The sequence below is a fragment of the Mercenaria mercenaria genome, chromosome 16 (genome assembly GCF_021730395.1).
Source record: "Mercenaria mercenaria strain notata chromosome 16, MADL_Memer_1, whole genome shotgun sequence".
NCBI classification, from domain to species: Eukaryota; Metazoa; Mollusca; class Bivalvia; order Venerida; family Veneridae; genus Mercenaria; species Mercenaria mercenaria.
In genome coordinates this window covers 41,606,792-41,862,155 of record NC_069376.1, presented here as the reverse complement: position 1 = coordinate 41,862,155, position 255,364 = coordinate 41,606,792, and the positions used below count along the sequence as shown (strand labels likewise).

Here is a 255,364-nt window from a genome sequence, read left to right as displayed (position 1 = left end):
TTTTCATGAAAAACATGTTCGAAGTTGCTTTACATACCGCCATACCACATTGGACCAGCCTTACGAATTTTTTTGATCTGTCGCATGATTTGTAAACAACGGCTTTGATCAGTCTGATAATAATTTCAGATACTGCTTCAGATACAAAAATACTTTTGCTCATTATACTAACAGTGATTTCAAAATGTCAGATTTGAAAAAAAAATAACGGAAATTTTGTAAATCATGTCTACAGTACCGTTAGTGCATGTCTAAGAAGTAACTCTGCTAAATGTTTGCTAGCTTGGTACGCCGACTAAAAGAATTGAAGGGAATGCCTTGCCTGTTGACACAATATATCGTATTTCCGAACTGTATTTCAGATATGGACAAAATAATAATAACTGTAGAGTTATTGGCTTTCTGAAAATCATATTGAAAATAAGTTCTATGTAGTATTGTTATTGGAGTATTTGCGGTTTGAGAGGTCGTTAATAGAACTATTTCAGAGGTGGTAACATGTGCTGATCGGTGTATTATACGTAAAAGTAATATATGTTGCTCGTATTTTATTAACTTGCCTAGTTCTGTACCGGGTAAAGTACAATTATTCGTGATTGTTGGAATTATAAAGATACATTTAGCAGAAGTAACTGGGTAATTACAGTGCTTAAAATGAAAATACACGTACTAGCAAATCATCAAATAAATAAACGCTGCATAAACTATCATGCTTGTGGATGGTATGAATATCAGCGCTTGTTTGTCAAATGGATGGAGTAACCCCTGCTTTCAAGAATTGATTAACGTCATGTGTTGAAACCATGAATAATTCTACGGAATATATTCGAAAAGATACGGTTTTTCACATCAGCTCGTTGTCGCAAATACTCACTTTTCTGTTTAGTGTTTTGACACTCTTCTTCAATTCCGTCGTCGTAGCAGGTCTACAAACACAAACTGGAAGGATATCCGGAGTTCTGTACAACCAGCTGATGAGCCTCTGCGTAAGTGATCTTATATCAGGCGTAGTTTCCGCCTTTCACAGCTTAACGTTGATACCCTTTGTCAACCAGTCGGCTACAGCGTGCATCGGTATTCTATTCTCGTACAACGTGGCACAGTACGCCGTTCTCTTGAATTTAAGTTTCATTTCATATAGAAGATGGAGAGTTCTTAAAAATAGTTCTAAAGGAGGCTTTTCGAAATTTTGGACATACAGAAGAACTACAATTGGTGCCTGGTGCGTTAGTGTCGTGTGCAATTTGCCAAGCATAGCCTCGTTTTCGACGAAAGCATCAATGAAGGGATGCCCTAACCCTAGACTTTTTGTAAATGGACTTATTTTATATACTTTTCCGCTTTATTTCATAACGCTTCTTGCTACTGATCTGTTTTACATTCACATGATTTTTATGATGTATTCATTCCATCGGCGATGCCAAAATGAATTGGACAAATGTACAACAAATACACAAATAAAAGAAATAAGAAGGAACATACTATGTACACTAAAAGCAGCCGGTGTTTCTAAATTTTTTAACCTAGTTTCCCTTGCAATAGAACTTTCGCACGTATTAGAAAACATAAAGCATACGAAAAAAGAAAACATAGCTAAAGAAGAGTTAAATATAGAATATGACGATAAATGGCAATTGGCACAGGCGTCTGCTGAAATGTCTGAAGAGTTACGCTCATGTGTCAAAAAGGGGTTGGGTAAGAAAGAGAACATTTGCGGAACAGAGGTTCTGGGTGGTGAGTCGCTAATTTCAATTGATAAAACGAAAGTGAAAAATCTTGACACATATGCAAATCAAATATCAGCAAAACCTATCAAAGAAGAGAAAACTTCTCCGTTACTTTCATCTGAATCAGACGTATATTCGAATGACACAGCAACGTTAGATTCGGCTGTTAGGTGTCAACTCGTATCATATATTTCGGACAAAGCTTATTTAAAGGCATCTTCTGTCGGAATGGAAGAGACAGAAAATAAGGTGCATTCTGACGTGACTATTGAAATGGAAAACGTTCAAGTGTCTGTAACAACAGAATCAGACAGAGGAACAAAGATCTCCTGGAAAGTCAGATGAACACATAATTTCTCCTGCAAAAGCACTTCCTCCAGCAAAGTCAGATGTATCTAAAAGTTTGATTAGAGAAAGCGAAAGTGAATTATGCGAGAATTCTTCTTTGTACAATGAAATAAGTGACATGCGAGGATCATACAGGGAAGACGAAATTCAATCAAAAATGAACACGTTATTGTTAAAGGAAACATGCTCTTCAGAATCAGAAGACATCCCGGAAAAAGTCACTGATAATGTAACAAGACAGAACTCCATGAAGTTCAATGAAGTGGAAACAGCTCGAACAAAGATAGAGTTTTGTAATATACACCGACAAGAAAAGGGAACGACAGAAACAGAAAACGTTCCAGCTAAACATCGCCGACGCATGAAGTCATCTCAAAACAGTGCCGTCTTAACCTTACTCTTGACAACTCTTGTTGCCAACGCGGTAACTGTATTACATTCTGTAATTTTCTTTACGTCAAAGAAATGTTACGAAGGAAATGAATTTGTGTGTACATACCATGTTATAGCTTTAAACTCTTTGTTGAATCCATTTCTTTACAGCGTAACTGTAAAGCCGATACGTGTTGCTGTAAGAGGAAACTTTATCAGACTGATAGAAGGTATAACACAAATCTTAAGAAGGGCATGATGTAATTAGTTCACTTCCGGTTCTAAGGCTGCTGTAAACACTATTCAGCCCACTCTCTCTTTCATGAATGTTTGAGATATAAATATAAATATTTTATTTAGATTAATATATATTTTATTTTTAGATGAACAGCAGTAACTCAACCGTTGCTCAAGTACGCACGCTGAACTATGTTTAGCTTTGTATTTGATTTTGAGGGTATGTGTAAATGTTCATTGTGTTTAAGTGAAAAATGTACAAACGTGTATAATATCAGTTGAACATATACAAATAGTTATCTGGATGAAAGCATATACAAGTGCGTTTTAACTCCGGCCCGTCTCGACGAGTCGGTATTACGATAAGATGTATTTGTTTAAAAACAACGAAAAAGACCGAAGTTTTCTAATTACATGAAAGCTTTTTAGCTTGTTTTCTGTGAGAGCAACTGCAAATGCATAGTCAAGCTAAGAACCAGCTAGATTGCAATATATTAACAAAGAGAGATTCTTTCCTAAATGAAAGTTGTATCCTTTTTGCGTAACTGGTGGATGATACATGTATACTAGTACATGTACTTCTTAAATCTTTCAGTCTCAGTTATGTTGAACATCAGTATTATAAATGGGTCACTTACTAGCTTATATAAAAAAGGCCAACCTTGCCATCGTGTATATATATATTTGGGCCGTTCCATGTGAAAACCTGTATTAGAGGCATGTTACGCTTTTTACATAATAGATAGTTTTAAATACTGGAAATCATTTTTTGTCTTATGTTTCTTCAGAAACTAGAAACAAATATATTGTCATAAAATTATCTAAGGCAAATCAAATTCTACTATATTTTACAAATAAATATTACTTGTGTTGTCATGGCAACGGAAATTCCAAAGCACCCAAGCATCATGAAAATATAGAGACGTATGTATAAAAGGCCCATGATGAAACCAAAGATATACGGTTAAGTTATTGTTCAGTAAAATCATTTCAAACTGTTCCTAAATATTCAAATGTATGATGTTAAGTAAGTGATTCACATAATTTGTTGCATTAATGACTTGAAATATACACGCCATGCACGACGACGTCATACTACTTTCATGACGTTCTTAATGTCACGTCTCAAAGTGACTTCGGTGACTTACCTAAAAGCATTGTAGCTCTTAAAATAGTGAAGATAATTACTTCAAATTTTCAGATTTGATAGGTAGAAGAATGTTCTTCATGAATATTTTGTTATCTCAATTTTGATTCTAAGTCACTAATACAGGTTTTCTCATTGAACGGCCCAATTATTGCCAAAATATTCGCTATCCGTTAGACCCACTTTAACATAATGCTTCAAGGTTACAAAGGATACATTGAAACTCTTACACAGACATTTTGAAATTACTGATAAACAGCACCAAGTTGATAACAAAGTTTGACACATGAAAACCAAATTCAATACCGTATTTATTCAATGAATTGTTTGAAACAAAGATAGATAAAAATCACAATTTCAATGTTATCTTTACAAAATACCTTCCCTTCTTTTGGATTATTGCCACGTCATCTAGAACAACATAAAATATTTTTAAAACATTTATGCTTGTCCTCTGTGGACGGAATCTATAGGAGTTTGGTTTTATTACATGAACTGCAAATTTTGTAAATAGAAGTTTGATGTGGTTGTTGGAATATTCCAAGGAATATCTGTGTCTTTAACAATTATATTTAACAATCAGTTTTGAAACTGAAATGATCCATATTCAGTACCGTGCTAGATGAATAATTGATATTTTAAATATTTTGTCTTTTAGACCCTAATGTGTGGTTGATTTTTTTCGTTTATTTCAGTGCAAATGTTCTTATATAAATACATTGGGATGATGGCTAATAATTTTGCAGTCATACATCTGTACAAAATTACTGAAGTCTGTGAATGTCTCCTTACAAATTTGTATAGAATTAAGGTTCTTCATTGCTTTCCGTCTTGAAGAGAGATTAATAAATGGATGATATAACTTAATACTCATTCCACTGATTTAAAATATAACTTTGAACAAGACTATTGTATAGCATTGAAAGTCCCCTACCGGAAATGGCACTTGTTTTTCATGCTGCCAAAGGAACCACAGTTTAATATTGAAACTTAATTGAAAAACATGCATATTCTCCAAATAAGCTTACTTTGAAAGCAAACAAAAGGATCTACATGTATGTTTTTTTGACTGGAGGGTGAATATCAACAGATAAAAGGACAAAATAAAGTTATCTGTATCTTCTACGTATTGCCTTCTATCTATGTTCCAGATGTCACGGTTTTAAAGTTATGACAATCAACCATTGTGAATGACAAGGACACGACCGGACAGACAACGGAAAAGATGAATGCATGTTCTTTACATTTCCTTCTATCTATTAAATCTCTAGTATTTTTCAAGTCATCGCAGACCGTAAATTAGGGCATTAAAACGACTCTGACTTGTAATAATCCGTAAGTATTGGCGTAACGTCATTTATCCGGAAAACGTAGGAAAAAGCCTGTATTCGGCGTACGGCAATGAAAATCATTTTATTAATTAATGGCATTTGTGAATAAATTTATTACCACGACAACTTGACTATCTATCTAAAGTTAAATATTATATTAAAGCATCTGACACGTAAAATAATTCCAAAAAAGTCTTAAAAATCAGCACGAAATACACATATCATTTTAATCATTGGCAAAACAAGCACACGGACCTGCACATTTTATATCACCATTTTGTAGACCGTATGTTTATTTCGGTTTTGAGAAGTGGTGGTTCACATTATTTCGGATTCAGTCGCCAAGGAGGGCATTTGGCATACCAGTTATCGCCTTTCCTGGTATTCATATAGCTCGTCTCTCGGCGAAGATTCAGAATACACATTCTTTAGTGTCCAAACCTTCCACTATTATCCGTGTAGGTAATCCTCATATGCACATTGTTTGCCACGTCCATGTGATTACAGCCATACTAAAGATAGGGTCAAACATGTTAATGAGCTTTTAGAAGTCAAGTGTAAGGACAGACATTGTCAGTTTATTCATTCTTTTAGGCCTTTTTCAAATATGGTAGGCCGGTACGCTCTCTTTTTGTAGTTAGGGTCAAGGATTTTCATCTTAATCTAGCAGAATTTTGCTTCTAAACCAACTAGTAGCACAAGGTGATATACTTCTGTGTTTTCATAGTTCCTCAAATCTTAAAAAGTATACCAGATGGGTTTTAAAGATATATAGAGATCTAGTGTAATAATATTTCATTTGTAGATACTGATTATCTTAATTGAATTTGGCTGATATGTGATTTTATCTTAGTAGTTAGTAATTATATTCATGTAGTTGGTAACATTCTCAAGTTACATTTGAAGACTGCCGCTAATTAAATAGCCTTCTAGTTTATAGTTGGTCTTGTAAATCTCGATAACAGTATGATTCTTGCTTGAAAGTGTTGTTTATTTTGTGGATGCTGTGATATCAAACATTTTGGATTGGACTGTTTGTCTCCCAGTGTCTCGAAGGAAGAACTTTATTCCTTTAGACCATTTCGCTTGTAATGACAGTATCTTTATGTCATTCAAGTGACTTTCTTCTTTTGAAAAAGGTAACACTACTTCTTTAAAGGTTTAAAGACATGCGGTACTGGTATAATTGACGTTACCCTTGTCTTGTTATGGTTCCATTAGTTTTAGTATTGACGCAACCATAATTGATCATAACTTTTATATTGACTGATGTTTTAGTATGCTAATAGTATTGTTGACATGATTATGATCTGTGCATTGCAGTTATTTCACAGTATTGCAGTCATGTACATGTTGTTCATCTTATTTGCTTTTTGCCTTATTGCTTTGCCTCGTTTTATTTGTTTGTCTAGTTCGTGTGTACCATACTAATATTTTTTCATATTTATTAATGACTAGTTGAAAATTACTAAATCGTATAGAACATTGATAATCGTGTCATGCAATCAGATCTGTATAATAATTGTTATTATTTAATTCATTATTTGTTATTGGTTATAAGAAACTGGTTATGAGATAATTTGAAGCATTTTCTGACAGTAAAATATTTTAATTACCGAATATAACAACGAATGCGTAGGTATCAGTAATTAAATCCGGTTATCCTTTGTTTTGTTAAGTATAGACCTAGAGAGAAGAAATTAAGGACGAGTAACTTTGTAAACACAATTTCTTCATCTTTATCGCTTTACACAGTAGAGGCTACTATTTCTTTCATTATAATGCTTGAGTAATCCTTGTATTCATACGCCAGTATATAAATCGGCTAAAGTTTTGCGCGAAATCCTTACAGTTTTCTTTGACACGATCAGAGTAACTTGATAGAAGAAAATTTGCCACACCCGCCCATCCTTTTGCTTACTATTATTATTATTTATTTATTTTGCAATTATCTTGGTATATTTCATCTGTTGAAATTTGTTAATTAGGTTTGTTGTTTAGTTGTGGTGCATTGTATAGCGTTCTTAATTAGATATATTCGCTACTATGTTCATGTATTAATTTTCATGGCGGGTTTTGATTATTGTAAGCTCTTTGGCTTATTTGTATTTTTGGATTTCATATGATTCACATTGTAGTTACAATCAGATGGGTTTGTTATTTAGTAATGACTAGTTAAAAATTACTAAATCGTATAGAACATTGATACTCGTGTCATGCAATCAGATCTATATATCAAATGTTTCTTTGTTATTGGTTATAAGAAACTAGTTATGAGATAATAATTTGTGTTTGTTAGAATGATAACGAAAAATCTAGCAGAAGTAACAGGGTAATTACAAAGTGTTTAAAAGGAAAATACATGGACTAGCAAAACATTAAATATATAAACGTTGCATAAACTATCGTGCTTGTAGATGTTATTTTGCCGTTATGAATATCAGCGCTTGTTTGTCAAATGGGTGGGGTAACTAGTATAACATTACCCCTGCTTTCGAGAATTGATTAACGTCATGTGATGAAACCATGAATAATTCTACGGAATATAATCGAACAGACACAGTTTTTCACATCAGCTCTTTGTCGCAAATATTCACTTTTCTGTTGAGTTTTTTGACACTCTTCTTCAATTCCGTCGTCGTAGCAGGTCTACAAACACAAAGCGGAAGGATATCCGGAGTTCTGTACAACCAACTGATGAGCCTGTGCATAAGTGATCTTATATCAGGCGTAGTTTCCGCCTTTCACAGCTTGACGTTGATACCCTTTGTTAGCCTGTCGACTACAGCGTGCATCGGTATTCTATTCTCGTACAACGTGGCACAGTACGCTGTTCTCTTGAATTTAAGTTTCATTTCGTATAGAAGATTGAGAGTTCTTAAAAATAGTTCTAAAGGAGGCTTTTCGAAATTTTGGACATACAGAAGAACTACAATTGGTGCCTGGTGCGTTAGTGTCGTGTGCAATTTGCCAAGCATAGCCTCGTTTTCGATGAAAGCGTCAATGAAGGGATGCCCTAACCCTAGACTTTTTGTAAATGGACTAATTTTATATACTTTTCCGCTTTATTTCATAACGCTTCTTGCTACTGATCTGTTCTACATTCACATGATTTTTATGATGTATTCATTCCATCGTCGGTGACAAAATGAACTTGACAAATGGACAACAAATATACAAATAAAAGAGATAAGAAGGAACATACTATGTACACTAAAAGCAGCCAGTGTTTCTAATTTTTTAAACCTAGATTCTCTCGCAATAGAATTTTCGCACGTAATAGAAAACATAAAGCATACAAAAAAGGAAAATGTAGCTCAAGAAGAGATGAATATAGAATATGACGATAAATGGCTGTTGGCACAGGCGTCCGCTGAAATGTCTGAAGAGTTACGCTCTTGTGTCAAAAAGGGGTTGGATAAGAAAGAGAACATTTGCGGAACAGAGGTTCAGGGTGGTGAGTCGCTAATTTCAATTGATAAAACGAAAGTGAAAAATGTTGACACATATGCAAATCAAATATCAGCAAAACCTACCAAAGACGAAAGAACTTCTTCGTTACTTTCGTCTGAAACAGACGTATATTCGAATGACACAGCAACGTTAGATTCGGCTGTTAGGTGTCAACTCATATCATATATTTCGGACAAATCTTATTTAAAGGCATCTTCTGTCGGAATGGAAGAGACAGAAAATAAGGTGCAGTCTGACGTGACTATTGAAATGGAAAACGTTCAAGTGTCTGTAACAACAGAATCAGACGAAGAGGAACAAAGATCTCCTGGAAAGTCAGATGAACACATAATTTCTCAGGCAAAAGCAGATGTACATACACTTCCTCCAGCAAAGTCATCTAAAAGTTTGATTAGAGAAAGCGAAAGTGAATTATGCAAGAATTCTTCTTTGTACAATGAAATAAGTGACATGCGAGGATCATACAGGGAAGACGAAATTCAATCAAAAATGAACATGTTAGTGTTAAAGGGAACAAGCTCTGCAAAATCACAAGACATCTCAGAAAAAGTCACTGATAATGAAACAAGGCAGAACACCTTGAAATTCAATGAGGTGGAAACGACCCGAACAAAGACCAATTTTACTGATATACACCAACAAGAAAAGGTAACGACAGAAACGGAGGACGTTCCAGCTAAACATCGCCGACGCATGAGGCCGTCATCTCAGAACAATGCCGTCTTAACCTTACTCTTGACAACTCTTGTTGCCAACGTTGTAACTGTATTACATTCTGCAATTTTCTTTACGTCAAAGAAATGTTACGAAGGAAATGAATTTGTGTGTACATACCATGTTATAGCTTTAAACTCTTTGTTGAATCCATTTCTTTATAGCGTAGCTGTAAAGCCGATACGTGTTTCTGTAAGAGGGAACTTCATCAGACTGGTAGAAGGTATAACACGAATCTTAAGAAGGGCATGACGTAATCAGTTCACTTCCGTGTCTGATGCTGCTGTAAACACTATTATTATTTACCAGATTTTTATAGCGCTCTTTTCATCTATAAAATAAACGTTCAAAAGCTATTCAGTCTCTCTCTCTCTCTCTCTCTCTCTCTCTCTCTCTCTCTCTCTCTCTCTCTGTTTCATGAATGTTTGAGATAAAAATGTAGTAGTGGTAGTTTTGGTGTAATGGTGAAGACAACCATGGTAAAATTTCATGTATAGTTCCTTTATTGCTTTTCGTCTTTAAGAGATATTAATAAATGGATGGAATAACTAAATATTCATTTGAACAAAACTATTGTACAGCATTGTATTCCCCTTCTGGAAATGGCACTTATATCTTTTATGTTGCCAAAAGAAGTTTAATATTGAAACTTAATTGAAAAACATGCACGTTCTCTAAAAAAGTATACTTTGAAAGCTTACAAAAGGATCTATGTTTTTCGACTGGAGGATGAACATCAAAAGAATTAAGGACAAAACTAAAGTATTATGAATCTTCTACATATTGCCTTCCAGATTACACCTTCTTTAATGTCCGATTCTTACCCTGTTATATTTTCCACGTGGTTACCTATGACCTAAGTTCCAGAAATCCCAATGAAGAGTATTCTGTAGATGAACTTATAAGCTTTAGTAAATATCTTACTACATTGATTAGACACATTAATCCTCATACGCACATTGTTTTGTTTTGTTTTTTTGTTGTTTTTTTTTATTCACCTATTTTGCCACGTCCATACTAAAGACAGGTCAGACATGTTAATGAGATTTAAGAAGACAATTGTAAGGACAGACATTGTCAGTTTATTCCTACTTTCCAAATATGTTTGGCCGGTACGGTCTCTTTTTGCAGTGAGGGGGCAAGGGTATTCATCTTAATCAAGAAGTTACTCGTCAGTTACGCAAGTTTTTCATTAACACAAATGCCCCACTTAATCAAGGGTAAATTTGCAATGTGAGCATTACATGGTGTCACAGAAATGGGACGATTAAAGAATTAAAGAATTTTGCTTCTAAGCCGGTCCATATCATAAGGTGTATACTACTTTTTTTTATCGTAGTTCCGCTAATTTCCAAAAAAAATATATTTGTAGTAGGTAATTATATTCATACAGTTGTTAAAAAAGTTTTTGATTGGACTGTTTGTTACCCAATGTCTTGAAGGAAAAACGTTATTCTTATAGACATTTTCGCTTGTAATGACAATATCTTTATTTAGGTTTGTTGTATAGTTGTGCAGCATTGTATAGCGTTCTTAATTATATATATGAGCTTCTATATTCTTGTATTAATTGGGATATGATAAATGTAAGCTCTTTGGCTTTATATTTTTGGATTACATTTGATTCAAACTGTATTTTTAATTATATGATTTTATTATTTAGTAATGACTGCATTGTAGTTGAAAATTACTAAGTCGTATACAACATTGATTATCGTGTCGTGCAATTAGATTTATGTAAATCATTCTTTGTTATTGGTTATAAGAAACTGGTTTTGAGATAACAATTTGTGCTTGTTGGAGTGCTAATGATAAATCTAGCAGAAGTAGCAGGGTAATTACAAAAAGTTTAATAAGAAAATGCATGGACAAGTAAAAACATCAAATACATAAACGTTGCATAAACTATCATGCTTGTAGATATTTTCAGTATCAGGGCTTGTTTGTCAAAGGATAGTGGAACCGGTATAACATTACCCCGGCTTTCAAGAATTGATTAACGTAATGTGATGAAACAATGAATAACTCTACGGAATATATTCAAACAAATACAGTTTTTTTCACATCAGCTCTTTGTCGCAAATATTCACATTTCTGTTGAGTGTTTTGACACTCTCTTTAACTTCGTCGAGGGCGGGGTGAATATTTTTGAGGGTTGATAAATCCTGATATCAACCTATGAAAAAGTCAATAATTGTTTTATTACATGAATAAATGTATAGTCAGTCATGTTATTACAATTGTATCTTTAATAAAGCAATAAGGAATAAATTTAGACCAAATCAGGTTGATATTGCTTTTCCAAGCACCTACTTAGATCTTTTTTTTTATTTTCGTACTATTTATAACCCAAGATAAGCTGATATGTACTCATTATTTCTTGACTCACTAAATTAAGCAACAATGAAAAAAGTTCATACATTTATTACCACGAATCACTTGCAACATCTTCAATATTAAATGATAATTATCGTAATATTGTGGAGATATATGGCCGCTATATATGGTTCACTGAGTTCCCAACGGTGGCTACAGTTGAACCGATTTGAAAATCCTACCAGTCTGGAAGTTCGGACCCGCCTGTCTTAAATAAAGTACCTGCCTAATACTGGTGCTATAATATATTAATATATCATTACGAAAACAGTCAGCACTATATTTTGTTAGCAACTGTACGACACTCCAAAGCACTAAAATAACGCATCGCAACACCATTTCAACGGTTTCAGGAAAACCTGCATACGGACACGTGCATTTCAACCACTACTGCATACTGACACGTGCATTTCGACCCCTACTGAATACGGACACGTGCATTTCGGCCACTACTGCATACAGATACGTGAATTTCGACCCCTACTGAATACGGACATGTGCATTTCGACCACTGCTGCATACAGACACGTGCATTTCAGACACGTGCATTTCAACAACAAACAAACAACACCAAAATAGCAATCATGAGCCAAAAATTTAGAGGGTACACAGGATACGCCAAGTACTACGACTACGCGAGCGAAATCCCTAGCCCCTAAATTGCTTTTTAATGAATTTGAATTTTGAAAAGCACCAGTTATAATTTACTTTTTGTAAATGATAATGTTACACACTAATCTAATTGCAACCAATGTATGCACGTATGCATTCGATATTAAGAGAATAAGGCAGATTCTGTGTATATAACTTAACGATCTCTCACCCGAGGTATCCAGTAACCTGGGACTTTCGTAGTGAGAGGGGCAGTAAGGACCGAACTCCCAGACAGATACAAATCTAATAACCTTTAAGCAGACCGCAACCCCCATAGGTTATAAAGACGACATAAAAGTCAAATTCTGATTTGTTGGGTAATTTTATTGCAAATGACGTTGGGTCACGTATATAAATAGCAATGATCTACAATGTATAATTTCATTGTAATAGAATGTTCACTTTCTTCAATTTTGTCAGTTATAACTAGCCAGTGAAAAACCAATTATGAGGAAGGAATGACTGAAATGTTTCATTCTTACGATAACGACAATTGTTACAAAACATGTCATAAAACTGCATATTTTAAAGATTTTTATGTGAAATTTTAAGATTTCTTTAGATATACTTTCAACTATTTAACTTAGTAGAAACATTATTTCAAATTAAGTTGTTGTTTTTAAATATTATTGTAGAAAAAAAGGAATTTAATATATATGTTTCTATGGTAACGCAGTTTCAATATTGTTTTCTTTGAACATATGAAAGATGTTAAATTAGCTGTATTTTTCTATTTTAAATCTACAATATAAAATTTCATAGTAATATAAGTTTCATTTATTTCAAAACAGTCATTAATTTATTATCAACAAGTGAAAGACAGATTGACAGAAATGTCTACTGTCATAAAACCAAACATTTTTAATATTTTCAACTTCCTAGAAACACGATTTCAAATGAAGATCTTATTTTTAGTACTACTGTAGAAAAAGGAATTACATGTATATGTTACCATGGTAATTTAATTTGAATATGTTTCCATAGAAAATATGGAAGATTTTAATTAGCTGTATTTTTCTACTTTAAGTAATCATCTTAAGTAAAAAATTTCAAACTAATAGACGGTTCTTGTTTTTTCAAAATAGGCATTTATTAACAGCAAGTAAAAGACAATGGCATGAAATTCCGTTAGGCTATTAAGTGTATCTAGATCACCAACGATAACATATTGTAACACTGTGTGCACCGCAATGGTTCACTTTTTTACAATCCGAGTTCATATGAATCGCCATATGACGAATAAGTGTATCTTTTGTTAGCCTGAATTGTAATTGTTTCACTTGTTTACAATATTATGTTCATAGAAATCGCCATTATGCCATTAAGTGTATCGTTTGTTTGCCTGTATTGTAATGGATGGTTTCTCTTGTTTACAGTTCTAATATATATGTTCATATAATCGCCACATGTCTATTAAGCGTAGCCTTAGTTTGTCTGTATCGTAATGGCTTGGCCCGTCTGCGTTTCTTGGTTCATATAACTGTACAATCAACATATGTCTATAAAATGTATCATTTCTTGGCTTTTTTTTTTTCGTAATGGTTTTCCCCGTTTGCGGCTCTAAGTTCAAATAAATCGCCATTAGTCCGTATTGCGGTGGTTTCGCCCGTTTGCGGTTCTATGTTCACATGAATCGCAATATGGCCATAACGCGTATCCTTCTTAAGCCTTATTGTATAGTTTCGCCTGTTTACAGTTCTAAGTTCATTTAAATCGCCAAATAGCTGTCAAGTATAACCTCTGTTAACCTGTATTGTAATGATTACGCCTGTTTACAGTTCTAAGCTCACATGTACCACAATAAATATGTTTAGTGTATCATTTGCAATGGTTTCGCCCGTTTACAGCTCTAAGGTCATATGACTCGCAATATACATGTATAGTATTTAGTGTTCCTTTGCTAGCCTACATATTGTAATGAGTTTTCTTGTTTACATTTCTAAGTTCATACGAATCGCCACATGACCATTAAGTGTATTCTTTGATAGTCTATATTGTAATGGTTTCGCCTGTTTACAGTTCTAAGTTCATATGAATCGCCATATGGGCATTAAGTGAATCCTGTCTGCCAAACCTCTTGCTACACAGACTGCACTGAAATGGCTTCTCCCCGGTGTGAGTTCGCATGTGTCGCTTTAACGTCCAGTTGTACTTGAACCCTTTGTTACACACATAGCACGTGCTTTTTTCGTATTGGGTGGTCTGACCTGAAATATAAATATGTTATTCATTACCTAATAAGTCTAAAATACAAATGTTAACCACTGTACTACCTCAAAACTTTGAATTGCTCTCCTCTAGTGTTGAAATCACGGGTTCCTTTGACACACTTATTTTTTTCTATTTTCTGTACCAACAAGTCATGCATTCTTTAGGTTTCAGACACACGTAAATGTAATTTCTGAATAGTAATTATTATAATTAATTGCATAAGGAAGCTCCGAATGCTTAGTACGATGAAAGAATCGCATAAACATGAATTTTAGATGTTAACCTACAAGTCCAGAAAAGGTATTATTTCCCTTTCCCTCATGGGTAGATATAATTCACAAGATCTCTGATTACACACTTGGAGTTTTGTTCATACCTTTGTCAATGTCAAATCTTAACTAATTTCAAGGAAAATTGTTTAATGAATATTTCAGTTCAATAAATTTTCACAAAAATTAACATTCAGACATAAATTCGTTTCTCTGTCTAATGAAAAAAAAAATATGTGTTTCATTTCGTAAGTTAAAATGAATATGCATCAACACGATTATCAACTTCATATCCAGAAATATGTACTCTGCTTTGGCCAGTAATAACATCCCCTCCCCAAAACAATAGAAAATGAGATAAATTGCGCAATATCTTTCATGCAAAACTCGTGCATATTCCTCCGTACAAATCTGATGAACTCCTCATTTATACGTTCAGAATAGTATACAATGCCTGAAAATATTTATTCCAACTCATTGAGAGTGTAACGTAGGTCGTTAAAGTGTTTAATTGTACTCTTGTACTTAGTCAGAACTAATTTTTACTCATATTTTGACATTTTTAGTGTTAGATTATTGACACTGCCACTGCTTTATTATTTTATGTAATTTTGTGAACGCTTTTATGTTTTATTACAAGAAAACAATTATTTAATAGTATGTCTAATCTTCGGCAAAATATGCAAGTAGCTGACAACATACGAACTGCAAAGTAAGTGGGAAGTTAGAAAAGTCATTTTGTATATAATGTGCAAATGCACAATGCGAATATATCCTCCTCTTGATTTGTGGGCATATAGTTTGTTCTTGGCAAATGATTTATCCCATTTAAAGTTTAAAATATTGTGATGACAGTTAATAAAAATCTTTGAAAAGATCCGTTAGAAGCATAGAACTCAACCAATTAAGCTGCTTAATAGCAGACTCGGTTTGACTGAGTCTGTTCATGAGGGGTAATTGAATTTACAACTTCCTTCATGCACCATGGTATCGGCTAAAGCGGAATACTATTAAAGTGAAATTGAATGTTGTTCATGGTCCCCAAAGTTCAGAAAATAGCAACATGACGCTGACGTTCGACATACACATGTACTGACCAATTAAAACAACAGGGCGGGGCGTATGTTCTCCGTGACTATTTGATAAACGACATTGTGTCTGAAATCATTAGTCATCCACCTCAGATTCATGTGGGGAAGTTGGCAGTTACTTGCGGAGAACAGGTTTGTACTGGTACAGAATCCATGAATACTGGTTAGGTTAACTGCCCGCCGTTACATGACTGAAATACTGTTGAAAAACGGCGTTAAACCCAAAACAAACAAACAAGCAAACAATTAAAACACCAAAGCTCATATACTAACGGTTTAAACCATAATTAAGCAAACTACGGTATTTGTCAGCTTAAGTGCGAGACTCTCCAGCTATTGATAGGAACACTTTACAGTGTCAAGATCACTGTGACATTGACCGTTTTCCTAGTTATCCCAAAAAACAACAGAAGCAATTTAGCAAAGCATTCTAAAGACATTGATTGGATTTTTTTTCAATATCAAGGTCACTATGACTTGACTTTTAACCTATGCATCCCTGAAACAAAGTTACTGTTATTAATTGTTTATGGTCATAGGTCAGAATGTTATCTTAATCTTTTTGAGTCTCTACGTTCTTTATTTACTGACCTGAAAAAAAAAACAAAAAACAACATAGTTGTCAATTTCAAACCAAAGACAATCATTCCAATCATTCTATGGAGTTTGACAATCTAAGCCGTTATTTATTTGACGTCATTTATAGCCTCGATATAATTCTTACCGTTGAACCTACAGACCTGTTATCAATAGAGGTAATATAGTGACTTCGAATCATTGTCCTGTTAAGTCCGACAGCATTAAGTCTAATCATTTTGAAGCTTTGAACTACACACGTCAAAACAATTGCGGTCATCTTCTAGCTACATACCATAATCCTACGTTTCAAACCAAATTATCTACAGACTGACTGACAGACCGACCGACAAGTGAGAAAAAAAAAACAATATAGGTCAGCATATATAGTTTCATTAAATTTGTGGACCAGTTACTAGGGAACTTACTTAATAAACGGAAAGACGTGTACGATTGATAATGATACATGCGAACTTGTTAACCTTGGCTAAATTGTTCAAACACAATATGGCAAGTATACTAGGACCATTTGTGATAAATTATTTTAAAATCAGGGCAGCAGTTTCACACAAGAAGATTTTTTAAATTTCCACCATATACATATAGGGAAAAGTGACGATCCCCTGGTGGCCGTAATTTTGACTAATCGCAATAATTTGAACAATCTTGGTAGAGGGTCACACAAGGACCATTTGTATTTTAAAATTGGTCCAGTATTTTCACACAAGTAGATTTTTAAAGTTTCCACTATATAAATATAGGGAAAAGTGAATACGCCCCGTGGCGGTCATGTATTTTTACGAATCGGTAAAATTTGAATAATCTTTGTAGAGGGTGACATAGGACCATTTTTGTGAAATTACTTCAAATTCAGACCAGTAGGAGGAGAAACAAGCGGAACCGTTTGAACAACTTTGATAGAGGACCACCCAAGGAACATCCAGGCCAAGTTTCATCAAAATCCAATCAGTGGTTTTGGAGGAAATGTCATTTAAACACAATTGTTGACGACGGACGGACGACTTGACGGACGGACGGACGCACGCACGCAAGACGGATGCCGGACACAGCGTAATCACAATAGCTAACCATGAGCACAAGATAAAAATAATAATATTAATGATAAATTCTTTATTTAAAGATGGTAAACCGCATTAAGCTTTATACATAACATACAAATGTTATTTATATTTGCCTATGGTCCGTTTCAAGTTCCTTCTTTTTTAATTTGTGTTACACCAAATATTTCGGTTGGTTGATCTAAGACTTTGTCTTTCTTCTGAACTCAACACAAAATGCACAAACAATTGATAATGTCTTGGGATGTCAGGCGTGTTATTTTCAGAACATGTGTTTATAGTGTAAACATGTGATCAAATAATAAATCAGAAAGATCAAATGACTATTTATTAAATAACATGTTATCACATAATGGGGAACAGTAGTCAGTTACTTCCCCGGATTATGTCCAAGAAGTAGATTGGTCCTTCCTCTGTTTTTATCGTTGACTTCTTTGTAATTTTCAAAAGCAATATCTATACTAAATTTCATTGGATTCGAAAATGATTAAGGACAGGTTTTCTTTTAGTGGCTCTCTGCTAAATTTAGGTTTGATTAATCATTTTTATTTAGAAACTTACAAATAAAAAGCATATTTATTTTGACCAACCGCAACATCTTGGACAAAGGTTATAACGAAAAAGTCAGAGGAATCCAGCTGAAAGGGACCAATGTTACATTTGGTTATCCTTTCGCTTTATCATACAACTTTTTAATTAAGGGAAGTAACAAGCTAATGTTCCTCATTGGCTAAGAGCTGTACAACAAAAACCACATGTATTTAAAGCATAAACATGTGATGAAATAATAGATCAGAAAGATCAAATTACTATTTAGTAAATTACATGTTATCAGAGAAATGACACAAAGTTGGACATCAAAAACCACGATGATAAATCAAAAATGCTAAAAATATATGATATCAAAGTTTGATAACAAATTCCACAATAATAACTCAGAAATGTCAAATTTTATGTATAAAATTACACGAGATCAGAGAAATTTGTAACAGCAAATGACGCATCTCGTTTTCAATCTGTCTCTCTATCAAACACAAGTCCATTTACACGTACAAACAAAATGACAGTCACTCCATAGAGCAGACTTGTAGATGAAGATAATATAGTATTACACTGTATTTTTCATTGTTGGGGTTATTGCTTGCGCAATAGGTGGCAGATTTTCCGCCCCAACATTTGAGTTCATTAAAATTTTGCTTAGTTTATAACAATTAGCAATTTCAAAATGCTTGTGGTATTATGTAATTAGCACTATGTTATGTAGTCATTTCAGAGTCTGTAATTTTTTAATGGCCTTATTCATTCACATTTGTGTTGTTACTTTCTTTGAAATCAAACGTAGAAAAACTTCCAATGACCCAAGTGTCAGACATAAAACATATATTTTCGACTTTGTGGCGGCACGACAAAACTGTAGGAAGTATCCGGAATTGGGACGGCTAAATTAGTTATTGTAACGAAGTGTTTATATCATGATTCACTAATTTATGCTTCTAAGTTGAGCAGGGGTAAAAACTGAAACTTGTTTACATGTGGCCGTAAACAGATTATGATAGAAAACGACAATATCAGTGCAATATTGCAGAAAAAAGTGTAGAAAAACTAAAAATATTTCGATTTCACTGTTTAGTGTGTATTTATTTTTGTCAGGGGTGAGATTCGGTATATTTCATAGTAAAGCCTAAAAAATTCTTTGTTTCCGGTAACATGCTCAAAAAAATTAAGGTAGGTAGGTAGAATTTTATTTTTTGAATTTTTTTTCTATTAAGTTAGACTTTTAAGAAATTATTTTTGTGTTAAAAATGAATGCAAATACGGGGTTTATGCCTTTAGAACATCAATAAGTTGATTTCTAACATCACTGACCATGTTTGAAAAAAAAAGTTGAAAAAAATATTCTCAAAGGCCAAAAAACATTTAGGGTCGGGCAAAAAATTTAGGGTAGGTCGGGATACCGGAAACAAACATTTTTTACGCCTATAGATAAGTGTGATTTGAGTGCAGTTTATGGCAAAAATTAGCCCCTGCAAGGAAAAGTGGTCATAAATTTTGTCACAAATTTCAATAGTGTCACAAATATAAGACGGTGCAAGCTTGTTTAATGCTTTATAAACCAAAATACCATTAGGCTATTGTATTTAATCCTGTTTGGGAAAGTTAATCATTTAGGTTCACAGAAGAGTACCGGATGATATCTGGAAGGATGCTGTAAATATAAGTCGAGCTGCCCTCTATTTAATTTTAAAGATTTCCTTTAGAGCAGTTTCCCCATATAACAGTGGCTTTCATCGTTCTCCTGTTGAGTAATTTCTTTGAATTTCTAAAAATGTCAATTGCGATAAATCTACAGAATATTGTTTGAAACAAAAACAAAAATGATCCATAGACACATTCCCATTACGCAGCCACTTCGAAACAAAAGTTTACAGCAGTGAAGATTATTAACAATAACACAACAAATAAATACAGTAATACCTTTTAAATATGACATACTTGCCAGTGAAGCAGGCCAACTGAGATATATCAGTGAAATAAAATTCATATTTTCACTGTTTCAAGGCAGTGAAAATTTAATCATTTTTTCATTGCTATGGAGCTACCCCTTATCTCGAATGCGAAAGAAAATGAAGCACGATTAATCAGAAATTCTTTCAACAAGAGCTCCGCCTAGCGAGGCAATATACGCCCGAAGGGTTACATCAGAGGATGGGAGCAAAATTTTTAGAACTTGACTATTAAACCCAAAGGACAGGAACAACAAAGGGAAGAAATTCAAAAAAAAATTTAAGTCCACAAAAAATCCATCCATAAACAATCTTTACCCGGTACAGGTATGACACAATAACACATAAAATTGGAGGTACCATCTATGTTGTACCACAGGAAAATGGTCTCGGTTTTTCCCTACGGCCAATAATAAAAAAGTTTCAAAATAAGCTATTTATAGTAAATAAAAGGGAAGTAATTCATTTTTTTTATTGTAAGTGAACAAAAAAGGGATCTGCCAACTAAAAACAAGAGCACTGCAATGCAGAGCAATATACACAAAACAAAGTCATATATGACATTTGACCCCTTAGTGACCTTGAAGCAGTTCAAGAGTTACAATTGGACACGAACCAAACGGATATGGCCTTTGACCCCTAAGTGTGACCTTGACCTTGAGCGAGACATTCAGAACATGCGCTCTGAAAGTCGTCTTGGTGTGGTGAGCATTTGTGTCAAGTTTCTTTGAAATCCTTCAAGGGGTTCAAGAGTTACAGAGCGGACATGAAATTGCTAACGGTCAGACGGACAGACAGACACCGGGTGTATAAAAATGTATTTCAATAAGATAGGTCTAAAATACCTATACGAACATAAAGAAATATGCTTGTAGGCCTAAAAGAAATCTGGATCAACGTACATATCATTACGTCACGACATTATTACGTCATGACACAATACCCCTGACATTGCGCGAATAAAATGAGAAGGCCTACAATTTCGGTAAAACAATTGAAAATCATGAAATAAAAAGATTTGTTTCTTTTACATGTTCACTCATGAACACCACAATTTACATTTTCACTCTTGGCAAAATATTGCATTCACTCGTTAAAATATATTTCGATCTTACATTGAAACAAACTGATGTCTTCTATAGGCCTATACAACGCGAACAAACAAACAAGCGTACGCCAGATGAGCCCGTAACATTATAATCCCTACAGAATACAGCCAGGTTAACAAAGTAACTGGTTGCTTGGTCAGAATGAGTCTGCTCATTGATGGTACAACAGAAGCCAACACCCCTAACGCCTCTCATCACGGACGACAAGGGAACTCCTTGAAAATGTTGAATGTTTTTTATAATCTCATAGTAACAGAAACAAGAGGGCCATGATGGCCCTATATCGCTCACCTGAGTACCATTGCTCAAAATGATAAGATCGTTTCAAACCAATCTCATTAGAAGCTGCTAAGGTGTATTCATTTAGATAAAAAAATAAAGGGAGGTAATTTGTCATAAATTCAGTCAATATGTATCTTCACTGTTTGTCCAAGTCCATCTGTTGAAATTTCAGATCAGTGTCTTCATTAGTTACGGAGAAATACCCATTTTAATTTGAAATAAAGGGAGGTAATTTGACATAAAATCAGTCCATAGTTATCTACCCTGATTGTCTCAGTCCAACTAATGACAATAATGAAATTTCAAATAAGGACTTACTGATATAAATCCATTTCGATTACAATCAGGGGAGGTAATCAGATATAAAATCATTTTTGGATCTGACAGATTTATCATGGAATCCAAGATTTATTGTTGTTGAAGATATTTTGGAAGTTTGTATCAAATCAAACCATAAATGAAGTCTCCATATGGCTGCAAAGCCAAAATAGCAAATTTTGGACCTTTAAGGGGCCATAACTCTGGAACCCATGATGGAATCTGGCCAGTTCAAGAAAGGAACCAATATCTTGTGGTGATACAAGTTGTGTGCAAGTTCGGTTAAAATAAAATCATAAATGAAGCTGCTATAATAGTGCAGACAAGGTCAAAATAGCTAATTTTGGCCCTTTCAGGGGCCATAACTCTGGAAACCATTATGGGATCTGCCCAGTTCAAGAAAGGAACCGAGATCTTATGGTGACACAAGTTTTTTGCAAGTTTGATTAAATTCAAATCATAAATGAAGCTGCTATTGTGCAGACAAGGTCAAAATAGCTAATTCTGGCCCTTTCAGGGGCAATAACTCTGGAACCCATAATAGAATCTAGCCAGTTCAAGAAAGGAACCGAGATCTTATGGTGATACAAGTTGTGTGCAAGTTTGGTTAAAATCATATCATAAATGAAGCTGCTATTATGCAGACAAGGTCAAAATAGCTAATTTTGGCCCTTTCAGGGGCCATAACTCTGGAACCCATAATGGGATCTGGCCAGTTCAAGAAAGGAACCGAGATCTTATGGTGATACAAGTTGTGTGCAAGTTTTGTTAAAATAAAATCATAAATGAAACTGTCGTGCAGACAAGAAATTGTTGACGGACGCACAGACGACGGACGAAGGGTGATCACAAAAGCTCACCTTGTCACTATGTGACAGGTGAGCTAAAAAGAATTAATAATCTTTTGTAAGAGTACGTTAATATGTTTAATGAAGCAAGTTTGCCCATTGTCAAATACGATCAAGATAATTTCAGTCATATACATTCCGTGTAAGACCAGTGAAGATGCTTCCTAAAATATGCTAACTTTATCTATGTGAAAATTACAATTTTTAACTAAATGAAGCTGGAATTGCAAAAGAAAAATCTTGCATGTTTTCAAGATTCTACGAGATATTTTAGCTATAAACATTCAAATTTAATTATACCAAAATGCTATAAAAAGGTAACCAACGTGTTCCATAAAAATGCTTGACGAACGAAAACTGAAAAATTGACAGATTCCAATGTATCTACATTTAATAATGCTTTCAAAAACATTGGTTATCAAAGTAACTGAATGCTAGGCGATGTCATCAGGGTACTTTGCAAACTTGACTTGGTATTCAATAATTAATAACTGATACGGTGAAGCCATGATTGATTCTATGGAGTACAATCAAATGGATAACATTTTTTCACATCATCTTTTCGTCACAAATATTCGCTTTGCTGACGGGCGTTTTGACACTCCTCTTCTATTTCGTTGTCTTAGCTCGTCTACAAACACATAACGGAAGGATATTTTTACAACCAACTGATGAGCCTTTACATCAGTGACCTTATGTCAGTTTCACTTTCCAATGCTCTATCTTGTTACCTTTTGTCAACATGTCGACTGAAAACCTGCTACTTTTCCCAAGTTTCTGTGCTTCTATGTACCGTACATTTAGTGTATCGTCCGAAGGAAACATGTTCATACAGTAAAGCTTAAGTAGCTAATCTTCACAAATTGCCATAATTCTATTAAGAGCATCCAGCCTAACAAACTTAACTGTACTAGAATCGTTCTCATATTTACAATTCAAAGTTCATATGAATCGCCATATGGCTAAGTTCATATGAATCGCCATAATATTATGGCCTGCTTACCATCGACATACGCTATTCAGTGAACCCTTTTTTTTTCAGTCTGTACTGTAACGGTTTCGCCAGTTAACAATGCTAAGGTCAAATGATTCGCAATATGGTTGTTAGTTTAAGCTTAACGGTTGTTAAATGCATCTTTTTTTAGTCTGTATTGTTACGTCTTCGCCTTTTTTCAAATTTATAGTCAAATGAAACTCCATATGTTTATTAAGTGTATCTTTTTAGCCTACATGGTAATGGATTTGCCTGTTTACAGTTCAAAGTTCATATGAATTGTCACATCGTCATTAACTGTATTCTTTGTTAGTCTTTACTGTAATGGTTTTGCCTGTTTACAGTTCTAAGTTCATATGAATCGCCATATGGCTGTTAAGTGTATCCTGTCTACCAAACCTTTTGCTACACAAACTGCACTGAAATGGCTTCTCCCCGGTGTGAGTTCGCATGTGTCTCCTTAACGACCAGTTGTCCTTGAATCCTTTGTTACACACATAGCACGTCGTTTGTGGGATTTTGGTGACCTGACCTGAAATATAAAAATTCGTTATACATTATCTGATACTAGTACATCTAAAATACAAACATTATCCAGTATTATGTCTTAAAACTAAATACATTTTCTATGATTTCCTGTAAAATATTACTTCCTCATTCCTATTATTGTCTGTATCAACAGGCAGCTAATTAAAGTATAAATTATCATTCTTAAGGTTTCTCGTTGTAAGACACATGAATATGTGATTTCTTAATTATCTTAAGTTATTGTATCGGGAAGCCCCTGAACATCTGTGTCATGCTCGTTTCGTACACATATATTCTGGATGATAACCAACTCATTCTGAAACAGAGAATATTACACGAGTGTCTTGTCATATTGAATTTATTAAACGAGTTGAATGAAATAGTAAAATGCGAGGTTCTGTCGAGCATTTTATCAATTTTATTTAATAAGTTTAATAAATTCAATGTGGAAAGTCAAAAATGTAATATTCTTTTTATCACATTTTAGTTTTTCCTGTCGAAACATCAAAATTTCTACTTTCTTTAACTATTATAAACAAGTCAATTTGACCAAAGTTTCGTTTCCTATACTATAAACGACGTCGACGTCAAACCCTTCTTACACTAGTGTATTATCATTTTTAGCTCATCTGATTTTTTGGGGAAAAAGATGATGAGTTATTGTCATCACTTGATCGGTGTCGGCGTCGGCGTCGGCGTTGCCTGGTTAAGTTTTATGTTTAGATCAGCTTTTCTCCTATCAAAGGTATTGCTTTGAAACTTGCAACACTTGTTCACAATCATAAGCTGACCCTGTACAACAAGAAACATAACTCTGCCCTGCTTTTTGCAAGAATTATGGCCCCTTTTGGACTTAGAAAATATCAGATTTATTGGTTAAGTTTTATGTTTAGGTAAACGTTTCTCCTAAACTATCAAAACTATTGCTTTGATACTTTCAACTGTTGTTCACCATCATAAGCTGACTCTGTACATCAAGAAACATAACTCCATCCTGCTTTTTGCAAGAATTATGGCCCTTTTTGGACTTAGAAAATCATGGGTAGGACAATTTTTCTATTATACAAAAAAATCATATGAGTGTCAGCACCCGCAAGGCGGTGCTCTTGTTACGTAATGGCTTTATTACACTCTAGTAACACATCAAACATGTGATAAAATGGATAAAGAAGTTATCATTGCTAGGATGGGTTTAAGGTATTGGACCCATAATAGAGTATCTCCTTTTTGAAGAGTATTCAATTCCTACCATAAACCTACTTTGACTGCAATTTTCAGGGGGGCGTAGGTTCAAACCCCACTGGGACCAAATTTTTTTTCTCCATGTTTTCCTTTTTTTCTAGTAAGTTTTTACTTCTTTCAAGACTAATTATGGATGAATTGTACAAAAGTGGAAAATTTTCATTTTATAAGCGATTTTTTGCTGTTCAATGTGAATTTACCTCTGAATCAGGAGGGGTAGAGTTAGACATCTTTAAAAATATTGAGTTACGCGCGGTAAAAGTTCTCTATTTTGCCTTCATTCTTTAGATTACATGTTGTGGAAGAAATGCAGGTAGGTTTTACTATTGCCCCAAGGTTATTTTTTAATGAAGTGAGTAAAATTCAAAACAGACCCACCGGATTCGACCTTAATTTTTCAATGTTGGAGTTAGAATTCTGTCTCATTAAATCTGTTTACTTGAGGCACCCTAGACAAAAATGATTTTTAAAGTTTTATTTTGTGTTTTATAATTGTTTAACAATAGTTTGATGTTTCTTTTATCAAAATTAATGTTGTAATGAATTCTCTGCAAACGTTTTAGATAGTGGCCATCACATTGAATTTAGTCTTCTTCCTGAGCGTGAGGAAATACCATAAATTATACAAAATTTACAAAAAACGGCACGGTAAAAGTTGTTTAAAATTTGCAACACAGTGTGAAACATGGTCAACTTTAAGAATATACCAAGCAAATGCCATTTTTAAAACATTACTATTAGGGGTCCAATACCTTAATATAATGTGCAAATACACAATGCGAACAAGTAATAGTTTGTGGGTGTAAAGGTTGTCATTAGAAGCTAATTTATCACCTTTTAATGATTTTAATATATAAAAAACATAAATAAATGATGACGTCTGGTGTTAGAATAATAGAACACTTTATGAGAAAAACTCTTTGGATGTACAAATGTACATTATAAAATCAATTTTAAGCCTACGTATCAAGAACAGCTTCAGTTTTAAGCAAGTTACTAACTATATCTTAGTTGGACAACCAAGATATGAAATCAAATTTAAGAGAAACAAGGAGCTGCGTTCAATAAACGCTTGATGCCCCCAGTTGCATCCTTGTCGATAGATTTTTTTTTTGCACCCAAGTCCAAAACGAGATCAAGGTCAAGGTCAAACTGAGGTCAGGGGATGTTTGAAGATGAGGAATGGTCACAGTTTACATCTGTATTAGTATCAATTAATTCTTGTAAGGGGTATTGATGCCAGACAAAACGGTCCCATTTGGTTAACCAAGAGATGGCCCATATAAAGCAACCGAAGTCCAAAATGAGGTCAACGTCATGGTCAAACTGAGGTCAGGTGATGTCTGAAGATGAGGAATGGACACAGGTTACATCTGCATTAGTATCAAGTCATTCTAGTAAGGGGTATTGATGCTAGACGAAACGATCCCATTTTGTTAACCTCGTACGGACGGACAGACGGACGGACGAACGTACGGACAAGAGCAAATCTATATGCCCCCACCACTCATGGGGGCACAAAAAACTCCAGTGAAATTTTGCTGGCATTAAGTGCTTAATGGACACACAAGGGTGAAAATGATCATTTGTTAAAGTTTTAAACAAATCGGTTACTTTGCCAAAATCCCAATTAATATGAGTATCAAGTGTAACAAGTGTATGAAGTGTGATGCCCATATATTCACGTGCTCTGTAGTTTAGTATCCAAAACCATTTTATCTATTTTTACGGGGTTTAACGTCACATCGACACAGTTATAGGTCATACGGCAACTTTAAGCTTTTGATTCTAGAGGAACTAGGTAGAACCGTCGACCTTCCTTAAGCCACATGGATTTACTCTCACACATAAAAAGAATTCAACGCTCCAAGCGAGGCTGGAAACAACATCGGTGAGGAGCAAGTGATTCGAAGTCAGCAATCTTAACCACTTGACAATGGATCGCCACTTAAACCATTTTAGTGTCACTGTGACGTTGAAATTTGATCTACTCATCCCATAAAACAAAAGAGTAAGAGGTCATTTACCAAGCTATGGAATCTGATGGATGTAACCCCGCTTGACAAGAAACAGTTTTCTGTCTCAATGCCACTATTGACAACAGGAATGTACCAGTCAAGTCACTGTGGACAACATAAATGTACATGTACCAGTCAAAAGCGAAATAGTAATTTAGTACAACAGTCACCAGCATACTGAACCCCCTGAATCTCCCATGTTGTACACGAGTGCTTACTTATTTTTAACAGTTCTATCACATATCTATATCCAGGCATTAGAAGCCTTCACACATGTCAGATGATATTCACCCGCGGTCAATTTGAAATTTGATATATTAAAAATCTGGTTACCAAGACAAAATACTAATATAACATTTACCATATTAAAAAAGAAATTTATAAGCACATTTATACTAAGAATTGATATGAAATTTATCCTACCCTCATACAAGATAAAGCATAAAATCGGCCTGCCTAATAAACTGTGCTTTATCTAGTCAGTGTCAAGATATCACTTTTGCGGGAATTTTTGAAAACACATATTTTATCAAAATTTTGCATTGAAACCGTCACCATTGTATTGGAAATGCTTGAACTTAGAAAATGAGTGGTCAAATTATAAATTTTTATCCAGAAACAAAAATGTTATTGCTATTTTTCACTTTTAGAGCACTTCAGCCGGAAATTTTGAAAAAAATTTCATAGAAACCGTTATCATTGTATTGAAAATGTTCTAACTAAGAAAATAAGTGGTAATATCAAAAGTTTTTATCCAGAAACAAACAAGTTATTGCAATTTTTCAATTTTATCCACAAACAGAATTGCACTTGCAAACGTCGTATTTGACGTCAAGTCCGCGCGCTGTTGCTCTTTCCAACGACTTTTTTCCCTATTTTCTGAACAGATAGGATAAATAGAATATTAGATTACTGTCTGAAAAAATTAAATTTATTAGGCTAATATATTTTCTTCGACTCGCCTAATAAATTTAAATTTATCAGACAGTAACCTAATATTCTCTATATAATAACAATATCATTACTTTAGGAAATAAAATATTTTATAGCAGCTATTCTATAGAAATATGATGCAGGTGAGTAGAACGGTTCAATAACAGAACACATCATGTCTCGTGTCGTAACCAGAAAAGATCACATTTCCATGATTTCATTTGTCTGTTTTCTAACTGATTCATATTGTTTAAATATGCCAGCTGATACCAACTAAGGTAAAACATGAAATTTTACTGTAACCTAAAAAAATAAATAGTGTTTTTTTTATATACAGTGAAACACCGCTCGCTCGAGCATCGATGACTCGAGCACCCGGGCTCGCTCGAGCAATTCATGTGGTCCCGGCCGATTTCCTTCTATTTTCTACGTGAAATTACCATGGCTGGGTCGAGCATCGATAACTCGATCGCTCGAGCATGACACCTGGTCCCTGTGTATTAATTTACTCTTTGTTGCTTATGGCAAATTCGAGCAGAGGTGTCAAAATTTTTCACACCTTCGGCTGTCAGAATGTATCGGTTAATTTAAAACTTTCCCACGTCGTGAGAATTGCATGGTCTATTCCCCGCCTATCTTAAATGTTTGTTTGTCGGTATATTTGATCTGATAATGAATTTAATTACTGATGAAAGGTGGAAGAAAAATTTTATTGATCAAAATTGTTATTAATTATTACTTTTTTCTGCGGGATCGAGAAGATAATTATGAGATCTTAATATTTTAATCAACAGTTGTTTGCATGCAAATACAGGAAATAAGATAGCCTTTTTATAAAATTGAGACGATAAAATGAGATCTTAATTTGGAGACGAAAATTGCGAATTCGATTACAGTATTTCAAATAAAAAAATGTCTTAGCTGTTTCTTACGATCTATCATAAATAACGTTTGTAATACGTTTTTTTAGATGTCACGAGTGTGTTATTATTACGCATCACCGTTTCCTCTGCAAATGGTCTCGATGACAATTCGTAAAACAAACTTCAACTTTCTTCGTATGTTGGTAAATGTTTGGGTCGCTCGAAACCATGGATAACTCGAGCATTTTGCTCATCCCCTTGCGACCTCGAGCGAGCGGTGTTTCACTGTATACTAACTGGAGATAATTTAAACAAAATAACCAACTGGGCCACTGTCGCTCACCTGAGGAGACCCTTTACTTCTTGAATTTGCTTCTGGCCAAGTGTGGTGAACATGTATTAAGCAAATCATTAAAAGATATCTAAAGTTTATGTTTCTCCTGTTTATATTTTCTGTTCATAGCTCTGGCATTCCCTAAAAGGGACCAAGCTAAACTAGCTGAAGTAGCTTGAGGATGTACATGCCAGGATGCGCTCAGTGTTTTTCTGACTATAGTTATTTCAGATGAGAACTTTTGAAGATGTTTAAGTAAAAATGTTGATGCGGGATGATAGTCGACGGATCATTCATCTGTTCTTATACCTCACTTAGAACAAAGTTCAGGTGAGGTAGTGATATTAAAGATAAAACGTATACATGAACAGCTTATTGAGGCATTAAGACATCCATTGTATATATAACAGATTATCAAATATTTCCTTATATACAGTATATATTACAAAATAATGGATACACTGTTACATCTAATGAGTGTCGTAGAAGTCTTTCGAGCCAAAAATACACCTATGTTCAACGCAGTCTCTACTGATATTTAAATTGTGTTTAATTCTAATGTTCAAATTACTTTAAAATATTTGACACGTTTGATCAACCGGCGGAGGTGACGGCCTAACGTCATTTTTAATACGGGTAGAGTATTGTGTAGAATAAGTGGTGCCGGGAATTTATTACACCCTGTGTATTTAATGTTAAACAGCCAGCGCTTCTGTATTTCTTAACGTTAATTTTGACAAAATATGTAGGTTCTGATTAATACAATTGGAAATCAGCATAAAATAGACGGCAATATCAGGACTCCAGCGGATTATTGGGATATTGTGAAAAATTAAGCATACGGACCTAAACATTTTATTTGAACTGAAAACAGGTAAAACTGCACCTATGAAAATGTAGATAAAATCTACATTGCAGCACGTGTTCTATATGCGAAAATGTCATCATAAAGGGACTTTCCCATTGAAGCCAATTGTGAAAATTGACCGGACGACCGGTATTTTAAAAAGATATAACAAAACATGATGCATACGATCCCGTCTTTATTTTGATATGCCAAACTTTCTTAATATAGTCCGAAGTTTAGAAAAATCAGGACTTAATCAAATTCAAAACTATAGGAAAATACTGACCCGGACGTACATAACAATCTTAATAAGAATACATTTGGTGATACACATATTTCATATAATTATCATGCCAAATGCCTCTTGCAGTAAATACTTTTATTTTGTGCCGAGTTTCTACAGTGATCAGCACGTAATGTCATTATGAACAATGTTCAGATGTTGCTAAATGTTGTTTTCCTCAGGAAAACTTTGTTTAGTCACAAGTGCTATTGCGTAAAATCATAGAGTCCCGCCTTTAAAAAAGATCTTGACATGCGTTAATTAATTATGCTTAACATCCAATGTTAGTCTGGCTATCGACTAGATAATCTTTTTTTTTAGAAAAAATGATTTTGTAAAAATTTCTGACTTCATCAGTCTTGGCTCTGATTATGTTTTAAGAAGACAAGGGACATAATTATGCAAAATCTGAATTGCCCCAGGAGTTATCTCCTTTGAACAAAACACAGGGTCTGACCACAGACTAATCCAATGTGTGTCCATCTTATTTTTCCCTCAGACAGTTTATTCAGTCTTCATGCACTATGTTTGGAAAGTTACTGCTTCAGATGGTTTTTCCCATGAGAAAACTTTATTTTGACACTGGGCTTGTCATGTAAAGCCAATAATTATACACCACTTTCAAACTAAAGTTGCTTCACGTTGGCATTCAGTGTTTGACATGCATATTTATTAGGCAATGTCATTATCAGTCATGCAAAGATGTTAATTCATGTTGTTGTTGTTTTCCGCTAGAAAACGTTTCTGGGAAGTTCATGCCAATAGGAACCACTTTTATCATGTATAATCATTATGATCCATATTTAGATGTTGTTTCAAGTTGTTTTCCCTGGGGGAATCTTTGTTTGCATTCAATTGTTATCATGTATAGTCATTGTGAACCATTTTCAGGTGTTGCTTCAAGTTACTTTTCTGTGAGAAAGCTTTGTTTGGACAATAGTGGCATTTGTATGGCTTCTCTCCGGTATGAATTCGCATATGTACCCTCAAAGCCGACCCAGACGACTGGATTTTCTTGCATACATTGCAACAATATTTCAACATGTTGACTGGTAAATCGCCTGGATAATCCTGTTTTCTCTGCACATTGCTCTCAGTTACCATTTCTGCAAGCAGAAAAGAAATATTTGGAGATCTATGACACTTAGATTTTAAATGCCAACTGAATAAACTACATAAGATAACACGATAAAATTACTGACCCTATTCTGCAAATTTACGCTACAATATAGGAACCTTAGCTGAGTATTTATCGAGCTGAAGCGTTAAAGCAAACAAACTTGTTGGTTGTTGTTTTTGCATTTATATACTAGTATACCTTACAGCTCTTGAAATTGTGTTTACCAGTACTATAAAAAAGATACATGGAGGCCTTGCAATTATGATATTCGCAGAGCTGTAACTTAGAAATAAAAGCTATTTTTAACATGTTTAACAAAGGCCGTGGGCACACAAAGGAGCTCGCTGTTGGAAATGAAAAAGTTTGCGACCTAGGGGACAGCCATATCCTCTGTCGCCGAATGATTTTAGGAAATATTATTTGGTTTCCAGAATCGTTACACTGAACTCAGAAGCCATGGGAAATATTTAAAGACCGTGGACAATATCTATATCTCGGCGAGAAATTTTGATCTATTTGACATAAAATGCATTTTATATACCGGTAATCTGCTTTTATCAGCTAGATATTCATGACATATAAGATTCGATTAAACATTTTACGTGATAATTATATACAGTCTAACCTGTCTTAAGCAGCCAGCCAGGGGAAGCAGACAATTTGGCCGCTTAAGCCAGGTGACCGCTGATCAGAGGTGCAGCCAGTATTATGCATTTTTCAGACTTCTGACCAGTTTAGCCTTTCGGCCAATTTCTTTTATATATGATATTCATGACATATAAGATTCGATTAAACATTTTACGTGATAATTATATAGTTGCAACAGTAGACGAAAAAAGTCGAAATCCTTTTTAGTATTTATGTAACACTATTTCTCATATTAAATTACATATATGCTAATTATATGTAAAAGGTTTATTTCTATTTTGCTACTCTTAACTATATATGCTAGATTCGTTTCGTAGGTTTGAAAATTAACGGAATCAAATGATTATCAAAGAGACAAGGTAATATCAACAAAACTTGACATTTCATATAATGTCTTTGAAGGGAGGCCCTCCAGCGGTCGTTTTTATATTAATGTCTCGTTCTTCAGGATTAAACCTGAATGTGTGGCGTTTAATGAAATAATAAAATACAACAGCTTTTTCAAGCAATCTAATAAGTGACAACAAATCTGAACGATACATGTGTATACATACAACACACTATGTACCCGGATAATCCTAACTCTGTTCAGTGACCCTAACTCAGTGCCAACATGGCTGACAGAAAGACGATGTATGTAGTTAGTTTCCCTGTCTTTTTTCATGTTTTTATGTTTGTATGCAATGTTAGTGTAAAACTTTTGATAGCCATAATATCCTATTGATAACATTTTTTGTGTACTAAATATTTCAATCGACAAGTCACATTATGTGGCTGGAATTCATTAAAATGTACTCAAAGAAGTCTTCAAAATGAATATGTTTTATGTTTCTTACTGTTTTAAAGTACCAGAAATTGCAATAAGACCTTACTTATCAACTGTATTAGTTCAATAAACATCTCTTAGATATTGTTTAACAGTATCAAAGTTAGAAATTCATTTTTATAGCTTAAAAACTGTATTGATTATGAGGTGGGTTTAGATTTGCGGATAATTCCTGACTGATATAGGAAACAGTGCTGGATAAATACGAACTTAGAATGGATAAACACCTAACCAAAGGAAAACATAGCTGTTCGTCTTTGTTTTATGTATGAATTATAGATGCTCATAGTTCTTTGACCCACCCACCCCTGCAGTGATGTGGGATTCCTATATCCAATTTGTCCAACTCGTGATTTTTTTGCCGGCAGACAAGTGCATTTTTCATTCTGTGCGTCTGCAGACAAGCAGAATTTTTCAGGTATAAAACAAAAAAAAATCATTTAGATTGTGTGTTGCTTCAAGTGTATGGAGGTGATAAAGATAATTTAATGTATGAAATCCATGATGTACTTGCTAAAAGTCTCTGATTGCTGCGGTTTTAGAAAAAAAACATGCATCTGTGTCTTTAAGCATCACATTCCATGATCTGCTAGGTCTTGCGCACACTGTAACTCAGTGACTATGGTAAAAAATCAGAGACATAAACAACTTAAAAAAGTACTTCGACAAGTTTGTTAGTAGAATTCCAACTGCTGAGACAATAAGTCATTGTCAAAGGAAATATGGGAGCTAGTAGTCAGTTAAATGAAAATCAAAAGCACACAGAGATCGCAAGTATGACTAAAACAAGTCGGAACGTTTTAAGAGTCTTTCTCTGAATTTATCTGGCTTTGTACCATTGCGTGGACAGTGTTTTGGGCATGGCATCAAAAGATCCCGAACCCTGCTTGTGCGATTTCAGACTTTTATCAACTTTAAAAGGCAAATATTTTAACAGCTTTTTTTTACCACAGTTACTGTGATATGCTTTTCTTTTCATTGTCTTAAATAAAGAATTCTCAGTTTCATGAAGGTTTAATATTACAAATCCAAGCGACTGAAATTTGACTATGGACAAGTGGATTTTAAGTGTCCGTGAAAAATGTGTGGATTTCCACACCCCTGCCCTGTCAGTCAATGATCATCCCCCCCCCCCCCCCCCCCCCCCCCCCAACACACAACACACACTTATCTTCCCTTCTTACTGTCGGAAAAATATCATATTCAATAATTAATCATAAATCTAATCCCATGTAAACAATATCAAAATATTCCATTAGCACCTCTATAAAATCCCTTACACTATAAGATATACAAGATTTGAAAAAAATGCAATTTTTCTGAAACAGTGTGTGTGAGAGAGATTAATGGAGAGAAGGTTGGGGGTTACAGAACTTCGAACATCGGTGGTATTAAATAATTTCTTATATAATTAATAATAATTTTGACTTTTATATTGAATTATTTTTCGAGGGTTTATCCAGATTTTTGCAAAATTTCTATTTTGCATAATATTAAAATTATGAAAAAATATTGACTGTAGTGGGCATACATATAACAACTTGTAAAATTATTGACAAAGTTTGAAGACAATACCGCTTATAAAGTAAAGTAATGTTTACAATAATCTGACCATGTACATGTCAACTCATTCATTTCTATAGAATACTAGTCAGTTAGGTGTTGATCCTTCCCACGATTTCGTATAAGTTAGGTTTTTATCCATTCCTCATGTAAACTGAGTTCGGTTTTTATCAACTCGAAGTTAATAGGTTTTTATCTCTTTTCTCGCTGTCAGTACATTTGAACATGTATTGTGACAACATGTAGTGGGTTAACAACATAGTGTAAATGGGCCTATAAAGCAGTATACTTTTGCTTTCAAACAACAAAATAGTAGAGGCATCAAAAGCATATAGGTATTTTTAAAGATTTTTTGTAAAATATTTCACTGAAAAGTTTGCCTTGTTCGTCGGCATTCCACCTGAAAATACAAGGGTTAATATATTTAACATGATACATTTTGAAATAAATATACACTTGATCAATGGAGACAGATATAACAACCAAAATATTCCTTTTTACATCAAAATTACACAAAAAACAAAGCTGTATCAGCTTTACATCCGCCATGTTGGCACTGAGTTAGGGTCGCTGAACAGAGTTAAGATTATCCGGGTACATAGTGTGTTCACTGGTGCATGCCTTAAACACTAGGAATGACGTCAGACTTAATCGAAATGAATATTACCTTTTTTTTTATTTTTAATCTTTCACCAACTAACTAGCGGGATTGCCGACGACGAAGAAATGTGATTGTCTGATAATCATACCTGTGAGTCTATTTACCTTTATAGAAGTCTGTTTACCTTTATAGAAGTGTACGGTATTGCAAGTTAATATTAAGTTCATGCATAAAACAAAACAGAAATTTAGGTTGACGCATTGCACTGGAAATTATGGCAGGAAGTTATTGGAAATGGCCCTGAAAAAAAAACGTTTTATGTATCTAAATAAGATATTGATAACCAAGAAAAAAAATTATCCAACGAACATTGTGACGACCTACACATAGCTATATTGTTTAACGCAGGTCCCAGTAAATTCAACAGTCTATTTATCTCCTCTTCACGAGAATATCGCTAAACATAAGAGTATCTTTACAATTTCACTGCTTGCAAATTGTTTAGACTCTTTCCGACAGCCTTACTTTCCATAATGTTTGGTTTAAAAGCATACGTTTTGTATATAGCATGATACTTATTAAATCATTCATTTCCACCATTCAGACAAAAGATTTTAAGGGACATGCATACAGATGAATATTTCAATTTCATGTTTTTGAACAGACAGCAACTGATATTGGATTTGTAAATGATAAAAACAATATTATTGAAGTAGATAGTTAAATGTGTTTCATATAAAAACACAGCTAAATTTCTTCTATTTTGCATCAAATTTCAACAATTAGGATTTGAGAATTTTAAGGCTTAAGCATTAAAGAATTTACACGTACATGAACACACAACAAAAAATAACGTGACCCTATATAGTTAATACGTCATAGCCTCAAGCGACGTAGCGGCGCGCAGAAAATGAATACGTCTCAAACAGTGACGTCGTGTTAGACAGACCTGGGGTAATTAAAAATGTAATTGTAATTAATTGCAATTAAATTACATTTCCAAAGTAATTGAATGTAATTTGTAATTGGGTCATTTATCAATTACATGTAATTGTAATTTAATTAATTACAGAGCAGTTTTTGGGTGTAATTGACAATTACATTTCAATTACTTTCCAATTACATGGCACATGCTAATCCAGTTTGTTGAACAATTAGTATATATATGTTTATTACCAGTGACACTTCACTTTAACATGCTAATTTGCATTCCATAGCTGTGAAAAATAACAACAGAATATTATGGTAGGTGTTAATCCCTTGGACATAGCTCCTTTGTTCTGATATAATTGTCATATTAGAACCAACTGGTAATCTTTGATGATGTTTGTCATTTTGTTTTTGGAGAAAATGATCAAATTATGATTTGAAATTGTTATTTGCATCATTATTATTTAGATTTTTATCGGAGCAAAAATTGAAATGCTTAGCATTTAGTTTAATCATTTTTTATCTGTGATAAAATTCGTTGTATTAAATGATACAAACAACATAGCATTTGACACCACTGTTCTAACAAGATAAAAAAAATAAAATCATTATTGTAGACATTTCTACAGTTTTAGTGACATAGTTATTCTAGGATGGCTCATGAATGTTTTACAACTTATTTTCAATGTGGTCCTTTGGATAACATGTAGTTTCAAGGATAAAAACTTTAAATATATGTTTAAAATGTAAATGATTAAATACTGAACTATAGTAGTTAAATTTGAAACAAATTGCAGAACCATGATCTTATAAACTTCAGAGAAATTCAGACCTCAGAGAAATGCCTGACTTTACATGCATCTTCTCTAACTGAATTCTGCTTGACAATGTATTAACTATTAATTTGGGCTGACTTTTAGCTCCTTTTGCAATAATATTAAAGACTGTGTGATGTTCTCCCGAAAACACAGATTTTACTTTGAGCTTAAATTCAATTTTGAAATAACTGAAATCAGTTTACAGGTGAATTATCATGTATATGTAGTACAAAGTAAAGAATTTTGCAACAGTGTTCATGTAAGAAGCACCACATTTGGTATTGTAATTGAATGTAATTAATTACAATTTGCAATGTAATTGTAATTTAATTAATTACATTGCTAAATTTAATGTAATGGTAATTGTAATTTAATTGGACAGTTCTCAGTGTAATTGTAATTTAATTAATTACATTTTAAAGTAATTGACCCCAGGTCTGGTGTTAGAATCGAAATAATAAACCTCAGACAGCGATTTTTTTCAGTCTGATAAAATCATCGTCTGACCTTCTGATTTTGTCACTATAACTTGGGTTGTGCCAGGATATATTGTGAGGCAGGATGCCTCACGACCTTGTTTTTATGCAATTGTTTGCTATGTTTTACGGCCTATCAGTAGTTTTCATTTTTGATGTTAAAATTGTCAGGCTATCTGTCAGCTACTTTTTAATCACAGTTCATTGTTCTGTAACATTTCCAGACATTGACTGATAACCAGTCGCATTGTTAAATTGTTGTTTACTAAATTACATTTCAAAATGTTAGAACTCTACTTATGTCATGCTTGTGTCAGTTAGTGAAACTGTAATTCTAGCTTTCACAGGGATTTTCTATAAAAGTACGCAATGTCAGCCTGAGTTATTCAACAGTTCAATCAACAATCACCTGCTGTATTAAATTAAATCGAGGTTTTCATGTAATGTCCATTGTTGACTTTGTAAAACTTCATAAAAGTTTATGTCAGTTGAAATTTTGACAGTTGTCAACCATCTTGGATTTTTGTACGTATGCACCGGGTGACTAAAATCTCGTACAAGCGGACTGAAATCGCTTCATATTCTGCAGAAATAGTTAACTTTTATTGTCAAGTATTTGATATTTAATACTTGGCATGTAGTGTTGATTCGTAGCGTTCTATATTGTTTTATTATTTATTTCTGTCCGACTTTGTTTGTTTACACTAGTTTAGAGGTTAAGCTCCGCGTTATTTGCATATAAGGAAACGTTCGTATCCCGAATGACGTCATGGTCAGCCGAAGTAAGTTCGTAGCATCAACTCGGTTACGGACCTGTCCGGGTATTTCCGACTTTGACCTTATTCAGACTAATTTAGATTTGGTATTCAAACTCATTTGCATACCATGCATACCGCAAAGGTTAATTATTAGAACGCTAGAATCATCACTTTGCCTCCGTCTCTCGTATAGGAAGGCTGTTTGTCAGTTTGTTCTTAGACATTTTTTTATTTACGCTTCTAAAACCTATACGAATTATTCAAACTTTGAAACTGCACGGTACTTATTATCATTAAATTATACAGTTATATTTATTAGCAGTATTTGGCTGTTTTTCTCTTAGAAAACTCTGTAATTTTAGAGTTGGTTCTCGGTCCGCCTGCTACACGACTTTTGCCTGATATTTTCATTACTGATTATTTTATTCAGTTATAATTAATAGTTATTGTTAAGGCTTCCCATAAATAAAAGTTGTTTGAAGCCGAAAGGAACGTTGTCATTAGTTTATTTTAAACTTTTAAACAAATTTGAACTCGGGCGCTACCAGCCTTTTAACTTGGGCGCTACCAGCCTTGTCTTGGGCGCTACCAGCCTATAGGGTCGCGACCAGACCCTAGTTTAGTCAACATATTGCTTATCCCTGAACAATGAATAACCTTGTAGTATTTAAATTGGTGGACTCAGTCCCCTGACTGTAGTCCCCTTGCCCCTGGTCTGTTTACTTTTTTACATTTTTTTACCCTAACCCAATTAAAGTACAGTGACTGGGGTGGGGGCACTACAGAATTTGGTAAGCAGCGGTGGGATCCGTTCTTCATTTCGGATCCAGTGATACGAACTCTACACTCCATAAATTTGTTGAAAACGCTACCATGAACAAATGATTATTTAGAAGTTGTTGACAGCGAGCACGTAATATTTTCTCAGTCAGAAAGATGCAGCTTAGCAGGATACAGAACCACACATCATCATAACTAATGACCTTATTTAATGCCAGTATCGATCGATAAACGAGTGTGACACTTTGTAAACATTTGTGAACTTGACCTAGATATTTACTACAGTGTATCAATTGTTAAGCCACCCCAGTATACCGAGGAGCCAAGGACTTGATTTAACAGAAGTCAGAGCCGTTTTTTTTAGCAGTGACTGCAGCCTTATTTTTTTTAAATAAAATATTGAACATGTTTAATCTAATATAAAATTTAGATTTCAGTCCAGATTTATCATGATAGATAGCAACTTATGGCTGTTTCCAAGCCTTGGTGAGTAAAAAGTCAGTAGAAAGGAGTAGTTTAGACTTTGTTAAAAATTTAGTACAAAGCTAGTATAACCAACAGTGACTTGTTTTGTTGTGAAAGTCGCCTCCAGACTTTGTAAGGGTCATTACCAGACATTGCCTTTGGTAAAGTCGTTACCAGACTTTGGTAAGAATTTTTTTTGTGTTGTTTTGTTGGCGCGTTGAGCTTGGTGTACCTTGTTCTTGGTACATTTCATAGATGTGCCCTGCCGTTTATTAAATATCTAGGCAACCCTCCTTTTGAATACTGAGGCCGTCTCCAGGCTTGTATTGTGACCGATACCAGGTCAGTGTATACCGTTAAAGCCGCTTCCAGGCTTAGGTAACAAATATATTTCACTGAATACTAGTAACTTGTACCATTCCTGACCTAGATGTGAAACAGCTGTTTCCAAGCTGTGGAAAACCAGTTCCTTAGAGACAGTTAAATTGCTAACTGTTACCAAGTTAGCTTTAAAGAACAGTGTTAAACTTGATTAATTCATACAAAACATTTTGTACCTATTATTTATTGACATGATTAAGTGCCAAAACCTTGAATATTTAAATTCTGTAAATATTTTATATTTACTGTACTAGTAAAAGTTAAAGTAAATATACCTTTTTTTGTGTGTGTGTGTGTGTGTTGTTTAAATAAAACAAATTTAGTTACAGTCCATGATGGAGACCATTAGGGAAGTTACCATGGACCCAGGTGATATACCATCGACTGAAGCACAGCAGGACATAGACCATGATTACCAACCAAGTACCTACGTTTAAAACCTAAGCAGATACACCTTATCTACCGAGATTTCTACCACCACCAGTACACTGTCAATCGCCCGTGAGACGGAGGCAACGTCAAGGTCGAGGTTACAGTCAATGGACGGTGATGATTTGTATGAAAACAACTTGGTACCAGCTGGCAGTCAGCTAGTGGTATTTGGCATGCCTTCCGGTGAGGTGACCTGGCGCAGGCGCTCAGGGGAGGACCGAGTTTCAGAAGACCAGGGTTTTATCCATCCTGGCAAGTACTGCATCATATCCAGTGGAGAAGCCAGGGCCCCGGGGGTCAGGAACAAAGCCTTGCAAGGTGGAACTGATATGGTATTGGGGGGATGGGGGCAAAACAGGGATTTTTGTACTTATGCTTATTATTGTGGATCAGTTCCTTTATACGCGGACAGGACCTTGGCCGATGGTATTATAGACCAGTGTCAGGTACCTGGGGGATATATTGGTAGGGGATTGGAACAAGGGATTTTTTTTTTTACTCTGATGGGTAGTCAGAGTCTGGCCCGCTGGATGAACCTTTGACGGGATATCAGGGTGTGAGGAGTCGAGTTGCTGTAGGGCCAGTACAGAACGTCTCCTTGGTCCCCGTGATACTCGTGTTGATGCAGACTTCAATGCTTTTTACCTAGGAAGAGAGATGTTGGAAGGGAATTGTCAGCATACATAGCACCTATACCTCGACCACAGAAATAAGGACCTAGTGATAGACCAAGGGAGATCATTCCATCGACCTTAAACCATACAAATTTTATGAATGGACTAAGGGAGGCAAATCCATCAATCTTAAACACTTTAATTGCAAGTCAAAGATGATAATGATAGAGACAGAACTAGAATCAAATGAATGCATTGGACTGTCGGTCAACCTTACCTTAAATGTATTCAGAGTTTGCATGAGAGAGAACGGAATGGTTATACAGGAAAGAATAAGAGTGAAGTTACAGATGACCAACCAAGAGCTCTGGAAGGTGATCTGTTGATAATTGTTACCGAGATGCTTTTCTAAGGTTCCAATAAGAATTCTGACCCCCTGAGGAATACTGAAAGACCGCTTGTGGATACACCAGAGGTGGACTGGTCGACAACCCCGCAGGAAGATCCAAACATAGGCTCCCTTTTTGTGAGGAAATTTCACATTTTATAATCATTTAATAATACTGTCTGTTAGAAAAATTTTAAGTGAAATATTTTGGTCTTGGCTACTTTTTGTGACATTTTAGTAGGGTTTTAAGCTTTAAATAGTAAACTAGTCGTTTTCGTAAAATTCTATTATTACCACATTTTCTTTTCTTGTAATATTTTGGTATCCGCACAGTAACAGTTGATTAAAGGTAGAGTGTTTTGTAATGTTTACCTCTGATATAATAAGTCATAAGTATATCTTTGGTATTTTAACTTTTATAAGTGAAAGTAGATTTTCAACTTTGTCACGCCTTTTAGCACTGTTGCCAGTCAGTGGTTATAAGTAATCATTTGATAGATTTTCAACATTCTGTTTAAAGTATTGGTATATTTCAAGTTCAACTGTAAAGTATAACTGAGCCCGGGAATAAACTACTGTTACAATTGTTAAGAAGGCTGTTAGTATTGTTATACATTTTATTGCTCAAAGGACAAATTGCTCAATTGTTGCTCAGGCAAACTCTCATGTACTTGTCCGAAATGTTGTTTTTATTAAGTATAGTATTGCCTAAAATCCGGATGCAGTGTTGGTTATAGGTCCGAATTCAGGTGTCTGTATAAATTATTTCAGTATTTATAAATGTTATTAATAGTACATATATGAACATTTTTCTTTAAATGCATAGCATAAATGTTGCATCTATGAAATTTATTAAATTGATGACATATTTGAGAATTAAGTATTTGGAAATCTGTAAATGCAATCTGTGCATGTGTGTTCTACCTTCTGTCTAAAAGCAATTGTAGTGCAAATGTATTAAAGTTATTGAAACAAGTACTGTGTAATGGCAGTACAAAGATTCGAACCATATTCTTAAATGAACATGATTATATCGCTATGTCTGTAGACCACCAGGTGCATACACATGTTAATTGTATTTTATGCATGTTGTTAATTATTATGATTCTCATCATTGTTGTTGTAAAGTAATTATTATTGTTGTACTTTGTGTCACAGGCTGTAGTTTTTCAATTTCGAGGACGAAATTTTGTCAGTTGGGAGGGTAATGTGAGGCAGGATGCCTCACGACCTTGTTTTTATGCATTGTTTGCATTGTTTTACGGCCTATCAGTAGTTTTCATTTTTGATGTTAAAATTGTCAGGCTATCTGTCAGCTACTTTTTAATCACAGTTCATTGTTCTGTAACATTTCCAGACATTGACTGATAACCAGTCGCATTGTTAAATTGTTGTTTACTAAATTATATTTCAAAATGTTAGAACTCTACTTATGTCATGCTTGTGTCAGTTAGTGAAACTGTAATTCTAGCTTTCACAGGGATTTTCTATAAAAGTACGCAATGTCAGCCTGAGTTATTCAACAGTTCAATCAACAATCACCTGCTGTATTAAATTAAATCGAGGTTTTCATGTAATGTCCATTGTTGACTTTGTAAAACTTCATAAAAGTTTATGTCAGTTGAAATTTTGACAGTTGTCAACCATCTTGGATTTTTGTACGTATGCACCGGGTGACTAAAATCTCGTACAAGCGGACTGAAATCGCTTCATATTCTGCAGAAATAGTTAACTTTTATTGTCAAGTATTTGATATTTAATACTTGGCATGTAGTGTTGATTCGTAGCGTTCTATATTGTTTTATTATTTATTTCTGTCCGACTTTGTTTGTTTACACTAGTTTAGAGGTTAAGCTCCGCCTTATTTGCATATAAGGAAACGTTCGTATCCCGAATGACGTCATGGTCGGCTGAAGTAAGTTCGTAGCATCAACTCGGTTACGGACCTGTCCGGGTATTTCCGACTTTGACCTTATTCAGACTAATTTAGATTTGGTATTCAAACTCATTTGCATACCATGCATACCGCAAAGGTTAATTATTAGAACGCTAGAATCATCACTTTGCCTCCGTCTCTCGTATAGAAAGGCTGTTTGTCAGTTTGTTCTTAGACATTTTTTTATTTACGCTTCTAAAACCTATACGAATTATTCAAACTTTGAAACTGCACGGTACTTATTATCATTAAATTATACAGATATATTTATTAGCAGTATTTGGCTGTTTTTCTCTTAGAAAACTCTGTAATTTTAGAGTTGGTTCTCGGTCCGCCTGCTACACGACTTTTGCCTGATATTTTCATTACTGATTATTTTATTCAGTTATAATTAATAGTTATTGTTAAGGCTTCCCATAAATAAAAGTTGTTTGAAGCCGAAAGGAACGTTGTCATTAGTTTATTTTAAACTTTGAATCAAATTTGAACTCGGGCGCTACCAGCCTTTTAACTTGGGCGCTACCAGCCTTGTCTTGGGCGCTACCAGCCTATAGGGTCGCGACCAGACCCTACGGTTTAGTCAACATATTGCTTATCCCTGAACAATGAATAACCTTGTAGTATTTAAATTGGTGGACTCAGTCCCCTGACTGTAGTCCCCTTGCCCTTGGTCTGTTTACTTTTTTACATTTTTTTACCCTAACCCAATTAAAGTACAGTGACTGGGGTGGGGGCACTACAATATAATTCCCTAAACCGTTGAATGGGTTTATTTAACGATAAAATCACTGTTATTTCATTGCGTGTCGCTAGATTTTAAAACCCTTAAAGAGGATAGTTAACATTATCCTATAGACTATTACAGTAATAAATGAAATGATGCTAAAAATAAACTTAATCTGTTTCAAACATAACTTAGTATATATACCACAGACAAGTATTAGACTTTTTTTCTATCAAACACTTCCCTCCTACATTGACTGTATGTTGCAGTCTCATGTCACGAGGTCAAATACCACCGAATGCCAGTATTTTGTCAATGTTTTGTATTGTCCTCGTACCTTGTATATATTGTATAAAATGTCTTTATGTATCATTAATGTGTATTAATTCCAAACAGCCCGATTCTGTAAGAATTCCTATATCATTTTTCAATTCATGCATTTCTAACACATTACCAGTTTATTAAAGGCCTTAACAAGATTTGCATGCCGGGCCTAAATTCTTTTAATTACTGCACGCATGCGCACTTGGAAAATATATTGTTGATGGCTTGGGCCTGACGTTTTTCTCTCTATGATATTTCCATTTATCAAGGTATTGTTTTTGTACCTTCACAGGCCAAAACGCCCCCATCCCACAGAGACAGAAAACACACGACACTCATATGACTGTAGACTTAATTATTGCTTGCCCGCGAGAAATTCGTGATACATATATGACATAAAACATATATCATTCTAATACCTATTCAGGTAATATATTTGTCTAATCGGCACAAAACATACATACAATCTAATATAATTTAATTTCACATTTCTATATGTGTAACGACTTGACATAAATGTCCTTTATCTGTGAAAAGTTGTCTAACACACTTGGCAAAGAAAAACAAAAGAAAGCCTTCTCCATAATGAAATATTGGAATGATGATAGCAAAATCATCTTATAAAACGCAATAATGTACTCCAAATATTCAGTTCATGTCACATTTTCATACAAGAACACTTCGGCTTCTCCTTGAATTGCAAAATTGGTGTCACATATATTATATTCAATTATTCTTTTCAAGATTTTATTCGATGTCTAATTACTATATGCTTGCACCCTTGTAAAAAAAAACAGTGTTGCTTATTTGACAAACGAATATCTTCTTTCTAGAGGAATAATGATTGCAACCTAGTTCATAAATATATAATTCAGCCATTTTTTCAAATCTGATTTCATGTCGAACTTTGATGACAATGAGCTTGAGAAAGTCTTGTTACATGCGGGACAAACAATGCTTCCTTCTGAATTAAAAATGACACATTCCCAAGTGCACGAACACTTGTATATCTGTTACACACTTGACAAATGTAGCTATCAAATGCAGAATTTATCGCAAAATCATGTTGAACTACTTTCATCATTTCTTTTGAAACTTCATTCCGTGACGCATTCTCATATGAGTATACATATTACTTGATTGCGAGAAAGCCTTGTTACACACTTGACAGACATATGGTTTTTCTCCAGTATGTTTTCTCATATGTCTACCAAGATCAACTTGTGACGCACATATCTTGTTACATATTTCACATCGGTATGCCTTCATACCAGAAAATGACACTTGTAACTGGTCGTCCGCTATTGGCAATGTACCTGGAAAAGAAGAAAAAAATCTACAGAATGCATTAACTTTAAATGATATAAACTAGTTAGAACATGTATAAATCTACTTGTGGCTTACATGCCCTATAAGGCCTACATCTAATTGTACCTGTATTCATTTACACTCAATATTTACAAAATTAAAAGTTTCGTAGTCTGAACCTTTTTAGCTAACAATAGTGATGTCATAATTCCGCAACTGTATGACATATGTCCCCTGAAAATGCTATATAGAAAAAATATTGAAACAACAATAGTAGGAAGTCCAAAAAGGGCATAACTAAACACAAACAAGAGGGCTTTTATGGCCCTATATCGCTCACCTGAGTTAAATTGCTTGATTGAACAAATTTCTTTGCTAAAGCTTCAAAAACAAGAAAGTAGGTCAGTAGTTCATATTCATGGTCACAGAAAGTCAGTTTTAAGATTGGTGTGCAAAACTGTACATGTCATCCAAATTCCAAGGCTGTATCTTTAAAAACAAGAAAGTAGGTCAAGGTCACAGTCCGGTGACACCTTATCACTTGGGGCCATCTGCTAAATATAATTAAACAGTCTAGGAAATATGATCTGATAATTTTTGAAGTATTTTTCCTATATAACTCATATATCAGGTGACCCCTGGGAAGGTGCCTCTTTTCACCCCAGGGGCATAATTCGAACAACCTTGTTAGAGATAGATTAGGCAATGATACATACAAAATATCAAAGGCATAGACCTTGAACTTTAAGACAAGAAGGTTTCTAAAGTTTTTCCTAAATAAATCTATGTAAAACTTGGGACCCCAGGGCAGAGCCTCTTTTCAACTCGGGGTCATAATTTGAATAATCTTGGTACTGGACCACTAGGCAATGCAACATACCAAATATCAAAAGCCTATGCCTTGCATTTTCAGACAAGAAGATTTTTAAAGCTTTTTCCTATATATGTCTATGTAAAACTAGGGAACCCCGTGGCAGGGCCTCTTTTCCCCCCATTGTAATAATTTGAACAATCTTGGTGGAGAACCACAAGGCAATGCTACATACCAAATATCAAAAGCCTAGGTCTTGTGGTTTCCCCCCCCCCCCCCCCCCCCCCGATCAATCTTAGTAGAGGCCCACAATATGATGCTACATACCAAATATCAAAGCCCCAAGCCGTTTTTTTGTTTGTTGACAAGAAGAATTTCAAAGTTTTTCCCTATATAAATCTACAGAAACAATGTGACCCCCATAGCGGGACCAAATTATACCCTAGGGGGATAATTTGAACAATCTTGGTAGAGGCTAACTAGATGATGCAACATACTAAATATCAAAGCCCTAGGCCTTACGATTTTGGACGAGAAGATTTTCGAAGTTTGTCTGTATAAACCATGTGACCTCCAGGGTGGGGCCATATTTGACCCTAGGGAGATAATTTGGACAATCATGGTAGAGGCCCGCTATATGATGCTACATACTAAATATCAAAGCCCTAGGCCTTATGGTTTTGGACAAGAAGATTTTCAAAGTTTTTTCCTATATAAGTCTATATAAATCATGTGACCCCCGGGGTGGGGCCATATTTGAACCTAGGGGGATAATTTGAACAACCTTTGTAGAGGCCCACTAGATGATGCTACATACTAAATATCAAAGCCCTAGGCCTTATGGTTTTGGACAAGAAGATATTTTAAGTATTTCCTTTCGGTTGCCATGGTAACCAGAGTTCTGTATGGAATCCAATTCTTTGAATAATTTTTAAAGAGGACCATCCAAGGATCATCCCTGTGAAGTTTCATCAAAATTGGCTCGGTGGTTTAGGAGATGTTGTTTAAAGGAAAGTGTGGACGAACGGACGGAGCGATCACAATAGCTCAACCTGAGCCTTTGGCAGTTTACCGTGTTTCATTTGAATTAGGATGCATGCTGAAAAAGGGATGGACAATACGCGGATGTCTGCTTCATGCTGATACTGTACACCAAGTTTCTGAATTAGTGTGAAAATTGGAATACCTAAAACTGGTCCATAAACTCTACAGCGTCATTAGCAATCAGATTGATTATACATAAGGCAAAAAAAAAAACAGTTTCATATTTTTTTCCAGCAGCTGTTAAAGAAAGGCTTTGATCATTATAAAATTAAATACAAACAAACTTTAGGACCTGCTCCAGTATTACTATACGAAGTCCCCTGTTGGTCAAGGCATTTCATAATTTAGAAAGAGGGTATAACCATTTTAACCTCTGTGCATAGCCATGTGGCATATATTTACAAGAATCATATGTATTCCATAATATCTTCATCAAATAATGTAATATGGATACTAAAACAAATATATAAATGACCTTACAAACAGATACAAAGGTTTAGTTCGCAACCCACTGGTATTGTTAAAACAATTTCTATAATATCTCCATACAAAATAATTAACTTTGCTTTAAAATGACCAGGTGTAAACTAAGCGTTGCCCTGTATCTTCTCACGGATATCTCTTTCACTCTGCAATTGTAAACTAAGCATTAACCTACTTAATCTTGTTTCTGCTATTTCAAATAACCCCATTGCAATAAATAGATATAAACTAGACAAAATGATTAATTCCTTTTTTGGATTTCTTGTCAGACCTTTACTGATCTGAATCTTCTGTATGCAAATCATCGACTAAGTAATGATTTCTACCCCTTTGTTTTATAGGGTGTTTCCCTCTAAGAAAACAATATTGTTTCTATTTATTTAAGCCCAAATGACAGTGAGCTTGGTGTATGACAGTGAGCTTGGTGTATGAGACCTGCATTTTAAGTTTTCAAAGTCTTTATGGGATAAAGGTCCGTGTCAGTAACTTCTGCCTTTCCATAGAATGAACCTCTCCATGGAATGAGTAAGAAAATAAATCAGTATTACTGATATGTATCTTTGGCTTTATAGCTACTGACCTGGGCCCATACTTATAAAGAATCTTAATTTTTACCAAATATGCATAAAATAAAATGGGACTAAAGAATAGCTGGTGTCTATCAAAAAATGTTACAGAACTAACATTACATATTCGCACCGAGCTGTCAAGAATATAATTTTTGTATGTATATATTTACGAACAAAGCATTCCAGTAGCTTTATAGATACAAAATTGAAATCCATCTTAGATCATCGAACACCCACGACCAGTCAATTCCGTTTATTCCCATCACCCGTGGTTTATATTATTTAGCGAACATTTTTTGCCTTGGAATATCTCAATCGTTGGCCACTTCATAATTTGATGAAGATATTGTGGCCATTCTGGACACATCTTAAAACGTGTATTTTATCCCTGCTTTCCTCACGATACTGACTGAATAAACTGACTGCCACAAGTTAAATACAGTGCGATTTTTGAGTTGATGCTTTATAATTTTACTTGCTCGTAAAATATTTGTATGTGTACTTTAGGCTTTATAGCAGAAATTATGTCGTGGTGGCCAGATACGAACAGTCAGCTAAGTAACAAACATGCGTGCCCGCGTAACATACTTTATCGGTAATTCTGGGCAACGTAGTGATGTACATGTAAACACTTTGTGTTTCTCCAACATTTCTAAATATAACATTTTCGATCCTGGCGTTAAGTGATTTTGCCTTTGCTATTCAGTCAATTTTGAAACTTGCTATTCTTCGGTTTTCATAAAATGAGAGCACCGCAATGCGGAGCAATATACGCCCGAAGGTATTACCTTTGACACCTAAGTGTGACCTTGACCTTGAAGCGAGCCGTCCGAAATATGCGCTCTGCACGTCGTCTCGATGTGGTGAACATTTGTGCCAAGTTTCTTTAAAAACCTTCCAGCAGTTTAAGAGTTATAGAGCGGACACGAAACAAAGTCATGACCTTTGACCTCTAAGTGTGACCTTAACCTTGAAGCGAGCCGTCCAAAACATGCGTACTGCTCGTCGTCTCGATGTGAGCATATATGTCTTCGAAATCCTTCAAGGGGTTCAAGAGTAACAGAGCGGACATGAACTTGCTAACGGACGGACGGCTTCATAACAAAGTACGGCTTTCCGATGCATTAGAACGTAAGTAGCCTCACAGTGCTAAATTTCTATAATGGACTTGTCCATCTTCCAATTTGAACAGAACCATTGAGTGTTAAAAGGGATGCTTACCAAAACAACACTGACTGAATGCGAACAGTGCAGATCTTGATCAGACTGGACGGTCGCAAAGGCAGAATCAATCGCGTCCAGCAGGATAAGGGTTAGATGACCCATCGAACAAGTAAGTCATCATCACATAATACAGAAACAAAACATTTGGTGTTGAAAGAACCATACTGTGTATACGTCTTAAGAAATAAAGACCTTTGGCAGCATAAGATAAAAACACGTGAACTCACGCTTTCAATTTTTCTAAAATCTATTACTCTAAACAGGTCAATGGAAATAGAATATCTGCACACTTTTGACAAAAATCCCTTTTTTTTCTTTATTTCAAGATAGGTGTAATTTCTATATATACAAAAATATGTTGTTATATTTTAATTGAATAATTATGTTCATTTTACGATATTATAATATGCTGGCGGCACAGTTTAATTAAATTTCCCGGTTGTAGGTCTGCCATTGACCCTTCCAACGTGCCTTTCATGTTTGCCTCTGCTTCTTTCATAGGTGTTTTATTATTTCATTCATTACTTTATTCATTTTTTACTTGTGTGTATGTGTACACAGTTTATATGCAAGTGTATACAATTCTATGTAAAGTGCCATGCAGGTGGCCGTTTTTATTTAATAGCTATTCCTGCTGGACTTCAGTCTTGGCTAATTTCTTTGGCAAGGTCCAGACGAAAACTAGACCTATATATCTTTCTAACGGTCTCCGAAGGCGATAAAATGATCCTGTTCAATATTTAAAATTTCATTAAAAATGCAAATTTTACGGCCATATATGTATTTTTCCCTGTGTAAAAAATCGGGCAAAATCACATTTAAAAAAAAAAGGTCTCCTCAAATATTTATAACAGTCCATTAACAATTAAAGTCAGAAAGGATTTTAAGAAAATGCTGTTAACTGTGCTATTTTAACAATGGAAAATATCCTAATTAAATCATTCCTGACGATGAATATTAAACTAATAATGATATTTTGAAGAAAGGTTCCTATTACCACACTTAAAATTGTATAATACCAAAGTACTTTCTTATTCAACCTAAAATCTTGTTACGTTTTTGGCAGATCAAACAGCATATAAATTGTTTAAAGTAAAAGCTACTAGAAAGGAAGTCCCAGAAAGAAAGCAATGCATCAAATTGAACAATTACTATTTTAAGTTCATGTTCCAAAAGATGTAAACGAAAATGGGAGTATAATCTTGAATGGCCTCAAAGCTGTCAAAACGGGTAACTTATAAATACACTGAACTGAAAAGATTAAAAATGCTGGTGAAATATTATAACCAATTCAAAGGTCTGAGCTGACTTTCTAGAAATTATACCAATACAGTCATCTTTAGAACTATCAATTAACTCGGAACATTTTTCCATATTATACACAGAGTCAGAATTCGACCCGTAGTTTATACATACAGTCACTCTTAAATAGACATGTCACTTGTCCGCTTGTTTTGCTGACAAAAAGTTAGGATCGTGTAAAGTTCTTATATGTCTGTACAATCCACTGCTCTGTGAGAATGCTCTAGTACAATAGTCACACACGTATGGCCGTTCTCCAGTATGTCTGCGTATATGTTTCTCCCTATCGTGCTTGCTTAGGAACACCTTTTTACAGAAAGGACACCCGAGTAAAGCAAGTGATCCCTTCTGCATGGGGTTTAACATCATGTCTGTGTTAAAGTCAACATTCCCTGTAAAATAAACAACAATGTATAAATTGATAATTCATTACATTGTACCATTCTATGGTCTATATAGGTAGAAACGAAAATTACATACAATAAAATATGATTAAACTAAACCATTCAAAGGAACATACGATAAAATTGTCTAAGAATAAAGTTTCGAAAGACAATGACAATTGTGTACATGTATACCTTTGCCTCCCATAGAACATCATATCTTTATAGAAGAATTATACTGGATTCAGCTTTTATACAAAGGTGTTACAATAGTGGTGTGCAAATTCACTTCATAGCGATACATTTTTGTGGAAGTTTATGCTAGAAAATAGTTAGAGCAGTTATGTTCACAAGCTTTAAAATAATATTTTGCATATTGGACAGAACAAGTTACATGTGTTTGGTAAAACAAAGGCACATAATGGTACATTCACGTCCCGCCTATATGCACAAGTTCATTTCAAAAAGATATATTTCCGTAAGTTTAGACCAGATCGTTTTAAAAATGTAGAGCAGGTTTATATTAAAATAGTGATATACAGCATTCAGTAACATTTCAAAGGGCTGTTACCCATAAACCGGACATAGTACATTCATGTACTGATTCACTTCATAACGACAGATTTCTTTCTGTATCGTAGGAGTTACCTAGACAAAGAGTCTGGGTCGTACGGACTGGTGGGACAATTAAGGCGGCAACTGTATGTACATCTTCCCCGGAATTTTGTCGGGAAGCATAACAACCCGTTTAATTGTCCATAACAGAAAACATAATAATTCATGTTAAAAATCACTCTTTATTGAATTATCGGCCACCTGGCCTTTATCAAAACATGTTGAGACCAAAAAAGTATTATATAATGGATGTTACATGCCTGTATCGATGACTTTTCATGTTTTGATAAAGGCCAGGTGGCCGATAATTCAACAAAGAGAGATTTTTAACATGAATTATTATATCTACTTCCCTATGGAAGATGTTTGAGAGAAAACATGTAGTCTAATCACTCGTCTGCAATTCCCGTTAAGCAAACAAGGTGGTCAGTTGCTGCTGCCAGGCAAATCAGAATTGAGTAAGCTCATAACTAATACCAGTCATTTATCATTCTTTCTGTTACATACCGCCGGTTTTCATCATACCGTTTCAGTACGAGTTTCATAATCTAGTTGCTACAAAAAGAAATACGAGAAACTCAAGAGTTACAGAAAGACATTGCTCTATGTTTTTCGACTGTAAAACAAGGTTTCAATGTAACTGTTATCAAAATGTGAAAAACACTATTCATATGAAATCAGTTTAAAACACCTCAAGTTTGTAATATTTTATTATTATTTCTTATGATGTAATATTTTAGTAAAAATGTTGTCTTCTATTATGGGAACATTTGAGATTTATTGCGTTTGCTTACAGTACACTCGTTTCTTTGCGGAGCGCTGTATGGGTGGCTGCGTTCTTAGAATGTGACTCTACCTTTATTATTACGTAATTGCTTTAAGGCTCAAGTTTTCGCTAAAATTTATACAAATGTTTTATGACTCTATTTACTTTATCCATTTGAAGGGGCCTCCGTTCCCAGGTGGTTATGGTCATAGACTTCAAACCACTTGCCCCCTACCAATGTGGGTTTGAGCCTCACTTGGGGTGTAGAATTCTTCATGTGAGGAAGCCATCAAGCTGGCTTACGAGGGTCGGTGGTTTACCCAGGTGCCCACTCGTAATGAAATGATGCCCACTGGGGTACCTGGGGTCTTTCTGATTCGTCAACTAAAATACCCATCAAATTGATATTCTTTTTGTACTTTTCACTGTAATATGTTTTCTTATGAGCAAGGACAGATAATCATTTCGGAACTGTTTTGACAAAGTTAACCAGACTGATGCGTAAGTTGAAATAAGTCATATTTGACTAATTTGAAAGACAATATATATACATGAGATTTAAAACTTTGCATTCAAGTCGCAGAGTATTGCAACTTAAAAATTCATGTAGTTCTGTCAAACAGTTATAGAACAGTTGTTTTACAAAAATATGTTTGTGAGAACTTCATGTTGAATTTTCAAACCTTTGTTTTGACCATAGGAGCCATATTTAAAGGAAATTACTTTCTTTTTAAGCACGTGTTTTAAGTCAAATCTGTATGCCTTTTGTTATCATTTTGTACGTATGGGATTCACCCTGCAGTATACTGCATTCTTTCTTGAATTTAGCACGAGATTTATTGCACAATTCACTGGTTTTCATTACAGATCCTCAATTGTGTACATATCTATGTTAGTCTATATATGTTTTACTCTATGTATTTGTGTGCGTATATGTGCTATACATGTATACATCTCCACATATACTGGTGAAGTGTTCTGATTTGCGGGGACAACTTTCTTGAAATGAGGCGTTACTGGATCTTTGTTTCTTACTTAAAGTTGCATTAGTTCCTCACTGTTTTGACCATGCATGTGTCATTCTGGTAGCTGTCATCGCAAAACTTTTTCAAAACTAAATGTTTAAGGATTTGTCTATCAAACTGATTTGCCTTGTGACCTTGCTGACCTAGTACTTTTGTGAATTGGCACACAGAGAAGTAAATGCAAGAATGCTTCTCCGATGTATAGCAAACATTATATTAATGGACCAATCCATTTTAGAAATCTAGCAGGGTAAAAGTTAATCAGATACACTTTTGCCACTGACTGAACTACTGTAAGCGTAAAGTTAAAGTCAACGCTTAAAATGTATACAAGTATTTACAGATATATATGTATCAGTTAATGACCCGGAAGGTCGATTCAAATGAAGCCTCAACACGTCTGTTAGGATTATAACATTAAATGCCATTTCCAGCGAGTATCTTCAGAAGTCCTACATTACTAACTGTCAAATATGATTTCCCATACAAACGTATTTAAATTTAAAGCAACCGTACAAAGCATAAACTGAGCAGAAGAAAAGTTGTTAACAAAGAAACAAGTCCAAGGTGTCCGCATCAAACGGCATCATTTCGGTACAAAATGAGGATCGTGTAGTGCCCGGATGTGTCTATACAGGCTGCTGCATATGGTGAAAGCCTTATTACAATAGCTGCACACATGGTTCCTTTCCCCTGTATGAGTAAGCATATGCCTTTCTAATGCAAGTCGGGAACCATTCACTTTATTGCAAAAACAGCAGCGGTATTTTTCGGCTATATCCACAATTTGCGACGTCAAAGTCGTTTCGCCTTCTGCCGAAGAAAAGCGTTCGTTTTTCTTGTATATCTTCTGGTTTCTAGTAGGCCGTGGGAAAATATTTCTTTCAAAGTTTCCTGATACTGCGTCTATCAATGCACCTGAAATAAAAAAGAAAAAAAAAATAATATACCATCTAATCTGTACCGGAAAATAAATGCTTTACCTATTTAAAACGTTGAAATTATTTATTATAATTAAAGATAGACGTTTATTACGGTTACAGACTTTGTAATCTATTTTTGTATTAGGACATAATTATGCAGTTTCAAAACTCGGCTAAGTTAAAACTGTACTGGCATTGTGATCAGGTTCAAACTGAATTGCCTGTTATGTGTACATCAGAACACATGATTTCAGTTTAGATTATTTTTCCAGGAACTGTGAACTTTACTTATCGGCCGACTTCGACTCAAGACGTTGCAATGGTGCGTTTGGGGTCACGGATGCATTTCATTTCGTCTCACAAGCAGAAACAGTAAAATGTGTTCTATCTTTCGTTTGGCTGCACTGCGTCCTGTGCTTTCATTTTTAAAACTTTCCCCTAAAAACAGATATTTTCGTATTCTGTTCAGACTTAGTATCTTGAACTAAAAGCGTTGTACTTCGAGATAATCGAAATTCGACTAAAACCATTCTTACGGGGCAGGACTTGAATATGTCTTCGAGATTTTGAGAGAAGCAAGTTTAAGATACCGCGTTTCAACTTTATCCAACTTTCTCAGTTTTATTTAAGCTCAGTCCTAACCTTATGATAACCAACTGAATTAGATCAGTTTACGTAAGTGTCAACGTTAATCCAAGGAAGCAACTATAACATGGTTCCAATTCTTTCTTCGAATCAATCTGAGCAAAAGGCTGACAAAACACAACAGACTTTTAACATGGATGCACTGCTTAATTCATATTTGAGGGACAAGAAAGTACCAGTGTATAACATAGCCAGTAACTTCACGAATATTTCCTCCCTGAAATATCTATCCCAACTGGAATTATATTTAATGTCTTAAAGATCACTCGTGATAATCTAAACTAAAACGCAATCAATTTTGAAATAGTTTCCCAAAGAACAGTCTCCTGGCAGTCCGACTTGTTCAGTAGGGACAAGGTATTCATAACATAGTAAACTGGCCATACTAGTTTCTGCAAACGAGTTAACTGGTAAATGAAGACAGGCCTCGATCTTAACCTACTTTTGCTGGTAGCCAGCAGGGCTACCAACTTGTGAAATCAAGTAGCCCGATCAGGTTTCTGGTAGTCCCTTTTTGGAAAAGAGAAAAATATATTACAGTCTTCGCCTTAATTTTTTTTAGCACTTGTCATTTCAGGCAAGTAAGTTAAGAAAACCACTTGCCCGAAAAGATTTTTAATTGCCCGAAATCATTTTGTTTAAAAAATATGTATTTTAGTTTATGCTTGATTCAACATTCAGTTATTTAAAGTGTAGGCAACTAAACTACCCTTACTATCCATGTGCAGGCTAAGCAAACGTAAGTGGATAACATGTTGCAATATTCAAGTAACTAGCAGACAGAAATTATGGGAGAAAACTGTAGAAAAAAAGTAAGACATATACCAGTATCTAGTTTTATTATATACCTATATAAATTCTGTAAAAAAATCTGCTTGTATTTCACAATTAAATATGAACAGACAGACAAAAATTCCGTATTGTACCTTTTGAATTCCGTATTGTACCTTCCGTATTGTATGCTGCCGGACTATTTACATTAATATGCATTAGCCGACACTTTTCTATAAAAAGCGCACATAAAAACTTCACTATGTTCCATTTAATATCGATAAACATTGAAGATTTCGTTCAAGAACAAAACAAGAATCAAAATGGTAAAGGTATATAATAAAAGGGGCATTATAACAGTAGCTAGATCTGGGACTTTGTATTCGGCTCTCGTGGATTTTGCAAGGTCGGATCACACTCGGCGCTTGCGCGCCTCGTGAGATCCGATCTGGCAAAATCCACTCGAGCCGAATACTGCATCCCAGATCAAGCTACTGTTATAATAACCCTATTATATGCCAGGCATGGGGTTCAAATTTGCACTACCCTTCTAAAACTTTCTTTTTAGTCAGGGCCTTTAAAACATAGTGTAGCTGTTCAAATTTAACTGCAATAATGGATCTGGCTGGTTAGCCCCCCACTCCACCCACCCCCAAAAATGTTGTGTTTCTGGTGGCCAAAAAAATTAGGGTCGGTAGGTCGGTATGTTCTTTTTGTAAGCACTATTATCAAGTAAATGTAGCCTATTATCTCAGTCCGGGGCGACGTGGACAAAATAATATGTCCATAATCATCATCAACCCACCCGTGTTTAAAGCGAAAAAAAAAACCCCCATCAATTATCGGTAATTATTCTGTTGTTAAACAAGTAATTGGCCTTGTTTTCATTATCAATTAAAACCCTCTCAAAGAGCTAAAAGAAGTGTGTCGGCATCACGGCATCTGAAGTGGAGATCAAAGCGGTATAATTGCCCGAGATTGTCATGGCATTACGTCATGTTTTCGCGCCATGTGACACATCACTGTCTGATCGTACGGCCTCGGTTCTTTAAACTGCTGAGAAGAAATCAGTAAAAAAGGTTTCTTCTTTATTTTTTTTTCAAGCGAATGTGCAATATCCCGTATAAACTGACAGGTAAATGTGTCAAACAATATAATTTACGTTCACGAGGTCCCGTAACCTATTCATCCGCACTTGCAGAAATCTGTTTGCCAAAAAATCATTTTACTCGATGTATTTAAATTGCTGCCGCTTTTTAATTATTTAAGATTTTTTAATTCTGTTTTTAGTACTTTCTTGTCAGAGCCTGAATTTTATGACCATAGTATGTATTATTTATTTACTTTTAGAAATAAATGAATAATTAAGATCGCGCTGTTTGAAATTTTACAAATAATTGTATGAAACTTCGATCGTTTTTATAAAATTTTGCCTACATTTCTGTCGACATCTTATTAAGATCGTTATAGAATTCAAACTGTATTACTTCTAAAGCGGGGCTGAAAATTTGAAGCGATTATATCAAAAAATTAATGCACTACAAGCGTTTTTTGTGTACGTGTCGATAAACATTTAAGTAGCGGCGATACGATAGGTCGCACGTGCTCGTGGAATGGAAAATTACTGGCATGACGTTTTGATATCTTTACGATTCGCGGGTAAATTCTAGTCAATCCAGGTAATTTTCGTGTTATGCGGACCGGAAATATCGTTGTCATTTAAAAGGAAACATCAGATTAATCGGTGAAATTTCACGCTTTTATTATTTACAAGTTTGAAAACTTAGTAGCCCGACGGACTACCCAGCTTGGGAAATTCGGTAGTCCGTCTGAAAAACTGGCAGCCTCGGGCTACCGGGCTACCGTCAAGATCGAGGCTTGGAAGAATTAAACCTGGACGTCTGTTCATAAAACAAATTGCTTAATGACACTGTATGACCATGTTACTTATTGACAATATAAGACTAAATAAACTTTCCAGTTATCTTTATTGAAATCAATACTTCTTTTCAAGAGGATACAAGTTATACAAGACGTCAAGCACATTCAACATGCATCAAGTAGCAACAAAAGCTGATTGTTATTTTTTGTAATCTTTTTTTAACTATATGTAAACAACAGTTTTATTTATATTTACACGGCAAAAACAATGTTAAAGTATAAACAAGAGGGCCATGAATGCCCTGTATCGCTCACCTGACCTACTGACCTAAAGATCATCAAGATTAACATTCTGACCAAGTTTCATTAAGATATTTAATTAATGTGGCCTCTAAAGTGTAAACTAGCTATTCCTTTGATTTGACCCCGTGACCTAGTTTTTGACCAGACATGACCCAGATTCGAACTTGACCTAAAGATAATCAAGTTTAGCATTCTGACTAAATTTCATGAAGATACAGTCATAAATGTGGCCTCTTGGGTGTTAACAAGCTTTTCCTTTGATTTGACCTAGTTTTTGACCCCACCAGACCCAGATTTAAACTTGGTCTAAAGATCATCAAGATTAACATTCTGACCAAGTTTCATTAAGACATTATCATAAATGTGGCCTCTAAAGTGTTAACTAACTTTTCCTTTGATTTGACCTGGTGACCTAGTTTTTGACCCAACATGACCCAGATTCAAACTTGTCCTAAATACCATCAAGGTTAACATTCTGACTAAGTTTCATGAAGATACAGTCACAAATATGGCCTGTAGAGTGTTAACAAGCTTTTCCTTTGATTTGACCTGGTGACCTAGTTTTTGACCCCACCTAACCCAGATTTGAACTTTGAGCTATAGATCATTAACATGTTAGGATTAACATTTTGACCAAGTTTCATTAAGATATGGCCAGAAATGTGGCCTCTACAGTGTAAACTAGCTTTTCCTTTGATTTGATCGGGTGACCTAGTTTTTGATCCTACATGACCCAGATTCAAACTGGACCTTAAGATCATCAATATTAACATTCTGACCAAGTTTCATGAAGATACAGTCAAAAATGCGGCCTCTACAGTGTTAAGAAGCTTTTCCTTTGATCTGACCTGGTGACCTAGTTTTTGACCCCAGATGACCCAATATCGAACTCGTCCAAGACTTTATTAAGGATAACATTCTGATCAAGTTTCATTAAGATTGGGTCAAAATTGTGACCTCTAGCGTGTTAACAAGCTTTTCCTTTGATTTGACTTGGTGACCTAGTTTTTGACCCCAGATGACCCAATATCACAATCGTCCAAGATTTTATTAAGGGTAACATTCTGACCAAGTTTCATTAAGATTGGGCCAAAAATGTGACCTCTAGAGTGTTAACAAGCTTTTCCTTTGATTTGAACTGGTGACCTAGTTTTTGATCCCAGATGACCGAATATCGAACTCGTCCAAGACTTTATTGAGGGTAACATTCTGACCAAGTTTCATTAAGATTGGACCAAAATTGTGACCTCTAGAGTGTTAACAAGCTTTTCCTTTGATTTGACCTGGTGACCTAGTTTTTGACCCCAGATGACCGAATATCGAACTCGTCCAAGATTTTATTGAGGGTAACATTCTCACAAAGTTTCATTAAGATTGGGCCAAAAATGTGACCTCTAGAGTGTTAATTGTCAAATTGTTGACGACGGACGGACGGACGACGACGGACAAAGGGCAATCACAAAAGCTCACCTTTGAGCATTTTGTACTCAGGTGAGCTAAAAACACAATAAATATCATGTCTGTCCAATTTCATTCATTTTGAGCAGGGCAACACATGTAAGTTCAATGGTGATACATTTGTTGTTGCCGCCAGTGAAAGCGATCAAAAGGTAGCTTAGACCAAAACCTAGGCAGAACTTGAAAATTAGCCAGAAAATACAGTGTTCCTATATATGATCACAATCCTAGCTTTCTGTAAGCTATCAATGGTAACCCAATCTTTATTTTGATATTTCAAATTAGACGAAATTACTGAGCTGACAAGATGAAGTTTTCTCTATTTATAGAAATGGTCTATTTCCAGTTAAGGTTACCTCAACCTTAAACCCTATGTGCAAAATTTCACAGTCACGCTGACCAACATTCTGCAAAGTTTAATGTTTCCTGAAAGGAGAGTGTGACATAATTTTTAAAATACCTAATACATAACTTAAGTTTTACTGGGTGAATGCAAAAATAAAACGCCAGATTCACAATTCATAAAATCATGTTAATTACAATTTCTACAGATTCGCGTCGTCAGATAATGTACTTTTTGAGAAGCAAGTAACAAAAGTTTTAAAATACTAACTCAACGTTAATATCTACCATTAAAAGAAAATATCAGAAATAGGATTTAACAAGAAATTAATGTATTTATAATGTTCATAATGGAAAATGTGGCAGCCGCATTTTAAACTAAGGCATTATGAGCCTTTAACACATGTCACATGTGAATAGTATTGATTTGGATTAGGTATTTTACCACTAGGAAAGTAGTCAAACATAAATCACATCGTAAGGTTTTCTTAAACAAGCACTTAACAAGTTTTACTTCCAAAAGAACTAAAGCTGGCGGATTATCAATCATTGAAGCCCAAGAAACTAATGAAGACATAAATACAAGTCTAAACTGACACGAAATCAGTATTTACAAACAACAGTTTCTCTACTAATAATAGTTTTCTCTTTTCAAATCTATCAACATTCCTCCTATCTGATGAAGTACTGTTTTGGATCAAGTTGAAATATTCTGACTATGTTCTATTGTGCAAGTCAGAATCCCGATTTGAGGTTTTCTGGAATAAATGTCTCGGAACCAAAAAATTCATTGTTTACTTTTTACAAAAGGCAAATCCTTTCTCACAAGTCAATGTTGCAACAAATGATGAATGTCTTCTATTAGTTTTATATGGAGCTGGCAAGTACCAAAATTATTTTTATTTTACATATACACACTACAAAGTTCAAAAGGAATGTATCCAAAATAAGATTTTAAATTTTACAGGAATACATTATAAAAAAGCCCACAGCATTTCAGTCAAGCCCTATGTAACCACAGACACGTTGCTTACCCTGTCGTTATGACTTAAAAAACTTTTCACCCATACAAGATGTCAGATGTTTCAACAAAGAGCAAGGTTTTACTTAGGAACAAAATCTCGGTCATGCAATGACCTGATATGTCTATATAGACTACTAGAGATTGTGAAGGACTTTCTACAGTATGAACACACATATTTCCTTTCCCCAGTATGAGTGAACATATGCCTCTCTAAAGCAGCTTTCGTTCCATTTACTTTATTACATAACTGGCATCGGAATCGTTCTATAGTCTGGGCTATTTGTAGCGCTGACGTGTCCATTGATGACAGGAAGCTATTCATTTCACTGGAACCTCCTTTCATGCTTCCTGAAATATACAAATGGTTCACTTTAAAATTTGTTATACTTCTTCCAAGAACTTTATCTAACTTCTTATTTATGTCTAAAAGAGAGACTGAACTCTGGTGATGAATGCTGAAATAAGTATTACAGTACATAATATTATAAGCATTACATTTCAATTAAAATGATGTTTATTTATTTATTTATTTGGGTTTTACCGCGCACCAACACAGTATAGGTTATATGGCGCCAAACAGGACTACAAATTTTGGTTTCACATCTCATTTACATCAAAATAAAAACATGAGGTATAGAATCAAAATTTGCATACCTGCTGGAATCACAGAGTTTCTGCAAAACCAAGTGTTAAGACCCTATTAGTCGCCTCTTACGATCATGCAAGGGTAAGGCAGTGGTTCCAATTCTTTTCATACACAAATCATCCCAGAACCACATGGGGCATTAAAATGATGTAAAGTTATAACTAACGTAATCCCTCACTAATGTAATAACATGATATGTATGATCATAATACAAGTGTTTCAGCAACATTTGAACAATTTGCACACCACCTGGAAATATTTGACTAACTTTAGTTTACATTAGTAATTAGAATCATAGTATATGGACTGACGGGTAGACAAGTGATTAAGAATTTATTTTGAGTCTGCAAGACCGTATGCACTCTCAGTGCTTTTGAACCAACTATAAAGGCTGTTTAAACGAGTGCGAATAGATGATTTTGTAATTCAGTTATTAATAAGATCATGAATGATGTCATATCAAAATAATTTTGGCAACACTGGCAATATCAACCCTTCAAGTCTATTTACCAATTACAGCATAATCACTTCCATATTTCAATGTATTACTATTTCTGAATTCTACATTTAGCAATCTATAAAATGCCCTTCCTAACAGGTAAGATATGTGCATTTCATGAAAGCATTATAGATCCATAATGCTTGAACATGATGGATTATGGAAATTCCACATTTCTTGTGAAAAAGAATGGTTTTCATTACCATTGCAGAGGCAATCAAAATAGTATCCAACAGTTACATTAATAGTCCATTTCCAAAACATTTATCAGAAGTATTGATGTACCAGTAGGAACATATAGTTCTTCAATTCAGTTGTAGAAAATTGTTAAACATGCCACTTCAATTGATAATACAGTGTTTATGCATTATATAAACATCACTGTCATACCTTTTGTTCATTACAAATTTGAACTTACATGTCATTTTGACATTTAATTATAATTAAACTATTCATTGTTATGTATTTTGTCTGAATGCAATCAGGTTTCGTGTTTAAACACTCAAAACTGGTTTCTAGCATGACAATGGCAACACACTGGCAGGAAGCTGGAAACAGACCAACTATTGGATGACCTCACTGACAACAAACTGGCAACAACATGGTATGATACTGGCACTACAATTTCCATTTCTGGCAATAAACTGGCACTAGTGTCAGTGTATTGTCAGTTTCTGGTTAGAGAATAGCAACACACTGGATATAATGGACAAGTTATTTTTTTTAAAACAGCATCTGACCTCACAATGGTATGGGTTTTCTGTCTGTCTGACAGTACATTGGATATAAATTTACTCAAAGCAGATACTGACAATACACTGGTTACACACTGGCAATATATACATCTTAGCAATTTTCACAACAAAATAATATTACAAGGCACCTTATAAAAATAGCTGAGTATTGATTTTTTTTCCTCCAAAATTGTTGGCAGTGTGAAATCAGTTTGATATCAGTTGTTTTACATTTTAATGAATAAGTTTTTAAACTTTTTTTAATCAAATTCTCTTATGATGTCTTGGATCATTATGCACTTTATCATTCAGTTTGTCGTCAAATTTCTTTCAGTCTGTGTTAGGATTAGTACCATTCCATTGTCAGATCTTGCATTAAGTGGGTAATACACTGGTTTCAGCTATCAATAATAGGTAATAGCAGACCAATAATATGCCAATATACTGATATTTTACTGGCAACAAACTGACAATGCAATGGTATTACAATGGCAAAAATGAAAATTTTCGTAAGGGAGCTTTTAAGTAGTCTAATTTCTAACAAAATTTTTCATTAATATTCATTTGTCAAATATGTACCAGTTCATAAGGGTAATTGTCTTCAAAGTATAAATTCATATGAGAGGAGGTAACTAAGAAAATTACATGCATAGCATATAGTCTAATATAGCGTATTTTGTAATCTTTGATTGAACTGTAATAATTTGTACCCAGAACATGCTGTAAGCAAAATACTGATTAATTTCTGGAACTAAGTACATGTACATGTACATATAATGCTTCAGAAAGCTATTTAAATTATAACAAGAGAGTCATGATGACCCTGGATTGCTCACCTGAGTAATATGAGCTACATGTTTCAAATGTCAAACTGATGTTAAAATATTAAGAAAGTCAGTAGGTCACATTCATGGTCAATGAAATTCAGTTTTACGATCGGTGTCCAAAACTGTACATGTCATCCAAATTTCAAGGCTGTATCTTACAAAACAAGAAAGTAGGTCAGCAGGTCAAGGTCACAGTCAAGTGACATCATATTACTTGGGGTCATCAGGTGATTATAAATAAACAGTCTTGGAAATAGGATCAGATAATTTTTTAAGTATTTTTTCCTATATAACTCATATAATAATTTATTAAGTGACCCCGGGGCGGAGCCTCTTTTAACCCCCGGGGCATAATTTGAACAATTTTGGTAGAGAACTACTAAGCAATGCATCATACCAAATATCAAAAGCTTAGGTTGTGTGGTTTCAGACAAGAAGATTTTTAAAGTTTTTTTCCTATATGTCTATATAAAACATGGGACCCCCAGAGCAGGGCCTCTTTTCATCCCAGGCCCAGATTTTTAAACTTTTTTCACTATGTAAGTCTATGTAAAACTTGGGACCCCCGGGACAGGGCCATTTTTAACCCTAAGGGGATAATTTGAACAATTTTGGTAGAGGACCACTAGATGATGCTACACACCAGATATCAAAGCCCTATGCCCTGTGGTTTTGGACAAAAAGATTTTTAAAGTTTTTCCTTTCGGTTGCCATGGCAACCAGAGTTCTGCATGGAATTCAATTCTTTGAACAATTCTGAAAGGGGGCTCCCCAACTATCATTCCTGTGAAGTTTGCTGTAATTCTGCCCAGTGGTTTTCAAGAAGATATTTTTAGAAAATGTTGACGGACACACGACACACGACGGACGACAGACATTGACCAGTCACAAAAGCTCACCATGAGCCTTTGGCTCAGGTGAGCTAATAAAAACACAGCCTTTTGTTTTGTTTTGAAATTAGCGCACTGAATATGTGAGTTATTTCATAAGGAAAACCATTTAGTCTCAAGTAAACCTCCCTCTCTTAAATTTTTAACTGATAAATTGAACAATAAGCAAAATAGTAATTAAAATAAATACTCAAACATTTTTAATGATTTAAGGATTAAGTCAGTAAAGCATCCAAATGCAATAAAACATGGCAAGAACAAAAGGCTTGCATTATGCCAATGAAAAGTATCCTAGTCAATCAGCATTTATTCAAGTAATTAGTTTAATCATATTTTATTGCTAATATTATTATTTACATTGATCATATCATATATCAATACCGGTAATTGTACATGTACAGTCAAAAGAAATAAGTAAATAATTCAAGAAATTAACAAAGAACACATAAACATCTGACTTCAGAGGCTTCCATCAAAATTTCTTCTTTTGAAATATCCCTACAGTAATTGTGATTTTTTTTTTTTTTACTATATATGGCTCAGAAGTTTTGGTCATTATCATTTTAAACATTTCTCTATACAAACTTTAAAATATGCACAGAAGCATGCTTGCTTTCCCCTTCCTCTGGTTCACAAATTTCCCTTCATTGCATTTTCAAACATGTCACTAAATAAACTTTGAAATATGCAAGAAGCATGCCTCTCTGTTTTCCCCTTCACAAATTTCCTGTCACAGCAATTTTTAAGCATGTCTCTTATAAGCTTTGAGATATACACAGTGGTGTGTTTTTCTCAAATCCTGTCACAACTGCTAAATACAAAAAGCTGTGTGCTTTCTCTTTACTCTGGATTTAAGTTTACTCTCACTGCTGTTTCAAACATGTCTCTTTAGCTTTAAATTACTGGACTCAATACAAAGTAAATCATTTGGAAACTGATACAGTGGACAGTGAACGATTTCATATCATTCTTGCTGGTAAATCTTGTCACAAATTGTTACAAACATAATAAAGCTACTCCTATATAAATAAATAAAAACAAAATCAATTTCAAAAGTTTACTAGAGCAGTTTCCATTTCTGTGAACTCATTTTTTCAGTGTGATCTAGTTTGTCTTCCCAGTAAATTGCAACTGTAAAATTGCTTTGAAAAAATTCCCACATACAAATAACATTCAGCTTTTACCCTTATCATGCTGGACACAATTCATTCTGCTTTGGCGACCAGTGTAGTGAGTTGGGTTTTACAGCAAAATCGAAACTAAAAGGTCATATATTGTGACCAGTGTAGATCATGACAAGCCGGCACATCCATGTAATCTGATCAAGATCTACACTATTCGCCACTCAGTCAGTATCTTTTAGGTAAGCAGTGAACTAAGCACCCCTTTTAACAGTTAATGGCACTGTCCAAATTGAAAGTTGGACAAGTTCATTATAGAAATTTAGCAGGGTAAGGGTTAGGTTTATATGAATATGCTGTTCATCGAACATACTGTTCATCCTACTTCCTCGGTTGTTGTTTAGAAATATGGACAGTGAACATGTGCGTTTTCTGATTACTCTTATTGGCAAATCTCCGGTCACAATAGTTGCAGGCATATGGTCGCTCTCCAGTGTGTTTTCTCATATGTATCTGAAGAGAAACTTTGGAACGCTCCCTCTTTCCACAAACAGAACATGCATAACCACCTGCAACAAAAACAAATAAATTATGTTACTTCAGTAATTTATGTTATATCCCTTAAAAATATATGATAATAATTTAATTATATCTCTCAAAAGGAAATAATCAAACAGAGCTTATCACTTATATCAATTCTACTCCGATGTGTCTTATTCCTTTCAAAAGAAATCACATAGACTTTATTACAGCATTGGTATGGTGCTCATGATTCCTGAAATGTATGTGAAATAGAAGAAAATGAAGAACCTATTTTAAATTTAATGCAGGAAAACACCATATTTTGGAATATTTATGTAGTCACCTCTATAATTATGTTGTGTTTTGGTATTTTTTTGATTTTTGTTTTGTTTTTTTGTTTAATCAAATACTGTTTAAAGATCATCAAGTCTTAACTTTCTTCTCTGGCAATAATGACTAGTTTCTCTGGATGGTCTAGACAAATGGATCCAATCAGTAATTCAAGGGCCATAATTCAAAATTCCTAAGCGGATTTGACTAGTTATCGACCTTGGCCGAGGTATTATGGTCAAACACATTTTGTTCAAGTTTGGTGAAGATCCGATGAGAAAGTGCAGACAAGCTTTGTGACAGACACACACACACAGACAGACAGATGGACACACAGACTGGAGTAAATCAATATGTCTCCCTCATCACTGTGTGGTGGGAGACATAATTAACAATGGAATATTCTAGTCATTTATCCATAGATGTCTTGTGATATTCATTAACATGTTTTGTTTGCTTGTGCCAACTCATTCATATTAATAAACCAAATTGTGCAAAACATAAATTGTACTTATACACTGCTGCATGCATAGGCATTTGCCAACTATAGAGCAAAAACTATGTTTTCAGTCAAGTTTGCACTAAGACCTTGACCTTTGATTTACTGACCAAAAACAACCATTTAAACTGACCAAAAGCAATCATCCTTTGTCTCATGTTATTGATCCAGAAACATTTTCATTCTTCAGTCCACTGCAACCTTTGACCTACTGGCCTGTGTAACAATATGTGTCCTGTGCTGACATCATGCAATTATTTTACTAAGTCTAACAACTGAAGGTCCAGTTATACAGAACAGACAGAGCAACAGACATGAGCATAACAGTATACACTTCTTACATGGACATTATATATCTCTTCCATATAGTACCCATCAACTAAAACTACACTGTCCCAAGATTCTTTGCATTGTGTCAAGAGTTATACAAACACAATTTTGGCCATACAGAGACTTTTTCAACATTTTATGGTGGCACCTAGCAGAATGACCCTAGGTACCCCTCCAAGCACTGATTAAGGTATAGGTGGGCATCTGGGTAGAACACACACCCTTCCACAAACCAGCTGGATGGCATCCTCTTTCAGAAGTTAATACAAATCAAAGTAAATTTCAAGTGTACATAATTTATTACAGTAAAGGTCATGAAATCTTCAACACACATCAGTTATCAGTTAGCTGCAACAAGAGACTCTTTTTTCTTTTTTTTTTTTGAAAAATCTGTCCCTGCAACATTGCAAAATGTATTTTCCATACTGGCTCTTAATGTTATTTTTACGTGGAAACTATTTTCTCAAAGCTTTAATTGGCAAGAGTGTTGTCCATACTGTCTCAAGACCTGTTTTATGTTGCTCATTAATTATATTGCTGACTTGAAGCTCCTTTTTATGTTGCTTTAATGAAGAAAATTTTTCTCATCATTTTTTCAGGTAATATGGTAAATCATGCTGTTGGTGCTGACTTAAAAAGTGTCTTTTAATGTTGCTTTTGTGGGAAAATCTTTTCTCACACACTGTACACTGAAATGGTTTTTCTCCAGTATGTGTTCTCAAATGTATGTCCAACTGGTACCTGTAAGAACAAATAGATATTTTTACATTTTAAATAATGGTTTCAAAACTGGAAGACAGCAAGTATATAAATCTTTTTAAACTTATGTTGTATTTTTTATTCAAACTTCTCTAGAAAAATTCAGGAACCATTTAGGTTACAACACTATTTTTGAGATTAGTCTTTTGAATGACTGCTCCAAATCAACATCTTGAAATTTACAAAGTGTGCAGTTCTATATATATAAGACTTATAACATTTAAGCCACGAGATATGTATTTTCCATTTCAAAATATGGACTACAAAATCAATATGAATAGATACAAAACTTTTAGAAAACTGAACCGCCTTTAACAAAATCCTGCTTTGACATAAGGTGAGAGGCACCACAGCTTTGAAAAGTCTAAAGTTACTAACTTGCTACTGTGAAATCATTTAAATTTATCGGAAACTAATTTTCATGGATTTTGTGTGAAATTAAATCTTTATGAACTGGCAAATTTTCAATCTATCTCATCTATTAAATTTGAAATCGACGATACAGCTGTCTCCCATATTTGTTGTTGTTGTTGCGTTTAACGTCACACTGACACAATTATAGGAAATATAGTGATTTTCCAGCTTCGACGGAGGAGGAAGACCCCAGGTGCCACTCTGTGCATTATTTCATCACGAGAGGGCACTTGGGTAGAACCAGCATCCTTCTGTAAGAGAGTTGGATGGCTTCCTCACATGAAGTATTCATCGCCCTGAGTGAGGCTTGAACCCCGAGTGAGGCGCGAACCCACATCGGTGAGGGGCAAGTGATTCGATGTCAGAGGCCTTAAACCAGTTTGCCACGGAGGCCCCCACAAATATTTGTGATTTCACAGTATCTCGATTTCATACATATGCAAATTACTTAAGGCCGATAGAATACTGTCAGGAATTAATTAAATTACTACCTGCTCTGTGTGATTTTCCCACAAATGGGACAAACATGCTTGAATACTAAACCAGAATGCTGAATAGTGGAGATCATATCTGCCTGATCTGAAGATAGACAAAAAACATTATCTTAAACATATTTTCATATACAAAATTCAGTATTAGGACAGATTTTTAGCACTTAACTGGTTAAGAGAGTTAAGCAGTCACATTCATTTTTGAAAGAAATGGTTTACTACTATATACTTAACCAATCAGGTTGCAAGACCTGAAGGAAAAGACATTACCTTTTATCAACCAACACGTAGATACTGCTTAGAAAACTTGCAGCTAAAGCAGTTTGTCATAAAAAAAGGTTGAAAACTTCACTAAAACATATCAATCAAAATAATAATATATATTTATCTTTTCATGTAACCACAGCTCCCTGCTAATGATACGTATCTCTCTTTTCATATAAGGACACTTCCCTGTCTGTTCTCTCTTCCCCTCATTTCCGCAATGTCGTAACTAGCTTTTTTTTTTTTTATAGTTTTGGGAAACAAGGTTTAAAGATTTGAGAGTCAGTGACATTACACCAGTAGTAGTGACTACTTAAAGCCCAGTTGAACTAAAATTTAGCCTGTTTATGTTAATTCTACAAGGCCACAAATTCACCATCATACAGAGGTCATAGAAACATACCAAATGATACTAAAATCTCAATTTTGCCAAAAATGCACTACTGTCACTCCGGAATAAAGGTGACGATCTGACAGGAAAACCTCATTATGATGTTCTTTGAACATAAAGCTGAATGAGCAAGGCAAACCCATTTACAAACTGTTGTGACATCTCTGTACTGAGACAGCAATAAGAAGTTATTTCAGTTTTATTTAACTCTTACATACTGCTATATTCCCAAGTCAACATTTGTAATTGCAGCAGTTTTGTACAATGCTTGGTTATGGATTGAATGATTATTTTGTTCTCAGAACTCTAATACAAAACTGTACCATCAAGAAATCCCGTTTAGAAGTATTAGTCAACGAAGAAAAACAAACAACAAGACTTTAGTGTTAGAAACAACAAATGTAACATTGTAACATAAAATCTAAATGTTCAACAAAGAAGCTGAGAAGTACAGTAAACATTTAATCGATGTTTATACACAAGTTTCTGTAATTCTGGTATATACTCGTATGTCTCAATATGTACACACAATGTAGAAATCCAGCAAAATGCTCATGATTTACTGTACTTCTTTAACAACACAAAGTCTGGTTACGTCGGCCACTATTTGAGCACTGCCAATGTGCACATCACTAGAAATTTGATATCCACTGTGTTAGCTACACGTAATTCCGGTAAAGAAGTAATATAACCTGAATTCAAGTAAGCTGTGAAATGTTTGAAATGATATCTACACAGTGGCATCACAAGAATGCTTCTGAGTTCCATGTTTGGATATCTCTGCAAATCTGGTATTTCTGCATGCCGGAAGACTCCTGGAAATTCTGTAAGTAACATAGATGGAGACTTTTGAGCTCCCATTCTAATATAACTGGAAAAGCTGGTACACATTCTGTGATATAATTTGAAATTCCAATGTCTACATCTTCATACTACTGGAGATATTGCTCTCTATGTTGCGACATAAAGTGAGTTTTCATGTTACTTTTATGGGAAAATTTTTTCTCACACACTGTACACTGATATGGCTTCTCTCCAGTATGTGTACGCAAGTGTATATCCAACTGGTACCTGTAAGTAAAATATAAACATAGTATATATATTTTCTATGACCATTGTTATCTGATATCATGATAAAATTATGCTGCAAGAGTCAGCATCAAAGTGCCGAAGCTTACACTGCAAGAAGTTTTTAAGCTTTATGCATTCCTGGATTTCAAACAGAATATTTCAATTTCATTCAAGTATTCTATCATCATTACATGAATACTGACCATGTATCAGTAACAAATCTTTATGTTGATCTTTTACTTTCTTTGATTGTGGTCAGACACCATTTTAACAGTATTTCAATTATGTAACCCTCATCATACTGGACACGATTAATTCTGCCTTTGCAACCAGTGTAGATCATGATCAGCCTGCACAACTGTGCAGTCTGATCAAGATCTGCACTGGTCGCCATTCAGTCAGTATATTTTTGTGAGCATCCCTTTAAACAGTTAATGGTACTGTCCAAATTCAAAGGTGGACAAGTTCATTATATAAATTTAGCAGGGTAAGGTTTAACTCATTGTTTATGGAAGCTTCTTTACTTATTTTTTCCACAACTGAGAGCCAACATCTACACACAGGATGAATAGCTTTATATGTATCGTTTTCTCTTTATTCATTATGAAAAGAAGGAATTGTCCCTCCTTTAAACTGGTATTCCACTAAAAAAATGCGGACATGTGATGTTTGCCCAGCAAGGGCTATAAACTAGACTACTGCATTAGATCTCTCAATGGTATCACTGATAAACACAGTACCTGCTTTGCAAAAATTTTCCACAGAACTGGCACCTGTATTTACCAAGAGCAGCTGTTCTTCCTTCAAGAATAGGCAGCATTTCATTTAACTGACCTGAAAGTAAAAAAAAAAATATTCACATTGGAGGCTTAACTAACTTCAGAATATAATGTCTTTGAACATGGTTTTGGAAAAATGAAGAGGTCATTTTTCAAACAATGGTTTAACATGTTGTACAATGGAGACAGTTGATAGTATTGGTTTAAGGAGCACTGTTGCATAGAAAGTGGCCATGTGTTATTTTAGTCCTGGTAGTGCTGTGTATTTTTCTTCATGCACACACATTTTATGGCCTGTCACAGTTTGAATACAACTTACTGTTTTCAAATTTCTAAGTAACATTAAATGATTATTCTAAAACTTTTAAGATTTTCTTTTATATAAACAAAGAAGGATTTTACCGTGTATTGTCTTGTCAGTTAATTAAAACACGTTTCGCAAAAGCACCAAGGGAAGTAATGCATCCATTTATGCCTAAGAAAGGATTCCAGATTAGTATCCCTTCCTGGTGTAATTCAAGCATGGCAGAATGGAAACAGATTTTAGTTTTGTGTGCTTTGTTGGCAAATAAAACATGGTTTTTCGTTCAGATGCATCTGATTAATCATGAAGGCCTCAAACCGTGTTTTATTTCCCAACAAAGCATGCAAAACTAAAATCTTTCCCAAATTAAAATTTCCTATTATATGAAACTTCTATATCACATTTTCTTAGTTTGCACTTTGAAAAATTTAACATGAGACATATCTTAATTATACATATTATTTATTTCTACAGAAAACAATACACTATCCATGATGAATTCAAAACGAATGCATACAAATTCTAAGAATCATTCAAAACCACAACAGTGAAAATGATATTTCAGTTTGTTTCTACGTATAAAAAGCTAAAATGTTTTAACATCTTTATAAACATTCGCCTGACAATCCTAAACCGACAGGAGTCTAAGTGCTACCATCGGTTATCAATGTGTAAATGTCAGAATTGTATACAGACATTCTACTGACACTTCTCTCCTTGCAATTAGAAAGTCTGTCAATTCTTTCCGATATCTGTAAATGCTTTCTCATTTCAAATACACTATATAACCAGTCATAAAATTTCTACCGTGGACAAAAAATTCCTTACAAAACACATTCAGCATTTTTACACCAAGTTTTCATTTCATTTTCCATGCAGATCTGCTTTTGTCACAATCCATAAAAACACATTACCATTTTCACACAAAGCTCCTTTTTCAGTTTGCATTACACAAAAGCTATTTTTTTTTAAAAGCATTTTGACATCCTTCTGCAATTGCACACACATACTACTTCAAACGTTTTCATATTTTCTACAAAGACCAACTAATACAATACCAACCATTCAAGGCATCTTCTTATTTCATATGTACTACATAATGACTTTTTAAATTTCCTTTATGGGCAAATCCTTTGTTACAATATTGACAAACATAAGGGCGTTCCCCAGTATGAATTCGTTCATGTATTATTAAGGCCTGACGTGTTGCTAGACTTTTTCCACAAAATTTGCATTTGAATAATTCTTCTCCCGTATGAAGCCGTTCATGGACTTTCAAAGCACTTCTAGAGCCCAAACGTTTCTGGCAGTATCTGCACTGTTTATTTGAATCTTCTGCATCTCCTCCGAATTCTCCATCTTTGTTGCCATGGGAACTGGCCTCTATCTGTCCACTTTCGTTACCGCCATAAACAGGTCTCTGAGGTGGATGTCTTCTCCTTGTAGAGTCTGGAATAAAAACAGACTGGTACTGAATATCAACCCAAATAATTGAGTTTTATCTTGTTCTTCTAACTTATTAATCATACTTAATCTTATAACTAATCGGGATTCAAAGTGTTTATAATTTATAAGGAGTCATACAATTGGGTTTATTAACTATAAACAATTTAACATTCTCGTTCAGTTAGTAGTTTTTATTAATTTCCTCCTACATAAATTCTAGTACGAAACACATGTAACGACTATATATGTAAAATAACAAGTAAAAATATTATAGCCTCAAGACGACATAATGTGTACTCCTTTGTTGCATTATGAAATAATATAAAACAGATCATATGTGTATGAATGGATTGGGGAAACATTATTCCTTTCGGTTATAGATGCAAGTAAAGGTACTTCCGGTGATGAAAAATTAAAACAAGAGCACCGAAATGCGAAGCAATATATGCCCGAAGGCATGACCTTTGACCCCTACGTGTGACCTTGACCTTGAAGCAAGCCATCTGAAACATGCACTCTGCAAGTCATCTTGATGTGTTGAACATTTGTGTCAAGTTTCTTTTAAGCAGTTCAAGAGTTAGAGCTGACACGAAACAAAGTCATATGACCTTTAACCCCTAGGTGTGACCTTGACCTTAAAGCAAGCCATCCAAAACATGCGCTCTGCATGTTATCTCCATGTGGTGAACATTTGTGTCAAGTTTCGTCGAAATCCCTCAAGGTGTTCATGAGATACAAAACAGACACGAAATTGCTAATTTACATTTACAGCTAAAGTATGCCAAAATATCACACGAGAATACAATATCACACAAAAATCACTGACTGTCATACAACGAGTCCAATAACTTATACGGCTCATAATGCCTTTGTTTAAAATGTGGCTGCCACATTTTTGATCATTAACATAAAATACATTAATTTCTTTTCATATCCTATTTCTGATAATAACTTTCTTTGACATTTGTCAAAGGTTTGAATACTGCTGAATATACTAAAATGTTTTACTGAATCATTGTTTTTTATTACCTCCCTTTAATGCTCTAACTATAACAGTTCATGTGCAATATTATGGATAACATGGTGTAATAGGCCTCTATTTCACCAAAAGCGTACATACAACTTGATAATTCAAGCTTTAAAAATGTCAAACGATAGAAATAAGGTGCATATTGACAAGTTATATAGTGACAGAAGTTCATAAAAATTTCCTTTAGATTACCTCCCCTGATAATTTTGGTTTTTCACGAGTTATCTCCCCTGAAAACTAGAAAAATATGATTTTGTCCCTTTCCCTACGTGGAATTTTAGATTTCTTTTTGATATTTGTATCAGAATCATATAATACAGCTTTCTACCGCAAAATTTTCTCAATACTCAAGTACAGATTCTCATAATCAAAGAAATTACATATTTCCCATAGGCATCAATGTTAACATCTCTCGGTGAAAAGTTTTTAATTTTGAATGTCTTTAAAGTGACCAAATTTCATTTAAATATTACCATCCAGTTACAAGATATGAAATATGGCTATTACACCATGTTACCCTTAGAAGTAGTGCTTTTCTAACCTTGTAAGTATGCATAACATCTATTTGGAAAGCTGTTCATCTGTTTTTATTAAAGATAAATATTTGAAACATTATAAATATCTATATGGGAGGCCCCCACCCTTTTGAACCTCCCTCTACTTTGCAGATTCCACATTCCACTGTAGTACTTAATGAATCCCTGCATTTAAGCAAAAATATCACTGATGACCAAAGGTTGAGTCACCTTCTTACTTATTTACTTCTGACGAGTATGTTTGTTCTCCTCAGCTAGAAAGAAATATACATGATCTTTTTTAATAGGCCGTGGTTACGAGTATATATGTCAATATATCTAGATCAATACAGGAAAATAGGAAACAACACAGCAGTAATGCAAGTTTGTTTTGTAAAGCTAGCTTTAAAATCTCGATCATATCCCTGACCAAAAGGTATCCCATGAGCTTTACTGGCAAATAGTTCTTCAAATTGTTTGAACAGTTGAATATAATGTTCTGCAAGACAATCTCCAAAAAGTGAAACTGTTTAACACTAAGAGAAACTAAAAAAAAAAAAAAAAAAAAAAAAAAAACTAAAAACTCAAGGGATTCAAATTCAACAGCCTGGACCACTCAACAACATATGCTCAAAAAGAAAGAATTTAACACTGGTAAACATTGTCTTGAATTTTTTAACAGAATTTTTGCGTAACTGACCACTTTCTAATTGAAAACAATTCTTACTCTTTTATCTACCCCTTACACTCCCCCTTTTTTGTATTCTGCAAGTTACTAAAATGTACTTGTTGTTTGATTTTTGAAGCCACCCTTCTACAATATTTTTCTGTTACAGGTACTTTTTGTTGTGGTCCTACTTTGCGATGCATGGCTTTAAGGCTGTGTTTAGAGTGCTCTGTGCTTCCAGGAAATCTACCCTTACCTTTTATCTTTTGTACTTTACTGACAAGTTTTCAAGTTAATGCAAGAAAACCAGGCATTGTGTGACAGAAAATACAGATAATGCCTGCCCAAGCTTTCTGTGTTTTAGGCCCTTAATCTTTACCATATCACCATAATAAGGCAACAAATGGTTTTACTACTGTAACAATATTCAAGTCTTTGATTACAGTTTAATACATTTTACTATATACATATGACATGGAGCATAGTATATCTTTCATACATAACCAAATTTGAAATACTGTTAAACTGGCTGACAAATAGCCACAACTATATTATTTTGGGTTTAGCAGATACTTGAAAGCTTCTTTAACCTTTAGCATACTGAAGGCAAGAAGTTCTTCCTTTGCGACCAGTGCAGACCATGATCAGCCTTCACATCCGTGCAGGCTGATCAAGGTCTGCACTGTTTGCTATTCTGTCAGTAAATTTTACATTGAACACTTCTTTGAATAATAAGTGGTACTGACCAAATTGAATGATGGACCAGTCCATTTTAGAAATTTAGCAGGGTAAAGGTTAACACATAACAATATGAAATGACCTAAACTTGTACTGTAAAAACACATTCCCTTTAAAGACCTGCATGAAAATCCTTTATATTAACACTTTACAGCATATTGTGTATGCAATGTCACAAATCGTCAAATGCAACAGTGGCAAAACTTCCTGTATGAATCAATAAAAGGCTGATAAAATCTGGTTACAAACAGAAGTAAATTAACACATTTATTGCATACACAGTCGCTTCCCTTCAGTTTTTGTTCATATTTTTCCTTTGTATCTGTTTGAATGTATTTAAACTTATTTACAGTCACTACCATAGACTCCTCCAGAAGACGTTAATTAATTTTAGTTGGAGGATAGTATAAGACAGAAGATCTAATTTGACAAGCTAAATTCCCGGTTCTTTAGCATGATAGTTGTAATACTCGAGACTCCTATCCCAGTGTTAGTAGCTGTCAGATGCAGGAGTTGGGGATCAAACTCACAATCCCTGGTTTTGTAGTCAGTCAGTGTTTCCACTGTGTCCAGTGTGTGTTACTACAGAGGTATGAATTTCAGCTAGCTAGTTTCAAATCCTATACACTTTCTCATTTACAGTATATTGACACACAAGCCATTAGAAATCTTGTTTTTTAACATGCATAACTGCGTGTAGTTTGAGATTATTTTTCTGAGCAAAACCCTTCCCACAAATACTACAAATATGTGGCCGCTCGCCTGTGTGAATTCGCTCATGTATCGTCAGATCTGCTCGTGATCGTATGTATCTCTGGCAATATCTACACTGATATTTTCCTCTGAATTCGGCTTTGAACTGCTGTAGACCTAAAAAGGAAAAGAATAAATAATGTAGACATTCATGAATGTATATATATAAGTTAGGCTCTGTAGTCTGCTATATAAAAAGGTCCTAAAAGACTGTTTTGCTTGTACATCAAACTACAAAATGTACCTGAGAATACAGTATTGACATCTGACATCTAACAACTCAGAATTCTAATAATTTTCATACCTAAGTAACAAGTGTACAAGCATCAACATCTCTGTGAAAGAATTGAATTTCACACCAAAGTTACCTGAACATAATAAAAACACTCTGTTATGACCCTGCTGGGGTATGAACTTCTAAGACTTGGAATCCATAGTCACATTTACATGATCCCTCCCTTGACATAAATTTGAAATTTATAGCAAAATGTTCCCTCATTCAAGTGTAGTTAATAATCATTTTATTACATATTATAGAGGGTCCCCAACATTTTATGTGTGAAACACTGAGTTCTTAAGTTTGTAATTCAAGGGTATACTAGATTTTAAAGAATGCCACATTCTGAGCTCTAAAGTTGGTAACCCTGCTATAAGATATAAAGGCTATACTTTATTTAAATGTGGTGAAATTTCAAGCCACTTTTGTTGATGATCCTTCTATAATTGCAAGTCACTATTTAAAACTACCCACAATATCTGAATACATGGTACAATGATATCTCAAGAAACTGTATTCCATTAATCCCTTTATAAATCAATCAATAAAATACTAAACTTAAACGTATGCAATACAATATGATCTAGCATTACTGTACTTCATAAATCCTTTTATTACAGTTCTGAAAGGTTATACTAGATATAAATGTACACAGTACAACATGATCTCAAGTTACTGTCTTCTATTTGTCCTTTTATTACAAATCAAGATTACACTAGATTTAGTGGTATCCACTATGACATGCTCTCAAGTTACTTAATTTATTACACAAAAAGAATTCACAAGATTAAAATGTATGCAGTTCTACAACATGATCAAGATACTGGCTTCTATTTATCCTTTTATTAGAGATCAAGATTACACTAGATTTAAGTGTATGCAGTACAGCATGATCTCAAGTTTATGTATTTATTACACATCAAGAATACACAAGTTCAAAATGTACACAGTACAACTTAGTCACTGTCTTCTATCCATCCAAGGATATACCAGATTTTAAGGTGATGGATCCGTAATAGTTTACCTCCTTATGAAGAGTATTCAATTCCTACCATAAACCTTCCTTTTCAGGAGGGCATAGGTTCAAGCTGCATTAGGACCACACTTTTTTTCTTTATATTTCATTTTTTCTAGTAATTTTAACTGTATTTCTAGACTTATTGATTTATTGTACAAAAGTGGAAATCTTTTATTCCATAAGCCATTCCTTGCTGTGCAGGGTTAGACATCTTTGAAAATACTGAATTACATGCAGTAAACGTTCTCTGTTTCACCTTCACTCTTTAGTTTCATATAGTGGAAGAAATGTAGGTAGGTTTTACTTCTGTCCCATTGTTATTTCATAATGCAGAAAACAAAATTTTAAACAGTCTCACAGGCCATAACTTTTCAGTGCTGGAGCTAAATTTCTGTCTGATTAAATCCTTTTACTTGAGACTCCCTAGTAAAAATCTTCTGGACAGTTTCATTTTGTGTTTTATAATTGTTTACCAATACTTTGAGATTTCTTTTAATAAAATTATTGGTATAATGTATTCTATGAAAATTTTGTACAGTGGTTATCACTTTGAACTTTGTCTCTATTTGAACTTCAGGAAATATCATAAATTATACAATTTTTGAAAAAAGTGACACAGTAGAAGTTGTTTAACCTTTAGCCTGCTGGCGGCGAGTTATTCTGCCTTTGCGACCAGTGCAAACCAAGATTAGCCTGCACATCTGTGCAGGCTAATCATGGTCTGCACTGTTCGCTATTCAGTCGGTAAATTTTCATTGAACACCCCTTCAAATACTAAATGGTACTGCCCAAACTGAATGATGGACCAGTCCATTTTAGGAATTTAGCAGGCTAAAGGTTAAAAATTGCAACACAGTGTGAAACAATGTAACCTTTAAGGCTGTATCAAGTTCATGCAATTTTTTAAACATTAGTATATGTACTACTATTATTATGGGTTCACTAACAATGTATACAGTACAACATGATCTCAATTTAATGTATTTATTATAGATCAACAATATGTACAGTAAATAAAAATGTTTGCAAATATTACATAATCCCAAGATACTATCTTCTATCAACCCTTTTATTATAGATCACTATCTTCTATCAATCCTTTTATTATAGATCAAACATACTGGATTTAAATGTAGGTAGTACAACATAATCTTAAGTCAATATCTTCTATCAATCTGCTTATTACAGATCAAAGATAAACTAGATTTAAAATGTATGCAGTAAAACACAATCTCAAGTTACAATTTTCTGTTAATCTTTTCACTCTGGATTAAGATCACATTAAGATTTAAATGTATACAGTACAATAATATTATGATCTACTGTATTACACATAAGTATAATTAAGCGAGATTAAAATGCATGCAGTAAAATACAATCTCAAGTAACTATTTTCTGTTAATCGGTTTACTTTGGATCAAGATCACACTAGATTTAAATGTATATAGTGCAATAATATTATGATCTCAAGTTAGTGTATTTATTACACATCAAGGATTAAAATGTATGCAGTCAACACCATCTCAAGTTACTATTTTCTGTTAACCTTTTATATGTATTATGGATCCAGGATACACTAGTTTTAAATGTACGCAGTACAACAGGATCCAAAGTTTCCCTATTCTGTTGATCCAGTTATAACAGATCAGGGGTACACTACATTTAAATGTATAGCACAGTGAGCTCTTAAATTGCTGTTGTTGGTAAACCCCTTGTTACATATTTTACACACGAAAGGTTTCTCCCCCGTATGTGTGCGTTCATGAATAAGAAGATCTGCCTTTGAACGGATAAACTTTCCGCAATATCTACATGGGAATTTAGTCTTAGTTCCCTGTTGTTGTTGTTGTTTCTGGAACCCCTGGTCTTGATATTGTAGCATAGTAGCTTGTGCTTGGTTTCCAGGCAAAGATGGAAACTGTTGACATGGTGCCTTCCTTGGATCCAATGAACCTGGAAAAATAGAAAAAGATCAAAATAATTACACATTTAATAATTCATTCAGTGATGTACTTTTAACACTTGTTAACAAACATGGCATTTATTCAATGCAACAACACACTAAAAGCTGATAATCATGGAGTTATTACATACAATGTAGTTGGAATTAAGCTCACAGAAAATGTAAGGCAATTAACACTTACAGCAAAAATACCCCCATTTGACTTAGTTGTGAAATCAAACAACTTTTTATATGTAAATACGTCTTTTAATATCCAAATTATTTTTCGGACATGTATCAACATAAATTCAAGAGATTTTCCCATCATTGAAACATATCATAGCGCAATTATTGTCTGCTAATGGAAAGAAAAATGAAACTTAATCACTTTTAACTTTTAAGTTTTTTTTTATGCCAACTAGGCCAGCTTTTTTTTGATACCATTCGTCTGATTATACCAGTCCACCAACTGTTATTTCCTTAATAACCAAAATAAAAATAAAATTACATTTCTATACTTCATACAACCATTTAATGACAAAATGCAAAGTTCTACTGTACCATTAAGTCTTTAAATTTGATCACATGAACTAGTGGCAGCAATTTTGACAGTATTGAATACAAAGTTACGACTCTACACACTACAAAATTTCCCTCTCTATATTTTTTTTTGCAGTTTTATCAAAATCTCTTTTAATACTTTCAAAGTAATGCTTCAAGAAAGCAAAATGTGAGAGAGACAAAGAGACAACTATTTTGCTCAACTTGCAGGATGCATAAAATATGTGACTTTAAAACGTAAATACTGACCGTTATTACCCACTTGATCATAATGGAACTTCTACCTGACAGTAAAACAGATATACCCCCCCCCCCCCCCCCCACGCACCCCGATTCCAAAAACAGTACAACCTGCATTAATTGACCACCCAATGTAAGGACAGAAAGTGGTCTTTTTCCACAAATGGTCTCTGAATAAAACAGATTTTCTTCTCTAACAACATAAAAAGGATCTAAAAAGTGGTCTCTTAATGCAAGTGCTTTTTTAATAAACATAGTCTCTGTGTAAGCCAAATCTAAATGCACGAAGAAGTTTGGGTTTCAACTGAAACTGAGCAATAACTGAAGTATGGTTAAAGATTTTACAAAAAATATTTGGTTAAATGTAAAATACAATGACTTTGACTAGCAGAACTTAAAATTTATTTTGTAAGGACAACAATTTATCATCCTAAGCATACATTCATGTTCACTACAGTAAGGGCTATCAGCTTGCTTTTCTTTGAATAAGCATTGTTTCAGAGTATTTCAGATTATTTTTACTTTATACATGCCAACAACTTCATAAGTTTACACATAGTCATAAATGCTTTTCACAAAACCCATTTGTGTGAACATCAGCATGCACTTCGTGATTGTTTTTATTAGTACTCACGATAAATAGTTCTGTACCATTTATCACTTTCACACACCTACATTTTACTGATTTCTGAGTGCACATAATGACAACTCCAAGAAAAGTGAGTCAAATGCTCAAATCTTCAGCAAGATGAAATGATACCATCATGTTGAGAAAATGTAAAGATGTATCTATCAGAAAAAGTTGAGCTACCAGTAAACTTGTTTATTCAAAAAAGACTTGCCCCTCCCTCCACTGTAGGCTCAAATCCTTGCTCAGGATGCACAATTCTTTCATGAGAGGATACTGCCCTGCTGGTTTAGAGGGTGGTGGTTCTACCAAAGTACCTGCTCTGATATGTCTGAATTAAGGCTTAGACAGGCACTGTGGGTCTTCAGTTTTCCTCCATCATAAAAACCCATGGTAAGACATTACTGTGTCGGTGTGACATTAAACATAACCACAACAATAATGAGTTTTGTAGTCCCTAGAACTTTATTAATGAATATTCAATACATCAATAAACCAGCCTCTTCTAAATATTATATGTGTGTGTTATGCGCTTGGGTTTAGTGTGTTATTCAAAAACATTTCAATCATATAAATACAAGTATCATTACGCACACTGCCCAACAGTACTAGTTGTCAGAACTGAAACAAGATAGGCCAGAAAACTACAAAACTATTCTAAATATCTGCTTAACCATATTAAATGCATTTTTGAAACCCAAAGAAAAATTATGTATCAGTTGCCATTTAACTGATCAATGTGGAAAATGCACTATACTGTAGCATTGCTTTGCATTATTTTGCAATAAAACCAATACTAAACTGTGATAAAATTAAATTCGTTTTTTAGATTAAAAGTCCCATTGCACTTTTAATTAATGTATGCAAAAAAAAAAAAAAAAAAAAAAAAAAAAAAAAAAAAAAAAAAAGGACCATGATGGTCCTGAATCGCTCACCTCTTCCCACATGATCCAGTTTTGAGTAAGACGTCATTTTTTCTATTATTTGACATAGTGACCAAGTTTTTGAGCTCATGTGACCCAGATCTGAACTTGACCTAGATATTATCGAGATAAAAATTCTGACCAATTTTCAAGAAGATCCATTGAAAAATATGGTCTCTAGAGAGGTCACAAGGTTTTTCTATTATTTGACCTACTGACCTAGTTTTTGATGGCACGTGACCCTGTTTTGAATTTTACCTAGATATCATCAAGATGAACATTCAGACCAACTTTCATACAGATCCCATGACAAATATGGCCTCTAGAGAGGTCACAAGTTTTTCTATTATTTGACCTACTGTCCTAGTTTTTGAAGGCACGTGACCCAGTTTCGAACTTGACCTAGATATCATCAAGGTGAACATTCTGACCAATTTTCATGAAGATCTCATGAAATATATGGCCTCTAGAGAGTTCACAAGGTTTTTCTATTTTTATACCTACTGACCTAGTTTTTGACCGCACGTGACCCAGTTTCGAACTTCACCTAGATATCATCAAGATGAACATTCAGATCAACTTTCATACAGATCCCATGAAAAATGTGGCCTTTAGAGTGGTCACAAGGTTTTTCTACTATTTGACCAACTGACCTAGTTTTTGATGACACGTGACCCGGTTTCGAACTTGACCTAGATATCATCAAGATGAACGTTCTGACCAATTTTCATGAAGATCTTGTGAAATATATGGCCTCTGGAGATGTCACAAGCTTTTCTATTTTTAGACCTACTGACCTAGTTTTTGATGGCATGTGACCCAGTTTCGAACTTGACCTAGATATCATCAAGGTGAACATTCTGACCAATTTTCATGAAGATCTTGTGAAATATATGGCCTCTAGAGAGGTCACAAGGTTTTTCTATTTTTAGACCTACTGACCTTGTTTTTGAAGGCACGTGACCCAGTTTCGAACTTGACCTAGATATCATCAAGATGAACATTCTGACAAACTTTCATAAAGATCCCATGAAAAATGTGACCTCTAGAGTGGTCACAAGCAAAAGTTTACTGACAGTCGCATGCACGGACGGACGACGGACACCGCGCGATCACAAAAGCTCACCTTGTCACTTTGTGACAGGTGAGCTAAAAAGAGAGCAAGTATCCACTCCTTCTTGAAATCATCACCTCTGAAGTATTTGATAGTGTCTTCTGAATTCCAAATAAAATAATAGATGATTTGCTTATATCTAGGGGTATAGTACTTTACTTCCATGGGTACTTTCATATCTCAAATTGTCAGATAGTGCTAAAAGTGGGTTTTAATTATGTTAGATGGAGAGAGAGTTGACCAAGCTCGATATTAAGTGTACAATTTTCATGGTTTCCATCAAAAACACTGCGAGGAAAAATGCAGGTCATACTAAAGTCTTGAAAAGGGCGAGTATGACGTATTTCTAACAGTTTGTCAGTGCAAAATGTCCACAAAGGAACTAAGCAGACATTCACTTAAAGCAGAAATAAAAATAACTCCCAAAAATTCATTGTATCATTAATGCATAACTCCCTAAGATTTATTGTAATGTTGCTATACTGTCGATCTGATTACCATTATAAATCTATAAGATCCTCTTAGAAAATTAGATCATACTGTCCTTGCAATCAGTTTCAGTTACTTCCTGGTTTTACAGAAAATTTATCATGCCAGTATATTGAATGAAAGTTTAAATTTCTGTCTTTACTACATCCACTACCATGTCTTTGCATCCTAAGAGATTATAAACAAAACTATCAAGGTACTTCACGAAGAGCTTGTTCGTCATATAATTTATGCAAGCTGCAAGTTTTGGATAGCGATATTTTACATTATCTTTTACGCAAGAGATAATATTCAGAAAAAAAGCTGTTTCGTTATTTATCCATACGGAACATGCATGTTTGTGATTAAAATATTCAAATCCTCTTGAAGCACTGAAAAGCATTCTTCTCTTGATGATTTTGTTTTTGTATATGTATTAACCTTTTTTCCATATTGGTTGAAATGAATCCAAAATATATTCACCTTTTGTATGTTTCCAATTTTCTCACATACATACAAGCGCATGTCCTATACTTGATTAATTAAAGCTATGAGTAAAAATTTATCCATAAATGGTTTAAACATGTATGCTTGGAATCATAAATTTTCCAATCCTTTGATATACATTAGAATCATGTTATTTCAATCATATTTATGCTATTATCAGAGTCTTTCTCCACATACACCGCAAACAAAAAATTGCGAAATCTTAACACAGGCGTTTAATAATTGTATAATCGGTCTTTCATATGTACAAGAGCATGTCCTTTCAATGAATTTTTGTGAGTAAACCGTTTTCCGCATATCTCACAAGAGTAAGGTTTCTCGCCCGTATGAATTCTCTCATGTATAGTCAAGTCAGCCTGGCACCTATTTGGTTTTCCGCAGTATCTACACAACAGCTGGGGCTTGGTTGGCTTCTCATTAGAAGTTCGAGTCTGTGCAGGCACTCTTCCGACATTGGCATCTAAAAATAGAGATTACCAAAAAATGAAATATAAGCAAATATAAATTTGCATGTATTTTTCAATCTTTTGTAAGAAACGACTAAACGTAATATTTATATTAAGTCTCTACAGAACAATTATTTTCTCTTAATTTCAGACTAAACATTGCTGGAGTTCTGTTGTGGTGGCTCTTTTACTTATACTGCAAGAAGATTTGTATTTTCACAAAAATAAGAGTGACGCCATGAGAAAACCAACATCATGATGCGGCTCTTATCTACACAGAATATATCTAAGATTTCTTTTAAATAGGTTCATCATTCCCTATGACACTATTAACATTACTTCATAGACTATTTACAATGCAAGCCACTGATAAAGTTAGGAACAGCCTATAATACTGACCATCCAACATGTAGCTCTACTTTACAACCATAACTAATCATTGCATTGATTTAGCTACTCCGATAAGTCAGAAAAGTAATGGCCACAGTGCATCAATCAATAGATTTTTTAAATCTAACTTTAAATTTTTTCATTTATGTTACACCTATCAATAAATATAAGTGACCATCAAATATGTCCTTTAATTAATGTAAAGGCAGGTAATATGGCAATACCTAATTCTTCCTGTATACTGTGAAATCATTAATATTTATAGGAGACTATTTTCATGGAAGTTGTGGCCGAGGCAATCTATGATATTAAACCCAAACAAACAAGTAAAATTTTCATTCAATTCTTATTTTTCTATGAAATCCACAAACTCGTTTACCCATGAAATTGACATTTCGAAGAAAACACCATGAAATTTCATGCATGCAAAATCAAGTGATTTTACAGCATTGCATGTACATTACAACACAACATGTTTATGAGTAACAGATTTTCCTAACTTAAACTTTGCAAGCTTAAGTTCCCAGTAGCTTTAGCACCAAGGGATATTTAATACCACTTGAAATGTACTAACAAGGTTCATACAGAACATCGAAGATAAAATCAAAATACTTTTTAAGTACTTCTTTTTTTACTTTTTCCAAGGACTATTTTTCTTGAAAACATGTCTTGAAATCTTAGTCCCAACAACTATAATCTATTTCCAAAGTGTTATAGTAAAAACTGCACCTTGTAATGTTACCTATTCATGACCACTGCAAGTGCACCAAGAATATCAGTATTATTTTTTTCTTTCAAATTATCTTTATTTTTTTCTACTTTTATTTTTAAATTTTTCCTTTCCACAAAAGTTCCCAACAGAACAGTTGGGTGATACTTTAAGCTTTTTTTTCAAAATTCATGTATTTTTTCAAGTGCTTTAGGAACTGAGTTTTCAAGGACAAGAATCAAATCGAAGGTTTTTTCAAGGTCTGTACAATTCCTGTGTAGCAAGTCCCCAACTTTTTTCAACCTCCATCTTTGAATATAAGAGTTCCTGAATTAAAGTCAGAAAACACTTCTGTACCAACACAACAAATATACTAAAATCCTTAGGACGGCCAGCACATATTTATGCAATCTCGCCAGGCATATGTATGTTTTTTGAAAAAAACCAGAAAAAAGAAAATCACTCGACTTCAGCTATTCCTGAAGTAAACAAATGAAAGTAGAAATGCTAAACTTGAAAAAAGAAAGCCCGCATTTTGATTCGTAGGTAGTCAGGGGTCACCCCGTCTAAATATATGCGTGTGGACTTAACAGACCAAGGCTACATTGATAATTTTTGAACTTCATCAAATCGCTTAAAATGTCATTTATGATGTTGTCTGAGTGTCAGTATATGCCTCAGATGCAAGATATAGTGTACGTTAAGGCTGCGGAAAGGATATAAACCATTTGACAAATCATAAATTTATAGGCCCAGACACTTTAAAGGAAGAAACAAGTTGAACACATTTTCATTCCAGTCAGCAAATTCGAAAAAATCTGGACACTTATTTCTTCTAAAATGCATCAACGTAAGTATTTTTTATCGATAAACATTTACAAAATATTGAAATGTCACCTAATCTTGTAAGTATAATGCATATTGATTTGAAACACATTTTATATCAAAGTCATTCATTGCATCCTAAATTCAAGAAAATATTGTCATCTGATTTCAAATCTGATTTTTTGGAATTTCATTTAATAATTCTACACTACATAATGTAGTGAAGCTTTAATATCAAGCCTTACTTTATTGTAATTATAATGACCAATTCTTATTGCTTTCATTTCACATCTCTGAAATATCACATCGTTTTTCAACATTGAACCAACTTCACTGAAATTTTCCTGTAAATATTGACAATTTTATGCACCTTCAATGTATATTTCTATGTAGAAACTTTGATGTAAATTTCACTATTGTACTAGTTTAAACCAAAATCCTTTTAACTGTTCCAGTTAATATGAACAATTTTGTGTGCCTTCAGCGTACTCTTCTGGGTAAAAGCTTTGCCACAAATGTCACAGTTGTGTGGTTTCTCACCCATGTGTATCCTTTCATGTATACTAAGATCAGACTTCGATCGAATTAACTTTCCGCAATATTTACACGGGTATTTGCCTTTTGAACCATGCGAAACATTATGCTGGTTACTATCTGCAAAATTCTGTGTTCCACAGTGTTCCTGGCCGTAATCATGTGTCGTGTTGTCCAGTTCATTGCCAACATAGGGTACCTTTCTCCAAAGCTGACATGTTTGTTTCTCATCTGAAATATTAACAAACTAATATTAATATATATGTTCTTAGATTTCAATTATTTTCCTTAATTTCTACAAGCTAATAAAAGATAAAAGGCATGGGTCGATTTCCCTGAAGCAGAGGCCATCCAAAACACAGCCATAGAGCCATGCATCCAAATGTTACAGTCTCCCACAACAAATGAATCAGTAAACACAAAAATGACAATGCTTAAACTTTATTACCTTCATGTCAAATACAGGAACAATAAAAAAGTCTTTCTACACAGTGTCTCTACAGGTACATTTTCCTCATATGCCATCTAAGAACATACAGTCTGATATACCTTGGTTATTTTGTCTCAGACTGCTTCAAGGTTGACCTCATCTTTAAATTTAACCATTACCCTGCTAAATTTCTTGTCCATCTCTCAATAAGGACAGTACCATTAACTGTTAAAAGGGGTGCTTACCAGTAAGATACGGAGTGAATGGCGAACAGTGCAGAGCTTGATCAGACTGCATGCATGTGAAGGCTGAACATGATCTACACTGGTCGCAAAGGTAGAATCAATCGTGTCCAGCATGATACGGGTTAAAGAAATATTTATGTTTATAGTAGAATTCTTTCTAAGGTCATTTGTTTTGTTGACTATAAAAATTCACTATCAATATATCAACTTTATGTTCTAATCTTAGATTTTGTTTCATAACTGTGTATTAGTGTATATGTCTAACAGAATCATTATTTGTTTGTTTATTTGTTTGTTTTGGGTTTAACGCCGTTTTTCAACAGTATTTCAGTTATGTAACGGCGGGCAGTTAAAACCCAACCAGTGTTCCTGGATTCTGTACCAGTACAAACCTGTTCTCTTTCAAGTAACTGCCAACTTCCCCACATGAATCAGAGGTGGAGGACTAATGATTTCAGACACAATGTCGTTTATCAAATAGTCACGGAAAACATACGCCCCGCCCGAGGATTGAACTCATTACCCCGCGATCCGTAGACCGACGCTCTACCTACTGAGCTAAGCGGGCGGGTTAACAGAATCATTAAGCATGTGCTGACTAGTGTAGTGATACATCATATAAATTATGGGTTGTAACTGTGACATTATAGTATGTACAGATTACACAAGCCACAATTTGTTGACATGTGAGCTTCAACCATTAGTTTTTTCAAATGTCTAAAAAAATTCTTTCACTTTATATCCAATCGCATAACTTGTTTTCTCAGATATGGCAACAACAAGCTCATTTCACACTGACATTTATAACTGATGTCTCAGTGCCACTTCTGAACTGATAATGGTGGAAAAAGACCCAAGGTTCATGATGTTGCATTTTGGCTCAAAGGCAACTTAATAAAGCCACTGGCCTCTCATTCAACAACTGTACGGCTCTCTTTCACTAAAGAATTTTAAATCCCTTGCAAATTATCAAGCTCCAAGCTTAAAGAGACCAGTCTGTGTTCTAAACCCTTACCATGCTGGACACCACTTTCTGCCTTTGCAACCAGTGTCGATCATGATCAGCCTGCAAACATGTGCAGTCTGATCATGATCTGCTCTGTTTGCTGTTCAGTTTGCATCTTTTTGGTAAGCAGGTAAGCATCCCTTTTAACAGTTAAAGGTACTATCCAAATTAGAAGATGGACAAGTTCATAATAGAAATTTAGCAGGGTAAAGGTTAACCACTCATCCCCTGATGCTCCTACACCATCTCCGTATCATTATTATATTTATGCAATTCAAGACATTAATAAATACAAGTTTTTCCATAACATGATATCCAACATCATAGTTGTTTAAATTTTGTTTTGTTATTGTCAAAAGCAATTGTTCAAGTTTTGCAAGAGTAGTGATGGGAACAATATCTGCAGAATTGCAACTGTGAAAACTGGTCCAAACAATTCATCCATAGCAGTAATTTGCTGACCACTCAAATATCGCCCATTTTCTTATGTACCATGGTGTGTGATGTAAGATTACTTTTGTGAGCAAATCCTCTCGAGCAGACTGTGCAAACATATGGTTTCACACCCGTATGAATTCTCTCGTGTATTTCAAGGTCGCACTTAGATCGTATGGCCTTGTTACAGTATTTACAAATGTATCTAAGCTTTGACTGAAGGCTGGAACGACGCTGATCTGATCCATAATGCATTTCTAAGTGACGTGAAACATCAAGCTGTCCGGCATCTGTACAAGAAGACATGGACCAATCATCTCCATCTGAAATAAAGAAAACTATAAATGAGTTTCTTCTAACAGTAGCTTCCTGACAAACATGGTAAAGGACTTCAAGTATATTTCATATTCTGTGCCAGTGTATGGAGTTCAAGTTATATACCTTACCTAAAAGCCATGTACTTTCGAACAACAGTTTTACACCTGTATAGCTATGTTAAAATGCTAACCCCTGTGGTAGCACAAAATTTGGTCCCCTATCATATTTATAAATTCTAATAAATCTTTGATTGGTCCCACTATATACAAGGTTCCTATAAATCCATAGCGAAGTTCACCTTCAGAAATTGTTTAAAGTCTTTTTTTCACTTTTTCTTTTTTCAGCTAAATAACAACTGGATGCTGGATAATATAAGAGGGTGAAAATACATCATGAAGCGTTTCTTGTAAAGTCAAAGATGCAGATCAAAGAAGATAGGCTCTTGAGAATCCAGCTAAACTAGTAAGTCAACCCTATATCACAATCTAGGCCTAGTTGTTTGAAACTTTAACGAGCTGTTAAACTAACAGCTTGTTAAATTTTATTTTAAAACATTAGGCATGAAAGGAACCATTAGTATGATGTTTTAGTACTACTGTAAAGACGTTTTAGTTTTCATAATTCTTAAACTATAATATGTTTTACCAAGCTTTCTAAAATGTTAAATGTAACTTGAGTTAATCCGCCATTTGCTTAATCACCTGTTCATTTATTTATTTATTTGGGTTTTACGGTGCACCAACACAGTATAGGTTATATGGCGCCAAACAGGACTACAAATTTTGGTTTCACATCTCATTCACATCGAAATAAAAACATGGTATGAGGTATGGAATCAAAATTTGCATACCTGCTGGAATCACAGAGTTACAGCAAAACCAAGTGTTAAGACCCTATAAGTCGCCTCTTACCACCATGCTTGGGTAAGGCAGTGGTTCCAATTCTTTTCATACACAGATCGTCCCAGAACCACATAGGGCTAATCACCTGTTCAAGTTTTGAACATTTTACTGAGCCCTGGTCACAAGAGGTGTTAGATAAAATTATAACAACTTCACTGTGTTTCTTTCACACTGAAATATTTTTATATAGAAGGATGAAAAAAATATAAAGAAATTTCATAGAACATTTTAACAATTCAGATTCATGGTCTGTTTCTGGTGACCTACTCTTAAATTAATTTGAATGGCTTCACTTCTACAATTATTTTTCAATTTTGGGTAAAATATGTGATATAATCATAGATCGCAAATACATAGAAGACACCCATTCAACTCTTACATGCACAACATCACAAACTTCAAACACATTTTGTGGCATTTAATAATCGTGGCTTAAAGATACACAAACCCATTTCTCAAGATTCTATCTAGCTCAATAACTGACAGAAATTCTACTTGTGTTGTTTATTATGATTTGTTTTTGTCAGTTAAACCTTATTCAAAATGCTACTGTCATTACACTTTAATTTCTACCACCAAACAGGGTGTCCATACAATAACCAAATCATAGCAGCTTCTACCACAGGTACGATATATTCATAGTTTACATACAATGGTCTGTATCTGTAGACATCACATTTTCAATAGTATAACTTTGTATTACTTAGCAGCACAGTAACTAGAATCAAACATGTTAGGTATCTGTCGGACTTTGTCCAGAAAGCATGCTCCAATTTATATGTACTCGGCTGTGTGACTTTAGGTGACTCTTGGAAATAAATCCTTTCAGGCAGATTGGGCAAAGGAACGGTTTCTCGCCTGTATGAGTTCTCTCATGTATTTCAAGGTCGCTCTTTGATCGTATGGCTTTGTTGCAATATTTACAAAAGTGCTTAAACTTTGATTGACTGGAACAATGTGGATCTGGTCCATATTGCATTTCAAAGTGATTTGCAACTTTAAGCTGGCCTGTTTCTGTGCACGTGGACAGGTACATACCATCTTCATCTGAAATAATGGAAAGAAACTGTACAGCATTTTCTTTCTATCAGTTTCATAATACTATTATACTATAGTTGTCATGTATTTACAAAATGACAACAGCAAACACCAGGCCTGGAATTTAGTAAAGAAAATCGAAAGCCTAAAAGTTCCTTTCTAAAGCCTGAAATCTCCTTTTTCAAGCGTTTTATTGCATAAAACTCATAGCAAAGTAGTGTCATTTATCTATTGCATTAAATTCATGGCAAAGTAGTGTCATTTATCTATTGCATTAAACTCGTGGCAAAGTAGTGTCATTTATCTACTGCATTAAACTCGTGGCAAAGTAGTGTCATTTATCTAATGCATTAAACTCGTGACAAGGTAGTGTCATTTATCTATTGCATTAAACTCATGGCAAAGTAGTGTCATTTATCTATTGCATTAAACTCATGGCAAAGTAGTGTTGTGTATCTATTGCATTAAACTCATGGCAAAGTAGTGTCATTTATCTATTGCATAAAACTCATGGCAAAGTAGTGTCATTTATCTACTGCATTAAATTCATGGCAAAGTAGTGTCATTTATCTACTGCATTAAACTCATGGCAAAGTAGTGTCATTTATATATTGCATTAAACTTGTGTCAAAGTAGTGTCATTTATCTACTGCATTAAACTCATGACAAAGTAGTGTCATCTATCTACTGCATTAAACTCGTGACAAGGTAGTGTCATTTATCTATTGCATTAAACTCATGGCACACTAGTGTCTTTGATCTATAGTGCACTAAGTTCATAGCTGCTATTAGCACACTAGTGCAATGTATCTATCTATGCACTAAATTATGGCACACTAGTTTCATGTATGTATCACATTAAATTCATGGCACACTAGTGTCATGTATTGATTGCATTAAATTCATGGCACACTAGTTTCATCTACTTGTCACATTAAATTCATGGCACACTAGTGTCATGTATTTATCGCATTAAATTCATGGCACACTAGTGTCATGTGTTTATTGCATCAAATTCATGGCACACTATTGTCATATATCTCTCACATAAAAGTCATAGCTGACTTAGGACTACACACAATATCTTCCTATCAACGTAGGCCCAATCAAAGGAACAATGATTGCCTTCATTAAAGAATTCTATTTAACAATACAAACACTTATATGATTAAAATACACAGAGTTATGTTTCTAGTAGCTATAAACAAATTAAGTAACACTGAGAACTGTTGACACCCTCTTTATTGTATATTTTGGCAGATACTGTGAAATCAATGATCTTTGATGAGACTAATTTGATTTCACTGTTGTTTTAAGGTTTCGATGGAGGCCTTGAGAAACAAAAATCAAACAACACCAAATCATAGAAAGAAAGAGTTATTTGACATGAAAATTGAACAGCATGTAAAACATGTATATTACTTTACGAAACAAGTGTCAGTATACTGACATAAACATTGAATTCCGGAAAAGGGCTGCCTAAAGGGGCTCCACTTCCGGACAGTTAAACGCCTTTAAAAACTCACCATTTTCAAAGAACTGTTACACATGTTTGTTTTGATGCATTTGCAATAGCGTGCGAGTGGTGAAATTTCACGTAACAAGGTGGAACATAGTTTTCAGCAATTGTTTACCTTTTTTCTTTACAAATGGCATTCATTTTCAAAGGGAGACGACTTTTTCTCAAAGATTACTTAAAATAATCGGAAAAAGTTGTTTCCCTTTGAAAATGAATGTCATTTGTACTTAAAATAATCGGGAACAGTTGTCTCCCTTTGAAAATGAATGCCATTTGTAAATAAATAAAGATAAACAATTGCTGAAAACTGTGTTCCACCTTGTTATGCGAAATTTCACCACTCGCACGCTATTGCAGGGGTCCTGAAATATTTTCAGAGTCTACTTGTCCACGGACAAGTTGGGCCCACAAATCCACTTGTCCGTACCTAAGAAGCACTTGTCCGTACATTTTAGTTTAAAAAGGAAAGGATCAGCATTATCATTACTAAATAAACAAATAATACAAACATACACTTCTGTTGACTTCTATTTTGACTTATATAAAGTTTTTATGTTATGACTAGAACCATCTGTTTGAAAATATGTTACGACTAGCAAGCTAAGTGACTAGAACATCCACTTGAAAATATATTATGACTAGCAAGTTTAGTGAGTAGAGAATAATTAAGAACACTTGAACACATGCCCATTGACAAAAATAATCTCAGTATGCCTAGAATTTCTACCTTGGTCCCATAACATTCACTGAATACTGCACTGGTCTTTCAGGGGTCCTGAAATAAGCTGTCCGAGTTGTTAAATGTCAAAACAATCGACTCGAAAAATTAAGCCACAAATTTTGGCTACTAAACTTTTTTACATAGCGCCAACCTAGCTAATCGATTTTCTGAAAATCAAAAATGAAAGTAGATAACGGGAATCCCCAGATTGGCACTCATTTTCAACTTCACGGTATAGTTTTCCAATAATGCTCATTAAATGTAGTAAACCAGTCCACGTGTCTATAAATGGCTGCATACATTTTTGTTTTGATAATTTAAGGGTCATAAATGATCACAAACAGATTAGATATTGCCTTTAGGCATGCGGAAATCACAGATGATGCCGATTAGTTTCGTTTTCATAAAATGTTTACCACGGAAATTTTACTTGTCCCCGGACAAGCCAGCTTCTAAAAACTGCTTGTCCGGACAGAGGAATCCACGAATCGGACAACTCAGACAGCTTATTTCAGCACCCCTGTATTGCAAATGCATCAAAACGAACATGTGTAACTGTTCTTTGAAAATGGTGAGTTTTTAAAGGCGTTTAACTGTCCGGAAGTGGAGCCCCTTTAGGCAGCCCTTTTCCGGAATTCAATGTTTATATCAGTATACTGACACTTGTTTCGTAAAATAATATACATGTTTTACATGCTGTTCAATTTTCATGTTAAACAACTCTTTCTTTCTATGATTTGGTGTTGTTTGATTTTTGTTTCTCAAGGCCTTCATCGAAACCTTAACCCACAAAATTAAACCCTGACAAACAATTATAACCCTCTGTCATGTTACTTTCAAAGGTTGAAATCCATGAATATATACTGCCAAAACCTTGAAATTTCATGCCAATAAATGATTGCACAGCAATTGAAATACTGGTAAAACTGAGTAACAGCACAGGTCTTCAGTATTCTGAAGTTTAAATGTACATAATACAGTTATTCCTTTACTTTCCATACTCATGTGAACAACTGCACAAGAGTTGAGATTACTCTCATGGTTTAAAACTTTCCATTCTTATCATATATGAACAACTGTGCGATTTGAGATTACTTTCCTGTTTTATAACTTCCCATTCTTATATGTACAATTGCATGTCATGAGTTCATGGTTTAAAACTTTCCATTCTCATATGAACAACTGTGTGAGATTTAATATTACTCTCCTGGTTTAAAACTTCCCATTCTTATATGTACAAGTGCATGAGTTCATGGTTTAAAACTTTCATTCTCATATGAACAACTGTGTGAGATTTAAGATTATTCTCCTGGTTTAAAACTTCCCATTTTTATATGTACAATCGCATGAGTTTTGAGATTACTCTTGTGAGCAAATCTCTTAGAGCAGACAGAACACGCAAATGGCTTCTCTCCAGTATGCGTCCTCTCGTGTAAACGTAATGCAGCAGGTGTTGGTAAATATTTCCCACAAAATTTACACTGATGTTTCTTTGGTGAAGTATCTTCAGGTGTTATGAAAGGTCCTCCAAAGGCAGAATATCCGTAGTGGCCTGCTGAAAATAAAAGATATATATATATAAATGCTTGAAAATTAAAAATATTGAAAAAGTTTGCTTTAACATTTATGTAAACTCTGCAATTATGAACTGGGAGATTTACATACAACACAAGAGATCTCATGAATATAAAAGTTTCTTTTATTCTTTACTGACTAACTGTTGTACAATAAATCAGAAACAGTCTTGAAGTCATTATAATGTCAGTGAAGTTAATACTCCATCACTGAACATAAAAAATTCAAAATTATCAAAAGAAAATTTAACCACCAAACTTTTATAATACTACATGCAATTCTGGACATGACTGATTCTGCCTTTGCGACCAGTGAAGACCATGATCAGCCCTCACATCCATGCAGTCTGATCAAGATCTGCGCTGTTTGTCATTCAGTCAGTATCTTTTTGGTAACCACCACTTTTAACAGATAATGGCACTGTCAAAACTGAAAGATGGACAAGTTCATTATAGAAATTTAGCAGGGTAAGGGCTATACATATTGCCGAAACATACTCATTGCATTGGTTGAGGGCTTTGTACGAGCTGGTCCACAGAAAGTGTTACTAACCAGAGACAATACTGGTGTAAAATATCTCAATTATTATCCCACTTTTCACATAACATCCTGCATGTATAACAAGAGCTGTCCGTAAGACAGCCATGCTCGACTATTTGAAATATTGACCCAGAAGCAGGAAAATATTACCCAAAAAAGTTAAATATCAAAAGAGTTTTAAGTTCAAAAGTGGGAATAATTTGACCAAAATGCATATCAGTTATGGGACTTGCTGCTATCAACTAGTTTTATAACCCCGAAGGCACATGAGAAGTTTCAATTCAATATCTGCATTAGTTTTGGAGATAGAAACTTGCATGTAAAACTTTAACCAGAATTTTCAAAGTCCAAAAGGGGGCATAATTTGCCCAAAATACAGGCCATAGTTATGGGACTTGATCCAGTGAGGTTAGTAATTGATCTAGAAAAAGAAAAAATAAGTTTCAAATCTATATGCCTTTTAGTAATAGCTGTATGTACTTGCACGCAGAACTTTAACCAGAATTTGCTAAGTCCAAAAGGGGGCATAATTTGGCCAAAATGAAGGTCAGAGTTATGGGACTTGCTGCTATCAACTAGTTTTATAACCCCGAAGACACATGTGAAGTTTCAAATCAATATCTGCATTAGTTTTGGAGATAAAAACTTGCATGTAAAACTTTAACCAAAATTTTCTAAGTCTAAAAGGGGCATAATTTGCTCAAAAAACATGTCAGAGTTATGGGACTTGACCCAGTGAGGTTGGTAATTGATCTAGAAAAAGAAAAAAGAAATTTTAAATCTATATGCCTTTTAGAAATAGTTGTATGTACTTGCACGCAAAACTTTAACCAGAATTTTCTAAGTCCAAAAGGGGGCATAATTTGGCCAAAATGAAAGTCAGAGTTATGGGACTTGCTGCTATCAACTAGTTTTATAACCCCGAAGACACGTGAAGTTTCAAATCAATATCTGCATTAGTTTTGGAGATAGTAACTTGCATGTAAAACTTTAACCAAAATTTTCTAAGTCTAAAAGGGGGCATAATTTGCTCAAAATACATGTCAAAGTTATGGGTCTTGACCCAGTGAGGTTGGTAATTGATCTAGAAAAAGAAAAAATAAGTTTCAAATCTATATGCCTTTTAGAAATAGTTGTATGTACTTGCACGCAAAACTTTAACCAGAATTTTCTAAGTCCAAAAGGGGGCATAATTTGGCCAAAATGAAAGTCAGAGTTATGGGACTTGCTGCTATCAACTAGTTTTATAACCCCGAAGACACATGTGAAGTTTCAAATCAATATCTGCATTAGTTTTGGAGATAGTAACTTGCATGTAAAACTTTAACCAAAATTTTCTAAGTCCAAAAGGGGGCATAATTTGCTCAAAATACATGTCAGAGTTATGGGACTTGACCCAGAGAGGTTGGTAATTGACCTAGAAAAAGAAGAAATAAGTTTCAAAGCTATATGCCTTTCATTGATGGCTGTATGTACTTGCATGCAAAAACTTAACCAAGGTGTGACGCCGACGCCGACGCCGACGCCAGGGTGAGTAGAATAGCTAGACTATTCTTCGAATAGTCGAGCTAACAAAATGTTTACTCATGATTTCGGCAATATGTAATTCTGTTGACATGCCTCAGACAGTGAAATACTTTATCCTAGGTCAGTATTACTTTGAGGAAGGTAAAAAAAAACTAACTTAGTCTGTCTAACACTATATTCATTTCCTGTCCAGCAGATTTATAAACTTCTTAACAATCATTTTACCAAACACTGGTGCTACTGAAGCAAAATTCTTCTCTTAAATACAATCATTATGATACATATATTCTATCCACATAGTCTTTCTTTAACTTATACAAAGTTATGTTACAACTTCAACAAGCCTTTCTTTAGTTCACACAAAGTTATGTAACTTAAGCCTTTCTTTAGTTTACACAATGTTATGTTATTAGCCTTTCCTTAGTTTACACAATGTTATGTAACTAGCCTTTCTTTAGTTTACACAATGTTATGTTATTAGCCATCCTTAGTTTACACGAAGTTACATTACTACCCTTTCTTTAGTTTACACAAATTTACATTTCTAGCCTATATTTAGTTTACACAGTTATGTTACTAGCCTATATTTAGTTTACACAAAGTTACTTTCTTTAGTTTAACCAAAAGTTCACAATGTTATGTTCCTAGCCTTTCTTTAGTTTACACAAAGTTACATTACTAGACTTTCTTTAGTTTAACCAAAAGTTACACAAAGTTATCAGGGTTCAAATTTAGACAAGCATACTCGCTAAAAGCCAGTGGAAATTCAGAATAGCTAGTGGCCTGAAAAAGCACTCGCTTATTTTAGCGGGTCAATGAAATGCCAAGCAAATGTAATATTCCTAAAGAAAAATATGACTGTACAATAATTATAAAGTTCCAAATATAGTTTCAGTTGAATCGGATCCAATCACAGTCGTAAAAACAAGAACTGTCACTAATGGTGACAAATGCCCCCACAGCACCTTGACCTTTGACCTGGTGACCCCAAAGTCAGTAGGGGTGGTGTACTCAATAAGTACTATCAGCATGTGAAGTTTGAAGGTCCTGGGTGAAGTGGTTCGCGAGTAAAGTGCCTTCATGCAAAAAGTTAACGTTGGCCCCTGTGACCTTGACCTTTGACCTGGTGACCCCAAAGTCAGTAGGGTGAAGGTCCTGGGTGCAGTGGTTCGCGAGTAAAGTGCCTTCATGCAAAAAGTTAACATTGGCCCCTGTGACCTTGACCTTTGACCTGGTGACCCCAAAGTCAGTAGGGTTGGTGTACTCATAAAGTACTATCAGCATGTGAAGTTTGAAGGTCCTGGGTGCAGTGGTTCGCGAGTAAATTGCCTTCATGCAAAAAGTTAACGATGGCCCCTGTGACCTTGATCTTTGACCTGGTGACCCCAAAGTCTGTAGGAGGGGTGTACTCAATAAGTACTATCAGCATGTGAAGTTTGAAGGTCCTGGGTGCAGTGGTTCGGAAGTAAAGTGCCTTCATGCAAAAAGTTAACATTGGCCCCTGTGACCTTGCCCTTTGACCCCAATGTCAGTAGGGGTGGTGTACTCAATAAGTACTATCAGCATGTGAAGTTTGAAGGTCCTGGGTGCAGTGGTTCGCGAGTAAAGTGTCTTCATGCAAAAAGTTAACGTTGGCCCCTGTGACCTTGACCTTTGACCTGGTGACCCCAAAGTCAGTAGGGGTGGTGTACTCAAAAAGTACTATCAGCATGTGAAGTTTGAAGGTCATGGGTGCAGTGGTTTGCGAGTAAAGTGCCTTCATGCAAAAAGTTAACGTTGGCTCCTGTGACCTTGACCTTTGACCTAGTGACCCCAAAGTCAGCAGGGGTGGTGTACTCAATAAGTACTATCAGCAGGTGAAGTTTGAAGGTCCTGGGTGCAGTGGTTCGCAAGTAAAGTGCCTTCATGCAAAAAGTTAACGTTGGCTCCTATGACCTTGACCTTTGACCTGGTGACCCAAAGTCAGTAGGGGTGGTGTACTCAATAAGTACTATCAGCATGTGAAGTTTGAAGGTCCCGGGTGAAGTGGTTCGCGAGTAAAGTGCCTTCATGCAAAAAGTTAACATTGGCCCCTGTGACCTTGAACTTTGACCTGGTGACCCCAAAGTCAGTAGGGGTGGTGTACTCAATAAGTACTATCAGCAAGTGAAGTTTGAAGGTCATGGGTGCAGTGGTTCGCGAGTAAAGTGCCTTCATGCAAAAAGTTAACGTTGTGACTAACGTACGAACGAACTAACGGACGGACAGTTGAAAACTAATATGCCTCCCTTCGGGGGCATAAAAAGTTCAAATAGGTGTATGACGTAACCGTTTCCAGTGTAAATCATTTCGGAATATGCATTGAGCGGTAAATGAAGTTTTTAGGTATCGAGGACTCTGATTGGTTCTTAAAATTTAGTAACTATAATTAGCCTACTGGAATCCCAAAAAGTGAGAAAAAAAATGTCAGTGAAAATTATGAAAATTACAAACTTTTTGAAACGAACGATGTCGGCAGCTGACAAAACCGATGAGGCCATTGCACCAAAAAAACATGATGATTCAGAGGAAAAGCCAGTAACCGCCAGTGTCAAAACAGTAAAAAAAAACTATAAAATACCAGTGTTTAATTTTAGCTAGTATCTTTTCCTTTTAGCTAGTGAACAAAAAAGACCCATTACTTTTTGTGCGTAAATCATTTCTTGTAGATGAAAATAGAACTTCCATTTCTGTACTAATTTCAACTAAGTTCAGAATAGATATAAGTCCTCTAATAGACATATGTGTGCAAACCCTTTCTTGCACTAGAAATAAACGAGTCTGCTTAAGCAATGATTTTAAAATACTCTATCATATTCTTGCAAGTAGTACCAGAAAATGTGATTTTACACTGTTTGACTGTGCTAGACATTTTGTCATATTACTTTTTCCTGGAAACAATTTCTTACTTATATCCAATATGAATTCACACAAAACCACTGTACATATCCTAGTATCATTGTGTTTTGTCACAATTCGCTAATAAAACAAACATCCCTTTCCAGTATAAACTCACGTAAGTACACTACACATTTCTGACATGTCATTATATGCTATGTCCCTCTCTAAAATGAATTCACACAAGTTCATTATACATTTCTCTGTGTACAGATCCAGTATGTTTTGTCACGTCAAAATTAGGCTGATGGCCCTTTTCAATATGAATTCACACAAGTTCATCAAAGATTTCTCTGTGTACAGTTCCAACATGTTTTGTCATGTTACTTTTGTGTGTAAACCCTTTTTTACACACTGGGCATATAAATGGCTTCTCACCCGTGTGAACTCGCTCATGTATCTTGAGAGCCCAGTTTGATGGTTGTATTTTCCCGCAATATTTACATCGATGCTTAAACAGATTGCTCATACCATCTCCTGTGGACTGATCGCTACCAATGCTGGTACCCTGCAAGTCCTCCAGATTTCTGACGGTTCCATCAAAAGAACTATCTGTAACAAAGACAAGAAGGTATTAGTTTTAAACAATGTATGAAAAGATCTTGTCTCACATATCAGTCTCTCTTTCTACATAAATTACTGTTACAGTAGAAGATTGACTAAAAGAACAAGGTACTGTTTTTGTTTTTAAAACTTTTAATCTTTCAACAACAAATAACACCAAACTTACATACTGAACTTATTCAGAAATGTAAAAAAAGTTAAGTTCCAAACAATCAATGTTTCAGACCTACTGTTCATACTATTGTTCCATAGTTAAAATATCAAGAGCTGTCACTAATGGTGACAAATGCCCCCACAGTGCCTTGACTTTTGACCTGGTGACCTTGACCTTTGACTTGATGACCCAAAGTCAGTAGGGGTCGTGTACTCAATAGTGAAGTTTGAAGGTCCTGGGTGCAGTGGTTCGCGAGTAAAGTGCCTCCATGCAAAAAGTTAACGTTGTGACGAACGAACAAACGAACGGACAGTTGAAAACTAATATATGCCTCCCTTCGGGGCCATAAAAATAGTACAGCCAGGGAGCTCTGCAGGTCGTGGGCTCACTGCCTATCTTTTATCTTGTTCTTTATCTCTATTATTATACAATTACAATAGTTTTGCCTGAACCCTTGGCTAGTATTTCTTCCAACTGCATTGAGTAACACTCACTAATGCTAATTTAACTATGACACTACATAATTTTTGGGTCAATTTGAATAAAACTTCTTTTTCTCCAAAACTTCACTACACTTGGTGACATATAAACATGAATACACTTTTGCAGATACAAATTTCATATAAGGTATCAAGATATGGTTTTCTGTTTTGCAACAAACTTAACTAACAGTTTTATACTTGGCTTCAAAATGTACACTAGTCTATATATAACACTATTAACTGTCGAGTCAGTAGTGAAAAATCTGGCTTCAAAATATACAATACAACGCTATAAAACCATCGTGTCAGTTCTGGTGTTCCCCAATGAGATTTCTGATATACAATGCAACGCTACAAAAACTTGGTGTGTGTTTTTGACATATGCGTAAGAAGATGAGATTTCTGCCGGAACTTTTGCCCACAAACTGTACATGGGAAAGGCTTCTCCCCAGTATGTATTCGCTCATGTCGCTGCAACGCCCACTTAGTTGGCTGAATTTTGTCACAATACCCACAACGGTGAAATAAAATATTCTCAAATCCCACCTGTGGACGACCACGGACAGCCTGTCCTTGACCTGAAATATGGAAAAATGAAGATACAATTAGAACAGGAACTTGTCAACAAGCTGGTTTTCACTACAGCTCTGCACGTTTTCTCCCTAGAATGACTGTTTAATTAAACTAATACAAATGAAGTGTTGTTAGTTTCACAAAAACAGGTGACTTATAGCTAACTTTTATTCACAGACTTGTAATACAACAACAGGTCATCAAATCATATCCGATAAATTTCTAATGATTAAACATCTGACCAAACAACGACTGACAGAACGACAGGTAATTTCAACAAATTATAATCACTTTTCAACTAGCTGGCAGGTATGTACCTTTCCTGCACTGGGATTATGACTACAGTTCAACCTGCCTTAGTGGCCACCTGTGTTAAGCAATCACTTGCCTTATACAGCCGGTCAGAAAACTTCACAAATAAAACATTTTGCTGTAAGTTCAACTAAGTCTTGTCTTAATCAGTCACTCCCTTTCAGCAGCCATTGCCTTGGTCCCTTGTCTGTGACTGTACTTCCATGCGTTTTGCTCACGCACACTACCTCTCAGAGCGAGAGTCTTATCACTGATTGTTCCATAATTGAGGAAACACAGTAACTGTTATAACGTGTATAAATCACAAAACTGGAATTCAATCCAAAGCTTGATAACTGTATAGTACAGTTGGGGAAAAATATTGCTCTCAATGTCTATGATGTCTTTTCAAAGTTTTCAAAACAAAAAACATTACTTGTCGAAACTGACATGTCCACTATACAGGTTTTATTTACACCGTGGCTATTTTTCATACTATTGCCTGTACTCACATTAAAACACAAAGTACAGATATTGAAAATTTCAGTTGTTTTTTTTTCACGTCTTCACAAGAAATTACATCCAAGAGAAACAAAATGCTATTTGAGAACTGTCATATGTACTGTCATGTGGGATTTCAAATTGTTTTTCTGGGCGAACCCTTTCTTGCAGATTTCACATATATATGGCTTGACACCCGTATGAATTCTACGATGGATTTCCATCTGGGATTTAAACTTGTACTTTATACCACAATCTGGACAATTAAATCCACCATCCGTCTTCCCGTAATTTCTTTTCGCCTTGTTCTGGAAATCTGTCGCATAGAGAGACGACACATCTGAAGATGACAAAAAATTATTATAAGCATTTGGAGAATTGAATGAGATACTTCCAAACAAATGCTTGATACATTTGAAAAAATAAATATAAATTCTAGATATTTTCAAACAATAATATTTTATTTTCGTACAAAAAAACAACATGACACTGTTAAACAAATGCATAAGACTCACAAATACATGATTCACAACACTTTCAAACATATATAGAATACTTTTAAAAAGCCCTTGGCATGGGATCTAACTTTGGGACAATTTGCAAGGAGTGTCACACCACAGACTTGATTCACAAATAACTAATTACAAGTCTAACTCGCCTTTTCCTTTTATCTCAAAAACAACTTCCACTTCTTCTTTATTACATGCACTGGTAAAGTAACAAGTTTGAACAACATAGTGACTTCAATTCAACCAGTTATAGCGATAATTGTGAAATAACAGCAGCTATAATCAAAATTATCAATGATTACAATTCATCACAAATGGAGAGAACTAGTATATTTTATTGGTAATAGTAATGCTGATTGATGTGATAGTAATGTGTCACCGATGTGATAATAGTGCCTCACAGATGTAAAAGTACTTGCATCAATGATAGTAATGCACTGATAAATGAGAACAGAAATGCATCAACAATGTGACAGTAATGCACTGATCACTGATGTGACAGTAATGCATTACTAATGTGACAGTAATGCAGTGATCACTTCTGACAGTAATGCATTACTGATGTAGCAGTACTGAATCACTTATGTGACAGTATCACTGCTGCAATAGTAATGTACAGTTGATGCAAAGGGTAATCACTGATGTGTTAGTAATACATTGTTCATAAGACAGTTTCACAGACACAACAATAATGCATCAGTGATGCAATATAAATGTTTCACTTACATGACAGTATCAGTGAATGTGATAGTAATGCATAATTGATGTGATAGTAATGCATGATTGATGGGATAGTAATGTATAACTGATGTGATAGTAATGCATGATTGATGGGATAGTAATGCATGATTGATGGGATAGTAATGCATCACTGATGGGAAAGTAATGCATCACTGATGGGAAAGTAATTCATGACTGTTATGATAGTAATGCATCACTGATATGTTAGTGTGTGTGTGTTTGGGTTTAACGTCTTTTTCAACATTTTTTTCAGTCATATAAACAACTATGTCTGCTTGTAGCAGTGAGCACAATGCCCAACTTCATAGTGCTGCCACGCTGGAATATCACACCGTAGACACGTGACAGTCACATTATACTGACACCGGGCTGACCAGTCCTAGTACTACCCTCTTAATGCTAAGCGCCAAGCAAGGAAGCTACTAGTACCATTCTTTACGTCTTTGGTATGATGTGGCCGGGGATCGAACCCACGACCTCCCGCATTCGAAGCGGACGCTCTACCACTAGGCTACTGAGGCGGTCCCTGATATGTTAGTAATGCATCACTGATGGGATAGTAATGCATCACTTTATGATAGTAATGCTTCACTGATGGGATAGTAATGCACCACTGGTGGGATAGTAATGCATCACTGATGTGACAGTAATACATGACTGTTATGATAGTAATGCATTACTGATATGTTAGTAATGCATCACTGGTGGGATAGTAATGCATCACTGTATGGTAGTAATGTATCACTGATGGGATAGTAATGCACCACTGACTGGATAGTAATGCACCACTGATGTGATAGTAATGCACCACTGGTGGGATAGTAATGCATCACTGGTGGGATAGTAATGCATCATTGATGTTATAGTAATGCATCACTGATGTGATAGTAATGCATGACTGATGTTATAGTAATGTGATAGTAATGCATCACTGATGTGATTAGCAGCTCTGATTATAAAATCCAGATTCAATGTGTCAAAAAATAAGCTATATAGAATTCCCTCCGACACTGAAGCAATACAACTATGTGCCTTGATGAGTTCAGAACTATCTCCCTTTGAGGTATACAAAGATCAAATCACTCAGTCAAAAGTATGGATTACTGATAGTTTCCATGATACTGATAGTTTCCATGAGGTCTGGAACTGTAAAAACATGATTACAAATGTAATTAACTGAAAACTAGTCAACTTACTCTACACAAGGAAACAAAAATTTTATATGTCGTGTATTTTTTTATTGGAAGTTCTTTTGAAGACTTTGCATGTGAACATTTTAAATTTTGCATAATTATGGACATCTAGTTAGAATATTTCAGAAAGGGACTTTTTGGAAGCGTAACTTTTTTTGCAACTGTCACAGGTATTTCTCCATTTCATTTCCAATACAAGTCACTAAGTGCCTGGCCAGACTGTTCTTATATCCGAATTGTGCCTGGCATCGAACACACGTGAACTTTTCTGCGTCGTGGTGTTGTCTATTATGGTTTTCTAAACCCTGCTTACTTACAAACTTTCTATCACATTTCCTACACTCATGCTTCTTTTCGTCCATGTGAATGCTCCTTATATGGCGTTTGAGGCTTTCTGGAACACTGAATCTGATGTTACATATCGGACAAACCGTGTTTCTCGACGGATTTTTCTCATGCACGTTTGAAATGTGGAAGTTTTTTCTGTATTTTGATGAAAATCTCTGGCCACATACTTCACAACAGTACTTCTTCCAACTACCAATCTTTTTCGAGTTGTCATGTGACCAGGAATCTGAAAAGTGAAAACGGGTACAAAATTGTGTCACTTTAAAGGCATTTAAACTGTACTGCACCATTCCCATATTTTTGTATCATTTCTGTAAAATAAAATTATGTGACGACACTAACCGTTTGTATACAGACATTTCATGACATAGCTAGCTTGAAAGTTAACGACAGCAATTGCAGGGTCAATCCAAGCATTAAAACAAGAAGCTGCGTTCAATAAACGCTTGATGCCCCCAGTGGCATCCCTGTCGATACAAAGCAACCCAAGTCCAAAACGAGGTCAAGTTCAAGGTCAAGCTGAGGTCAGGTGATGTCTGAAGATGAGGAATGGTCACAGGTTACATCTGCATTAGTATCAAGTCATTCTAGTAAGGGGTATTGATGCTAGACGAAACGGTCCCATTTGGTTAACAAAGAGATGGCCATATAAAGCAACCTAAGTCCAAAATGAGGTCAAGTTCCAGGTCAAACTGAGGTCAGATGATGTTTGAAGATAAGGAATGGTCACAGGTTGCATCTGCATTAGTATCAAGTCATTGTTGTAAGGGGTATTGATGCCTGACGAAACGGTCCCATTTGGTTAACCTGTGACGGACGAACAAACGGACTAACGGACAGACAGGACAATCACTATATGCCTCCCGCATCAGTAGATGCCAGGGGGCATAAAAATTCAGGAATTTTCTAGTGTTTTTTTTTTCAGGATATTTTCTGGTTTGTAACAGTAATTATGCAACATACAACAATACATTTCTAACATGCTTTCCACCTTTGCATATTATTAAACCCTAGTTTCGCACATCAAACTGTTTTACCTTAAGATTAATTATTGAATTTTGTTTTATATTTATCTTCTGCTAAATTCAACCACCAGTACTCCATGTGTCCCTTCTTATTGAAAACTTTATTTATTTTCAGCATTTTTTAAGATGGGGCCAGCTTCCTGCAAGCTAGGAACCAGAACAAATACAGTACCTCCGCATTGGTCCAACCACTGTGTGAATACTGTGTTTTGTTACTAATACTATAACAATTGGAAGATTCACCACTTACTATTTTTTTGGTCATTTCTTCACACACAAAAACTACAAAACTTCAATGAATTTCGGGATCTTTTTCAGCATTATTAAGGGCTGTTTAAGCATTTTTAAGAAGTACTTCCAAGGCCACTTCGCATTTTTTCCCAGGCTTTTTATAGACAAGCATCAAATTTAAAGTTGTTCTTTTTTTTAACTCAACAACAGGAAGCTGCTGTGGTAATTTATATATTTATGTCCTTTTACTATTACTACACAAAAATAAATCATTTTGTTTTGTTTTTCTGTTTGGTTTAGAGTCACTGACACAACATCGGTCATACGATAACTTTTCTATGCACTATTGGCCTTGTGTCAGGTAAAGGCAGGTACCTTAGTAAAACCCCTGAGCTTCTGTTAGCTAGGTGGATAGCTTCCTCACATGAAGAATTCTACACCCTAAGCACAGTTTTGAACGTACATTCTTCAGGGTGAGTGGCAAGTGGTTTGAAGTCAGCGACCTTAACTACTCCCCATAGTGGCCCTTGAATTTAATGAAGAATGTGGGGCATTCAAAATATAATACAAAACAATCATGCTATAATATAAATTTCATTTGATATATTTACTTCATACAGAAAATTATAGAACCAAGATTAAATGCAATCCAGTTACAGTTTATTGGGTAATATATCACAATATCCTTGAAGGAAAAAAGGAATCAGTCAGAGGACAGCACAACTATTCAAAATTTCTAAGAACCAGCTTACATACAAAAACTAAAGAACAATCAAAATCAAGACAAACTCTGACAATCACTCCACAGATGCAAGAAAATAGATATATTTTAAAAATCCTGAATTCCAAGAATGGCAGAAAAAAATAATGGATGTCTGAAAAATGCTCTTATCTGATAAAACTAACAATATCAAAACTGTAAAATAAAGAAACTTTTGTGTATATTCAGTCATGTAGTTGATAGCTTTGAAGTTTGCATCATCATGAAAACATCTAAGTAACATATATCCATGTTGGTGCTTTTTAGTCATTTTATTCATCAAAACTACACAAAAGTATAGTACTGAGCCCTATAGTGAAAGGAAACAGTACCAGATTTTTTTTCATAAACATTCCTGCTTCACCATCCTTCACAATATGACTGTTTTTATTATTTTCTATATATTATTTCTCTTATATTTATAAGCATGGATTATTATTGGCTTGAAAAATCAAACAAGAGGGCCCCCTGATGGCCCTTAGTTAAACTGCTCTGGTGAGCTAAAAACTCAAAGTGTATGTGTGTGAGCGGTGGGAATGGGGGGGGGGGGGGGGGGGGGGGGGGGGGGGGGGGGGGGGGGGGGGGGGGGGGGGGGGGGGTAGTGTGGAGCGATATGGGATTATCCCTTGAGAATATTTCTGATTAAAAAAAAACATTAATCCATATCAATTGCTTCTTTCAGTTAAAACATTTCATAGAATGTCAAATTTGCTGCAGAATCTTTTTCCTTTACTTTACACGTCAAATATTCAAGTAATTACTTTTCACTTCTAAACCTAGAGTACATAATCTGCACGCACTAGTCACATTTTGTCACCATGACGTCTTGCCAGTTATCTGCATTTCTCTGTAATTTAATCAAATAAATAGGAATCACATTTTATTATATCTTTCCGTACAGTTTATCATGCACTACAAGGTGCGTTTTCATGTGATATTTCCGCTTAAATCCTTTATTACAGATGGGGCATACGAACGGCTTCTCCCCAGTGTGTATTCGTTCATGTGTAACAAGGTGAGACGGCGTATTTACTCTTAGTCCACAAACTTTGCAAAAGATTGGATCTTTCTTCCCACATCGTGGTGATCCCCCCTGCTTCACTACCTCGTATAACTGTTCACCATATAAAGCGGTTGGTGTATTTGCGTTACTCAGAATGTCAGCGTGCATTTCATCCTCAGTACCTGCAAGTACAACAGTGTACTGTAAAATGTAATCAAACTTAAACCTAAACCAAGTTTCATTCTCGATCTAGATCTAATAAAAACAAACAATGCTAACTGGGTAGAAAATGTGACCCCTAGACTGTTTACAAGATTTTTCCTACAATTTGACCCAGTTACCTTGATCCTTGATGACCTGGTATACAGCTTGTTTGGGATTTTATTTAGACAAATTATTAGAGGATGCTTCATCAATATTGGGTCAAAAGTGTGATCCCTAGAGCAGTATAATTGTTGAGGTCAGACATGAGCAGTTACAGTAACTCACTATTAGCACCCTGTGCACAGGTCAGCTAACAAAGAACATGATCAATGAATATCTCAGTAATCTACAAAGCTCCAGAAAAGCATACAAAAATATCTACTGTATAGTTCTATATCCAGATAACAATCTTTTCTACATCAGTAAACTGTTGTTAGTATAAATATCCAAGTACAGTCAAACTCTTAAGTTCGCTTAAACTTGGATAATTCGAACACAGACCTTCACTTGAACTCATCGTCTGGTCCTGGCAAAATCCCTGTATAATCTATACTGTGTGATGGCTAGGACTACTGATAACTCGAACCAATTTTGCAGGTCACACAGAGTTGGAGCGAACAAAGTGTGACTGTATTGTTTCTGTTTACATTAATATAATATATATGTATGATATAAAGTACTGTACACACATAAGTCATTTACTGCTATAAACACATTTTTTCCTTTTTTAACTATACTGAAAAAAGTTATCTACAATTACTTTTTTCTTCATTTTATTTTGTTGGGTTTAACGTCGCACTGACAAAATTATAGGTCATATGGCGACTTTCCAGCTTTGATGGTGGAGGAAGACCCCAGGTGCCCCTCCGTGCATTATTTCATCATGAGTGGGCATCTGGGTAGAACCATAGACCTTCCGTAAACCGGCTGGATGGATTCCTCATTCTTCATAAAAAGTTCATTCTATTTATCTGTTGTTGTTTTTTTTTTTCAATTAACTTTTCCAGTTTAAAATTGCAAAATTTAATTACAACTCACTTTTTTAAAGCAGCTACACATCAACAAAGATAGTTAAAGCAGCTGTTTCACAGGTTTCAGGCAACACAGAACAGGTTATTTCTCTAGTATATATCCTTTATGACTATAATATTCCAATCTCCTGTCGTCACATGCTGAATGAAGCTTGCCATTTACTTCTTTACAAGCTCTTCTTTTCGTTGCTATTGAAACCTGGAAATTGTACTATCTTCCGCAAACCCTAAACCCATGTGGCCTCAAACTGAACTATGAAAAATGTTTTCCAAATTAAAAAACAACCAGACTTGAAAATTAGTCTGAGATGACAATTTCGAGAACAATAAGTACCTCTAGCGGTATCCTATGTCTGTATGCGTTTTACAAAACATAGACATTTTGTACCTGTTTTGTGCAATGCATATAGTGCATGCTTAAAATGCAGATGACAGCATAACCTGTAATGTGCACTGCTTCATACTGCCTTCAAATAATAATTCAATACAACTTTTAAGCAGTATCAGCACCAGAGGTCACGCACATGACAAACACTGCAAAATGTATGCTGCTCATCATAACACGGGAATATTTTGTAAAAGAAAACTACAACAGTTGATATTCATTCCCTTTTTATTATCACCTTTTCAAAATACATACACAAGATTATCTATAGACCAAAAACAGGTGCTTTTTTTGTGATGAAAGATGAAGCTCCTTCCCACGGAGCTTTAAAGCATACCTGTCATTTATTCCGTAACAGAATAACTTGATATGATGGCAGATCCACCGGATAGTACAGTTTCATATATTTGCTCCTTCAGTAATACTGGATAACTGATTCAGATAATCTGTACACTGATTTCAGTTTATTTATATACAATGTATTACAACAATTCCTCATAGATACCGTATTATTACAATCAAATTTACTTCAAGTTCAATAAACCCCAAGACATTTTTATTTGTTGCCAAGCGCATTTATCTTGTATACCATATACCATGGGCTCTATTTTAGTCTGGCCAACCAATATGGGCCATGTTGTCTTACACGTATTCAGAATAATAAATACATCTGCAACGTTAAAGTTACCTTAAACGCAAAAAAAAAATAATAAGCATGTGCTGTGTGGTTATTAACAGGAAACATTTCTCAACTCCACTTCATCTGTATCAACCCTAAGATGAAACGTTTCTTTAAATGCTACATAATTTATTCTGTAAACATCGCATGTAAACTTTCTTCATTCTTGCTTATACTGTGAAATCATTTTTATTCGCTAGGACGATTTCGCGTATTTCGCGTAGGATCGATGCGGATTTAAGACGCATTTTTTAATTATTGTTTTCATTTTAAAATTGAAATGCGCGATTAAAGCCCGCGCGAACAGTCATTTCACGTTGCGCGAAATTTCATGCCAGCGAATTTAAATGATTTCACAGTATTTATGCATGTTAGCGGATACCAGAAATGTGTCCATATGTCCCAAATGCCCTCGCTATGTGATATTTGGGCTACAGAAGTGCATTCCTTGTAACTGCACTCTGACACTAGGTGTGGACTTGTTTAAGTGAATATTTGTACCAAGTTATTTGAATGGTCTTGCACATGAAACATTGTACTAAGTTATTTTGATATCCATCTAGGCATACTAAAGTTAAAGGCTTCAAAAGAATAATTGCCTTAAATAAGTGACCCTGACCTTTCAGCATGGAGTCTTGCTCTTCACTAAACACAAATTTTAATATGATGAAATTCTGAGCCAAGTTATTTTCAACAAGATTCTTGGCTGGACACAATATCCAAACACACATACAAACATATGTACACACACAGAAGAGAGTAACATTATATACCCATCATAAATAGGAGGGGCAGAAAATCTAACCAGCACTCAACCATAAATGGTGACATTTCTTCTACATTTCTGAAACATCTGACATGCACTGTATCCAAAATTCACATGGGTTCACATGAACGTAAATTACTAGTAGTTCAGATACTTCAGCTTATTCTTTTTTAAAATCACTTAAAAATAGTTTTAAGTTCGGCTACCGTAAATACAACCCAATAAACACATGCAATTTGAATACTTCTTGGCTAGTACCATATTTGAGCTTACATTTTTGTAGCTCAAATTTATTGTGGATACACAATTTATAATGCCTCCAGTGAACTAGCCAAGTCAAAGAAATCTTTATAGACAACTGCAGAGATCCTCATTTATAAATTTTGTGCACTTGGTATGTTTGTAAATATTCACTCTGAATACTAAACACAGTAAAATGTATGGTACTCTGAATGACAAAATGATGTTACAAAGTAGTACAGACACTGTCTGGTAGCAATACTGACTAGATATCAATAACAAACTGTTTAACACAAAACTACTGAAGCACATTCCATACTGTTCAAAACCATGTCATATATTAACATTGTAAAAACATATCATAATACTTTAACACAATAGAAATATCAAAGCCTAATCATTGCTTTAATAACAATTTTTTAGCATTAATTCTGAAGATTGTGACAAATTTCTACCTGAAAAATTGAAGACAAATTTCTGGTCATTTTAGAAAATTCAATTCTGTTATTTTTAAAAGGAAAATATCCCTAATCTCAGAGACTAGCACTTGGAATATACTGTCACATGTTTCTCCCTGACGTTATGGCTTAACATAATGTCCTGCAATGTTTGCTTTGATATTTCTGTAGAAGTAAACAAATAACACAGCTCACAACACTTTTTGCTCAAAAAAAGGGAAATACAGCTTTTCATTCAGTTCTTTATATTTTGAAATCATGGCATTAAACGAATGAACTTTTATGCATGTCTGCATTAACATACATATTAATGTTTTTTAGATCTTTTTTCTTTTCAAATTTCTTCACCTTTGCATTAATAAGTAAACTTGGCTTTAGTTATAGGAAGAAGGCCATGATTCGCATCCACGCATGTTCTAAATTGCTAAAATATTAAAACAATACTTTTGATTTAAACTCTGCATATATAAGCAAGCCTATATAACCTGACTAGTCATAAATATTTGTGCAAAATGACTTACTAAATCTCAATTAACTTACCTTTCTCTTTTTTGCAATACCTCGTATCCACCCTCACACTGCTGTTCACACAATTTCCATGTTGCCAGTATCTAAACTTCAAAATTTAGCTCTGCTACTTTTTCCTCACACAAGCAGTTATGGTCCTATTACGGAACTCTGCTATGCTTTGAAGTTTGGATGATATCTGAGACACATTTAAGGTTTAATTCAAACTGATCCAGACTGCACAGATCACCCCAACAGTAGCATTGGACAGGTGATTCACAGCCAGCAAATGAGATTACTGTGCGATTAAAGCCAAGCTCTGTTGTTGGAAATTATAACTATTTTGTGGCTTAAGCATATCAGTGGTTGAGCTGGGATATTATGTACAACAATTTAAGTCTTTAGAAAATCTGGTTGGGCAATTCTTATGAGGAAGTTGTCTGATTGTCTTTGTCACACTGGTAGCCCACTATGCAAAACAGTAAAACCATTCTGAGGTTAATAAGGACACTGAAAACTTAGCAGGAATCAAAATGGTGCTTCAAGTTTCACACTTTCAGGTCGGACCAGTCCCTTTTTGGATGGATGCAAAGCTGTCCAATGGTAAAGCATAAGATTACTGATCTGGAAGTTGTGGCAGAGCAAAATTCTGGCCTTAGAATTCCTGAATACAATATGCATAACTCTGAGAAATGTTACTACAACGATGATATATACCGTTAAGTATCAAACTTATTGAAAGTCTTTCTTGTAGAACAGGTCTTGTTTCAATCAGTGCCAATAAATGGACAATGTAAAATCAACTGCCAGTCATCCACCAATACATTAATGGCTTACATGTGCCTGTGGCTCAAGCAAGCTAAAAAGCTACCATACTACTATGTTATACAATCCAAACACTTGACAACACAGTACAAAGCCTAGATTACGCTTTAGATCATATAGTTAACATATATCAACAAAGATGAAGAAATTGACAGATTTCAGAGCATCGTGTTGTGAGCTGCAAACCATCCTCCAGTGTCTTCTAAAAATTGGACCCGTTTTGCTCAAAGTTGTTCTTTTTCAACAATTATGGACTACTAGTACTAGCACTGTATTTCATTTCACTCGAAATTACCCTTGCATGTCTTCTAAATTCATTTTAAGCAAAAAAATGTCAACATCTAGAAATATCTATTAAAAGTATAACCTGTCAAAATATAACAGGCAATATATAAATAATAAATTATATGCTTTTTTAACCTATCATTTTGAAACACTAAACACTTGAAAAAAATACAGTTACTTTAATGTCCAAAGTTTAATTACTTATAAATATACAGACAGTAACAGTAGTATGAAATTAACAACAAGAGGTCATGATGACCCTGGATCGCTCACCTGAGTAATATGAGCTACACTGACAAGTGTAAGAGATCAGGTAAGAAAGTCAAATGTAAGTAAGCATTGAAATCTTTTCCCAATTGTGTGTTTCAAATGTCAAACTGATGCTAAAATATTAAGAAAGTAGGTCAGTAGGTCACATTTCACGGTTTTTTTTTCGGCTGTTTTTATAGCCGTTATTCGGCTATATTCCCAATGCCAAAAAGTATGTATTTTTCCCAAAATGAGTGCAAAAATTCCCAATCTACATTCTGAAAAAAATTTCATCAAAATTGCACAAACATTGACCAAATTATGGACAATTTTGTAATGGAAGTATGTTAAAAGAGGTTGTACAATGTGAAACAAGTGTATGAGAAAGTGCTTAAACACATCTTTACTATATCCTACGGGACTAAATATTTCCCAATTTGAAACATTTACGCATCAAAATTCCCAATTTTGGGGGTATAGGCTATGTTCCCAAATTTTGTTTGTTTTTGTTTGTTTTTGGGTTTAACGCCGTTTTTCAACAGTATTTCAGTCATGTAACGGCGGGCAGTTAACCTAACCAGTATTCCTGGATTCTGTACCAGTACAAACCTGTTCTCCGCAAGTAGTTCCCAAATTAGCTAGAAAAAACCCTGCATTTATGGTCACTAAAAGTCAGTTTAAGATCAGTGTGCAAAACTGTACATGGCATCCAAATTCTAAGGCTGTATCTTAAAAAACAAGAAAGTAGGTCAGTAGGTCAAGGCCACAGTTAGGTGACCCCTTATCACTTGGGGTCATCAGGTAATTATAACAAGAGCTGTCAGTGGACAGCGCGCTCGACTATTCTCAGTGCTTGATAGTATAATATAAGCTATGAGTAAAACTTTAACATTACAATAAGCATATTTTAAGTCGAAAAGGGGCCATAATTCAGTCAAAATGCTTGATAGAGTTGCCTCCTCCTTTTTACAGACTGGGGTTATGATGGTAAACAAGTATGCAAAATATGAAGGCAATATCTCAATGGACTTTGAAAATATTTGGGGTGGTACGCAAACTTTAACTCAGTCAAAATGCTTGATAGAGTTGCCTCCTCCTTTTTACAGACTGGGGTTATGATGGTTAACAAGTATGCAAAATATGAAGGCAATATCTCAATGGACTTTGAAAATATTTGGGGTGGTACGCAAACTTTAACTCAGTCAAAATGCTTGATAGAGTTGCCTCCTCCTTTTTACAGACTGGGGTCATGATGGCAAACAAGTATGCAAAATATGAAAGCAATATCTCAATGGACTTTGAAAATATTTGGGGTGGTACGCAAACTTTAACATTTTCTCTAAGTCGAAAAGGGGCCATAATTCAGTCAAAATGCTTGATAGAGTTGCCTCCTCCTTTTTACAGACTGGGGTCATTATGGTAAACAAGTATGCAAAATATGAAAGCAATATCTCAATGGACTTTGAAAATATTTGGGGTGGTACGCAAACTACCGGTAACATTTGTGTGACGCTAACGCTCACACAGACGCCAGGGCGAGTAGATAAGCTCCCCTATTCCAGGGGTTTTTTTTACGACTGGGGGAAGAGGCCCCAGCCTGTCATTGGGGGAAGAAAATAGCGCGCGACGAGCAGTTTTGGGGGATTTTTTCACTCTGGGGGAATTTACAATTATGCATAATAAACACTTTAAACTATGTTTTTATTACATATTCTTGCAACCTTTAGCAACTATACACACTGTCACTTAGCAATAGATGGACTTACACTAATGTTCACTTATCATTGTAACAAGGTGGGTGGGGAGAGTTGAAATGCTCAAATCATTGAATATTTAAAGGTCACATGCTTTTATTCACAAAAAATGCTTTAAAATAAGAGTTGCTTTTGCTCTAGCAAAATACCTCGGCAAAGATAATAAATTTGCGTAACGGCCGACCGGCTTATTTAATCGAATCAAGCACATAAAATAATTACTTTAAATTAACAACACATATTACACAATACAGAATAAGCTGTTACCGCTAATTAAGAAGAGGTACAAACACGATAATCTGACGCTGCATTGTTTATCAATCATCTATATTACATACTGATAATAACCACGTGTCAGTCGGCGCGTGGCGTGATTGACATCTTTCAGTAGCTAATTAACATACGACGCTCCGCCTACTGTCATACTTACGCTGGTGTCGACAAACAGTATGAAGTTCACTGGGATTTTGATTGACAAGGGCAGAGCTTTCGAACTCGTTACGCATCAAAGGGTATTACCGCGAGACAAGCAGACGCCAACGGCATATTATGTGCGGGTCAGATACGAGTTTTTATCGATTTTCGCTGGTCTAAACCGGAACCTCGGGTCCACTGAACGCTCTTCTAACATTTTTCTACTATTTCTAAAGGTTTTCACACCCATTGAAAATTGTGAAAGACCGTCTGCAATTGTGAACGGGTCCGATATTCGGTCGGGAAAATCGCTGGGAGTAATCTCCATTGCTTTGTTTACGATTTTGGAGGGGGGAATTTCGGACGTAGGGGAATTTCGACTGAGGTAGGGGAAATCCTTGGCTGTGGGGGAAATCCTCGGCTGGGGGACGAGGCCGATATTCGGCCTCTGCTTTAGAATAAAAAAAAAACCTGTATTCTTTGAACAGTCGGGCTAATAAAACAGTCTAGGAAATATGATCTGATTATTTTTGAAGTATTTTTTCCTATGTAAGTCATATAACAAGTGACCCCCGGGTCAGGGCCTCTTTTCACCCCAGGGGTATAATTTGAACAATATTGTTAGAGGTCCACTACACAATGCTGCATACCAAATATCAAAGGCCTAGGCATCAGACAAGAAGATTTTTAAAGATTTGTCTATGTAATTTAACTTGGGTCCCCCAGGACAGGGCCTCTTTTCACTTCAGGGGCATAATTTGAACACTTCTGGTAGAGGACCACAAGGCAGTTTTAGGCAAGAAGATTTTTAAAGTTTTTTCCTATATAAGTCTATGTAAAACTTGGGACCCCCTGGGTGGGGCCTCCTTTCAACTCGGGGACATAATTTGAACAAACTTGGTAAAGGACCACTAGGTAATGCAACATACCAAATATCAAAAGCCTAGGCCTTGCACTTTCAGATAAGAAGATTTTTAAAGTTTTTTCCTATATAAGTCTATGTAAAACTTGGGACCCCCAGGGCGGGGCCTCTTTTCACCCCAGGGTAATAATTTCAACAATCTTTACCAGAAGAGGACCACAAGGCAATGCTACATACCAAATATCAAAGGCCTAGGTCTTGTGGTTTCAGACAAAAAGATCTTTTTATATGACCTACTGACCTAGTTTTTCAAGGCATGTGACCCAGATTCAAACTTGACCTAGATATCATCAAGGTGAACATTCTGACCAATTTTTATGGAGATCCATTCACAAGTATGGCCTCTAGAGAGGTCACAAGGTTTTTCTTTTTTTAGACCTACTGACCTAGTTTTGATCGCACATGACCCTGTTTCGAACCTGACCTAGATATCATCAAGATGAACATTCAGACCAAGTTTCATACAGATCCCATGAAAAATATGGCCTTTAGAGAGGTCACAAGGTTTTTCTATTATCTGACCTAATGACCTAGTTTTTGATGGCACATGACCCACTTTCGAACGTGACCTAGATATCATCAAGATGAACATTCAGACCAACTTTCATACAGATCCCATGAAAAATATGACCTCTAGAGAGGTCACAAGGTTTTTCTATTTTTAGACCTACTGACCTAGTTTTTGACCGCACATGACCCAGTTTCGAAACTGACCTCGATATCATCAAGATGAACATTCACACTAACTTTCAACTGATTCATACAGATCCCATGAAAAATATGGCCTCTGGAGAGGTCACAAGGTTTTTCTATTATTTGACCTACTGACCTAGTTTTTGATCGCATGTGACCCAGTTTCGAACTTGATCAAGATATCATCAAGGTGAACGTTCTGACCAATTTTCATGAAGATCTTGTGAAATATATGGCCTCTAGAGAGGTCACAAGGTTTTTCTATTTTTAGACCTACTAACCTAGTTTTTGAAGGCACGTGACCCAGTTTCAAACTTGACCTAGATATCATCAAGGTAAACATTCTGACCAACTTTCATGAAGATCTTGTGAAATATATGGCCTCTAGAGAGGTCACAAGGTTTTTCTATTTTTAGACCTACTGACCTAGTTTTTGACGGCACGTGACCCAGTTTCGAACTTGACCTAGATATCATCAAGATGAACATTCTGATCAACTTTCATAAAGATCCCATGAAAAATGTGACCTCTGGAGTGGTCACAAGCAAAAGTTTACGGACGCAAGGACGGACGGATGGACGACGGACACCGCGCGATCACAAAAGCTCACCTTGTCACTTTGTTACAGGTGAGCTAAAAACCAGGAAAGTAGGTCAGCAGGTCAAGGTCCCAGTCAAGTGACATCATATTACTTGGGGCCATCAGCTAATTATAATTAAACAGTCTTCGAAATAGGATCAGATGATTTTTTAAGTATTTTTCCTATATAACTCACATAATAACATAATAAGTGACCCCAGGGCAGGGCCTCTTTTAACCCCAGGGGCATAATTTGAACAATTTTGGTAGAGGACTACTAGACAATGCATCATACCAAATATCAAAAGCCTAGGCCGTATGGTTCCAGACAAGAAGATTTTTAAAGCTTTTTCCTAAGTCTATATAAAACTTGGGACCCCCAGGGCAGGGCCTCTTTTCACCCAAGGGGTACAATTTGAACAATTTTGGTTGAGGACCATAAGACAATGCTACAAACCAAATATCAAAGGTCTAAGTGTTGTGGTTTCAGACAAGAAGATTTTTAAACTTTTTTTCCTATATAACGACACCCCAGAATAAGAAGGGCGTAAGTGTTAGTTGCGCCCTTTTATGAATCATACATTTTTTGAAACTACACACCAAGGGGCATAATTCTGTAAAAAAAAATTTTTGTCACAAACTGCTGTGTTGACCAAATTCACCAATAATAAAAGGGCGTAAGTGAAAAGTTTTTCAGAATCCCAGTAATAGAAGGGCGTATCTGCACTTAATTGTTGTACCAGAAAAGTCAACTTACACCCTTAGAATTAGAAGGGCGTATCTGTCATAGACAGTGTTTTTCATTTTGCCGAAAACTACGATTTTCCACTTACGCCCTTCTAATTCTGGGGCGTCGATAAGTCTATGTAAAACTTGGGACCCCTGGGGGCGGGGCCATATTTGACCCTAGGGGGATAATTTGAACAATCTTGGTAGAGGACCACTAGATGATGCTACATACCAAATATCAAAGCCCTAGGCCATGTGGTTTTGTACAAGAAGATTTTCAAAGATTTCCGTATATAAGTCTTTATAAACCATGTGACCCCCAGGGCGGGGCCATATTTGACCCTAGGGGGATAATTTGAACAATTTTGGTAGAGGACCACTAATAATATGATGCTACAAACCAGATATCAAAGCCCTAGGCCCTGTGGTTTTGGACAAGAGGATTTTTAAAGTTTTTCCTTTCGATTGCCATGGCAACCAGAGTTCTGCATGGAATTCAATTCTTTGAACAATTTTGAAAGGGGGCCACCCAAGGATCATTCCTGTGAAGTTTGGTGTAATTCTGCCCAGTGGTTTTCAAGAAGAAGATTTTTTTAGAAATTGTTGACGGACGACGGACATCAAGCGGTCACTTCGTGACAGGTGAGCTAAAAAGACAGACAAAGCACGAAGTATGCAGAAGAACACAACAGTTTGTCTACAACTTCAATAAATTCCACCCAGATTCATACAACCTAGTTATCACACCTGGAGGATGGTTTTTATAAGAGCAGAATATGTAAATGAAACTTACTGTAACTTTGTTGACTAGCCATATCTGCAGAACTTCCTGTAGCTCCCTGCATAACATTTTGAACATTTGACATCCATTCCTGGGAGCTCATTTGCTCTTGCATAGAAGTCTGACCTAACTCCACACCTGTAATTTCTAAATCCATTTCTGAATCAGCCACTGCTTCAAGTTTAACACTAATATTTGGGTCCAGCCCAGTTGGGGTTTGAGGTTCACTTGCAGAGTCGTGTGAAGTTGCCGGCTGTTCAACATTTGAGTCACAAACTGATGTAGATGCCGATATTAAGTTTGATAAATCCGAGTCCAGACTAAGACCCCCTGGTGGGGCAGTGTCACTTAATTTGAGATCTGATGCTTCATTTGGAATGGTTGATGTGGATGATTCTGATTTAGCATCATCGTTATCAGATGCTTGTTGTCCTTGAGTTTGTGAGGGTGTGGAGGGTTTGGTGGAGGGTGAGGGAGGTTCACTATTTCCTGGAACACTTGCACTAGTAGGTGTTTGAACTGAATCATTAACACTTTGATTGGATTTTTCGTCTTCATCGTCTGGTTCAATTTTAATCACCTGACCTTCAATTCTATTTCCTGTTCTTGGACCGGGTCCTGGTACCTGGCCCTGTTGGTCGAAGTTCAAAGATGGTCTCGGTGGGCGTGCCATTGGATAGGGCTGATGCCTAGCACCAGGGCTCCTCATTCTCCCTCCTGGGGAGACTCGACTCAGTGCCACAGGGTGTAATCCATGCTGAGGTGAAGGATACCTGGGTGACCTCTGAGGCATGAATCTCGGACCTCCGTACCTAGGTGGGGTTGTTGGGGCCATACTACGGGCAAGAGCCTCTTCTCTTTCTTGAGCTTCCTGTCTCTCCTTCTCTTGTTTCTTTTTATGATGTCCTGAAAAGGTTGACAACACACTTTCATTTCATACTGTTAAAACAGTATTGTAGTTATGTCAAGACTTTTGTTTTAAACTTTAAAACAGTGTTTCTAGGTTCAGTACAAACACTAGCTTTTTATTCCAAAAGTTTCTGACAACTTCAAACATGCAAACAAGTTAGAGGACAAATAACACAAGACTTTTTAAGAGGTTTGAGAAGCACACTGACATTACCAAAACTGTCAATTCATTTTCTAGCCAAAATCAAGATTGCCTTTACTGGGGTACTCTTGGTAATAGTTCTGAGCCTCAAGATAAATTCTGTCTTTAACTTACTTACCACAAAAGACATTGATGAAGTTTGAGAGGCAAAAGTTCAAGGTTTTGAAGTTATTGAAAAGGTTTCACTCCTCAAGGTCACTGTGACTTTTTAAACAGAAAACGTTGACCAAACTTCGTATAACACAGAGAGCTACTTCAATCTTGAAATCCTAACAACCATAGCTCTCAATGTGTTCTCCAACTATTGATTGGAAACTCTTTCAAGTCTCACAGATTTTGTGGCTTTGACAACTGCTTTTATCACTCCAAAAGTAATAGATGGCATCTATTAAAGTACTGCTAACAAATATGTTGAACTATCAGCTACTGGAGCTTGAATTATCAGCTGAAGGAATATATGAATGAAATGGAAGTTCTAAAATGGCCAGATGATTTTTTGTCCTTGTCCCAGATAGCATGGCTACTGGGAGCCTTCATTCTAGTGATTAAGGTCACTAATTTCAAATCACTTGCCCATCATTGAAAAGGATTTGGAACCACTTAGGCTGTAAAATTATTCTAGCTGGCATACAAAAAGTACGAATGTATGTGGTTCTACTCTGGTACGTAATGATCCATTAATTGGTTCATGAAAAGTCACTTGAAGGTTTTTTCTATTTTAAGCTCTGAAGTCCCCTAACTGGGGCCTAGAACCATTTGATCTAAACTGACGGAAGACGTTTCAAGGATGCTACACAGAGACTATGTTTGGTAATGACCCATCAAGTGGTTCATGAGTAGAATAGGGCCAAAAGAAACCATTAGAACAAATTTAAAATAGGTCCATGCCAGGATGCTACAGGCCAAGTTTGGTGTAATTCTGATCAGTAGTTTCAGACGAGATGGAGTAAAAATGTAAATGCAGGTCAATGGACAGGAGGCCATCCGCCTATACTTATAGCATATTCTGTACAAAAGTTCAGGCTAAAAAAAACTTGGTAAGTGGTTTTAAAGGACTCTACAAGCCCAAAGCAGAAGTTATCAGTTTGACTATTTAGACTATTTACTTTCATATACAGGCTGAAGAAAGTAACATACTTTTAAGACAGAAACCCAGGAACTGGGACTTGATGTCCTCATGGTCTTCCAGGAAAACCTTGCCTGAGTCCGAGCCCAGGTGACATAGAGTGCCATCTGCAACACTGGCTGTAAGAATAACAGATTCTTCATCTGTTGTGCTGGCCAACTGTTCCACCTGTAATGTAGAAAAGAACAATGTAATGTCGGTTCCACTTAATTAACTTTTTTACTGTAACTAGAATGTGTCTGTAGGACACAGGGTGTGCCCCCAACTGGTACATTTGTCACAAATAAGGGGAAATAATACAAAATGCATACCAGTTATGGGACTTGCTGCTATCAACTAGTTTTATAACCCCGAAGGCACATGTGAAGTTTCAATTCAATATCTGCATTAGTTTTGGAGATAGAAACTTGCATGTAAAACTTTAACCAAAATTTTCTAAGTCCAAAAGGGGGCATAATTTGCTCAAAATACATGTCAGAGTTATGGGACTTGACCCAGAGAGGTTGGTAATTGACCTAGAAAAAGAAAAAATAAGTTTCAAAGCTATATGCCTTTAATTGATGGCTGTATGTACTTGCATGAAAAAACTTAACCAAGGTGTGGCGCTGACGCCGACGCCAGGGTGAGTAGAATAGCTAGACTATTCTTCGAATAGTCGAGCTAAAAATGTAAAAAGATATATCATAGTCTAGGAGCTAGTCTAACAGGCCTGTGTTTTGACGAAACATTTAAATCTGTCCGTCAGTCTAGTCAGTAGTTGGGACTGCAACTTTTTCAGCTTCGGGAGTCCCAGGACTGCAACTTGAAATTGCTAGTGAGAACCCTGAAGTGTGCAAGGTCACATTATGATAAAGACTCAAGCAAGGTTTCATTAATTTACATTAAATACTTTTTGAGTAAGGCACATAATTAGGTGAAAATGTGCATTTTTGTTTCTATTTCAGGGGCTATTACTTTAAAAATAGGGGGAGGAGCCTGCAAATAAGTAAGAGGTGTGCAAGTTCATATCACGATACAGACTCGTGTAAGTTTTCATCCATTTATATCATATACTTTTTGAGCTAGGTGTGTCACAACGTGAAAATGTGCATTTTTAACTATTTCAGGGGCCATAACTCTGAAAATAGTGGGCAGAGTCAGATAAAAAAAATAGGAGGTGCGCAAGTTCATATCACGATTAAGACTCAAGGTTTCATGAATCTATATCAAATACTTTTTGAGTTAGGCGTGTCACAAGGTGAAAATGTGCAAAAAAAAATTATGAAAAAGATTCATTATTCTATACCATATACTTTTTGAGCTATGAGCATCACAAACAAAAAATCCACTATTTTGGCTATTTCAAGGGCCATAACTCTGTAATAAATTTTTATGCTAAGATTTTCAAGAAGAGTGCCAAGTGTGCAAGGTCACATTATGATAAAGCAAGGTTTCATGAATTTACATTAAATACTTTCTGAGTGAGGCACATAATTAGGTGAAAATGTGCATTTCTTGACTATTTCAGGGGCCATAACTCTGGAAATGGGGGGCACACCCAGATGAAAAATAGTAGGTGCGCAAGTTCATGTTATGATAAAGACTCATGCAAGGTTTCATCAATTTATATCAAATACTTTTTGAGCTTGGCGTGTCACAAGGTGAAAATGTGCATTTTTGACTATTTCAGGAGCCAAAACTCTAAAAATAGGGCGCGGACCCAGATTAAAAATAGTAGGTGCACAAGTTTATATCATGATTAAGTCTCATGCAAGGTTTAATGAATCTATATCAAAAAGTTTTTGAGCTAGGCGTGTCACAAGGTGAAAATGTGCATTTTTGACTATTTCAGGGGCCATAACTCTAAAAATAGGGGGCGGAGCCAGATGAAAAATAGGATGTGCGTAAGTTCATATCATGATAAAGACTCATGCAAGGTTTCATCAATTTATATCAAATACTTTTTGAGCTAGGCGTGTCACAAGGTGAAAATGTGCATTTTTGACAATATCAGGGCCCATAACTCTAAAATTAGGGGGCGGAGCCAGACGAAAAATAGAAGGTGCGCAAGTTCATATCATGATAAAGGCTCATGCAAGGTTTCATCAATTGATATCAAATACCTTTTGAGCTAGGCGCGTCACAAACTGCGGACAGACGGACGGACAAGAGCAAACCTATGCAGAGGGGGGGCACAAAAACCTTTGGATACAGCTCATATTGAAATAATAACTTATTGCCCACTTCTTCAACATGTTCAATATAAGTTGAGGCTTAAACCAGATCAGTGCCAGTGCTGAGCTGGTCAACAATTTAAGTTTGAGTCAAATCTCAGAAATCTTAGTTACAACTTAGATAAAATGAAAATGTAACTGAAACTGCCAAGTCAAAAAGGGACATAAATCAGGAAATTTATCGGCCAGAGTAATATACCTTGTGTCACATGACAGGTGTGATGATGTGGAACAACTATTTTAAGTTTGAATGAAATCCATTTAGTAATATCCAGTTTGAAGCAAATCTATCAGAGATAAAGAGAATGTGCATCAAATCTTTAACTGATGCAGACACCAGGGCAAGTAGATAGCTCTTTATATACATAATGTATAGTTGAGCTAAAAATAAAATAATCATTTGCAACATGACAGTCCTCTTATACCACAGAGTGAAAGACGGGTTTTCCAGCACCAGTGAAACACAAAATTTCCTGTCTGGTTTGGAAGAAAAGGACAAACATTGTACCTATACAAGCACTTACCAGTTGTTGTATCTGGCTTTTCAGCACCGCCTTCAGTATAACCTTATAACCTGGAATCTCCTTGATCACATCCATATCTGGTTTTGCCATGGTGATTGCTTCTGTCGGAAGGCCTGATATCTATCAGTTAGTCTTTGGTTATTCTCTCAACAGCATTAAAACCATAGCAGAAACATTCTCAAAAGAGCTTGTCTATTTAAAACTTGAGTCAAGAAAGTGTCACTTTACTTCAATGTTACTATTTGGAAGTTGTGCCAACTGTCCGATTTCGTACTTCTGTATTTCTTACAAAATAATGTACATAATCATGCAGTCATCTGGTGTCAGCTCTCATCATGTCGCTTATTTCATCTACACGTATTGAGAGTCCTGAAAAAGGAAAGAAAATCTGTCGAAATTGTCTGATCAACCTTGAATAGTATGAGGATAAACATATTTATCTTCAGCAAAAATAATAATTTTTTAAGTTACCAATGTTTGCAGGTTATTGCTCACTCAGAGTCAGATGTTCCATGAAAATATATATGAGCCGCACTATGAGAAAACCAACATAGTGCATCTGCGACCAGCATGGATCTGGACCAGCCTGTGCATCTGCGCGGTCTGGTCAGGATCCATGCTGTTCGCTTTCAAAGCCTTCTGCAATTAGAGAAACCATTAGCTAACAGCATGGATCCTGACCAGACTGCGCAGGCTGGTCTGGATCCATGCTGGTCACAAATGTTGGTTTTTTCATGGTGCGGCTCAATTATCTTCTTAGTCAGGCATACTAAAAGTGGGCAATTTATCATAAATGACCTTTGTTTACTTAAAAAACATGAAATTGTTTCATGCATCTCTGCAACCTGGGAAACAGACTTTCAACTTTACATATAATTAATTGATTTAAACAATAATTCATTACAACAAATTTTCATGTATTAGTCCAGTGTTTTCTCCCACCAGTTTGGGAATGGGGCCGGGGCCTTTACAAATGATACAAGAGCTGTCCTTAAGACAGCGTACTCGACTTTTCTCAGTGCTTGACTCTGAATTAGAGCTTTGCCAGTAAAAAAAATCCAAGTTAAAAAGGGACATAACTCTGTCAAAATTAAAATCAGAGTTATGGGAATTGTGTCTCCTGGTGTAGACTTTGATAGTAAATAACTATTTTGAGTTTCAAGTCAAACGCTTTACTAGTAACAGAGATATCTGACTTTATCAAAAATTTTAACAAAAATTCTAAGTTAAAAAAGGACATAATTCTGTCAAAATTCAAATCAGAGTTATGTGGATTGTTTCTCCTGGTGAAGACTTTGATGGTTAACAAGTATTTTAAGTTCCAAGTCAAAAGCTTTTACAGTAACAGAGATATTTGACTTTATCAAAAACTTTAACCAAAAATTCTAAGTTAAAAAGGGGCATAATTCTGTCAAAATTCAAACCAGAGTTACGGAAATTGTGTCTCCTGGTGTATATTTTGATAGTAAATAACTATTTTGAGTTTCAAGTCAAAAGCTTTAATTGTAACAGAGATATTTGACTTTATCAAAAATTTTAACAAAAAATTCAAGTTAAAAAGGGGCATAATTCTGTCAAAATTCAAATCAGAGTTTAATATGGGGATTATTTTTACTGGTGTAGACTTTGATGGTAAATAATTATTTCAAGTTTCAACTCAATAGGTCTGATAGTAACAGAGATATTTGACTTTAATATCAAAAACTTTAACCAAAAATTCTAAGTTAAAAGGGGCATAATTCTGTCAGAATTCAACCAGAGTTATGGGGATTGCTTCTCCTGGTGTAGACTTTGATAGTAAATAACTATTTTAAGTTTCAAGTCAATAGCTTTGATAGTAACAGAGATATTTTACTTTATCAAAATCTTTAACCAACGGCGACACCGACGCCGGGACGAGTACAATAACTCTACTTTTTCTTCGAAAAGTCGAGCTAAAAATGTGTTGGAAAAAGCCTAAATTGGGAATTGTTAAAAGTCATATCTTCTATTAAAATGTCACATTTAAGAAAGAAAATGGCCATAATTTATCATAATGCATTAATTTAGCAACCTGACTTGTGTTTCAAATGCTTAAGGTTTTAGTTTTGTTTGAAAAAGTTGAAAAAAAAAAAGGGAAACAAGGAGCTGCGTTCAATTTATATAAAAGCTTGATGCTCCCAGTGGCATCCTTGTCGATACAAAGCAACCTAAGTCCAAAATGAGGTCAAGGTCAAACTGAGGTCAGGTGATGTTTGAAGATGAGGAATGGTCACAGGTTACATCTGTATTTGAATCAATTCATTCTTGTAAGCGGTATTGATGCTAGACGAAACGGTCCCATTTGGTTAACCAAGACATGGCCCATATATAGCAACCTAAGTCCAAAATGAGGTCAAGGTCAAACTGAGACCAGGTGATGTCTGAAGATGAGGAATGGTCACAGGTTACATCTGTATTAGTATCAATTCATTCTTGTAAGCGGTATTGATTCTAGACGAAACGGTCCCATTTGGTTAACCAAGAGATGGCCCATATAAAGCAACCCAAGTCCCAATCTGACTAAAGTACATCTCCTATTACGCTACGCATAGGATCTGACAACGAGCTATTGATGGCCTCGTTCTGACAACCCTTCCGCTAGCCAATCAAAAGCTACCTTACAACATCCTGCAAGCTTTAAAACGCCTTGGGTTTTGATATCAACAATTTTTATGACAAAAGATGTCAGACAGCCGATTAGCTCAGTCGGTAGGGCACTAGCTTTGTAAACGAGAGGTCCCGGGTTCGAATCCTGGATTAACTGTAAATTTTTCTTACTCTTTGACATTCGAACAAGTTGTCTGATTGGTTCAAACAAAAATAGATTTGCGAAAATAAATATAGCAATATTGGAAATCCAAAATATACAGAAGACGAATGTGAATGGGTCGTTCTCAGATCTTCGTTTAGAAGATCAAGTACTTTAGTCAGATTGCCCAAGTCCAAAATGATGTCAAGGTCAAACTGGTCAGGTGATGTCTGAAGATGAGGAATGGTCACAGGTTACATCTGCATTAGTATCAAGTCATACTAGTAAGGGGTATTGATGCTAGACGAAACGGTCCCATTTGGTTAACCTCGTACGGACGGACGAACGAACGGACAGGGCAATCACTACATGCCTCCCGCATCAGTAGATGCCGGGGGCATTAAAACAGATTTAAGTTTGGGAATTATAGTTTTGAAATTGGGAAAAAAAACATACTATTTGCCATTGAGATTGGGGCCCAATTTCGGCCCCAAATCCGCTAGAAAACAAGAGGACCATGATGGTCCTGAATCGCTCACCTCTTCCCACATGACCCAGTTTTGAGTATGAAGTTGTTTTTTCTACTATTTGACATAGTGACCTAGTTTTTGTGCTCATGTGACCCAGTTTTAAACTTGCCCGAGATATTATCAAGATAAAAATTCAGACCAATTTTCATGAAGATCCATTGAAAAATATGGTCTCTAGAGAGGTCACAAGGTTTTTCTATTATTTGACCTATTGACCTAGTTTTCGAAGGTACGTGACCCTGTTTTGAACTTTACCTAGATATTATCAAGGTGAACATTCTCACTAATTTTCATGATGATCTCATGAAAAATATGGCCTCTAGAGAGGTCACAAGGTTTTTCTATTCTTATACCTTCTGGCCTAGTTTTTGACCGCACGTGACCCAGTTTCGAAACTGACCTAGATATCATCAAGGTGAACATTCAGATCAATTTTCATGAAGATCCATTGAAAAATATGGCCTCTAGAGAAGTCAAAAGATTTTAATAATTTTAGACCTACTGACCTAGTTTTTGATCGCAGTTGACCCAGTTTCAAACTTGACCTAGGTATCATCAAGATGGACATTCAGACCAACTTTCATACAGATCCCATGAAAAGTATGGCCTCTAGAGAGGTCACAAGGTTTTTTTATTATTTGATCTACTGGCCTAGTTTTTTAAGGCATGTGACCCAGTTTCAAAATTGACCTAGATATCATCAAGGTGAACATTCTGACCAATTTTTATGGAGATCCATTCATAAGTATGGCCTCTAGAGAGGTCACAAGGTTTTTCTATTTTTAGATCTACTGACATAGTTTTTGACCGCACATGACCCTGTTTCGAATTTGACCTAGATATCATCAAGATGAACATTCAGACCAATTTTCATACAGATCCCATGAAAAATAAGGCCTTTAGAGAGGTCACAAGGTTTTTCTATTATTTGACCTACTGACCTAGTTTTTGAAGGCACGTGACCCCGTTTCGAAATTGACCTAGATATCATCAAGATAAACATTCAGACCAACTTTCATACAGATCCCATAAAAAATATGGCCTCTAGAGAGGTCACAAGGTTTTTCTATTATTTGACCTATTGACCTAGTTTTTGACGGCACGTGACCCACTTTCAAACTTGACCTAGATATCATCAAGGTGAACATTCTGACCAATTTTCATGAAGATCTCATGAAATATATGGCCTCTAGAGAGGTCACAAGGTTTTTCTATTTTTAGACCTACTGACCTAGTTTTTGACCGCACGTGACCCAGTTTCGAACTTGACCTAGATATCACCAAGACGAACATTCAGACTAACTTTCATACAGATCCCATGAAAAATATGGCCTTTAGAGAGGTCACAAGGTTTTTCTGTTATTTGACCTACTGACCTAGTTTTTGATGGCATGTGACCCAGTTTCGAACTTGACCTAGATATCATCAAGGTGAACGTTCTGACCAATTTTCATGAAGATCTTGTGAAATATATGGCCTCTAGAGAGGTCACAAGGTTTTTCTATTTTTAGACCTACTGATCTAGTTTTTGAAGGCACGTGACCCAGTTTCGAACTTGACCTAGATATCATCAAGGTAAACGTTCTGACCAATTTTCATGAAGATCTTGTGAAATATATGGCCTCTAGAGAGGTCACAAGGTTTTTCTATTTTTAGACCTACTGACCTAGTTTTTGATGGCACGTGACCCAGTTTTGAACTTGAACTAGATATTATCAAGATGAACATTCTGACCAACTTTCATAAAGATCCCATGAAAAATGTGACCTCTAGAGTGGTCACAAGCAAAAGTTTACAGACGCACGCACGCACTGACGCACGGACGGACGACGGACACCGCGCGATCACAAAAGCTCACCTTGTCACTTTGTGACAGGTGAGCTAAAAAACACTGTAGTCGGAGTGTTAAAGCTAGAAAACAAGAGGGCCAAGATGGTCCTAGGTCGCTCACCTGAGAAACACACAATATCAGTGTAAACATGTTTGACGTAGGGATTTCATGGAAACAAATATTCTGGCAATTTTCATTAGAATAGGACCAAAAATGTGGTCTCTCGAGATTAAACAAGTATTTTATTTGATATGACCTAGTGACCTAGTTTTTATGCCAGATGACCCATATTCAAATCTGACTTAGATTTCATCATGGCAATCATTCTGACCAAATTTTATGAAGATCAATTGAAAAATACAGCTTCTATTGCATACACAGGGTTTTTCTTTGAGTTGACCTAGTGTCTGTGACTAGTGACTTATTTTTTGACCACAGATGACCCATATTCAAACTTGACCTAAATTTCATCAATGCAATCATACTGACCAAATTTCATGAATATCAATTGAAAACTACAGCCTCTATCACATACACAAGGTTTTTCTTTGATTTGACCTAGTGATCTAGATTTTGACTCCAGATGACCCATATTCCAACCTTCAAGGCAATCATTCTGACCAAAATTCATGAAGATCAATTGAAAAATACAGCCTCTATCGCTCACAAAAAGAAGAAAGCTGTTGCAAGGACAGGCACCAGTATCGCATTGTCAAAATAATTTTGTTTAGTATGCTGAAAAACTTTGGAGGCAAAATGGGTTATGGAATATACATTAGTGCAAAAGATATATAAATAATACACATTGGTTTAAGTTAGAATAGGCAGTAGCCAAGGAAACATGCAAGGTTTTTGGTAACAAGAGATCACAGAGTGAACTTGGCACCCACCAATGTGTCATTTTTGTGTGTTCCAAATTTCAAGACTTACTGACTAGCTCAAGGTCAAATTTCATTTCCGTACACAACACTGTGCATGTGGTCTAAATTCGAAAGCTGTAACTTGAGAAATGTGAAAGTAGGTCACTAGATCAATTTCAAGGACAAAGTTCTTTGTACACAAAACTATGCATGTGCATCAATTTTGAAGACTGTAGTTTGAGAAATTTGAAAGTAGGTCACTAGGTCAATCTTAAGGTCAAAGTTTATTTCGGTACACAAACCTATGCAAGTTGTCCAAATTTGAAGGCTGTAGCTTGAGAAATGAGAAAGTAGGTCACTAGGTCAAAATCAAGGTAAAATTTCACTTCACAACACAAATCTATGCATGTGGTCCAAATTTGAAGCCTGATCCTTCAAAAATGTGAACGTAGGTCACTAGGTCAATATCAAGGTCAAAGTTTGGTTCGGTACACAATCCTATTCATGTGGTCAAAATTTGAAGCCTATAGCTACAGAAATCTTGAAGTAGGTCACTAGGTCAATCTTAAGGTCAAAGTTCATTTCCGTACACAAAACTATGCAAGTGGTCCAAATTTGAAGGCTGTAGCTTCAGAAATGTGAAAGTAGGTCACTAGGTCAAAATCAAGGTCAAATTTTATTTCGGAATACAAAACTATGCATGTGGTCCAAATTTGAAGCCTGTACCTTCAAAAATGTGAAAGTAGGTCACTAGGTCGATGTAAAGGTCAAAGTTTGTTTCGGTACACAAAACCACGCATGTGGTCCAAATTTGAAGGCTGTAGCTTGAGAAATGTGAAAGTAGGTCACTAGGTCAAAATCAAGGTCAAATTTTATTTCGTATTACAGAACTATGCATGTGGTCCAAATTTGAAGCCTGTACCTTCAAAAATGTGAAAGTAGGTCACTAGGTCGATGTAAAGGTCAAAGTTTGTTTCGGTACAATTACCATGCAGGTGGTCCAAATTTGAAGGCTGTAGCTTGAGAAATGTGAAAGTAGGTCACTGGGTCAAAATCAAGGTCAAATTTCATTTCGGAACACGAAATTATGCATGTGGTCCAAATTTGAAGCCTGTACCTTCAAAAATGTGAAAGTAGGTCACTAGGTCAATGTCAAGGTCAAAGTTTATTTCAGTGCACAAAACTATGCATGTGGTCCAAATTTGAAGGCTGTAGCTACAGAAATGTGAAAGTAGGTCACTAGGTCAAAATCAAGGTCAACTCATGTCAAGGTTCATCTTGCCACTCAAAACCATACATGTGATCCAAATCTGAATGTTGTAGGTTATTGACAAGAAGTTTTTATAAGCTTTTCCCTATATAAGTCTATATGAACCATGTGACCCCCAGGGCGGGGCCATATTTGACCCTAGGGGGATAATTTCAACAAACTTGGTAGAGAACCACTAGACGATCCTACATTACAAATATCAAAGCCCTAGGCTTTGTGGTTTGGACAAGAAGATTTTCAAAGTTTTTCCCTATATAAGTCTATGTAAACCATGTGACCCCTGGGGCGGGGCCATATTTGACTCTAGGGGGATAATTTGAACAATCTTAGCTGAAGACCACTAGATGATGTCACATACAAAATATCAAAGCCCTAGGCCCTGTGGTTTTGGACAAGAGGTTTTTCAAAGTTTTTCCCTATATAAGTCTATATAAACCATGTGACCCCGGGGTGGGGCCATATTACACCCAGGGAAATAATTTAAATCATATTGGTAGAAGACCACTAGATGCTGCTTCATACCAAATATCAAAGCCCTAGGCTCTGTGGTTTGGGGCAAGAAGATTTTCAAAGTTTTTCCCTATATAAATCTATGTAAATTATAGAAATAAACAAAGGGCCATAACTTACTAAAAATTTGTTGAACCAGTCTGATTTTCAGGGGGACACAACTAGGGTACCAATACATCATTCTGACAAAGTTTGGTCAAAATCCCCCTGGTAGTTTCTGAGGAGATGCGATAACGAGAAATTGTTAACGGAAGGACGGACGGAATGACGGACGGACGGACGGACGGACGGAAGGACGACGGACCACGGACGCAGAGTGATTTGAATAGCCCACCATCTGATGATGGTGGGCTAATAAGAAAAACCTCCTGCATTCCACTAGACCTGAAAACCCAAGAGTCCCAGGACCCTTGGGTCCAAATTTTGAAGGGTCCTTTTCCAAAATACAGGAGTCCTGTCCCAACACGTCAATACAATTGACTATATCTTCTTATACAGTAATACATGATAAATAGCTAATAAAACAACAAGAGGGCCATGATGGCCCTATATTGCTCACCTGAGTACCATTGCTTTAACCAAAAACAAAAAGAAAAAAATTCTTACAAGGTACAGATATGTCAAAATACACCTAACAAGAGCTGTCATAGGAGACAGCACGCTCGACTATTTCGATGCTGGATAGTGAAATTGGGCACATCTGAGGAAACTAGAGCTGTCACTGGAGTGTTTAATGACTCCAATTGTGGATGAAGATATTGCACAATAGCCCGAGTCTATGTCAAAAATATCAACTTAAAGTAATAAGAGAGGTAAAGATAAAATGTATCAAAACACTATATAAGTATATTCTAAGCAAAAAGGGGCATAATCCATTAAATATTGGTGCCAGAGTTATGCAGCTTGTGTCATATAGTGTGGGTGTTGATGTTGATCAACTATTTTAAGTTTGAATCAAATCCATTCAGTAATAACAGAGACAGAGTGAAAGTGCATCAAAACTTTAACCTAAAATTCTAAGTAAAAAGGGGGAATAATTAATGAAAAATTGGTGCCAGAGTTATGCACCTTGCGTCATATGGTGTGGGTGATGATGTTGAACAACTATTTCAAGTTTGAATCAAATCCATTCAGTAATAACAGAGACAGAGTGAAAGTGCATCAAAACTTTAACCTAAAATTCTAAGTAAAAAGGGGGAATAATTAATGAAAAATTGGTGCCAGAGTTATGCACCTTGCGTCATATGGTGTGGGTGATGATGTTGAACAACTATTTCAAGTTTGAATCAGATCCATTCAGTAATAACAGAGATAGAGTGAAAGTGCATAAAACTTTAACCTGAAATTCCAAGTAAAAAGGGGAATAATTCATGAAAAATTGTGCCAGAGTTACGCATCTTGTGTCATATGATGTGGGAGATGATGCTGAACAACTATTTTAAGTTTGAATCAAATCCATTGAGTAATAACACAGTAGAGTGAAAGTGCACCAAAACTTTAACCTGAAATTCTAAGTAAAAAGGGGGAATAATTCATGAAAAAATGGTGCGAGAGTTATGCACCTTGTGTCATATGATGTGGGTGATGATGTTGAACAACTATTTTAAGTTTGAATCAAATCCATTCAGTAATAACAGAGATAGAGTGAAAGTGCATCAAAACTTTAACCTGAAAATCTAAGTGAAAAGGGGGGATAATTCATGAAATATTGGTGCCAGAGTTATGACCCTTATGTCAGATGATGTGGATGATGATGAGGAATAAGTATTTCAAGTTTGAATCAAATCCATCAAGTAATTACACAGATAAGTTGAAAAAAGAGAAAGTGCACCAAAACTTTAACCAAGGTGGGGACGCGGAAAGACGCCGACGCCGACGCCGGGGCGAGTAGGATAGCTCTCCTTATACTTCGTATAGTCGAGCTAAAAATTGGAGGTACCATTCATGTTGTACCACAGAAAAGTCTCAGTTTTTCCCTACGGCCAATAATAAAAAAGTAACTAAATAAGCTATTTATAGTAATGATTGTAAGTGAACAAAAGAAGGATCTGCCAAATAAAAACAAGAGCACTGCAATGCAACGCAAATGCAGAGCAATATTCACACAAAACAAAGTCATATGACCTTCATGGTTCATACACTTTCTTTCAGACAAAATTCCCTGACATTTCCCTGACTTTTCCGACATGAAAGCATTTTTCCCTGACTTTTTGGTTCGGTACGATACAAACCAAGTCACCTAGTATGACTTTTGTTATCTTAAAATGTGCACATTTAGTGGTTCAATTTTAAATGAAACATAGAATGTTGGCCTCAACCACCCCTACAGCCAACCCTTACCTCCTTTTTTGACAAACATTTACATTGTTTATTATTTTGTTTGTTTATTCCAAATCAACTGGATATGGAGCTGGTGATTATACAAAACACATTGGCAAGCAAAATGACATGAATTATCATAAAAAGCTAAACTGCATGCACCAAGCACTAGCCACATGCACAAGGCACCAGTATCACAAAAACATCCTTCTTCAAATATTGAAACTGTGTAAAATAAAGACCATATGTTTGTGTTATTGGAGCCTTGTATGTATATATAGTAATGGCTATGTGTAATGGACACTATACAGGAGAGAAGGGGATCGAATCATTAGATAAAGCCATCACCAGATTTGCTCAGGAGGTAAGGGGTGCAAATCCCTTTCAGTTTCTTCTATATGGAATTTGAAAAATATGTAGAATATAGATATATGCATATAATTTAAAATTATGCTTTAATTGTTGTAAGTGTGATAGCTTTCATGAAAAAGGAAATATTTGAAGAAAGTGCCTTAACCTTTACAAATTGTTGCCTAACCAGATCAGAAAATTCCCTGACATTTTCCTGACATTTTCCAAATTTCAAAATTTCCCTGACATTTTGTAAAATTCCCTGACAATTCCCTGACCTTGAAAAAAAAATTTTTCCCTGACTTTTCCCTGACGCGTATGAACCCTGACCTTTGACCCCTAAGAGTGACCTTGACATTGAAGTGAGCCATCCGAAACATGCGCTCTGCAGGTCGTTTCAATGAGGTGAACATTTGTGTGAGGTTTCTCTGAAATCCATCAAGGGGTTCAAGAGTTGCAGAGCGGAAGGGAAATTGCAAACCAACACACAGACAGACACCGAGGCGATAACATAGTACGTCCCTGCGGGCGTATAAAAAGGAATCAAGATCTTATGGTGATACAAGTTGTGTGCAAGTCTGGTTAAAATCAAATCGTAAATGAAGCTGTTATTGTGCAGACAAGGTTAAAATAGCTAATTTTGACCCCTTCAGGGGCCATAACTCTGGAACCCATAACGGAATCTGGCCAGTTCAAGAAAGGAGCCAAGTTCTTATGGTGATACAAGTTGTGTGCAAGTTTGGTAAAAATGAAACCATAAATAAAGCTGCTATTGTGCAGACAAGTTCAAAATAGCTAATTTTGGCCCTTTCAGGGGCCATAACTCTGGAACCCATAATGGGATCTGGCCAGTTCAAGAAAGGAACCGAGACCTTATGGTGATGCAAGTTGTGTGCAAGTTTGGTTAAAATAAAATCATAAATGAAACCACTATCGTGCAGACAAGAAATTGTTGACGGAAGGACGCAAGCACGGACTGACGACGGACGAAGGGTGATCACAAAAGCTCACCTTGTCACTATTATAGTATGTGACAGGTGAGCTAATAAAACCAAGATCATGTTACAGGATTATAATAAAAATGTCTGTTTCAGGTCATATAATCTCATACTGTAAACTAATATTTATCAAAATTCATGTTATTTTGATTAGGCTTTTCTTCAATATTTCATTTAATAACACTGTAAAAATGTATCCAATGTACTATCCGGAAACTGGTACACTTTCGGAATGTCGTCTGAAGGTAAGTTTTTGCTCAGTTAACTTGGCCCACTGAGGTAAACCAGAGATAGTTCCTCAAATAATGATGCTATTTATCATTAAAATTTGCATTGAAAGTCAGTTTGTTTTTTTTTGGTGAATTTTGGACAAATTGCATCTATATGACATCGGGTGTAATTAGAATTGTGAATGGACATTCTAAACTTACTTTGCTTTCCAAAGTAACTAAAATTTGTGGATTTTCTTGTTGAAATTACGGTACGATCACTTAACAACGGTCTAATTTAAAGTTTGCATAAAGAAATCTTACTGTGCACTTTTCACATGCTCGGTAATCAGCTGGTCACTTTAATACAGATAATTAAATAATTGGCGCCTTTTTGACAGTACACATTATCAATACGCTTTACCAATTAATGATTCTCGTTACCTATGTGCACTCGCCGAGACGTAACTTGCTGATAAAAAAACCCGGCCAGGCATGTCTACAGGAAAAAAGAGTGGGACTTAGCAGAAGATGAAAGGCAGGAGGGCATGACCGCGAGTGTTTATTTTGAATACACGTGTTTATCGTGGACATAGTTTTACTGTAGGAAATGAAAGATAAGGGAAAGCTTATCAAAGGAAAATGCTTCCGGGTCCCGAGTGACGCATAGGCAAGTATCATAAATTACTGAAAACCAATATATCACATCTTTGGGACTTTTCAATTACACTTCAATAAAACAAGTTTGAAATAATTTTGATATGCCAATGGCTGTCATTCAAATAAACTTGACACAGGGCCATGTTGAACATCCAAATATTAAAAGGCGCCCTGTGCAAGTTTAATGTTATTCTCTTATTGACCTGCCGGACAGCTAGTTCTTGCTACCATAACTTAACTGGCGCTATTTTTATAGTCTGATGGTCGCGTCCATTTAGTTATGGCGTAACCCCATTTGTTTACCTAACCAGCAACATCGGCGCACTGACTCTCACGAGAAACTGATGACGTCATTCGAAGTTCTTAGCACATGGTTATTTTTGAATTTCAGGATCAAATTTTTAATAACTAACGAATTTAATTGATTTAAAAATGTAATAATTTTGCACAAAATTCATAAAATTATACCATAGAAGGTTTAAATTCACAGAATTTCCATAAATAATAATTCTTTACGGTTAGATTTATTTTCAAAATGAAGTGTACCTCGATCACGTGACAACTGCAATGGTGAGCAAAATACTGCAGGCAGTGGTAACCATTTGAAACTTTTGGGTATAATTTGTTTTCAATTGGTGTTGCATGGTTCATTTTACAACAGATCAAAAGAAAAATGGATTAAGAATATATTAAATAAAAAGGTGAGTCTCTGCCATTTGATTTGATAAAATAACAGCGTGACAGACTTCTGGCACGATTTCTGGTTAGGTTTCAATACGGGGTTCATTTCAGCTCAGAGATCCGTAACAACATGTTAACATCTTTGAGCTGAATTATTTTAGCTACCGGACAGCTAGCCACTTCCTTTTTCTTTCCAATTACATTTTTTAATGAAGCAAAATGAGTAAGGAAGTATTTCCGATACCATGAAAAATTAGGAACTGTATCAAAATGGAACTGAAGTGGCTGAATTCTATATGAAACAAAGAATACTTTATGGGCCTAGTTATAAATAAAATCTTGAATCTGATTATCTCCCTTGAAAACTTCTCCGGAAAAAAAACCGCGAGACAATATTTCTTTGATGAATATGCACGATTTCATAGCGAGTAGCATATAGTTTCTTCTGCATATATTTGCAACAATTAAAAAGAACGATAAGATATTAATGAACATCAAATTAAGCTTACAGAGAGCATACAGCATGTGTTTTTCTTTGTTCAAATTCGATCACCGCTCGCCGCCATTTTTTTAAGGAAGGGAGATTACCCCTGGATATATTTAACAAATTGCGAATACTTTTTTTTTTACCGGAATGTTTGGCCATCGATGTGGTCAATGTGTATCTTTCTTTTGTATAGACTCTTCCGCGCGTTTATACTGCATATCAACGACTCTGCTAGACAGATCAGTGTAACATACTATCTTTTGTATTACAAACAAAATAATTGGACAACTACTTCAAATTTTGTGGAAAACGGAGCTTGACTATCTGATTACAAAACTGAACGACGGAGGTAATAGATTACAGTGTGTACTGTTGAAAGAGTTTTCTGACAATAAAGGTCTTTTAGTTATTTCTGCTTACCTTCTTAGTAAAGGGCTCCAGGGCAATGTTGAAGATTTCTGTGATGTAGTGGACCAGATGCGTGAAATCATGATTAAATTTCATAGTCAAAATTATGTGCTCATTGGGGGTGACTTAAACGAAACTTTATCAGAACTGAATGCAACAAAAAGAGCAAAATATTTACATGATTTTATCACGGAATTTGCCTTGAAGTTTTCACAGAACGGTAAAACTTACTCTAGTCCGACTGGTGAGGAGTGTACTGAAATTGACTACTTTCTTCATAATCTTAGTGAAAAAAATGTTCGTGCATGGAAAACTGTGTTAAACGATATTCCGTGTGACACATCCGATCACTTTCCTATACAAATTAAACTGCTCTGTGAGATAATGGGGGCCATCACAGAACCTGTAAAACACAAAACAAATAAAATCAACTGGAACAAAGTGGATATAGACTTCTATTCTTACTCAGTTAATAAGAGTACCGAGTCGTTTCTGTGTTCGCAGGTTGATGAACAGAATATCGACAGCGTTCTAGGTGATTTTTGCCAAATGATCTCAAATACTGCGCTTACGTGCTGCAATAACAGACCTAGGTACAATCATGAGCGAAACCAAAGCTAAAAGTATGGAATGAAACTATTAAAATCAGCTTTACAAATATGAAGCAAGCTTATATCCAATGGAAACAAGCGGGCAAACCAACTGGCAAAAATGATTTGTATATGAAAAGGAATGATAGCAAAAAAAGAATTTCGTAAACTGTATAGGCAGGCATTAGCCAGAAAAGATTTTGATGAAAAGCAGAGGATCCTCGAACTACGTACCACAGACTCCAGAAGTTTTCACAGACTTGTAAATACCCAGAGGAGAAAAGGGCATATTTTCATAAATGATCTTAATGTAGGCGACAAGCACTATTGTGGCGAGCAGAACATTCTTCAAGGATTTAAAAACCATTTTGAACAGCTAGCCATGGAGAGCATAAATGACTTGTTCGACGATGACTATCATAATCAAGTGGCAGCAGAGGTTGAACATATCTCCAAAATTACGTAAGCCAATGAGATCGATAAGGTCACTAATACTGAATTGAAACAGGCAATAGATTGTATTAACACTGGTAAATCACCTGATTACTATAACTTAACTATTGAACATATAAAGTATTGCTCTTCAGAAAATTCATCATCGCCAGTAGTAAAATTTTTATTAAAAGTTGTCAATTAGGTGTTTGAATCAGGACAGTTTCCAGATTTTTTGAAGGTGGGTCTGTTAACGCCAGTCTTTAAAAATAAAGGACAGCCAAATGTATCTGTTAATTACAGAGGGATAACTGTCTTGCCAGTGATTGGGAAAATTGTGCAAGCTATCCTTCGCAAGCGTATTAGCCCGTTTATTAGTGCATCTCAAAATGCTGTGCAAAGGGGGTTTACTAAGAAAACCTCACCATTCAATTCAGCCTTCTTCATAGAAGAATTATACAGGGAATGCAAAGATAAGAAAATACAGCGCAACCTTGTGCTCTTTGACGCTAAATCCGCATTTGACGTGGTTGACCATAATCATCTGCTCAGACGTTTATTCCAGATTGGTATCAGGGACAAGCATTGGACTATAATCCAGAGTCTGCACAGTGATACCATGTCAGCTGTGAAGTGGGGTAATCAGTTGTCAAGTAGATTCAACATACATCAAGGCGTACGTCAAGGTGGGATCTTGAGCACCGACCTGTATAAAGCGTACATTAATCCTCTACTTGATAGAATACAAGATTCTCATTGTGGTGCGGTCATAGGCGAAGTCAGATGTGCAGCAAGTGCATGTGCCGATGATGTATTTCTAGTAGCTGACACATTTTCTGAAACACAGTTCCTTGTAGACGTGGCTGCTGATTTTGCAAACCTGGAACGTTATGTTCTCCAGCCCACTAAATCTGTTTACTTGAAGCTAAATCCAAAACCTAGTTGCATGAATGATATTCTGTTGCTTAATAACAGAGAAATACCATCAGTTACTAAATCTGTCCATCTTGGAATAACTAGGACTGAATCTATAGCCAACAACCAAAAGTTAAACGTTGAAGAAAACATCAAAAAAGCTCGCCGTGCAGCATATAGCCTCTTCGGTAGTGGATTACAAGGTCACAGAGGTCTTGACATAACAACGGTTGTATATCTATATCAAACATATGTTATACCAGTACTGCTTTACGGTTTAGAGCTGATCCAGCCAACTTCTTCTCTTACTGAAATGATGGAAAAGTTTCAAAGAAAATTTCTTAAGGAGCTACTTTTGATACCAAACAATGTTGCAAACCAGGCCGTGTATCTTATCACAGGAATCCTTCCCATTCAAGCACAAATTGATATCAAAATATTGACGTTCCTTAACAATCTAGTTAATCAAAGTGAGAACAGTATGGAAAGGCAAATTTTGATAAGGCAGTGTGCTGTCAAATCCATTGAAAGTAAGAGTTGGTTAACAGAGACTCATAAATTAATGTGGAAATACGATCTTGGTACCATTGAGGAACAGTTAGAGACCCCGACTACAAAGTTCCGCTGGAAAAAGGAGGTACACAGGAATGTTTATAAACACTGGGCTGAGAAGATAAACGCAATCATCCCTCTTTACAAATCACTTTTTTACTGCAGAAATGACCCCTATATTCCAGGCAAAGTTCACCCCTCGTACAGCAATAAATTCTCTGCAAGAGAAGTAGAAAGACAGTCAGTTCAACTCCGGCTAACAACGGGAACATACCTACTACAGACTAATCGTAAAAGTTTTAACCAGCATAACATTGATGAAACTTGTCAACTTTGTTGGTCCTGTGCGGAGACTGCGCAACATTTTGTGTTAGAATGTCCTATACTTGACTCAGTTAGGGTTACTATCATAGCAGATATTGAAAAAGAGTTGATGGATTCATTTCAAGTTAACTTTAACCGTATGAACTTCAAACTAAAAACTCAGTTAATTATAAATTGTTGGCCTGTGCTGAAGGATTTGATAAAGAAGAACAGTGATTTGTATGAACTTCAAAGACTATGTGGGAGGTTGCTATACTGCTTACATGCGTCACGATTAAGTATGTTAGAAAAAACTTTTTACTGATAGTGGGAAAATTTAAAGGCCTACAGACATTCCGCTTTACCACTTAACTGGCCTATAGCTTAGTTTATAGTCATACTGTCTCCAAATTGAAATCTGAGAACCCTTCCTGGCTGAATGCATCACATAACTTTACACGCATTACAGAATGTCTTTCTGGCATATTTCCGCGTCATACTGGAGTGAGTCGTTGTAAATGACTAACAGCCCGAAGGTTGTACTCGTCCAAAAACAAACAGGAGTAGTTTCGCATGTGTTTTCTTATACTTGCTTCGTTGAAGTCTAGTCAGAAGGTTCACCCAAACTAGCCTTATGTAAAATTCTATATCTGGGTTTCCCAATGCAGTATCGGTACCAGAACGTAGAATGGAAGGCTGCTACCGCTGCCTCTGGAATTCGGACGTCTATGCCATCCTAAGTTAATGTTTCCCGGAAGACAGACCAGTTTACCGGAACCCAGACAGAGCTGTTGATCCAGGTTGTTGACACATACTGGACCAAGTCAAGGACTGGGAACAGATGGACCAAAACATCTTTATTTTAAGTTTCTAATTTCTATTGTTTCAATCATCTGTCACTAATTAGGGACATTCACGGTTGCAATTAGACAAATCACATCCCTTATGTTCACATAGATATTGAGGACTTATCTAATAGGCACATATACTGGAAACAAAATATCTCAGCCGTGACGTGTCTTTAATTAAACTCTGATTTTGGCATATTTACCACTGATCGTTCTTGGGAGATACCCTTCTCATTAGAACTCTATCTCTGTTTATGTTTGTTTGCTAGTCAGATATGTGACTGCAAACCGGATTTGCTGCGCATTATTAGCCACCTACATATCAAAGCTTAACTGGAAAGAGCACTGAAACTCAAGGAATTCACTGGCACATTTAGAAGCTTAGTTGACACATATTCCAAACGGAAAATGTTCCATGTAGCCTCTTTGAAGAAAAAAATCCAATGCAGGTATGTTAAGAAAAAATAAATTTTCCCCAACAATACATGTATAAATTAAAATGAACGTTAGAATTAAACTATTTGCCATAAACACTTTAGACACTAAATATTTTTGAAGTCACAAAATGTCTGGATCCTCTATAAAATATATAAAACATAGTCTCAACACTTGTTGACTGTGCGTTGGACATCCTGTGAAAAAGATGCAAGATTTAAAGATTGTGAAGAATAACACAACTTGGACATCATTTGTGACATTAGACATGTATCCGTCTTGTTTACATCCTAATACTGGATTTCCGGATATGATTGTATCAACATATTTAATGGTGTAAATATCAACAGTGTTTATCAGATTTATTTGTACCGGGTTTATTGGAATTCTAAATAGTTCATAAAACTGCATTAACATTATACAAGAAGGAAACTAGTGTTAAAAAATATGACAGATCATAAATCGAAATATATTTGTGAGCAGGGATCGCAGGAATATATAGAACGAACGTGTGAAGCGTGCGAAGATGACGGAAAATATACAGCTGCTAGCGGTTGGTGTCGAGAATGTGAGGAAAATATGTGTTCAGTTTGTTTCGGCCACCATCGTAAGGGGAAAATCTGCAGAGATCACGTATTGCTAGACTTCTCTGAAAAGGTAGCAAATAGATCCAGTTCCTCTGAGGAAGGGCTTGTCAAATGCAAACAGCATTCCAATGAAATAATAAAGTTTTATTGTCCAACTCACGATCAAGTTGGATGCGCAGACTGTATTATTCTGGAACATAAAGTGTGCAAAATAGAATATATTCACGGAAGCGCAATTAAGTTCAATAGCTTTTGTGAAGACTTGGAAAACAACTTGGAAGAAATCAATCGTTTCAGTACACAAGTAACAGGATGTTTAACAGATATTCGAAACAAAAGAACTAAGGCTAGAGATGAATTTTCAAGAGTTAAATCTGAAATAGAAACATTTAGAGATGATATTATCAAGCAAGTGAACAAACTAACCGATGAATTATGTACCCGAGTTGATGATTTGCAATCTAAGAAGATCGCCGATATTGATATTCTTGAACAAGAAGCTTATGAAGTTGAAAATGAATTGATGTCAATGAAACATAAACTAGAATCATGCAAAGAACACACAAGTCAGTTGTTTATTGCTACAAAACAAATAAAACAAACGCTTAAAGATATTAGAAACCAGATGGATTGTATTAATGATAGAAATTCACCCGAACAGTACATTTTTCAAAGAAACGCCACCGTTGAGTCCATCCTTGAAGACGACTGTGTACTTGGCTGCATGCAAAAAGCACGCACCAACGAATACCGTGCAGGTAAATGATGCCAAATAACTTAAAAAATACATCAGCTGTTAACATGGTCTATGGTTATAATCAATATTCACAGCCATATAGATTTTGGACATGTTAAAAATCTGGAAGTCAATAATACACTGACGAGATATGAAAACGCAACACATGTGCCTGGATATATTTTTACTACAAAAAGCATTTTCAACACATACACATCTCGATACTCTATACCCATTGTGTTAATTTTTGTTGCGATGATAAAATGTGAACAAAATAGGTATAGAGTATCGAGATGTGTACGTGTTGAACATTTCAAGGTGGTGCTTTTTGTAGTAAAAATTAATTCAGGCATATGTTTGATGCATTTTCATATCTCGTCAGTGTATATTATTCTTATGTGAGGTAAATTCAGTCTAACATAATACTTACATTTTTAAATTTTATATGTTTTAATATAAAAAATATGAACAGACCTGTTTTACATCTGAGAATGAAGATATACTGAGCAAAGACGAGGATTCCAATAGAATCATTTAAATTTTGTTGTAAAGAAAACTAAGGCACACTTGACCGATTCAATACCATTTACCGCAGCGTGTCAATACTGAAAGTAGTCTTTATCCGGCGGCTGTAAAAAAGTTTCCCCGTACTTGGATTCAGTGTTGTTATATTTTCTGGTCCTTTTGGATCATGGAGTTCATTCAACATATGTGTAACAGAGTTCCGCTTTGTAACAGAGTTCCGCTTAAGCCGGTGCTAGGGGGCGTGAGAGGTGTTGCACATTTCCGATGATCACTTCTCATGAACAGACTTTTAAAATCAAACCAAGTCTGCCATAATTCTTCTTGATTGCATTCTTTGCTTCCAAAGGATCGTTTTAATACTTTATTTACTGGTTATTGCATGATCCCTTGGAAATACTTTTATTTTAAGATTTCTGATAACGGTATTAACTAACACATCACCGTCAGTCACGTCACCATCTTAAATATAAATCGTCGAAACCCCACCCGTTATGCAAAGTATTTTAAATACAATGTAAACAAAATATAAATTGAATATTACTGTAATTACAGAAGCAAAGGCACTTGAAAAAGACATTGATGCCAAGACTTCTAGTGGCGAAAAGTCTGAGGTAATAGTAGGATTTTACTTATATCTTATAATACGATCTGCACTTAATATACAGAGTATTTAAAGCATTCGGGGTCAATATACAGACATGCTATTAGTTGCGTGCGTTCTTTGCTTTGAAAGTATAGTTTTGTAGATTTGTTTTATTTTATTGCTACTGCAAATGTAAGATGTTGAAAGAAGTGTATAAATATGTCTAACAATCTTACATGTATCACTTTATCAAATAATAATAATAATAATAAAAATTGTTAAATTCTGAAATATATCGCAGTCTTCTGTGGTCAAACTTAAATGTTTCAGTGAGTTTCAAAATTTAATGTTAGCATCATTTCGTAATGTCTAAAGCTTTATACGCAAACATAAGAATGCGTATGTTTATTTACACAATAGTAAAAAAAAACGAATCTAAGCTTAAGTATCTATGAGATCACGTTGCCGGTTAAGTGTTACTTCCTTTGATTTATCAATGTACATGATAAATTGGTCATTTCAATTTTGTTTTTACATTACAGTCCTTGGAAAGACGATCATTGCGCATTGACAACCTTGAGGTTAATGGGGAATACTTGAGGTACCAGTTGCATACTTTTGTACTACGACCGATCATAAAAAAGATTTCTGTGAAGTTACGAATTTTCCTAAAATATTGTTCACGTGTTTAAATTAACTGACAAAAAATAAGTAATCGAGTTTGTTTAAAATTTACTACAGTCGTTCAAATTTATTTATATTTCTTTTTAAACAAGAGCTGTCGGAGGGCAGCAACGCTCGACTATTCAACAGCCTTGTCAACTGAATTAATATGAAAGTCGAAAAAGGGGCATAATTTTGTAAAAATGGGAAAAAGGGTTATGGAACCTTCACAGTGCTTATCAGCTCATAAAGTGAAAAGTGCATGAAGTTTCAATCCTTTCCCATTGGTGGATACTGATATACCAGCTTACATACAAAAACGTAACCAAAAACTGCTAAGTCGAAAAAGGGGCATAATTTTGAGAAAAATGCAAAGTAGAGTTATGGGACCTACACAGTGCATGTCAGATCATGACAGTGAACAAGTGTGTGAAGTTTCAATCCATTCCCATCAGTGGGTACTGAGATACCAGCTTACATACAAAACCTTAACCAAGAATTTCTAAGTCGAAAAAGGGGCATAATTTTGTAAAAAAAGCAAAACAGAGTTATGGAACCTGTGCAATATAGGTCAGTTTATCACAGTGAATAAGTGTTTGAAGTTTCAATCCATTCCCTATAGTGGTTACTGAGATACCAGCTTACATACAAAACCTTAACCAACTATTTCCATGTCGAAAAGGGGCATAATTTTGTAAAAAAGCAAAATAGAGTTATTGAACCTGTGCAGTGTAGGTCAGTTTATCACAGTGAATAAGTGTGTGAAGTTTCAATCCATTCCCACAAGTGGTTACTGAGATACCAGCTTACATACAAAACCTTTACCAAGAATTTGTAAGTCGAAAAAGGAGCATAATTTTGTAAAAAAGCAAAATAGAGTTATGGAACCTTTACAATGTAGATCAGTTTATCACAGTGAATAAGTGTGTGAAGTTTCAATCCATTCCCACAAGTGGTTACTGAGATATCAGCTTACATACAAAACCTTAACCAAATCGGGACGCCGACGCAGACGCCGACGCCGACGCATGGGTGAGTCCAATAGCTCTACTATTCCTTGAATAGTTGAGCTAAAAATCTGAGGAAATATGAAAAATGTCCTTACTGTGCAAAAAACATGCTTCGCATTTCAGAACTCAGCTTTACATTATGACAGCAATAATAATTGTTAACAAAATAGAATACTTAGCATTTTCGGTATTTACAGGGTCAAAATATATCGCATTTAATAAGGAAATTTCGGTTGTATGGGCCTCTGTTTTCCTGTTAATCCTTTTTGTTGTGCGGATAGGGAAATTTAGTTTGCTAAACAGCTGCAAACATTCTAAAAAGTCGCGGGCTCACTTTCTTTGTCAAATTTTGACCTTGGCCTTTGTTTGTTGATACCCCTAAAAGACGTCTACTTGATATGGATGTACTGAATGAGATACTTTGCTGCTTTCAGTTTCACAGATAGTAGAAAATACACGTTGAAACTCACAAACGGACTTTTCATCGGTGATTTAGGAATGGACAAGGGAAGCTATTTCGAAATAGAAATTGTAAAAAGTGGAGGAAGTCGAGGGTCCATAGGTAAATTGAACTTGACATTCCCTGTAAACAACAATATTTGTTAAAATAGACAGTCACGATCTTTATTTTTTGTAGCAACTGAAACAGACATATCAAGAATTGTTTTAGAAAAACAAGTGATTTTTTGCTGCTAAATCTTTCACTAGAATCATTTACAAGACACAAAATAGGTTGGTCTATGCTAACATGCATATCTCCGCTTCGCTAAGGCCTAAAAAATCTTTGTTTCCGGTAACATGCTAAAAATAGGGTAGGTAGGCCGGATTATTTTGGAATTTTTATTATTAAGGGAGACTTTTCGGAAATTATTTTTTTTTCTGTCAAAAAATGAATACAAATAAGGATGTTATGCCTTTAGAGCATCAGTAAGTTGATTTCTAACATCACTGGCCATGTTCAAAGCATAAAAAGTGCAGTTTTGCAACTTTTTATTAAAAAGTTGAAAAAATATTCTCCAAGGCCATAAAAACATTTAGGGTCGGGCCAAAAAAAAATAGGATAGGTTGGGATACCGGAAACAAACATTTTTTTACGCCTAAAGGAAACGTGATAAAAAAGTAAATTATTACGTTCGAAATGTGTTTTTTATACAAGGTATTGGACTTGTACCAGCAGACTACCCAAAGCATAATTTTCCTGGATGGAGAAAGGGATCCATAGGTTATCATTCTGACGATGGGCGGTAAGTAAACAGTACAGTAGTACACTTCAGTAGAAGTTTGTGTTACGACTCAATTAGGTAAACGGCCACCCTAATATTTGCATTGTTTTCACAAGTTGATCTTTCACTATATATGGGTTTATTTGAACAAGCGCATGAACAAAAGGCGTAGAGGAGCACCTTTGGTCGTCATGTACCATAAAGGACTAGAGCATGCAGTTAAATATAAAACTGGCGTGAAATGTGCTTTGTCAGTAAATAATATTTTTAAAAAGACTAAAATCTATTCCGAACTACCAAACGAACAAGTATAATAAAATGGTAAACTCTTTCGCTGACTTTCCAGTTTTATTGGTAGAAGAAGACCCATAGGTGCTCATCAGTGCATTATTTCATCAAGAGCGTGCACCTAGGTAAATCCACCGACCTTCTGTAAGCAAGCTGAATTGCTTCCTCACATGAAGAATTCAAAGGTCCAAGTGTGTTTTGTCCATTAGATTCCAATTTTATAATATGTCAAGCTTTTGATAAAAGACAATGGTGTTTTGTGATATTTCTAAAGCTTTTGACAGGGTTTGGCACGATAGTCTAATTTTCAAATTACGTCAATATGGGATTAATGGCAAACTCTTGCAATGGATTGAAAACTATCTCTCTAATCGTAGTCAAAAAGTTTTTGTAAAATCAACATATTCAAACGCAAAAAATACCACAGCTGGAGTTCCCCAAGGATCGGTCCTTGGCCCTTTATTTTTTCTACTATACGTAAGTGATATAGCAGAAAACCTCTTAAGTATAACCCGTCTTTTTGCAGATGATAGTTCTCTAGCCGTCTCTTCCAACAACTTAAACTTTACCGAAAACACTTTAAATAGAGATCTAAGCATATTACAAGAATAGTCTCACCAACACTTGGTTAACTTTAATCCGAATAAAACTGAAGTAATGATTTTCTCCTTGAGTAAAGACCAGCGTCCGTCCCTTTATCAAATCTACATTTCCTATATGCGACCAATTCTCGAATACGGCTCAATAGTTTGGGATGTCTGCACAGAAAATGATAAGGCATCGCTTGAAAAATTACAATACGAAGCTGCCCGTGTAGTGACTGGTCTAACGGGATATGTTTCAATTGAAAGACTTCTTAAAGGGATAGGTTGGGTATCATTATCAGATAGAAGAAAAATACAGAAATTAGTTACCGTATATAAGTTCACCGTGGCATTGTGCTTAGCTATGTTGCAGATCTTTTCCTAATAATGTCGCGAATTCTACACCATACTCTCTTTGAAACGATAAGTGAAACTAAGTGATGATATCACGTCGAACACATATTTTCTCGAATTCCTTTGTTCCATCCTCGATAGACCCTTGGAATAATTTAGAAGAATCTATAAGGAATGCTGATAATTTAAATATCTTTAAATCTCGTCTTAAAAACAAATTTAAACCACCTATTGTTCCTAAGTTTTTTTCTAAATGGAGAAAGAAGTCTGGCAGTTCATCATGCACGCATCAGAAATCGTTGTAGTAATCTTAATACAGATCTTTGTAGAAATAATTTGAGGATAAACTCTACTTGTAATTGTGGAAACAGTATGGAGGATGCAGAACATTATTTTTTTAAGAATACAACTTTTTTCGCGCGACACGTACGTTTCATCCATTAAGTCTATATAGATACTCTCCTGTATGGAAGAGAAACTCTTTCCGATAAAGAAAACTCAGTGATCTTCAGCGAAGTCCAGAAATACATAACGTCCTCTCAACGCTTTGAAAATAGATAATGAATATATATGTGTAAATATATATATATAATATATGTTGTATAAAACCCCAATGTCTGTCGGCAGTAAAGCAATACCGATACTACTTGTGCCACCCCGGATGGCCTTAGGATGCTGGTTGGCGCCATATAACCTATACTGTGTTGGTGCGCCGTAAAACCCAAATAAATTAATAATTAGGATGCTGAACTCTCAATAACAATATTTCTTCCTTCTCTTAAATTCTTTTTGTCTTGTTTTCAAACAATATTGACAATTGGTCTTCTTTTTTTGGTATGTAACCGTCTAGCTGCTATACAACTATTGTGAAATATTGTCGGGGAGAACCGTTTACTGATGTTGCTAGAACTCGTGGTTTTGCTACTTTTGATATCATTATATATTATAATTGTGCATGTTATAAAAAAGGAGCAATAAAATATGTTTAAACTTAAAATTTTATAATAAAAAAGCACAACCAGGATCGCAATATACATCCGTAGTTTTTTCTTATTCTCATTAATTAATTGCTATAATATTATCAAACACTGTTTCTGTATATTTAGATTAAGAACGCTAAATTTTTTTTTTAACATTTCAGCCTATTTATCCAGAGTTTCACAGGAAAACATTTTGGTCCTGCATGTTGTGAAGGGGATAAAATGGGGTGCGGTATTTCTCTAACCGACCCATCGAGTGTATTTTTCACAAGAAATAGTATGAAGGTAGGACTGGTGTTCCATATTCTTGTTGATTCTACTGTCATACATTGAATAAGGAAGTACGCGAGATAGTATACCGTTTTAGTAATGATCATTAGCATTGTCGTAGGAAGAGAGAAAAACCAAGTATAAATGAGCCGCTCCATGAGAAAACCAACATAGTGTGTTTGCGACCAGCATGGATCCAGTCCAGCCTGTGCATCCATGCTGTTCGCTAATGGTTTCTCTAATTGCAGTGAGTTTTGAAAGCGAATAGCATGGATCGTGGCCAGACTGTGCAGATGTGCATCCGCGCAGTCTGGTCTGGACCTATGCTGTTCGCAAACGCACTATGTTGGTTTTCTCATGGTGCGGCTCAAATCTGTCTTTTGCGGTATGCAGAGGATGCCGTTTGAGTTACGAAATCTTTGATACAATTAGTTACAATTACAGCTAGTTTTATTTATAAGTAAAAGTAGAATTGGATAATAAGCATTTTTCACAAATGAAACGTGACGGATGTTTGTTTTATATTTTTAATAATGTACGCATTCAAAATATTTAGATTTCAAGCCTATTCTGTAATGGGAGAATATGGAAATAAATTGGACTTCGGTTATTTGACAAGAATTTGTTCCATTCCTTTCCAGATAGGTGATGTGCCATTTACGTACAGCAATAGAGTGTTCCCTGCAGTTGCTTTGGATACATTTGGACAAAAGGTCAAAGTCACACTTGAGGCAAAATAATGAACATGGCGTTCACAATACAAACAGGCTCTGTATACATCTGGATAAAAGATGAAGCCCACACCTGAGGCAAAATGAGGGATCTGACTTTTGTGTTAATTTATTTTTGGAAGAAATCTAGTGTACTTGCTGCAAATAAAAGTGAAATCTAAACATTTGAGTTATCGTTTAGCATAAAATTGTTTCACTACATAAGAGACAAATACAGTTATAAAATTAACATTCTAACACGACCAGCAAATAACCTACATACATGTAGAGCATCTATCTCGGGTTATTCTGCAATAAACCACTCGCGTGCAATGACGTCATCCGATCCAGGTGCGTATTTCGGTCGTAAAAAGGAGTTACCATATTACCATGATTTTCTAACACTGTTGATACTACAATTAAAACACCGGTCTTTCTTTCATTCAAACATCAGAAAGTTTTTCACACGTAAGATATTTAATTCATCACGTTTTCATAAATTGAATACAAATGAAAGTAATCGCCGATTACTTTCTTACTTTTGCATCAAATGATCATTGTGATTATAAAGCGTCAAAATGAACGACTACTGCTAAAAGATAATCAAAAGAACATGTTGTCAACCTGCCTGGGGCTTTTTTGGACAGGTGGCACTTTATATCTGGCAAATATTTTGCTGTTCGGTTTTCAGAAGTCAATTTTAGTGTTAAAATATAAACGGTCTTTCAAAAATCGTCCGGTTTTCAGAATTCGGAAGTTCCGGTTTTCAGAGGTTAAAAATATATAGAAATAAGAACAGAAAAAAACGGGACCTTGAGTTTAGTGCGGTTTTCAAAGGTTTCCGGTTTTCAGAAGGTCCGGTTTTCGGAAGTTCCACTGTAGTATGTCGTGTTAGAATCGAAATAATAAGTTCCCAAGTGTGATTTATCGTAGAATAACCCGAATTTTTCGTTCTTATGCGAAACAATTTATCACTCAGGTCTACGGCCTTCGTGATATATTCTTACGCATAAGAACGAAAAACTCGGGTTATTCTACGATAAACGTTTGGGAACTTATTTTTCTTAAGTCTGGTATAAATTAGTTTCACATAGTTTGTGGATTGCATTGCTAAGGTCTCATTATATGAGAGCAATCTTGCAAGAAATAGAGAGGACTGAATGGTTTCATGCCAAATAATCTTGGAACGAATGCAGAAAATCCATGAAATGAATCAATTGTTGTTAAACTCAGTCAAGCTGACTGCAAAATCATAAAGTTGACAAAATGCTTAAAGACACACTTGCAAGATATCAAAAATTTCGAATTTTATCCAAATTTGGCCCTAACCAATGAAACAATTCGGCGACAAATCTCCTCTTATTTTAGTTCTCGTTGTAAATGCACAAATATATTTTCATTACAACAAGCAACAAACACTTTAGACACAGTGGCCCGGTTTCACTAAGTCACTAACTGTGTGGTTCTTAGGCTTGAGCTGGACTGACTCATTCAATTTGTATAACATTTGTGTGTGCTTCTTTCTTTTGAAAAAGGAATAGAATATTTGTGTGTGTAGGCCGAATCAACCAGCATCAACTATATTTCACAGGCCATGTATATTACGTTTCAATTTCTCTCCAAAATGTAGCCCATCGTCCTGTCCATATCATTGAATGAGTTCCGCAATGAAACACATCCTTAGGCAAATCTGAAGGTATATCACATGCATATTTTCATTACAATGCAGCAAAAACAACTTCAGTCACAGTTAGTCTTCTAATATTGTGCAGTTCTCGTTTGTCCCCTGACAGGGATGGATTCTTTCAAATCATGCAACTTTTGTAACATTTGTAAGTATCAGACTAATAATTAACAGTGGTGGCAAATTCAGTTGTCCGTATTGCCCAGGTTGTCCCAAAGCTCGTACGGACAAGTGAACTTTGACCAAAATTTACTATATAACTTTCATACGGACAAGAACAAAATAGCAATTAACATAAACGGACAAGCAAGTCAAAATCAGATTTCGCCTACCCTTAGAATTGTGTATGCTTCTTTATTTTGAAAAAGAAAATACATTTTCAAATGCGTTGAATCCAGTTAACAAGGGTTCCTTGACAAACAAACAATTATACCAAGGCTAAATATATTTGTAAAATCATGTATTAACTTTTGCTATGTAAAAGTTCAATTTATATCCAAATTCTGCAAACATCCTATCCTAACCACTAGACTAATTCGGCAACAAAGCACTTCTAATGGTTGTACAGAAGAGTGATCCACTGATATATTTTGATTGCAATAGAGCAACAAAGACTTTAGCCACATTGGCTTGGTATAATTAAGTCTTATGATACCGTACGGTCATCACATGTTGCATGAAACTTAAGACATGGACTGTTTCGAATGACGCAACTTCTGTAGCATTTATGTGTGTGTTTCATTCTTTTGAAAAAGGAAATTAATACAAATGTATTTTAGATTATGAGCCATTTAAAAGACTTTACCTTTGACATACTGAAACAATTCTCCAAGCATCAAATACATTGCATACTGGTACAAGTATTGAAACAGTTCATGCCTACCTTTTCAGGTACATGTATGAAACGGTACACTACCATTTGACTAAGTAATACCACATCTGGGTGATTAAAGTTTTTGCAGCTATATTGCAATAAGAGGGCCAAGATGGCCCTAGGTCACTCCCCTGTGTAACATAAAATAATAGTATAAACATGTTTTACCTAGTGATTACATGGAAACAAATATTCTGACCAATTTTCAGTAAGATTGGACCAAAAAATGTGGCATCTCGAGTGTAAACAAACATTTTCCTTGATTTGACCTAGTGACCTAGTTTTTGACCCCACATGTCCCAGATATGAACTTGCCCAAGACTTCATGATAACAAACATTCTGACCAAAATTTATAAACAAGGAGCTGCGTTCAATAAACGCTTGATGCCCCCTGTGGCAGCCTTGTCGATACAAAGCAGCCTAAGTCCAAAACGAAGTCAAGTTCAAGGTCAAGGTCAAACTGAGGTCAGGTGATGTCTGAAGATGAGGAATGGTCAAAGGTTACATCTGCATTAGTATCAAGTAATTCTAGTAAGCGGTACTGATGCTAGACGAAATGGTCCCATTTGGTTAACCACGAGATGGCCCATACAAAGCAACCTAAGTCCAAAATGAGGTCAAGGTCAAACTGAGGTGAGGTGATGTTTGAAGATGAGGAATGGTCACAGGTTACATCTGCATTAGTATCAATTCATTCTAGTAAGGGGTATTGATGCTAGACGAAACGATCCCATTTGGTAAACCAAGAGATGGCCCATACAAAGCAACCTAAGTCCAAAACGAGGTCAAGGTCAAACTGAGGTCAGGTGATGTTTGAAGATGAGGAATGGTCACAGGTTACATCTGCATTAGTATCAAGTCATTCTAGTAAGGGGTATTGATGCTAGACGAAACGGTCCCATTTGGCTTGTACGAACAGACAGGACAATCACTATATGCCTCCCGCATCAGTAGATGCCGGGTGGCATAAAAATGTGCCCCCTAAGGTGTAAATAAGCTTATTCTTTGATTTGACCTGGTGACCTAGTTTTTGATCCCACATGACCCAGATAAAAATTCCTACGTTATTTCATGCTGACAAACATTCTGACCAAGTTTCATGCACATCAAGTGAACAATAGTGTTAACACGCCTTTCCTTTAATTTGACTGGGTGACCTAGTTTCTGATCCCATATGACGCAGTTTCAAACTTGGCCTAGGAACAATCAAGATATACATTCTGACCAAGTTTCATGAAGATAGGGTCATAAATGGGGCCTCAAGGTTGTTTACAAGCTCTTCCTTTGATTTGACCTGATTACCTGGTTTTTGACCAGACATGACCTAGTTTCGATCCAGGCCTAGAGATCATCAAGATGATCATTCTGTACAAGTTTGTATCAAATCAAAGCATAAATGAAACCTCTATATGGCTGAAAAGGCCAAAATCTATCGTGTTCACAAGGTAAAAATTACCAACTTTTGGCTCTTTTAGGGGTCAGTCAGGGGCTGTAACTCTAGAACCTATGATTAGATCTGACAGATTCATTATGGAATCCAAGTTTTACTGTTGCTGAAGACATTTTGCAAGATTGTATCAAATCAAATCATAAATAAAGTCTCTATATGGCTGCAAAAGCCAAAATAGCAGATTTTGGACCTTTAAGGGGCCATAACTCTAGAACTCATGACGGGATCTGGCCAGTTTTCGAAAGGAACCGAGATATTATGCTAATACAAGTTGTGTGCAAGTTTGATTAAAGTTGATTGCAAATTGTGGTCTCCATCATGTTCACAAGCCAAATATGGCCCTTAAGGGGCTATAACTCTGGAACCCATGATGGGATCTGTCCAGTTTTCGAAAGGAACCGAGATATTATGCCATGCAAGTTTTGTGCAAGTTTGATTAAAATCAAATATAAAATGTGGTCTCTATCATGTTCACAAGGAAATTCTGTATGGACGACAGACAACGACAGATGAAGGGTGATCACAAAAGCTCACCCTGTCACTACGTGACAGGTAAACTAATGAAAATATATCTGTGTATTATCCTTATGAACTACAATATGAGATGATTTGTTGACGAAATGTTTCACTGGTTAGGGCAGGACAACGGGCTGAATTTGGATATAAAAATTGAAATTTGCATAGCAGAAGTTCATATACATGGCCTATAAAATACATCTGGAACTACATGAATTGTTTCAGCCTGTGACAGAACCCATCCTTGTATGGTCCAGAACACTCAAATATCCCTTTCCTTTTTCAAAACAAAGAAAAACAAACAAATGTTATAAAAGTTGCACGATTTAAAATAGTCCAACACTGGGTCACTGTGACTTTCAGTTATAAGTCCTATTTTGTCAAACTGGTTAAGTGGTTGTGGCAGTATGACAGGTTGAATTTGAAAACAAGAGGGTCATGATGACCCAGAATCACTCACCTGAGTAATATGAGCCACATGTTTAAAATGCCAAACTGATGCTAAAATATTAGAAAGTAGGTCAGTAGGTCACATTCATGGTCACTGAAAGTCAGTTCTAAGATCAGTATGCAAAACTGTACATGTCATCCAAATATCAAGGCTGTATCTTAAAAAACAAGAAATTAGGTCAGTAGGTCAAGGTCACGGTCAAGTGACCCCTAATCACTTGGGCTCATCAGGTAATTATAACTAAACAGTCTAAGAAATATGATCTGATAATTTTTTAAGTATTTATTCCTATGTACATGTAACTCATATAACAACTGACCCCCAGGGCGGGGCCTCTTTTCACCAATGGGGCATAATCTTGTTAGAGATCCACTAGGCAATGCTACATACCAAATATCAAAGGCCAAGGCCTTGAACTTTTGGACAATATAAGTCTATGTTAAATTTGGGACACCCAGGGCAGGACCTCTTTTCACCCCAGGGGCATAATTTGAACAATTATGGTAGAGGACCGTAAGGCAATAAAACATACCAAATATCAAAAACCTAGGCCTTGCAGTTTAAGGCAAGAAGGTTTTTATAGTTTTTTCCTATATAAGTCTATGTAAAACTTGAGACCCCCCGGGGCTGGGCCTCTTTTCACCCTAAGGGCATAATTTGAACATGGCAACCAGAGTTCTGTATGGAATTCAATTCTTTGAACAATTTTGAAAGGGGGCCACCCAAGGATCATTCCTGTGAAGTTTGGTTTAATTCTGCTCAGTGGTTTTCAAGAAGAAGTTTTTTTTTTAGAAATTGTTGACGGACGCACGCCTCACGACGGACATTGAGTGGTCACAAAAGCTTACAATGAGCCTTTGGCTCAGGTGAGCTAAAAATCTACATTGCAAAAATAAATTTACTTGTTCTATGCAATATAACTGCGGTTGGCTGAATTTTTTAATTTTTTTTTCAAAACAAGGAAGCACACACGTTATAAAGGTATCTGGATTCGAAACGGTCCACAATGGAGTATTACTGAGTATACAAGGTATAACAAGGCTTAATTTCTTTGTTTGTTTTGGGTTTAACACTGTTTTTTCAACAGTATTTCAGTTATGTAACAGTGGGCAATTAACCTAACCAGTGTCCCTGGATTCTGTACAAGTACAAACCTGTTCTCCGCAAGTCAACCAGCATTCACCAATACTTACTAATAAATATGCTATTATCAACAAAAATACTAATCATTACTAAACTTTACTTACCAATTAACCATCATTATTAGCCCATTACCTACAAAAAGCTTACCTGTTAACCTATTAATAACCCATTACTAACTGACTGTTTACCCCTATATCTAATCTTTTATAATCCATAACTACCCTATTACAACCTAGGTAACCTGTTACTAAAATAGTACTTACCCACTTCTAACCAATTAGTACCAAATACTAAGTACCTAACTTGTAATTCGCCCGTAACTAATTGATACTTACCAACTACTAACGCATTTATAACTTACCACTTACCCATAACTAACCTACTAAATTGTACTATTGCACTAATGACCTATTTCTAACCATTACTATCAATTTACTTAACTGTTACTAACCAATAACCATTACTTACTTACAATCTAACCCATTACTAACCCATAACTTACATATTATAACCTATTACTGATTAGCTAACCTGTTACTATCCAATTATTTTTTTTGCAAAACATGCCACTTATTAGAAATTCCACCTTTAGCTACAGTGACAGACAGACAAATGTGCATACATAATTAATTTCAACCAAGAGTTCTCTATTTTTATTGTTAGCATTTGACGAGAAAGATGCCTTACAAACAAATCTAGACTTAACTTACTCAGTTATGTAAAAAGATCAAGCAATAAGGAAATATTACGAAAAATTCAATATACATTTTATATGTAGGTGTTCTAGAGATACAGACTGATAGTTAATTATTAGTTATTTGCACAAATCTAAAAACAGTTGATACCGAGTCAACTAAGCTGAAATATCTTGAAAACTGACAGAGCTAAAGTGTCCACAATTAAAATATTAATGACTATGGACAATATAGTCATGTTAAACACCAGCCAATCAAAAAAAGGTTTACTAAAATGTTCCACTGTAAAAAACTTTCATTTCATATCTGAACATGCTGAACTACCTCTGACAATCACTTTCTGATGCACATCTCTTCATTGCTTCAATGTAGCACTCATGATCAATCATTTCATGTGGATACACAGTGTGTCCAGAATCACTGCACTTTTTAACAGAAATCTCAGGTTCATATGAATCAAGCATCTTGAAAATACTTATTTTTTCAGGAACACTCTCCATAACTCTCTTAAACCCCGAGCACGAAACTTTCAAAGAATTAGACAGCTTTTCTACCAAAAAAATTCTATGGTTTAGTATAACCCAAAGAATAAAAAATGGTCTGCAGTCATTTTCATCAAAGGAGAAATAAAATTGGTTAGATCTAAACAACAGATCATCGACTGGATTGTAAATAAACACTTGGAAGAAAGCTGGTGTAAGAAGAACTGACGGGAAAAGCCGTCCTTTGTTCTTATGTCTGTTCCTTTCAGTAAAAGCAAATACAATAGACTGAGCAACAACATGCCTCATGATTGTAGCTGTGCGAGAGGATTTTATTTGGGACCAGTCCACTGTGTTGTCTTTAAATGTTTCGTTTTCTCCCCTATATCTCATCTCCTGTGTTGAATTTCCTTCTTTAGAGCTGTTTATATGTTCAAATGTTAATACTCCTTCATCATCATTATTTTCCTCTGTCTCAACTTCATTCGAAACACTGAAGGCTACTAAACTGTCGCCAGTTGCCTTATTCCCAGATATCAAGTCAAGTTCTCCATACCATAGCTCTTCAGAACCTGAAAAATATGTGGTAAGTTTTGCAGTTTCAACATTCATTATATTTCCAACAAGAAAAATCAGTGCTAATTAAAAGCCTAAGATTGCAAAGAAGTCTAGTATTGATTACTGTATAACATTTTTATACAAAACATGAGCAGAATAATGTTGAACTGCTGTTGCAGCATTTCAGGTAAAATTCAGGTATTGTCAGATATCAGGTTTTGCATAATTCTTGAACAGCTGGACTTCAGGTTTTGAGTAATTCCAGAATAGCCAGATTTCAGGCTGTGAATAATTCTGGAACAGCAAGACTTCAGGTTGCGAATAATTCTGGAACAGCCAGTTTTCAGGTTTTGTATAATTCTGGAACAGCTGGATTCCAGGTCTTGTATAATTCTAGAACAGCCAGATTTCTGGTTATGAATAATTCTGGAACAGCCAGATTATAGATTTTGTAAAATTCTGGTACAACCAGATTTCAGGTTTTGAAAGCATTAAAAAAAAGTCTTCAGGTACTTTGGTAGATGAAACACTTTAAAATAAAGATTAGAAGTGTAATGCTAATATTTAGGATTTCTGGATATAAAAAATATAGAAGTTTCCATGCCAACTGAGGAGATATAATTGTAAGTTCAACTCTGAAATATGAACTGAAACTGATCGTTGGATGAATAACTACACAAAAGCAACTCTAACACAGTATCTTACCTATCCACATATCAGGATCTTGTTGAAGTTTACTGTCACATCCACAGGGACATTTGTAGTCTCCTTTATGACCATATCTTACTGAAGCATTTTCAGCCAACTTTGCAACCAAATGAATTCCCAAGCCTGCTGTAAGCTCTTTCACATTTTTAGACTGTTTAACAACCTGTTCCAGCTGATCCATATTGCTCTTTTTCATAAATCTGTTCAAATTATCTATCATAACATCTATGTCTTCGTCGTTCAAAATATCTGTCTGAAATAAAACGTTAATTAAACTTAGAACTTTGAACAAATAACCAACAATCTACAGCACTAACCAAAGCTACAACATGTCAAAGATGCTCAAAAATCTGCATAATACAATAAGGAAATTTCGAAATTGTAATTATATTAAAATAAAGCTACTCACTCATTTTGAGGTCGTGTTTTTACGGAAAAACACATATTGACCGAAACATAAGTCTATAATTGTTATATTATATGCCCTTCTCAAATGCATTCATCAGACTGGCCCATATTTCATACATATAAGAACAAGAGGGCCATGATGGCCCTATATTGCTCACCTGATTAAATGGTTGCTATGAAGATTTGCATTTAAGCTTGACTCCGGGGTCATGATTTGAACAAACTTGGTAGAGATCCGCTAGGCAATGCTACACACCAAATATCTAAGCTCTAGACCTTCTAGTTTATTTCTGGACATTTTTTGTAAGATTTTCCTATGTACAATCAAGTTACCCGTGGGGCGGGGCCAATTTGAAACCGGGGGTCATGATTTGAACAGATTTTGTAGAGGTCCTCTAGGCAATGCTACATGTCAAATACCTTAGCTCTAGGCCTTCTGGTTTATTTTTAGAAATTTTTTGAAGATTTTCCGATGTACAATTAAGTTACCACTGAGGCGGGGTCAATTTTACCCCGGGGGTCATGATTTGAATAAATTTGTAGAGGTCCACTAGGCAATGCTACATGTTAAATATCTAAGCTCTAGGCCTTCTGTTTTTTTTTTAGAAATTTTTTGAAGATTTTCCTATGTAAAATCAAGTGAACTCTGGGGCGGGGTTAATTTTGACTCAGGGGTCGTGATTTGAACAAATTTTGTAGAGGTCCACTAGGCAATGCTACACGTCAAATATCTAAGCTCTAGGCCTTCTGGTTTATTTTTCAAATATTTTTGACGATTTTCCTATAGAAATCTATGTAAAATGAAGTGACCCCTGGGGCAGGGCCAATTTTGACACCAGGGTCAGGATTTGAACAACTTTAATAGAGGTCCACTAGGCATTGTGCTACATGTCAAATATCTAAGCTCTAGGGCTTCTGGTTTTTGAGAAGAAGATTTTTTAAGATTTTCCTATGTAAAATCATATGGCCCCTTGGACGGGGTCAATTTTGACCCCGGGGTCATGATTTGAACAAACTTGGTAGAGGTCCACTAGGGAATGCTTCACACCCAATATCTAAGCTCTAGGGCTTCTGGTTTTTGAGAAGAAGATTTTAAAAGTTTTTCCTTTCGGTAGCCATGGCAACCAGAGTTCTGCATGGAATTCAATTCTTTGAATAATTTTTCTAGAGCTTCATCCAAGGAACATTCCTGTGAAGTTTGGATGAAATTGGCTTAGCGGTTTATGAGATGTTGTTTGAAGTAAAAGTTTACGGACGGACGATGGACGTCAGACGGTGAGTGATTACAATAGCTCACCCTGAGCGTTTGGCTCAAGTGAGCTAAAAAGTGAGATCACAAGAGTCATCATCTCTTTTGCAGATCAATATTGCTTATTTCGACCAATCAAATGAGCTTATTTCAAAAGGGTATATAATATTATTAGGTTATTTAACACTGTTCTGTAAAATACGAAGATATATTTAGACAAGTACCGAGCTGAGAAAACCATTTTTGACGAGCCGCTAGCTAGTCGAGTCCAATATGGTTTTCCCAGCTGGGTACGAGTCCAAATATATCTCGTATTGTAAAGTTCTATGTTAAATAACCTTTTTATTCTATATCTATTTTATTTTAGTTTAAATTAAAAATGATTCACTGAATATTGTATTTCTGCCTTCCTGATTTCAAGATGCATAGTCAAACTCTGTTTTTGTTTGTTTTGGGTTTAATGCCATTTTTCAACAGTATTTCAGTCATGTAATGGCGGGCAGTTAACCTAACCAGTGTTCCTGGATTCTGTACCAGTAAAAACCTGTTCTCCGCAAGTAACTGCCAACTTCCCCACATGAATCTGAGTTGGAGGACTAATGATTTCAGACACAATGTCGTTTATCAAATAGTCACGGAAAACATACACCCCGCCCGAGGATTGAACTCATGACCCCGCGATCCATAGACCAATGCTCTACCTACTGAGCTAAGCGGGTGGGCAATCAAACTCTGTGCATAGAGCGCCTACTTCACCCAATTTACATTCTGAACATTTTCACGCATTTCGGGCTTCATTGTATATTTAACACAGTACTTTTTGAACCGTCCAAATACAGAAAAAATACAGGGTTTTTGTATGCATGTGCATCCAATAAGGTAATATATTGTACGGTCACCTGTTGCAAATGAATGTTTACGATTGGATTGATAAAATAGATATATATTCACATCTTTCACTAAAATATTTCGTTATACCATATCTTTTATCTTTTTTTCCCTCTCCTCTTTTTCACTTATTTTAAGCTCCTTTATTGCCCTTTTTATCACACGTATTTCCAATAATATAGTCATTTATAATAAATATAGAAGAGGAATTAACAATGCACTGCTAATTATTATTAAATATCTGTTAGGAAATAACTGTCATTGATGAATTTGCTGTAAATATCTTATGCCTATTGGGAAATTAAAATATATTACAAACAAGGAGCTGCATTTTCAAAACACAAAATCATGCCCCCCCCCTCCAACCCCTGGTTGTAATACTATGTCAGTAAGGAGGGCTGTAGGCAATCTGGTTCATATAGACAGATGAAGGTCATGGTCATCTATGATCTATATAGGTCAGTTTGTAGGTCTTGCTACAAGGTTTGTTGAGTGTGAGTGTGAATTAAATTGGGTCAATTATGAGGGCTGGACTAAAACTGTTGTTTATAAAAGATTGAAGGTGAAGGTCATGAGGGTCAAGGTCACCTATATATAGGTCAGTTTGTAGGTCTTGCCATAACGTTTGTTGAGTGGGAGCATGAACTAAAGTGGGTCATCTATGAGGACTGTAGGACCAAAAATGTTTTTTTAATAAGGTTTTAAGTTTGAAGGTGATCATATGAGAGTTAAGGTAAAGAATTGTTGAGTGTGAGTATGAACTAAATCTGGTCATTAATGTTAGCTATAGATAATATCATGTTGACAGACGAACAATCCAATCTCTTTATGCCCTGGAGCATAAAAATATTTTATCTCAGTATAAACCTTAAATGTAGGAAGTCCTAAACAAAATTTAACTTTTTCAACTTTGCCAAACATTAAAACTTGTGTGTTGAGCAGCATTTCTGTTTTCACAACTACACGTATATGGCATATAGTAAGTCATTTATTCACTATATGCAAGTCCAAAGGGGACCAGCCCCCCACCCCTCCCCTCATTTTCACTGTATTGTCATAATTATGTTACAGTACTTGTTGACAATGCAAAACAAAATAATCTTTCATATTGGGTTGGGGTTGCAAAGCATAACAAGGGTGGTGGAGGGTGGTGGTTAAGTAATTTTAGAGTGGACATTTTGCACTGAAACAGTATAATTATTTATCATTCAGATGGAAATAATCCCTCAGTTATAAATCTTGAACTAAATAACTCAATTTTTATCATGAAAACCACTTTCACTATACTTTATCTTTACAAAACACACAAAAAAATAGATATGTTACTTGCGAACAATACAAGACTTACTGGGTTGTGGCTTGGGGGGGGGGGGGGGGGGGGGGGGGAGGTGAAAAATGACAACAGATCTGTTCATTTATCACTTTTGGAGCTACATGTATATCTAGGGTAACTTTTCCCATCTTGACACTGACATTGCCTGCATAGTATCTTTTTTAATGATACAATTACCCCCCATCCATACCTCGAGTTTCATGAATAAATCTCTCTAACTGACAAAATTATCAAGGCATTCAGATCCTGTGGATGGATGGACAGACATCCTTCAAACCTATAGCACTCTGGTTATCTACCTGTAGGGAAGTAGGGAATTAGTCAATACAATGAACAAGTCTATGACTGCTACATTATAACTGTTGTCTCTGATATTTACCGAAACTTCTAGCTCAGATACCACGGATTGTTGTTCTTCACCTCTTTTTCTTTTCCTACCGTGTCCTGAATCCCCATCAGGTGCAGGAACCTGTGAATGATGAAATTATTCGTATTTACGGGCATAATGTGTATAGCTGCTGAAAAAAAGTTGATATTTTCCATTGCCCAATAAAATTTTAACTTGCACATTGAACTGAAAATGCTGTTTCTAAAGGGCAAATGTTTGCCAGATGTTGTGCTGTGGGCATAATTTGAACAAACTTTTTAGCGGCTTACTTTAGAGGCTCACTCAAGGTCACTTTTCTATATGTATGTAGTAGAGTACTGAATTTTTTTTAAAGGTGTGACAAATTTAATAATTGTGAAAAGATTTAAAAGTAGAAATAAATCATCTGACATTTTATGATCATGTTTAGTGTATGCCACAATTGTGCAAAAATTATAGGGGATTTTTGTAATTTCTCATTACTTTCTCTGTACACAACACTGAATCCAGGGCACTAGACAACTTTTGGGGACAGGTACCCATACCCTCAGGAAGGGGAATTTTTTGACATTTTAAGACTAAAAGGGCAAGTTTAAGCCATGTATATGTAACTACTTTTTACACTTATTAATACTGTTTTCAATCATTTCTAACTGATGTGACTATATTGCAACAGTAATATAGGGGCACTATATAATATTAAAAGAAAGAGTTAATATCTATTTGTGTCAAACAACCTATCATCAGGGGAATTTTCTTCTGAGAAAGGGGAAAAAAACATATTATTTTAGGAGGGGAATGGTACCCATATTCGGCCCCAAAAATGGCCAAACGAGTGCCCTGGAATCTTTACATTTAATAATTATTACCAAAATCTATTTGTCAAATATTGTCTCGGCTCAATATCAACAACAACAACAACACACACAGGGCTCCAGATAAGATGCATACCTAGCGTAAATTAAATAATGCATATACGCATACATGTCTGATAACTTTTAAGCGTATAAAAAATGTATATGAAATTACAGAAACACACATAATGACTTTTTAGTAATGTAAGCAAAATCTGAATCATCTGGATGCTTTACAAAACAGAGCATTGTTGGCATTAATTCTCCCACATTGAATGTACACATGCATTGAATGATAGTATCTAAACCTAGGTTAAACTATATTATATACTCAATGTGTGCATAAATCAAATAGTTGGGAATGAATATTGATGGTACTGTAGTGCATTTTTAAGTGGTGTCAATTTAAAATATCAACTTCCAGTGCGGAGTAAACAACGTAAGAATATAAAAAACATTATACGCATTCTTTAAACCAACAAAAATATCATCCCAAAACATAGCTAAAGGTAGTGTGAAGCCAGCCAAGGGAAACTTGAATGCCAAACTGAAACTGAACTGCAAACAAATTCATGGGTGTTACACCCATTAAATACGTTAAAAAACTGATGTCTGGTTTGTTCAGGCTAAGCTGTCGTGTTATTATAATGCCTGTTGTTTAATCGCCTATCGAGTTAAATAGTGTTACTTGTGGTACCCAAGTAGAACCACCGACCTTCCGTAAGGCAGCTGGATGGCTTCCTCACATGAAGAAGCCACGATTGAGGCTCAAAGCCACATCAGTGAAAGGCATGCGATTTGAAGTCAGCAACCTTAACCATTCTTGCCTACCCAGCGGGGAAATTGTTCATTTATCCGAGCACGCACCGGAGACAGATATTCCCGTCTTTCCCTAGGGAAAATGCTTGTCTAAAATAGCGTGCACTAAGGTGACGTCACATAGTACTGATGTCATAAATTTTATATAGGAAATTCAGGAAATTCCCAAACCCATTTGTCTCCATGATCTATTTTGAATGTGATAGCTGGCAAGAAAAATGATCTAACATGTCTGCCTGTGTAAGGCAGCTGTTTTCCCTACCCTCGGGACAGCATGGATAAAAACATCGCTAACGCTTGGTTTTCCATTCCACACTGTCCCTCGGGTTGGGAAAACCCCGTCTTACACAGGCAGGCATGTAAGATCCTTTTAGTCTTAACCACCCCATAAATACTGTTAAGATACGATTTTGTAGTCAATAATTTCTTAAGCAATGCAAATTATGCTAATTCTCGATATCGACATTATGGATAAAATCCCATTTTCCGGTATTAACCACCAATAAACGCCCGTTCCCGGTTTTACGGTGGTGGGGGTATCGGCCATTATGCTACATGGCACTAGTGTTTAGATTATCCTTTTTTCAAGTTTTAAACAAAGAAAATGAATAAAAAAGTATTGCAGATTATCATTAAACATTGTTGTAATTAAGATGTAGCAAAAATATCCTCAAAATTTACTACATATTTTTGAAATTTTATATTTTATTCTACAATGCCGCTTCCGTGGCTCGATACTGAAGGTGTGAAATTATTCGCATTTTTCAAGGTAAACGGATTATTTTTGCAAAAAAAATGTTGCCGAGGTCGTAGAATAGTATTTTCATTGTGAGAAAGTAAGAACTTTCCTAAATCCTTATCTTCTGGCAAAAATAATCACTAATATTGTACACGGTCTTTATATCGGTCAATCCCGCCAGCCCCCTTGACCCTATTTATGGAAATACCGGAATATGGGATTTATCCTTAATGTCGATATGGTCAATACAGTCTTTTAACCACCATATACCTTAAGACAATGATAGAAATGCTAACGAAATACCTATCCATGCAACCCATTGCCAAAATGCCTTTACCTCCCCCCCTCCACCAGCCCAACACACACATCGACTCATCTGTCATCATCACATGCCTACAAAAACCTACTGGCTAGCGTTCTACAACCGGACACTTTTGGAATATTTTTCACGATTACTCGGGAAAAAGATATATCTAGTGGTTGAAATTTTACGTGAACAAAGCTAGGTTCTCCTCCTAACTAAAGACTTCTAAAATAGGTCAAGTACTTTTTCGAGGCCCGCACAATGGGCCACCGAATCACGTTATTTTAAGGTCTAACAGTACCATGTTTCTGGACAGCGAGTTGTCACTTTATTGATTTTCGATTTACATTCAACATTGAATTAAACTTTATTTTCAACCAATGGAAAGAAGTCGTACAGTGTCCGAGTCCAAGAATTCTACGAATTACCTCTCTTGAATCTATATTGATTGTATCTCTCTTAACCAAATCTTTTAAAATTTCACTTTTCGAAGTGAATATTTTGATACGAATGTGTTTTAGAGTGTGTAAAAGTCATGCACTAAATTATCAAAGCTGTATTTCCCCGATATAAGTGTTTACTAAACGTCTCGTCTGCTTACCTCAAATTTGCATGGGACCTTTAGATTTAATGAAGGGACCTCATGGAAATACTGCGCATGCGCATCACGCCATTTCCGACTTCCCCCGACATGTAAACATGCTTCATGAGTGCAGTGGAAATGAAATGTAGCATTTCTTGTAAAATACTTAAATTTAACTGTTGTAACTTTGCCCTGTTGTTGAAAATCAAGAATCCATTTGATCGTAAACAGATTAACAAGGTTAAAGACCAAAAAAAGCGTTTACAGGCCTGTCCGGTTTGGTGGTCGTCCGGATTTGGTTGTCGCTAGCCAGTATATCAAAATAGTTTGAGAATAGGCCTACTAAATATTAAACGTAAATGACAACTCTTCTTTCACGTGTAATTATTTGAATTTAGTTAAGTAACCTTGGATATCTTTAGGAACTCGGTCACTGGCACCCCGTTATCTGAACGTTTGATTTTCAGCGACTCGGACAACCCTTTAAAGCTCAAGGGATATTTCGGCAAACGAAGCTCAGGTTCTTCAAATTCTAAAATTGAAAAAGAATTAACTAAAAGTCCTTTCATTAATATTCTAATCGAATCTTTGTCCAACTTCATGATGGCCAATTCTGCCCTCGAGCAAACGGCGTATTTGATTAAAGGGCAGTAACTGGAAATGGGAAAAGCTATCCAGGTACTGAAACTTTATCGTCAAATGTTAAATGTAGCCACTTATGCAATTTGTATAAAATCGCATGACAAACCTTATAGTGTACTGGTATATGTTTATATTGTTATTAAGTAGATCTAATTGCTTAGCTAAGTATGTTTTTCAAATTCTTGCTTTTGCCCTTTATAAATGCGTTTTCAATGGTATCGAGACAATACTCCTCTGGGACAATACACCCTTGGACTTTACTCCTCCAGGTCTTTACACCCTAGGACTTTACACCTCCCTTATTTATATACTATAGATATCTATTGTGTAGGCAGTAATAATTATTGATTATTTAAGTTGAAATTGATTTGATTAAATAGAGGGAGTTTGTCACACTTACACTGAGTAATTGATAATTAAAAGTTAGGCATGTGGATATTAATCCACTGTTGATGTTAATGAAATAGATTGAAATTGTTTGGGAAAGATACACAGTCCTAACAAATATATGTTTCTTAATTTATCTGAAGTGTTCGCTTTCTTAAATGCATATCAGAATACACAAATTTAAAAGATAATATCCTAGTAAATTATATGTGTGTCTAATCAGCAATCATGCACTTCATGCCTTAGATATTTACTGTCGTATATATTTTTCACTTAGCCATATACCCGGCTGGTCCATAAACATGGCTGATTCCTTGAAGGAATTTGGTGGCACTCAGTTCCTTTTTTTTCATACTGATCCCAAAGCTCGGATATTTCTTTCTCACAATGTCTAGTTTGGCGACGCTGTTGTCTTCCAACACCATGGTCAAGTAGTTCATCGATGTCGATCTCGGTATCAAGGGCCTGTTTCCGCAGAGCTGGCACCATTCGGTAGAAGGATAGAGACCGGTACCCACAATCACTGTTTAGACGGTTGTGCCAACCTGAAAGGGAGATATATAAAATTATATTAATGTATTTGAAATTGAATACAGTAAATAGAATTTAATTCAAAAGGGATTATTGATCTAACCCTTCATTGCTTTATTATAATTCACTTGTATATTCCTTGTGTGATGTATTATATTCTAATAATTCTTTCTAATAATACATGTTTTTAATTCTTAAAAATATCAGTATTATCTAAGTCTGTAAGAACAATGCATTTAAAATTAAAATGTAATTTAAATCGTTGTTTGTAATTATTGCTATGCTTGAATGTTATTTTGTTTATGGTGAGGTAGATTTAAAACAGATCATTTTCTTTCACTTTGCCATAAAAAATATATTAAACTGGTTAAGAGTGCTAAGTTATTACCTTCAACGTCATTGTTTGTGCGGATCCTGTACCTGAAGACACACCAGCTCTCAATGGGAAATAACTCGGACTCTATCCACTGTTGTCTGATGTAATGGACAAGCTCTTTTTGTTGGTCATTGGTAGCACGCGCTGCTAGACTGTTAAACGTTGTTGCGATATGATTGCTTGGCAGGAATGGTAGAACAAGGAGTTTACGGATCCAATCCCAGACAGACTTGCGCTCCATGTATGCTGGACCTAGCCCAATAGATTGTACGTGACGCCACACAGATTGTGCCCAGTGGAACGTGCATCCCTTGATCTGCAACCCCGGGAAAACGTCTCTGATTGCGCCCCAAGCAGCTGTAAAAATAATTATTTGAATAAGTCACCCATGTTATATATCAGTATATGGTTGCATAGAAATTATTATAGTAGGCTAAATGTTATATATATTTTCTTATACTCCAAATTTAAACAACTTGTGTTGTATTTCTAGCTTTATGACTTTTGGTTTTTAAATCATTATTACACTTACCAGCCAAAAAGTCGAGTCAGTTATTCTATACACATGATACATGTACAGTACTATTATTTTTGAATGTGAGAGATTTTCTTACCAGCCTCAAAGTCAAGGACAAATCCCTGGACAGACACATCACCTAGTATGTCTTTGACCTGGCGAAGCACAGCGACATAGTCGTCCTTGCGCCGGCGTGACATGACGACAAACATCAAAGGTAGCTGCTTCATAACGCCATCGGACTGAACAAACCCGTGTATGGACATAAGCTGGCCTCCTTGGAATGGAACATCAATAACCTGTAAAATACATATATACTAACACTGCAAATATTTTGTGTAACTACCATAACAATAATAAGACTATTATAGACATTGATACCATATAAAAAGAATAAGGTACATTGAATAAAATCTGATAAGTAGATCCCTCGGAAGCACCGAATACAATGCAAACAGTGAAAATTGCAGAATGGGTTTGATTGAGTCTGTTCATGAGCAGTAATGGAAAATGCAACACTGCCCCAAGCACCGGCTTAAGCAGTATTCAATCTTCAAATCTAAATGAGTTGAAATCAATGATCCCGAAGGACCAGAAAATATAACAACACTGAGATGAAGTTGTGGACACACAAACAAACAGGACGTGTCAGGATTCAATACTTTATTTTAATACTGTATATACAACTTCTGTGATATGACCCACAGACTAACTGCTATGCTATTTCCAAGCCAAAGATACTGATATGATTATATTTTGATTTTTGAATATCTCTTTAATTTTAAAGTATTACCTTAAATGTTCCGTCCATGAACCATCTTCTGGTGGTACGGAGGATTTCACGCTGTTTTGGAGTAGCGAGGAGGATGTGGCGAGCAGAGTCTACTCGGATGTCGCCGACGATGAAATCCTGGGCTTCTAGGTACTCATGGTTGATGGTGAACCCCAGGTCCTTTGGATTTGGCGGTCGCATCTGTTCCCGATGTCTGTTAGCTGTACGCTTCAGCGCATCAACTTTTGGCAGGTTAGGTCGCTGTCCCCTATCGTGTAAGGCAGTCTTGACAATGTCCCGGGCTGAGTGATAAATATGATGACTAACCTCCTCCTTAATCCTGCCGACCAACTCCTTCTTGTAGAGTAGACTGGGATCTGGTTAATCAGATTTTTGTCAACTAATGGATTTTCTAAGTCCAAAGGGGGGCATAATTTGCTCAAAATACATGTTAAGAGTTATAGAACTTGACCCAGTGAGGTTGGTAATTGACCTAGAAAAAGAAAAAATAAGTGTCAAATCTATATGCCTTTTAGTAATAGCTGTATGTACTTGCACGCAAAAGGTTAACCAAAATAGTCGAGCTAAAAATTCATAAAAAGTAATAAATTATTCATTTCCAATAGTGATCTTACTCTGTAATATGTCTTTTTGTTCCTTACAAAAAATTTCTAACAGAATATATAATAACTGAAAAATATCAGCCACCTTTAACAAAATGTAAGATTCTCATTTCATGATGCACATGATAATATGAGGCAAATACAATGTTTACCATTATATCAGTGATACTGTCCGTAAGAATTGACCTGGCACACTTAATCTTCGCCAATATTTTCGGATGTTTTAGTTTATTTACGCAATGACTGTATTTTCAAAATAGCATGTTACCAAGAGTGTAAATGATCAGATGCTAAATTTTTGAACAAATCCATTACATGGCCAAAATCTGATTATCCACCTTTAAAAAGCTGACTCAAGTTTTTATTTTCACACATATATGTTATACCTCATGTTGTCATGCATTATGACAGAGATCTATGATTTAAATTGAAATGGACAGTTTATTTAAGCAATCATTTTAGCACCTTATGATAATCCTATTACTGGAAATGTGATTAAATTAACATAATCCTTATAATATTACATAGCAAAGTAGACATCTTGTGTTACACCTGAAACTCATCAAAGGATTGACAGTTGGTTATTATTAAATAAAATAAATGAATAAATAAACAAACTAGTACCGGTTATCACAGAGTTTTGAAATCATAAAAGTATATTTTTGAATATTAAGTAACAGTAGGAAAAGAAAATTTCATTTATATTTCTTCCAAATAAGTATACATGTACTTCCTGTAAGGTAATATTTTTTTCAATTAAACATAATGTCAAACATTTGTAGTGAAACAGATTCTGGAAATTTCCTGTCTTTAGTTTTGATTGAAAAAAAATAGTGTAGACACATATAAAAATCAGACTCCGAGTCAGATTAAACATTTTTCCCATATCCCTGTCATATTCTTTGTTACTCTATACTCACAATTGTAGCATGTAACCCAGAAATTAAACCTATGTAGATAGTTCTAAATGCTGGAAAAGCAAAGTGATGCACACTGTCCCACTTGCTGTTGAGAATGCACATGTTTTTGTTGTTTTGATATTAGAAATCTTATTGTCAACAAAAACACCCAAATTCTTTAATTCACGATACCATTTTAAAAAAAAAAGTTTTCACGCAATGTAAACGAAGGTGAATAACGCGCATGGATTTTGTCCTTTTTACATCGATAGACAGTAACTTGTCTGGAAATTACAGATTCTATGACTGACAGGACAGTAGAATAAGTCTGTTTAGAGTGTCCATCACTCCTAAACCCTCTTAGGTTTATTTATTATTGCATTTTATGAAGAAAAAAAATCTATTCTTTTTATTTCGTCACTTCTGAAAATAAAACGTACGCACGTGCGCTAGTGCGTATGTCCAGCTAGGCGCCTGTTTGCTATGACAACAGACAAACTCTGCACAGTATTTTTTCTTAGCATAGTTAATGTATATTTCGGTGAAGTAAGCCTAAGCCAGACACAGCCGGGAAGTCAGTTTATTTTTTATAAATGTATTGAAATGAATATTAAACTAAATAATGTTTAAATCTGTTTTGACTCAGTTCGACCATAGTAACATATTAATTACACAACGTTGAAGACTCTTACAACGCTTAACAGATTCTGAAGTGGGACGTTGAAGAAAACACCGAATTATTAAAAGTACAATGTTTACTTCAAATTTAGGAGTGTAGTCTATAATACAATTGTTGCGAAATTCAAACTTCCGCATGCAATATAATGTGAACGTTTCGCATATATTGTTACAAGCATGATTTAAGGCTTGACTAGTAAAATACTATAGATCTTGAATACGTTACATTTTGGTACATTTGTGTTTGCGCGTATGGTTACTAAAATAGTACCATAAAATTGTACATATTTTGAAACACGTTTAATGAAATTCAGATGTGTATCTAGATTAAATTGATTATATAAATACTTCTTTTAGGTATAAACTCATGCAGTCGGTCAGTGTTTAAGTTTAATAACGGTTCATCCGCCCTTTCAGACACAGCGAAGCATAGAAATGCCACGTAGATTGTAGACCGCATACACTCAAGCATTCATAAATACAAAGTTTTGTTACACCTCACCCCCTAAAGAAAATGTACAACGTTCGTCCGATTTTCATCCTAAATTGCTTAATTACGCCAATATTTTACGTGACGTATGTGCATATCGTCTGTACGCCCCGCCTGAATTATTTTTTTTGAGTTGCGATCCCTTGAACATGTTGAAGGCATTTCCTTTAGAAAATGATATTTGTCCATTGGTGGGATGTGTTTAAAACTTCTTAGGCATAATCAATACCAAGCCTAGTTTTAAACACATGTATTTTACAGTTGAATGATTTTTCACAGTGTTGTGACATAATGCATATGAAGAGAGTCCTGTCCGCTCTTTATTTCCATAAACTCATGCTCAAATTTCGATGAAACTTCACAGGAGGTATTGGTATAAGTTCTAGTTATGATCCCTTAAAGGTCATTCTTGAATAAAATTTGTCCGGGCTACTCCTATACTGTTGGCGGGAAACTAAGATATGAGAATTGTTAGAAAGCATTGGTCAGAACTAAAAGATTTTTCACAGGGATGTTCCTTTACTTACTTTCTGACAAGATTCTTTTTTCCAGTTCGTCAAAAGCAACAACAACAACAAAAACAACAACAACAACAACAACAACAAAAAGCAAAAACAACCCCGCCCCCTCCCCCCAAAAAACCCCCAAAACATGGTCGTTAGAAAGTATAACTGGAATTTTAAACCATCTTTTGGTCAGAAACTTCTCGTCCAATTTTGATATGATTTCTTTGATGAGCGTCTAGAAAGAGTATTAAAATAATTCGTCAGCCCTTCCTGTCACCACCACCACGCTAAAACATGGCCGCTGGGAGGCATTTTCCTTTATAGGCGAACAATGTATAAAATAGAAATTAGAAAATTTTCATCTGCTCCTAAGAATTTTTGAAAAAAAAAATGTTCACGCAGATGTTCCTTAAGTGACGCTTACCAACATTGTTCAGACTTTTCCAAATGACATCCTTAGGGCGTGGTGCATTTTCCGTGTACTTATATGAACCCAGCCAGCATTCTATATCGGCCCGATATCAAACCGACGTCGTTGTCTATAACGGCCCGATATCGGCTTCAATGTCGGCTGCAAATAGGAATGATGTCGGTCCGATGTCGGCAGACGATATCGGGCCGACACCATAATGACATTGGTCCGATATTGGCAAACGATATTTGGCCAACATCAAAATGATATCGGCCTGATATTGGCAGATCATATCGTGGTCGCGTAATAGTGTGACACGCAGTGCTTTATCAAAGTTTTCTTAAAATATACACTTTATAAATTCTCAGAGTAATTTTCTTGAGAACTCATGTGTTTCGCATCAAGTGTATTATGCATATTTGATTTTATTGATATAATAATTTTCACAACTATATATACTGCATGTTTTATACAGTTACGTAAGCTTTCTGTATATTCTTAACACTATTAGAATTGTTCAATTAGAATTTTAAACATATTTATATTTTCAATTTTTTTGTAAATATAAATATTTCTATGGCGGCATTTTACATAAAAATAAAAATGCATCTTAATTATCACGTCCCTTTATTACATATAAATTTTTGATAAATACCGTCTACAAATTTTATTTAGAACCTAGTTTGATTAATTCTGGCAAACATCATATTTGCTTAATAAATTAGCACATATAAACAATTAAATTACTTTTTCACGTTTTTCAATAATATTTTGAAAAATATAGTTATATTAGAGAATCCAATATCGGCCCGATGTCAATCCGACGTACGAAATAGTTACACTGATTGATGTCGATCTACCGATTTCAATATTTTGCGGCACTACAACGGCCCGACGTCGGCCCTACATCGGCACATTTTGCAGACATTCCGACATTATACCTATATCGGGCCGATATAGTCATGCTGGCTGGGAATAAAGTAGATTTTTAGCTTGACTCTTCAAAGAATAGTCTAGCTATTCTACTCACCCTGGCGTCGGCGTCGGCGTCACGCCTTGGTTAAAGTTTTGCATGCAAGTACATAAGACTTTCATTTAAAGTCATATAGCTTTGAAACGTATTTCTTCTTTTTCTAGGTCAATTACCAACCTCAACGGGTCAAGTCCCATAACTCTGACATGTATTTTGTCCCCTTTAGGACTTACAAAATCCTGGTTAAAGTTTTACATGCAAGTTACTATCTCCAAAACTATTGTAGATATTTAATCGAAACTTCACAAGTGTCTTCGGGGTTATAAAACTAGGTGATAGTATCAAGTGCCATAACTCTGACATGCATTTTGGCCAAATTATGCCCCCTTTTGGACTTACAAAATCCTGTTTAATGTTCTGTGTGCAAGTAACTATCTCCGAAACTAATGCAGATATTGAATTAAAACTTCACATGTGTCTTTGGAGTTATAAAACTAGGTGACAGCATCTAGTCCCATAACTCTGACATGAATTTTGACCAAATTATGCCCCCTTTTGGACTCATGGTTAAAAATTTGCATGCAAGTAACGATCTCAAAAACAAACGCAAATATTGAATAGAAACTCCACACTGGCATTTCTTTTGGTTTATAAAACTTGGTCATACAATCAAGTTCCATAACTCTGACATGCATTTTTACTAAATTATGCCCCCTTTTGAACTGAAAAAAATCAAGGTAAAAATTTTGCTTGCAAGTTACTATCTCAAATACTAATGCAAATATTGAACTGAAACACACATTTCTTTTGGTTTTTAAAACTTGGTCATAGCATCAAATCCCATAACCCTGAAATGTAGTTTGCAAAATTATGTCCCCCTTTGAACTTAAAACTTCTAGTTAAATTTTTTGAATGTAATTTACCATCTCCAAAACTAATGCCGATACTGAATTGAAACCCTGTAAATATTTTACCATTTAGCGTAATATTCCTGCTTCTGGGACAATAATTCGAACAGTCGAGCATTAGCTGTCTTACGGACATGTCTTGTTTCAAAAGATTTCATGTCAGAAACTGCTTACCTGATTTACAAACAGTCTCATACAAATGTGTTTTTTTTGAGTGACCCACAAAATGACTTACCGCAGCTCGAAGTAAGGTAAAACGCAGGCGACCGTTCCTTGTTTAAAAATTGTTGAATGCCAACAAACTGTTTACTTTAAGTGTCAAAATATATCACGCTAAAGTACCTCTTAACTATAAACGACGCTGTTGTTTTCTTGCGAGATCATGCGGTGATATTCGATCAATCTACTTGTGCAGATAAGGAAGAAGGAAATTATATTCTACTGGCTAATTATCCTTGTTTAAGGATGGTGTGTTTTAACAGGCAAGTGATCTGCAGTATTCACAAAAGAGAGGCCCTTCATGATAAATAGAGGATATTACATGAGTGTCTTTTCATGTTGAATTTATTAAACGAGTTGAATAAAATGATAAAACGCGAGGCTCTGCCGAGCATTTTATCGATTTTGATTTAACGAGTTTATTAAATTCAATGTAGAAAGTCAGGAATGTAATAATCTTTTTATCACATGTTAACTTTTCATGTCGAGACATCATAAATTCTACTTACATTTACTGTAGGGATAATACACGTTTTTGGGGTATTAACGTCTGCAGAAGCCCGCGGGATTGTTTGTGACCGAGACCGAAGGTCGAGGTCACAAACATATCCCAAGGGCTTCTGCAGGCGTTAATACCCAACACAAACGTGTATTGTCGCTATTCTTGCATAAAAAAACATTACACGACGACTAAATGCATTGTTTTCATATGTGATGACTTGACGATTCCGGTACATTTTTTATTTACCAATCTTATTGTTCTTGGAAACGGTAAACATGTTTTAAATATCCATAACCGGGGCATACATAACAACTACACTACTAAAAGCGTGATTTGAAGGTTTTTAAGCATCTTATTTTTATTTTTAGTTATTACAAACGTTACATTACACATAATTTTGCATATAACTAAAAAATTTGATAAACAGGAACACAATTATTTTAAGAATAACAACTTTACATTCGAATTATTTTGTAGTACGAACAAACAGAGTACGGATGAGTACGAAGCTAGTGACTAGCTTTCGAGGTTTATTATATGAATTCTGCGAACAATCAGGTAAAAACAAACCGACTGATACTAACAAAAATCATTAATATAATACCTAAAAACGGGCAATAGCACAAGTTACACGCGATACTTATTTATTCACAGTTATTTACAATAACTGAACAGACGCTTTGTAAAGGGAGTAAACTCTAAGAGAAGCTAGTGCGTACATTGATGGGGGCAGTACGTTTGGGTTGGAAACTGATACAGCTAAACGTACTATGGATTACATTGTATCTTTAATGCTACAAGAACAGGTTATTATGGAAGAAACAAGATGCAGATGCCAAATATCAGTCTGCGCAGAAATACATACATACGTCCCTGGCAAAGCATTTCAAAAATAAAAATCATGTATTAACAGCACGTGAATTGCCTTGTTTGCACACGATTTTTCTCCCGTTTATACATGGGCGGATCCAATGAAAAAAGTAGTTTTTATGCAAGAATATATAAACAAGTCAATTTGATCAACGTCTCCTATACTATAAACGACGTCGACGTCAAAGCTTTATTACACTAGTTTATTACATGAGTACCTATAAATAGTAACAAATTTGTGCTGAAAATTCTCCCATTATCGCATTGCGTCATGCATTATCACATTGTAATATCATTTTTATTTAATGGCTTTAATACACTCCCGCGACGTCAAACATGTGATAAATACCTATTATAGTATTTATAGTGTAAGTGTTAGCATACATGTTGCAATTATGCTTTCATTGCAACCGCAAAATGATATATCATTCCAACACGACCAGATTTGTTTTCCTGTTAAACACAAAAGACTGAAATGTGACGTTTCTATGTTTCTACGTCACAATTATTAAGCCAAACGCCTTAACGGCTCTCTGGAAAAGAATAACACACAAAAAAGCAACTATTTGGCAGAAGTGTCGTACGGAATCCTGTTTCCGCCAGTTGTACTGTCGACCGTCGCGTTAAGACGGCAACACACGGCAATGCGAAGTGACATCGCGACACGCGACAATGCAAAACGAAGCCTAACAATGCGATACCACCGACGACAATTTGACGGGATAATGTCGCTATGTCAGTGTATTTTTGAGTGTCTAAAGTACAACATATCTCAATGTCACTTCGTGCTGTCGTGCGTTGTATCGCATAGCCGCGATATCACTTCGCATTGCCGCGATGTCACTTTGTATTGTCATCTGTCATGTGACATTTAGTATTGTCATTTCGCATTATAGCGCCGTGTTATAGACTTAGACATGACGCACCACAATACGATACGACATTGAGAAATTATCGATAAATTATCGCATTATCGATTGCCACTTCGAAATGCTGACTGTTGGAAAAGAAACCTTTGTCGTGTGTCGTATCGCTTTATAACTGGCACGAACAGGATTCTGCACGTCAAGGATGTAGATAGTTATCCTCGATATCGTGTTAGAATCGAAATAACATATCTCAAACAGTGATTTTGTCTTGAGTAAATCTGAACTACAAAAATGATTTTATTTAAGAAATACTCTAGATCTAGATCTATCTCATTTTGTGATTTGTCGTGGAAGAAATTAATTGTTTGGAGTTCAGATGCGAAGGGATTATATCACGAGGGCGCAGCAAATCACTAAATGAGACATATTATTTCGATATTTATACGTTACAAAAATGTTTTAAGTAGGCCTACATCCTTGAAATATTTGCTTGTTAACATTTGGTGTTGGTTTCTTATCCAACGCGCCTCTATGCCGTTTCACACTATGACGTAATAATTGTGATGTCAGAAAAATCTACCGTATATTATAATAACACGCAATTTCCAGCCTTCTTTGGTTAATAGGAAAATGAATCTGTTCGTGCTGGAATCAACTACATTACACACAATGGTATGAAAACATATATATGATTATAACTGGGCCGTATGCGTACTACAGGTCGCCATGTAACACGTTTATCATACGTTAACATTTTAGGCACAAGGGCCTCACATGCAACAGCATGTTGGCTACTCTGTTTTATGGACACGGTTAAATCAGTGCCGAACGACAAAAGTTTACAGCTGGATTGATTGCTTGCAAAGTATTAAGGATTATTTCTTCTTTATACAAGGTATATATTTTGTCAATTTCTTGTATTTCAGATTCGATTTATGGAAATCAATTTCTATTTTCAATGACAATTATAATATTGCCTGTTGCTAGATTACACACGATAAATAATATACCAGCTCTTCGAATGAATTTTGGAGGTTTTAACTGTATAAGAAAACAAAATGAATCCGGCGAATTGTATTTTAATTGCAGACCTCGTCTTGCATAAACAGTCACTTTGTGATTATTTGTGATTTTTGTTTCGTACAGTGAAGGGTGAATTCTTTCTTAGCCTCTGCAAACAACTACTAAGTATACGAAGGAACATGATGGCCTGTCTTATTATGAGATGCATTTACACTATTCTTGCCGTCGGTTGTGTGTGTTATGGACATGAAACATGGACGTGCACGACAAACACAGATGCGCTCGTGAAAAACACGTGTCCAAAGGAAATGGAAGAGAAAATTCGTGCATTAGAAGTTCAGGTACAACAACTCCAGAAGCTTGTTAAAGAACAAAACACTTCTGTGTTTACGACTATAGAAGGCTTTCCGAAAGGTAAAATTTTTTAATAGTTTCTAGATTCTTGTACTATTTTCACACCCTATAAACGACTGTACTCGCCCTCTTCCTCTTGCGAGTGATCAAAACAATAAACTGACAGCTAAAAATTGAAAAACAGCATTTTAAAGTGACTGATTTGCTTTCAAGGTATGTATATTTATATTTTATTGGAAGCTGAACATGATTTGTTTCTGTTTATGATGTGTTAGTCTGAGTACAGGTAGAATTATAGCCAAAAACACGATTGATCACTGATTTTGTATAGAAATTGTACATTTTCGGTGTCAAAGGTATATATTTCCTTGCTTGAAAAATGACCTACATAATAATTATAAATTCCACTGTTTCATGGATAAAGAAACAATACTAATTTGGTAGAATTAAATAAAATCTTTGATAAATTCTCTAATTTGTTTATAACCGTCAATGAAAGAAGACTGTATGCATGCTAGCTTTAGTACTGTACAAGTGCTTGCGAGTTTCGCAAAATGACTATATGCCTGTTTGAGAGTGACTTATTTATAAGATATCTGCGTTTCTTATGCTCCTGTAGTATTTCTTCAAAATTATAACCCGCCAACAAAGTTTGAAGGAGGGTGGTATATAGCAGTCACCATGCAGTCTGTCTGTCTGATTATAACTGGGCCGTATGCGTACTACAGGTCGCCATGTAACACGTTTATCATACGTTAACATTTTAGGCACAAGGGCCTCACATGCAACAGCATGTTGGCTACTCTGTTTTATGGACACGGTTAAATCAGTGCCGAACGACAAAAGTTTACAGCTGGATTGATTGCTTGCAAAGTATTAAGGATTATTTCTTCTTTATACAAGGTATATATTTTGTCAATTTCTTGTATTTCAGATTCGATTTATGGAAATCAATTTCTATTTTCAATGACAATTATAATATTGCCTGTTGCTAGATTACACACGATAAATAATATACCAGCTCTTCGAATGAATTTTGGAGGTTTTAACTGTATAAGAAAACAAAATGAATCCGGCGAATTGTATTTTAATTGCAGACCTCGTCTTGCATAAACAGTCACTTTGTGATTATTTGTGATTTTTGTTTCGTACAGTGAAGGGTGAATTCTTTCTTAGCCTCTGCAAACAACTACTAAGTATACGAAGGAACATGATGGCCTGTCTTATTATGAGATGCATTTACACTATTCTTGCCGTCGGTTGTGTGTGTTATGGACATGAAACATGGACGTGCACGACAAACACAGATGCGCTCGTGAAAAACACGTGTCCAAAGGAAATGGAAGAGAAAATTCGTGCATTAGAAGTTCAGGTACAACAACTCCAGAAGCTTGTTAAAGAACAAAACACTTCTGTGTTTACGACTATAGAAGGCTTTCCGAAAGGTAAAATTTTTTAATAGTTTCTAGATTCTTGTACTATTTTCACACCCTATAAACGACTGTACTCGCCCTCTTCCTCTTGCGAGTGATCAAAACAATAAACTGACAGCTAAAAATTGAAAAACAGCATTTTAAAGTGACTGATTTGCTTTCAAGGTATGTATATTTATATTTTATTGGAAGCTGAACATGATTTGTTTCTGTTTATGATGTGTTAGTCTGAGTACAGGTAGAATTATAGCCAAAAACACGATTGATCACTGATTTTGTATAGAAATTGTACATTTTCGGTGTCAAAGGTATATATTTCCTTGCTTGAAAAATGACCTACATAATAATTATAAATTCCACTGTTTCATGGATAAAGAAACAATACTAATTTGGTAGAATTAAATAAAATCTTTGATAAATTCTCTAATTTGTTTATAACCGTCAATGAAAGAAGACTGTATGCATGCTAGCTTTAGTACTGTACAAGTGCTTGCGAGTTTCGCAAAATGACTATATGCCTGTTTGAGAGTGACTTATTTATAAGATATCTGCGTTTCTTATGCTCCTGTAGTATTTCTTCAAAATTATAACCCGCCAACAAAGTTTGAAGGAGGGTGGTATATAGCAGTCACCATGCAGTCTGTCTGTTCGGTCTGTTTGTATATGTCCTCATAAGTTTGCAGTAGAAGTCACCATACAGTCTGTCTGTTCAGTCTTTTTGTATATGTGTCCTCTCTTTTAGAGTGACACTCAAAGGTGAAATATGGTCTGTTTTCGTGTCCGTGCCATTTTTATGAATTAAGGAATTCTTAGAAAAAACTTGGCACAAATGTTTACCATCATGAGATCACAATGAGACGATGTGTCGCACACAAGACTATATTTTCTAGAATTTCAACCTATTGAAACCGATATATCATTGCAACTACAAATAATAAGGTGTGAAAATATGAACAGTAAATGGGGTGATTTGTAGTGAAACGACGCCAGATTGAATCCACTAATCCTTTGTGGTTCGCTTTCTTGACAGCGTCGCACAGTAAACAGCTCTGTTTTAGTTTTGTCTTTGTATTTGCCATAAACAAACGAAATTTAACATGAAACTTATTTTATTTTGCTGAAAATACATTCTACGAATGAAATAAATCCCCATTTTACAAGCAGAAGTGCCATAAGAGGAAAAAATGAGGGTTTATTAGCTCACCTGAGCAATAAGTGCTCAAGGTGAGCTTTTTCTGATCACCCAATGTCCATCGTCCGTCATCGTCGTCGTCGTCCATCGTCAACAATATGACTGTTAACACTGTAGAGGTCACACTTTCAGTCCAATCTTAATGAAACTTGGTCAAAACGTTACTCTCAATTGAACCTTGGATGCGTTCGATATTGGTTCATCTGGGCTCAAAAACTAGATCACCAGGTCATTTCAAAGGAAAAGGTTGTTAACAGTGTAGAGATCACAATTTGGCCCAATTCTAATGAAACTTGGTCAGAATATTACCCTCAATAAAATCTTGAACAATTCGATATTTGGTCATCAGGGTTAAAATACTCAGTCACCAGGTCAATCAAAGGAAAAGCTCGTTAACACTCTAGAGGCCACATTTGTGACCATTTATTAATGAAACTTTTTTTCTCAGAATGTTCCTTTTGGTGATATTTAAGTCGAGTTGATATCTTGGTCATCTGGGGTCAAAAACTTGGTCAGCAGGTCAAATCAAAGGAAAAGCTAGTTAACACTCTAGAGGACACATCTATGACCATATCGTAAAGAAACTTGGTCAGAATATTAATCTTGAGAATCAATAGGTGACGTTTAAATCTGGGTCAAGTGGGGTCAAAAACTAAGTCACCAGATAAAATCGAAGGACAAGCCTGTTAACTCTCTAGAGGCCATAATTATGTCAATATGTCTAATCTTGCTGACTGATTTACCATGAAGTTAACCCTGAATTACTAATAAGGACTTAATCGACTTTTCCGATAGTGTTTTCATTATCGTTTTCTATTTATACGTTCGCAGGATACTTGCGGGTGCAATAGTTTGAAAAAAATCATCATTTTGTTGGCAGACGGACAGACAGACGGGGGTGAACCTGTAGTCCCCTCCTGTCTCATCTAATCGATATTTTGAAATCGTCAGAAAATATTTATTCGCCTGATTTCCATAAGGAATCGATGGTTAATTTCTTGCATGACATAGTAGGGACACTGTATATACTTTCAGTTTATAATTCTGTATTTTATGATAGTATATGTGTGTAAAACCATCACTAAATACTTACATGTAAACGATGCTGAAGCATTCAATTCATAACATAATTAAGTAGGTGAGCGAGTCACAGACATTCCATCCCCACCCAAACGGATTAGTACAAGCATAGCACGAGGGGTTCGACATTGAATGACATTACATACATGACGCCTGATCAAAAGAGACAATTTTGTTTGCATTTTTTATTCCATATTCCATTTAAGTATTTAAAGGACATACATCGCCTACTGTACTCGCAGGATGGAATACAGTGTCACTTGCAAATACGCGTTCAGATCAAATACCAAATTAGCAAGTCGGAATACAGTGAATGTATTTTTCACTGACTAGATAAAAATTAATTCATTCAAGAACGCAACAGATTTGAAACATCTTGTTGACATATATTTATGGAGTATGCATACTCGTTTCAGAAAACATCATGAATTATTGGATTGCAAATCAATTTTACGTGTTATTTATCAGTTTCGTGACTTGGTCAAGTGAATATTCATGCAATGAGTGTGATCAGTCAACATTTTGTAAACATTACTTATCAGTTTCATCTATTATACCGTCATATACACATATTTATGTTAGACATATCATTAAACTGAAATACACAAACAGTGTAATGCAAAATAATGAATTTAAAGACGATTTGATACCTTTCGCGTGTCTGTTTATTGTTTTGATCACTCGCAAGAGGAAGAGAGGGAGTACAGTCGTTTATAGGGTGTGATTTTTATACACTGTCAGGTTAATTGTTAAAAGTATGCTCCTTTCCGTTGGTTCAACCATTATACTGGGTTCAACCAATAAAATTACACCTTTATCTTTATTTATTTACTAAATCTTGATTGTTTAGGTACTTTTATCTGACATTATTATACATAGTCTGTGAATTTAAAGTATGAATGAACAACTGCTTTAAGGTAATGAACACGTAATGACAATCGGCACATTCCGTGCGATTACGTGTCTCCCGTATACGATTTCGGCATCCTTCGGCTATAACAGAAAATTGTTTCTTATAAACATCGGGAGAATGCCGAAATCGCATTCGGAGCATACGTAAACGAACGGAAATTGCCGATTGTCATTACGTAATGATTACCTTAAAGTTTGAAATATTACTTAACAATTAAAGACTGTTCCAATCATAATAACGACATGTCAGCCGTACGAATAAATTCTAAATAACATGAAGTAAACTCAAGAATGGTATTATATTTGCATTTATCTTACTCAATAATAGATCTACAAATGTTAAAGGTTAATGTGCATGATTTTAAACAACTTTGCTATTTATGCAAACTAAAACCAAGGGTTCAGGTGAACTATTGGGCCAACCTTTATTAGGATACCACCTGGTAGATTTTCATCGCATTGGAACTAGTAGGATAATCCTTGCATCAAACAACTCTCTCCAGCCTGTTCAAAAGATTCCACTTGATTCCTTTAAGGTGCCACCAAGGCTGAAAATAGCAAACAGTCTTTAAACGATGTTTTCTCATAAACCACTGGCTAGATCGTTCCCAAACATGGTTTTTAACATTCTGGCATAAACACTATTTCAAGTGTCTTCAGTCAAATGGCTTTCGGTAAACGCCATTTAATGGCCGCAAAGGCTGATGGGTTGATATTCATCCAACTTGGTCTCTAGCGTCCTGATATGGACCTCTCTCAAATCTTATGAATAGTTCCTCTTGACCTTTTTTAGGGGCTACCAGAACTAAAAATAGAAAGCTTTTAAACGACTACTTCTAATGAATTGCTAGATGTTACTTTTCATGACACCTTAGTCAAGCAATCAAAGTCGGTGAGTGCCTAATGACCATCATGATAGGAAGATGCACATGTCGATAACGGTCTATACCCTAAAAATGTTGTATTTTCGTTTTGTCGTTACTCAAAATTTGCCCTTCCGGCAAGCACCATTTCCTGATCTGTCATTTTGTCCTTAAAGAATAATTACACGCTACTTCTTTTAGGGCGTCATTATTGGCTTGTACATATGTAGCGTCCCTCCGTGATGTCGCGCTGTATTTTTTCGTTGTGTCGTTTTAGTGCCAATGACAGAACAACACAACGAAACAATGACAAAGGTTAAAGATGTCGTATCGACACAACAGAACGACACAACAACAACAACAAGAACACAACAAAACAGTTAAATGTCGTTCAGTTGGGCTGGAAGAAGCAATAGATACTGGCAGAATTCAGACGCAATATTTTTATACGCCCGTCTCTGAAAGAGCGGGGCGTATTATGTGAACACCCGTGGCGGCGGGTGGCGGCTGGCGGCGGGCGGCGTCCAAAGCATGTCCAAAGCATGTCTAAGTCGAACAGTTTTTATCGGATCTTCACTTAACTTTGCTGACAATGTTTCTGTGCATAATATTTCGGCCAGGTTCGATAACAGGCACTCTTGGATTATGACCCTTGAATCACTCGAAAAACAGCGAGTTTAGCCTTGTCCGCTCTCTAAGTCAAACAATTTTTATCCGATCTTCACCACACTTGCTGACAATGTTTGTTGGCATAGAATCTCGATCTTGGCCAAGTTCGATAACAAGTTAAATTGCCCGAAGCACTCTTGTATAAGGGCCCTTGAATTACTTGAAAAAGTGTGAATTTAGCCTTGTCCGCTCTCCAAGTCCAACAGTTTTCACCCGATCTTCATCAGATTTGCAGACGATGTTTGTGGGCTTAATATCCCGGCCAAGTTCGATTACCAGCTAAACTGCCTTAGGCACTCAATGTTTATGGGCATGATATCTCGGCCACGTACGATAACCATCCAAATCACCCCAGACACTCTTGAATTATGCCCCTTGAAGTAGGCCAAGTTCGATGACGAGCGTTTTTCGTGACATTCTGGCACTCTTGTTATTAATAAGTTAGAGATTCTCTCTTGCAGACTGTTCAGAAATATATAGGAATGGAACAAGGACAGACGGAGTTTACTCTATCTCACCAGATGGAAGGTGCCCATTCTTTGTGTATTGCGACATGACGAACGGGGGCTGGACTTTGATCCAGGTAATGCATCTCGATACCAGATAATTATAATATAAAACGGTAGAAAACAGAAGAAGTTTACTCTATCTCACTAGATGGAAGTTGTCCATTCTTTATGTATTGACACAAAACGAAGGGGTGGGGAATGAGTGGGGGCGGATTGGACTTTTGATCCTGGTAATGTGCCTTTTTACTAGATAAGAGTTTAAAACGGTACAATAATAGACGAACTTTAATCCTTCTTACTAGATGGAAGATGTCTGCTCCTTTTGCATTGCTACAAAATGAATGTGGGAATTGGACTTAATTGTTATCCTGGTAATGTCACTCATTACTAGATAATGGTATAAAACGGTACAGGATTTCTCTATCTCACCAGATGGAAGATGCCTGTTCATTGTATATTACGACATGGCGATCAAACTTTGGACTTTTGATCCATCTCACTATCTAGGTGATAGTATGAAACGACGCGAATTGTAATATCTAATATTTAACCGTTGTTCACTACTATCAATAGCAAAAATCTATACTGTATTGTTGTAATACTTGGCGAATGGACGGTACTGTTATTTTATAACTTATATATTATGTTAGCATTTTGTTGTCAATTGAATTTATGTCAACTGGATTGTATTTTGGATTGTGTATTGCTTCATAGAAGGAAAATTAAGACAAATGTTTGTATGTAAACACGGTTAGCACGACAACAGTGAGCACTCTAAATAACAACTGTTACATTTTTTACGTTTCAGTTTTAAACAAAAATGTCAATGTTAAGTGTTTGTTTTCATTATAGAATCGGGTTGACCGTAAGGTAAACTTTTACCGGTCCTGGGACGACTACGTTAGTGGATTTGGTGATATTGACGGATCTCATTGGCTAGGCTTGGAGAAGATACACCGTTTGACGCGAGATGGCTGCCAAATATATTTCGATATGGAGAATTTTGATGGGACAAAAGATTATGCACATTACAAGGTGTTTACCGTTCACGAAGCGGCAACTGGATACACTATGAACGTAGATGCCTTTAATTATGAAGGTAGCATTGACGAACTGCTGAGTTACCATAACAATATGAAATTCTCAACGTATGACAGGGACAACGATATGGCTTCAATCAATTGCTGCCTCGAGCGTTTAGACGGGGGAGGATGGTGGTACAAAAACTGTTACAAATTGGGAAACATGAATGGAGTGTTCGGTAAAAGATCAGAGGGTGGTATCTGCTACTGGACAACAAAGAGCGTTCCTATAAAAAAGGTCACCATTAAGGTGAAAGACATGATTGGTCAATGTTAAATTACTGGCGACGATATATATATATTCCATATCTATTTTATCTATCCAATCGTGAACGTTCATTTGCAAGACGTGACCGTACAATGTATTACCTTATTGGACGCACGTGCGAACAAAAACCTGTATTTTCCCGTATTTGGGCGGCTCAACAGTCCAATGTTAAACACACGATCAAGCCCGAAACGCTTGAAAATGTTCCTAATGTATATTGGGGGAAGTAGGGGCTCTATGTACAGTTAGATTATGCGTCTTGAAATGAGGAAGGCAGAAATACAATATTCAGTGAATCATTTTTAATTTAAAAATAAAATAGATATTCTGAATAAAAAAGGTTATTTAACATTGAACTGAACAATACGAGATATATATTTGGACTCGTACCCAGTTAGGAAAAGCATATTTGACTCACCCAGCGGGTCGTCCAATATGGTTTACTCAGCTGGGTACTCGTCCAAATATTGCACAAAACAATCTTAAATAACCTGATAATATATTATGTCTATATTAATCTTTGTATGGTTTTGGCGTTAAATACAAGAGCAAACTCCATGGTTGTACAAAATTATGAGCGTAAATAACATCGTTTCTCGAGTTATACATTTGTTCATATTAATATTTTATTTTCAGGTTTTCAACTTTAATTTCATAGTATATCAGTTATCACGGATGAAATGCACTGATTGCGATTTCGTTTGTAGAATTTTTAACATTATTCACTCCATTAAAGACTAATGTTTGTGATAAAATCTGTTATAGGTTGCAAAGTTCTTTGTACTGTTATGTTTATGAAGTTATTTTCTGCCTTCATGAATGTATTACCTTTAAAAGCCGATATGTTGCTTGTATTCATTGTCTTACCCTTGAATGACCATTAGAGAGGCTACTTATAGGGTCTGAACACTTGGTTTTGCTGTATTCTTGTGATTCCAGCGGGTATAAATGTTTTGATTCCATACAGAGTTTCGTTTTCTTATAAATGAGATACGAAACCACAATGTTTGTTCCATTACGAACTTTTGGTAACATCGACCTAACGGAAAATTTATAAATTAGTCTTTATAAACAAAGAAGGATAAAATTACTTAAATATAAATAGAAAAATGTCTATTTGGAAATTCAAAAGACGGTATCCCACAAATTAAAGTATATTTCTTTCCGGATCGTATGAATATTTTTGACGCCATATAACATATACTGTGGTGGTGCACCATAAATCCAAAATCAAATCAAATTTAATCATTTAAGAGCGACCTCAGTGATCCAGTGATAACACTCTTTGATTACGAAAATAGGGGTCGTGAGTTCAGAGCCCCCGCTCCGCCAACTAAATATTACTAACATTGGGATTAGAGTCCCATATACATGTATGAGTGCTTTATACCTGGCACACTAAAGAACCAGGGAAGCTTCTGAAGTTGGAGCGTCTTCTGTATCTTGCACTATCCTCCTACTAGCATTGCTAACAGTCTTCTGGAAGAGTCGCCCGTATTGATTACCGGTGGCGACTATAAATAAGCTTTAAACCAAACAATTAATCATTTGCATCAAGATTCCCTTACTTTTATAATTCTTTTATAATATATATAATATGCTAATCGAAAATATATGAGAAATTTCAAAAATGTACAATTAGTTGTATGAAAGATATTGACAAAGTTATCGATGGAGCCAAAGAAGTTCCGTAAGTGTATTTTATCGCAGGAATGTTGATAGTTATCTTGATATACCGTCTATGTTTTTTTTGACAAGTAATCAGTTTTGGTATAGCTAGATTGTATGAAAACATTCGTCCTTAATAAGAAAAAAAACGTCGTTATTGTGTAATACAGTGTGATTAAGTTTATCATTCACTAGTTTAACAGTTATGTTCGAATACTGTCGGCAATTAGTGTTTGTGTACAGTAGCCTAAAACTTCCTATTATAAGACACATATTTCTTATGTTGTGTGACGTAGTAGATGTCCTTCTAAAATATATATCAAAGCATGTGAAAAATGTTATTCATTTTCACAATATAATTTTAGTATAGAACATTGCATAATAGAAGTTTTACAGTTAAAAAGGATAGAAATATCTTTAATCAAAATATGTGCTGTGTAATAATCCTCGCGGCCTTCACAAATACAAATATGTAAGAAGAGTCTCGAGAAAGCAGGCATATTATTGTGATTTACCGTATTGTAAGTTGTTTTCTCTGGTTGGAAATTTTTACCTTTTTTTTTTAGATTTTGTTAGATAATATTTAAAGGCAAATACAGTGAAGGTTTCAGTTCCATATTTGTTTCTTCTGTTCCCACTGTTCATACATTAATTGGCAATCTATGGTCTTTTTCCTTTGACCTGTGTCGTATCTCGGGTGTATTTGGACTAGCGTCAAATTAGAAAGTGTTTAAAGGTAACCATATAAAAGCCGCATTTTTAATGATCGTATACAGTGTAACCTCTGTAGAGCAACACCCTTAGGGAGATACAAATGTTAACTGTTATGTAGAGGTTGTTGTTCTGGAGAGGTAAATTTGTTAGTATATTTCAGCTTTATATGGATATTTTGATGATGTTGTTAAAGAGAGGTTTTTGCTTAAAAGAGGACTGCTATAGAGAGGTTGAACTGTACAAATAAATAATAACTTTTCCGTATTTTTATCTTATTTGTTAAACGACTGCGTTTCAATAAAATAGTCGTTTTTGCTAATGAACTAATAACATATTGAAACTAAAATGCAGTATTCAAAGGAACTCGCTACATATTTACATACTATTTGCGTTAAAGTTTTTTTTACAAGGAAATGAATCCATTTTAATTTTATTTAAATTACATGCACCAGTTGTCTTGAAAATAAACTGACATACCGCTTTTGATAGGGCCTTACTACCGCCTAAACCAGTAGACAACTTCTTATATTCTTATATACACCTGATTATATGCATTTATTATCACTAATATTATTGGCGGGAAACTCTAAAGCATTCTTGTCAGAAATCATTTGTCACAATTAAAAGATATTTCACAGAAATGTTCATTTTCTTATTTTCTACCAAGATTTTTTTCTCAGTTCGTCAGAAATAGGGTATGGTCGTTAGTAAGCATGGTCCCTCTATACATTGTAAAACTGGAACTTTAAAAAAACCTTTTAGTCAGAAACTTCTTGCCCGATGTCGATATGATTTCTTGGATGAGCGGCTAGAAATAGTATTACAATAATTCGCCAGCCCTCACTATCCTCACCACCACGGTAAAACATGGCCTCTTGGAAGAACTTTCCTTTATTAGCGAATAATGTATGTATAGTTAATCAGAACTTTGAAAATTTTCTAAACGTCACCTGCTCGTTCAATTTTTTTTTTTGAAAAAAAAGAAGAAAAAAGTAGATTTAAAAAAATCACGTCAGAAACTGTTGACCTGATTTACAAACAGTCTCACACAAATATACTTCTTTTTGTCTTGGTGGCCCACAAAATGACTTACAGGAGCTCGAAGTAAGATAAAACGCGGACGAACATTCCTTGTTTAAAATTGTTGAATGCCAACAAACTGTTTACTTTAAGTGTCAAAATATATCATGCTAAAGTATCTCTTAACTATATACGACGCTATTGTTTTATGGTAAGATCATGCGATGATATTCGATTATATCTTCCTTAATCTACTTGTGCAGAAAGGGAAGAAGGAAATTATATTCTACTGGCTAATTATCCTTGTTTAAGGATGGTGTGTTTTACGTCAGCCTATTCTTTTGCCCTTGCTCTATAGGCAAGTGACCTGCAATATTCACAAAAGAGAGGCCCTTCATGATACATGCTAATTGCCTATTATAGTATTAAATTTTATAGTGTAATTGTTAGCATACCTGTTGCAATTATGCTTTCGTTGCAACCGCAAAATTATATATTATTCTAACACGACCAGATTTGTTGTCCTGTTAAACACAGAAGACTGAAAGTGTGAAGTTTCTATGTTACAATTATTAAGTCAAATGGCTTAGCGAAGCACTGGGAAAGAATAACACATAAAAAGCAACTATTTGGCAGAAGTGTCAGTACAGAATCCTGTTCCAGCCAGTTGTACTTTTATCAGTCAAAATAAGACGGCGACATACGACAAAACGAAGTGACATCGCGACAATGCGAACGACACACGACAATGCAAACGAAGTTCGACAATGCGATACGACGGACGACATGTGACGGGATAATGTTGCTATGTCATGTTGTATTGTTGCGTGTCTAAAGCACAATAAATCGCAATATCAATTTGCGCGGTCGTGCGTCGTATCGCATTCCACGATACCACTTCGCATTGTTGCGATGCCGCTTTGCATTAACTTGTCACGTGCTCTGCAGTTTTGCTATAACAAGACTCACGACAATGCAATACGATGCACGACAATCCGATACGATGCACGACAACGCGAAACGACACTCGATCATGCGATGTGACATGTTATTTAATGTCATATAACATTATCGCGCCGTGTCATAAACGTTGAGACGACGCACGGCAATACGGTACGACATTGAGAAAATACCACTTCGCATTATCAATTATCGCTTCGAAATGCCGAGCGTCGTATCGCATTGTCTTGTGTCATATTGCATTACAACTAGCACGAACAGGATTCCATACGTCCAGGCTGTAGATAGTTGTCCTTGGTATCGTGTTAGAATCGACAAAATATATCTCAAACAGTGGTTTTGTCTTGAATAAAAATCATCGTGCCCATCAGAACTCCAAAAATGATTTTACTTAAGAAATAATGTATCTCATCTTGTGATTTGTCGTAAATTAAAATGATTGTTTGAAGTTCAGATGGGAAGGAATTATAACACGAGGACGCAGCAAATCACTAGATCTAAATGTGAACACGTTACCAAGGAATTTTAAGAACATCCTGGAAGACATCAATCAAATTTTTGCCTTTTGCTGTTGGTTTCTTTTCCAGCGAGCCGCCATGCCGTTTCACATTATAATGTAATAACTGTGACGTCAGAAAAATGTATTGTTTAAGATATATTCTAATATGGCTAACAATGCTTTAATCATCACAACGATGTTATGTTGGCGTCACGTCAACGTGATATTTAGCGCCATGTACGCATCAAGAAATAGCCCTTTCAAATTTCATGAAATATTTTTTCTTAATAACATGTTTTAAACGAAATGTCACATTGCACACATGTTATGATTAATTTATACACATACTGAATTAGTTATTCGCATTGCTGAATAATTCGCAATAATTTTCGCTCGAACTGAATTCTGCCGCAAGATGTATTACCGTTTCCGGTCCTGGCGTGTTTTAACAAATACCTACTATTGTCGCCATGCTTGCGTGAAGAAACAGTTCCATCATATTTGATATAAATTTTACAATAAAAAACATATTAGAATCGACATAATTTGTAGCAAAACAGTGCTTTATCACTATTTATACACTCGGGCTGTTATACGTCGTCCGAAATAATTTCACGAGGGCTGCGCCCTCGTGAAATTATTACGCCCGACGTATAACCGCCCATCGTGTATAAATAGTGATAAAGCACTGTTTTGCTATAAATTATTTCTTAAATATATCTCATTTAGTAATTTGTCGCTGAATAAATCATTGTTGGAGTTCAAATTCGAAGGAATTATAATAATACGCATCTGAACGACAATCAATGATTTTATTCAAGAGCAAATCACTAAATGAGATATATTATTTTGATTTTAACACGTTACCAAGGACTTTAAAGTACATAATTGACGGCATTCATTAAATATTGGCTTCCTTGGTTTCTTTTCCAGCGCGCCGCTATGCCGTTTGACGCTCTAATTGTGACTTTGCTATGACGTAATAATTGTGACGTCAAAACAGAGCTATAATAATTCACTGTTTTCAGTCTTCTTTGTTTAATAGGAAAATGAATCGAATCGTGTCAGAGTCAACCACAAAATCACAAAATAGTATAAAAACATATATGTATGGCTTACGGAAGGTCGGTGGTTCTACCCAAGTACCCGCTCGTGATGAAATAATGCACGGAGGGGCACCTGGGGTCTTCCTCTACCATCAAAGCTGGAAAGTCGCCATATGACCTATAATTGTGTAGGTGCGAAGTTTAGCCCAACCCCAAAAAACAACAACAAAAAACAACAAACTAAGTCGTATGCGTACTACAGGTTACCATGTTACACGTTTATCTTACGTCCAGGGCCTCACCTGCAACAGCATGTTTGCTACTCTACTTAATGGACACAGATAAATCAGTGCCGAACGACAAAAGTTCACAACTGGGCGGATTGCTTGCAAAGTATTAAGACTTATTTCTTCTTTATACAAGGTATCTATTTTTGTCAATTTCTTATATATCAGATTTATGCAAATTAATTTCTATTTTCTATGACAATTATATTGCATATTGCTAGATTATATATCATAAATAATACGTCAGCTCTTTGAATGCATTTTAAAGGTTTAGGCTAAGTGTGAAAGAAACTGAAAAAAAATCCGTTGACTTGTATTTTGACTGCATACCTCGTCTTGCATATTTTATTTTTGCAATTTTATTTTATTGTTAATATAGTGCAGGGTGAATTCTTTCTTAGCTTCTGAAAACAACTACACGAAGGAAAACGATGCCCTGTCTTATTATGAGATGCATTTACACTATTCTTATCGTCGGTTGTGTGTGTTATGGACATGAAACATGGACGTGCACGACAAACACAGATGCGCTAGTGACAAACACGTGCCCAAAGGAAATGGAAGAGAAAATTAATTCCTTAGAAGTTCAGATACAACAACTCCAGAGGCTTGTTCAAGAACAAAACACTTCTATGTTTACTACTATAGAAGGCTTTCCTAAAGGTAATCTTCTTTAATAGTTTCTAGATTCTTGCACTATTTTTATACACTGCCAGGTTAAGTGTTAAAAGTATATGTATTTTCCTTTCCGTTGGTTCGACCATTATACTAGATTCAACCGATAAAACGACGCCTTTGTCTATGTTACCTATTTACTAAATCTTGATTGTTTAGGTACATACTTTCATCTGACATTATTATAATAGTCTGTGATGTTAAAGTATGAATGAACAACTGCTTTAAGGTAATTGACCCGTAATAACAATCGGCAATTTCCGTGCGATTACGTGTCTTCCGTATGCGATTTCGGCATCCCTCGGCCTTAACTGAAAAGTATTTCTTATAACAACCGGAGAATGCCGAAATTTTGTCATTAGTCCACACCAAACTGATTACCTGTTCGTCGGATTTCCCGCACCAATTTGACGGGAAATGAAAAAAAATTTTTTTTTGACCGCCCGCACCTGACGTATTTTTTGCGCTGGGTCGAAATCAGTAGGAACGAAAAAAAAGTGGAAATTCCGAAGTTTAAACGCATCTCGCTTGTAATTTATCGGAGCAACGGAAGAACATGTTCTCTAATACAGTCACCGATCCGACTACGTAGTCTCCATACCGCACAGAAGGGATACCTAACCCGGTAGTATGTGTTTATTCGATTAAATTTTGTAATATTCGATCGCTTTAAAAATCGGGCATATCAAAATGGCAGCCCCCTATGTCTGTTTTTTTTTTATCTCATACCGAGATGACGCAGGTATTTTCAGCAACAGCTTTTGAGATTTCCCCGAGCTGCAGTTTTACAGAGATGTTAGGGCTGTACTAGATTCTATTTAAAAAAAGACTTTCTGATCATAATAAAGCTATGTCAGCCATACGAAAAATCAAAGAGTTAAGGTGGAGTGCGACCTTTAAATTTTTTTTAGATAGATCTATGAAAAATTAACAGAAGAAAATTGAGGATATTTCTGATTTATTCCAGTTTTCCGTTTGGCTCTTATTTAAGCCACTTTTGTTTGGTGTGCTGTCAAACTTGGCCACTAACGGCACTTTTTGGGCGTTATTTCTTGGCGTCATTTTCATTGTTTCTGTACGGTTTTCAGCATATCCCTGTTTTAGCTGGAAGCGGACGCAAATGAAATTTATATATTTTTAAAAGATTTAAAATTTCCTTTCCTGTGATATAAATTTCGTGAATGATCTATGACGTACCTTAAGATTATGACGCATTAAAGCGTCAGACTTATACAAAACGTAACTTAGAGTTTAGCTGGAAAATTGTCCGTTTTTCGAGAATAACATTTTTTCGTGTCGAGGAATTTTGTTTAAATTTCAATCATAAATGCGCAAATATATTTACTTGCGTTTGATTAACAAAAAGTTGTATGTCACCGAATTCGTTTTTTCAGTACCATCGATTTTGTTTCCCCAACCCCGAGCTGAAATGCGACGTTATTTGGTAGTATTTTTACAGTTACACTAAAGTTTCGGACGATTTCGGAAAACTTGGAACCAGTTTTCGAACCTTTATCGTAAAAATATACGTTCAATTAAGGCATATACTGAAATATAAAAAAAAAACCCATCACATATACAGTAAATCGAATTATATATGAAAAATGAAGTAAACGCGAAGTTATTTGGTGGTATTTTAAAGTTACGCCGATAGTTTCGGACGATTTCGGAAAATTTGTACTAAGGAGCTTATTGTCGACATAATTTCGTTAAGTTATACGTTTAATGTTAGCATATACTGAAATATAAGAAAATAACAATTCGAATTATAATAGAAAAATGAAGTCCCGGCTAGTTATGAGCTGTGAACTTTCGGGGTTTTTTTTATAATTTATTATAATTAACTTAGTTAGCATTCGAGTTTAATGTGTAATTATGATTAAATTACTCCTGTGAGAAAGCGCATCATATGAAGAAAAAATGATTTTCAACTTTATAAGAATTCGATTTAATCGTGGGATTTACGGTGTTCCGTTAGGACCAGTGCCTACTCCCTGTAAATGGGAAGCCCAAAGGTACGATGGTATGATGGCTAAGCGCGACAGTACAATGGCGAAAACAACGACAGTACGATGGTGACAGTCTGTTGAACTACTCTTCGGAATCAACTGTTGTGCTTCACCATCGTAGTGTCGCGGTCCGCGATTCACCATCGTAGTATCACCATCCTAGTGTTGAGGTTTACCATATCGAAGTGTCGCGTTTCGCCAACGCACTGTCGCAAGTGTATTTTTATGATGTTAACCTGACAACAAATATTTTTAACGTTCCATGGCTTGCAATAAGAGCTGATTAAAAATATTTTCTTACAAAACAATTAATAACAATTACATGTATTATTATTCATTTTCTAGCTGAGAGGTTAATTTTGAATATAATTTTGTTTAGAAATAACATTCGGTCGGCTGGTATTCGTTTGAATTACACCCTACAGGTTGATATTTATTTTTCAAACATCATGAAAACAATAGACCGACGGAGACTATTCTTGAACAGTACAACGCAAATAAGGTATATAAACAGAAAAAGAGGGTGAAGTGCGACAGTGCGATTGCAAAGCTCGACAGTTCGATGACGAAACTGCGATGGAGAAGCGTGACAGAGCGATGGCGACGCGTGCCAGTAGGATGGTGACACTACGATGGAGAAGCGTGACAGGGCTATGGTAACACTACGATGGAGAAGCATGACAGAACGGTAGCGAAGTATGACAGTTCGATAGTGAAGCGCGACAGTGCGATGGCGAAGCACGACAGTGCAATGGTGACACTAAAATGGTTAAGCGTGACAGTGCGGTGGTGACACTTCGATCGCGAAGCGCGACTGTAAGATGGTGAAGCACGACAGTACAATGGCGAAGCAGTACTGCAGCACTTCACCATCGCACTCTCACAATTCGCCATCATTTTTTGTTTGGTTGATTGTTTGATATGACGTTTTTTTCCATTACATATCAGCTGAGCTGCAAATTTCTAACTGAGTGTCAATCGCGATTCTCTGCGACATTATTTGTGAACACATCTTCTACTACTGTAACTGAATAGGTGAGTGTTGCTTTTCGATCAAACCTTGCCGCTTGTTACACTTTAAAGAGTGCATATCCATTTCGATATCACAGTGAGCATGATATGTCTCCTGCAGAAACTTGAATACAACAAAGTCGGTACTGTTTAATAATTTTCTCTTTTAAATTTTCTTTCTAATATGCAAAGGAAAAAACAGTATATCAAGTCAGCAATCGAGCTCGAGTTACGATCAGAAAATCAGTGATGAAAAATATAGAGTATTTCTTTAAACTAAAAAAGAATAAGTAGACAAACTCCGTTAACAGTAAAACTTTAACTTGTGGGTAATTCTTTACCTTTCCTACATACAACAACAATCCGACATCTAAGGCGCACGATTATGATATTTTACATTGATATCGTCCATGGATGTACGGTCTCGCTGTCCTTTAGAAAATTTTGAAACGGTAACATGCATGAGTCCATTATAACACATATTCACATTAAATACCAATAATGAAGATAATACAAACTTTTAATGATGTTTTAATAGAAGTAATTTCATTAAAATTACGTATCAAAATCGAATGCTAATAAAAATTATTATAATTGAAGCAAAAACCAAAAGTTCGCAACTCAAAACCAGCCGGGGCTATTTTTTTCTACTATTATTCTATTTACTGTATATGTGTTATTTCTTATGTTTCAGAATATGCTTTCATTTAACGTATATTTTTACGATAGAATGTCGACAACATCTTCCATAGTACAAGTTTTCCGAAATCGGCCGAAATTTTAGCGCAATTTTAAAAATACCAACAAATAACGTCGCATTTCAGCTCGGGGGTGGGGAAACAAAATCGGTGGTACTGAAAAAACGAATTCAGTGACATACACTTTTTTGTTAATCAAACGCAAGTAAATATATTTGCGCATTTATGATTGAAATTTAAACAAAATTCCTCGACACGAAAAAATGTTATTCTCGAAAAACGGACAATTTTCCAGCTAAACTCTACGTTACGTTTTATATAAGTCTGACGCTTTAATGCGTCATAATCTTAAGGTACGTCATAAATCATTCACGAAATTTATATCACAGGAAAGGAAATTTTAAATCTTTTAAACATATATAAATTTCATTCGCGTCCGCTTCCAGCTAAAACAGGGATATGCTGAAAACCGTACAGAAACAATGAAAATGACGCCAAGAAATAACGCCCAAAAAGTGCCGTTAGTGGCCAAGTTTGACAGCGCACCAAACAAATGTGGCTTAAATAAGAGCCAAACGGAAAACTGGAATAAATCAGAAATATCCTCAATTTTCTTCTGTTAATTTTTCATAGATCTATCTAAAAAAAAATTAAAGGTCGCACTCCACCTTAACTCAAGAATGGTGTTATATTTGCATTTATCTTACTCAATAATAGATCTATAAATGTTAGAGGTTAATGTGGATGATTTTAGTCAACTTTGCTATTTATGCCAACTTAAACCTAGGGTTCAGGTGAACTATTGTGGCCAACCGTCACCTGGTAGATTTTCACCGCATTGGAGTCAGTAGGATTATCCTTGCATGAAACTCTCTCCAGCTTGTTCAGAAGATTCCACTTGACCCCTTTAAGGTGCCGCCAGGGCTGAAAATAGAAAATAGTCTTTAAACGCTGTCTTCGCATAAACCACTGGCTAGATCGTCCCCAAACATGGTCTTTAACATTCTGGCATAAACACTACTTCAAGCGTCTTCAAATGGCTTTCGCTGGACGCCATTTAAGGGCAGCAAAGGCTGAGGCCTAAAAAAAATATGTCTGTTTCCTGTAACATGCTGAAAAAAGGGGGGTCGGTAGGTAGGAATTTTTTTTTTTTTAGTAGGTGTCAGAACATTTCAGTGTTTTTTTCTGCTTTTTTTAATATACAAGGTAATAGGGTTTGAAGTACTGGCAATAGTTAACAAATTGTGCTAGATGTGACTTGAGATAGTTGATACTGGTAACTGAGTGAAAATGTGAATCAGATAACATTTAGACAATTTATTTTGAATTACTGAACATGACAAGAATTGTGACAGAACCACAAAAAATATCTAAAATGGCATATGACTAGAACTGACACACATCATACAATTTGATTGTGATCAACTGGCACAAATTTGTTGTGGGATCCGGACATTTGTCCCCCAGGACATTTGCCCCCCAATAAAAATGTGGACTGCTGGACATTTGCCCCCCAGTTGAAATGGTAGATAGGGCATTTGCCCCCAGTGCTTATTTCTGAAACGGACATTTGCCCCCCAATATTTTTGTCCCCAAGTGATTTTTTAGGAACTAAGTAGAAGATAATTATCATATTGTACATAACAATGTCTTTGTTTCTTACATCTTTCTAGTAGATAATTGCCAAATTAACAAGTTTGAGTGTTAAAAACATTTCACAAATTACAAAATTATAACATTGTTATGAGCACTTTTATAACTCAATAATAGGCTATTATTGACCTTAACACCTGAATGTAATTAACATATTCATCAAACTTTTATCAATAAATTGTTTGGTTTTTTTTACTGAAAATTGCCTTTTAGAGTAATTTTGATAATAAAACAACATAACACACAGTATATCTACTGGCACATAGGACAAAAATATTGGGGGGCAAATATCCATTCTAAAAATAAGAAGTGGGGGGCAAATGTCCTATCTGCCATATCAACTGGGGGGCAAATGTCCGGTAGTACATTTTTTCATTGGGGGCAAATGTCCTACAATCGTTTGTTGTCCATCTATGGACAGGTGATTATTTATCTACTATTTAATCATTATACAGGGCGTTTGGTAGGTCTGAAACTCAAGTCACATATAGACTCTTCTGCCTAAATTTTCAACGGTCAAAATCAGATTTTCAAGAGTCAAGATCAGCTATTCAGGGGTGAAGCTATTCTGTTATAAACTTCATCTAAGACAAATACATTAGTCTCCATGCAAGTCTACAAGAAAACAAAGCCATCCAGTTCTGATATTTCGTTTAATTTTAGACTTTGGTGTTCCAGCATCACTAACATCATCATTCTTTAATAGAATGTTTGGTTAGCGTACCACACACGCTGTCATTATCACTGTCATTAGAACGTTTCTGACCACCTATATATAAATCCTAAATCAAATAGTTTCCTTTGAGCCATAGTGTCATAAAATACGCAAGAACAGTTCATAAAAGCACAAAAATTACCAGTAACAGTTGTCATATTTTTCTTAAAAGCAGACTTTTTATTGGCTTAATATTAAGATTTGCACTAGAAAATCTCGTTGGAAATGACAGAAATGTCCGAAAATCACAGTCGCGAAAACGGGTGACAAATACGGAAAACGAAAGTTAGAGTTTAATTCTTGAAAAATAAATGCATCTGTTTAATTTATTTTCTACCATCATAGCTATTCACTACTTACAATTTCTGCTTATCAAAATATTTTTTTATTTGTTTCTGCCCAAACTAAACCTCGACAATACTAGAAAATTTGCTATACATCATAACGTTCGATTATGATTATACAATTTGTTATTTAGTAACCTTATTATCGCCAATTAACTGCCTAATCAAATAAAATTGTTGAAAATTTGCTCCCGCCTTTCAATAACGGATGTTGTTCATACCGACAGCGTGACCACTGAACAAGTGGTACAAACACGATAGTAGGCTGCTCTTCTACGCATTGTTTATCAATTAACTTTTACACATTGATCAATAAACACCTTTAATAATAACAGACATTATTGTACTAAATATAAACCGCGAGATGACCACGTGTCAGTTGGCGCGTGGCGTGACTGACATCTGTCAGTAGCTAATTAGTATACGACGCTCCGCCTTCTGCCATACTTCCTCTTGTGGCGGCGAACAGTATTGAAATTCATCGAGATTTTGATTGACAAGGGGCAGAACTTTTGAACTCGATACGCATCAAAGAAAACTTCTCGATTTTTGCGGATAGAAAAACCCGGAACCTCGGGTCTATCGACAAACAGGCTTTTCGCCATGTTGTTTCATGTCGACGGAACAGGGAACGTTCGTTACTATGCGCGACGAGGTCGGATACAACTTAATTATCCCTATAATCAATAAAGATATGAGAGCCTCGAATTTCGGCCCATAAAAAAATTGCGGTCGGCGGTAAAAACTTACGGTCGGTCGGGTTACAGGAAACAGACATATTTTTTTTTTTAGGCCTGATGGGTTGATGGATCTTCATCCAACTTGGTCTGTAACGTCCTGATATGGACCTCTCTCAAATCTTATATATAGTTCCTCTTGACCTCTTTTAGGGGCTACAAGAACTAAAACCTGAAAGCTTTTAAATGACTACTTCTAATGAATTGCTAGATGTTACTTTTCATGACACCTTGGTCAAGCAGTCAAAGTCGGGGAGTGCCTCATGACCATTATGATAGAAAGATACACATGTTGATAACGGTCTATACCCTTAACATGTTGCATTTTCGTTTTGTCGTTACTCAAAATTTTTCCCTCCGGCAAGCAACATTTCTTGATCTCTCATTTTGCCCTCAAAGAATTATTACAAGCTGCATTTTAAGGGCGTCGTTATTGGCTTGTACATATGTGTCGTCCCTCCGTGATGTCGCGCTGTATTTTTTCGTTGTGTGGTTTTAGTGTCAATGACAGAACAACACAACAAAACAATGACAAAGGTTAAATACGTCGTATCGACACAACAACAACAAAAACACAACAAAACAGTTAAATGTCGTTCAGTTGGGCTGGAAGATGCAATAGATACTGGTAGAATCCAGACGCAATATTTTTATACAGCCGTTTCTGAAAGAGCGGGGCGTATTATGTGAACACCCGTGGCGGCGGGTGGCGGCGGCTTGCGGCTGGCGGCGGGCGGCGTCCAAAGCATGTCTAAGTCGAACAGTTTTCATCGGACCTTCACTTAACTTTGCTGACAATGTTTCTGTGCATAATATCTCGGCCAGGTTCGATAACAGGCACTCTTGGATTATGACCCTTGAAACACTCGAAAAACAGCGAGTTTAGCCTTGTCCGCTCTCTAAGTCAAACAATTTTTATCCGATCTTCACCACACTTGCTGACAATGTTTGTTGGCACAGTATCTCGATCTTGGCCAAGTTCGATAACAAGTTAAATTGCCCCAAGCACTCTTGTATTAGGGCCCTTGAATTACTTGAAAAAGTGTGAATTTAGCCTTGTCCGCTCTCTAAGTCCAACAGTTTTCACCCGATCTTCACCAAAATTGCTGACGATGTTTGTGGGCTTAATATCCCGGCCAAGTTCGATTACCAGCCAAATTGCCTTAGGCACTCTTGGATTATAGTCCTTGAATTACTCAAAGAACTGCAAACTTAGCCATGTCTGCACTCTAAGTCAAACAGTTTCCATCTGATCTTCACCAAACCCAAATCACTTGCCCCTCATCGATGTGGGTTCGAGCCTCACTCGGGGCGTTGAATTCTTCATGTGAGGAAGTCATCCAGCTGGCTTACGGAAGGTCGGTGGTTCTACCAAGGTGTCCGCTTGTGATGAAATAAAGCACGGAGGGGCACCTGGGGTCTTCCTCCACCATTAAAGCTGAAATGTCGCCATATGACCTATCATGTGTCGGTGCGACGTTAAATCCATAAAAAAAATCACCAAACCTGCTGACAATGTTTTAGGGGCATGATATCTCGGCCACGTACGATAACCATCCAAATCACCCCAGACACTCTTGAATTATGCCCCTTGAAGTAGGCCAAGTTCGATGACGGGCATTTTTCGTGACATTCTGGCACTCTTGTTATTAATAAGTTAGAGATTCTCTCTTGCAGACTGTTCAGAAATATATAGGAATGGAACAAGGACAGACGGAGTTTACTCTATCTCACCAGATGGAAGGTGCCCATTCTTTGTGTATTGCGACATGACGAACGGGGGCTGGACTTTGATCCAGGTAGTGCATCTCGATACCAGATAAAATAATAACATAAAACGGTACAAGAACAGAAGAAGTTTACTCTATCTCACCAGATGGAAGTTGTCCATTCTTTATGTATTGATACAAGACGCAGGGGTGGGGGATGAGTGGGGGGGTGGGTTGGACTTTTGATCCTGGTAATGTGCCTCTTTACTAGATAAGAGTTTAAAACGGTACAATAACAGATGGACTTTAATCCATCTTACTAGATGAAAGATGTCTGTTCCTTTTGTATAGCTACAAGACAAAGGTGGGAATTGGACTGGTTATCCTGGTAATGTCACTGGTTACTAGATTACGGTATAAAAAGGTACAAGAACATACACAGATTACACTGTCTCACCAGATTTAAGATGTATATTACGACATGACGAACACTACTATCAATACTAAAAATCTACTTCGTATTGTTGTAATACTTGGCGACTGGACGTACTGCTATAAATTATGTTAATATTTTGTTGTCCATAGATTTTATAAGCATTTGATTGTAACGCTTGTGTAATGCTTTATAGAAAGAACATTTTAGATAAATGTTGGTATTTAAACACGATAAGCACGAAAACGCAACTGGTAGAATCTTTTTTTAAGTTCCAGTTTGAAAAAATTGCCAATGTAAAGTGTTTATTTTCATTGTAGAATCGGGTTGACCGTAAGGTAAACTTTTACCGATCCTGGGACGACTACGTTAGCGGATTTGGTGATGTTGACGGATCTCATTGGCTAGGCTTGGAGAAGATACACCGTTTGACTCGAGATGGCAGCCAGATATATTTCGATATGGAGAATTATGATGGCACAACTGAGTATGCACATTACAAGGTGTTTACCGTTCACGGAGCGACAACTTCTTACACTATGAACGTAGATGCCTTTAATTATGAGGGTAGCATTGACGAACTACTGAGTTTCCATAATAATATGAAATTTTCAACGTATGACAGGGATAATGATATTTCGTCAGAAAATTGCTGTGTCAAGTATTTAGACGGTGGAGGATGGTGGAACAAAAACTGTTACAGGTTGGGAAACATGAATGGAGTTTTCAGTAAAACACAACAAGGTGGTATCGGCTACTGGACTACAAAGAACGTTCCTATTAAAAAGGTCACCATTAAGGTGAAAGCCATGAATGGTCAATGTTAAAACACTGGCGACGGTGTCTTCTCCTCTGTCATTTATAACATTATCCTGATCAATGAGCAATACCATGGACACGTTTCATTTAAGGATCAATGATATAGCTTTATATATATAGAATGTATGTATTAATCTTTGTACAGTTTTGGCGTAAATTATCATTACAGAGGCTACTTATAGGGTCTGAACACTTGGCTTTGCTGCATTCATGTTATTCCAGCAGGTATACATGTTTTGATTCCATACAAAATTTCGTTTCATTACGGACTTTTAGTAACATCGACCTAACGGAAAATTGATAAATTTGTCTTATAAACAAAGAAGGACAAAATTACTTATTAATAAACATAAATAGAAAAGGGCCTATTTGAAAATTCAACCCATACGGTAACCCAAAAATTGAAGTTTCTTTCTTTCCGGATCGTATGAATATTTTTGGCGCCATATAACATGCACTGTGGTGGTGCACCATAAAACCAAAATCAAATCAAATTTAATTTAATCATTTGAGAGCGGACGCAGTGGTTCAGTGGTAACACTGTTTGACTACGAAAATATGGATCGCGAGTTCAGAGGCCCCGCTAAGCCAACTAAAATTACTAACATTGGGATAAGAGTCCCGTTTATGGGTGCTTTACACCTGGAACACTAAAGAACTAGGGAAGCTTCTGAAATTGGAGCGTCTTCTGTATCTTACATTATCTTCCTACTAGCATTGCTTACAGTCTTCTGGAGGCGTTATCCATATGGATTACCGATGGCTACTATAAATAAGCTTACAACGATCACTTTTATAATATGCTAATCGAAAATGTGTGAGAAATTTCAAAAATGTACTATTAGTTGTATGAGAGATATTGAGATGGAGCGTTAGAAATTCCGCTAATGTATTTCATCGTAGGAATGATATCTTATTTATCGACGGGGCGTTAGAGGTCCTGTAAGTGTATTTTATCGCGGGAATGATGATATCTTAATTATCGACGGGGCGTTAGAAATCCGTCCTGTAAGTGTATTTTTCGCAGGAATGATGATATCTTAATTATCGACGGTGCGTTAGAAGTCCTGTACGTGTATTTTATCGCAGTAATAATGATATCTTGATATACCATCTATTGTTTTTGACAGGTAATCAGTTTTGGTTTAGCAAGATTGTATGAAAACATTCGTCCTTAATAAGAAAAAAAAACGTCGTTTTTGTGTAATACAGTGTGATTTAGTATATCATTTACTAGTTTACCAGTTATGTTCGAATTACTGCCGGCAATTAGTGTTTGTGTACAGTAGCCTAAAACTTCCTTTTATAAGACGCATGGTTGATATTTCTCATGTTGTGTGACGTAGTAGATGTCCTTCTAAAATATATATCAAAAGCACGTGAAAGATGCTATTCATTTTCACCATATAATTTTAGCATAGAACATTGCATAATAGATGTTTTACAGTAAAAGAAGGTAGAAATCTCTCCTATCAAAATAAGTGTTGTGTGATAATCCTTGCGGCCTGTGTAAGAAGAGTCCCGAAAAAGCAGGCATGTTGTTGTGATTAACTATATTGTAAGTTGTTGCCATGGTTGCAATATTTCAAAGGCAAATACAGGTTTCAGTTCCATATTTGTTTCTTTTGTTCCCACTGTTCATACATTAATTGGCAATCTATGGTCTGCTTTCTGTGTCATGTGCCATATCATGAATGCATTTTGACTAGAGTCAAATTAGAAAGTGTTTAAAGTTAACCATATAAAAGCCGCATTTTTAATGATATAAAGTACAGATGAGGTTGTTGTTCTGGAAAGGTAAATTTGTTAGTATATTTCAGCTTAGGGAAATTTTGATGATGTTGTAAAAGAGAGGTTTTTGCTGAAGAGAGGGCTGCTCTAGAGAGGTTGCACTGTACAAATAAATAATAACTTTTCCGTATTTTATCTTATTTGTTAAACGACTGCGTTTTAATAAAATATTTCTTTTTGCTTATGATTTAATATAATATTGAAATTAAAATGCAATATTCGAACTTTTTCGCAAGTTTATTTTAGAAGGAAATGAATCCATTTTAAATTATATTTGAATTAATTACATCAGTTCTCTTGAAAATAAACTGACATAAAGCTAGAGACAGAAGCTGGAAACTCTAAAATACTCATATCAGAAAACATTTAAAAGAATTAAAAGATATGTCACAGAAATGTTCCTTTTCTTATTTTCTACCAAGATTCTTTTTCTCCCCCAGATAAAGGCATGGTCGATATTAAGAATGGTCCCTTTATACATTGTATAACTGGAATTTTAAACAACCTTTTGTTTAGAAACATTTTGCCTGATTTCGATATGATTTCTTGGGTGAGCGTCTAGAAAAAGTATTACAATAATTCGTCAGCCCTCCTTATCCTCAACACCACACTAAAACATGGCCTCTTGGAACAGGGTGACGAATCACGTGATCGTTGTACGTCATATCGCTATTCCGCAAAGAAGATATTGTCAACAAAAGTTGTCGATTCAAATCTTCAAATCAATGTAAATTTTTTATTTCTCAACCAATTTCTATGAAATATGTTGCATGCGAAGGAGAAAACAGTATTCAATCGCCCATGTTAATGGTTTCCTTCTAGACCGTCGCTAAATATACAAACACCCTGGAAAACCTTTTCTACTCGGCCCGATCGCATTGGCTTATTCACCAAGAAAATGTTATTTTTATACAAATTCTGTTCCAGTGGTCATGTACCGGTATTCGCACAGAAAACTTCCAAAATTTTCTAATTACTCAAAACAAACATATTCAATACGTAATCAGAGTATCAGTGAAAGGAAAAACGTGTATTTTGTGAATATGCTAATCCACCAAGAAAACAATTTTACGCTAATCCACCAAGTCCGCTACCATTATCGTTCAGGTTGACTTGCAAAGCGGTTTTGCTATTTACAGAAATGAGTTTTTAAAATGGAGAGATACAAAATGTAAAAGCAGGGATAAATATTTTAAGGATATATTGATATATATTCGTTTAAAACATATGTCGTATAAAACATTAGTTACATGTACTAACAGCTACTCGAGACTATACTACTAAAACTAAAAATTGTCATAATATCAAACAATTGTTTATGTTTGATTTATGCCGTCTTGGTATAACTCGATAAAATTTCTTTCAGATTCATATGCTCCTGTACAACCAAATAGAATCGCAGAAGTGTACGTATCCGCAGTATTTTTATTCTCAAAGACTGAAATAATAATAAAAAAAAACGCAGACAGGCAGACTCGATTTAGCTGAATCTGTCCGGTAAAACATATGCAATATATTTCGTGCCCTTAACACCAGATTAAGCGTAATTCTACGCATTGCATAAAATACCTAACAATGGTTTGATGTTAGGAACATGACTTCTTCTTCGTACTGAAGAATCAACCACTAGATATAAAAAAACATACTGGGATAGGGGGAGCGTACCAATTTAGAGCTAGGCGTCACCGGCGAGGCGCATAGGACCAGTTGGAGGTAGGTACGGGAGGGGCACCTACTCAAATTGGGGGTGGGGATTGATCTTCTCCTGGAAATTTCTAAAAATAAAGGTATGTAATGGTGGCCTGTAGTGTTTTTAGGGTCTAAATTATGGGAGGGGGTAATCCCCCTGTAAAGGGTGCCAGGTGAGCGGTTCCCTGGACGTTTTATGAATATAGGTATCAAATGATGGCCTCTGGTGCATTTTTGGGTCTAAATGATGAGGCACAGGAGGGGGTTCCTTCCACCTGATAATAGGAGACAGTTGTCGTTGGAATCTCCCCTGGATATTATTGAAATATAAGTATGAAATGACGGCCTATGGTTCATTCTTTGGTGTTAATTTTTAAGTACGGGATGGAGATACCCTCACTAGTTACAGATTCCAAACGTCTCCCTTTGGAAATGTGCAGCTTTAATTTGTATATGTCACTTCTCAGCTGACTGAGCGGGCGGCGCAAGGGCTCCCTGGCCCCTCCCTGGATCCGGGAAAGCATTGTAGTCGGTTTAACTCTCTAATGTCTTTTTGCAACAGACTGTTACATGACCTATTGTGTTCCTATATTTAATCATTACTTTGTCTCTTTGTATTTTCCTCCGTTACATTCACAGCTGTAGGTTTTCTTTGAAGGCAATTGCTTTGGTACACCGATGGTATTTATATTTGATCTTAAACCAAGCTACTACTAAAGAAATGTCAAATATTTGACAGGTGAACTATGCATATGTACCCATATTTTCTTGAAACTTTTGAACAGGAACAACATGAATTATTTTCATATTGTGTCAAAGTTTGTCTCGTTTTAGTATCTCTAGACTGTATGACAATTATGTTTTCATGTTTGGCCGTGTGATTTATACATATCTTCCTGAATCTAATGAGAGGCTCTTCTGGATACACACTAAATTAAAATATACGTGTTGAAGGAAGCAATCATGCAAGAACATTTTATTGTTGTACGTATATGTCCTCGTAAATTACATGCAGATTTATTAGCAGTGGTAAGAAACAGTCAAATATTTTGAGCACAGTGTAAAAAATAAAATAATGGAACAAAACAAATACTGAAACATAAACTGTTTCTAACCAAGACCCAAAAGGATCAGTCGCGCCCCAAGAACAAACCTTGGCAACATTGTAAAACAATCAAAACAAGCAAATTCGATGAATTGGTACCCCCCCCCCCCGCCGAAATGGTTTGTAGTGAGGAATGGCAAAAAACATATCCGGCAAAAAGTTTAGGATGTTACTAAGAAGCTAATAATTGCAGTATTCAAAATCAATTTTACAGAAAACAAATGTTTAATTAAAGAGTACATAATAAGTGTATGATACTTTGATCCTGACTAAAGAATTTATTTAAATGCAGTTAATTGAAATGTGAGCTTGAAGTTTAACCTGAACGAAATATTGTCTTTGAGTGGTTTGGCATCAAGTGTTGCTGTTTAACATGTACATTTGAACTTAAAAGAACAGATGTCCTTAAGAGAACACAATTAAGTAAGATATCTTGAACATGGCTGGTGGCAAGGCTGGTGCAATTACAACTTAACATGTTGAAGGTTTGAACATTTAAAAACAAGAGTGCCAGAATGTCACAATATACGCCCGTCACAACAAATTTCTTTACTCTAGCACCTGTAGTTGCAAATGGAATTTTAATTTTGTAGTTGTTTAGTAATCATTGTAAGTCTTTTGTTTTTCTAAGTCCACAAAAAAAAACTCCTTACCAGGTAGAGATACCTTAAATTACACTTAAAATTGGAAAGTAACATCTATGTTGTACCACAGAAAAGCGGTCTTGTTTTTTCCCTACGGTCAATTAAAAAACAATATAAGTTATTTATAGTAACAACTAAGGGAAGTTGATCTTAAAAACAAAAATCCCAAAAAAAAAAATTGTAAGTCCACACAAAAATCTTTACCAGGTAGAGATTTGTCAAAATACACCCCAAAATTGAATGTAGCATGCATGTTGTACTACAGAAAAGTGGTCTCGATTTTTCCCTACGACTAGTAATGAAAAAGTTACAATATAAGCTATTTATAGTAACAACAAATGGAAGTAATTCTAAAGAAGGGAACTGCGTATGACACTTCGTCTCATGATGGTGTATAATTGTGCCAAGTAACATCAAAATCCCTCCATGCATGAAGAAGAAATGCTCCGGACAATGTCATTCTTGTATCTGAACTTTAGCCTCTAAATGTGACCTTGACCTTTGACCTAGGGGCCTGGTTCTTGCGCATGACACTCTGTCTCGTGGTGGTGAACATTTGTGCCAAGTTATATCAAAATCCCTCTATGCATGAAGAAGAAATGCTCCGAACAAGGTTTTCATTCTTGAATCCTGTGACCTTGACCTTAGACCTAGGGACCTGGTTCTTGCGCATGACACTCCACCTCGTGGTGGTGAACATTTGTGCCAAGTTATATAAAAATCCCTCCATGCATAAAGAAGATATGCTCCGGACAAAGTTTTCTTTCTTGTATCCTTTGACCTCTAAGTGTGACCTTGACCTTAGACCTAGGGACCTAGTTCTTGCGCATGACACTCCGTCTCATGATGATGAATGATTGTGCCAACTTTCATCAAAATCCCTCCATGCATGAAGAAGATATGCTCCGGACTAAGTCATTCTTGAATTTGACGTTTGATCTCAAAGTGTGACATTGACCTTAGACCTAGGGACCTGGTTCTTGCGCATGGTGGAGGGGGCGCGACCAAGGCAAGTGGATGACCAGGTGTGGGTGCCCAACTTCACATGTTTATAATAAATGTACATGGAAAAGAATGAAAGAAATTTAATGTAATGCCAAATGGTAAATTTGTTATGTACAAATATGTGGATTTTTATACAATTAAAGTGCAATAACTCTGAAGTTACAAAATAAATCCGAACGAAATTGTGTTTGCACAACCACATTATAGTGCTCTAAATTCTGTTTAAGTTTCATAGTTCAAGGTCAAATACATCAAAAGTTATGATACAGAAATTGCCATATTTATAGTACCCTATATAGTTAACACTAGAAACTTCTAAGGGCCATAACTCTAATGTTACTAGGGTAATCTAACTGAAACTTGACGGGCCGCATAAACTTACAGTGGTGAACATGTATATGAAGTTTTATATAAATATTCCCAACCACTTCCTAGATATGGCTCCGGACGGACGGTCGGGCGGACAACGCCAAAACTATATCCCTCCGACTTTCGTCGGGGGATAATAATACTAAATAGCTGCCAGTCATGGCAGATTACAGTTCGTCTTGGTATAACAGCCACCTTATGAACGTGGATGACATTTAGCCTTAAGTGCTATTTCTGATGTAGGTTGATGTTTTTCTTGCAGCACAAAACAACTGTGCGAAGGAACATGACTGCTTGTCTTATTATGAGATGCATGTATATCAGTCTTGCCGTCGGTTGTGTGTGTTATGGGCATGATACATGGATGTGCACGACAAACACAGACGCAATCGTGACAAACTCGTGCCCAAAGGAAATGGAAGAGAAAATTCGTGCATTAGAAGTTCAGGTACAACAACTCCAGAAGCTTGTTCAACAACAAAACACTTCTATATTTACGACCATAGAAGGCTTTCCAAAAGGTAAACTTCTTTAATAGTTTCTAGATTATTGTAGTATTGTTATACTGTTACAAGTATTTTCCTCTCCGTTGGTTCAACCATTATACTGGGTTTAAGCAATAAAAGTACACCCTTATCTTTGGAACTTATTTATTAAATCTTGATTGTTACTTTCATCTGACATTATTATACATGGTCTCCTGGTGTTAAAGTATGAATGAACAATTGCTTTAAGGTAATTGACCCGTAATAACAATCGGCACATTCCGTGCGATTATGTGTCTCCCGTATGAGATTTCGGCATCCTTCGGATATAACAGAAAATTATTTCTTATAACAACCGGAGAATGCCGAAATCGCATACGGAGAATACGTAAACGAACGGAAATTACCGATTGTCAGTACGGGTCCACTACCTTAAAATTTGAATTACTGTTTTAAAAAGGGACTTTGAAAACATAGTAAATGCATGTCAGCCATACGAACAGATTCTAAATAACAAGAAGTGAACTCAAGAATGGTATTATATTTGCATTTTTGTTACTCAATATAAATACGAGTGTTTAAGATTAATGTGGATGATTTCAGTCATCTTTGTTATTTATGACAACTTAAACCGAAAGTTCAGGGTAAACTACTATGGCCGCCCGTCGTAAGCAAGCAGCATTTCCTGAGCTGTCAATTTGTCGTGCTGTCGCCTGCCTCAAATAATTATTACACGCTACATTTTTAGGTCGTCATTATTGGCTTGTACATTAATTTTGTGTCGTCCCTCCGTTATGTCGCGCTGTATTCTTTCGTTGTGTTGTTTTAGTGTCAATGACAGAACCACACAACGAAACAATGACAAAAGTCAAAGATGTTGGAACGACGCAACAAAATATACAAACTTTCTTTCATTATATTCATTTTTCGACCTCTACCCATTTTATAAAGTCACAAAATATACATAAAAGTAGTGATTTTCATAAAAGAGCAAGTATCCTTTTTAAGGATACAGTGGTATATATATAGAATTGCTAGATACTAAATTACAAAAAGCATAACCTTTAAACATTTTTTGTAGAATTATGAGCTTTTATCGTAATTCCACCTTTTATAACTTGACAAAAACAAAGCCAGATGAAACAGGTTAGATTTACAAGTGATTCGAGCACAATCCTGTGGAAACACTGGTCATCAGAAAGATTACTTAAGTCTAGATACTGTTAGGTCACTGCAACACTTTACACCTTTAGTAACGATAACATCTAGCATGTTTAGAGCAAAAACCACAAGACATTTAGGCTTTGTGCCCGCTAGGCTAAAGGGCAGAATAGTCAATGAACTGTTCTAAATCACGTTTACAAAAGTTCTTGTGAACACTGTTTTTTTATAATCTTTTAGGGTTTTTTACAAGGATTATCCCGTTTGAAGACTAAGCGCCAACGATCTCCTTGGAATAAACCATACGACGTGCATCGAATAACAATTCCGATCTATACTTAGTGAGATCCTCATTAATGTAGCTTCCAGAGTAACCGTTGGACTTGAGATAAACCCGCTTCATATAAAAAGAGTCACGCGAGGGGCGTGAAACGAACTTCACTAGTAGGTTTATCTTTAGCTTTGATTTTTCCGAATTTTTCCGACCCTGTGTGATACAGCTATATCACTGCGTGAGATACCCAGACCAAATGCAATAGCAATATCAAAGACTTTTTGGTCAGTGTCCTCACTTTCCTCCTCATTGATGCCGGAAATACAGACATTATCTCGTCTACTGTATTGTTATGCGGCATCGGAATGAAATTCAAGAATGTCAACTCTATATATACGATCTGCGTTTACGGAACGAATTGACTCCTTTTGTGATTTAAGCGAGTTGATTTTTAATTGAAAGCTGCTGAGAACTCCTTTGAAACATGGGCTCGACAGTGGATTTAAGTTCATCTTGAATGGTGTCTTTCAGAGCAAGAGCAATCGCTTTGTTAGTTACCTCGTCGAGACGTAATTCACTAGGAGATGGATATGGAGATTTTGTTTGACAAGGAGACTCCATAATTAAGTGAGATTTAGATATACTCACAATAGACTGGTTGTCTGTTTTGTTCTTCTTTGTTTGGATTAGATCTTCGGGTGAAGACAGATCTCTTTTTTTTTTTGGTGACGGTGTTACAAGTGTTCCGATACCGTTACTTATGTAAGTTACGGAGATATAACGGACCCTTTTGCAAAGTGAGCAAATTCACGTCGTGTTCATCAAGTCAGCATGTCAAGGAGATCAGATAGCAATAAAGATACATGTATATAGTTTTACGTCTGCTCATTGTTTGTATCGGATTTACGCTTCCATGTTATGAAAGTCCTTTATATACGCACATGTTTAAAAGTAAACACTTAAAATCCTGGTAATCCACTAAAATATGTCCCTCAAAATCCATGAAAGGCTACATAATCATTTTATTTTGCTCACGACAATGAAAAGCGACTGTCCGCCATAAACATTTTTAAGGTATGTTTATTAAACATCTGAAATGAAATAGGCATTTGTTCATGGTGGATAATTTGCAAAAAAAAAACAACTTTGAAAATCGTCATACGCAAATAAAAATATGGAATCTGACGGGACAGCGATGTCATGGCGTGACAGTTTCATTACACATTTTAACTTAAAGATATGTGACAAGAAGGACGCACAACTTTACACCAATTACAATATTTACAAGTTTATTAACAGAAAATGATTATTTACAATGAATGAAGCAAAAAATTTCTTATAATAATGAAAGAATACTAAAGACCAAAAAAAAAAAAAAAAAAAAAAAAAACCTGAGCTCAGTATCTGTTTTCGAACATCACGTAACACAGGCTATCTCAGTGGATAACAAAGATCATAGTCTTTGCGGTTACGGCACAACCATGGGACGAAAGCTCTGCGCTGGGAAAAATCACATCCAGGCGAGTGAAGACAAGTTAAACTCTGGTATTGTACTTCCTGGTCGTGACATCATCACCAGGTAAAAATTGTCTGGTGGAAGAAGCTAAAATATATAACATATGGTAAGCACCATAGCAAAAAAAAAAGAAAAAAGAAACAAAAGAAAAAAAACAAATAAGGGCATAAAACTGCTCCTTTGGGTACACCATAGGCTCCCATAGATGAAACGTGCTACTTATACAAAATATATGTGCTACTAAGTTCATACGTTGCGTGATTACAAAACGTCACTAATTACTTCCATTATTTCTCAAATTAATTACTTGCAAGTCTAAAGTTAAAGTATGAAAAAAAAAATGAAAGATTATGATGAAAAATTATAAATAAGGAAATGATAAACTGCAGCTATTATTTACAACCACAAATTAACATAATGCAATGCGAATTAAACGTTATACAATAGAAAGTAATGACAATTTCCATTCAACAAAACGGACATTATATTTATATGCTATAGACTGGCACACAATCATTTCAAAGTACAATTACATATCAAATACACGGTACTATACTTTCCAGCATATAAATTATATATTACAATGTAAAGCAGTACCGGCGATCCATACTTTACAAGGAATAGATATGCATATACGATTTATGAATAAGATACCTTACAATTTATAATGTCACAAAGTTTTCAATATAAATCTTACAGTTTATACCAACGAAATATTTTAGATTTCTCTTTCAAAATAAATAATTAAGAACAGTCTGAAAAAATTAAAAAATCAACTAGCTAAACTCTTACCGAAAAGTAAAAGATTTTACAAAATTATGTAGAGTGAACAAAATTTACTAAATAAAAACCGTAATTCAAAAATTAAACTAAAATATAACAAATAAATTTTTTACCTCAACCAAGCAAAATTTTTCTAGCAACAAAGATCAAAGTGACATAATTTCGTCTAATGTCGAAAATGGTGTGTAATAAGATATCTGGTCCAGTCTATTTGTAGGGTTATGTCCCGCCAAATACTACATTTCATGGGACTCACGCGAAAGGCCTGTACTCTGACTATTTTCCCTTTCACGGGAATCATGATATAGCCGGGAAATTCAACTGCTTGGCGCGGATATGAATTGGATAACTTAAGGCCCGTTATAGTGCTTTTGGGGATGAAAATAAAAATTAATGAAGATTGAAAAATATCAACTTTCTAATTACTGAACCGAATTTAATAATATTTACATGGAAACTTAAGTTATGAAATAGGGAAAAATATGAGAGGTATTTTATGCGTAAAATCTGACATTTTACTTAATAACTCAAAAATTTACAAAAAGATGACGCAATACCTGTATTCAAACTACAGATACATTGACACCTGTATGTCAGTTTGTGACAAAATAGAATGCGGCTACGTAACGGCATTTTATTTAACATAAAGTTCAGCATATTCCTCATATACTGCGCATTCTTCTTTTTATATGTATGAACAATTAGTCTTCAGAAAATAACACTAGGATATACAAAACCTAGCCAACCTCGACACAATACGAAAAAAGTAAAACGTAGGGAAATGAGAAATATTCATTTTAACTTTGTTTGATAAGATAAGTTATTCATCATACATGTTTTTAAAACCAGAGTTGCTCTTACTTCCCTTTACTTTGTAATGCTCGTTAGATTAAGCTATGTGGATATTCAAAATGAATCAAAACAATGTCGATTTTTGTTCTATAAAAGTAGATTAAAATGCATTTTATATGGATGCACTGTATTAATGCATTTTTAATCTATAATAGTAGATTAAAATGCATGTTTTACTAAGGCACTGTACTAGATTTGGTGTTGCTGTTTGAGTCAATTTTGCTTGAAAAGATTAGACCAAATTTGAGGTCTATGTCATCTAAAGGGTCACTTGTATATATTTAGAGTCATTTCAATGAAATAGTAAATATACACATTTTTTCATTGACATTTTTTTTGCGATTTTATGTGTGATTGTCTTGTTCATTTCAAGAGAAAATACTTACTATTGGAAACAGATAGGCCAACTAGATTTCTTGATTTATCGTGTTTGTCTCACTCCTGCTTAATCTAAACCGATTCAGACAGTAAAATATGAATCTGATAATAATAGTGATATTCTTGCAATCTTTGAGAGATTAAATATTGAACAACCAAAACTCCCACAGGTATAACACTCTGGTCCACTAGAAAGTGAAAATGATGCGATAACTTTCCAAGTATTTTATTATATGTTCAAACTCGTCTAAAGTGGCATATTTCTTTGAAGGCATTAAAACTCGGTTTTAGAATTATTCTTTCGTCATCTTTTTAAGTGTATAGCCGTTGTTGTGACATATTTGGCATTTTCATAAAGTTACTGTAAAACACAAATGTGTTAAATAAATGTATTTTAAATATTAAGTGCAAAAGTTTAGATACATACAACAATATATTCAGCCAGGCCTAAAGGTGAAAGAAAACGTTTATAAACCAAGGATAAAGTAATTGAAGTTAATGTCTAAAATATTTTAATTTACCACCTTCGTTGAACTGTGAAATATCCATCAGTTGTATAGAGATAACTATTGCGGGATTATTTGCTGCTACAGACAACATAATGTAACTGACTTCATTATTAAATCATGCATTTAATACTTTTAGAACAGGCCCGTTATACGCTAGTGATGCAGGAGGGCGGAACTTCTTTACGTGCTTGATCACTACAGAATATATCAATTTTAGTACACAGACTGTTCTTTCTGGGTCAAGAAATGTAATATAACCATGTCCTCATATTATAATGTGTTTATATAACGATTATTTATAAACTGTTTACATAATATCTTTGCAAGAATATGATATAAAATGTCAAATCATCTCAAAATATTGAACAATATCACGCTTTCTTCTCTTGCACAGTTTTGTTAAACAAGCAAATTAATATAGTCGAAATGATATAACTTTACCAAAGTAACAATATTATGTTTGCAAAACCACTTTATGCCAGTAGTTAATATATGTTCACTTGCTTGAAATGATTTAAAGGTTCAAAATGTTTTTGTATGAAATGTGGCTGCCGTATTTTCTGTTATGAACATAAAATATATTAATTTATTGTTAAATCCTATTTCTGATAAATGTTTTCTTTAACGTTTGCTGAAGGTTTAAATACTGCTGAATATACTAGAATGTTTTATTCATTTTATTCTTTTTATTACCCCCCTTTATGGCTCTAACAGTAACAGTTCGTGTGCAATATTAAAATTAGTGTTTTTTATCAATGTAATTACACTTAACATTTCTATCTGAAAAGCTGTTAAATCTGCTTTTAAGATAAATTAAGCATTTAAGCAGTATGGACCTTTAAGCGCATCTAACTGGACTACTGTCATGTCATTTTGTTTCTCATTCGAGTCAGACGTTGAAGCTTTAATAATATTCTACATGAACGAACAATAACATAAACTATAGAGGGCAGTTCCTTATGTTGGGTTTAACTTCACACCGACGCAATTGTAAGTAATATGGCGAAATTCCAGCTTTTAATGGTAGATAAAGACCCCTTGTGCCGCTTCGGGCATTATTTCATCTCAGGCGGTTACGTGCATAGGATTGCCGATCTTGCGTAAGCCAGTTCTCAAATTTTCAAGTATTTATGAATACATGTCGAGGCTACCTGTCAGTGTAAGATCGCATTATCTTACATGGAGAGGAAACTGATGTAATGTTTTCACAAATGCAAAAAAAAAATGGGATTTTCATGAGTGAAATATACATTGATCTTGCATGCATAAAAACAAAACTTTATTCAAGTTTTGGTGTTTAACACTGAAATCTATCTCTTAGCACATTACGTTAAAGTATGTACTTTACGCTATTATTTAGAAATAAAAAAAATAATGCAAGATGTCTTATGTTGAAAGTGATTTTTCTTTGAAGTTTTGATTGTTGACCAAACGTAAAAAAGTTCTAAAAATGATCCTTTAGGGGCTTAGAACGCAACAAAGCAACACACTAGCAGGCTCGGTTTGATTGAGTATTGGTATATAACTGTTGATTTTGAAACACTAGCGTAAACTTTGTTGCGTCTTCTTATGTTCAACAGGTTATGGCATTCCAGTCTGGTTCAATGTTTTTGAAAGCTTGTTTTGTTGCGCTGTCTCGTTTCTAGCTCGAATATTCCGCGTCCGCGTCCGCGTCCGCGTCCAGATTTGGTTAAGTTTTTGTATGTACGCTGTTATCTCAGTAGCCAATTGTTGGAATGGATTGAAGCTTCATACATTTACGTGATAAATTGACTTACATCGGGGAGATCCCATAACTCTACCTTGCCTTTTTACAAATCCATGCCCCCTTTTCGACGTTTATATTAATTTATTTGACAAGGCTGTCGAATGGTCGAACGTTGCTGTCCTACGACAGCTCTTGTTATTATTGTTTTCATTCAAATTTGTTTTATTTACCCTATATTGTCTTTATATCTGAAATAAATCATTTGTATTATTCTGACGAAAGTTATGTTACCCTTAAAAGAACGAAGATTTAATAGACATTAAGCAAGTATAAATAACAATCACATATTGGTATTGTGGTGGAAGGGAAGTTTTTTACGTAGCTTTCTTAACTGTCTTATGGCAGTGATGAATAACATGACCTTTTATAGATTTATTTAACATAAATTCATATTTAAGTACTTTGCGAAAGTCCTGTTTTGGACAGAAAAAAGAAACGTTTTTTTCTTACTGCATATCAGATGATATATATTTACGTTGCACATTTATTCCAACTTTTCAATGATAGAATTATGTAGGAAATTTTGTGAAGGGTTGTTTAAATAACAATAACACATTGAAGAACACACATACAATGTTACGTTTTTCAAATATTTTCTCTTACGAAGAAGCTCGAGTTAATGACAGTCCTGTTTATTTCTCAAAACCATATATACACTCAAAGCATAAATTCAGCAAATAGTACATTACATTTTATATGGAGTATAAACTTAATAACCGGATAATAAATCTATTTATCCATTGTCGTCCAAGGAACAATTTTAAAGTTATGATACAATTATGCCCGATATTACAGTTATATTAATTATGTATTAAAGTTTACCAAACTGGGGCGGTATTTCCTACACGAAGTTTTCAAACTAAAAAATTGTCGAACTCGTCAATGAAAGCAGGATATATAAATATATGTCATATATCATCAGTAGAGGAAAACAGCTCAAAATTTATCATTTATCTTTTCGATACTTAATATACTATAATTATAATTATAGTTCTAATTCTGGCTTTTCAAATTTTCTTATCATGAGAAAATAGTCATTACTGTAAAAAAATAAATATATTGTAAAATGAACATAAAGCTCAGTGGCACAACTGGACCTAATGCAATTTGAAACTAGTATTGAATGAAAAAGCTATAAGCGGCGCATTCACACAATTCAATTTATAGTTTTATTTCTTTAAACAACCCATGTTATGTGGATTCCTTGAATGAGACAAGCTGTTCAAACTTGCTGAAACATACTTTTTGGAGGTTAATCTTATTAAGTGCCACAAATATTTAACATTTAACCATATCCACTGAAACGCTCTTTAAATAATGTAGAAAGTCATAATTGTTTTGCCTTTTTACAAATATTTAACACTTATTTTCACTCACTGTATCCTTGTCATAAATACTTTCTAGGGCAAACTTCGTGCAAATGAACATAAAAATAAAAACACTTCAACACTGGGCGAATAACTTTAAAGAAATAACAGATAGTCTTGAGAAGAAAAAAAAGCCAAGAAGGGTGGTCATAAATTGTCAACCTATCGTGTAGTGGTATATCTGAATTATCAGAATGTTATTAATGAAGTTATTATACAGACATGAAAGTTTGTTTATTTAAGCAAGATATTTCAGAATAAGATTTGCATTATAAATGCGAATAAAATATGTACTTTTAACATTCAATGATAAAAGACTCAATGACATGTCGTTTTTCCTATCTAAATGCAGCAGTACTTTCCTACTCTTTAATTAAAAGAAAAATAGAAAACAACAACAACAACAACAACTGTAAGCACAATGTTTGAGAATATAAGTACAATTACCCAAATTTTACTTAAATTACAGTACTCTCTAGCATTTAAATAAAGGATTTACGTGTTGTAATGTTTAATAGTTTTTTTTTTCAGTTTTACCATTCATTTATATTTATTTGCGTCAGCTATCGTTAGTGCTGTTAATGCAGAAACTGTATTAGATCTCGAAGTATTGTTCCCCAGTGTGTGTTTTATTGTTTCATTACATCTGGTCCGCGTCTTTTTGTGAGACTGATTGCAGTAAGTAACTGTAATCTCTGAAAAGAATACAAAATAATGCCATAAGTTTTGTTTATATCTATGATGTGGCATCCCTTACGCAAAAAAGCAGCATTAAGATGAACAGATCATCATGTAGCACTGTAGTTTGTTTTAAGTTTCTGAAATGAAAGATACCATTTATATTTTCTTATCAATTTCTAAAATGTAAGTACTTTCAAATTTACAACTTTGTGACGGAAATGATGGAGGCTTAACATTTTACCAATGTTTCAATACGTAAATACTTACAAATGTACGTGTTCATTTACAACGTTTTGACGGAAGTGATATAAACTATTTTTTTCCATTGTTTTAAAAGTTAGGTACTTAAAAAGTGCTTTTTACAACATTTGTTCACAGTGTATGACACGCCATACTTAAATCTAAGCTTATTGTATGTCTTAAATGTCTTATGTTACATCAATTTTCTTGCTAAAATGTGCCACGACTGAGCCACGCTATATGTTCAAGTCAGTTTAATGGTAATAAACATTATGCATACTCCCTATATATACTTTTTGGACTTTAGTAACTTCATTAAACAGTTACAAGAACCACTGCGGCTTAGACATAATTATTTGTTTCATCAAAATTAAACATGTATACAATAAAACTAATTTAGTTATTGAAACCAATGTCAGGTATGACAAAAAGTTTCGCACCCTAACCAAGTGCAGATACCTAATGAATATATGTCAATGTTCAGCCATAATGAAACAGACTGAAAAGAATGAAAAGGTTTGTTTACTCCAGAGGCTATTTTGTCATGAAAATGTATTTTTTTTTATTTTAATAAAAATTCACTTGAGTACCTAGTATTCAACATCATTTTCTGATTGTCTGTCAATCCATGCACTTAACAATATATTTCGTGTGAATATGATAAAATGTAGGGTGCTGTCGCCCGCCCGACATACACAAAATGTAGCCATGAAAATTAAGTAACATTTAGGTAACTTGGAAACCAGTTATTGTTAAAATACCTTTAAGCATGTTAAACATTATCTAAACTACAGTGATTTAATCCTGTTCCATTGTTTACACCCAAATTGTCTAAAACGAGATTAAATATCCATTGTCGTCCAAGGAGCAATTTTAAAATTATGATACAATTATGCCCGATATTACAGTTATATTGATTATGTATTAAAGTTTACCAAACTGGGGTAGTATTTCCAAACTGAAATATTGTCGAAATCGTCAATGAAAGTCAATGAAAGTAGGATATATACATATATGTCATATATCATCAGTAGAGGAAAACAGCTCAAAATTTATCATTTATCTTTTCGATACTTAATACACTATAATTATAATTATACTTCTAATAATGGCTTTTTAAATTTTCTTATCACGAGAAAATAATTACTGTAAAAATATAAATATATTGTAAAATGAACATAAGACCTCAATGACACGGCTGGATCTACTGCAATTTGAAAATAGTACTGAATACACTTCTTTTACAAAATTTATAAACTGTAAAACATATGAAAAGGCTATAAGCGGTGCATTCACACAATTCAATTTATGGGTTTTATTTCTTTAAACAACACATGTTGTGTGGATTCCTTGAATGAGACAAGTTGTTCAAACTTGCCGAAACACACTTTTTTGAGGTTACTCTTATTAAGTGCCACAAATATTAAACATTTAACGATATCCACTGAATCGCTCTTTAAATAATGTAGAAAGTCATATTTGTTTTGCCTTTTTACAAATATTTAACACTTATTTTCACTCACTGTAATAAATACTTTCTAGGACAAACTTCGTGGAAATGAACATAAAAATAAAAACACTTTGACACTGCGCGAATAGCTTTAAAAGAAATAACAGATAGCCTTGAGAAGAAAGAAAAAGCTACGAAGGGTCATAAATTGTCAACCTATCGTGTAGTGGTATATCTGAATTATCAGAATGTTACTGATGAAGTTATTATACAGACATGAAAGTTTGTTCTGGGTTATTTAAGCAAGATATTTCAGAATAAGTCGTGCATTATAAATGCGATTAAAATATGTACTTTTAACATTCAGTGATAAAAGACTCAATGATATGTCGCTTTTCCTATCTAAATGCAGCAGTACTTTCCTAAGACAAAAAAAGAAAAGAAAAAAGAAAACAAGGAGCTGCGTTCAATAAACGCTTGATGCCCCCGGTGGCATCATTGTCGATACAAAGCAACCGAAGTCCAAAACGAGGTCAAGGTCAAACTGAGGTCAGGTGATGTTTGATGATGAGGAATGGTCACAGGTTACATATATATTAGTATCAATTCATTCTTGTAAGCGGTATTGATGCTAGACGAAACGGTCCCATTTGGTTAACCAAGAGATGGCCTATATAAAGCAACATCAGTCCAAAATGAGGTCAAGGTCAAACTGAGGTCAGGTGATGTCTGAAGATGAGGAACGGTCACAGGTTACATCTGCCTTAGTATCAAGTCATTCTAGTAAGGGGTATTCATGCTAGACGAAACAGTCTCATTTGGTTAACCTCGTACGGACGGACGAACGAACAGACAGGACATTCACTATATGTCTCTCGCATCAGTAGATGCCGAGGCATAAAAAAGCAACAAAAAAACAAACAAACAAACAAACAAACAACAACTGTAAGCACAATGTTGGAGTACACAAGTACAATTACCCAAATTTTACTTACATTACTGTACCCTCTAGCATTTAAATGAAGGATTTACATGTTGTAATGTTTAATAGCTTTTTTCCAGTTTTACCATTCATATTTATTTATTTGCGTCAGCTATCGTTAGTGCTGTTAATGCAGAAACTGTATTAGATCTCGAAGTATTGTTCCCCAGTGTGTGTTTTATTGTTTCATTACATCTGGTCCTCGTCTTTTTGTGAGACTGATTGCAGTACGTAACTGTAATCTCTGAAAAGAATACAAAATAATGCCATAAGTTTTGTTTATATCTATGATGTGGCAACAATTACGCAAAAAAACAGCATTTAGATGAACAGGTCATCCTGTAGCGCTGTAGTTTAAAGTTACTGAAATGAAAGATACCATTTATTTGTTCTTATCAATTTCTAAAACGTAAGTACTTTCAAATTTACAATTTTGTGACGGAAATGATGGAGACTAAACATTTTACCAATGATTCAATACGTAAATACTTACAAATGTAAGTGTTCATCTACAACGTTTTGACGGAAGTGATATAAACTATTTTTTCATTGTTTTAAGATTTAGGTACTTACAAAATGCTTTTTACTACATTTGTTCAGTGTATGACACGCCATACTTAAATCTAAGCTTATTGTATGTCTTAAATGTTTTATGTTACATCAATGTTCTTGCTAAAATGTGCCACGACTGAGCCACGCTATAGGTTCAAGTCAGTTTAATGGTAATAAACATAATGCCTACTCCCTATATATACTTGTTGGACTTTAGTAACTTCATTTAACAGTTACAAGAACCACTGCGGCTTAGATATAATCATTTGTTTCATCAAAATTAAACATGTTTACAATAAAACTTTAGTTATTGAAACCAATTTCAGGTATGACAAAAAGGTTTCGCACCCTAACCAAGTGCAGATACCTAAATTAATACATGTCAATGTTCAGCCATAATGAAACAGGCTGAAAGGAATGAAAAGGTTTGTTTACCCCAGCGGCTGTTTTGTCATGAAAATGTATTTCTTTTTATTTTCATAAAAATTCACTTGAGTACCTAATATTCAACATCATTTTCTGATTTTCTGTGAATGCATGCACGTAACAATATATTTCGTGCGAATATGATTAAATGTAGGGTGCTGTCGCCCGCCCGATATACACAAAATGTAGCCATGAAATTCAAGTAACATTTAGGTATCTTGGAAACCAGTTATTGTTAAAATACCTTTAAGCATGTTAAACATTATATAAACTACAGTGATTTAATCCTGTTCCATTGTTTACACTCAAATTGTCTAAAACGAGATAATTACCTCGACTCTCAACAACATTTTTCTAATTTCAAGGTCACATTCCCTCATTTTGTCTTTCAATTGCTGAATACGATCATGGTCGTGTCTGTGCATTTTAATATAGTCAACAGACGCCTTCAAAATGGAATCATGCGTTTGCCATGATACTCTAAAATCAAAAAGATAATATATGTCTGTCAAAGATTGTTAAATTAGAAGATAATAAATAAAGGTCAACATTCCTGAGAATATACTGCTGAATCCAAAACATGATTATATTAGTTATCTTTGTCAAAGGTATCCCTCTGTCTGATTCTCCTTTTTCAGACACGAAGCGTTTGCTTGATTGCTCTTTAAAAATTATCAAATGCCATTTATAATATATCCTCTTCTACAAAACTCATACAGTATGGTGGTAACAAGAACATTCGGTATTAAAACTTACTAAATTCATTTTCAATAGAGTCGTTTATGTAAAAGTTATCGACTATTCTTAGAATTTGAACTTTAGACAAAAATTGTGGATTTGTCTATAATGGAATCGATGGCACTATCTTTAAAGATACACGTGATTTGTTTCGAAATACGCCCGCTGATATACTTACCGATCAATGTGCCCTGGTAGAATGCTTTGAAGTTCTGCTAGTTGGTCATCCATAATAGAATTTTCCGTCTTATCTAGTAAATAAACAAATAAAATAACTGTGTGATACAGGAAAGTAACATCGTCAACAACACAATTTTTAATACGAAATGGAAGAAAGGCAGGTTGAAAATCGTGGCATTGCCTTAAAATGGCCAGTAGCCTTTATAAAGGATCCTAAGGGTTTAAAACGCTTTTTGGGCAGGTCAGCCCAGCGCTCACCATATTCCCAACAAGTTTGACGAGCCAGTGTAAATAAAATAACCCTCTCGTGAGTAACTTACATGAATGACAAAATGCCATATTGTACAGAGTAAGACAATCCGATCCGAGACATTAGTACACAAATATACACAACAATTTGTCTGAAGTCAGAACTGTGGTGGACGGATAGCTCAGTGGTTTGCACACTGGCCTTCCAATCCTGAGGTCGGGGGTTCGATCCCCGGCAGCTTCTCGGGAATTTTCAGAAACACTTTTCAGTGTTTCCCACCCAACTAGAGGTGTACTGGTCAGGAACCCAGGCAATCCTTATGTGTATCAGTGCTATACGAGCTAGGCTAAGTTAGCCGGACAAGCCAGTATCTGATTTCTGATCTCTCTGTCGTGGGGGCTTTGTCTCACTCTGTCCCTCTGGTCAGATCGCTCTGTGTCTGTGCTAGTAGAGGATGAAATACGCGCCCTTGTGTGGCTGCATTTACTATGTAAAGCGCCTTTGAACGTGAAATTGATCATGAAAAGGGCGCTATATAAATCTGGTATAATAATAATAATAATAATAATAATAGTAACTTGTAGGGAACGACAAATAAGATGCTAGATAAATGTCCGCTCGCTATGTCCGTATTTGAAAGAACTAAATTCCAACTTTTTATAAAACAGCATTGGACCATCGACAGCATTGTCTAATAAATATTTCATGTATATCTTTAAATAATAAAATTAATACAGATTATTTACCAATTCAGCTGTAACACATATACAATTAAATGTACCTTGTCATTTCAATAAGCGCCTAGATTGTGAAGATTTATATAGCGTACATGTTAAAATAGCAACGAGAAATATTTATGTTCTTATTTTTCTTAAAATTGAATATAAAGGTATCTATTAATTGGTTTTCGTTTTTATTTATTACACAGAATATATATACTTTTATCAAATAAAGTTATTCAGATTTGAAGTGTTAAAGCATTGTGAGTTGTATCCTTTTCAGAATGAATGCAAGCGGAACTAAGATTAAACAGTTTTAAAATTATGATTGCACTTATCACTTTACATGTAATAACCGACTTATAATATTTAATATTGTGTCGTCTGAATGATCATATTAATATTCAGAACTTTTGTTATTTAAAATGCATATTGCTTTTGGTGAACTGTATCTTATACTCGGACTTTTTGTCAAATGTGACAGTATAATCTTTTACCGAATCAATCAGGTTTTATTTATAATAATGACATAACAATCAAAGCTCTTCTTTAATGCAGATTTTTTTCCAAGTAAAACTGATGCCAAAGATAATGTAATTAAAAACTGATGCCAAGCATAATGTAATAAATATGAAAGCTAAATTAGCAATAAAAACTGGACAGATATAAATGACAGATGGGCTTACGGTGCACTTTTTTAAGTACCCTCTGACCAGAGTAACAAACCTAGTGCAATACTGATGTAAGACTCGATAAAATATTGTTAATGTTAAACAAGGTATGTCATTATTGTCAGGAAGCACAACAATCTCGTGTGTTATTTGTTTACTTGTATACAGTGCGATAAGACGCCGACGTCAGAAGGTGCAGATGTTAGATATGGAACCAGAGGTGTGTCAGTAACATATTATTTGGTAAAGTGTGTAAATATGGAATGAGAATGTCAGCTATTACATGTAATGTTTACGTTTACTTGTTAATATTATTTATACTATGGTGCATATTGCTAAAAAATGTACAATAAAATTTGTTAAAAGATAATTCAAGCATATCTTACATATAAAACGTATTATTTCACATATTTTGACATTTCTAGTTATAAGAATATTTGCTTACCTTCATATATTTTTATTCTGCTCAAACAATAACAAAGCAAAAGAACTTTAAAAAAAGACGGGAAGTGGAAATAAAATACGGTTGATGCACGACATCTAAAATTCTCATAAGGCATTATATTGAATAATATTGTTTGTTTCTAAAGGAGACATTTGTTATATGGCACATGCGTTTCATATTAACAGGTCAAAATTTCAATGCAATATTTCTTGTTTAGAAGAATGAACAAACATTCACCTGAGAAAGAGAACAAACACATTATGATTCATAAGTTTTAATTTTAGTCAAAATTCATTTTAACCCTATCTTGAACCAAAAACGTTTTGCACAAGCAAACCTGAAACAATGACATTTCTCATCTTAAGGCGTAAAAAAGTGTTAGTTTCCGGTATCCCGACCTACCCTAAATGTTTGGCCCGATCCTAAATATTTTTATGGCCTTGGAGAATATTTTTTTTAACAAAATGTATCAAAACTGCACTTTCTATACTTTAAACGTGGTCAGTGATGTTAGACATCAACTTACTGATGCTCTAAAGGCATAGCCCCCTTATTTGTATCCATTTTTTTACACACAAACAAGAAATGTCCGAAGAGTCTTACTTAATAAATGAAATCCAAAAAAACAGAAGGAAGAAAAATCCGACCTACCTACCCTAATTTTTTTAACATGTTACCGGAAAACAAAGAATTCCTTTTTAGGCTCTATTTTTTTTTAAAAAAGTGTTTATTGTTCTCGATGAACAAATATATAGATATAAAGCAATCAGTTGCCTTTTCACTTAGTTTTCATAATTTCCATGTTTTTATTGTCATTATATTTTGTGCTCAAAGACATTCCTGTCAAATTTTAAAACTGACACGTAGTTTATATAACGACTGATTAAAATGAAATTAATTAAAAAATGAACGAATACACTTACAGACAAATGACACCTACATTGCACAAGTCTATACACTGTACATCAAAACGCTACTCGCATATTACATGTTTAAGGATAAATGTGAATACTAAAACCAAAGGGGTCCGGCACATGAGTGGATTAAGTTTAATGGCTTATATTTGAGTCCTAGAGCAATAATTATGTAAAAAATCATACTAATATAACTACTCCATAGACAAGGGTTTTTACCCCGCTGAAGCTATGTTTTCAACTACTTTCTTTACATGGCCAGGAAAAAAATATTATCAGCTATTTTCCCATTCAAACACTGCATTCAGTTATTCAAATGAATCAACTTTTAAAATTACCTCAACATATTTTCATATATTTATCTGTTTTTCGACAATTTGACATCATATCGAACAATACACAGAGCGAATGCGAAGTCTAACAACATCGCGTAACAACATATCAAGCTATACGCAGTCAGTAAAGACAACATTCTAGACCTTCCGCGGATAAAGCAACCATTGCAATACAAATGGTGAATAAAAACAATAATCTAACCAGCAAAATTCAATTCCTGTAAAGCCAAGGTTGTCTCCAACACCTTATTATTTTTATTTGATCGAAGTAGCTGTCAAATTACAAATCACGCGACTCTGGAAAAACCCGCAATACAATTAGTCGCCGATTGGTCAGGTAAAAATAGTGAGCCAGTCAGAGCGCGTATGTGCAAACATATGACGTACGAAGCAAAATGGTAGCGGTTAGATATTTTAGAAAGAAAAAAGTTTGAAACAAGGATTATGGCCGATATTGGTGCTATGTAAATACAACTTTGGCGGTTAGTTTGTAGTTTTTAGTTAAAACTCATATTGCAATGGTTGTTTTGTCCGCGAATGGTCCAGAACGTTGATTTTACTGACTGCTTATATCTTTATTCGTTGTTACGCGATGTTGTTAGACTTCGGATTCGCTCTGTGTATTGTTCGGTATGATGTCGAATTGTCGAAAAACAGATAAATATATGAAAATATGTTGAGGTAATTTTAAATGTTGATTCATTTGAATAACTGAATGCAATGTTTGAATGGGAAAATAGCTGATATTATTTTTTTCCTGGCCATGTAAAGAAAGTAGTTGAAAACATAGCTTCAGCCGGGTAAAAACCCTTGTCTATGGAGTAGTTATATTAGTATGATTTTTTACAGAATTATTGCTCTAGGACTCAAATATAAGCCATTAAACTTAATCCACTCATGTGCCGGACCCCTTTGACTAAAACGCCAAAAACGTTGCAACATATAGGAAACTGCGTGTGGTACATTGTAAATTTAAGAAATAATATATCTCATCCAGTGATTTGTCGTTGAATAAATCATCGTTTGGAGTTCAGATGCGAAGGAATTATATCACGAGGGCGCAGCCCGAGTGATATAATGATACGCATCTGAACGACAAACAATGATTTATTCAAGAGCAAATCACTAAATGAGATATATTATTTCGATTCTAACACGTTACCAAGGATTTTTAAGTACATCCTTGACGACATTCATTAAAAATTTGCCCGTTTTCAATCGGTTTGTTTTCCAGCGCGCCGCTATGCCGTTTGACGCCATGACGTAATAATTGTGACGTCAGAACAGTGATTTGTTGTATAATAATTCACTGTTTTCTGCCTTCTTTGTTTAATAGGAAAATGAATCGGACTGTGTTAGAATGTTATATTTATCATACCTAATTAACAAAGAGCACAAGTAATCTTAGAATAATTATATGCAAGAATTATAATATAAATCATCATTGATCGTTTTCTTTTAGATACATGTATAAGACATTATAATGTCTTATGAGAGTAAGAATAATTCTTTCTAGGAGTTTATGCAGGTAGGTAGAATAAAAGTGGTCATGTAGTACTTAATTAAACACAATCTTTTTTATACTGGAATTCATATGTTGGATTTTGATTACAAATACTATCGTATATGTACATGATCTGTTTTTAAATACTGTTCAAATTAAGTTGGATTTTAATTTACGTAATTAGAAACAACCGTACATCTCTTCCTCACTACATCGTCTGTTGTAGTATCTAAACCATAAACAGGGCACATGTCATCGACATTCTCGTTTGTCCACTTTGATGTATGATTTGGAACCTCATTGTCTGAGAAAATGGCATTCTGAAAGATAAGATAACGATAATTTAAACGAATGGTCAGTGCACTAAAGCGAAATTTAGGGGAAAAAAATTGCACAGAAATGATTTTTGGCATGTGTGATCTATAACATATCAGGAATGACATATCAAAAAATCTACCAAAATCCAGTGATGCAAATACCCATTTTTGGAGGTAAAATGTTGAAAAAATGAAACGAAAGTGCGCATTTTTGGAATTCCATTATAGCTTCATATTTACTTATCTAAACATGTCAAAATTTTAAAGGCGTACGCTAGGATTCCCTGTTTATGAGCTGGGCGAACATTTTCCCAATAACAGAATTTCTTCAAACTTTGGATATTGAAGGACAATCATCTAAGAAACAAAAAAATGCAATAAAAATCATAGGTCACCGGATTCAAAAAAGAGTTATCTGCCCTTGAAAACGTCATTTTTGGGGGAAATGCCGTTCTATGCATATGTTGTTCTAGTTAGGTTGAGTGATTTACATGATAAATAGAAAAATAAAAACTGTCTTTTGATACAAATATGATCAGGTCTCGGCAGCGCATGTCAGCCTCGACCTGATAACATATAATATCAAATGACAGTTGCCTGTTATTTTTTATCATCGATACTTGCCATTTGATATATCAATACAAACTATGAAATAAAATCTTGATCTAGTCATAGTTATGTCTCCAAATATACCAATGGTTTATGTTTTGTTAATGTTCACTTCTGTTGAGTTTGGGTCTGTATTTTGAGCCAGTCTTTTGAACTTCTACATTTATTTAGCTCACCAATATCTCAGTGCGATCAGGTGAGCTTTTGAGACTACATTCGTCCGTAATCTGTCAGACTGTCATCTGATCATAGGCATAGACGACTTCCTTGTGGACACTCTAGAGGCCATATTTTTTTGCAATCTTCATAAGTCTTAGTCATGATATCTAGGTCAACCTTTTCAGTTTTGAACACTGTGGAGGTAGTACATTAATTAATTTTGTGGTCCAATCTTCATGATACTTTACTATGTTTAGCCTGGGTGTATTAGATGACATCCACGAAATATTCTACAATAATCTCAAAGGTAGCAGCTCGGTAGTATGAAAAGGTAGCAGATAGGCAGCGGCTACCAGTATAGCAAGAAAACTAATACGCATACAAAACACTACCAATAGAAGCTAAGTAGCAGGAAAAGGTAGCAGCTAGCTGCTACTATAAAAGCAGGTAACAAGTAGCAGCAACTGAGGTAGCAGGAAAAAGTAGCAGCTAGCCACTACATGTAGCAGGAAAACTAATTTGCATACGAAACACCATCAATAGCAGCTAGCGGCTACTGGTAGCAGTGTGGTAGCAGCTACTCAACTGCTAGATCTACCTAGCTGTTATTGGTAGCGAGAGGCCAATTATTTCTGTAAGGGTTATAACTAAAATTCACAAAAATTATATTTTTAGAAGTTATCACACTGTATAGCTTTACTTAAATGCTATATGTTATTGTAATAACTAGTATCTCTACCAATACAATATCAATGCAAATAATCAAACAAGTCCTGATTTCTGAGCTTTTATTTTTTGTAGATTTAGTAAACTTTAGATTGTCAAGTCCTCTGCATGTGAACTACATTCCAAACCTACTTTTCTGCAACTACATGCTAATGTTTTACACCTCATTACCTGGGCCCAGTTGTTTGAATCTTTAACGGGTGATTAAGCTAATAAAATGTCCTTACCATAAAATCAAAACATCATACTAGTGTTTTCCACATTAACTAATATTTTGGATCAAAAGTTAACCGGCGGTTAGTTCAACAGCCCGTTGAATTTTCGAACAACTGGACCCTGATTGGCAACTACAGCAAACAACTTTCATGACAACTATTCTGTCTGTTTGACATGCAGAGAAATTATTTGTGACAAATCGTTTGTCACGGAGTTTAGTGCTGACTAAATCTTTAACAATCTAAAGTTCTGTAGTGGGAATTCAGTTAACTTTAATTAGATCACTCTAAGAGGTCACAGGAGAAACAGCCAATCAGAGAGGAGGATCCCAATCACCTGGCCAGGAGGACCAATCATCGACGAGCAGCATCGCTTAACTTCCAGACTCCATTGAATCTACACGTATTCTGTATCACCAACTGGAACTATTCTGTATCACCAACTGAAATCCAAGGCCATCTTAGGTAGTTAGTGACTGCATTGTATTTATATCTGTCTATTAAACCTCTTTCGCCCCTAATAGGTGTATCGGACCCGGTATAGTGATGGCCATTTTCGCTATATTGGTGTCAGAAGTGGGATGAATGCAGCATCCGTGTTGTCTATAGCACACATAGAACTAGGAGAAAAGTTAGATACATAGTATCTGCATTATTGTACAGAACACATTGAGCGCTAGAAACAGGGGTGACTACAGTATCCATTCTTTCTAGGGCATCCAAAGAAAGGGTAAGTAAGGTATCTGATTTATGGCATAAGTCATATGGGTGCTAGACTTGAGGGTTACTAAGTATCCACATTGTCTAAATTGCACGCGGCTTGGGCAGAATGGTAGATACAGTATTTGTATTACTGGCCAGATTGCTTTGATGTTGGAATTAAGGGTTGATACGGTTGCCGTATTTTCTAAACTGTAAGGGGCGCTCCAAGAAAGGTTAAGTCAATATCTGCACTAACACATATAGTGCTAAGATTATGAGTGGATACAGTCTCTAAATGATCTCCAGTACTAATCAACTTGTTTGGATTAAATATGGTCTTATTCCTACCAGGCCTACTAGCATTAGTGATGTCAGCAATATTACTCCCACCATCATCTGATACAGTCATGAAGCTGGTTACCGGTCAATGTACTGCTCCTCTGCGGATACTCATCACTGATTTCGTCAAGACTAAAGTCTGGACACAGTAGAGGACTAACAGCCCCAGAGCTATTTGCCTGATGTCCCCAAGGTTTCGGACATTCGCCCAGCACAAGAGCACTACTCTCCCCCCCCCCCCCCCCCCCCCATTTTACTACATCTACAAAAATAATAGCTCAGAAATCAGGACTTGTTTGATTATTTCTGAAGAAATAAAGGGTAACATATTTGTAGAATATCTCTGGTGAGTAGGTCGGTAGACTAATTCAGAAATATCTGTTTTGCTAAGAGACAGTGTTTCCTGAATGTTTAGCAGACATCATGATTACAAACATACAGGAAGTAACTATGTAAGTTAGACATGGAAATCAAATAAAAGAATGCATTCATATCCGCATGCGTACTTGCCTAAGTGTGTATTTCAGTGCCGTAGGAACAGTCGGGGTGGGGTCCCCCCCAATAATTTGACTGATTATGGTAATTATCATAGCAAATATTTTGACAGCGAGTCAATTTTAGCTGATTTTCATAATGTGTGCGCCCATCCCCCAAATCTGAAAATGCTTTCTACGGTCCTGTATTTGACTTTGAGAGAAATTTCATATAGTTATTCTTTAAGTTAAAGAAATTAATAGGGTTCCTACCCTTTTCTTCCAAATCTGATCCACAAATTTAAAACAAAAATATTTGCAACACGTACAGTTAAAGAACTTTAAAATGCACTATAAAATTGTATCAAAGGTATTTCTGTGTATCTTTTTATACATGCAATGTTAAGAAGTCATTGAAAACAATGTACAAGATAAGTTTCAACATTTTTAAGCTTAAAAATGCCAATTTACTCATAGATATAGGCGTATTATCAATATTCCAGAAAATCGCGGTTTTAGATACAGTTTCCAGCTTTTTTGCCCAAAAAATCATATTTTGCATACTTGGATTTTGGTAGATTTTTCACTATAGACTCAGCACATGTTGTAGAATATGAAAACACAAAAACCATTTATGTGCAAATTTTTTCCGTTATTTGCATTTTTGACACTAGATTTACTGGACTATAAGCTGTATCAAACCGCTAGACAAAGTAAAAAATCAAAGAACAATGATCTTATATGTGTCCGCACGTGAATACTTTTAAACGTGACTTCATTAGCAAATTACAATTAACGAAATGCATAACATGTCAGATGTTTTTGTTCTTCGCTTGCTCATGCTTCGTCATGGTTTAAACCTATTAAGACCTGGTTTATTCAAGTCTAATAAATAGGAACATTTTGGAAATAACATTATGACACGCGTGTTGTAAAATTTGCAAGTGTCCATGTTTTTTATAAGCTAGTAAGGTCTGTTTATCACTATTAGAAGTTTCACACTGTCATTAGTTCCACACTATTCAATAGTTTTAAAAGTGTTAACGCAATAAATGTTAATGTGACATTGGAAAAATAATTTCTCTACATCATACATTTTCCAAAATATAGATAGATTTTATTTTTATCCTGTATTTAAGAGGGTATGTTGTAACACTGTCTGTATTTTTTGTTTAAGGCAGATATTGGCTCTAAACTATAGGGATGTGCCCTGATTAGTTTTAGTCAAGGGAAACATCCTGTTTATAGTGTAAATTTTTGAGTGAACACCAGTTGTAAGTCTTAATCCAAACGATGTCATTTACATGCACTTGTAAAAATAGTCTATGTTATTTAGAAATCGGAAAAACACAGTCTACATCCTTCATTTCGGAAATCGGTTTCTTTTATTTTCTCGTATTTTCTCATACTTTCTCACATTTTTTTGGTATTTATTCCTTACACTGACGTATATGGGCAGCATATACTGTTTCCGTTCCATAGCTCTGATTTAATTACTGGCTAGAAGACATTTGTTAAAGTCCCGTCTGCAGTGACTGTTGTCATAACGAGTCGTTAAAACCTTTACAAGAATTTATTTGATCTTATTTAGAATTTAGATGTGAAATTCTCTTCAAATGTAAAGCTATCTTGGAATGGTGGCTGATTTCTGCCATTTCGTGTTGGCTTGTTGGCGGGGCGAAAACATGACAACACGAACACACGACAAAAACCTGATTTGTCGACTTTTCGTGATCTCGTGTCGGCGGGGCGAAAACACATGACATTTTACGCCAGAAATCGACGTTAAGAGGGTGCCGACACGACAAATAATCTGTCGAGTTTGTTTCCGTGTTGGTGCGTATAAATATGTTGGGTTGGCGACCTTTTTTTGTCGTGTTTCGCCCCGCCGACACGAAAATACGACAAATACCTTTTTTGTCGATTTTTCGTGTTTTCATGATTTCGCCCCACCGACACGAAAAAACGACAAAATATTTTTCAGACATCTCTTATAAAGCGTAGAGTTATTTTAAAGCAGTGAAAAGAGTTTTAGAAATAAATTTCTTTCTATTTGAACGAACCGTCAATTCAGACTTTTTTAATATTCACTATAGCTGCATTAGCAGATTTGAGATTATAAAACAGTACAATAAAATGTGAGATGTCAGTTGTCGTTTTAAGAATATGAAGCGTATTTATAACAGACCCGGTTCCAGAAATATTTACTTTGGGTTGGGATGGGGGCACAAGTTAAGAATGAAAGCGGCATTGGCGAGCCAAGTAGGGTTAAGTACGGAAGGAGGGTACGTAATCCTTCCGGTTAGGTGGGTCATCTTCTGGAGTGTGTGTCCGCCTGGAAATGTTTGAAATATATGTACAAAATGGCAGTCCCTGCTATAATTACGTTACGCGTGGGCCTCAAAGAAGATTAACTTCCCACGTTTATAAGGGCTTTGATATTATCACCATGATATTGTTCTTATAAAATATTAAACGTATGACACAGCACAACCTTATCATAGAATACTACACATACAATGAATTGATTGTTATATTGTATTGCCATGGGATAAATATCACGTTTATCAAATATTTACATATGTAATCTTATAACAGTAGTGATATCCTCCATATATGAATATATTACCTAACAGCTAACGCTGTAATACTGAGTAGGATTATCAACGAAAATTGTCAAAAACACAGGCTTATCAGATTTGGTCATTATCAAAAAATGTTTTTATCATATGGTAAGAAATTGCTTTGATACATTATCAGAAAATACATAAAATGTAGGTGATGAGTAAAAGCAGAAGTAATTAGCTTGATATTCGACGTTCTTCTTTCGATATTTTTTATGTAACAAAAAGGTATATGGCCGAAATATACATAGAATATTAGTCAATTTTTATTCTTAAACTTAAATTCTCTAGTTGTTTTAGCATATGTTTGCGTGCAGTTATGTTGTGTTTATTTCCGTGATTGTTGTGCGCATGTCTAACGGAAGGCGCCAAAACGAAAACACGAACACTCGGCAAATAAGATATTTGTCGTTTTTTCGTGTTGGCGGGGCAAAAACACTAAAACACAAAAGCACAACAAAAAAGGCACACGAAATATCATACTCACCAAACACAAAACTCGACAAAAATATGTCGTGTGGGCGCCCTAGAACGACTTTTTTTTTTCGTGAAAAATTAGTTATGGTTGTGTTTTTTTACGCCCCCCCCACCAGAAATGCAAAAATCACCCCATAAAATTTTGGGCCATTTACACGTACAACTTAAACTAAGGACCCCCCTACGAGAAGAGCATAAGTAGCTCTTAAATAACTATAATTTCTTCAACACAAAAGCTGTTCTATACAGAAAACGGGGATTGATTTGGAAATGAGCAATTTGATTATTTTGCCCCCTTAAGAATTTACGCAAGGCGCAAGGCGGACATTTGAAATAAAGACGGAGTGAGATATGTTTACCTATCATAATTAAACATTAGGGAAAAAGCTTTTTCAACCTTCTTTAGGGGCAGTTAAAGCACAGTTTCAAAAATGGTTTGAAAATGAATGGATAAATGAGCTTTTGGGAACCTTTCAAGGAACCTTTTTATTGTCCCCATGCATTTTAAGAATTTGAAAATCTTATCATGACTGTGTTTGTCCATTTTACAATAACTGTAGCTATAATCATATGCATAATAAATATCTTATTTCATCCATCAATCTACAAAATGTCCAAACATAGACAAATGATTTATGGACCTGTCACCCAAATACAAACTTTATTTGTTCATTTATTAATATGCAACCAAAATAAACCGTCTCATGATTCGCCCACTGCCCGACCTTTTTAAATGTGCTTTTACGGGAATTCACGTAAAAAAAACGATACCCATCACTCTTTTAAATTTTAAAATTTGAATTCAAAATCACTTTAACTTTTAAAACGAACACTTACAGTAAAATAATGCATTCTTTGAAAATTCCCTGTATCAAAAAATATTAAAATTCAAATTAAAAATTTCATTTGAAATTTCTTTTGCGCTGACTTTCTTTTCACAGCTAATGAGATTTTAAAGGATGTCATATGTTTTGGGTTCACAAGAACCCTTTAAATTTAAACAAATATAATCGTGAATGAGTAAGGAAGTAATCATGAATGCTTTGTTGGAATCAAATATATTTTTTAAACCCAAACTATCAATTATCCCACATGAAGCCTCAACATCAATGTATGAAAGATTTCCTTTGTTATTACTCGTATAATCTACTGCAGCAGGAATTATCTCAACTACATGTATAAAGAAATATTGGCAAATGAACATGCATGTATGCAAGACGTATTTCAAACTTTATAACATTTTGATGTAAATCGGAAAATGCAAGTATCATAAAAAAGAAAAAAAAGAAATGACGATGTACGAATGTTAACTTAACTTGATTTAAGGTGGCGCCACAGTCACAATTCAATAGCAGTTCGCATTTTTAGGCCAAGTTTTTTCTCTTGAAACGCACAAAGCCCTAACAGTTGGTCAAATTATCAAAACATGACTAGAAGCAATGACATTTATAGTACATTCCCCCTTTTGGTTTGTTTGACAAAATTGGTGACTATTAAATTTTCCTCTTTTTATTGACGGGGGATAAAAAAAAAAATTTATCATGGGAAGTAAAAAGTTAACATTTATTATTTTTTTTTAAATGGTTAAGTCCATCTTTAAAGGTATGCGGGTAAATATTTATTCAAAATTTAATACAAGTAAAAAAGGGTAATCATCGATATTTTTTTGCTTACTAATTTCTAAGAGGCCATAAGCCCCATATCGCTCCCTTTTATCTTTGTATTTAAAGGACAAGAAGGTCGAAAATAAAAATTAAGGTAAAATCAAAAAAAAAAGCGAAAATATAGTTGAAATTTTTTTTAAATTTACTGCAAAAAAAATTATTTTCAAATCGGCCATGTTTCATACAAAAAAATTTTAAGCCATTGGAAAATCACCCCCCCTCACCCGGGCGGCCACGTTTTCAAAAAATCAAATAGTTTAAAGGGAATTTGGAGAGGGTCACCCAAGAAACTTTTGCGTAAAATCTTTTGAAAACGGACCAGCATTTTTCGCGAAAGATTTTAAGTTCTCTAAAGGCATATAAGAAAATAAGCAAAACCCCTGGGGGCCCAAATTTTTTTTCGCTAAATTTAAAAATTTTTTTGAAGAAAAAAATAGAGGGTCACCCAAGGGGAAACACTAGTTTGTTAAAATTGTTTTAAAATCAGTTTTCTTTACCATTAGTCCAAGGAAAAGCAAAGGGGGAAGAAACTATAACCAAAAAAAAAAAAAAAATCTTACAAGGTCAATATGTCAAAATACCCCTAAAATTGGGAGGTACCTTTTCATATTTTACCACAAAAAGGGGTCCATTTTTTTCCTCCCGGCCAAGAAAAAGAAGATTTAAAAGCTATTATAGTAACAAAAAAGGGGAACCCAATAAAAAAAAATATTGTAATTAAACAAAAAAGGTCCCCAAATAAAACAAAAACACAGTGCAACAAAAATGCGAGAATATACACACAAAACAAAGTAAAATTGACTGTTGCCCCTTAGGTTACCTTTGACCTTGAATGAAAATCCGAAACATACCCTTTCACTTTGTAAAAATGAGTGAACATTTGTGTCATTTTGCTTTAAATTTCCCTTTAAGGGGTCAAAGTTAGAGCGGAAGGGAAATTGCAACCAACAACGACGACGGACGGACACTGAGGCGATAACGTAAGTCCCTTGGGGAGAAGAAAAAGGAAATCGAGATTTTTGGGTGATAAAAGTTGTGTGCTTTCGGTTAAAAAAAAAATCATAAAAAAGTGATTGTGCAGACAAGGTAAAAAAAAACTAACCCGGGCCCTTTTAGGAGCCATAACCGGGAACCCCTTCACGAGTTCTGCAGTTCAAGAAAGGAACCAAAACTTGGGGACAAAAGCTTGTGCAAGTTTGATTAAATTCAAATCATGAAAAACTGCTTTTGTGCAACAAGATCAAAAAGCAATTTTCTGCCTTAACGGGGGCCATAACTGGAACCAGATCAAACATTACACAACTTATAGGATACAATTGTCGCAGATTGGTTCAATTCAATCAAAAATAGAGCTTACGTGCAGAAAAAAGAAAGAAAAAAAGGGGTTTTTCGGAAGCTAGAGCACAAAAAACAAGCCACAGTCCCCCAAAAATTTAAAACATAGTAGGCCACAAAAAAAAAAGGCTTAATGAGAAAATATTTCAGACGGGTTGCTTCAAAACCCCCAAAAAGTACATATTATTTTTGCTAAAATTGAGGGAGGGAAAAAGGAAATGGTAAGGAGCAAATTGGGGGGGCCGCGGGGGTGGGGGGGGAACCCGAAGGGAAAGTTGAACAGGAGAATTTTACAAAGGAATCCCGTTCCAAAAAACGGTCAAAATACAACGTTCCCCACGATAGCGCGCCCGTGTCCAAAGAATAATAAAAACGCAAGGTCAAAAACATTTTGACCCAAGGGGGCCATAACTCCGGGAAACCCTAAGGGAATTGGAAATTCAAAAAAGGAAAACCAATCTTATAGTGGAAAAGGGGGTGCAATTTTAGTTAAAAAAAAAGAAATAAAGCGCTTTTTGGAGAAAGGCCCAAAAAAATAATTCTGCCCTTTCGGGGGCCATCACTCGGGAAATCCATAACGGAATCTGGCCAGTTCAAAAAAAACCAAGCCTATGGGTTTTTAAAATTGGGGCAAATTTTGGTTAAACCCAAATCATAAACGAAGCTGATTCTGCGCAAAAAGGTCAAATACTTTTCGGGCCCCTTTCAGGGCCATACTCGGGGACCAATTAAACCGGACTTTTCAAGAAAGGAACCAAGATCTTATGGGATATAAAGTTGGAAAGTTTGGTTAAAAAAAAATAAAAAAGGGAAACAAAAACGTACAGACAAAAAAATTGTTGACGCGCAAAATAGAAAAATTCCCCCTTTTAAGGGAGAAATAACCTAAACCCAGAGGGGATCTGGCCATTTTCGAACAAAACGAGACACCTGCCAATACAAGCTTTAAAAATTTGGTCAAATTGCTTGCAAAATTAGTCTCTATTTTTTTTACAAGAAACGTTGCGGCGACGGAGGGCGACGGGGGACAAAAGGGCGCCAAAAAGCTCCCCTGCACACATGCAGGTGAGCTAAAAAAAATGAAATAATAAACAGAAAAAGTAAAACCTTTTTGTAACTTTAAAACCGCACCAAAAATTACAGAAATGACAAAAAATTTTCAAAGAAATTTTTTTCGAAGGAAAATGTACTTTATGACCTAGCGCTTATGTATTCTTGTAAAAAGAACACACCGCACAATCAAGGCCCCGAAAAAATTCTGAGACAATGCACCCAAATTTTAACCCTTTAAATTCTTACAAATGTGGTTTTCCTTAATACGAGAGCAGATAAGCAGATGGAAGTAAAAAATCATTTTTTATATAACGTTTTTAAAAAAAAAACATTTTTTTAATTAATTTCAGCCATATGAAAACTTGTTTCCCCCCAGTCTTTGTCTTTTAAAGGGGGATTTTTTAGTACGGGTTCCAAAATACCTTCTTTTGGGGGCGGTCCCCCCCCCACAAAAATTGCAGGGAAAAAATGAACGAGAAATTGGATAAAATTTTGTTTGCGGATTTAAAACCCTTGAAATATAGCCATGTTAGGTCTCCTCTATATCCGATGTTTAAACCTTTTTTTAGGATGTAGATGCATCGTATTGTGTACGTTGGCTGGCTTAGGCAAAAGGTGGCCGTTTTTTTCAGGTTATTGAATGTGCTGACATGTACTCCTTTGGAAAATTTTGTAAAAAGGGCCGTCCGGGATTGAACCACAAAAAGTTGGATTTGAAGTCCCAAAAGAATGGGGAATTTATTCAATTTACGTTATCATACAATTTAACGATGATTTCCTCAAGGGATCTTAGGAAATTGACAACACGTCGATATATTAATAAAAGGGTTCGCCAACCCTTATTAGCGGGGAAATGCTTCGTATTGTCTGATTGGGTTTCCCAAACCATTTGACATGTTGACAAAACCACAAAATTGTGACACATCAGACTTTAAATAGGCCAATAAAATTAGTAAATTTTGGGGAATGTTTTTTTTTCACAAAATGACCTGAATGGGCGTTCAGAGCCAGGAAAGAATTTCCGGCGAAAAATTTTTGGGACCACAATCTGTAATTAATTAAATTTCACATCGAGAACATCTATGGTCCCCATTTTCTCATCAAAATCCCTTTTTTAACATAATAGCAGACAGAAACTTAAAGCCTTTTAAATAATAAGGGAAATTTTTCAGGTCTTTGTTTTGTTCCTGAATAACTAAATTTAAAATTTTTGGATCAGTATACTGACTTTTGTTTCGAAAAGAATACGGAGTTTTACATCTGTTTAATTTCGTTTTAAAAACTTTTTTTTTGTTTGTTTTTTTTGCGTCTAAAAAACGAATTCAAAATCATAAGTCTTCGTTACATTAATGCTAAGGTTACGAACGTAAAAAACCCTTTTATTACACCACCTATCAAATAATTGTTCTTTGACTCGTGCAAATTCAACATGGATCTGGTCAGACTCCTTTCTGCAATTTCGAATTTTTGCCTATAAGCTTCGGGAAAAAAGCTGAAAATTTTCAAAATAAAATTCCTAAATAATCATAATTGATTTTTTTGTTCAAGATAATGTGAAAAAATTTTCGCGGATTTGCCAATTCCTTGTAAAAAAAACTCCAATTTTCCTTAGACCATTTAAGATTTTCGGTTTTTTTTTTTCAAAATGCATGCAATATTTGTCAACTTGTTTTTCTTGAAAAAGATGGGATTAATCTAACATGTTTGGCGGCATCAAAGTGAGAAGAAATTGGAGAAGGCTCTGTTTGTCTATTTTCCAGTTCTAACTTTTTAATTTCTAATTCATATTTCATTTGTTTTTCTATCTCTCTCTCTTCTCTTTCTTATTCCCCTCTCCCTTTTCCTCTTTCTTTTTTCTCTCCCTCTCTTCTCTCTACATCTCTAACCGCGTTTCTCTCTCCCTCTCTTTTCCCCTGAATTCAAATTTTAAATTGAAATTTCTCTTGATTTTAAATGGGCTGTGTCACTACAAAAAAAAGACAAGAAGACGAAAAAAATTTGTCATCCATGAAATAATGAACAATAATTTTCTTAATTTCTTGTTTGAGCAGGGATGACTTAACTTCAGAAATATTATAAAGATTAGAAATTTGAAGTAAATCAGATTTTATTAAACCCGGAAACATCTCCGGGGATGGCTCAAGCTAAAATCAAACAATTTTGATAGCTGCTGGTAGTAAACGCACAAAAAATCAAAATGAGAAGTTTTACTAAAAAAAAAAATCTGAAAAATTTTAACGAAAAGTCTAAGAAATTTTTTTTCTAGAAAAGCAGAAAATATTTTATCCCGGCGGGATTTCAAACCCGTTAAATTTGTCAGCCATTTTTCGGGGTTCATATTTATCGTTTTTTAAACTAATTTTGTTGGGTAACAAAAAATTTAGAATTGTATATCATTTAAATCAATGAGCTTAAAGCTTTTAGCAATTTTTTTAAAGAAGGAAATGAAGCCTGGAATTTCAAAAATTAAAAAGAACAAAGGAGTATTGTTTATTAAAGCAACAAACGATACAACTGTGGGAAAGGAAAGTATTGGGAATTTCCAATGTTTTTGGAAACCAACAACGCAATAAATTAAACGGGATGTCATCTAACAGTAAAAATAAGATGTCCAGGTGTTATACACCACACAGAATTAATCAACAACGAAAACATGATTTTATCATAAAAATTACGTTATTAAAAATAAAAAAGCTCTTACACTATAAACCAAAAGTCGATAAACAATTTTTTAAATACCCAAAAGGCAGAACCCCAAATTGTGCGTTTTTTAAACGTTTTTCAATTGCATGGCAATGCTAAACATTTCATTTTACATTCTTAATAAAAACAAAAACTTTTAAACATAATAGCGGGACTAATTTACTAAGAGGATATCAGGATGATATAAATGAATTATTAATCTTTAGTTCAAAAAAAGGGAAACATGGGATCTCTAAAACCCAAATAGTAACATTTAAAAAAAACAAAAAACTGAAAATGTGAATCTGCTAAACAGACTCGACATTTAAATTCTATAATGAAAAAAAAACCAAAGACATGAAGAAAAATTTATTGTTTTTCTTTTTTTCAACAAAGTCTAAACTGATTTGAAACACAATACAACTGCAACCATTTTACTATTCATTCTCGCAAAAAAAAGATCACTTATAAAAATAATTGTTTTAAAAAAACAAATTTAGTTTTAATTTTTTTAAAAGATTTTAAATAAAAATAGAAAAAATAGAAACTTTACAGTCGCCCCAAACACGCAAAAACAAAAAATTTTTAGGCTCGTGTGATTGGGCCGTTTTGGACGGTAGTGGAATGCACTATCCCCCCGACCTCAGCCCCGGTTGGCAAACTTAAAATTAACATGTAAAAGACAATGAAGCAATTTAGAGAATCCCCAGATGTTTCAAACGGCGGTGAAAATGGAACTTTAAGTACACGGGGTTTGGCGGTAATTCAATGAAAAGCGGCGTTTTATCCCCCGATAAAATAATGGGTTTTTCCCCAACGAAAAACAATCGACAGACCTAAAAAAACTGGAATTTAGAAAGGGGGTCGTCGCATATAAAGACCTGTTACAAACAACCGATTATAGTTTGATATTTCCCAAATATTACTATTGTTTTGGGTTTTTTTGTTTTGTAAATAGCAACATCACTCAAGCTTTAAAACAAACATAACACATTTTAAAACCGGCTATTTTGCCATATGGTAAGCATAAGGAAATAAATCAGAATAAGTTTAAGCTAAATGATATAAATGTCAGTTTTATTCCTTCAAACTTTGACTTGTTTTCGGTAGTTTCCGCGGACAGACTTCCGTTTCATTATCATTTTATTTTTTCCAAAACCTGGAAGGGGAAAAGAGCATCCGTTTTTCAAATTTTTTTATTTTTATTTGTTTTTTTTAAAAAAGATTTATATCGCCCTTTTCATGAGGCCTTACAAATTTGCAACGCAGCAAAAAAAGGCGCGAAATTTTATCATCTACTAGTACAACCCCAGAGCGATTGACAGAGTGAGACAAAGCCCCCAGAACGACAGAGAGAACTTTTAGATACAACGTGTCCGGCTAACTTAGCCTAGCTCTTTGCGAATATACAATGGTTCTTTTAAGGCCTGGGTTTATAACACCGATAAACGGAGCTTTTTCCGGGGAAACCCGTACAGCCCTCTATTAGGTGGAGACACCAAGGCATCTCAAAATTTCAAGTGCCGGACTGGGATTCGAACCCCGGAACTCTGGAATGACAGTAAAGCGGTTTCCACTAACCCCCAATTGAGTTTTTTAATTTTTTTTAAAGATTTGCAATAAGCCGTTTTTCATTGGAAAAAGAGCCCCCCTAAATAATTTTAACGTAATTTGATAAAATGTTTTTTGAATCAAATCTGTTTTCTTCATTAGATAATTCGTTTTTTTTGTTTTTTTGTTTAAATGTCTTTAAAAGACAATCACTCAACGGAAAAAAGCTTTTTATTCACCCTTAAGGATGACTAATACGAGTACTATGTATCCGACTACATTTTTTTCCCTTAATTAATTCTCTTTTGTGATTATTTAGGGGGGTTTGAAAACTTTGAAAACATATTTTTTCTAGGAGCAAACGTTTTTTTTCAAAAAAAAATTAAAAAATTTTGTTTTACCTCCCACCAAATTCTAGCCCTTTCATTGGTTTGAGTTGTCACGTGGTTCCCTCTTTTTCTATAGAGGGTCATGGTGACCTTCATGAGAATTTCGAATCGAAATAGCGGAAATTGCATTTTAAAGCAAAAAATTTTTTCTTTAATTATAATTTTAAAAGTTTCATTTCTAGGTTACTATTCAATGAAAGAGGCGCTATCCTATTTTCCCCGGTATAAATAATTTAAATGGTCGAAAAAACATCGAAATTATTTGGGTTTTTTCTGACCCTCTACGGAAATATGTTGGGTCAGTGTACAGCTACCCCTTGACCCACAAATGTGACCTTGACTTTGAAGATATGGGTCTTTGTCTTGCACGCAATATATTGTGGGTCTACCAAGGCGGAAATATATGTTAGTACAATAAAGCACATTTGTTAATTTTAAAATCAACTCTAAATTTCATATATCTGTCTGTTCAAAAATTTCCTTACTTTTTTACATTTTTTATTTACAAGACATTTATTTTGGGGTTTTACCGCAGAAAAAAATAAAATTTTTTGAAAAAAAGACTATTTAAAAACAGTTAATATATTTTATTTTTTAAAATATTTTCTCTTGTTTCATAAAAGCCTATGAATTAACGGTTTTTATAATTTTGCACTAGAAAATACGGGAAAGGATGTTGATAAGGAAAAACCACAAAATTAAAATTTTCTTGTTTTTTTTCTAAAGCAAAAACAATTACAAAAACTTTAATAAGTTTTTCCCCCTTTTTAATAAAGGTTGTTACTGGTGGATGTCTTAAAAATATCGGTGCTTTTAAAATGTTAAATATTTTAGTTCTGCATTATCGGGGGGAAAACGTCAAAGGTGTTCATTTGAAATACCCCCCATGAACAGACTCGATCAAAACGAGCCGCAACATTTTCGTTTTTATTTGGTTGGGAAAACCGTGTTTCCCCTTTTTCGTTTTTTATATAAAATTTTTTTAGACAACGAAATCCAAATTATTTGACTTAGACTACAATTTTCCATTTGCTTTAGAGTACAGATAATTTTTTTAATATATGTTATAAGCGATGAACTCAGTGAAAGATGCAATTATTCATTGGTTGAAGAAATTTTTTTAAAAGTAATATTTTTAAAATGTTTAATTTTTAAAGTCATAAACATACTACTTTGAACCAATTTTCTATCATATGTTTAAAGGTTTTATTTTTTTTATTTTTGATCTTAGAAAAATTTAAGGACTAAAATTTTTATTCCTTTACATCGCGAAGTTTTTTTTTTTCTAATGAAAGGGAGATTTTTGTGCTTTTTTTTAGATAAGAATATAACTCTTATTTTTTCAGACATCTCTAAGAAAACCTTGTCTGAATTAATATCCAAAAATTTAAATTAAGAGGACATCCAAACCCATATCAGTTTTTTAACCCCTTTTCCTTCCTTCTAAATTTAAACCCTTTTATTACCCTTTAGCTCTCACTTTAACTTTTTCAGAGTTGTACAGGTTGATGGATGGTTTCTAGCTCCCTAAAAAGAAACATCTCTGCCGTCGGAAGGTTTAAAAAATCCACGGTGAAACCGGGAAATGGTCTTAACTTTCCTTCTGGTGGTACACCTTTTTTCTCCCTTTTAATTCTTAAATCCGTTTTTCCTCCACTTACTCTGGGCTTTTTTGTCAAAAAGAAAATATTTTTTTCCCATCGGGCTAGAAATGGTCTACTACGTAGTTCCTCACCCTAGACGCTGTTACATGATATATCATTATTTCCATGGTTGCAAATATGGTCAGACATTTTTGAAGTCCCGAAATTAAGTAGTGCAAGACTGCTTGTACAGTATAATAATAAGCGTATGTTTGCAACTACCGAGAGGTTCCGCTTGTGCGAATAACTGTAGTGTTTTAACAGTTCTTACCTATATGGACCAGCATCTTAAACCAGGTTTAAATGTCATTGTTCAGTTTTTAACTACACTTTTTCTTTTAAGATCATTAGACTGGTTCTACATTCAATATTTCAGCAAGACGTGTCCATTTGGCTTTATCTAGAAGAGTATAAAAATGAATCAAATACCAATCAGGAAATCAACCGTATGCAATTAAATGATGTAACATTTTCGTTTTTGTCGTGTTGAGCGACCTATGGAGCTTCCCCTCTTTCTATTTTACATATTTTTTTTGCAGGGAAAATCAGATTTTACTCAAATGCTTTATTGTGTCTGCATTTTCCCAAATTAAAGGGGATTATAACTGACATACTAATGTATGAGACATAGAACAGAACAGAATAGACATATTATCAATATCTATTTTAAACATTTACAGTTTACCATTACAACAATCAAATTTTACACGCACATAGTAACGTGGTTTTGTCGTTATCAAAAAATGCAAACAAAATATCTATCATCTATCTAGTTTCAATTAATTTTATGTAAGTAAAGGCTTTCTCAAAACAAACAAGTTCTTTTTTAACACGACATTTGCAGCATTTAACAATTTAGTGAATTTTAGCAAACATGGTTTGGTTCTCTATGGTGTTTGTTTTGATTTTGGGTGTCTATGATAAGCACTAAGAGTATATTATGCTCTTCATAAGGCATACATTACCTGTTTCTTCGTTGAGGCAAATTAATCAAGAAACGAAATATTAGATACGTCACACCAAATTTATGAAATGCGTAAAAATTTTAAACATTTTCGTAGACCCCATATTTTATTCTGAATCCGATCATAAACCAAATTTTTAAAATTTATCTTTCATTTGATTTATTTTTAACAGTATTTTTAAAACGTAATTTCTAAAAACAAGGGTGCCCCATGGGTGGGAACATTGGTCCAAGTTACATCAAAAACAATCCATGCATGAAAAGAAAACCCGTACAAAAATTATTTTTGACTTTACCTCTAAATTGACCTTGCCTTAAACCCAGGGACCTGGTTTTTGCGCATGACTTCCCCCTTATTTGGTGAACTTTTTGGGCCCAAATACTCACAATCCCCTTTAAGCATGAAAAAAGGGAAGCTCAAAAAAAGTTATTTTTGTGTCTGACTTTGTCTCTAAGTGTATCTTGAAAATTTAACCCTTTGGGCCCAGTTTTTGCGCATGAAATTTTCTTCCCCGGGGAAAAATGCCAACGATATCAAAACCTTTTTTTCTGACAAAGTTATAGACCGACAGGGAAAAAAAAAACCCCTTTACCTTTTTCTCAAAGTGGACCTTGACTTTTAAGTAGGGTCTGGGGGTGCGCATGACAGGTCGTCCATCAAGGGAACATTTTTTGCCAAGTAATATTGTAATCCCTTATGGATGACAAGTTTTGGATGGACAGGAAAAAAAAATTATTGCCTTTGACCCCAACTGTGCATTGCCTTGAGCTAAGGGCTGGGCTTTGGCGACAGTTTCTCATCAGGGGAAAATTGTGCCAATAATATTAAAAAAATCCCTTCATGGATGGCAAGTTATGGAAGGGGGAGGAAAAAAAAAACTTGTTTTACCTTTGACCCCCCCTTTTGACCTTGACCTTTTAAACTAGGGGTGGGTTTGCACTGACAGTCGTCTCATCTGGGGAACATTTTTGCAATTTAATTTTAAAACCCTTAAAGAATGTCAGAGTTTTGGCCGACACGAAACAGACCCTATTCAGCAGTTAATATTTTATGCTAAGTGTGATTGACCTTTTACTAGGGGGCGAAAGTTGTGCAGACACATCATCTTTTTATGAGGTACATTTGTGCCAAGTAAATTAAAAAACCCTTCAGGATGGGGGAGTTTTGGGGCCGGGCAGGAAAAAACCTTGTTGACATTGACCCCAAAATTTTGACCCTTACCTTTAAGCTGGGGGCCAGGTTTTGGGGCACGACACTCGTCTCATCCGGGGGCATTTTTGCCAAGAAAATAAAATCCCCTTTATGATGGTAGCGTTTGGGCCGGGAAAAGGGAAAAAGCCCCGGGGTTTCATTTGACCCCCAATTTTTTTACCTTTACCTTTTAGCTAGGGGTCGGGGTTTGCCATGAACTCAAAATTATCAGGGGAACTTTGTGCCCCGTAAAATTAAAATCCCCTTTAAGGGTGGCAGGTATGGGGGAAAAAAAAAAACCCTGTTACCCTTTGATTCCAATTGTGACCTTTACCTTTGACTAGGGGGGCCGGGGTTTCTGCAGACACGTCGTCTTTGAAGAACATTTTTGCCAAATAAAATTTAAAATCCTTCATGATACAGAGTAATGGGGGGGGGGGGGAACGAAATTTCGGGCGGAAGGACGACGACGGACGGACGGGCGGAAAGGAATGACGGAAAAGCGTATTTCCATAGTCCCCCCAAATGGTTTTTTAACCGTACGGGACTAATAAACCATTAGAAAGTAAAATTTTATTACAAAAAATTGTCTCGAATTTATCATAGGGCTTAGTTTCCAGAAGGGGTTGTCACGAAAAAAACATATGTTTTTCAACCCGCCGGGATGTCATAACGGGTAATTTAAGATTTTGATGTTAAAAGTATTTTTAAGTATTTTACCGGGGCCCCTAAATGACAGTTTTGCACTTTTTTCCCCTTTGGGAATGTGAGACTTTTTTTTTTTCGTTTAAAAAGAAATCGTTTGTTTTTAACGAAAAACTATTCGTTTTAAACGAAATCATTTCTTTAAACGAAATAACAAAATTTTTAAACGAAATAAATAAATTCGTTTTGGGGGGGGGGGGGGGGGAAGCCCCCTTGACCTTGACCTCCCAAATTTTGTTTTAAAAAGAAATTATTTTGTTTAAACGAATTAGTTATTCGTTTAACGAAATGATTTTGCTTAAAGAAATAAAAAAGTCTACAACCTAAGTGGAAAAAATGCTAACAGTCACTTTTGGGGGACCGTAGTAAAAACTCTGAAAGAAAATTTGAAAAATGTTTCCTAAAAAAACCCCTTTTTTAAAAACAATGCTAAAAATGGTGCCGGAAAGAAAATGTAGACCCGAACGGTCTTACGAAATGGAAAAAGAAAATTAAAAAATTTTTTTTTTTAAATTAAAACCAGAAAATTTATAAAACAAAAAATTAATCACCCCCTAGACCCATTTCCTTCGAAAATTAAAAGTTACACACGAAATTTTGTTTTAAAACCCCCGAGGGCAAAGGTTTAAAAAATAACAATATTAATGCCATTACAAATGAGCTGAAAACGTCAAAAACTGACAGTTAGGCTACAAAAATGAAGTAAATGGAAAAACTTCACGTAGATCGATGTATAATTTTTTTTAATGTGGCTCTTGGGGGGCAATATATTAACCCCCTACTCCTTTTTGGGTCTCTAAACTACCTACAATCCCTGAAGGGGTCAATCAAACCGAGCCTGCAAATTTTTGTTTTGTCGGGTTTTGGGCGATTTGGGTTTCCACTTACTTGTTTTTGTTTTTTTTTCGACCCCCCAGGGGGGATGTTTATCTTTGGCTTGGGATCTGGGTGTTGTGCATGACCATCATCCCTTATAGGACAAATTCATACAAAATAAGGAAAATCTTGTCTAAATTTTAGACCGGATAGGAAAACAACATATGACCTTGATCTCCAAAAGTGAAGTTATCCTTTCAGTTAGGGGCCATGACATGTCGTGCCATTATGGGTAACAGTTGTGCCAAGAAATATTAAGATCCTTTGAAAGATGTCAAGACCCATTGACGAGACAGGAAAGGACCTACCTAACTTTGAACTCCAAGAATGTCCATGACCTTTGAGCTAGGGATATTTGAGTATTTATGATGGCATATCGTCTCATTATAGGGAATATTTACGTTTAGAAACACTAAAATCATTTGGTGGATAACAGAGATATAGACTGAATAAGGTTGATGTTTGATCTCAGCGTGTGACCTTGATCTTTTAGTTAGATGTGTTTGTGTTGTGCATGTCACGTTGTCTTATTACTGGGAACATCTCAGCAAGTTTATATTAAAACCCTTTAACGGATTATTGAGTTAAAGACCGGAATAGAAAAAAAGTCATATTGATATCTGATGTTCAAGTGTTACCTTGACCTTTAAGCCAGGGTCGTTGATGTTAAGCGTGTAAGTCATTTTATTTTTGGTGAACATTTATGCAAAGTGATATCAAAATCTCTTGATGAATGACAGGGTTATGGACCTGAGATGAAATTGCGGACGGAAAAGAGCAGTTCTATAGTCTATGAAACCAGCAGATGACTAATTAGGTGTTAAACTGCTTAATGCTGTTCATCACTGTAAATGACAATAGACTTACTGAGAATAGTGCATTTTTGTTGGAAAACTGTGCTTTATACCAGATATGCATTTATGTCAAAATAGAAAGAAAAGGTCATGTAAGTTGTTTCCAAAGTAGAAGACGTCCCATACAAACTGTTTATTTCACGTTGACATTTACCCGCTGTTACAAACTTTAATTTAATTGATTGTTATAAAGTTATAATTAATCATTTTAATGATGTTTACGTGCAATGTAAACAAAGCACGTGATATTTTTTCTTTTTGCAACAGTCACTGACGTTTATAATTTATTACAACAGACTAAAATAAGAAGCATGACAAATGGGATTCATTAGCGAACTGAGAAATGTCGACGATTTTCGCCGAATATGTAGGGTATACATGAGCATCATTTTAAGGTATTGGACACCTACTAGTAATGTTTAAAAATGGCATTTGTTTGGCATATTCTTAAAGTTGACCATGTTTTGCACTGTGTTGCACATTTTAAACAACTTCTACCGTGCCGTTTTTTGTAATAATTTATGGTATTTCCTCAAGCTCAAGTAGAGAAAAAAATTCAATGTGATGGCCCTATCTAAAACGTCTGCAGAGAATTCCTTACAGCATTAATTTTGATAAAAGAAACATGAAACTATTGTTTACAATTACAATTATAAAACTGTAAATATCATTTTTTTCAAGGGTGCCTCAAGTAAACAGATTTAATGAGACAGAATTCTAACTCCAACATTGAAAAATTAAGATCGAATCCTGTGGGTCTGTTTTGAATTTTGCTAACTTTATTGAAAAATGACATTGGGGCAGAAGCAAAACCTACCTGCATTTCTTCCACAATATGTAATCTAAAGAATGAAGGCCAAATAGAGAATTTTTACTGCATGTAACTCAGTATTTTCAAAGATGTCTAACTCTACCCCTCCTGGTAAATTCACTTCGAACAACAAGAAACCGATTGTAAAATAAAAATTTTCCACTTTTGTACAATACATCCAAAATAAGTCTTGAAAGAGGTAAAAACTGACTAGAAAAAAGGAAAATATGGAAAAAATAATAATTTTGGTCCCAGTGGGGCTTGAACCTACGCGCCTGAATATTACTGTCAAAGTAGGTTTATGATAGGAATTGAATACTCTTTAAAAAGGAGGTACTCTAATATGGGTCTAATACCTTAATAGTTGTCAAGAATGCGGTGTCCATGGTATTTCATTACAAATGTGATATTGTTTTTTATGTGTTGGACTAGTGTCTCAGCGACACAAGAAAGTTGATATGCCGAGTTTCCCAGCTGTAGAAGGCTGGAGGAAGACTAAAGATGTCCACTCCTTTCAACTTACACTCAATGCACTATTTCAGACACGAAGCATTTCTTAATATCAACTTCAGAATTCTGAAAAGTCATGTAACACGGCCTCCAGGTAACGATATTTTTTTAAACTAGATGACGGTTATATCTCGGATTTTCAATAAATGATAGAGTGCCGCTCATTTCTGTCTTTGTTTTCTCCATTACGGAGGGCTTTGAAAAATATTACAAAGTAAAATACAAATCTTGAACTAGAGCTTTCCAATTATCGTCCTGTGAGCCATTTATCATTTCTAAGTGTTTTATACCTCAATCACATATACGGCGCGGATAGCTACGTCTAGCCACGGATAGAAACGTAGTAATCCGTATCGATCGGTATCTGAGCCGTACGGATTGGTACGTCGGATTGATACGGATTACTACTTCAAGGTACGGCTCAGGTACGGATAGATATGGATTACTACTATCCGTGGCTAGACATAGCTATCCGCGCCGTGTGTGTGATTGAGGTATAAAACAATTAGTAAAATAAGATTTTTAAAATCGGTCGAAGATATGTAGCGGTGTGCGTTACCATGGCAACGGCTGAAGAATCAAG

At 35.2% G+C, this 255,364-nt stretch overlaps 8 protein-coding genes across 34 annotated transcripts; 4 read left to right on the top strand and 4 right to left on the bottom strand.

The window, feature by feature from the left end:
• Positions 1-14,254: 14,254 nt before the first annotated feature.
• Positions 14,255-143,859, bottom strand: LOC123539568 (zinc finger protein 768-like). 26 transcript variants are annotated; one of them, XM_053526828.1, is made up of 6 exons: positions 139,493-139,585; positions 125,995-126,363; positions 123,269-123,425; positions 121,033-121,926; positions 69,433-69,520; positions 68,287-68,509 (listed from the first exon to the last, which is right to left on the bottom strand). In XM_053526828.1, exons 2-6 carry the CDS (start codon positions 126,082-126,084, stop codon positions 68,356-68,358), a joined length of 1,383 nt encoding a protein of 460 aa, XP_053382803.1. In that variant the 5' UTR covers positions 126,085-126,363; positions 139,493-139,585; the 3' UTR covers positions 68,287-68,355. The 26 variants fall into 26 exon arrangements, with proteins under 26 accessions (XP_053382810.1, XP_053382811.1, XP_053382802.1 ...); XM_053526832.1 differs by lacking the exons at positions 68,287-68,509; positions 69,433-69,520 and adding exons at positions 70,269-71,158; positions 71,899-71,992; XM_045324196.2 differs by lacking the exons at positions 68,287-68,509; positions 69,433-69,520; positions 139,493-139,585 and adding exons at positions 87,809-88,203; positions 90,169-90,411; positions 143,722-143,859.
• Positions 143,860-144,249: 390 nt separating this feature from the next.
• LOC123539569 (tripartite motif-containing protein 66-like) lies at positions 144,250-152,649 on the top strand. The gene is made up of 7 exons (XM_045324209.2): positions 144,250-145,298; positions 146,354-146,412; positions 146,927-146,985; positions 148,492-148,619; positions 149,214-149,301; positions 151,648-151,771; positions 152,398-152,649. The coding sequence occupies exons 1-7, from the start codon at positions 144,401-144,403 to the stop codon at positions 152,494-152,496; spliced, it is 1,455 nt and encodes a 484-aa protein (XP_045180144.2). The 5' UTR covers positions 144,250-144,400; the 3' UTR covers positions 152,497-152,649.
• Positions 152,650-159,223: 6,574 nt separating this feature from the next.
• Positions 159,224-169,225, bottom strand: LOC123540736 (uncharacterized). Its single transcript, XM_045325984.2, has 4 exons — positions 168,980-169,225; positions 165,286-165,375; positions 161,026-161,281; positions 159,224-160,334 (listed from the first exon to the last, which is right to left on the bottom strand). Exons 1-4 carry the CDS (start codon positions 169,172-169,174, stop codon positions 159,601-159,603), a joined length of 1,275 nt encoding a protein of 424 aa, XP_045181919.2. The 5' UTR covers positions 169,175-169,225; the 3' UTR covers positions 159,224-159,600.
• Positions 169,226-169,703: 478 nt separating this feature from the next.
• On the bottom strand, positions 169,704-172,609 carry LOC123540737 (uncharacterized). Its single transcript, XM_045325985.2, has 4 exons — positions 171,819-172,609; positions 171,123-171,324; positions 170,521-170,865; positions 169,704-170,146 (listed from the first exon to the last, which is right to left on the bottom strand). Exons 1-4 carry the CDS (start codon positions 171,996-171,998, stop codon positions 169,875-169,877), a joined length of 999 nt encoding a protein of 332 aa, XP_045181920.1. The 5' UTR covers positions 171,999-172,609; the 3' UTR covers positions 169,704-169,874.
• Positions 172,610-180,165: 7,556 nt separating this feature from the next.
• On the top strand, positions 180,166-181,214 carry LOC128549859 (uncharacterized). Its single transcript, XM_053527543.1, has 2 exons — positions 180,166-180,641; positions 180,893-181,214. The coding sequence occupies exons 1-2, from the start codon at positions 180,521-180,523 to the stop codon at positions 181,195-181,197; spliced, it is 426 nt and encodes a 141-aa protein (XP_053383518.1). The 5' UTR covers positions 180,166-180,520; the 3' UTR covers positions 181,198-181,214.
• A 652-nt stretch (positions 181,215-181,866) lies between these two features.
• LOC123539636 (microfibril-associated glycoprotein 4-like) lies at positions 181,867-191,773 on the top strand. The gene is made up of 4 exons (XM_045324313.2): positions 181,867-182,026; positions 182,278-182,568; positions 187,734-187,855; positions 188,634-191,773. Exons 1-4 carry the CDS (start codon positions 181,906-181,908, stop codon positions 189,138-189,140), a joined length of 1,041 nt encoding a protein of 346 aa, XP_045180248.2. The 5' UTR covers positions 181,867-181,905; the 3' UTR covers positions 189,141-191,773.
• A 3,612-nt stretch (positions 191,774-195,385) lies between these two features.
• Positions 195,386-208,143, top strand: LOC123539637 (microfibril-associated glycoprotein 4-like). Of its 2 annotated transcripts, none has more exons than XM_045324314.2 (4): positions 195,386-195,461; positions 195,705-195,988; positions 204,845-204,966; positions 205,630-208,143. In XM_045324314.2, the coding sequence occupies exons 2-4, from the start codon at positions 195,757-195,759 to the stop codon at positions 206,134-206,136; spliced, it is 861 nt and encodes a 286-aa protein (XP_045180249.2). In that variant the 5' UTR covers positions 195,386-195,461; positions 195,705-195,756; the 3' UTR covers positions 206,137-208,143. The 2 variants fall into 2 exon arrangements, with proteins under 2 accessions (XP_045180249.2, XP_045180250.2); XM_045324315.2 differs by having other exon boundaries at positions 195,403-195,461; positions 195,727-195,988.
• Positions 208,144-225,129: 16,986 nt separating this feature from the next.
• LOC123541388 (transcription factor EC-like) lies at positions 225,130-235,048 on the bottom strand. The gene is made up of 5 exons (XM_053525903.1): positions 234,896-235,048; positions 232,108-232,231; positions 227,072-227,144; positions 226,488-226,635; positions 225,130-225,421 (listed from the first exon to the last, which is right to left on the bottom strand). The coding sequence occupies exons 1-5, from the start codon at positions 235,046-235,048 to the stop codon at positions 225,356-225,358; spliced, it is 564 nt and encodes a 187-aa protein (XP_053381878.1). The 3' UTR covers positions 225,130-225,355.
• Between the last annotated feature and the right edge of the window lie 20,316 nt (positions 235,049-255,364).

Coding starts and splice junctions, on each gene's coding strand:
- LOC128549859 (XM_053527543.1), top strand. CDS start 180,521: ATGCAACAGCATGTTGGCTACTCTGTTTTATGGACACGGTTAAATCAG. Junction 180,642..180,892: donor TTATTTCTTCTTTATACAAG/GTATATATTTTG, acceptor TGTTTCGTACAG/TGAAGGGTGAATTCTTTCTT.
- LOC123539568 (XM_045324196.2), bottom strand. CDS start 126,084: ATGGCAAAACCAGATATGGATGTGATCAAGGAGATTCCAGGTTATAAG. Junction 121,927..123,268: donor CCTGGGTTTCTGTCTTAAAA/GTATGTTACTTT, acceptor CAACCTTTTCAG/GACATCATAAAAAGAAACAA. Junction 90,412..121,032: donor GGCTAGTCAACAAAGTTACA/GTAAGTTTCATT, acceptor TCTTTATTTCAG/ATGGAGATGATTGGTCCATG.
- LOC123540736 (XM_045325984.2), bottom strand. CDS start 169,174: ATGAAGTTGGACAAAGATTCGATTAGAATATTAATGAAAGGACTTTTA. Junction 165,376..168,979: donor AGTTCCTAAAGATATCCAAG/GTTACTTAACTA, acceptor CATCATTCACAG/GTTCCTGCACCTGATGGGGA. Junction 160,335..161,025: donor AGATCCTGATATGTGGATAG/GTAAGATACTGT, acceptor CATATTTTTCAG/GTTCTGAAGAGCTATGGTAT.
- LOC123539637 (XM_045324314.2), top strand. CDS start 195,757: ATGCCCTGTCTTATTATGAGATGCATTTACACTATTCTTATCGTCGGT. Junction 195,989..204,844: donor TATAGAAGGCTTTCCTAAAG/GTAATCTTCTTT, acceptor TCTCTCTTGCAG/ACTGTTCAGAAATATATAGG. Junction 204,967..205,629: donor GGGGCTGGACTTTGATCCAG/GTAGTGCATCTC, acceptor TTTTCATTGTAG/AATCGGGTTGACCGTAAGGT.
- LOC123541388 (XM_053525903.1), bottom strand. CDS start 235,048: ATGACTGTATCAGATGATGGTGGGAGTAATATTGCTGACATCACTAAT. Junction 232,232..234,895: donor ATAATCTTAGCACTATATGT/GTTAGTGCAGAT, acceptor CTTATCTTTCAG/AATGCCATTTTCTCAGACAA. Junction 225,422..226,487: donor AAATGTTGTTGAGAGTCGAG/GTAATTATCTCG, acceptor TATTCTTTTCAG/AGATTACAGTTACGTACTGC.
- LOC123539636 (XM_045324313.2), top strand. CDS start 181,906: ATGCAACAGCATGTTGGCTACTCTGTTTTATGGACACGGTTAAATCAG. Junction 182,027..182,277: donor TTATTTCTTCTTTATACAAG/GTATATATTTTG, acceptor TGTTTCGTACAG/TGAAGGGTGAATTCTTTCTT. Junction 182,569..187,733: donor TATAGAAGGCTTTCCGAAAG/GTAAAATTTTTT, acceptor TCTCTCTTGCAG/ACTGTTCAGAAATATATAGG.
- LOC123539569 (XM_045324209.2), top strand. CDS start 144,401: ATGACAGATCATAAATCGAAATATATTTGTGAGCAGGGATCGCAGGAA. Junction 148,620..149,213: donor AGGAAGTCGAGGGTCCATAG/GTAAATTGAACT, acceptor TTTTTATACAAG/GTATTGGACTTGTACCAGCA. Junction 149,302..151,647: donor TATCATTCTGACGATGGGCG/GTAAGTAAACAG, acceptor TTAACATTTCAG/CCTATTTATCCAGAGTTTCA.
- LOC123540737 (XM_045325985.2), bottom strand. CDS start 171,998: ATGCGACCGCCAAATCCAAAGGACCTGGGGTTCACCATCAACCATGAG. Junction 171,325..171,818: donor TCATGGACGGAACATTTAAG/GTAATACTTTAA, acceptor TGTATTTTACAG/GTTATTGATGTTCCATTCCA. Junction 170,866..171,122: donor TGTCCTTGACTTTGAGGCTG/GTAAGAAAATCT, acceptor TTATTTTTACAG/CTGCTTGGGGCGCAATCAGA.